Raw genomic sequence first — 274,237 nt, forward strand, 5'->3', positions numbered from 1 at the left:
GGGGGAGGAGAGAAGGGGAAAGAAAAGAGAGGAATGAGAAAGGGAGGATAAAGGGAGGAAAAGAAGAGAGGGGAGAGGGAGAGGAAAAGAGAAAGGGAGAAGAAGAGGGGAGAGGGAATGGAAATAAGAAAGGACAGGAAGGGAAGGGAGTGGGGAAGAGAAGAGGGGATGGGGATGAGGGGGAGAAGCAGGAAGGCATGAGAGAAACTTCTATTTGAGAACAAACTAAGGAAATAAAGCAAAGGGACCCTCTAGTCACTTTTCCATTTCTTCTGAACAAAATACAAATGTTCTAGGCCCACCTGGGCTGATTCTCAAAGGGATATAGCATGGTCTGGTTTCAATCTCCCAAGGGGCCCTGTGGGACAGGAGTGAACAGGGATTCAGTTCCTCTGCTGCTATCTCATATTGGAGCCTCCCTCAGCATCTGGGGGCCTCCTCCTCTTAGAACATCCAACCACCCCTGCGGTCTTCTCAAAGGCCTGCTCCGTTCTCTCATGGGTGAGTTCCCCTTGGGGCCTCCATTTTGTGGAAGAGTCCAGGCTGGTCTTCATTCCAATCCTGGTCTTGTTCCTGGCTTCCAAACTTCATCACTACGTCTGTGCACTGGATACCTTCATCCCCGGGCACCTTCATCCCTCCCCCTTACTCTATTCAGCTCCCTTGTGTGTATCCGCTTTCCTGTTAGAATATGAGCTCCTGTCTTTGTTTTGGTTTTGTACCCTCAGTGCTTATCACAGGGCCTGATATATAGTAAGTGCTTAATAAATGCTGGTTTCCCAAGTGCTGGCAGGCCCTCCCACGCTGAAAAAGCTTGAGCCTGGGCCCAGGGCCTGACCCTATGTTTGGATAGATTTAAACTCAGAGTTGGAAGGGAGCTAGAGGCCACCTCTCCAACCCATACCTGAGCAAGAATCCCCTCGAAAACGTAATCATAAGTCACTGGCATTCAGATGTCACTCTAAAGGTTTTCAAAGCACTTTGCATCTTCTTTGAGGTTAGTGCTATCACAGGATCATAAGTATCAAAGGACCTTAGGGGCCTTCTAGTCTACCTCCCTCATTTTACAGATAAGGAAACTGAGTCTTAGAGTTGGAGAAGACTCTTATAAGTCATTTCATCCAACCTCATTTTAAAGGTAAATAAACTGAGCTTAGAGCTGGAATGGAACCTTAAAGTCTTCTAGTCCAACTGTCTCATTTTATAGGTGAGGAAACTGAGGCACAGAGGCAGAAGTCACTTATGCAAGGTCACCCAGGGATAAAAGTAGCAGAAAGGGAATACCACGCTGCCTCTCATTTGATCCTTGCAGTAATTGTCTGAGGTAAGCATTGTAGAAGTCATCCCTGTTTTTACAGGGAAAGAAAATAAAATTTCAGGGGGATTGTGACTTGCTCATGGCCAGATTAGTGATAACTAGTGTTATCAAAGGCAATAATTAATTAAATTTACAACTCTTCTCATTCTATTGCCAGTATGCTAACTGTTATACAATACCTTCTTTTGATAAATGCACATGCTATCTCTACTGGAAGATTTCTGGCCTTTTTTTTTTCCAAGGCAGCTCATTCTATTTGAGAGAATTCTTGTTGATAGGAAAGTTTTTCTCAAACCAAATTAAATTGATAACTCTTCAAATTACTTGAAGATGGCTGTCCCAGATGTCTCAGAGATGTCTCTACTCAAGGCTAAAGATTCTCTGGTTCTTTGGAGCAAGCCCTATATGGCTTGGTCACTTTGATCATCTAGCTCTGGATATCACTAGCTTCTTAAAGACTCTCCTACAGGGTGGTGCCCAGGACATTCTCTGGTTCTTTGGAGCAAGCCCCGTATGGCTTGGTCACTCTGATTGTCTAGCTCTGGATATAACTAGCTTCTTAAAGACTTTCCCATAGGGTGGTGACCAGTTCAGAAAACCATATAGCTGATTTGGCCTGACTAGGAGAGAATAAAACTGGACTTTCAAATCACTTGTTCAAGACAACCTGCTTTTCAAGACAGTTTAACATAGCATCCTGTCCCACCCCCTACTTTTTAAAAAACGTCCGTGTCACCTTCATATCGATTTTTAGCACCCAAGACTTCCTTCCAGAAAGAATGATTGTGTAATTGATAGTTGGTTTTTTAATCTCAAATACAGATCTTTACATGTAAGGCTGTTAATGCATCAGTGAAGGTTTGCGCATTAAAAGTAGCTTAAAAGATGTCATGAGAGAGATGTGAATGGAATAGGAGAGGAGATAACCCAAAGAAAGACTCCCTGTCCTATAGTACCAAGGTATCTAGGATATCCAGAATGGCGGTGGAAGCCCCAGGGAGGACTTCTAAGACAGGAACAAGAAGTGCCCAGGCTAAAGGATGGGTTACAATCTATACCCTCAGAGGGAATGATAATAATGGTATTGTTTGTTCATTTTCAGTCATGTCTGACTCTTTACGACCCCGCTTGAGATTTTCTTGGCAGAGACACTGGAGTGGTTTGCCATTTCCTTCTCCAGTTCATATTACAGATGAGGAAACTGAGGCAAATAGGGTGAAGTGTCCTGTCAGGGGTCACACAGCTAGGAGGTATCTGAGACAGGAAGACAAAACCTTCCTGACCCCACATTCTATCTACTGGATAGAATCTACATTCACCTAGCTGCCCCAATAATGATAATAGCTAGCATTTATATAGCACTTCAACGTTTGCAAAGTACTTTATAGATATTATCTCTTTTTATCATCACCTGGGAAGTAGGGGTCATTATTATTCCATTTTATAGATAGGGTGGTAATAGCTGAGGCACAGAGAATTTAGGTGACTTGCCTAGGATCAAACAGTTAAGAAGTGAAAGGCCAGATCTGAACTTGGGATTTCCTGATACCAAGCCCCATGTTCTAGCCACTGCACCACCTAGCTGCCTACTATGTGATGCGGAACATTTACATCTATAAGACTGTTGCTCTATCAATGTGAATTTTGTCTTACTAGATTCAGTCTGACATTTTAGGATGCCAAGATCTTCTTGGATCCTTCTTCAGTGTGAGGATGATTCCCTTCCCCCCACCCTCCTCATCTTGTTATCCAAAGGTTCAGCTCACCTATGGGAGAGGTTTACCACCAGCAATGAGGGGGTGAATTTTGGGGGGGCCAAAGCTGCTGCAAGTTCTGTTTACTAGTTTGTACAGGGGTGGGTATGGGAAGCATATCGGAAGGCAGTATATACACTGAAGTCACAGATCCTTGAGGTAAGAAGGAAATATTTAATATGAACGACTGGTAGGGGAGGAGAATGGAAGGTAAGAACAGGAAAACACAACCATTCGTTTTGGAAAAGAAAAAAATTTATTTATGTAAATTGTTTTTAGCGCCGATATTCTCCCACACCCCAATACAGTACAATATTTTCCTTAAATGATATGAAAAGAAAGAATATAAAATATGCTCATGAAAAACATGCCAATTTCATCTTTTTTTTTTTTAAGAAAAAAAAATCCTTTTGAAGTTTTTACACTGACCTAAAAGCTCTGACAGAAACTGACTTCTGTGTTCCAAAAGGGCTGGATGACTTTGATTCTTGGAGAACAGGTAAGGCAAGACTGAGGGGCCTTTGGCTCATGAACTCAGGTGTCCTGCATTAAGTAGACAGGGCCTTCTCAAGGGGAAACAGAAGGCTGTTTGACACAGGGAGGGCCTGAAGGGCCCAAGATGCAACATGACCCTCTCATCTTTGGCCTCTGTCACCAATGCCCTGTCATCCATGGGGAACTTGGACAAGTGCCTCCTCACTATCAGCCTCTGTGTCCAGACATCTGCCGTTCAGAACTGTGGCCAGAAAAAGATTCTAATCAGAAATTACAAACTTCTGATTCCTTTCCAGTATTTTGAGGGGAAAGTGGTAAGAGGGAAAAATGCAACTAGATATCACAATTCAGAGCAACTGCCAAGCAAGTTTTTTAAGGCAAGTTTTCTTTCTTTAGCTCAGGGTTAGAGATAATTTTTGGAAACTACCAAGTCACATTATATCTATTGGATCTAAGCTTAGGCAACTCTGACTGAGGTATACCTCGGGCAAATTCAGAAGGATCTGAGCCTTTGGATGAAATAAACGTGTGTGAAGACTGAAAGCCGTTCGAGCAGCTCCTGGAATGGTATTCACCTCGTTGTCAAATGGTAGATGTAAACCCCACCCAAAACCACGGTGAGGGCACTCAGCAGGCGCTGAAAAGCAATGACATGATTGAGCAAAGGCATTGCGAGTGCAGACATGGAGAAGGACAGAAAATGGGAAGGGGCTTCATAGCCGGAGGCGCCTGCAAATCTGATTCTTGTGTAAAACTTTTGCATCAAATTAAGGAGAAAAAACCAAACAAAACTAAACCAACAAGAAATGAAGAGAAGGGAAGGGCATCTGACTGCAGACACCCGTTAGCTGCGCTGTCTCACATCCCACTTCCCTGGTGCGCTGGCTGGTTGGTCGATTGCTGGCATCCCTTTGCAGGGTGGGGGGAAGCAGGCAGATGATATTGGCGAGATGATATTGACCATTTATTCTGTCTGCGCATCATAATTTGCACCTCCCGCTTTCTTCAATTCACTTTTGATGAAGTCTTCCTCCAATTCCTTTGGATCACTGATCACGAACTCTTTTGCAAAATTCTGTCAAAAGAAAATGGAGAGTTCAAAAAAAAACATTCCTGAACAACCAAAAGACTGACAACTATTTGGGGTCTTTCAAATATCTGAACACTTAAAAAAAGTCAAATTGTTTGGCATTTAAATCCCCCCATGACTTGGACCCTTCTAATATTTCCAGTTTTATTACACATGGCCCCCTTCCACTCATGGCAATCCAGCCATAGTGACCTGTTCACTGTTCTATACACATGATGCTCCAATTCCCGCCTCTATGCCTTTGCATTAGCTGTTTCCCATGTTTGGAATGCTCTTCTTCCCTATCTCTGCCTCAAGCCTGAGTTTTCTTCAAGCTCAGGTCAAGTACCACCTTCTACATGAAACTTTTCCTAATCAATCAATAAACATTTATTCAGTGCCTACTATGTGCTAGGCACTGTCTAAGCCCTGGGAATACAAAAAGAGAGAAAGACAATTTCTGCCCTCAACGAGCTCACACTCTTATAGGGAGACAACAAGCAAACAAATACGTGTAAACAAACCATATACAGGATGAATACAGATGGAAGGCACTAGAATTAAGTGAAATTGGAGAAAGCTTCTGTAGAACATGAGATTTTAGCTAGACCTTAAAGGAATCCCAGGAAGCCAGAAGACAGAGATGAGGAGGGAGAACATTTCAGGCCTGGGGCATGGCCAGAGAAAATGCCCAGAGCCAAGAGACAGAGTATCTTGTCTGTGGAGCAACTAGGCGGCCAGGGTCACTGGATCTAAGAGTATATGTCTGCAAAGGAAGGAGAGGATGAGGTTAGGAAGACACCAGAGCATTTTGTATTTGACCCAGGAGGAGATAGGGAGCCATTGGAATTTATTGATGGGGGCAGGGGAGGGCACATGATTGGATCTGTGCTTTATGAAATTCGCTTTGTTGTTTGTCCTTGGTTCTTGAAAAGAACCATGACATCAGGGAGGTGATGCCATGACATGCAAGCGAATTGGATTTAAGTGAGGGAGAGATGCGCAAAATTTGAAAAGGTACAAAGGATTCCCCACCACACACACACACACACACACCAACAATCCTGTGAATAGGGAGTGGATGTGTTATACCTAGTTAGTAAAGCAGTAAACTGAAACTAAAATGACTTGCCCAATACCATACAGAACGAAACATAGGATTTGAACCCAAGTTCACAGCCAAGCACAGCCAGTCCTCTCTCCATAACCCAAATTACCTTATCAGATTACCTAGAGCTACTCTATCCCCAGGAATATACCACATGACCCAAAATGACTATCCCATATGTCTTTAAAGTTCACCGGTCCAACATGTGGACATTGGGCCACACATGTCTTAAGCATTTTTACAAAATGATTTACCCAAGCCAGCTAGCACATTACACTAGTAATACCTAACTACCTCCTTTCTCCCCACCCCCTACATCTAGGAACTTGATTTACAACTAAAGGTCTCACTTTGGTGAATTAGTAACAAGCTGCATGTCACTAGACTGCAGGAAGGAGGCTCAAAGGTCATCTGGTCCAACTCCTTCATTTTACAGTTAAGGAAACTGAGGAGACTAGTAAGTGGCTGAGGCCAGAATTGAACTTAGAATCAATAAACATTTATTAAGCACCTACTGTGTGCCAGGTACTATGCTAAGTGCTGGAAGACAAATGCCTAAAAAGAAAGATAGTCCCTGACTTCAAGGAGTTTACCATTAAATAGAGGAAGACAGCGTAAAAAAGGAAGCTGGAAAGAGGTTAGGGGATGAACTCCTCCAGGCAAGGCAGGAAGTAACCCAAGGGAGCTGGGAGCTTCTGAGGTATCATCTTGCAGAATAATGAGTTTCTGGAGATGATGAAGACACTTAGGAAATTTACATCTACTGACTCTAAGACCAGCATTCTCTCTACTGCACCCCTGCTCCCTATTCTCCTTCCTCCCTCCTTCTCTCCCCTCCTCTTTCCTTCTCTCTCTCTCTCTCCCTCTCTGATTGTCTGTCCCTCTCTCTCCCTTTCTCCCTTCTTTCTCTGTCTCTCTGTCTCTTTCTTTTCTCTTTCTGTCTCTTCCTCTCTCCCTTCTCTGTCTCCCTCTCTACCTCCTTTAATGTGTATCATATATGCATGTGTGTGTATGTGTATGCACACACACACACACATATATACCACATGCACCCATTATAGATAAGTCAGTGATATAAGGGGACCCTCGAACACAGACTATCAGAACTAGACATACATTAGAGAAAAGTGCCAAGTCCAACACCTTTGTTTTACAGATGCAGAAACCAAATCCCAGAGAGAGGAGTTTACTTGCCCAAAGTCACTGTGTGAATACCTAAAACAAGGTAATAAGGTCAAAGATCACACTTAAGTCTGTAAGGGACTGCAGAGGGCAGCCAGTCTGACCCCTTCATTTATAGATGTAAGCATAAAATCCCTATAGACATGGGCATCACCATCATTTAGCAACTTGATCAAGGTCACACAGGTGGTAAGGAGCAGAAACAGGATTTGAACCCAGGTTCTCTAACTTGTCATCCAGTGATCTTTCCACTGTAGTTTAATGCTAACCTTAGGTTGCTAAATTATATTCAGAATAAAGGAAATATCTATGTGGGCTTCAGGAGTTAGGATGAAATTTCAAGGAGAAAATTAGGGCAGTAGATAGAGCGCTGAGCCTCGATTCAGGAGGACGTGAGTTCAAATCTGGTCTCAGACACTTAGCTGTGTGACCCTGGATAAGTCACTTAATCTGTTTGCCTCAGTTTCCTCATCTGTAAAATCAAGGTTTGACCTCAATAGCCTTCCAAGCCCCTTCCCTATGTGTGATCCTCTAAATAGGCAGGACGTCATTAGCTTGAGCTATGGAGGAGAGGGCATTCCCTGGAATGTGATAAGTCTCTGAGCAAAGGTTCAGAGATAAGAATGGGATTTCCCTGTCACAATAATGAAAAGCTCTGTCTCATGTGGAGGATTGATATGAGAGACAGCAACAGAGCATGGGAGACCTTGAATCGGATGAGGACTCTGGAACTGAGCCATTCCACAGCACAAACCCTAACTTCACATGTGAAGAATAAACTGCAAGTGGTTTTGCTTAACTCTGCATATTTGTTACATGAGTTTTGCTTTCCTTTCTTTTTTTAAAGGAAGGGGGAGGGGGAGAGGGTGGATTTTCATTAACTGAAAAAGTAAAATGAAAAGAACAGACTAGATGAAATAGACCATTATTTAGCCCAGGAAATATGAAGAGATTCCCTGAATTGGGGAGGAGGATGGAATTGGAGGAAAAAGGAGGAACAATGGATTCCTAAGCCCATCAAATGTGGAACCAGCAGAGGCTTTGAGAGTGAAAAGCATAGAGATCTAGGAGTCAGGAGGAAATAAAATCCCACCCATAACAACACATAATAGCAGCATGGCCATGGACAAGTAACTTCATCTCTTTGTAGCCCAGTTTTCTCTTCTATGATACAGTCATTGTCCAGAGATGTCACAGGGAAGGGGCTTTGTAAACAAGAAAGCCCTAGAGAATCGGGAGCCATCACATTTAGTCCGCTCATTTATTTCGTGAAGGAAATTGAAGGCAAGAAAAGGGAAATGACTATCCTAAAGTCATAGGGTGAGCATGAAGGAATGCAGAGAGCAAAGCAGAAAGAGGAATGAATCAATCAATCAATCAATAAACATTTATTAAGCACCTACTACATGCCTAGTACTGTTCTAAGCACTGGGGACCCAAAAAGAGGCAAAAGATAGTTTCTGCCCTCAAGAAGCTCACAATCCAACGGGAGAGACAACATGTAAACATATACATACAAAGCAAGCTTTGCACATGAAAGATAAGAAATAACTAATGAAGAGAAAGCTTTGGAATGAAGAGGAATTGGGGAAGGCTTCCTGTAGAAGGGAGGATTTTAGATGGGACTTAAAGGAAGCCAGGGAAGCCATTCCAGGTGTTAGGGATGGCCAGAGAAAACACCCACAGCACAGAGATGAAGTACCTACTAATAAAACAGCTGGGAGACCAGAGTCACTCGATTGAAGACAATGCGTCGGGGAATAAAATTTGGTAAGGTAGATTATGAAGGGCTTTGAATACCAAATAGAGGATTTTGTACTTCCCCCTCGAGGGCATAGGGAGACACTGGAGTTTACTGAGTAGCAACAAACCTGTGTTTTCCGAAAATGTGGCTGAATGAATGATGGACTGTAGCGGGGAGACACTTCAGGTGGGCAGACTCACCAGCAGTTACTGCAATGATCCCTGCGTAGGGTGATGAGGGCTTGCAATAGGGTACTATCAGTGTCAAAGGAGAAAAGGGGGCATATTTGAGAGATGTGGTAGATGTGATATCGACAGGACTTGGCAAAAGATTGGAAGGGGGAGGGGGAGATGCAGAGATAGTGAGGAATCCACTCCCATGGCCTCTTCCTTTGTTGGGAGGGTCTCCATTTTCAGGAATATTCCCTTGCCAGGTCCAGTCAAGTCTTCATCCTTCTCCAGGCTCCAGGCTCTTGACTCTGGACTTTCTCTTTCAATCTCCCTTCGCCATTTATGTGTGGTCTTCCCTCGTTAGAATCTAAACTCCTTGAGGGCAGGTATAGACTTTCTTCTTGTATTCATGGTCCCAATGTTTGGCATAGTGCCTGGCACATAGTAAACATTTAATGAATGCTTACTTGACAGCTCCCTGAAGTTTCCAGTCTGGATGATGAATAGAATGAGACAATCTAACAGAGAGACGAGAAATCGAGAAGAAGGGAAGGTTTTGGAAGAAAATGGGAAGAGGGAAATTTACTTTAGACTCTGAAGTGCCATAAAGGCATTCAAGTAGATATGTCCAGTAGGAAGCTGAAAATATAAGACCAAGGGATGCCAAAAGTGATCAAAGCTGATGATAAAGTTTTGGGAGTCATCTGCAGAGAGGTGAAGCAGTTAGCAGATAGACTGCTGGATGTGGAGTCAGAAAGCCTAGAGGTCAGATCCAGCCTCACACAATTTAATAGTTGTGGTTGCTTTTTCTGTTCAGTCATGCACAGCTCTTTGTGACTTCATTTGGAGTTTTCTTGGCAAAAATGCTGGAGTGGTTTGCACTTCCTTCTCCAGCTCATTTTACAGATGAGGAAACTGAGGCAAACAGGGTTAAATGACTTGTCCAGGGTCACACAGCCAGTAAGTGTCTAAGACAGGATTTGAACTCAGGTTTTCCTACCTCCAGACCCAGAGCTCTAATCACTGTACTACCAGTTGCCTCTCCAACCTGGGCTCAGTGGCCCAGAGAATAACAGATGCCTCTTTTAATTCCTCTCAGTATCAAATTCTAACTCAGTGTCATCCAATACACCTGCTCTTCACCACATAGACTACCAGACAGGGGGAGGGGCAGAGGGTTAGGGTGCCAGGAGGGGAGGGGTGGAAACCAGGAAATGCTGGTATTGCCCCCTCTTCCCTTGAGGAGATCTGGGGTCAGAGAAATTGGGTTTGAATTCAGTTCTGCTGTTTACTAGCTGTGTGGCATGGGAGATGGGGCTAGGGGGATGAAGACAGGGTAGAATAGGTACAAGGTAGAGAAGAATTATTTCACTTGTCTGGCCCTTGGGTCCCTTCTCTGTAGAAACAAGGATTTTGGTAGAGATCTCAGGTCCCTCCCAGCTCTAAATGCTACAATCCTATGACCTGTGTCAATCTGTAGTTCCCACTCCATTATCAGCATGTGGGCTTTTGAGAAGGTTGCCATGGTATACAGGGAAAGACTGTCTGATTTGGAGCCAGAAGAATCTGCATTGGAAGCCACTGTGTTATAAGCTTTGACCTTGGGCAAGTTGTTTACCTTCTCTGGGCCTCAGTTTCCATATTTGTAAAGGAAGAGGTTGGATAAAGGGAGAGAGTTTCAGTTTTCAGTTTTATGTTCATTTAACTTTGGTTTATTGGCATTTGCCCTATACCCTTCCTTTCTCTTACATCTACTTCTACCATTGGTGTAGGGTCCAGAAAGTGGTTAAACAAAACCTCATCATACAATAATGATAATGATGATGAAGAAGATGATGATGATTAGCTGAGTCCAACTCTTCATGACCCCATCTGGGGCTTTCTTGGCAGATATACTGGACTGGTCTGCCATTTCCTTCTCCAGTTCATTTTACAGAGGAGGAAACTGAGGCAAATAGGTTTAAGTGACTTAACCAAATCTTAAATAGATGATAACTATTATTACTATTATTGTCCTAGGCCCCCCAAGAAATCCCAAGTCCAAGGTCCCTCAATACGATGCTCCTTCCACTGTGCCATGTTGCCTGGGACACTTCTTGAAGTCCATCACTGGGGATATATAGGATCACGGACATATCTTAGCATCATAGATCTACAGTTGGAAGGGACCTCAGAGAGGGTGACGACAACCTCTCCTTCTTTTACAGATAAGGAATCCGAGGCCCAGAGAGAGGAAATCACTTCTCCAAAGTCATCCAGGGAGAAGTAGCAGAGTCCAAATTTGAATTCAGACCCTCTGCCTCCAGAACCAACACCCTTTCCCCTGTTCCATTCTGTCTCTTGGGCTATCTGCGATTCCACTCAGGACAACTTGTTCTCCTAATGGAATCATTTTATGTTTAGAGTTCGAAGTTAGAGTTTAGAAACACTTTCCTCAGACCCTCTGATTCAAGAAAGAAACTGAATGTACGTTTTCTCCAGTCACCCAAGGAGCAATTTTCAGGGATTGTTCCTGAATTCTTAAACCTCCTTCCAACCCTTCAGGGGAGAAGTGAGCACCAGCTGGGTGTGGGCGTATTTGGTTTTAAAAAAAAAGGCAGAACAAAAGCTCTCTCCCTAGGGCCTCCCCCTTTATACGGGAACCGTGCCAGAGAACTGATTAGCTTGTGGAAGGGAAAGGAGAAGTGTTTAAGACACCACAGCTTAGAAACCCGTAAGTCCACCCACATCCCCCCCACAAAAACTTTCGGTGAGACACACACAGACAGAGTGGGAGGAGAGGTGAGAAGGCACAGAGAAGTCTTAGTGGCTCAGCAGATGCCACACAAAAAAGCACTGGGGTCGGAGGCACTCATACGTTGTTGGTGAAGCTGTGAAAACCAAATGCCTTCCGCTAAGAAAAAAATCATTTATTCTGTCTTAGTAAGTAGCGGTTTAGCATATAGCCTGAGTGCAGCACTGGCTTAAATACTTATAACTTTGTTCTGCAAAGTGTGTCTATTTGCTCTAGCATCTATTTCTTAATGGTTTTAAGTTAGCCTTCATTACCTCAGGGGGCTTTAGTCCAAATGCAAAGGTAAATCTTCTGGCCAGTCCGAGTAGAGTCCTGAATGGCAATGGATTTCTAATCCTGCCTTCTTTCCAGACAAATTAAGAGCAGTTTCCTTCCTTTTTCTGTATCTCAATATGGGATCTTTAAAAATTAAAAATCTGAGATCTTGACATCAAATCAGAACCTATACTCCAGGGTTCTTATCTGTGAAATGAGGAGGTTGGATGAGATGATCTAAGGCCCTTTCAAGACTTAAATCCAATAATGCTGTGGCCCTATAAGAACATTGCACAAGTGTGGAGCCAGAGTGTGGGGATCACTGTCCCTTTAGATGTCTGGGGTGCTAGGAGTTCTGTTAGCAGAGTATAAGTGCATTGCTCCCAAGAAGGATAGGGAAAGGGGGGACTGGATGGAATAGGGAAGATACAGGAGGAAATAGTACCAGCCCCTCAAAAAGCAACAGAGAAAGATGTTAAATGGGGAGGATAGCCCCATTTAGCCTCCTTCCCCACTAAAACCATCTTCCTTCTGTCCCTCCAAACCCCTAACACATATTACCAGACATTTCCAATCTCTGCTTTATAAATAATCAATACATTTTGAAAGTTTATCCTCATTGCCAATGTGTTCATCTGAAAATGGCCCCTGATCTGAAAGAGGAGATTTAGATATTGGAAAGGACTCCCTTCACTTATAAAAAATTGAGCCCAATGGGAATAAATGGGACCCTTTCAATTATTTGTATCCAGAACAGCCTAACAATTACCACACATTGTAATGAAAGAGAATGGAATGACTTCACTATTCTGTGTTTTACAAGGAATTTGATTCCAAAATTTTGCTCAGTTTCAAGTTATTCATATTGGGGTTCTTGGGTTGCCTTGACTACCTAAGCAAGTCTCAAAGTCTTAGGTTCAGATCTGAGTCTGCCACTCATTAGATGTATGACCTTGGACAAGTCATTTTTCACTGGACTGGATGTGACTCTGAGATAGTGAGAGGGGTTCCTTGTGGTAGGTAGTACAGATACCACAGAGTGGTGTGAGAGCAAGATTGAAACAGGAAAACATTAAGTGTTTCCTATGTGCCAAGCACTATGTTAAGAGTGTTCCATCAAACCCAGTCATCAATCTGATACCATAGGTGAAACTTCCATGTTGCCTCCCAGCTTCCTTGACTTCCTTCAAATCTCAACTGCCCCTGTACAATCAACGTCAGTGGCTCCCTATAGTCTCCCAGGTAAAAAATAAAATCCTCTGTTTGGCTTTTAAAGCCTTGCTGTTCCTTAAACATGACTCCCAATCTTCCTATTTGTTGGTATTTTTACCTACTGATCCTCATGCCTAGAATTCACTCCTTCCTTATCTCCCCTTTCCAGCTTCCTTCCAGTCTCAGTTAAAATTCTACTTTCTACAAGAAGTCTTTGTAAGGTCTTCCTTAATGCCTACTGTCTTACCTCAGTAGATTATCTCCAATTCATTCTATGTACAATTTGTTTACAAATAGTCATTTGCATATTATCTCCCCCATTAGACTGAGCACCTTGAGAAAAGGTACTGTTTTTGCCCTTTTTTGTATCTCCAGCTCTTAGCACAGAGCCTGGTACATCCTAGGTTCTTAAAAAATACTTATTGACTTGGGTCTGAATTTCTTCTTTAAAATAAAAGAGATAGATTAGTTAATTAAGGTCATTTTGATCTTTAATATTCTATACCCCATTATTTCTCTTGAGAATTACTATGAGCAGGATATAACTAGGATGAGAACAAAGAATTTAGTGGTCAGAATGGAGTAGAAAGAGGACACAGAAGTCATTTTGGGAGAAGTGGTAAGAGTTGGTGAGAGATCAGATGGTGAAAGGTCTTGACTTCCAGTCAAGATGACTGCTTGAACAGAAGCGGACAGCCCAGTTTCCACATACCCACTCCAACAAAAACTTAAAAATAGCACCAGATTGAATAATGATCAAGAAATCCAATGAAAAACTACAGCTAGTGATTTCTTCTACTCCAGAACTCCACAAAAAGTCATCCTAAAGCCCTCCACACAACACAGAAAGGAGTCCACCAGAAAAGCCAATGCCAACACAGTCAAAGAAGATGGAAAACACCTGTAACCTACAATTATTTCCATCTGTAAATAAGAGTGGAATGCTCCCATTACAAAGCTCTAAAGCCATAGGAAACTCACATGGAGAGCCTTGGAAAGTGACCAGGGACCAATTGTGACCAGCCCAGGTCTAGGAGTGCTCCAATTGAGCATTCCAGATGCAGAGGCTCCAATATCCACAGCATTCTGCTCTGCAGTGACACAGAGGTACCTAAATATGAGTGTTCTGCATCTCAAAGATAGAAGCTGGGAAGGGGAAGCTACCATTACTCTTAGTGTAGACACACCCTGGAAGGGTGAGGGCAGAACAGGAACCCAAGTGACCCAGGTCAAGACCAAGCAGAGCTGTCCACTTCCCCCCAAAAGTACATCAGGCAGTGGAGACTGGCTCAGACACAAAGCTCAAATTTGGGAACTAGTGCTAAATATAAATATAAAAAAAGAACATACTAAAAAGAATTATTATGTATTACAGATACACACAAATCCAATGTAGAAGAAAGTAAGTCCATAACTACTGTAAGCAGAGACTTAAAGGAAAAAACAAATTTTGCCCAAGGTCTATATGAATACCTAGAAAAAATGAATCAAAAGATTTTTTTTAATGAAATAAAATCTCTGGGGGTAAAAAATTGGAAGGAGAATAACTTAGAATGGAAAGTGGTAAGCCTTACACCAGTAATGAACTCCTTGAAAACTGCAACAGACCAAACAAAAATCAATGATTCTGTGTGACAAGAAGAAATATTAGAAATAAATCAAAGGGCTGAAAAAGTAGAAGAAAATATAAGGTATACCTATTAGGAAGAACAACTGACCTGGAAAAAAAGGTCAAGAAGATGTAGTTTAAGAATCATTGAATCCTTGAAAACCATGAAAAGTCTCAGAACCGTATTTTAGGAAATTATAAATAAATACTGTTCATATAGATAAGTAAGACCCAGAAGGAAATATAAAAATAGAAAGAATCATCTGGTTAATCCTAAAAGAAATCCCTAAAGGCAAAATCCTAAGGATGTTATGACCAAAATCCAGAGCCTCAAGGTCAAAGAAAAAATGCTATAAGCAGCCAGGAAGAAACAGTTTAAGCACCAAAGAATTACTGTCAGGATCACAGACGACCTGGCAGCTGCTATTATAGACAAGAAGAGAGCGCAGAATACCATATATCAAAAAGCAAAGATACAGATTACCAGCAAGAATAGCTTGCTCTACAAAGCTAAGTATCATCAATAGGCCAAAAAAAAAAAAAGTGGATCTTTAATGGAATAGAGGACATTTAAACATTCTTGATGAAAAGAACAGAGCTTGGCCTAGCCATACCAGATCTTAAATTGTATTACAAAGCAGCGATCATCAAAACTACTTGGTACTGGCTAAAAAATGGGTTGGTAGATCAGTGGAATAGGTTAGGTATGAATGACACAGTAGTAAATGACTATAGTAACCTAGTGTTTGATAAACCCAAAGATTCCAGTTTCTGGCTTAAAAACTTACTATTTGACAAAAACTACTGAGTAAACTAGAAACCAAACTAGGCATAGATAAACATCTTACACTGTTTACCAAAATAAAGTCAAAATGGATACAAAATTTGGATATAAATGCTGATGCCATAAGCAAACTGGGAGAGCAAGGAATAGTTTACCTGTCAGATTTATGGAGGACAGGAGAATTTATGACCAAAAAAGAGATAGAGAACATTATGAAATGCAAAATGAATAACTTTGGTTACATTAAATTGAAAAGTTTTTGCACAAACAAAGCCAATGCAACCAAGATTAGGAGGGAAGCAGAAAACTGGGAAAGAATTTTTACAACCAGTCTCTCTGATAAAGGCCTCATTTCTAAAATTTATAGAGAACAGAGTCAAGTTTATAAGAACACAAGTCATTCCCCAAATGATAAGTGGTCAAAGAATATGAACATGCAGTTTTTGGATGAAGAAATTAAAGCTATCTATAGTCATATGAAAAAATGTTCTAAATCACTATTGATTAGAGAAATGCAAATCAAAGTGACTTTGAGGTGCCACATCACACCCATTAGATTGGTTAACATGACAAAAACAGAAAAATGATAAGTGCTGGAGAATATGTGTGAAAATTGAAACACTAATGCATTGTTGGTGGAGTTGTGAACTGATCCAATCATTCTGAAGCGCAATTTGAAACTATGCTCAAAGGGCTATAAAAATGTGCATACCCTTTGACCAAGCAATATTTCTAGATTTATATCCCAAAGAGACCATACAAATGGGAAAAGGGCCCACATTTGCAAAAGTATTTATAGCAGCTCTTATTGTGGTGACAAAGTGTTGGAAACTGATGGGATGCCCATCAGTTGGGGAATGACTGAACAAGTTGTGGCATATGAATGAAATGGAATATTCTTGTGCAATAAGAAATGACAAATAGGCAGACTTCGGAATAACCTGGAAAGACTTATATGAACAGAAGCTGAGTGAAGTGAGTAGAACCAGGAGAACATTGTACATAGTAACAGCCATATTGAGTGAAAACTAACTTTGATAGGCTTATCTCTTCTTAGCACTGCAAGTATCTAAGACAACTCCAAAGGATTCATGATGGAAAATCCCGAAAAAAAACTAAGGAGTCTGAATGCAGATCCAAGCATATTATTTGCTCTCTCATTTTTTTTATTTCTTCTTTCTCTTGGTTTCTCCCATTGGTTCTAATTCTTTTTTACAATTTGACTAATGTGAAAATAGTTTAATATGAATGTATATATACAGCCCATATCAAATTGCATGCTGTCTTGGGGTGGGGAGAGGGGAGAGATGGGGAGAAAATTTGGAATTCAAAATTTTATGAAAGTGAATGTTAAAACTAAAAATAAATAAATAAATTGATTTTCAAAAAGAAAAAAAAGTAAAAGACCAGAGCTGAGTCAAGCATTAAAAATGCAAACACAAGAGTCAAAAAAGACCTAAAAAGGTGGATTTATTTGAACAGTTGGAAGGAGCTAGATGATGATGAAGTGCTAACATTCTAATAGAAGGAAAAGAAAGAAGGGTGCTTTATAGAACCTTCATGTCTTCAAAGGTAGTTAAGTAAGAAATAGTTAATTGAAATAGTTAAATAAAACAAAGGTCTGGGTATAGATTGGTCCTTTTCTAATGGTTGTAAAAGAGGAAAGAAAAGGGGGTGCGGTTGGGTAAAAGAAATTCACTACTGTAAGAAAAGAGGAAGAAGAGGGTGGAATGTACTATTTTTCAAAATTGTGGTGTGATATTATACAGAAAGGGAGCAAGAGGTCAGAGGGGAGAATACGAATTAACTGTCTGAACTGGAGAACAGAGAGGTGAACAGATACACACGTAGCATTTAGAGTAGGAATACACAAAACTCAACATGGAAAGTTGTGAGGAAATAAAATAAATTTTAGCTTAGTGGATAATGAAAAGGAGATTAAAAAGGAAAAGAGAAGAGGAGAGGGAAGGAAGGAGGGTTTTTCCTCTTTTCATTCTCTTGGTTAATTGTTGGGGGGAGGTGCACCAAAAAAGAACTAGGAAGTATAAAGAGGGCCATTAAAATATTTTTTAAAGTGCACAGAAGAGAAGCTCAGAAGGAAACAAAGAGAAGTTGTAAAAATATTTTAGAATTTGTTATATACTTTTAAAAAAAGCAAGCAGTATGAAATAGAGATTCACAGTTTCATATTGCATCCTCTTTGTGTGTTCCACTGGGAGTATGGAAATGCTCCTTTTGAATTTAAGCTCAGAATATGCATTATTTTATTTTAAAGACAAATGCTTTCTGATTGACTACATATTCTCAGATTCCTCTTCCAGCCCTAAACATCCTGTGATCCTACAACATTCTCCATACAATAAAGAGATCAATGAGGCCCTCTAAGTGCTCTCTGAATTGTGGGGACTGTTTATTTAGTCACAGCCTCCAACGAAAGCCCTGGTCTCCTATGGTGACCATCCTAAGTGGGCAAAATTGATAACGGTTAGCATGGAGAAGTGAGCCCAGCACCCAGCTCTTAAAGGAAATGGGTGTGTATTGGTTTCAACCCAACCACCACTGCAACTGGCTGGGTGCTGAACTTAGAGGGCAGTAAGTGTATGTACATTTGTTGGGGGGTGGGTGGGTGGGGAACAACCTTGCACAATGACCTTGACAAAGTGGCTTTTTCCAAAATGGATGTAGATCATAATACCATCAAACAATTAGAATACTTAAGAAAAATAAGTGTTGTAGTTCATCAAGCCCCTTGCCAGGAATAACAGCCTTGAAGGAACAAAGGACTTGGATGGCTAAGTCTTGAACTTACCTGGAACTCCAGTGCCAATCTGTGCCTACCTACACCCTCCACCTCTTCCCTACCTACTGACTCTCTGAAGAGTTCAAAAGAAGGCTTTGAAATTCAATCAGCAAGGTGCAATTGGAGGAGGGGGGAGGGGAAAGCTTCCTACCATGATGTACTCATGAGTCATCACACAAAAGAAAAACCTATTTATAAAAACATCTCTCTTTACCATTCCAGAAACTTTTCCATAAAAGGTACCTCTCCTTTAAAATCAGAAGTGAATCTAGTTTCTAAAATATTTATGCTTCCCCCAAAGATGTTTCTTTATCTTTTCCTTCTTTTTTTGGGTCTAGACTTGTGATATCACCCAGTGTTGGCAAATCCTCCCTGACCACTCCCCTCCCTATGCAGATGGGCATCTCCAGTCTTAGAGACCTGCCTGGGGGTACTGAGAGGTCAAATAACTTGCCCATGGTGATCCAACTAGGATGAGTTAAAAGTAAGACTTGAACCCAAGGCTTCCTGACTTCAATGGTGACCCTCTCTTCACAGTATAATGTGGAGTCCTGTTTCCTGGAATTATTGGGCTATTTCCAGTAGGAAGGCTGCTAAGGGAGGAGAGGTAGCTATCCTAGGCTCAGAGGTATTAGATATCAGACTTGTGAGTTCTGATCAGCTCCTGGAGAGTATTTACAGGTAAAAATAACCTGGAGATCATCAGTAATCTCTCTTCCCTAGGGTTGTTCTAGGTTCTCAAACTACTCATTCACTGGCACATAAGGCCAGGGAGGTTATCCATACTCAGCGGAGCCTAGGGCAGTCTGAATCATCAGCACAATCATATCAGTTCTCCACTTCATTTTGTGAATAAACACAGCCTCAGAAAACTGTAGGCAGTGAAGAAAGATCATTAAATGCCCAAGCAGGCTGTATAATTACTCCATGTGTGAATGCTCTGCTGAATCTAAAATGGTGATTTTTCTGGACTTCATGAATTCATTTGATTGATTCAGTCTCTTCTGGTGTTATAATAGCTGATTTTGCTGCTGTTTGGTAAGGTCCAAGCACCATCTTGGGAAAGAGTCTACCCTGCCCCACCAGCATCACCATGAGTGATTGAATAGGGCAAATCCATTCAAGCATAGACAGAGCCTCCAAATGCGAAAGAAAAACCAGGGCTCCAAAGCCACTAAGTCTTTCATCCCTAATCTGTTTTGCCACTCAGGGCAAATGACTTTTCCAAGTCTCGCTTTCTTTCCTCTTCTATAAAACAAAACCTAATTTTATATACAGTCTTAGGTATTACTCCTCTTTTCAAACTCTATATTCCAGCCAAACTGGACTGTTTCCCAAACTCAATGAGCCATCTTTCCTTTGTACCTCTGCATATCCACCATGCCCAGAATGCACTCCCTTCTGATCACTGCCCTCAGAATCCTTATCTTCCTTCCAGACTTCCTCAGGTGTCATGTTCTGTGGGGCATTCTCTTTGCCCTCCTTCCTCAAATCACTATGTATTTATTTATCTGTACACGTGCTGTATCCCACCCTACCCCAGTAGACCTTAAGCTACCTAAGGGTTTTGTTGTTTAGTTGCTTCAGTCAAACTCATCATGACCCTATTTGGGTTTTCTTGGCAAAGCTGCTGGAGTGGTTTGCTATTTCCTTCTCCAGTTCTTTTCTTAGATAAAGGAACTGAGGCAAACAGGGTGAAGTGACTTGCCCAGGGTCACACAGGGTCCTAGGATGGATTTGAATTCAGGAAGATGAGTCTTCCCGACTCCAGGTTCGGTACTTCATCCACTGTGCCACCTAGATTTCCACCTGGCACATTGTAGGCCCTTAAAGAATGCTTGTTCTCTCCTCTACCCCCTCCAAAGAAGTTATTAAAAAATCCATAAAGTCCATCACATTTGGAAAGAAAAGCCCCTGGTTCTTTCTTAAACTCATTACCTTGAATCCAACGTTCCATTATTCAGCAATTCTGGGAAGTAACTTTGGAAAAGAAAAAAAAACCCCTCCACTAAGTGACTCACCATAAAAACAAAACATCCTGAAACAGTTTTAAGGACTAATACTCCTCCTGAGAACAATTAAGAAGTGTAGATACTCACAGTTAGCATCTGAAGGCATTAATAACTGCAAAGGATGCTAACAACCCTATAAAGAGTTCATTAAATAGGACGTGTCTGCTTTTGCTTCCACAAAAGTGCTTTTGGGTGCACCAATCCACTTCCTATTTTCCCTTTTTATGAGCCCCCACCCCCAAATTTTCACAATGCATGTCACTGAATGAGACCATTGTGTGCATGATAAATCAAATCCCCTCTCAGGAATGTATAAGAGAAGGGCAGATCATGTTTTATAGAATAATTTTTTAAAAGATCCCTGTCATCATTTAGGCTTTTGGCAAGCGTGTGTGCTCACAAATCAGGTTTACTTAAAGTCGGATCCATCTAGAATCAGAAAACTACACATTCAACATCACCTTACCAAGGAAAGGGGGCAGGGGAACCTGCCTTAGTCTTAGAGTTCTATTCAATCATTTTCAGATATGTCTGAATCTTTGTGACCCCACTGGGGATTTTTTTGGCAAAGATCCTAGAGTGGTTTGCCATGTCCTTCTTTAGCCCATTTTACAAATGAGGAAACTGAGGCAGAAGGGGTGAAGTGGGGTCACACAGCTAATAAGTGTCTGATGCCAGATCTGAACTCAGGAAGATGAATCTTCTTGCCTCCAGGCCTGGCACTCTAGCCACTGTGCTACCTAGCTGCCCAGGACTTGGAGAGCATTCAGTTAAGATCCACCTCAACATGTTATAGTTGAGAAAATTGAAACCAAGAGAGGGTGATTTTCCTGAAAACACAGATAACAAAACTGTGTCCGGCTGTTGCCCATCCAATCACACTATGTCTACATGTCCTAAATGAAACCAGCTGAAAAATTAAAAAGAAAAATCATGTGAATGACAGTTTTCATCCTTTACTAAACAGCCATCACATCAACTGAATGGATGAATGAAGTGAACTATTTTACCATCATTAGACCTAGCTTATCTGACTTTTAATTTTGCAAAGGAAGGTGAAGTCTGTCCATAACCAAATACAATGATCATAATAATGGCTTAGCATTTATATATTGCTTTCAGATTTTCAAAGCACTTTCCTTATGTTATAACATTTGATTCTCATGACAACCATGTGAGGAAAGTGCTATTATTATCCCCATTTTACAGATGGGAAAACTGATGCGCAGAGAGGTCAAGCGATTTGCCCAGCTGGTAAGTCTGTAAGGCAGGATTAGAATTCAAGTGTTCCTGATTCCAAAACCCATGATCCATCCATTGTACCATCTAGCTGACTCAATCACTCTCTACATACACAGATCATCACAGTCACCAGCAGCTCGCAGTCCATGCCAAAAGCAGTCATGCAAAGATGGGCAATGCCAGAAAGCTCATTTCCTCATTCTGATCTCCTAAGTATTACAGGGTAACTATCTGATGAAAGTAACATCAAGGATCCAATGTTTGCCTGAGATACGAGGTGACTATAAAGCCTTTGTATGAACTTTAGACTTTAATCACTTTAGGAACACATGTAAATGGCACATAAAAGGTGAACTCTCAAAAGGTTTTAAAAGTGAATTTATGTTTTTCATTTGGGGTTCATTTTTATTTCTTTTCATAGCTTTCTTGCAGCTAATATGTTGTACTTCTTGAGTTTCAGAATCCAAGGTGTCATTCTCTCTAGTCAGTGGCCCTAAAGGTTGAGCTTAAAGTCATAGGCTCCATCATCCATCCAGAGGTCAGCTAGTCACAGCTGCCTCATTTGACACATGAGGAAACTGAGGCTCGTGAAATCACCAAGTGGCAAATGGATTTGATACAACTGAAGTTCTGTTGAAGATTACAAAAACAAAACAACATATTGCTTTAAAATGTTAAGATTCCCACTTGCATATGGCACTTACAATATGCTTCTATCACGTGGATGTCTAAAGTGATTAAGGTCCAAAGCTGTCCAAGAGCTTTATAATAGCCTTCTGGAGCAGGGATGCCCTCCCTCTATCATCTCCCATGGCTGTCTGCTTCTCCCCTAGTCCTCAGCTTGCCCTTCTCTGGAGTAAACTAAGTTCCAATCATGTCCCTTGTCTATCTCTCAACTCATTCCTTCATTCTGATCTTCAAGGTATTTCAGGGTAGTTGATGAAATGAAGTCATCCCAGGCTCCTGACTGCTCACTCATCCTCACAGTACATTCCATTTTAAAAACAGAAAGACTATTAATTTGGAACCAAAGATTCTGGGTTACAATCCTACTTGAATTAGATTAAGGAAGACAATTAATAATCTTTCTGGGCCTCAGTTTCCTCATCTATAAAGAAATAAAGACTCATAAAGCATTTCACGTACATCCTTATGAGTGAATCACAACAAAGCTATGAAGAATTGGTACTAGATTGTTTTTAGCCCCATTTTCAATTCAATTTGACAAGCATTTATTAAGTCCTGGGTGGCGTAGGGGATAGAATTCCAGACCTAGACTCAGACCTGAGTTCGAAAGCAGCCTCAGAGCCTTACTAGCTGTGTGACCCTGGGCAAATCATTTAACCTCTGTTTCCTCATCTGTAAAATAGGGATAATCATAACTCCTACATCCCAGGACTGTTGTAAAGATCAAATGAGATAAAATACTTGGCAAACCTTAAAGCTACATATATATATATATATTTAGATAGATAGATATAAAGTTTTAGATAATAGAGGTTAGCTATTATTATTATGTGCCAAGCACTGTGGTAGATGCCGCAAGAAACAGACAAGAACTCAGGCTTTTACAGATAAGAAAATTGAGAAAGATGACTATATTAGACAAGATTACTCATGACTATCTAATTGATGGTACATTAAAGAAAGTACTTCCCTCTTGCAACACCCCCACCCAAGTAATCACACAGGCTACAGATTGTTTGTATGATGGCATACATACATGTATCTACATACACATACATAAACACGCGTACATATATAACATAGAAGATCCACTTAAGAGATTTAAGAGGTTGGCAGTTGGGGGAATAGGTAGCTTAGTGAATGAGAAAGAGTAAATCAACTTGGTGAAACAAAATGAGGACAAGTAGCAGAGTGGGCAGCCATAATATTATTAAAAGCAACTATTATGTTCCCTTCTGCTCAATGGTTATCAGCTGCCCTGAAACTCCCCTGTTTCCTTGTGTACACCCCTTATTGCCTCACAGTATCAGAGGGGTTAATTACTGGGCTCAGAATTTCCCAGAGGGAACATTGGAAGGGGGCAGGGGGTGAAGAAACCAGAGAGCTCTCTGGAGAGTGTAGACTGGAGTCTTACTAATATTCCTCTCCCTGTCCCTGGGCTCTTCTCTGAGTCCTCTCTCCAGAGAAATCAGACTTCTAGAGAAAAATTAGAAAGGCTCACTGTTGTTAATATATTCTAGTCCTTGGGTCTCAGGATACAAATTGTGACTCACTAGCTGCCGAGCTAAGTCAGTCACAGGTTCATCCATCTAGAATTCAAAGGGACCTTTAGAGCTGGTAAGTCGCAGTCCCCTCATTTTACAGATAAAGAAACTGAGACCCATGGTTCAAATCCCACCTCTGACACTTACTTGGTCAAGTCATTTCTAGGCAAAATGACTTGACCGAGTAAGTTTTGATATGACCGTGGGTCTCGGTTCCTTCATCTGTAAAATGAGGGGACTGGTTTAGTTGGCTTCTGGGATCCCTTGTAGCTCTAAACCTATGATGGTTCTTTTTTCATGATACCATGTTACCCAATGATTAAGAGTACAGAAAGAGCCTTTTTTTTAAGAGCAGGAAGCTAAAGCATAGAGAAGGTATGTGACTTATGTAAAATCATACCAATATCAGATCTGGGATTTGAATGAAGGTCCTCTGCCAGAGTTCTTGCTACTACAATCAAGTCAAACCATCTGGTCCTCATTTCTTCTCTAAGACCAAATGGGCAAAAGTCATTGGCCACTCTGGGGTATTTGGTCACATGGACAGGCGTAGGGGTGAGCCTCCAGATACCAGGATAGGGTTGGGAAGACCAAAATTACAATAGGCAGAGAATTAAAAGAGACTTTGGCCTACCCATATACACCTAACCCATTGGCCATTCTAATAATGTATACTAAACCAGCTACTGTAACCGTTAGAATCTAGAGTCGACTTTTCGTATGTTGATCCTGCTGGGTTATAGTGGGCCCTGCTTCTACATTGTTCTACGGAGTGGGACCTGAGGGAAGGTGACTGGGTGTATGAATTTTGGGGGAACGGAAGGGCTCAGATTCTAAAACGATGCCTATACTGGGAGCTTTAAAGGAAAACAAGTGGACACACTCATTGGCTGTGCCAACACTGAACAGGCCACGCTTAAATCCCCTCCTTGCCCAACATCTCCCTGGAGCAAATGCACCTTGGCAATGTCTTTTCCCAAAGCTGCAAACAGAGAAGGTGTTCTCTGGTTACAGGTTTAGAGAAGGGGGTGGGGGTTGGGGGGAGGTGTGTGTAAAAGGAACACAAACACTAAAAACATTTTACAAGAGACAACACCATATGCCATTAGATAAAGTCTGGCCTTCAATCAAGATGGTTTTGTCTCAGCATGGAAAACACCCATATCAGAGGTGTCTACATTGTTCCTGCAATCCCCCAGAGGCACAGCAGACAAAAGAACATGACACAAGCTTTGTTCTAACACTACGCCTGGGTTCCACAGACAGACATCTATAGTGAGGTAGTCATGCATGACATTCACTGGCTGGATTCAGATCTGGCCAGTTACAATTGCTTCACCTAAATTCTCCTGGCGGTTGACACAGCTCGGAAATTCTTCTTCCCAGTCAACTTTTCCCCCTACGTTACATAGCCTCATTTCCAAAGGCAATTGTATTTAGACAAGATAATAAAGAGATGTCTTTTTACACTTTAATCCAAGAAGAATGACGGATGAGCAAAGTGATCACAGGTGAAAGCAAGGTTTCTACTGCTCATTGGTAGTAGGCATACAATAAACCTCATTAAATATTGGTAAAAGATAGGGTCTGCTGCTCATTTGCATTAGTTTAAAACTAGAAAGGTAAATACCCAACTAGACCTGTCCTGTCTAGAAAGACCTGGCTGAGCAAGCATACAGCACAAGTACAAGGGTGATCTCAGGGGGAGTATCTGGGCTGCTCAAAGGAGCGATCCATCCATCGGTCGTTTCTCAGACACCTGCTATGGGGCAGATGCTTTAGGAAAAAAAGAGGCAACCTTCTACAAACATGATGTACTAATTACAGATTTTTTTTAAAAATCTATTCCTAAACCATGTTTACTGAAATTCTCTCCTAGGCAGTGCTTTATTTAGCCTAATTCTGGCAACTTCCAGCTCCAAAAGTCTCCAGTTTTGTGATTTTTAGAGTAGTATTACATAGTAACACACTGAATTTTTTTCAAAGATTTAAAAAAAAAGCTCACAGAATCACAGATAGAATTTAGTAGGACCTTACAGGTCCTACAGTTACTTCTTGAATCTAGTCCAGTTCCTTATTTTACAGATGAGGAAACGATGCCCAAAGAGGAAAGTTCAAGGTTTCTCTCTCTTTTCCTCTTCTTCCCATTCTTTCTCTTCTCCCTTTCTCCCTCCCTCTCCCTCTCCCTCTCTCTCTCTCTCTCACAATACACACACACACACACACACACACCCTCACTCTGTCACACACATGCACACTCTCTCTCTCTCCTGTCTTCTCTCTTACACATACACACACACCCTCACTCTGTCACACACACATGCACACTCTCCCCCTTGTCTTCTCTCTTACACACACACACACACACACACACACACACACACACACACACACACACACACACACACACACACACACAGTTGGGATTCAAACCCAGATTCTATTAGCTCTAAATTTCATCCTCTTTTCACTGCTTGCATGATTATACTCATTGAGTCATAGAGAGATTCTCTTCCATTTACTCAAGTTTGGAAGATTTCCTGTGTTTTCCCCAGCACTCCCATCATACTCTCCAGATAAGTAGGTCACCTGCCACAATTGAATTTTTGAAATGAACTGTTTTGAGCTCCAAAGTACAAGAAATATATTATTGCTTCATTCAGAGACTATTTCCTTTCAGAAAAGAATCCAGGAAAAGGTTAGCCTCCTGGATCTCACCCAAGAGGAATTATAGTTCCTAAAAGACTCCATCACAAGATGAACTCACCTACAAGCCAACCAGGTGGCACAGTGAATAATAGCTTCGTACCTGGAGTTAGGAAGACCTGAGTTCAAATCCAGTCTTAGACATTTACTAGATGTGTGACCTTGGGCAAGTCATGCTGTTTGCCTCAGTTTCCTCATCCGTAAAATGGTGATAATAGGCCCAGTGTTGTTGGGAGGACCAAATGAGATGTTTGTAAAGTGCTTAGCACAATGCCTGGCACAAATACTTGTTATATCACCACCACAACAACAAAATCTCATAACAGATTTCAGAAACAATGAACCTTATAGAAGCAAAATTAAGGAAAGTTCATGCTGACAAAGAAGAGTAACCCAGCAAATCCCCAGGAGTTTCCTGATGCCATGGGTAGCAAGAACCATATTTAGCCAAAATACTAAAGAGATACCTGTAACACCTTATAGTCAAGCGGAAGCATGAACAAAGTAATCCCAGGTAAGAATGTGGCTTCCATGACTCACTGGCTAGTAATCTAAGAATTTTGCCAAAAGAGACAACTTTAAAAGATCTAAGAAACTCTAAGCAATGACGTACAAAGCTGAGTAATCTACCACGAGTCCTGAGGACTTCCAGAGAGGTGACAGACTCAAGGTGCAGAAAGAGACACAGTTTTGGACCAGCCAATGTCTAATCTGTGTGGACATTGTTTAACTCTGCATATTTGTCCCAAGGATACTGGTTCTGTTTTTTTTTTTTTTTAATGAGAGAGGGGAAGTAGGAAGGAAATAAGATTCATTGAAAAAAATGTAATTTAACTAAAAATAACCTCAACAAAGGGCCACCAGCTTTGCCCAATTAAACCTCAGTTCCCCAAACCTTCCCTCATGGGTCCTTGGCATGATGTAGTGAAAAGAACATTGGTTTGGTAATATGAACACCTCTTTAGCTGCCAACTCTGCTCCTGCTAGCTATGTGACCTTGGGAAAGTCACCTCTACTCTCTGGGCTTTGGTAATAAGGAGCTGATCTCCAAGTTCCTGACCAACTCCAAATCCTCTGCCTTTCCCCCTTCCCAGCCCTGGGGTGCTGCTCAGTCACTAGTGTGGGTGGGAACAGCAGCTGTAGGGACAGGAGCCAGGAGAGGTCATATATGTCAACAATAGGATTGTCCCCCTGACTCAGGGTCATGGATTGTGAATCAGACAGAGGGAAAAAAGCAACAAGGGCCTCCTTTATTATGAGTTCTTCCGAAGGCCTCGAACACTTCCTGCCAGCATAAGTCACTCAACACTTCATTCACAATGCCTTTTATGGTATTCTTACAGCTACCTTTCTGTCAGCATCTTCATCTCCCCTCCCCAGTTAGTATAAGCACCGGAAGGGCAAGATCCTAGGATTTAGACATCCACATTTAGTCAGACCCCTTGGTTTTAGAAAGAAGGGAAACTGAGGCACAGAGATGGGAAGAATTTGCCTAAAGTCACGCAGATAGCAGGCAGTAAAGAGATAGAGCCAAGACACAAAATTATTTCTATGGATAAAACCCCAGTGCTCCTCTCCCCTACGTACAAGGGATTCTTAACTTTTTTGTATGGTATGGACTCAAGGGTGTGCTGGAGCAAGCTTGGACTGGTCTTGGAGAGGTGACTTAAATTTTCAACATGAGAACTTACATCTCAAAAATCATCAAAGGCTACAAATCAGGACTTACTTTATTTTCTTGATTTTCTAGGCTTAAGAAAGTGATAGAGAAAACGTAAGTAAATCATTAAATTTAAAAGTGTGTTCTGCATGCATTTTTTTTTTTGGAGAGCTAACTGGTAAATATTTATCAGCATACCCCTGAATGGACCTTCTGGGCAGTCTTGTGAAACCTATGGACCCATTCTCAGAATAATGTTTTTAAATGCATAAATCAAAATATTAGAGGATTATGAAATAAACCAAGTATAATTATCAAAAATAATTTTTAAACCCCATGTCCCTAGACCCCAGTTTAAGAAGTTTTGCTGTCTCATTATTTCTATTTAATCTAAAATCACTTATTAAGCAGCTTCTAAATGCCAGTACTGTGCTGGGGATACAAAGACAGTATTACTCCCACTGCCCCCTTACTTTCAAAGAGGAGAGGAGAAAAGACATTTTTGAGAGGTTCTGAAATATACTTCACAGAAATGACTAGAAACCAGCATGGCTTATCACATTCTGTCAAAGTTTTCATAAGACTTTAAGTAGCCTCACCTCAGGAGCAGCCAGGTGGCCCAGTGGATAAAGTGCCAGGTCTGGAGTCAGGAAGACTCATCTTTCTGAGTTCATATCCAGTCTCAGATTCTTACGAGCTTTGTGACCCTGGGCAAGTCACTTTACCCAGTTTGCCTCAGTTTCCACATCTGTAAAATGAGCTGAAGAAAGAAATAGCAAAGCACTCCAGTATCTTTGCCAAGAAGTCAGAAACGACTGAAATGACAATGTGAGCGCACACACACACACAGAGTCTTGAGTCTGAGCTCTCTAACAGATCTCATGGGAAATTCTGACAAGCCTACAGGTTAACTGTCATCTTAATGGGCTTTTAGGCAGTTTTATCCCCTCAACAGCTTCATGTACAATGCTATTTTTTATTACCTTAGTCGTCACTGGAAGTAGCTTCCAGCCAACCTCTGACTCTGATGAAACCTTCCTTCTAACAGAAAAACTGTTCATCAAAACCTGTTGACACAGAGATGGTCTTCAGGTCTATATTGCATTCTGTACCTGTTATTTAAGGACTGAAATTAGTCATTGCATTAGTTAGACTTTTTTTTTTACACTATGGGAGCCATCGTATACATTCTTTGGATCTGCCTCCCTCTGAATTCATGCATACAAAGTCTCAGAATCAGAGAAATAAAGTTTCTTTTTCTTTTTATTGTTGTTCAGTCATGTCTGACTCTTCATGATCCCATTTGGGGTCTTCTTGGCAGAGATACTAAAGCAGTTTGCCATCTCTATCTCCAGCTATTTTACAAATGAGGAAACTGAGGCACAAGAGGTTAAGTGACTTGCCCAGGGTCATATAGCTGGTGTCGGAAGCTGGATTTGAACTCAGATCTTCCTGACTCCATGTCAAGGTGTGCCACCTACCTGCCCCAAAAGATTTAGAACTAGAAGGGACTTTATAGGTCATCTAACCCAACTCCCCTATTTTATAGCTGAAGGAACTGAGGCCCAGAGCAAATACTTTCCCGAAGTCATGCAGAAATACATTGGTGTTTCACCTGTTCACTTGAGGACAGAATCCAGGAATCTCAGCTCCAGTGGCAGAGCTGAGATTCTAACCCAAGTCCAAATCCAGCATTCTTTCCACTCTGTTTTCCCTACTCATCATTTCTTATACTACAACAAGATTGGGGGCCATCTCAAATCATCCTGATCTATATCTTGCCACTGGACCCAGATGGCTCTAGAGGAGAAAGTGAAGCTGGTGACTTTGCATAGCCCTACCTCACTTAAATCCAATTCACTTGTAAGTCATGGTTTCACCTTCCTGATATCATGGTCCTCTTCCAAAGTACAGCAGTAACGAGATTCCATTATATTTATATAGCACACTTTGTTCAGTCAATTCTCCAATTGATGGACACCATTTTGTTTTTAGTCACTGCCACCACAAAAAAAAAAAATGCTGCTGTGAATATTTTGGTGTACATGAGGCCTATCTGTCTTTGCCTTCCTTTGGGGCACATGTCCAGTAATAAGATTGCTGGGTCAACAATAATATAAAATTATTTTACGCAGAAGGTGATGGTTCATTGTTTTGACATAGGTGATAAGCAGATTCTAAAAATGGCTTTTTAAAGTCAACTGCCACAGAGATATCACATTTCCCAGTAGGATAAACATCTGATCTCTTTAAAAAACCATTTTAAGAGTTGAAAGAAGGCTTAGAGATCATCTATACCAACCCAAACTCATATCGATCAGAAAAATTCATGTAGATCAAGCTTTCAGAAATAGAGGTATAATGTAAGTTTCTATTGATGACAACCCCTCACCCATTCTCCCAATCACTTAGCTTCAGAATCTGGGAATCATCCTAAGGTTTCCCTCTCCATCATTTGCAGGGGGCAAACTCTAGCGTATCTCTATTTCTGTAAAGTCTCATATTTATCTGTCTCAATTCATATAGCCACCACCTTGGTTTAGACCTTCCTTCATCTACCCCAGAACCACCTAATTGGTCTTCCTATTTCTAATCCCTCCCTTCTAACATTCTACAAAGCTACCAAAAATAGTTTTAAGGAAGAGCTCCTAAGTGATCTTCCTTAAATTGACTCTCTCTTGTCCTTTCAGTAACTCTTTATTACCTCTAACACAAAATATAAACTCCTCAGCACAACCTGACTCCAACCCACCTTTTCATTCTTTAATTTCCAGTCAAAGTGGACACCTCACTGCTCTCCAAATTCAACATTTCATCTCCATGCATTTGTATGAACCTGGAATATCATCCCTCTCCATTTCCACTTTTCAGGTCCTTTACCTTCCTTCAAAGTTTGGCTATGGTACCATCTTCTTCAAGAAGCTTTCCCTGACATTCCTTCACTCCCATTAAGTGGACAGAGTTAAGCCAGGAAAACCTGAACATTCTATCTAGGTGACTCTGGGTAAGTCACTCAACAGAACTCTAACTCTCTAAGACTAAGTTTCAGAGAAGATGCTATGTTGAATTGTTAGAGGGAGAAGTCATTTCAATTTCAGTCCTATCCTATTCTTGGTGACCCCATTTGGGGTTTTCTTGGCAAAAATACTGGAGTGATTTGCCATTTCCTCTCCTGTTCATTTTACAGATAGGAAATTGAGGCCAACAGGGTGAAGTAACTTGCCCAGGGTCACACAGCCAAGAAGTGTCTGAGGTTGAATTTGAACTCAAGAAGATCAGTCTTCCTGACTCCAGGCCTGGTGTTGTATCCACTGTACCACCTGGCTGCCCCTACCAATAGAAACACAGGTCTAATCTATATCCCAATCCCTGTTCTAGGCTCCATGGAGGATACAAAACTTGTTTCATAGAAAGAATGTTGGCATATCAACAAAAAGACAAGGTGTTCAGTGTTAGGTTTGACACATACAAGCTGTGCAAGTCATATCTTCTCTGAGTTTTGCTTCCTTGTCTGTAAAATGGCGGAGTCACTGGTATAGCTTGCCTAGATTTTAGCACAGTCTAGATTTGACAAGTCTCTCACGCTTTTTTCCTGGGCACATCTATGTGGATTCTTAACTTTGATGAATAGTCAGATGTCTAAGGAGCAATCACCAATGGTTCCATATAAACTAGGGAGGCAGGCTTGAGTAGAGTGTCTCTAGGATTTGGGTTGGCCACTGTTGTTTTGAACATTTTTATCAACAACTTTATCAACATTTTTATCAACATTTTATCTTTTCATTTGAATGAAAAGACACAGAAGGCTTACTCATCCATTTGCAGAAGACAAGGCAACGAAGGTCAATTAACACACTGAATGGAGAATTTAGGATCCAAGAAGAACTTGAAAGGCTAAAACACAGGGCCAAGATGACAAAACATAAAGGATGAATATGGTATTACACCTGAGTTCCAAACACTGACTTCCAAGCACAAAGTGGAGGAAGCGATAGCAATGGTGCATACTAGGTGCCAGGCTCTGTGCTAGTTGCTAGGGATGCAAAGGAAAAGAATGAAATAATCCCTGTCCTCAAGAAACTTACATTCTAATGGAAGGAGCAACATATGTACACAAAAATATATACAAAATCATTACGAGGTAATTTGGAGGGAAACACTAGTTGGGAGGGTGGGAATTAGTAAAGATCTGAAGAAGGGAGGGGCATTTGAGCTGAGCTTTTTCAATCAGCAAGTATTTATTAAGCAATTACTAAGTGCCAGGCATTGTGCTAAGCACTGGAGACACAAATACGGTGAATGAAAAAATACCCAATGGCCAGCAGTTTACATTCCAGTGAAATGTACATTAGAGGCTATTCCAGTTCTTTTTAGCTTTGAAGCAACAGCAGTGAGGATGGAGTACATTCCAGACACAGAGAACAGCGCAAAGGCACAGACTGGAGATGACGAATCGTGTAAGGAGCAGAAACGAGGCAGATTGGCTGAACCCTGGGGGAGGGAAGACCATAGAGGTGAGGAGAGAAGAAGCATTCATTAAGCAAGTGCCTACTATGTGCAAGATACTGCACTAAACACTCTACAAATATGGGCTCATTTGATCCTCACAACAACCTAGGAGGTAGGTGCAGTTATTACCCCGTTTTACAGTTGAAGAAACTAAAGGGATGTATAGTAAGGCAAGAAAAGCTAGCTCAGAGCCAGGTCATAAAGGGCTTTAAACAGCAAACAGAGGACTTTGTGTGTCATTCTAGAAGCAAACGGGAGACACTGGAGATTCTCAAGCAGAGGACTGACATGATCAAACTTATGTTTTAGGAAAATCACTTTGGCAACTGTATGGAAAATGCATCGGAAAAGAGATATGAGAAGCAGCTAGAAGGTGCAGTGAGTAGAGAACTGTGCATGGAGTGAGGAAGGCCAGAGTTCAAATCAAGTCTCAGACATTTACTATATGATCCTGGGCAAGTCACTTTACCCTGTTTGCCTCAGTTTCCTCATCCATAAAATGAACTGGAGAAGAAAATGGTGAACCACTCCAGTATCTTTGCCAAGAAAACCTCAAATGGGATCACATGGAGTTAGATACAACTGAAACGATTTGACAAAAACAATGACCAAAACCAGCTAAGAGCCCAACATGCCTTTTAAGGAGCAGTTAGGTGGCACAGTGGATAGAGTATCAGTTCTGGAGCCAGGAGGACCTGAGTTCAAATTCGACATCAGACACTTAGTAGCTGTGTGATGCTGGGCAAGTCATTTAACTCTGGAGAAAGAGAGAAAGAGAAAGAGAAAGAGAGAGAGAGAGAGAGAGAGAGAGTTGAAGCAGAGAGATCCATCAGGAGACCACTGCAATAATGCAAATGAGAGGTGATGAGGGTCTAAATTAGGGAACTGGTCATGGGACTGGAAAGAAAAACATAGATAGGAGAGGTACTGGGAGTTATTATTCACAAGACTTAGCAGCCAAATTTGTGGGGTAAGCAAGAGTGAGAAGTCAAGGATCATGCAGTTGTAAACTAAGTAAGCAGAAGAATGTTAAGAAATCCTTAATAGCAATAGGGACAGCAATAGGGGGTTTCAGGTTTGGGGGGGGATGATCAATTATATTTTTAATCTTCTTACACTTTACTCCCATTCACAGAGTCAATGACCTGGCATTATCAGTCTTTTTGCTATTCCTCTCACAAAACACTCCGTCTCCTGACTCAGTGACTTTTTATTGGCTGCCTCCCTCACCTAGAATGTTCTCTCTCCTCACCTCTGCCTTCTGACTTTCCTGGATTTCTCCCAGTTCCTTTCCTCCACAATGCTAGAACCTTCTCTCCGATATTAACTCAATTGGCCGCATGCTATCTCCTCTTTTAAGCATGAGCTTCCTGAGGGCAGAGACTGTTTCTGCCCTTTTTTGTATCCCCACTACTTAGCAGAGTTCCTGGCTTGCTTAAATGCTTGTTGATTTCATTTCTATTTTGGGATGTCTACAGGACATCGAGTAGATAGCAGTTTATTTGAAAAAAGATCTGAGCATTAAACCCATGCAGCTCTTTGATGGTTTACTGGACATAGCTTCACTCCTGAAGGCACAAGATCCCCATGGGGGTTTAGTGGGAGTGTCCAGGAATTTCTAACCCTAAGTCAGAGAGAGACCTGGGACAGTGATATTGATCTTGGTGAATAGGAAAAAATGGGTTCAAAGACAGATTACGTCCTGTAAGTTCTATTTAACTGACTGGGTATACTGTATTCCAAAAGAGGTTGGCCTTTTAAGGCAAGATAATTTCTGGATATAAAAACTACACATAGCCAAGTCTCTGGGAACGGACAGATTCTTCTCCTTATGGAGAGAAAGCAGCTGAATGTTCTTGCCTAATCTGAGGGCTGGATGTAAAAGGGTCTGTCTCTTTCATTAAAATAACTGAACCACAAGCTTCTAGGTTCTGAACTAAAGAAAAAAATGGAAGAACTCATTTCTCTTATGAGGAAGAGATAGCAACTCAGGTGAGGACTCTAAATGAAGCCAGAAGCAGGAAACAGAAGGAAATTCCACCACCATGTATTCAGCAGAGTTGCTGTTGTGATTGTCCTTCGTTCTCAAAGAGGACCATGACATCAAGATGATGATATGACTTGCATTTGACTTTGATTTGAATGAGGGAGGGCTGTGCAAGGTCACCAACCTCAATAGTAATTGAGTAGAGTAATAAGCCAGCAATCCCTGATGGAGACAACTCACCATATAGGAAAGCAGATCAAATGGAAACAAAAAAATCTGAAGGTATTATTAAATGTTAAGGTCAATGATTCAATGCAATATGGCTGTCACAAGAGCCAATGAAATCTTTGGCTTTGTTAAAAGAAGCATAAAATGTACAGGACTAGGAAAGTAATAGTCCCACTGTACTCTGCTCTGGTCTGACCCCATCTGGAATATTAGACTCAGAGAGGAAGAATATTAATAAGCTAGAATTGTTGAGAGGAGATATCTGGATGGAGGAGGGTCTAAGATCATAAACTATTAGAATGAGCTGAAGGAACTAGGAATGTCTAGTCTGGAGAAGAAAATATATGATCATAGATTGAACAGTGGAAGAATTATCATGTGGAATAAAGATGAAACTCATTCTTGACCCCAGAGGCAGAATCATGGGTAGAAGTTACAAAGAGGTAGATTTCATCTCAATATTAGGAAAAACTTAGTAACAGAGATAAGCAAAAGTGGAATAGGTTGTCTCAGGAAGCAGTGGGTCACAATTATTGGAGATATTCAAGCACAGAAACTCAAACATTTGCTGAATAAAAAATGGGAGTATTTTGTGTGGTACAAGAGAGCATATCAGGCTGCTGAGATATAATAATAATAAACCCGATACTGAATGTAGGTTCAAATCACTGCTCTGCTGCTTACTAGCCATATGGCCACGGGCATATAACAACCTCTCTGGGGCTCAGTTTGTGCATCTGTAAGGTGGGAAGACCACTCACATGACTTTCCTCACAGAGCTGTGTGGAAATAATCAAATTAAATACCAGATGTAAAGTGCTTTATAAACCATAAGGTAATGTCAAAATGTGAGCTATCATCATTATTGTTAGTCATGAGTCAATAGAAGAATTACCTGTACGACTTCTTTCACCAGGGTCTTATCCGTCCCAGTCTTGGCTCTTTGCAGCCCACTGACATTCTCGCCGATCCAAGTGATGAGGGCAAACTTCACTCTCTTGCTCATGGCATCCCCGGTGGTAAACCGGACAAACCCAAACAATCGAATGTCATCTTTAGGAAACAGAAAAACACTAATTAAGAATGTGACAAAAGCAATTCCCTAAGTAAATGCAATAGCTATGTAGAGCAGTAGATAAGAGCACCGGGTATGAATCAGAAGACTCATTTTCACGAGTTCAAATCCAGCCTCAGACACTTACCAGCTATGAGAACCTGGACAAGTCATTTAACCCAGTTTGCCTCAGTTTCCTCATCTGTAAAATGAACTGGAGAAGGAAATGGTAAACCACTCCAGTATCTCTGCCAAGAAAACCCCAAATGGGGTCACAAAGAGTTGGACATGACTGAAGTTTTTGCTTATTATTACAAGATTCTCACACTAGATGTGATTTATTTTATTATACTATAAAGCTTTGACTGAAATGGGCTTTGACAAGAGATGGTATTTGTTTCTCCAGCTGTAAGCTAACTATTGTCAGGGCTTCAGACATGGCTATTACAGAAGGGCAGAAGGTTCCTGATGGCTGCTTGTTCACTGTATTCCTGACGTCTGGTCCTTGATTCCTTGATGTTAGCTTTTGCTCTATATTTGTTGAATGGATAAGGTCAATTAAAATCAGTTTGCATTTGTAGTCATTTTGAGGGGTAAGTGTGAGAAAAACCCAAAAAACCCTAACTATGTGACCTTGGGCAAGTCACTTCCTGTCTGAGTTGCAATTTTCCAATCTGTAATACACAAGAATTGGACTAGACATCTTCTGAGGTTTCTTCATTCTCCAAACTCCAAAATCCCAGGATTTCTTAGGCAATCTGATTCTGCATATTAAATGAGTAAAGAAATGGGGGGCCTTGGGCCCATAGCTGTATCGATTCCAATTTCACACAATCACTCCAATCATCCTACTTCAAGCAGAGTCTCTGTAAAGAATTAAAGGAGTTTGTAGTTGGAAAGCTCCAATAACAGGCTAATCAGTATGGAGGGAAGGGAAGAAGCATTTACATAGCACCTACTATGTTCCAAGCACTTTTTACAGATATTACCTCATTTGATCCTCACAACAACACTGGGAGGTAGTTATTATTATCCCCATTTTACAGATGAGCAAACTGAGGCAAACAGAGAGGTTAAAGGACTTGTCCATAGCACACAGCTGGTAAGTATCTGAGACCAGATCTGAACTCAGATCTTCCTGACTCCAGGACCGGCACTGTATCCACTCACTGCAACACCAGCTTCCTTGTGGATGATAAGTAAGCATCATAGTCAAGATAACTAGTCCCGCTTCACATGTCTAATCAATATAGTGATGCCTGCTTTCATGTAGGGGTAGGGAAAGGGCAAGAGGATTTGGAGCATTTGGAATTCAAGAGTTTTTCAATTTCAAAATTCAAGAGAGAATTTGGAACTCAAAATTTTTAAAAATGAATGTTAAAAAATTTTAACGTAATTGAGAAATAGTTAGCAAAACAAAAATATATTTTAAAAAATAACTAGTCTTGGAAAAGACAAGGGTGGCAACTGGACATAGTGGCATATGTTTGTATCCCTGCTAGCAGGAAGGCTGAAGCTGGTGGAGCTCTTGCGTTTAGAAGCCATATTAGGATGTTAGTGTGTCTAATAAGTATAGAAGGCAGGAGGAGGCCCAAATACTTCCTTAGTCAGTTGGTCAGCGGGTTTTTATTAAGTGCTTACTATATGTCAGAGACTGTGTTAAGCCCTGTGGATACAAAGAGAGACAAAAGACAGTCCCTGAGCTCCACGAGCTTACAATTTAATGGGAGAGACAGTAAGCAAACAATTATGTTCAAATAAGTTATGGACAGGATAAATAGGAAATAATTGTCAGAGAGAAGGCACTGGAATTAAGGGAATTAGGAAAGACTTCCTATAGAATTTGGGATTTTAAGGAAGCCAGGAATGCCAGTAGGCAAAGATAAGGAGGGAGAACATTCTAGGCCAGAGAAGATAACCAGAGAGTGTCTTGTCTTGTTTGAGAAAGAGTCAAGAGGCCAATGTCATTGGACTGATGAGTATGTGGTAGGGAGTGGAGTGTAATGAGACTGAAAAATTGATGAGTTGGGCTGGGGGTTGGGTTATGAAGGACTTTGAATGTCAAACAGAGCATTTTATGTTGTATGTTTTATTATACGTGTGTGTGTATAATATCCTAGAGGCAACAGGAAACAATTGAAGTTTATTGAGTAGAGTGCAACATGGCCAGATCTTTAATTTAGGAAAACTGAAGATTTGATTTGATTTGATTTGATTATGATGACTTGAATGGAGGATGGACTAGATTGGGAAGAAACATGGCAGGCAGACCCACTAGCAGCTACTGCAGTAGTTTAGGTATGAGGTGATGAAAGCCAGTGTTAGAGGAGAGAAGGGAGAGAGATGTTGCAAAGGTGATATCAGCATGCCTTGGCAAGATCTTGGATATGGGGGATGATGGTGAGAGATAGTGAAGAATCTAAGACAACACTTAAGTTTTCAGACTGGGGGACTGAGAGAATGGCAGGGATATCTACAGGAATAGGGAAAGTAGGAGAGGGAAAGGGTTTAGGGGAAAAGTTAATAAGTTCAATTATGTACATATTGAATTTAAGATGCCTACTGGATATCCAGTTCAAGACATCTGAAAAGCAGTTGGAGACATGAGACTGGAGGTCAGCACAGAGAATCAGCAGCACAAAAATAATAATTAAATCCATGGGAGCTAATGTGATCATAGATCCGGATAGTCAGCAAGTTCTATATAACTATAATGTATAACTACCAAGTGCCTGACATCAACTCAAGATCAAGACTGTCCACAAGCAACGAGTTAGATGTGGTTATTATTGGCTGAACATCTCCCATGGAAGTTAAAAAAAAGTTTGGTGAATAACTGTTATTGAGATAGAACCTGAATGTCAGTGGCAATCGTATGAGCTTCCTCTTTCAAAAGAAGAAAAATATCACCTGACAAATGTCAGACTACCTGAAATAAAACATTTGCCTCCTTTAGTTAGAAATCACTAATAGCTAGTTCTTGATAATTAACCCCCCAACATCTATGTGCAGTGGTAGTCATTATGACCATTTTATAGACCATTATTACAACGATGATGATCATTAACCATTATTATGATGCCCATTTATAAGCAAAACCGACACTTAAAAGAACTAAAGTGGCTTCCTCTCCAGCACAGCTACTAAGGAACAGAATCAAGATTATGGTCAATGAAGAAAGAGTCTTTCTTGGAAGGGACCTTGAAGACCATTTCTTTTTAGATTACACTGAAGTCCAGAAAAGAAAAGTGAGTGGTTCAAAGCTCCCTCCTTTCCTCTCTGAGCTCCACTCTTAACTCTCCCAACTTCTTTCTCCACGGTGATCCAGCAGTCTGAAAGACCACTACACCACTGTGGTCCCTTCCTTTGATTAGTCTGTTCCTGCTAGAACTTCCTTTTTTTAAGAAAAGTGGCCAGGGCATCCATGTTAACTCCACTCCTCTCTGGACTCCCCTTCTGACTCTCTAGGTGTCTTTCTCCACCATGGTCCAACCTACTACAACTTCCTTGTATGTGTGGTCTTTGTATATTAGAATAGAAACTCCTTGAGGGCAGGGTAGTCTCTTCCTTTTTGCTTGTATTTTTATTCTCAGAGCTTAGCATAATGTCTGGCATATAGTAACTGCTTAATAAATGCTTGTTGACTAGTTACCTTGGTTACTAATCAATAGACTTGAATATCAGATCTGTTTGGAATCCCACTTCCAGAACAGTCTGAGCTGGGGGTTTTTCTAGTGGTTAGTACTGACCCACCCAAAGTATCTCAACAAGTTGGTTTCCCTTGTGACTATGGGCACCCATTTTTGCAAGACTATTAGATGAGGTTAAGCATGTATTCTATGTCTATAACCAAATTCCAAAAAAGAAACAATGACAAAAAAACCTATGTATCACATAAAGTGATGAAATTCATGACCTTAATTTCACCATGACCAAAAGTAAATCAGGGGTTACCCAGTCCAATAAATCATGATCCATCCATATATCTTGAACTCTCACCTAGGTCTCTAAGTTACAAATGCCTTCCCTACCAGCAACAAGTGATCTAAATTTTTATGCCAACTTCCTCCAACTCCCCTACCCTACCACCTACCACTCCTATCACTGGTCAAAGGAATTTAGGGAAATTTAAAATGCCATTTGTCAGGAAGAGCCCACAGATTTCTAATCTGCTGGTGATCCTGTTACTTAGCCATATTTAAAAGATGAACAGGAGACGCCATGTCCTCTCAAAGACATTAGCCATGTATCTGGTTGTCTGGTGACTCTAATACATCAAATATATTTACATATGACTCAAAGGGTAATGGAAAAAAGGAGCACAGTGGGTTGACTGCAGTATGCTACTAATCATAACCAGTGTGAGAGAAGTGGCACAAGACATCGACGACAACATGGCTGACTGGAAAAGAAAGTAAGTGGGACGTGTAGTGAGAGATCAAAAATCTCTCTGCCTGTGGGCTTAACTGCTGTCCAAGATTGGCAGAACTAGAGGAAGACCTCCAACATGTTGGGTAGATCCTCTATGAAGGCTTTATGGAAGGATGTGAACAAGAATCACAAATGAAGAGAGAAGGGATGTATGGGATGTAACCTATGATGGTAAGAGAGGTATCCAGTCCCATAACAGCATGAATCTACCAAAGCACTAACAAGCATCTGGCTCTTACTCTAGTAGATTCTTCTTCCAATGTCATCCAGTGCTGTGAAGGTGACGATGAAATGCTAACACATATAGCAAAAGCTCTGGCAGAACTTAGCCAGCTAGTAAGGCTTTGGTTTGGGGCTATCAATGAAGCATGAGTCTGTTCTCTGAGGACCAGCTTAGCTAAATTTGGAGAGGCTCATTACAGAGGGATGGCCACCAGTCACTGAATTCCTCCAGCCATTGGGAATCACAAAGACAGTCTAATAAAGGGGAGGGGAAGGGCTGTAATCTGGCATCTGTGAAAAGGGTACCCATATCAATGAAGTCAAGTTCTTTGAAGGATGCGTACAAACATTTGTGGAATTGAATTAACCTCTGCACAAGCAATCTGGAGCTGCACTGAACTGATAATGTCACATGCTGCCTTGGATGAGGCGACCCATCAGAATCAAATGTCACCACAATTCCATTGCTGGTAATGGCTCTAAGTAAATGTCACCATTTGAAAAAGTAACCAACAACAAGCACCAGGTAATTACATTCCCCAACTAAATCAAATTCTGTCAGTGTGTGAGACCTTGAACCACACACAAATGTCCCTCCAAATAATTCAGTGTAACTAAAGCAAAAAAAAAAAAAAAATCCAGTAGTTTCCTTGGCAACCACTTTCTTTTCCTTGCTTTAATATTTAACAGAAATATTCACTAGTTTCTGTGTTGTGTTAGAAGGTAGGCTCACGTAAACCCCATAAAATGACCAACAGGCAGATCACAACTCAGAAGTCATAAGTAATTCACCAAGAGAGACCTGACAAGTGATGTTGTCCAACTTCCTCATTTGGCAGAAGATACTGAGGCCAACTTGTACAAGAATACACGGGTAAGGTAGGGCTAAAGAGAAGCTTCTGGAACAGAAGTCTTCCACCAGAATTCACTGCCTTCAATTCTCCCTCAAATGGGCTTTTCTGCATCCTAATTACTAATCACAAATGTTTGAGACAGATCTCAGTGCTCCTCATGTAGTTGGTCGTTACTGCCCGTTATAGCTGGATCTGATGATAATGACAATTAATATTAATATTATTTTATTACTTTATGTAAGTATACTTATAAATGTACTTGTATAAATAAATCTGAATGACTAATGTGATCGATTAATAGCTTACTAATTGCCTTATATAATCAGGAAGATAAAATAGCAGGCTGGTGTCAGGGAAAAGAAGAAATGATCTGGGACCAGAGTTGTTACTGTTAGGATGCAGGTCTACTGTCCTATATGACCTTGAGTTTATGGCATGGGAGGATCAGTTGCAGAAATTGGGCATATTTAACCTGGAAGAAAGAAGGCTCAGGAAGGGACTTGACCACTGTATTCAAGTATTTGTAGGGAGATCATGTGGAGGACAGAAATGTTTACCGACTGACTGAGTGACCCCACAGGGCAGAATCTGGGAGTAAGGGACAGAAGTTGTAAACAGGTAAATTTAAGCGTGAGGTCAGGAAAAGCTGTCCTAAAGTGGAATAGCTTGGCTTGAGACACGGTGGACTCTCTGTCCTTGGAGATCTTCAAGTAGATGCTGACAATCATTTGTCCAGTCTGCTGTAATGGGGAGTCCTTCATGTATGGGAGGGGTTAGGTAAGTGTTGTATCCTCAGACTCTGATTTCATAACCATCATGACCTTGCTCCATTCGGTTAGGATTTTTATGTAGGTATGCTTTAGTATGTAATTTGCCTTCCAGTTATCAATCTACCAAGATCGATCAATTTAGTTGTCAGTCAATCCTTACTAGATTTTAAGCTACTCAAGGGCAGGAATTTTCTTTCCTTCTTATTTGTATCTCACCAAGCACTATGCAACTACTCATGTTTACATAGATTTTAGGAACCTTTTCAGGTAGAGAATACAAGTACCATCCCCATTTAACAGAAGAGAAAACTGAGGCTCCAAGCCCCGCCTAAGATCACATAGGTCACAAGTATCGGAGGAGGAAATTGAGCCCAGGTCTATCAACTCAAGTCTTCTTTCTATGATCCTGCCTCTAAGAGATAAATGATGGGCACTTAATCATTACTGATTGAACTTAATTGAATGCAAAAGTATTAGACCACGTCTTTAAGAGTTATTAAGAGCTAATATTCTCTGATTTATGATTCTATAATATTTTTAAAGTTCTTAATAATAACCTCTCAGCTGTCTAGGCAACTGTCTGAGACTATAAGAGGCAGAACAAGTGTCTACGTGCATTAGTGGACAGACTTCTCTTCCTGGGAATTCTTATGCCAACGAAATAACATCTTTAAAATGGTAACTACATTGTATCCACATTAAGAAATGTAACAGTTTACCCCATCCCCCACCCCCAGCAGGCAGACCAGCATTAAATTGAATGAGAAAAGATAACAGAGTCAACATTTTAAAAATGCTGAAAGAGCAAATCTCGGAACCTCAGTTTCTTCATCTGTGAAATGGGGTGAATAATAGTCCCGACCTCACAAGGTTGCGATGATTAAATAAGAGAATGCATTCAATACTCTTTTTGTTGCTGTCTAGTCATTTTTCACTCCTATACTACTCTTCATAACCCTATTTGGGTTTTCTAGGCAAAGATCCTAGAGTGGTTTGCCATTTCCTTCTCCAGCTCATTTTACAGATGAGGAAACTGAGGCAAACAGGGTTAAATGACTTGCCCAGGGTCACACAGCTTGTAAGTGTCTGAGGCTGGATTTTAACTCAGATCTTCCTGACTCCAGGCCTTGAACTGTATCCACTGCAGCCACAAATGCTTAGCAAAGCTCAAATGAGTATATAATGCAAGCCGTTATCAGGGATGGGCTGGAGCCAGCTCCTAACAGCCAAATTAGATCTTTTAATTTTCAGTGTGAGCATTTTTACCTCAGAAATCAGCTTGATATATTGTTTGGGTGATTGTCCAGACTTAAGAAAGTGACAGAGAAATATTGGTAATGTAGATTTAATTAAGAAGTACATCATGCAAAAAGATTTCCCTCCCCCTTCCCCCACCAAGAGCTGGTTGTTAAACATTTATAAGCACACCACTAGCTATCACTGTTACTGAAAGCATTTTAACTAATTCTAATGCTGATTTCATATTCTATAAATATTTTCAAAGAACTGGGAGTTTATCACTGTGGAACTTTTTTCACTGATGTGGAACATGACCTTTTCACACTTTAGTAGATGGTCCATCACACATACACACATACACATACACACACACACACACACACACACACACGATAACATCCCTTTCCTTCAAGACTCAGATCAAGTGCTATCCCTGAGCTTTCCTTGATCACCCCAGTTGCATGCCCCACTCCCCTCTTCCCCCCTTCCCCAAAATTACTTGGTATTTCTTATGTGTGTGTTTTGTATCTACTTCTCTATGTACCTATCACTTGCCCCTCCCCCCAGGAGAATATAAATTCACTGAGGGCAGAAATTATTTTTCCGTGGCCCTGTGCCAGACCCATAGTAGGCACTTAATAAGTGCTTGTACTCCAAGAATTGTCCTTCCTTCAGCACTGTCTAAAACACTAATAATTAACTTCTTTTAGGTTGACCAGGGGTCTTAATCTGGAATTCAGAAACTGATCTTACTAGGATATGCAATTTTGGAAAAAATTTTAAACCATATAAACTCATGTATGTCAGTAGCTAGAGGGCTTGATTTGAACAAAATGGAAGAGACTCAGCTGACTGCAACAATCATTTTTTGCACCACCAAGCAAATTCTTAAGACCTATTCAAGCAGATCTGATGGATGTCTTCCCTTAGGACACTTTCTGTGGAAAAAGTCTAAGCTAAGTTTAACCTCCAAGTGTTCAAGGAGGAAAAAGATTACAACCCACAGAGCCCCACCCTTTCTCTTCAAAGGGCCCTGGCAACTGTACAGCACTTAGACAAAATGTACCCTCAACAGGTACCTCTGAAACCCTTCCACTGAGCTAGTCACTTCCCTTTTCTGGGACTTAGTTTCCTCATCTGTAAAATGAAGTAGTTGGATCAGTTCTGAAGGTCTTATGGTTCTGTTTGTTTTACTTGACTCTGTATATTTGTCAGAAATAATAGTTTTTTTTCTTTTTTTTCCCAGTGAAGGAGGAGGAGAAAGGAGGGAGAGAAAAACAAATGGATTTTAATTTTTTAAAAAGTCATATGGTTCCAAAGTTCAACAATTATACGATAAAGGTACCATACATACACAAAGAAAAATTCATTCTGCAATTCTGTAGATAGAATGACATACACAAATGACACCCACAAATAAACAAATAATAACCCTGCCACTGGATTAAATGAACGCTGTTAGCTGTGTGATCTTGGGCAAATCATTTCACTTGTGTGGGCCTCACATTTCTCATCTTTAAAACAAGGAAGCTAAACAAATCATCTCTAGGTCTCTTTCAACTTTAAAAATCAATGACTTTGTAGATCATGCCGGAAACACAATGAATCTCCAAAGCATCCTTCCTCTCCATTTCTAGTTCATTTTTGTGAAAAATAACCAGTTTGAGATGGATGATTAGGGTCAGGGGTGCAACTTGTATGCCACATATAAAAGGGCAGAAAGGTCCATGTGGGGACTGAACCAGTGACCTGAGGAAGTCTCATGAATAGCTCACTCTGACCAAGTGAAACTCAGAACCATAGTTCATACTCACAACCTTTAGCCTCTTCCTGTCCAGAAACAACAGAGGAAACAGAGTCGCCATTCCTGTGTTTCAGAGCTGGGTACCCTCAACCACCCCTACTTAGCAGCTGGCGAAGACTCAATTATCTTCTCCCCATCTATGGGTAGAGATGACAAAGAGGAAGAAGAGTGAGGAAGCTTGTCTAGCAAAGAGGAAGTAGGGAGGCCTCCAGTTGTACAAACTTATCTCCACCCCAATGAGGAAGGGGGTTTGCCCAAAACACAAAACTGGGCCTTCCTCATGAAAGCAAGCCATGCCACACCAACCTTCCTCCATTCCCTTCCCCGCTATGTGAAATAAACATATACATGAAGCTTCCTGCCCGGTCTAATTTTCTATATTTTAATTCTTACCATAGGAGAAGTTTAATGGGAACATTATAATTCAATGTTCTTTCCATTTCCCTAAGTTGATTTCCTCCAGAGTCTTTCTTTCATCTCTCATTTCTTCCTTCAGACCTCCAGCTCTATTCACATTCTCACCTCCTTTTCTCCTCTGTATCCTATCACCCTATTTGCTCAAACACAGACATAGACAGAAAGACAGACAGACACACAGACAGACAGACAGACACAGACACACAGACACACAGACACACAGACACACAGACACACACACACACACACACACACACACACACACACTCCTCCTCCCGAGTGCTGCAATCCAGTCTTCTAGGACCTTGTCTCTCTCTAGAAATAAGGGACGTCACTGCACACTGCATTGTGGGATAAATGTTTGTGTACCCATCTAACAACTACTAACATTTACTTAGCAGCATTTTCAGTTTTACAAGGCACTTTACAAACATTATCTCACTGGATCCTCATAACCACTCTGTGAGGAAGGTGTTATTATCATTATTCCCATTTTACAAATAAGGAAACTGAGGCACAAAGAGACAGCATGATTTGCCCACACAGCTAATAAGTGTTTGAAGGCAGGAGCTGAACTCAGATCTTCCTGAGTTCTCTTATTCCCCCCTTAAGTGGTTTGGTGAGCATCTATTTCCTTATCTGTAAAATGAGAGAGTTGGAATAGATGATACCTAAGGGCCAACTTCCAGGTTTTAAATCTCCTGAATGAAAAAAAATTACTTCATAAGAGCCTAAATGCTAAACTTTATGTTGGGGATGGAAACAGAGAGAAAGAGAGAGAGAGAGAGAGAACAGGAAACTGCCATATAGTAGACACAACTGGGCGGGACAGAGGATACCCAGTCTAGCTAGATCACAGGGAGTTAGTGACTGCATTACCCAAAGAAAAATTTAAAAATAACAAATCTGTTCTGCAGACAGAGGGGGATGAAAATGAATGGTCAGCTTCTATTGAATGCCTGGCTCCTATGTCCCTTTCACACAGATTCACAAGAGGGAAATCCTAACATCCTGTGAGGAGTGAACAAAACTGCTCTATCATGAGAACTCTGAGAGTTCCTGAGCCAGCTGGCTCATTTCCGGTGTCTGATGATGTAGTGACACAGGAGTGTGAGAAGGCAAATATTGGAGAGGGGGCGGTGGGAGAGAAAAAGAGAGAGAGAAATACTCTTTTACAAAGAAAGAGGAAAAAGGATGTGTGTAAGGGATTTTGTTGGGGTTGGGATGGAAGAGGGAGTAGGGAGGAGAAGGAGAAGAAGGAAGGGAAAGGATAAAAGGGATTTATGTGGCCTGCAGTTGAAAATGAGATGTTATGAACTCTTTTCAAAGAGGAATTAATGTTGTTTTCTATTTTACTGGCTGGGCTGAATTCCAGGCAAAGATACAAGAAATGAGGGGATTGGAATCAGAAGGGACTCAGTCCAGCTTGGAACTATCGAGCTTTCCCTTCTACAATATTCCCAATAAGGGGCAGAGAAGGACCATAGTATAGTAGAAAGAAGCAAAGAATCTGGAGTTAGATGATCTGCATTCAAGTTTGACCTCAGACACTTACTAGCTGAGTGACTCTGGGCAAGTCACCTAACCTATTTCTGTCTCAGTTTCCTCATCTGTAAAATGGAGACCATAGATCCGATGACTGTTAACGGCCTGCTTGACCAGATCTGAAATTCCAAAACTGTAGTAAAACCTTAACCGATTCAGACTAACAAAAGGGAAAGCTTGTCTGGATTAATGAAAACTCCAGATCATTGGATTCTTTAAAAATTAAAATTACACTGAATGCCAGGGTTGGAAGGGACTCCAGAGACTAATTCCAAATGCTTTATTTTATAGGAGGAAGAATCAGGCTCAGAGAAGCTGATTTGCCCAAAGTCATACATCTGTGTGTGAGGCAGGATTCAAACCCAGGTCTTCCTGATACCAGGAAGAAGCTCTATTCAGTTATCTGTGATTAATATCATTGATACTTCAAGAATATCTACTCTGTAATTCTACTAAAAACTGGTCTGAGAGGTTAAGTGACCTGTCTCACACCATATAAAAGAATAAGTATATTTCCAGGAGCCAAGATGGTGAAATAAGCAGGAGAATAAGTATGAGTCACCACTTGAACCCAAGTCTCAGAATTCAGATTGGAAGGGATCTAGTCCAACCCTGTGGATTTACTTTGGTTCTAAATCCAGTGTGCTTTATGTTATAGTAAGGCCACCCTAACAAAATATTTCCTAGTAGAAAAAGGTCTATAGCTTACCTGCTTAAAGGCATGTAACTAGGTCCAGATTAGGGTGAATAATGAATCCCCTGAAGTGGTAGTATTATTGGATACTGCATGTTTCAACTGGACTAGAACCCGTGACCATAATAACATAACTTCAAATTTGTTGGTGTTTTTCCTCTGTTCTCAAAGAGGACTATGACATCAGAGAGGTGATGCCATGACATGCACGTGCATTGGATTTAAGTGAGGGAGGGGTACGCAAAGTCACCAGCTTCACTTTTTCCTCCAGAACCATTTGGGTCCAGCGGCCAGAGATAGATCAGGACAACTGGAAATGACCCAGGATGCAATGGGGTACCTTGGCCTTTTCAAGCTAAGGTCTTTAACAGGTCTCAGTTTGACTGAGGCAACACCCATTCAATGATTAAGGCTTAATAAGAAAAGAGGTGAATTTGAATACAAGAGACCACTCCAAGAATTCATTATTTGCATTGAGACCTAGCTGTAGATAGGAATGATTGATGAGCATACTATCTCATATTTCTATAGCGCTTTGTAACTTATAAGACTTTTAGAGCCTCAGTTTCCACTTCTGTAAAAATGAGATTCTTTCCAACTGCAAATTATTTAATCCTATTGCATCACCCATAAGGCCCTCTTTTTTACAAAGACTCCCACACTTCAAGAAGGTCTCCCACTAAAAGTGCAAGCAAGTACAAACCAGTAGGTTGGGTCATGAAAAGCTAGAGAAGGCACAGCAGATAGCGAAAGCAGTAACAACCAACCAAACCCCAACTCCCATGCCCAGCCCATGCATACACTTTTTAAAGTACTTTCTTGCACCATCTTTTGTTTGATCCTCCAAACAAGGAAGCACATGGGGTAGCTATTTGTCTCTCCCCATTTCATGGCTAAGGAAACTGAGATGAAAAGATAGTCATAGTCATTTGGCTCAGTTTCCCCTGTTTGGTAGTGACAAGTTTGGTGCTAGAGCCACAGTCACTGTTTCTAATGCAGAGCTCTTTCCACTCTCCCCAAAGCAGGATGAGGTTAATGGATGAATGAGGCCAGTGTCTCTCAAACAGCTGCTACTCTGACCTGAGACGAAAAGGAGGCCACATTACGAGAATTCGAAGATCAACGGATTAGCCAGTAGGAGACGCAGATTCTAGGCCCTGCTTCACCATAAACTGCTGGTATGATCTCAGTTGCCCCACCTGTAAAATGAGAAGAGTAGACTAAAAGCTGTCTAAGCTCTACTAAGTCTAGGTATTTATAATCTCCCATCTTGGTCCATGAGTAATATGGTTGCAAAAGTCTATGCTATTAGTTTTTAAATTATTGCTTATTCTGAATTTAACGAAGGAAATGTACATTTCCATATACAATGTAAAACAATAGAATTATACATGGAACTTCTCTATCATGTAGAGCTTGCTTTTCTCTGAAAACATATAATAAATTCAACCTGCAGTTTGTGAAGTTGTCTTGCCTGTCTGGCATCCTTTTTAGCCATCCATTCTCTTTGCTGATTTTTTTTAAAAAATGCTTCAGTGACTTGTCTTTTCTTTCAGGATTGCTTCATCCTTTTCTTTCCTCAGCCGCCTCATCCTTAGCCCATATTTTCTCTCCCAAGAAAGAAAACACAAAAAAAACAACCCCTGGAACAAATAAAAGCAAGCAAAGCATCATGTCCAAAAATACACACCTCCACCTGCACCTGTTTGTCTGTCTGTCCTCTCTCTCTCTATCTCCCTCTCTGTCTCTCTCTTTCTCTCTCATATTATTTCTTAGATATGGGTTCCATTCTGTTTCCCAAACATAGGGTTTGGGTATATAGTTGTGGGAGGTCCGGGTCCCTGATTCAGCTAGAGAAACCCTTCTAATTGCTGAACTGGGGATACAAAAAGAGGTAAAAGACAGCCCCTGCCCCCAAAGAGCTTACTGTCTAACGGGGGGAGACAACACGCAAACAAATGTCTGCAGTCAAGCTATATACAGGATAAATAGGAAGTCGCTGAAAGAAGGAAAACACTGGAAGTAAGAAGGCTTGGAGAAGGATGCCTGTAGAAGGTTGGATTTTAATTGAGACTTAAAGGAAGCCAAGGAGGTCAGTAGTAAGGGAAGAGGAGAGAGAGCATTTCAGGAATGGAGGACAGGCGGAGAAAATGCCCCAATCTGAGAGATCTGAGAGATGGAGTGTCTTATTTAAGGAGCAGCTGAGAGACCAGCAGCACTGGATCAAAGACAACATGTTGGGGAGAAAGTTGTAAAAAGATTGAAAAGGTAAGGGAGGGCTAGGTGAGGAAGGATTTCGAATGCCAACCAGAGGATTCTGTATTTGCTACTGGAGGCAATAGGAAGCCATTGGAGATGCCTGAGTAATGGAATGACATGATCAAACTTGCATTTTAGGAAAATCACTTCGGTGGCTGAATGACAGATAGGCTGGAATGGGGAGAGAATTGTGAGGCAGACTCACCAGTACACTATTGCTATAATGCAGGTGCTGGGATGTGAGGACCTGCACCAGGGTGGGAACTGTGTCAGAGGAGAGAAGAAGGTGTATTTGAAATCAACAGGCCTTGGCAATAGCTTGGATATAGAGGTGGGGTGGGGAGAAATTGAGGAGTCCAAGATAAGTCCTAGGTTGTAAGCCTAAGGGACTGGGAGGAAGGGATTGTCTTCTACAAAAATAGGGAAGGTAGATTGAAGGAAGGGCTTAGGGGGAAAGAATGATTTCTGTTTGAGATGTCTGTGGGACATATTCCAGTCTGAAAGGTAGTTGGAGCTGTAAGGTCAGCAGAGAGATTGGGGCAGTAAAAGTGGATTTGGGGCTCATCAGCATGGAGATCATAATAAATCTATGGGGACTGATGAGATCACTGAATGAGATAGAATAGGGAGAGGAGAACAGGGATCATCACTGGGCCTCTGAAATCTACGGTGCTTTGTCATGTATAAGACTTTCTGGTTAGTCATTACGTTGATCAAAAAACATTTTCTTTTAAGGATGTAGTTTTTATGGACTTTGACATAAAAGAGTTCTATAAAATTCCTCCCCTTTGTGTTTACAAATCTTACCTGCAAATAAAAAATTATTCTAATCTTCAAGTCAGCAACCTTGTGGTTTGAAATGTTCCATGAAAACCCAGAATTGCCATCAAATGACTGAATTAACAATGTGCGTTCTGGAGTGATGCAATCAGAATTCCAAAGACATGAGTATCATGTCTACTTCCTACTCTTTGAGGAAAAAACCATTTTCCTGGCACAGAATCAGGCGATTAACATCTGATTTCCAAGCATACTGGTGGCAAGAAACATTAAGTGGCAAAGTATTACCACTGCCTGCAGAAGGCAGCCCCTGGCATCCTGCCCCCCAGCCAAAGCCACAGGCTTGGACCTGCAAAGTCAATGCATCAAAATTAAGTCCTTGGATAATGCAGTAAATGCTTGGGAAAGATCAGCCAAGCTTCCAATAACAGCCAAACTAAACAGTCATCAGCACAGAGCTGCTGCTGAGATGGATACAAGAAACCGGGAGTATAAGCAAGGCTGCTTTCTTCAGCTGTGATAGGATGACAGTGCTTCCTAGGGCCAGCTCAGCAATTGGTGAGGGATCTCTGGCTGCATCAGGGACCAGGACCTCCCACAACCATACATCCAAACCCCTCATTTGGGAAACAGAGGGAAGAAGAGAGCTGATGGAGTCCATACCTTAGAAGTTATATGAGAGAGAAAGAGACAGAGACACACACACACAGAGACAGATGGACAGAGAGGAAGAGAGAGACAGTGACAGAGAGAGACAAAAACAGAGACAAAAAAAGGAGAGACGGACAGAGACAAAGACAGACAGAAAGAAAGAAACAAAGCCACAGAGAGATAAAGACAGAAACAGAAAGACAGAGAGAGACAGAGACACAGAGAAAGACAGAAATAGAGACAGAAACAGAGACAGAAAGACAGAAATAGAGAGACAGAGACAGAGAAAGACAGAAATAGAGACAGAAACAGAGAGACAGAGACAAAGACAGAAATAGAGAGACAGAGATACAGAAACAGAGAAAGACAGAAAATAGAGAAACAGAAAGAGACAGAGAAAGAGAAAGTAACAGAAATAGACAGAGAAAGACAGAAATAGAGACAGAAACAGAGAGACAGAGACAGACAGAAATAGAGAGACAGAGATACAGAGACAAAGACAAAAATAGAGAGACAGAAAGACAAAGAGAAAGAAACAGAAATAGAGAAACAGAGACACAGAGAAAGACAGAAATAGAAAAACAGAACTAGAGAGACAGAGACAGCGAGAAAGTGAGAGAGAGGTAGGCTGAAGAGTATGAGGAAAATGGAAGACATGGAAGGAAATGCAGAGATGGAAAGATCCCCTAAAAAGCAATATCATTAGCAAACTAGGTTTAGAAAAGTCGGAAAGTCTTCATGGGTTAGGAACATCGGACTAGGAGTCATGAGGCTTCTGCCCCTCATTACCTTGGCTGTTACCTTGGCTAAGTCTCTTTCTCTGGGCTTCAATTCCTTCATCTTGAAAACAGGAAATACAGTTACACTTATATTCAGTGACAGCTCTGGAGAAGAGGATCTGCCCTGCTGACCTTATGAAGCAGACAGGATGAAACAGTAACTGAGAGGAAAGAGGCATCCTGGTTTGTGGCAAGAACGGTGGGCTGCCAAGTCCAGAGATGAGGATTCTAACAACTCCCGTGGCCATTTATGAAGGGGCCCCTCATTATCATCAACAAACGTTTATTAAGTGCCTACTATGTGCCAGGCACAATACTTAGCACTGGGGAATACAAGAAAGGCAGAGACAGAGTCCTGGGATCCTCCAGTGTACAAATGTGCCTAGAGGGGGAGGGAACTGGGTGTTTCCAAAATAATGGACAAACTTTCTCCTTGGTCCATATGTACCAGGGAAACTACATTCTTATGATGCAAAGTACTGTCCTATTCTTAGCCATGTTAACTCATACTTGGTTGTGCTATCTGGGACCTGAAGCAAATTGTTTCATTTCTCTGGGACTTGATTTCCTTATCTGGAAAGTTAAGGGGGTTCAGTAAATGATCTCTGAGGTCCCTACTAGGTCTGCCCTTGAGGGGAAGGGAAAGGGACAGTGGGAAGGCTCTCCTGGCCAACCCATGCTCTGTACCCATGGTGTACAGCAGTAGTCTCCAAAGTGGGTGGCCAAACCACAATCCTAGAGGCCTAATGATGAAACATGCCACCTACCTCCTGACAGAGGTAATGGACTCAAGGTGTATACATACACACATATACATACATACATGCACGCATGTGTGTGTGTGTGTGTGTGTGTGTGTGTGTGTGTTTGGAGATACAGCCAGTCGAGGAATTTGTCTTGGTTGACTACATATTTGTTACAAAGGTTTTATTTTGTATTTTCCTCTTCCAGCACCCCCTCCTCTGGAAAAAAAAAGTTTGGGAGGAATCAGAGGGAGAGAAAATAGATTTGTGTTAAATGAAAAAACATTTTTTAAGTGGGTAGCCTTCTATCATGATGACTCGAGTTGGGGTGTAATTGAGGGTTATAGGTCAGTTGCATCTCACCCTCCCAGAGATAATCAGTCTCAGAGCTAGTCTCCAACAAAAGCACATCTAGCCTTCAGCTATCAAAAGTCAACATTCCAACCAATCATCCTTCATTCCAGCCTCAATGCAAGCTCCCAGTCTTCCTCCTGAGTCCTGGATCACCCCCTGGGAGGTGGGGGAGGGCATATAACCTAATTTCTCCCAGCAAACCAAGGAAAAAAAAAATCAGTTTACTGATAAGGGAATATGGTCAAAAAAGTTTAGAGATCACTGATATAGAGTACCATCCTAGTTTCAGTTCTGCTTCTAACTAGCTGTGTTCCTCCCCCAAGCCCCTTCATCTCTGAGTTTCAGTATCTTCCTTTATAGAGTATACTATGGGGGGGGGCGGGGGGGGGGGGGCGGGGCGGTGTGTGGAGTGAAATTGGTTTAGATGACCTCTAAGATCCCTTTGAGCTCTAATGATCTAATTATATTAAAAGCAAGAACAAAGCCACAAGGAAGTTCACTTGCCTGGGCTTAGACTGTCCTAGGATCCCTCTGAGAGAGGTAAAGATAAGACAAGGGCAGATAAGGAAGAAAAACCCTTCGGAGGAAGAGTGCTCAAACAATAATAACATCTAAATTGATACGGTGCTTTAAAGTTTGCAAAGCACTTTACAAATATCTCATTTGATTCTCACAGCAACCCCACAAGGTAAGCACTTATCAAACCCATTTTACAGGTGAGAAAACTGAGGTAAACAGAGGTTAAGTGACTTGCCCAGGGATCACACAGCTACTAAGAGTCTAAGGCAGGATTGGGATTTGGGTCTTCCGGACACTCTCTCACTGTGTCTTCTGGCTGTTTGTATTACTCAAATGGATATGAGATCTCACCAATTTAGATATTGTCTCCACAGCTCAGTCATGTCTTCTCTTCTCATGCCTATGTTGGCTGTAGGGAGTGTACTTAACATGCTGGAGACCTTCTTTGCTTTCTCCTGACTTCAAAAGAACGGCAGAACACTGGGTCATTCCTTATCCTAAGACCAGCCCATCCCACCTTCCCTTCCTAGCCTTTATACATTCTTTATTTCTGGTCACTAGGTTGGTTGGTCAGTTGGTTTTGCAAAGTCTTTCATTGCTTCTACCCTGCTTGTACCCACCATGGGATCTGCACCCAACCTGTGGTAGAACATTCCGAGCTCGTATTGGTCTGATCAGCCACAGTCAGACACACGGAAGTTTCACTTTATCATGGTGATGTCATTTTGGTCCTCTTTGAAGACAAAGGACAACAACCAACCAACCCACCGTGTTGTCCTCATCATGTGGTTTCCTTCAAATTTCTGTTGAAGTCCTCCTTAATCTGAGTGCCTTGCCTCTGAGGTGACCTCCGTCTTATCTTGTCTATTGCTTATTTATCCATGGTTGTTTCTACGTTGTCTCTCCCATTAGAACAGGAGATTTTTAAGAGCAGCGACTGTGTTTTGTCTTTCTTTATATCCCTAGGTCTTAGCACAGTGCCTAGCACATAGGTGCTTTACAAATTCTTGTTGACTTGACTCCACAAGCTACATGGGGAAAACATCCTGTGTTGTTGATTCGAATGCCTCTCCATTTTTAAGCACTAAGGTGTTTCCCCTTAAATTGTGAATGAGACTGCACATTCAATATGGTGGTTCTCTAATGCTCTAACATGGGGTCATTCCATCATTTATACAGTGGTCTCCTAAAGATTTCCCAGAAGAGGATATAATAGGAATGTGCAGTTAACACCCTACTTATCTGAAGGTCACAACTTCCTTTGACTTCAGCTGTATGGAATAAAGCCACAAATCAGGACGTCAGCCAAACAGACATCTCTATGTCATTTACTTTCCTCCACAGGAGGGGTCTAAAGTTACCCTCAGGGTCACACAGATAAATGCAAAGAAAATAAAGGGAAAATTAGGATAGGGAAGGCAGTGGTGAGTACTGAGGAAAGGGACAGAAGACAGTACTAGGAAAGCATAGTCCAATGCCTCCTCATGTAAACGTACATTTCTACCACAATTACTGACCCCTAATAGGCACTATGTGAATGCCTCTTGGCTCCCCTTCCCTCCAAGGCAGCTCCTATGAGGGTCAATATAGCATAGTGCCATAAAATCCAAGAACGTTAGAGTTTAGATAGCTTCAAAGTATGTCCGGTCCAAGCCCTCATTTTACAGACAAGAGTAACAGAAAACCCAGAGAACTGATTTGCGCAAGGGCATGCAACTAAATATTCATCGCCCCAAGATAAAATACTTAAAGTGCTTTGCAAACTTTACGCACCATCTAAATGCTAGTTCTTATTATATGTTCCAACTTACTCTTTTTCCAAATTAGGAAACTAAACAATCTTAGTGTCATAAGTTTAATCATTCAATCAACAAACATTGATTAAGGGCTTACTCTGTACCAGGCGCTAGGGATAATAATAAAGCCATCCAAACTACACTTCTCATTTTACAAATAAAGAAACAGAGACTTGCTCATGGTGACATAGTTAATTAATGTCTGAAGCAGGATTGCAGATAGAGGGAATGACTTGTCCAGAGGCATACAAGTTATTTAGTGTCTAAGTTAGAACTGGATCCCAGCTCATGCTCTGTCTCTCTCTCTGTCCCTCTCTCTGTCTCTGTCTGTCTCTGTCTGTCTGTCTGTCTCTCTCTCCTTCTCTCCCTCTGTCTCTCTGTATCTGTGTGTGTATATGTGACTCTGTCTGTCTCTCTCCCTTTCTCCCTCTCTGTTCCTGTCTTTCTGTCTCCCTCTATATCCGTCTCTGTTTCTCTCTCTCCTCCCATCCTCCCCACCAGGTATTTTTGACTCCTAGTTCTGGGGTAGTAAATAGAATGCAGAACCTGGAATCCTTCACCTCTGAGACCAGGTTTTCCTTTAACACTATGAGCCTCAGTTTCCTTAACTGTAAAATAGGGATGATACCTTCTGTGCCCGTCTCACAGGGTTGCTATGAGGAATAATTGAGATAGCAGATGGAAAGTGCTTTGTAGACCTTCCATCACATGTGTATGTACAGCAGCTAGCAAACCTAGAGCCAAATGAAAAACTGAATGATGTCCAAGATAATCTTTAAAAAGCTAGGAAGCACTCATTTCATTTTAGAAGACTTCTCTCAAAAACAATTCACTTTTTTTTAGAGTCTGGTCATTTGAAAGGTAAGGCTTCAGGCAGCTGGAAAATTCATTTATGACAAATACTTTATTCCAGCAGTATCAGATAAAATACAGTATTCCTGTAATTAAAGACCTAGGAGGGGCCCCAAACTCCTAGGCCTTATGCCAAAGTAAAGATTTCAAAAAGGTGAATGTAAAAAGAGGCAGTTCAAGTCACTACGTGTGTGTGTGTGTGTGTGTGTGTGTGTGTGTGTGTGTGTGTGTGTGTGGATAAGGACTGTGATTTCATTAATAAAAGGAACTTACTTTTAAGGAAATTCTTTCAACCAATACAAGTCAACACCTTATCTGCCTAGAGCAGCAAGTAACTTGCCCTGGGTCATGTGGTCAGCATGTATTAAAGGTAGGATCTGAACCCAGATTATTGTGGCTTCAAGAGCAGCTTTCTATAAGATATGCTACAATGACTATCTATCTGGCAGACAGATATATAGGAAGACAGATTGATAGATTAGATAGGATAGATATAGATAGATGCATAGACAGATAGATGATAGATAAATGGGTAGAGAGAAAGAAAGAGAGAGAGAGGCTTCACCATGGCATAGAATTGAGTTTTCTCAAAGGCTAGGAATCAAAGCTCTAGAAGATCCTGCCAAACAAGCAAAGCTGAGGATAAAGGATTGAATGCATGGTGATTGTCATGTGAAGACCATCTTAGGTAAATGCTGATGATTCATTACCAGAGTTTAGTTACAGAGTAGATTTTTTTGCATCATACCATCTAAGATATAGAGGGAAAAATCACAGAAATGGCACCACTGAGCCTTGAAGTATAGAAAGAAGTGAGGATTGTAGAAAAAGCATTGGTTCTAGAATCAGAAGAATCAGGTTCCAATCCTCATCTTGCTAACTATGTAGCTAGGCAGTGCAGTGGATAGAATGCTAGACCTGGAGTCAGGAAGATCTGAGTTCAAATACAGCCTCAGATATCTCCTAGCTGTGTGACCTTGGGAAAGTCATTTAACCTGTTGTTAAGAGTAGAGTGGGGCTATAATAACAGCTGCATCTCAGAGTTGTGAGGATCAAATGAGATAATATTTGCACGGCACTTAGTACAATGACTGGCACATAGTAGGTACTATATAAATGCTAGCTATTATTACTGCTACTTTCAAGTCACTTCCCTTCTCTGGCCCTGTTTCCTTACTCACATATAATGAGTAGACAGGACTGAGGGCTCTCTAAGGTCCACCCCACTTCTAAATTCTATGAAGCCTACCAAGTCCTTCATTCCAGCAAGGTCAGCCAAGAGGAGTGTGGGGGGAAGACTGCTGTGGTAAAACCTATGCATGAGATAGATGGGTGGTATTATCCTCAAACACCTGGAAAGGTTACCTAGACCAGCAACCAATGAGAGGTGTCATGAAGTAGACCCACAAGGAAGTACTTCACATATATAAATGCATAAAGTAATGGATCATGCAAGAAATTGAATCTAAATTCTAAAATATTGAATGCAGTGCCTGTCAAAAAATAGGCAGTATATAAATTCTAGCTACTATTACAATCCTTATCATCATCATCATTTTCTCCCAAATTCCTTGAAGTTTAACTTTCTATATAAATTTATCCAACAAGTATTTATTATTGTGAGTTTAATGCATGTTGATGGAGCTGAGATTCAATACAACCATTCTGGAAAAGATTGGAAATATGCAAACAAAATGACAAAAATATCCACGCCTTTTGACTCTGAAATTCCGCTGCTAGACATATCCCCCAAGGAGTCCATTGCTAAGAAGAGAGGATCCATATACATCAAAATATTTATAGCAGATATCTATGATAGGAAAGAATTAGAAATAAAGTACATGCCCATGGATTGGGGAATGGCTAAATCAAATGTAGTCCATGAATGCAAGGGAATATTACTATGCTATAAGAAACAATGAGCATGATGAATACAGAGAAGCGTGGAAAGACTTACATGAACAGATGCAGAGTGAAGTAAGTAGAGCCAAGAAAACAACATATACAATGAAAGCAACATCAAGTGAAAGAACTCCAAAACAATTAATAGTGAATATTACAAAATTATAAAGAATAAGCATGATTCCAAAAAAGAAAAAAAAAATAAGAAGATACTCCCACCTCACTCCTTTGCAGAGGTGGGAGTTCCACGAGTGTGGTATGCTGCCCATTTCCCTAGACTCTGGGGATGCATTTTGGTTATTTTTTCTCCTTTTCATTAAAAAAATTATTTGTTATATGAGACAGCTCTCCAAGAGGCAGAAAATTTTGGTGATTAAAAAAAAACATCAATTTTAAAAAGAGCTTATTTTATTCAACACCCTAAAAAAGACAAAATGAAAAATCAATCCCTGCTCCCAAGGGGTTTATTTTCTTCTCCTAGTGAGTGAGGGGTGGTACAAGATGTACCTCATCTGAGTAGATTTTACTCATTGCCTTGTGCCATCTTTCTGTGTGGTACCGGTTAATGAGAACAAGTCTGAGTTTTTATTCTGTTACTAGGCAACTAGGTAACACCCCCAAGTCACTCTGACTCTCTGGGGCTCAGTTTCTTCATTTGTAAAATGAAAAACACATGATGATCTCCAAGGTCCCTTTCTAGCTCTTACATTCTATGTTCTAAGATTCCTTCCAGTTCCAAATTCTTGACTATGATGCTATCAACTCATGCTCAATAGAACTAGAAAATGAAAGCAGTGGACCACAAGACCCATGTCAGGACATTTATTATTCATTAAATATTGAGAAATCAGGTATTTAAATGTTTTTTTTTTAAGATCAGGATGATAAATGAAAATGTAAATGTAAAAGAAACTCATCTAAATTTCTGGAAAAGAAAGAAATCCTAAATATATTAAAAATAGAAAGAGTGCTAGACTTTCTCAGCCTGTTTCCTCATTTGTGAAGGAAGGGGGTGGGGCGAACTAGACACTTACTAAGGTCCCTTCTAGTCTAAATCTACAATCTAATAATCTCCCATGATAATGAGGGTGGGGTAGTAACTGGCCTCAAAGTCAAGAAGACCTGAATTCAAATTCTCCCTCTACCACATGTGCTCTGGGTGGCCATGAGTAAGTCATTTCACCTTCAGATACACCCAGACAACTCTCTAAAATTATAAAGTACAAAGAGTTGCCTACTGGAGTTGGGGGAGGGAACATCCATGCCAAGGGGTCCCCCCACATAATGATTCAGTTACAGGTCTGGTCAAAAAAAGGGGGGGGGGAATCCCCCCATCATATTTTATCAGAATCCAACCTAGGCAATACTGAAATCAGACTTTGGCCTTCTCCCTGGCCTTGATCCCAGGTCATATTACTTCAAGGTCTTCAGAGCTATGCTAAAGGGTTAGTTGATAACATTCATTGAACACTGATAAAAAATACCTGTCACGTACTACACAGTGAAAGGCTTATGACACTCTTGTTCTATTAAAGGGATATTAAAAAGTAATAAGCCTTTGAGACCCCAAGAAATGTCTCAAAATGCTGAAATTTCAGGCAAGGCCAATGGGGAAAAGTATACTTTGACTATGGCACGAGGAGCAGGGGGAGGAAGGAAGTTGCTTTCTTGTTTCTCACAAATTATTCTATGGCTCAATCTTTATTTCTTTATTTTTGGTAAATCATATTTTATTTTTTCCAATTATGTGTAAAATAGCTTTCAACATTCATTTTTTAATAAAATTTTGAGTTTCAAATTTTTTCTCTCTCCCTACCATCCCCCTTTCTAAGATGGCAGCAATCTGATACAGGTTGTACACGGGCAATCATGTAAACATATTTCCCCATTAGTCTCTATGGCTCAATCTTGGTGCTATTTATAATGACCAATGGATCTCAGTTCTTAAGTCTGTAGGAGATAAGAAGGGTGCCCTTTGAAAATCTCTACTAATGTTTTCCCAAATTAATTATAAACCATATCCAAGTACGAGACTGTACATCCTAGTGGAAAGAGGACAGCATGAAAGACCTGAGTTTAAGGAATACCTCTCATACATCCTGCCTATGTGATTATGAACAAGCCACTGAAGCCTTCTAGGATGCTAGTATCAAACTCAAATACAAATAGGGGCTATTCAAGTGTACATAAAGATCCCTGCAGGTTGACTTAACTTTCTTTTCTTTTTGACTGAATAAAGCATGTTTTAAGGCTTAATAAATAAGTGCTTACTATGGGCAAAGCACTGTGCTAAGCACTGGAAATTCAAGTACAAAAGTAAAATAGTTCAGGCTCTCAAGGAACTCATATTTGAATGGGGGAAACAATACATATGGAAGGTTCTAGCTGCATTGACTTAATTTTCAAATGTAGTATTATCTATGCCTTATTGTATTTTTTCTTAACTCTTTGTCAATTACATTTGAATCCCATTGGGACACCTCTGAAGAATGTTCTACCCCATATCTGGCTGCTCTATTCTGGGCACCTCTCTAAGATGTTAACTTGCAGGAACTTGAATTGGCGAAGGATCTCTTTCCACCCACCTTCAACTTCACTTTTAGGCTTTTTAAGAAGTATCAGATATTTATGTTGATTTTCTCTTGAACCTAGAAACATAACCAAAAAGCTGCTTCATTTTTAGAATATTAGAATTTAGTAAGCCTTCGCTCCAACCCCAATGGGGGAGAAACCTCTTTGGTTATTCCAGAGTTTGCTTACCTGGGGTCTTGTTAATCTGGATTAGTCTGTTAATAATATGTAGCAGAAAAATGCTTATTCAAATTGACTGAATGGAACGATTCAATTCATTTCACTGATCAAAGTCCCTCCCTTTCCCTTCTCCTGTTTTCTTCCCCAGGGATATTGGTCCAGGTGAAGATCTGCCTCCCCATTACAAGCCTTCAGAAGCAGAAGTTCAGGGAGCAGGAGCAAACTCACATCACAAAGGTATGTCCCAAGAGGACAGAGAGAACAGTTGCTGTGTGGTTTCTGACTCTATAGTATTCTTTTTGTGGGAGAACTCAAGAATAACCCGTATCTGCCAGAGATGCAGGTTTTCCCATCTGTATAATCACAGGTTTTCTGGTCTGTTTTGTAACCAAGGCTTCAGAGGTTCCCACTTCGTGAGATGTCATAGAAAGAGGAAGAAGCCAAGGATGTGGGTTCAAGTTCAGGTTCTGCCTTTTGCTCCTTGGGCAAAGTACATTCCCTAGGCCTTAGTTTCCTCATCTGTAAAACAGAGATGATGCTAACATCACCTACCCTCCCAGGAGCAGAAAAGATTAAATGGAGTCAAAGTGAGTACTGGTTAGTTACAAAATACTTCACTTGACTGTGAAATGTGCCAGGAAGAGACTCCTATAGTTTGTAAGTGGCCAACAACTGGGCAAGGACAATGTGGAGGCTTCTGAACCTCGGATAAAGCTGTCACATAAAGTGTCACAGAGATTAACTCAAGTAAATTCAAACACTGGCCAGGGGTGGGCGTGTGGGAGGGGGAGGGGAGATAATCGGAAGGCTATCTGAGTGAGGGGAAGTTGGAACACATGCTTGGCACTGGGGTAACGGATGGTTTCAGGAGCAGAAGCAAAACCTTTCTGAGACAGATTGGGGGTTTTTTGTTCTTCTTGTCACTTGTAAGGCTCAGCAAGCAACAGCCTAGGAAACATTTTTAGCTGACAACTTGGTGTTGCTCAGCACCAATGCCACAAGAGTGAGCACAGTTAGCAAAGGCCATTCCCTACCCAATCAAAATGAAGAAAGGGATGGGTGAAAAGAGCGCAAGAACTGAAAACTTTAATTAAAAAATGTTCAAGCCATCCCCTTTCATCCATTGTTACTTTCTCCTATTTGGCTTGGAGAACAAACCTTAAGATTACCACCAGTCTGGCTTTTGTTTGGGGGTGTTTTCTGCTTTTTTCCTGAGGGGTCAGTTAATGACTGAACAGCTTTCAGATGAGACCTGCTTTCTGAGTTCATGCATGAGCTCCCAAAGTTCAAGGGTGAGAAACGTGATCTTCAATATGTGCTGGGTTGGCACATCCCCAAAATGTCTCTGAGTTTACCTGTGATTTGTTAAACCACCAAAGAAAAAAAAGAAAAATTCTCCAGTTCATACTCTGAGATTAGATCCATTCCACCGGCTGCACATTTAACAACCTATGTTTCAGATTCTGGATTGGAGGGGAAGAAGACTCCACCACCCTGGGAGAAACTAGACATATGTTCGGAGGCATAATCCCAGGAGACATTTCAGATGCGATTATAGCACTTGGAAACTTCAAGGAACTGCATTTTCACCAATGTCTAATCCCTCCCTCCCAGGGAAGCAACTCTTACGAGTATATTAATTCTTAGCAGCCAACAGTGTGATGATGAATGTCTCTAAACTAAACGAAGATGGAGAGAGGGTGGGTGTTTGCCAATATAGGCTATGGCTGGGCTGAGCTCCACACCTTTCCACCGTGGTAGGACCTGCCAAAGCTCACGCTCCAACAGAGCCCTTGGGAGAGGAAGGTTATCTATCTGATACCTTCTCTAAGCCCCCAAACCAATTACCCCAGGGCAGAAATACCACTTGGCTCTATTCCATGCTTTAACGGATGGGTTGCAACTTCTTTTTTGACTAGAACTCGAGTGCCGCAATCAGTTAATGAATATTTATTAAACCCACTACGGGCCAGGGGCTACATGCTACTTTTGCGCTAACCACTGTGCATGCAAAGAGGCAAAAGGCAATCCCTGCCCTCAAGGAACTCACAATCGAAAGAGGGAAAGAGAACACTCCCATCACACTCAGCACAGGAGACTAAGAAAGTAACAGTTTGACGCATTTGCCCTAACACCGTCCTACTGAGGTTTTGATAGCAAAGCAAAAAAAGTAGCAAGTTTTGGGTCTAGGGCTTTATAAAGTATAAGAAATCTGAGAAGATGTCACCACACTACGTAATTACTCTGATGACAGAATTGGAGAAAGGAGTTTTAAAAATGATGACTGGAAACGGATACCTTAAGTAGTGAAAGACAATGGAACCGCCTTGTCCAGTTACAAAAGTGACTCTTAGCCCGCAGTAACATGAACCCTGCGGATGCCGAGGAGAGGCTGCGCTAGGGTAGGGAATCCTGAGTCATTAGGCTCCCAAAGGTGTTCGAACCACTGCCTACTGCTAGAGAGGGGATAGTAAGAATTGTTCGCATCCAGTCCCTCCGCCTTCCACCCAAGGGGCTGGGATCGGGAAAATGGGTGCATTTCGAGTTTGCACAAGCAACTGACAACACGCAGGAAGAAATAAATGCACTTGCTGGTGCGCGATCGAAAAGCGGTGCTGGCGTGCGCTTACCTGTGCATTCCTGGATAAAGGATTGGTACTCGGTTCCCTGCTCTCCAGGCACAATGGTGGACCCGTCGTATTTAAAAGTCACCCTTCAGGACGAAAGTAAGAAAAAAAATTGCATCTGAATGGTGACAAGCTTCCTAGAGACCATCAAAACCAAAGCAAAAACGGAGCGTTGGCTTTAAAGAAATTGTACTGGGGGTGTGGGGGACGGATTTAAACGGCTGTTTCTTTACCTAAACCCTTTTACTACCCGAAAATGGTTCAGGTGAGTCAGTCTCTCATCCATCCCACCCCCCTTTTTATTGGGTGGAGTGGCTGGGATCAACTCACTACTTGTAAAATCAATTACAAGTTCACCTCCGCCTAACGAGAGGAGGGCAGCGGCCGCTGGGGCTGAACTGCATTTCGTGCATTTCTGAAATCGCTTTGGCCGAGGAAATCGGGGAACCAGACAAGTATGCTGAAGCTTACCAGATGACATTCGTGCTATCATCCCGCACGAGATTGTACGCCTCCCGGCAAGCTTCTTTGTCGATCTTTGTGGCCATCTCTTGTGACCAGAAACTGGATTCCAAAAATGAGAGGAAAGAGTGCCAAAAGGAACGAACCAGTTGGGGGAAAACAAGGGGGAAAAACCCCAGCACTTGACAATCCGACAGGGTGGGAGGGTCTCAGAACTCAGCTGCAACAGCTTTATCAAGATCCAAAGAGGAAAGACTGATGCCAGAGTCTAGTGCTTCCAATACCACGGTAGGAGCTAGCACTGCCCGCTGCCTACTGAATGAGCTCTTAAGGAGGCGCTTAACCCGCTCACTGCGGGCTGGCTGGGCGGCTCGCCTTCTCAGCGCTGAGTTAAGTCTTTGTCTATTGGTCCTGAGTCAGCCAGCTTGCAACGGGGGGGACCACAGCCTCTTTTCTGCATTTCTGCCAATCACAATGAGAAGCACTCGGAGCAACACCCCTATCCAGTACCGCAGAATGGTTTTACCTCAAACGTCCCCTCCCCCTCTTCTCCTTTGGCTTCTAGTCTTTCTCCTCCGCCCCTTCAGATTCGGCTCCGCTGCAAGGCATTACTGGGATTTCTGTGTTAAGTGATGTAACCAACTCGACAGAGGAGAGCTGTAAATGCTAGTTTGGCACAGACCAAAATCCACTTATTGGTTTCGTGATTTTTAATAAAGGAATTCGGTAGACTGAACATTTTCATTATAAGCCAGGGAGGCATAAAGACCCATGAATTACATACACTATGTTCTTCATAGGAGAGAATTTTAAGAATTGTAAGGGATTTTTGAGAATACCTAACTCAACCCTCTGATTTTACAGTGGGAGAAACTGAGACTCAGAGATTTAGTGACTGGCCCAAGGTCACGCAGATAATTAATTCTATGGAAGATCAGCTCATAGGAAGATTTTAAATGTTCGTTTGGAAAGCGGTTTCCAAACGGAAAACCGTTTGGAAGTTCATTGTGTATTAATAATTAATTATAATTATAATAATTAATAATCGATCAATGGAAAACTTCCTTGGAATTCATACAAAAGAAGAAAGGGATTCCAGAAGGTTTTGAAAGCAGAAATCCTGGAGATAGCGGTCCAGGCATTCTTTCTGAGATTTGGTCTGTAAAGAACAGGGAAATATAAGTCAACAAAATACTTGTTAAATGAATGACTTGTACGTGCTTAGCTGTGTGAAATAGCTGTGGGGCTATTGAGACAAGACAGAATCTGCCTTTCAGGGGTTTAGAGATGGAAGATCACAGTAGGTAAAGTTATAAAATTATAGACCGTGAAAGCTGGAAGAGACCTCGAGGTCATCTAACTCATCATATATTCCATCTAGAGCTGGAAAGTACCTTAGAGGTCATCCAGTCCAGCCCATTCATTTTACAAAGAAGGAAACAAACTCCCAGAGGTTCCTTGACTTGCTCAAAGTCAAACAGTTAGTGGTCAGACACAGGTCCCCTAAATGCTAATCTCAGTGTTTTCTCCACTGTCACCCCTGCCTCCACAGTTATCATAATAAATTCTGTCAGTTTCTCTGTCCAACAAACCCCAAACAATGAAAGAAAATACAATTTATAAGCTAGGCAGTTAAGTAGCAGTGGATTGAGCGTTGGGTTTGGAATCAGGAAGACATCTTCCAGAGTTCAGATCTGGCCTCAGACATTTACTACCTGTGTGACCCTGGACAAGTCACTTAACCCTGTTTGCCTCAGTTTCCTCATCTGTAAAATGAACTGGAGAAGGAAATGGCAAACTACTCCAGTATCTTTGCCAATAAAACCCCAAATGAGATTACAAAGAGTCCCGACAATGGAAGGGATTCAACAACAAGGCTCATAAAAGGGTTCAAAGTTCCTGGGAGATAGAGGCAAGTATTGCATGATGAAGAGTAATATAATGCTTTACAATTATTTGTAGAGAATATATAAATTTTCAAAGCATTTTCACATTCATTAATCATTTGAACCCTGTACCATCACTTAACAGATATGTGATCTTGGTCAAATCATTTCCTTTCTCTAAGTCTCAATTTCCCAATCTGTAAAGTGGAGATAATGATATTTGTAGCCCTACCTTTATGTTTTTTGGAGGGGACTGTGTGTGAGAGGAGCACTTAATAAAGCTGCTGTTCAGGCCTTTCCAACTCTTTGTGACACTTAGAGTTTTCTTGGCAAAAATATTGGGATGGTTTGCCATTTTCTTCTCTAGTTCATTTTACAGATGAAGAAACTGAGGAAAACAGGGTAAAGTGATTTGTCCAAGGTCACACAGCTAGTAAGCGTCTGAGGATATGAGATTGTTTTCTTTTCTTTTCTTTAATTAGTTGAATTGATAAGTACTTATTTTCTCTCCCTTATGCCCTTTTCATTCCAATTTAAAAGAAAAACAAAAACCTAGTAGCTGATAACCGATAACAAAAATAAGTGTTAAATCTTATTTGATCTTTCCAGGGACCCTATGAGGTAGGGGATTTTATAAATGAACAAAGAGAGGTTAAAAGAACTGCCCAGGGTTAGGGTATCCACAAGCATCAGAAAGGAGGGTTAACTATCAGATCCCGAAGCTACCATTCCAATGCTTCACTCTCAGCAGAATGGGAGGAGCCAAAGCATGGAATTTCCCAGTAAGCAGACAACAAACATACCTCAACATAGCCTGAACCAAATCTATCCCCACCACAACATGCTCAAGAGTGGCCATCCTACCATCCTGGAAGAGCTTCAGTGAAGGAGCTCTGAACTCTTGGGTGTGTCCTGGAGCCCTTTCAATAGCTGGGCAAAGTCTGTCAGCCCCTTCTGAGATTCATGTTACATGCATAAAATGAAAGTCACAGGATTATAAAGGAAACCAAGTGGGGAAGGAGAGCTTAAGAGAATCTCTTTAAAAAATTAAAAACCGCAAAGTCACAGACCCCAGGTTTAGAATCCTTGTGTTAGTGGATCTGAAATTTAGAGTTAGAAGCTACCTTTGAGGTCAATTAAGGCAATGCCTTCATTTTGTAGAAAAGGAAGCTGAACCCTAGATAAATTAAGTGACTTATCCAAGGTCATACACTGGGCAGAGTCAGGTCCTCTGATTCCAAATAAGAAATAAGTTGAAACAGCCAGCTCCTGATTAAGATCTTGGGTTTGGGATATGTGTACACTTTTATTTCCTCAGGCCAGAGTTACCCAAGCCCTAAGTTCCTACACAGAGATGAATGAGAAATTGGTCTGTATTAGTGTCTCTCTCCTGGTTGTGGCTGACCCCCCCTGCTGGCCTCAAAGTGTAAAGCACTTTTGTTTTTAGATTGGTCCAAGATTTGGAGCATCCAGAGAACATTCTTTATCTGGCAAGAGTAATAGAATTACAAGGAACTAAAGAGATGATCTAGACTACAGGCTCTTAACATTTTTTTAATGTCATAGAACCCTTTGGCAGTCTAGTGAAGCCTATTCTCAGAAGAATGTTCTTAAGTGCATAAAATCTATAGAATTACAAAGGAATAATAACAGCATTTATGTATAGTACCTACTATGTGCCAGGCATTGCACTAAATGCTTGCAATTAATATCTCATTTAATCCTCATGGTGGGTCTTATTATTTTCCGCATTTTACAGTTTGAAGAAATTGAGGCAAACAGATAAAGTAACTTACCCAGGATGATGTAGCTAGTAATTGTCTGAAGCCAGATTTGAAATCAGGTCTTTGTGAGCCCAGATGCAGTGCTTAATCCAGTGCTCAATCCATTCAAATACCAGTGCCTCCTAGCTGCCTGTAAACAAATTACAATGAAAGACAGTTATCAAAATATTTTTAGAAACAAGTTTATAGACCCAAGGTTAAGAACTTCTATACTAAAAAATAATAATAATAAAAATTTTAAAAAGAACCTCTGCTCACTTTGGAACTTTGCCAAAAGGACTATAAAACTGTGTATACCCTTTGACCCAGCAATACTACTACTAGGTCTGTATCCCAAAGAGATCATAAAAAAAGGAAAAGGACCCACATGTACAAAAATGTTTATAGAATCTCTTTATGTGGTAGCAAAGAATTGGAAATTGAGGGTATGCCCATCCATTGGGGGATGGCTGAACAAGTTGTGGTATATAAACATAATAGAATACTATTGTTCCATAAGAAATGATGAGCAGGCAGATTTCAGAAAAACACCTGGAAAGACTTACATGAACTGATATTGAGTGAAGTGAGAAGAACCAAGAAAACATTGTATACAGTAACAGCAACTTTCTGTGATGATCAACTTTGATAGACTTAGCTCTTCTCAGCAATGCAATGACCTAAGGCAATTCCAAGGGACTCATGATAGAAAATATCATCCACATCCAGAGAAAGAACTATGGAGTCTGAATGCAGATTGAAGCATACTATCTTCTCTCTTTTTGTTGTTGTTTGTTTCTTTCTTGTGGTTTTTCCCTTTTGTTCTGATTCTTTTTTTCCCAACATGACTCATGTTGAAATATGTTTAATATGATTGTACATGTATAGTCTGTATCAGATTACATGCCATCTTGGGAAGGGAGGAGGAATGAACTTAAAATCTTGTAAAACTGAGTGTTGAAAACTATTTTTGCATGTAATTGGAAAAAATAAAATACTATGAAGTGGAAGGGAAAAAAAGAACCTCTGCTTAAAAAAAAAGGATCTATGTGGAAAAAAATATTTATAGCAGCTCTTTTTATAGAGGTAAAGAATAGGATACTAAGGAAGAGGATTATCATCTATTGGGGACTAGCTGAACAAATTATCGTATATGAATGAAATGGAATATTATTGGGTTGTAAGACGTGACAAAGGGGGTAGTTTCAGAGAAACCTGGGAAGATTTGGATGAGCTGATGCGAAATGTGGTAGGCAGAATCAGGGGTACAATTTATACAAAACAACAGCCCTGCAAAAATTAATTTTGAAAGACTTAAGAACTCTGATCAACACAATGACCAGCCATAGTTCCAAAAGAAATTAATAAATGTTTGTTGACTGGTTGGCTTTGGAATTAAAAGACTTGATTTGAATCTCAGTTCATTTGCTACCTATTTGACTTTAGCTAGACTACAGGCTCTCAACATTTTTTTTAATGTCATAGAACCCTTTGGAGTTGCTGTTCTTCCTCCTCTCTGATACATTCCTTGTAAAATAGTGGTTGGCCTAAATTAGCTCTAAGGTCCCTCCCTTTCAGCTCTAAGTCTTATTAACTTAAGAAATAAGAAAAAAGAAAGACCCACTGAAACCAAGTTGTAGAAGGCTCTTGAATGCTAGGCCACAGAGTTTGGATTTCATTCTGGAGACGTTAAAGAATCATTCCCAAATAATCATCATGCTTAGACTATGCAAATATCTCCACTATCTTTCTCTGCTAACTTTCTAAACACATTAAGCCATGTGGGCCTGTTGACCCAGGAAACATGTCAGATTCTTAAAATGCCATCATTAAAATAGGCAAGTGTAAAACATTCTATAGTATGTGCTTGCATTAAAATGTATTAAGAATAAAAATTCACAGTAAGCTGCACTGAATATGTTCAAGCTGCATCTTTGGTTCTGCATTTGTTCTGATTGTGAAAAAAACTTCCCACCTCAGCTGAAGTCAGTGATTGGAGGTGGAGCATGACCTTGGCATCACTTTTCATCAAGGTCGAAGGCATTTTGAGGCTGATAACCAATAGGGTGTAGGTATTAATAGAATCTTGTATTTGTGGACTCTGTAAATGATAACTTCTACAAACATTGACACCATATTATTATGAAGAAAGATTTTAGATGTAGGACTCGAGAAAAAAAGTTTCCAAACCAGGGCTGATAATTTGGCTTATTTAGGCAAATGGGACAGATGTTTTCTGTCTAATCTTTATGAGGTACCTGGCTGCCTGTGCCTAGTGTAGGGCACAATAAATATCTGATTACAAACATAGGCTGCCTCATTTTTTTAAGGTATAACATTGGGTAATTTTGCTTTCAATTCTGAGATATCAGGGCATAAAGAAAATAATTTAAAACAATTTAAATCCATAATCAAAAGATATACTAAAACCCAAACTCTCTTAATAATAGCTATAACTGGCATTTATAGAACACAAAATTCTTTATGTGTCTTACCTCATTTGATCTTCACAGCAATCCTGTCAGATAGGTAAGACATGTATTGTTATCCTCATTTTACAGATTGGGAAACCAAGGCTCAGATAGGTGAAGTGGCTTGTCTAGGGTCAAATGGTAAATATTGAAAGCCATATTCAAACTCACATCATGCCTGACTCATTTCACTACACTATTTTGTCTTTCCTTTTAGAACTAGGAGGGAGTTTGGAGATTTAGTCCAAACCCTAGATGTAACAGAAGGAGAAACTGAGGCTCACAGAGAAAGTGACTTATCTAATCTCACACAAATGTAACAGAGCCAGGATCAGACTGAAAATTATATTGTAGGAGCAAAGCTTCCAGAGAAGACAGAAGCTCTTAAGCTTCACCACATTGGATTCCAAGGAAGAGAATATTAGCAAAGTATTTGAACAAGTCTCTCATTCTATCCTTATGAACAAGCTGGAGAAATGTGACCTCCCTGATAGTACAGTTGTTTGTAGCTGAATAATCAGACCCAAAGAGAACTCATTAATACAGTAACCCAGGAATTTCTCCTTGGCCCAGAGCTATTCAGCATTTCATTAGTGATTCAGATGAGGATGGCAGGTCTATCAAAATTACATACACATCAGGGAGGGCTAGCTACTGTGTTGGGTGACAGAGCCAGGATTCAAAAATATCTCAGTTAGGTACAATGGTAGGTCAAATGTAAGTGGATGGAATTTAATCGAGAAAAGTGTGAATTTTAAAGTTGAGGTCAAAAATATCAGTTGTGCAACTCTAGGAGAGAGGCAACTAGGTGACACAGTAGACAGAGTGTTCGACTTGGAGTCAGGAAAAATCTGAGTTCAAATACTGTCTTTTGGACCAACTGTTCAACCCTGGGCAAGTCAACCTCTCTCAATCTCAGATTCCTCATCTGTTAAATGGGGAGAATAGCAGGGCAGGAAGGGCAAGGGAAAAGAAAAAAGAAGAAATTTACATAACAAATGACTTTATTATATATTTAGAAGGGATAGTGAGCTGTACATAATAGATTTACAGTTTCATGTGCAATCTTTTTTTTATTCTATTGTGTTATGGAAATGCTTGTTTTAGTCCATAAATTAAAAATAAAAATTTTTTTTTAAAATAATAGCACCCACCTCCCAAGGTTGTTGTGGGCATCAAATGAAATGACATGGAAAGTGCTTTGCAGACCTTAAAGCACTATATGAATGCTAGCTACTAATATTATTAAGAACAATTAATAATATATTATTATAAAATATATTTAAAACAATAATATAATAACTAATATTAATAATAATTGATCATAACAATGGAAACATATTTATTAAGCATTTGCTATATGTGAAACACTGTGCTAAATGCTGGGTATAAACACACAAGCAAACAAAACAGACCCTGTCCTAAGGGAATTTCCATTCTGACAGAAGACAACACGTAAATGGGAATGGTGATTGGGGTGATATGGCAAAGGGCTGCCATGTCCTTTCCAGGACTTGGACTGTTCACGTAATTACTCTTTTCAGATGGGAGATCGAATCGCAGAATTTGAGAGTAGGAAGGGACCTCAGCTACTACTTGGTCTAAACCTTAGACAAAAGTGATCCTTCTTGGAATGGACCCAACTAATCATGGTCCATCCTCTCCTCCAAGAGGAAGGAACCCACCACCTGCCAAGAGAGGGCACTCCACTTTGGAAAAGCTCTAGGTGATGGCAACAAACCTAAACTGACTTCTTTGTAACTTCTGCCCACTGCTCCTGGGTCTACCATCTGGGACCAAATAGAACAATCTTTATGCCTTCTTCACATAATGGTCCTTCAGAAAGCATTATCTACTTGCTCCCACTTCCCCCCTGCACTGAGTCTTTTCTCTTTAGATCAATCAAGTCACCAAGCATTTATTAAGCAATTACCATGCAACAGGCATTCTACTAAACTTTGGAAATACAAATAAGCAAAAAGAAAACCAATTCCTACCCTCGGTGGAGAAAAGCCAATACATAAAGGGGAGCTAAAAAGAGAGGTACTTGCGATGGCAAGGGAGGGAAGTTTGAGGAATGGAGACAAGCAGATCTGAGCCCTTTCTCAAAATGAATGTTCTAGGAGTCTTCCAATGGAGAAGGGAACACAGGACTAACTGTACATAACTAGTTCCTACAACCAATCCTGATCTGTCACTGACTCAAAGTCCTTCCACAATCTGGCTACCCTCCTCTGGACACTCTCCAACTTGTCAATGTCATTTTTAAACCATTGGTGCCCAGGGCTGAACACAATACTCCAGATGACATCTGACAAGAGTAAAGGACACATGTGATCTAAGGAAAACCCATGGCCAGGAAACCTATATAGAGGGAACTGCTCAGACCTACACTGTGACTGCTGGGGTCCTCTCTGTTGGGTGACTGAATGTCTCAATTCTTCTATAGCACAACCCGAGGAACTCTCTCAGAACTCTGCGATTCCAGTCCACAGTCAGTCTATGGTAGAATCTTGTAGGTTTTGAATCTATCTTACTATGTAAGATAGTCTATCTCAGTCTATCTCAGTCATTATTTTGTGAATTTAGGCTACACTTTGAGCTAAAATGAAAAAATTATTTTCATCTCCCATCTTGCCCTGACCCATGCAAATCACCACAGAAACTTTACCTAACAAGACTGTAAGTGGTTGTTGAGTTGTGCTAGCAAACTCTGTCCTCTTTTCTTTCCAGTGGACAAGCCCAAATCATAGCAGTCCCTATACTGTGATTCATATGTATATATGATACATACTTTCTTGATCTGCCAATTTCATCAATGTGAGTATTCACTACACCAACCAAGATCTCATTCCCCCTCAACATCATAGTAGAAAGTATGAGTTGGGGGGTGACTAAAAAACTTCAATATCCATTGATTAACCTCCAGGTGATGTGCCACTTGGAACTAGGAAAGCTGATCCTCAGATATCTGAAACATTGTCAAGCTGGTTGGTAGGACCTGTCAGAGTTGGCATTCTCCAGGCATTTTTTTGTTCAATCATGTTTCAGTCATGTCTGACTCTTTGTGATCTATTTGGGGTATTGGCAAAGATAATGGATTAGTTTGTCATTTTCTTCTCCAGCTCATTTTACAGATGAGGAAACAAGTGTTAGGTGAACTAGTAAGTATCTGAGACCAGATTTGAACTCACAAAGATAAGTATTCCTGACTCCAGGGTAAGTGCTCTATCCACTGTGTCACGTAGCTGCCCTTCTCCAGGCATACCCTTCCAGAATGTACGGTCACCTCTAGGCTGGGATAAGTCATCAGAGGAGTCTTTGAATATTTTTGTTTTATTATTATTGTTATCAGTAACAATAAAAACATAACAATTAAGGTTTGCAAATTCCTATGTTCTCACTAATCTTCAATTCCCTCCCTGTCTACTGCCTGCTACCCTGCTATCAAACATGCCCATGTCTCTCCCCTCCTCAAAAACCCCTCATTTGACCTATCCATCCTTACTAGTTAGCATCCTTTTGTGGCTAAACTACTTGAGGAGACTGTCTATAATTAGTGCCTCCACTTTCCTTCCTCTCACTCTCTATATAACTCTGCCAGCTGGCTTCTGACTTCATCATTCTGCCTAAATCACTGTCCAAAGTCAGTACTGATCTCTTATTGGCCAAATCTAACATTCTCTTCTCAATTCTTATCCTTCTTGACCTCTCTGTAACCTTTAACACCATCAAAAACCCTCTTCCCAATACTCTCTTCTCTCTACGGTTTTTGAGTTCTGGTTCTCCTACCTGACTGTTCCTTCTCTATCTTCTTTCTTGGATCTTCATCCAGGTTGAGTCCACTGACTGTGGGTGTCTCCCAAGGCTCTGTCCTGGATCCTCTTATTCCGTATTGTTTTTCTTAACAATCTCATCCGTTCCCAGGCTTAAATGATCATTTCTATGCAGATTATTCTCATTTACAGTTCTGTCTGTCCAGCCCCAACCTCTCTCCTGACCTCCATTCTCACATTTACAACAGCCTATTAGTCACATCTCAACCTTGACATCCAGAAATCTTAAACTGACCATGTCTAAAACAACTCATTATATTTCCTCCCAAACCTTTCTTTTTTCCTGACCTCCCCATTACTGTTGAGGGTAGCACCATCCTCCTAGTCATCAGACTCACAACATGGGTGTCATCTTTCATGCATCTATCCCTTTTTGTCCTCTGACATCTTCCTCTCAATTGTCAAACTCATCATGTTTCTAAAACACAGACCTGACTATATTACCCCTTGACTCAGAAATCTGCAGTAGTTGCCTATTGCTTTCAGGATCAACTATAAAATCTTCTTTGACTTTTAAAGCCCTTTATGACCTGGACACCCTCCTACTTTTCTTTTCTTTTCGGACACAAGTGGGATTAATTGACTTACCCTGAGTCACACAGTTAGTTTGTCTGAGGCTGGATTTGAACCCAAGCCCTTCTGACTCCAGACTCACTGCTCTATCTACTGCACCACTCCTACTTTCCTTAGACCTTAGTTCCCTCCTACTCTTCTTTGATCCAGTGACTCAGATCTCTTTGCTGTTCCTCAAACTCCATCACCAGACTCATACTGTCTTCACTGGCTCTTCCCCATGTAGAAAATTGTCTCCTTCCTCATCTCTGCCTCCTGGTTTCCTTGACTTTCTTCAGTCTCAGCTAAAGTCCCACCTTCTGTAAGAAGTCTTTTAAGTCCTCCTTAATCTTAGTGCCTTCCCTGTGAGACCACCAATAACTTACTCTGAATACATCTTGTTTGTGCACAGTCATTCGTATACTGTCTCCCCCACTAGACTAAGAACCTTGGGAGAGCTGGGACTATTTCCCCTCTTTCTTTGTACTCGTAGTGCTTAGCACAGTACCTGGCACATAGTAAACGCTATATAAATGTTTATTCCCCTCTCTTCCCCTTTCCCTTTCCCTTCCTAGCTGGCTGACAAGGAACTTTATGTATGTTATCTTGTTTGATCCTCACAACAGCCCTATAAGGTAGATACTATAATTTACAGATGAGGAAACTGAGGCTGGAAAGAGAGTAAGTGATTGGTCCAAGGGCACAAAGTTAATAAGTGTCTGAAATAGAATTCAAGTCTTCCTGATTCCAAGTCCGAACATTTTAATCACTACACTGACTAGCTAACTTAGAATGCCTAAGACTATTTTAAGGATTTCCCAAACCCCCAACACATAGCTTCCTTCCAAAAATTTTTGGAGCTCCAGAGGGGGCGAGGGAGACCAAGACTGCATAGAATCAAAAAAAAAAAATATGTGTCACAGCAGAGGATCACATGTTCCCTGGTGTGTGGGGACAACTCAGACTCTGCAATTGTGCTCAGAGGATTCTTCCTTTTTGGTTTGCTTGGTGGGAAGATATTCAAGAACAGAATTGCCAAAGGCTGACCTACCCCAAGGGAGCTCCTGTCTCCTCCCAAAGATATTTCTGTCTTCTTTCTCAAGGCCATTCTTCCTGCTGTGTTGCCTGAGTGTGCTCTTCAGGAAAAGCAGCTGCCTCCCTGTAGGAAGTCCCACTGATAGATCCAGAAAGGAAACCGTCATTTCCAGGAGAGTTGACTCAGTAGCCCTGGGGCAGGAATACTATGGACAAACAAATGTGAAACCTAGGGAAGAGAGGGCACTGGGAGCACTTCAGGCATTTTACCCTCTGAACTTTTAAGATTCTATGATATGATGTATAAATAAGAAAGGAGAGTACATGCAACATGATGAAAGAGGACTAGGTGAAAAGTCAGTAGACCCAGATTCAGGTCTCCTACTTATCAACTATGTGATCTCAGGCCAATCATTTCCCCTTCTCTGGGCTCAGTCTTCTTATTTGTAAAACAAGGAAATGGAACTATACAATCTCTAAGATTCCTTCTGACTTTAAAATCCAATGATCCTAGATTTTTTTTTAATAGTTGTATGATGCTGGGCAAGTCATTTAGCCCCATTTGTATCAGTTCTTTGCGGGCTGGAGGAGATGGTAAACATTCCAGTATCTCTGCCAAGAAAATCCCAAATTGGGTCATGAAGAGTCAGAAACGACTGAAATGACTGAACGTCATCAACTGAACAGTAGGATTAAAGAGATATGATTCTCCTCCATCTTTAATCCAATATTGAGGGTACTTTAGCTCTTTGAAGAAGAACTGATAAAAAAGAAAGAAGACAGGAGACTTGGAATTGAAGAATTGAGTGACCTTGCTTAAATTATTGTCCATCTCTAATCCTCCATTTCTTCATCTCAAAATGGAGGTGGTAGTGATATTCATATTATTGATCTAACAAGATTACAGTGGGGAAAGTGCTTTTAAAATGCAATGTAACTGTATATTATTCTCTTTTTTTGGTCCAGACTTGTACTTTTATTCGTATGTGAAACTCTAAGGATCAAATATCCCTCCACCAATACAGAGCTGCAACTCACTTGTACCTTCCAATTTTAGAGAGTGGCCAGCTCCACTGAAGGATTGGGTGACTTGCTCTATGATCATATCACTGGTCTATGAGAAACAGTGCTTGCTGGAACCCAAGCCTTCTTGACTCCAAGCCAGTTTTCCCATCCACTCTGCTAAACTGCCTTTCATTGTTACTTGAACACAGACTAAAAGTACTCAAAATTTTGTCTAGTGAGGCCTAAGCCAGAATATTTTGGCAAAGATGTTAGCAGCTTTTCAGATTCTTGGCTTGGTTCTAATATTGTCAAAGCATCTCTTAATTGTTGAACTATCAATTGGCCAAAACAATTAAAAGCTGGCAGAAAGAAGTGGGTCCAGCATTCTGTAAAAACATATTTTTACCAGGGAGAGATAAAATAGATAAAGAAAACTATAAATCAACATCCCTAATGAATATCAACACAAGATTTTTAAATAAAATATTACAATAGTATGTTTAAAATCTTATTATCCACTCTCAGATTTATAACAGGAATGCAGGGTTGGCTCAATATTAGGAAAACTATAAATATAATGGGTCATATTAATAATAAGAACAACAAAAAAATCACATGATTATATCAATAAATGCAGAAAAAAACTTCTGACAAAATATAACACCCACTTCTATTAAAAATACGAAAAAAGCTTAGCAATAAATGAAGCTTTCCTTAACAAGGCAAATAATATTTATCAAAAACCAAGATTTTGTATGTTATGGACATAAACTAGAAGTCTTTCCGATAAGATTTAGAGTAAAGCAAAGATGTTCATTGTCAATTAATCAACAAGCATTTAGTAAGTGCCTACTATGTGCCAGACATGGGAGTATGAAAAAGACACAATCATGGACCCATTCTCAAATAGCTTACATTCTAACGAAGGAGACAACATGCAAATATCTGTGTATGAACCAGATACATACTGTATTAATGAAAGAATCTCAGAGCTAAGGCACAGACAGTAAGGAGAAGAAGAAATGGGAAAAGGCTTCCTGTAAAAGGTAGAATTTGAGCGGTCTTGAAGGAATCCAGGGAAGCCAGGAGGCAGAGGTAAGGAAAGAGAGCATTTCAGGCATGAGACATGTGGAAAAGCCACTGAAATATGTAGATCTACTGGAAAAGAAGAGTCTGTTACTTGGATAATTGAAATGTATCATTTGTTAGTTGGGGTATTTAAAATATGGAACAAGTATCAGTCTTTTTTTTTTTTTAATATGGTTAACAGTTGCATCACAAAAGAACAATGGGCAAATTTAAGCTCCAAAATGCTTCACAGAATTTGATCCCCCTCAGGTTAACCAAAATGTATGACTGAATTAGAATCTGTTATACTGTTTTGAAATCCCAACCTTCAAGGCTCAGTTCCATGAACAGACTTCATGAAAAAAATTTTCCAACCTGTCCTCTTACAGTTGATAGTCTGATGCCATTGATAGGTCTATCACAACTATTATTTGATATAAGGTTAAAAATACTAGCTATGGAAATAAGGTAAGAAAAAAAATTGAGGGAATAAGCATAGATAAAGAGGAAATAAGATTATAGTTTTTTGTAGATAATATGACAACTTGCTTAGAAAACCCTCAAGTCAACTAAAAATTAACTGCAACAACTTCCACAAAGTTACAAGATTAAAAAATATATCTACATATTTTTTAAAAACAGGAAAAACTACAATGATACATTATATTCAAAATAACTACAGAATGTATAAAATATTTGGCAGTCTCCCTACCAGGAGACTATTATGAAAATAATGGCAAAACACTCTTTACAGAAATATAACCATAAAGAATTGGAAAAATATTAATTGCTTATGGGTAGACCGAGATAATATATTAAAAATGGCAATATCACCTTCATTTACTTATTCAGTGCCCTGACAGTCAAATTACCAAAGGATTATCTCATAGACCTAGAAAAAAATCGTGAAACTAATTTGGAGTAACAAAAGGTTAAGAATCTCAAAGGAAATGGGGAGGGGGGTGAAAATGGGAAGGAAGCTTAGCAGTACAAGATCTCAAACTAAAGTACAAAGTGGTATTCATCCAAACACATTATTTGGTATGGATTAAAAATAGAAAGTTCAATCAGTGGAAAACAGGTTAAATATAGAACATAAAGAAAGAATTGAACATGCCAACATGCCAATCCAAAGTCTCCAAATATTGGCGTAATGACTATTTGACAAAAACAGCTGGGACATCTCAAAAGAGGTCTGTCAGAAATTAAATTTAGACCAGTATTTTATGCTATATACCAAGACTGTTGTGATTTCATGGTGTGTTGTGGCGGCGCTGTCTCAAAGAATTCAGAATCAGACCACCTCTAATCCAAATATAAGTATTTATTGAAGACTGACCTCCCTTAGAAGCAGGCTAGGTTCCAAGAGGAATCAGCAATTTAGTAAGACAACACAGTCAAATTTATGGTGCATTGATGCTGATAACATAACAGAAACTATGAATATTAAAAAGGCAGGAGGGATTTGTTAAGGGATTAAGTAGTAGGGGAGGGGTCCCTTCTATGGTTCAGTGGTCAAAAATCCTGGTTGTGCTGCTTACAGATTGGCTAGCTATTATGGTCCTGTTTGGTCAAGATGGATAGTTAGTTATTGTGGTCTTGCCTTGGGCTAAATAGATGATGCGAATGTGGTTGAGTACAAGAACATACATGTTCAAATATGTGAATTGGATCTGGGGGCAGTGGGTAGCTAGGGACAGTGGTTATATTGAGTCTGGGAGCCTGAGATATGGTTAAAACCAGATGTTATGGTTAAATCAGACCATGCCTGCTGTTCAGTGGGACCCATGTGAAAGTTAGAATATTGGGGCTAGGGGCAGCTCTATTAGGATTCCATCAAAGATGGTTCCAAAGGGATACATGACTTAGAGATGAAAGATCACAGCATAGGCAAGATAGAAGAGAAAAAAGAAGTTAACTTTTTGGAATTATGCCTAAGGGGGAGAGTTCATGACCAAAGAAGAAATAAAGAGGATCACAGCAGATAAAATAGACAATTTTTATTATGCAAAATTCAAAAGTTTCCACAAAAATAACAAGAGTTAGAAATTAAAAAGGAAATAGTTAACTGGTAATAAATATTTGCAGCAAATTTAACCAATAAAGGTCTCATTACCAAGATATACCAAGGAATGGATTAAAATCCATAACAAAAGCCATTCCCCAATAGACAAATGGTCAAAGGATATGAACATGTAGTTTTTAAAGGAAGAAATTCAAGCTATAAAGAACCAAATTTTGAAATGCTACAATCACTCATAATTAAAAGAAGAAAAAATTAAAACAATTCTGAGTTTCTATCTCACACCTATCAAACTGACAAACTGTCAAAAAGAAAATGACAATTGTTGGAGAGGCTATGGAATAACGGGCACACAGATGCACCATTAGTGGAGTTCTGAATCACTCTAGTCATTTTGAAAAAAACAACTTGGAACTATGATCAAGGAATCACGAAGTGGTGTATATTCACTAGACTGTGAATACTTGAACCCAGAAATACCACTGATAAGCCTGGACACCAAAGAAACCAAGGAAAGAAGAAAAAGACTCATATATACAATATTTATGGCATCTCTTTTTTTTTATTAGAGCAAAAAACCAAAAATTAGAGTCCCCACCAATGGTAAATGGCTGAACAAATTATAGTATATGAATACACCATACAGAATGATGAAAGGTACAACTTTAGAGAAAGCTGGAAAGACTTAGATGAACAAATGTAGAATGAAATGAGCCGAACCAGGAGAATATTTTATACAACAGCAACACTGTGAAAAACAAACAACTTTGAAAGATTTAAGAATTCTGATCAATGCGATGAGCAGCCAGGATTTCAGAGAACTGATAATAAAGCATGCTACTTATGATGGACTTAAGATGTGGAACAAGGTATACATTTTTGGACCTTGTACGTGGAAATTTGTTTTACTTGATTGTACATATTTGTTACAAGGATTTTGTTCTTTTTTCGCCATTTCGAGGATAAGACAGATTGTTTAGGGATAGGGTCTCTTCCCCATCCCCACAAAGAGAGAAAAAAAACAGAAAAAAAAAGACAAGCTGAACATCTTTGAGTTACTTGTGGAATTGGTCATATACTGAAAAAGAAATCTAAGCCCTATATAGCAGAGATTTGCACATCTTAGTTTAGTTTCTTCCTTCTGTACCACATTGAACATGGAAACATTCTCTTTATTTAGTTCAGAGTAAAAAGAAAATAAAATGAAAAAAAAAAACCTATACTCTTAAGGTAGTACATAACTTGTTTTTAGCTGCTAGCCTGAAACTCCTTGAGAACAGCCTTTCTTTATATCTCCAGTGCTTAGAGGCAGTAAGGTGGCACAGTGGATAGACAGCTTGACCTGGAGTCATGAAAGACCTGAGTTCAAATCTGACCCCAGACACTTACTAGCTGGGCAACCCCGACAAAAGTCACTTAAACTTTATTTGCCTGAGTGTACTTACCGGTAAAATGGTGATCATTATAGCACTTACTTCACAGGATTATTATAAGGATCAAAGGAGATAATAATTCTAAAGAGCTTAACACAGTCCCTAGTTAGTAGGAAGTGCTATATAAATGCTTATTCCCTTTCCTGTTTCCTTTAGCACAGTGCCTGGAGCATTAAGGGAGCTTAATAAGTGCTTTGGGGCTTAGTATTAGTTGACTGTAAATGTGCTGTGATAGAAAGAGAACGCACATGGGAGTCAGGAAGCCTGGGTTGGAGTCCATAGGTACTTCAGGCTTTAGGTGGAGGTTGGTTGGAATAGACGAAAAAAAGAATGAGGTTTCTTCTAGTTGTAAAATTTTTTGGTTCTTATTCTGGTTCTACTATTTTCTGGCCTTTAAGACCTGGATTCTAGTCCTGGCAGTGTGTCACTTCCTTTCTCAGGCCTGTTTGCTAATATCTGTAGAAAGCAGGAATTCTTAACCAATAGTACACAAACTCCCAAGGGATCCATGAATATGTTTCAAGGGGTCAATGAACTTGGACATAAAAAACAAATCATATTTTTATTTTCACTAACCACTAATAGAAATTTAGTATCTCCTTCAAAATGTTGAATGTAGGCAACAAACCATATAATAGTAGTACTTGTGACTTTGCCACAAATCAAAGTTATAAATATTTTCTTGTCTACACAACTATTGAGAATATCTCATATTTTCTACTCATGATCATTTTGAAATTGATGTGCTTATGAGACCCAGTTCTAGATCACACATGATCATAATGTTACTATTTATAGATGCTTCTACAAATATCAGGGTCCATGGGTTTTACCAGTCTACCAAAGGGGTCCATGAAGGGGAAAGGAAGAAATATTTGTTGCTAAATGCTTTACAAATATCATCTCATTTGATCCTCACAACAGGTGCTATTATTATCCGCATTCTACAGATGAGGACATTGAGGCAAACAGAGTTTAAGTGATTTGCCCGAAGTCACACAGTTAATAAATGTCTAAGGCTAAATTTGAACTCTGATCTTCCTGATTCCAGGCCCAGGATCCATCTACTGTGCTCCCTCACTGCCCTGATTTAAAAAAAAAAAAAGGTTAAGAACCCAATTTAGAGATTTGATTGGGGCAGTGAACTTTTGTTCCTAACTGTTGAAATCTTCCGATTTAGGATATGCTGTTCCTATTGGCAGCTATTTAAGAAAACTAAATTCCTCTGATTAAGTCTTACTGATGGAGGCCTGCTCTGAGGATGAATTGGTTGCTTGGAAGGCACCTCTTTTCACCACCTAGAAGGTGGGTGTCACTGGTGGGAGTGTCCAAAAATGAATTAGCTCAGACACGTAAGAGGATGGACTTTTGTTGGGAGGAAACACTCATTGTGCTGGACTGTAAAATGAACTCATAGACTAAATTGAGGTCTTTTCATCTTTTCCACCTATCTGCTGGAGAGATCTTCAGGGTACAGAGAGGAGAGGATTTCTTCCAAACATCCCCCTCCCCAAAAGACATTAATGGCAATTTTGGAGAGATGCAAGGCAGACAAATATGTGACCTGGGCAATATGCACCCCTGAACCCCTAGCTTTTTGGAGAAGTCACTAAGAATTCCAGAGGGAAGAATTCTCTAGGTTATATAACCCAAGAACATGACCTTCCAGCCAAAAATGTGTCAGGTCCATTGTCAGCACTAACTTCGTGGGTTGTCTCATTAAGTGGAAGAGTTTGGGAATCTAAGCTTCTACTAAAATGAGGGAAATTTTCTGAGCAATGTGTATCTGCAAGAGAAAAGAGAAGCATTTACATGGTTTTTGGTTTTGAAACAAGTGGAAAGGGATTAAAGGAAGAGAATGTATGGAAGGGAAAGGGAGCTGGGCTTTGTACTGCAATATGATAGTGAATTAATCAAATGGACCCAGGGGAAGGAAGGTTGCTTATCTATCATCCCCAGGAGTGTTTTCCTTTTCAGGGGAGTCTAAACCCTAAGAACAGTATCACAAGGTGAAGTCTTTACTCTGGTCTCATGTTGGGTAAAAGATAGAGAGAGGCTTTGGACGATCAGGCTATTGTCAAGCAGGTCCCAGTTCTTGAGTTTCTGGACTTCAAAACCATGCCATCTCTACTGTTGGCTCCTCCTGGCACATTCCTCAGTTTCAGGGGCCTCCACACTCCAGAACAGCCACCACTTCTGTGGCCAGCATGCTCTGGAATATCCCTCTGCAAGGCCCTGCTTTCTTTTCTCACTTGGTAAGTTCTTCCTGGAGCTTCCATTATGTGGAATGGTCCAGACCAAACTGCCTCTATTCTCCTGTTCCTGTTTGAACCATGTTTCTGACATTCTAGACTTAAAAACCATACCTCTTTTTTTGTATAGACTTTTTCCATTAGAATATAACCTCTTTGAGGTCAGGTACTATATTTTTGCTTATATTTGGACCTGCAGCTTTTAGCAAAACCCTGGCACATAGCAAGTAATTGGTAGATGCTTGCTTGCTTCCTTCCTAGCAGGCTCAGAGTGTTTCCCATTCTGTTGTTGTTAATCGTGTCTGACTCTTTGTGACCCCATGGATCATACTGTCTGTGGGCTTTTTTTTTTTTTTTTGGCATTTCTTTTCCTGTAATGGATTAAGGCAAACAGAGGTTAAGTGACTTGGCCAGGATCACACAACTAGTGAGTGCCTGAGGTTGGATTTGAACTCAGATCCTTCTGACTCCATAACCAACATTCTATCCACTGAGCTATCTAGATATCTCATCTTAGGAGAATTCACGCCATAGGGTGGTGTCTGAGTCTGGAGGACTTTAGTATCCTGTGGTAAAGTGGTACTTATGAAGAAGAAAGAGAATTAAATTAATTGTTTATGTCCTTTTGTCAATCCCCTGTGTTTTCTGCATTGCTTATGAACTCCTGGGAGTGCCTTGCATTCTCATCCTCTGTGGGATTAAATGTAACCTTATAATAGTCAATATATGTATTAGTTACCTTGAATGCTTATATGGCACCTGGAGACCCTGGTTACCCATATCTGCAAAGGCTTAGGCAAAAGCTAAGTTTCTGGATTCCTCAGTGTAAACTTTTGCAGGGGGACAATATGAGGCAATGAGAGTTATTTGGGGAGGGGATGCGCTAGTTCAAACAGGCTGAGAACCTGGGGCTTTGAGCCAAGAGTAGCATGTAAAATGGAGGTGAAGGTAAAAGTGGATTATAACTGAGGATTTTAACATGAGATTCATAAAAAAAAAATATTTTTTAATATTTTGATATTTCAATATAGTTTCCTTTGCAATCCTCTATATTTTGCAAGCCATAATTCTTAGAAGGGGATCCATAGCTTCACCAGACTGCCTGAGGGGGTCCAAGACACAAAAAGGATTAAGCACTCCTGGACTAGAAGCTCTCAGGATCCTTTCCAGTTCTGTATACTATGACTTATTAAGGTAGAAAGAGCTTCAGAGGTCCAGCAATCTAACTCTTGTCTAAGGTAGAATCCTTTACATGGCCAAGTAAATAACCCATCATCTTTTCAGGTAATCCCTCTATTTTTGGCTTACTTTAACTCATATAAGTTTTTTTGTTTTTGTTTTCTAAAGATGGAATTGAAATCTCCCTCTCAGCAACTTCAAAGCAGAACAAGACTGAGTTTGCCCTCACATGACATCATATACAGCTATCACGCTCCCCCTTGATTCTCCAATCTAGATATGTCCAGTTTCTTAGACCAATCCTCCTCTGGACTGTTCTCCAGACCTCTCCCCATCCTGGATGCCCTATTCTGGATTTATTCCAGTGTGCCAATGTCCTTCCCCTTCCTTTTATTCCTCCAGGGCATTTACTAATAGGATAGGACAGGACCCTATTGTAGTAAAAGCTTCATTGATGGGGGGAAGTTGATACCTAGTGAGGCTCCCTCTCTTTACAAATCCAGCCATTCTTTAGATAACGCTCCTAGCAGCACATTAATAGCTTCTTTCAATTATGTTCACAAGGGAGGAACAGAAATACCTTCCCTCTTAGTAACAACAGCAGCCTACTGTGCACTGGGCACAGTTCAGAGTCACTGAGATTTATCTCTTGGCATCTCAATGGGCTTTGCTAAAGCAAACTAGTTTGAATTGATTCAAACTGGCTCATTCAGGGCCTTGTTTCCCAGCTGGTGAGCTGAGACAATGACCTTGCTGTGTCCTGGGTTTCCTCACTTTTTTTGCTTTATTTTTTAATTTATTTCCTTTACTGGCAGTTGAAATGGAGAATTACATCCCAGCTGTGTGACAAGTCACATTCCCAACTCAAGATCTCAATTTACTTATCTGTAAAATGAGGTGGTTGGACTAGATCTCTTAAGACTTCTGTTTGCTGTGACATTTTGCATTCTGCAGTCCAATCTAAGGGCAGTTCTAAAAGTGGAGGTAATTGAAGGAGAAGGACAGGTGAGGAGTGTTGAGTGCACCCACATACATCGTTTCTTCTTTGTCTTCTGTGATCTCACCAAGTGGCTCCCTTTATCTCAGAAGGTTAAACGGACTTAGAGTCAGGGACCTGGATACAAATCGATACGGGACCTGGATACAAATGGGCAGAAGCAGGAGAGGTGGGTGCATGTTGGAAGGAGTCAAGGCCTCATTCCAGGAAATGGTCCCAGTCTCCATGTCCACTCTTCTCTCTCCCTGTGTTTCTCCAGATTTCACCTTTCTGTAGCCCCTTTTTAAGGCTAAGAGCAAGTATATAGCCATTAATTATCAATCATCACACATCAATATGGTTATCTTACGATGGGATAAGCAATATATAGAATAAAAGAAGGAATTTATATTTTTTCAATGAAACAATGCCACAATAGAGTTCTTATCAGTGGGAGGTGATGATTTAACATCTCAGGCAGAGAAACTGTCCTATGTGGTAGAACATATATCGTTAAGTCAAGTCAATAAGCATTTATTAAGTGCCTATTGTATACCAGGCACTGTGCTAAGTGCTGGGATGGAGGAGATGACGTATGAGCTTCTTCTAATCCTGTGACTTACTAGCACAGTCATTTTGAGGAGAGGTCCAGGCTGGCCAAACTTCATTTCCTCTCTGGAAATGCTAACTTGTTACATTTATCCATATGCATAGAACAGCTGGCATTTATGGGGACTTTTAAAATTTGCAGAGGAATTCATATGCATTATCTCATTTGAGCATCCCAGTGATCTGCCAGGTAGGTATCATAATGACTATCCCTATTTTACAGATGAGGAAACTGAGGCTCAGGGAGATGAAGTGACTGCCTTAGCATTAAATAGTAAGTGTCAGAGACAGGATTTGAATCTAGCCCTTCTTGACTCCAAGTTCAGTACTTTATCCACTGATATGCTAAACATCTCTATATATACTACTCACAACACAACACACACATACACACACACACACACACACACACACACACACACACACACACACACCCCACCACTTTTTTCAATGAACTCAACCATATGTTCTAAGTTTGTTATGTGTATCTCTTTCTATAGATACATTCACTGCACAAAGTTGGAGGGAGGGGCTGGAAACTGTAGCCAGCCCATGGTAGAGGGGGGAGGAGATGCTGAACCATGTACTAAATTTGCATAAAGTAAACCATTCCTGTCGCTCAACGAGACCAAACACAAGCTTGCTTTTGGACGAATGCCCAGTGCATCCTCTTTTTTCTTACTCTACATCTCCAAATTCCCTATTATTCCCTATTCACTCCTCTTTTATTGAAATTTCTGATGAAATTAGCCCTTCTCTTAACCAAGGCCAATTCCACTACTTGTGACTTTGATCCCAACCCCACCTCCCTCTCCCCTCCCCTCCCCTTTCTTCCCTCCTCTCCTCCTCTCCCTCCCCCCTCCCCCCCTCCTCTCCTTCTCCCTATCATCTTTCATTACTCTTTATTTACTAGCTTCTTCCTTACTGCCTACAAACAGGCTCAGATCTCCACCATTTTTAAACAAAACAAAACAAAACACCTTTCATTTAGCCTCACTACACCCTCATTCCCCAACCAAAATTCTTGAAAAAGCTTGTCTTGGCAACTTATTAGAACTGAGGATGGGGGGTGAGGAAGAGGGCATCTCAAATTGTGAACACAGATGATTGAAAGCTAAGTTTGGAAGAAGAATAGGAAGACAATGAGGTGTGTTCTGGGCATGTTGAGTTTCAGATGTCTATGGGACACCCAGTTAGGAACATCCAATAGGCCATGGGCAATGCAGGTCTATACTCTATGCTTACTGATTCCATTTCCTCTCCTTTCATTAACTTCTCAACTAACTCCTTGCAATCTAATTATAATCGATGCTTAGTTAGCAAGTCACCAAATTTGGTTAAGATATCTAGGTGGCACAGTAAATACAGCATGGAGCCTGGAGTCAAGAAATTTGAATTCAAATCCTGTTTCAGATACTTCTTAGCTGAACAAGTCATTTAACGTTGTTTGCCTCAGTTTCTCAGCTGTGAAATGGCAAACCACTCCAGTTTCTCTGTCAGGAAAGCCCCAAATGCCCTTTGATCCAGCAATACCAGTACTAGATACTATATAAAAGGGAAAAGGACCCACATGGACAAAAATTTTTATAGAAGCTCTTTTTGTGGTAGCAAAGAACTGGAAATTGAGGGGGTGCCCATCAATTGGGGAATGGTTGAACAAGTTTTGGCATATAAATGTAATGAAATACTGTCCTGCTACAAGAAATGATGAACAGGAAGGCTTAAGAAAGGCATGGAACGATTTATATGAACTGATGCTGAGTGAAAGGAGCAGAACTGGAAGAATTTTGTACATAGCAACAACCACAATGTGCAAGGAATTTTTCTGGTAGACTTAGCCCTTCACAGCACTGCAAAGACCTAAAACATTCCCAATGGACTCTAGGCAAAACATCTTTCACATCCAGAGAAAGAACTATGGAACTGGATCACAGAATGAAGCAGGCTATTTTCTCTTGTGTTATGTTTTGTTTTGGTTTTTCTCATGGTTTCTCTCATTCATTTTAATTCTTCTATGCAACATGACAAAGGTGAAAATGTATTTAATAAGAATGTATGTGTAAAACCCATATAAGATTACATGCCATCTCAGGGAGGGAAGGGGAAGAAAGGGAGAAGGGAGGAGGAGAAAAATCTAAGACTTATGGAAGTGATTGTAGAAAACTGAAAACAATAAATTAATAAAAAAAAATAAATGTGGGAGAGTTGGAACACTAATTCATTGTTGGTGGAGCTGTGAGCTGATCTAATCATTATGGACAGCATTTTGGAACTATGCCCAAAGGGCTACAAACAAGTGCATACCCTTTGACCAAGCAATATTTCTTCTAAGACTATATCCCAAAGAGATGATAAAAATGAGGAAAGGTCCAACATGTACAAAAATATTTATAGCATCTCTTTTTGTGGTAGCAAGGAACTGGAAATTGAGGGGATGCCCATCAATTGGGGAATGGTTGAACAAGTTTTGGCATATAAATGTAATGAAATACTGTTCTGCTACAAGAAATGATGAATAGGAAAACTTAAGAAAGGCATGAAAGGACTTATAAGAACTGATGCTGATTAAAATGAGAAGAACCAGGAGAACATTGTACACAGTAAGACTCACAGTGTGCAAGTACTGTTTCTGATAGACTTCGCCCTTCATAGCAATGCAAGGACCTAAAACATTCCCAAAGGACTTGAGGCAAATAACGCCACCCACTTTTGAGAAAGAACTATGGAATCAGAATGAAGAATGAAGCAGACTATTTTCTCTTGTGTAAAAAAAAAAAAGAAAGAAAGAAGAAAAAAAGAAATGATGAACAGGCAGATTTCAGAAAAACCTGGAAAGATTTACATGAACGGATGCAATATGAAATGAGCAGAACCAGAACATCGTACACAACAACAGCAACATTAGGCAGTGATTAACTATGATAGACTTAGCTCTTCTTAGTAATGCAATGATCTATGACAATTCCAAAAGATTCATGATGAAAAATGCTGTCCACATCCAGAGAAAGAACTATGGTGTCTAAACTCAGATCAAAGCATACTTTTTTCACTTTGCTTTCGGTTTTTTCTTTCTTGTGGTTCTTCCCTTTTGTTTTGATTCTTCTTTCACAACATGACTAATGTGGAAGAAAGAAAAAAGAGAAGAAGGAAGGAGGGAAAGAAAAAAGAAAGAAGGAAGAAAGGAAAGGAAGGAAGGAAAGAAGAAAAGAAGGAGGAAGGGAGGGAGAAAAAAAGGAAGGGAGGGAGGAAAGAAGGAAGGAAGAAAGAAAAAAGAAAACCCCAGATGGCATCACAAAGAGGTAGACATGATGGAAATGACTGAACAACCACAAAAATGGGGATGATAATAGCACCTACCTCCCAGGTTTGTTGTGAGAACCCAATGAGATCATAATTTTTAAGTGCTCAGCACAATGCCTAGCACATAGTAGGCACTATATAACTGCTAGTTATTATTATCATTGCTAATAATCTGTTGTCCATTATATTGTCCCTAGTCTAAAAAGTGAATAAATGTCTTGCCTGGGTGAGGCTGAGGGACAAGGGAAGATGAGTGGCCACCTATATCCTCCACAGTAACACCCAGGAGCACCACTGTTACACTCCTTTTCTTTTTCTGGCTACTTTTGTACAGGCTGTGCCCTCTTTCTGGAATGCCCTCCCTCCTCAACTCCATCTCTTAGAATCCCTTGTTCGGTTGTTTTCAGTCATGTCTGATTCTTCCTGACCCCATTTGGGGTTTTCTTGGCATATATACTGGAATGGTTTTCCTTTTCTTTCTCCAGCTCATTTTACAGATGAGGAAACTGAGGCAAACAGGGTGAAGTGACTTGATCAGGGTCACAAAACTAGTAAGTATCTCACATTGGATTTGAACTCAGGTCTTTCTGACTCCAGCCTGCTGCTCTATCCACCTAGCTTATCCCCTTAGAATCCTTAGTCTCTTTCAAAGGTTATCTCAAGTGCTACCTCCTACATAAGACTTAACACAGTGCCTGGCACATAGTGAGCACTTAATAAATGTTTATTGATTGAAGATTTTTCATAATTTTCCACAATTCTTTGTGCTTCCCCACTCCCCAAAATAAAAATGGTTTTGAATTTCTTTTGTACTATTTTATAGTTGCTTATATAGGTGCATAGTTTCCAGATAAAGTGTAAGCTTGAGATCAGAGACCATTTGCTTTTTGTCTCACTGCTGTCTACCATGGTACACGGTTGGTGCTTCTAAATGTTTGTGGATCTCTGCCTGTAGAGTCAGAAGTGCTAACGAGATTGCCATTTCAGATCCAGATCATGCAGTACAGGGTTTTTAACCTGGGGTCCATGACCTGATTTTTAAAAAATATATATATTGACAACTGTATTTTAATGGTTTAATGGTTTCCTTTGTAACTCTACATACTTTATTTTATATGTTTAAAAATTTGATTCTGAGAAGGGTTCCAAAGGCTGCACTAGATGGCCAAAGGAGTGTATGATACACAATTATCTAAGACCTATAGTGAGAATAGCTTAGCATGTCTATTTCATTTTGTGTCAAGCCTTCATTTTGTGACTAAATAAGTTACATAAGCTGTTTCTCATTTTATGGGATAAGCATTTGTGTGGCATAACTTGGTTAGTAACACATGTTCTACATATTTGATAATCATCTATGAATACCTGATAGGACAGACCACCAATGGGAAAAAATGTAAACAACTTTAGCATTAGTATAGCAATAAACCACCAACCAAATTAAGTGGTAAACAAATTAGGTAATGAATTATACACCAGAACTTGAGCTTAGCTAATGCTCCCCAATATCTAGAGCTCTAAAGCTATATAAATCTAGCCAAGGTCGAGATGAAGGGGACTCTGGTATTTCCCATTCCCCATTCTTGACATTTGAGACTCTAAACATCCCTTGTGTTCACTTGAGGGCAATGTTGTTTGATAGAGACTTGCCAGATGATCCCATCACTCAAAGGAAAACACATGACCTCTGGCTGGGTGGAAAGGGAAGTTTTTGGACCCTGGGTAAAAGTCATGCTTACCAGGACCCTTAGGAAATCAAGTTAATGGTGTCTGTACTGTTTTGAAATACTGATTAATAATAGTTTGATGTCTAACATTGAGAAATATAAGTTCAACTGGTATTTCCATCAGACCAATTAGCATAAGTAATGGTAAATCTGTTAGAAATATGTACCAGTGCTTTACAAGAACCCCTGGTATAATGGAAAGAGAACCCAATCTGGTGTTAAGAAACCTGAGTTCAAACCTCAGCTCTTCTAGTTACTAGCTTTGTGACCATGGGCAAGCCCTTAATTACTCTGAGGGGTTCAGCTCCTCCTGAAACCTCTATTTAAGGAGGCCTCCAGGCTAGCCATCTCTTCTTTGGATTTCTCCATCATGACGACTTTTAATCCTGGAACTCATACTTCATCAGTACCCACCCTGGCCCTGGTGCTGTCCCCCCAACTCAGATTGGAGAGGATAGAGATGGAGAGCTCCTCTTACAACCTCAGTAAGGGCATGCAGGGACAGCTAGGTGAGGCAGTAGATACAGCACCAGGCTTAGATTCAAAAGATCTGAGTTCAAATCCAGAAACTTACTACCAGTATGACTCTGGACAAGTCAGTTAACTCCTATTTACCTCAGTTCCTCATCTGTAAAATGGAGACACACTGAAGAAAGAAATGGGAAGCCACTCCAGTATCTTTGCCAAGAAAATCCCATGGACAGAGTCTATGGGGTCACATAAAATCAGTCGTGACTGAAAACAACAAGGACAACCCAGTCAGCTTGCTTCCTCATTTCCCACCTGACTATGTACACTCCTACGAACTTCAGTAACTAGCCACAGCCTAGTATTTGCCCCACCTTTTCGGCTTCCTTTTGTGTTATCCTGGAACTCTTAAATTCATTCATTCTTCCTTCCTTCCTTCCTTCCTTCCTTCCTTCCTTCCTTCCTTCCTTCCTTCCTTCCTTCCTTCCTTCCTTCCTTCCTTTCTTCCTTCTTCCTTTCTATCTTTCTTCTAAACTGAAGGGGGCAGGAGATCAATGGGAGATTTTAGGAGAGATGAAAAGATTTGGAAATGCCATTGTGCTGAGGGGATTGTGAATGGGTTAGCTCTAAAAGCACTCTATATGCTTGATCCACTTAGATGCCTAAGGCCCTCCTAAGTCCTCCTAAGATTTTGCTGGCCTGCTCCTCCTATGGGAAATAAGTTTTTAGTCTTTGTCCCCATAATTTCCCTGGCTTTCCCTTTTATATCTTCCTTAAGCCACTTCAATTGGGTAGTCGTTTTATTATCCTCCTGTACCTCTCCTTCATATGAACAGGTGACCCTTCTTGCAAGGCAACATCCTCTGTGTGCACAAATTATCCCATTTTATCCAATTCTCTCTAACAGATTGCCTCCTCTAACATCTATGCTCTTTCACTAATCTCCAATCTCTACTTCTCCATTGGTTACTTCCTTTTACCCATAAACATGTCAGTATCTACATACCCTCAAAAACCCCTCATTTTATCCATCTATTCTTCTACTGTACCATATCTCTCCTTCTTTTTATGGCTACACTCTTTGAGAATTAATTCCATTTCCTTTCCTTTCATTCTCTTCTTAACTCTTTGACTCTGACCTCAACATTCAACCAAAATGACTCTCCCTGAAGTTATAGATGATCTCTTAATTGTCCAATCAGATGACCTTTTCTCCATCTTCCTCCTTCTTGACATCTCTATAGCTTTTACCGCTGTCATCTCCAAAATAAAGCTTTTCTCTTCTAGGATTTTTGATATATTCTCTCAAGCTTCTCCTCCTACCTGTCTGACTGCTCCTCATTCTCCTTTAATTAAACTTTATCTGGGGTACTCCCACTAAACATGGTGTTACCTAGGGCTCTATTCTGCACCCTTTTCTCTTCTCCCTCTATAATCTCTATACTTGATGATCTCATGGATTCAAGGATCCTCTCTATGCAGATGACTTTCAGATCTACTTATCCAGCTCTAACCTCTTTCCAGATCTCCAGTCTCATATTTACAATAGTCTATTAGACATTTCAACCTGGATATCCCACTGACATCTTAAACTTAACAAGTCTAAAACTGAACTCATTATCTTTTCTTTCAAATTCTCCCTTCTTCCTAACTTGTACCATCATCCTTCTGGTCACTCAAGCTTACAACCTAGGTGTCATTCCCACTCCCCACATGCAATCAGTGGTCAAGACCTGTCAATTCTACTTTCAAATCACTGCCACCCTCCCAGTACAGCCCTTCATCACCTCAGGACCACACTATTGCAATAACCTGCTGTTTGTTCTCCCTGCCTCAAGTCTCTCCACCACACTCCAGGTCATCCCCCATTCAACTGTCAAATTCATCTTCCTAAAGCTCAGGTCTGATCATGTCATTCCCCACCCCATTTAATAAACATCAGGGGCTCTCTATCAACCCCAAGATCAGTTATAAAATCCCTTGTTTGGCATTCAAAGCCCTTCATAACTTGGACCCCCTCCTTCCTCTCTAGTTTTCTTACAACTTATCCTCACATACTCTGAAATCATCATCGTCTAACATTTACAAAGTGTTTGTAAGGTGCCAGACACTGTCCTAAGCTCTTTATAATTATTATCTCATTTGATCCCCCAAACAACCCTAGGAGGCAGATGCCATTATGATCCCCAATTTACAGATGAGGAAACTGAGGCAAACAGAGGTTAAATGATCTGCCCAACATCACACAGCTAGTGTCTGAGGTTAGATTTGAAGTCAGATCTTCTGACTTTGAGCCCAGGTCTCTATCTACTGCACTATAGCCTTCCTTACTATTGGCTATCCCCCATTCCTGGAATTCACTACCTCCCTCCTCATCTCTATATTCTTTGGCTTCCTTCAGGTTTTAGGCTTCTGCAAGAAGCCTTTCCCAATCTTTCTTAATCTTTCCTCTGAAATTATCTCCAATCTATCCTATATGTATATATATATAATATAATATATAATTATATATATATATGATATGCATAGATGTTTGGACATCATCTCCCTCTTTGAACAGAGCAGGGACTGTTTTTTGCCTTTCTTTGCATCTCTAGCTCTTAACACAGTGCCTGGCACATAGTAGGTTCTTAAATGCTTGTAGACTTGACTGGACTTGAACCTGGAGTCACGAAGACCTAAATATAAATCTGGTCTCACCAACTTACTAGCTACATGACTGAGCAAATCATTTAATCTCTGCCTCAGTTTCCACACCCACAGTGGGTTTCACGTTCAAGTCAAGACAACACCCTTGTGACATCATTGGTCCTCTTCAAGATGAAGGACGGATGAACATCAACAGGATGGGGATAATGGCAGCACCTGCTTCCCTGATTTTTTTCTATGTGAAGATACAATGAAATGACATTTCTAAAGTGCTGTGCAAACCTTAAAGAGCTTTATAAACTCAAGTCAGCTGTTCCCTAAAGCACTGATCAGAGAGGCTTGAGACTAGGGATGGTCTAAGGGGTTCCAGGAGGATGTTTTCCTAATGGTGCTTAATTCAGACTGCTGCCAACATGACCCCAGGTACCTGAGGTAGGTGTTTAGTGTTTGCCATCCAGATTTGGAATCAGTCTTCTCAGCTGTCTACTGTCAGCAAGGCAGTGTGGTACAGTGGATACAGCACAGGGACAGGAATTCAGTGACCTGGATTCGAATCCCAACTTGAGTTAAATTTCCTGAATCTCTTTGGGCCTCAGTTTCCTCCTCTTTAAAATGATCAGATTTAGACTTGATGGTTTCTAAAGTCCCTTCCCAATCCAACCATTTATAAACTAAGATTCTCCCAGGTTAGCAGAAACAAGGTCTCGTCAAGAAAGCAGGAAAAATCTTGCAAAGGAAACATCAGGCCTTAGGACTCCTGGTAAAAGGATAAGAAAACCTCCTCGGGCAAAGTTATACCTGTTGGCAATAAGGCTGTTTGAGAAAAATGAGGCCCAACCTGTCAGAGGAGTGCATCAAGAGCTGGCCTGAGAGTCTGGGTTCCTGCCTCTGATACATATTATACACCCGGGGCAACTCTACAAATCGCAAAATATTGTCGCATCTGGGAGCTCCCTATACCTTTGGAATCATAGGACTGGACAAAACAAAAGAAAACCAAAGAAGAACTGATAATAATGAACATCGAAATAGCCAAGATTTCCAATGATTAAAAAAGAAAATGGGCATGAAAATTGCACATAGAATGCCAGCTCTGTTATTTGCTATTTGGGGGGCCGCAGTGAGATGGCCTGGAATCATGGAAAGAATACTTTGTTTTTCTATAGTCGTTTGTATGTTGCTTTCCTGTTAGACTTCTGTGAGCTCCTTCAGAGCAGAAACTGTCTTTTGACTTTCTTTGTAGCCAAGAGGACTTAGCATTCTACCTGGAACAAAGTAGCATTCTATAAATGTAACTGACTGACTGACCTTGGTTCAAATCCTGCCTTGGCCACTGAAATTGAGTCTTGGGGGAGCAGGTGGAGTCTGTTACTGTGGAGCATCTGCTGTTTGCAGAGCATCTGCTGGAGTTTACAGTTGCTTCTCAGAATGGTTTGGTGACCTGGAAAGAGAACTGGTCTTAGAACTGACACCATAGGATCAAGTTCCAACGTTGGTGCTTAGTAGTGAGAGCCTGCCTGGTGTGGAAGGACTGAAGGATTTGGGAACTGAGAATCTGGTTTCACCATCCTTGCTGTAGCTGATGACATTGGGCAAGTCACTCTCTTATGCCAATCATTCAGTCAGTAAACAAGGCTTTATTAAATGCCCATTATGTTCCAGGCACTGTGCCTGGCTAAGAGTTTGGGATGAAAAGAAGGGCAAAAATAGTCCCTAGCCTCCAAGAGTTCATATTCCAATGACCTGCCTCAGTTTCTTTATGTGTAAAATGATTTGGGTTATGTGACTTCTAAGGTCTCTTCCAGCTCTGACTCTATCATCCTGAGATTTCAAATTACTTCACATCCAACACCTAGGAGTATGAGTCTCGGTTTCCTCATTTCAAAAAAACAAAGGAAGAGAGGGTCCGATGTAGGACAGTCCCTTCCAGTTCCCTATGATCTCAGTCTCCAAATTCCTGTCTTTCCACACCAGGCAGGCTCTCACTACTAAACACCAAAGTTGGAACTTGATCCCATGGGTTCCAAAGATTTCCTTCCTCTGTCTACCTCCCCCCCACACACGGTGTACCTGCCCCGAATGAGTCAGCCCCTTTCAGGTCATAAGCCCCTCTGGACTTTTGGGAGGGAGGAGAGAGAGGAAAGGAAGGAGAGAGGAGGAGAGAAGATGGGAGGAGAAAGAAGGGAGAAAGGAAGGACAGGAAGCATGTGAGGGAAAAGAAGATAGGAGAGAAGAGAGAGGAGGTGGAGAGGGAGAGAAGAGGGAGGGAGGAGGGGGAGAAAGAGGGAAGAAGAGAAGAGGAGGGAGAAGGGAGGAAAGGGAAGGAGGGAGGAGGAAGGAAGGTAGGTGGAAGGAGAGGGGAGGAGGGAAGCTGAAGAAAGGAGGGAAGAGGAAGAAAGAGGAGGGAGAAGAAGGAAGAAAGGTTGGAAGAGGAATAAAGGAGGAGGTAAGAAAGGAGGGAGGAAGGCGGTGGAGGGAGAAGAGAGGGAGGAGGAGGGAAGGAGAGGAGGAAGAAGGGAGGGAGGAAGAAAGAAGAGGGAGATGAAGGAAGAAAGGAAGGAGGAGGAATAAGGGAGGAGGTAACAAGGGTGGGAGGAAGGAGGGCGGAGGGAGGAGGGCGGGGGAGGGAGGAGGGCGGCGGGAGGAGGGCGGAGGCCCAGGCGGAGGCGCCCGCTGCCTGCTTGTTTGTTTGCGGCCGGGCCGGCGTCAGCTGGCCGAGCTGAGCCCACCTCTTCCAGGGCCCCCGCCCCTCGCTCCCCGCGCGCTCATTGGCCCGGCCTCCGCTTCTCTCGGCCCAGCACTTCCTGGCGGAGCCATGGCTGTGGACCTAGCCGGCGGAGGGCCGGCCGCTCCGCCGCTGCCACCCGGCCGCTCCGGCCAGGGATCGGGATCCAGCCCGGGCGCCGGCAGCGCCGCTCCGGCCAGCCTGTAGCGGCGGCCGCCCGCGCCGCGCTCATCTCCCCAGGTTGGTCCGCTTGTCCCCTGTGCCAGTGCCCGAGCCTCCTGCCCTTCCTCCCTCCCTTGTTCCAGCTGCCCCCCTCGCAGAGCATAGAGCCCCTCAGCCCAGTTCCCCTTGCAGTCAGAGGTCCAGCTTGGACCCAGAATCTTTGTCTCTGCCTTTCAGCCGGCTGACGCCCTCCACCCCCTCCCGCCCCCTTCTTACCTCTGCCTGGGTTGGCAAGTGTGGAGCCCAGCCCCCTACAAGAATGTAAATCTTCATGATCTAATTGTGCGTTTTGGGTTAAAGTAAATTCCCCAAATCTGTTGAACGGGCGCCTTTTCTTCTGTATTCCATTATGTCTCGTCCTCTTAGTAGACTACAAGCCAGCTGAGAGCAGGGATGGTGTTTTAGCCAAACTTTGTCTCTCCCTCTAGCCTGTACGCAGTAGCTGTTTAATGCATGTTTAGGATCTTGGAAGGGACCGAGGTTTATTTGGTTCTTGTTTGGGGGAGGGGGGTGTTTTTTTTGGCGAAGCAGGGCTTTGGATGACTGGGATTTGGACGTGTGGGTGTATGTGGGGGAGGTAGAGAGAGAACTGTCTGTCCATAGCCAGAAACCGCCGCCCCCCGTTCCCCCAAATTGCCAGGGTAGCCCCTGAAGAACGTAGCTCGGGGACAACACGGAGCTTAGCGCTCCATTCCTGTACTTAGGTCCTAGAACCTAGAGGTAGGAGGGACCTTAGCCATCGCTTTCGATCCTCTTTTTGATAGAGAAGGAAATAGAGACCCAGGGTGAGCAAGTCATTTGCATAGGGTCACCCAGTAGATAGCAAAGGTCAAATCTGAACCCATGTCCCCTGAATCTGCAGCCGTTGTCCCGTTCGATCCCCTGAGGTGGGAGCAAGAGGATCCTTCAGGGAAAACTCGCATTTCTTTGCTTCCGGACTTAGTCCACCCAGGAAATTGAATCTTAAAGACCCTGTGGCCTCGTTTCTTCCGGACCCAGTGGGCTCTGAACAAGTATTGAGCTCATGCTTATTTGCCTTGCCATCTGGATGGATGGCTCTTCCTCTTCTGCAGGGTGATACCTGGACCTGCTCCAGGTTACCATGTACTCAGGCACTCAGGCCCCCAGATAATCTGCTGAAGTCAGGCCAGGTAAGAGGGCCGTGCTTTGTGTGGCCTAATTGGTCTTCTTTGTCTACCCCTGTCTCTATTTCTTCTTCCCCCACAAAACCCATCAGCAGCTAACTGCCCAGTTTTGTGGACTGGTAGAGATGGCAGGAACCCCAGAGATGATCAGATCTACCAGGCTTACTTTACAGAAGAGGAAAAATACGGCCCATAGGGGTCAAGTGACTTGCCTAAAGTTACCACTTTGGCAGAGCAGGGTACCAGAACCCACCTTAATTCAACAGACACTTAACCATTGATATCTCTACCCCCACCTCAATAGGCAACGTACCCCTTGAAGGCAAGAACTTTCATTTTCATCTTTGTAACCTCAACAGTAGCATTGTACTTTGCATACAGTTGGCACTTAATAATCATTAAACTTGTTTCCTATACACATTATTCTGCCTGAACCTTGAAAATTGGGCAAGGCCATACTTTTTTGGGGGGGAGGCAAGACAGGTTAAGTGGTGTATAAGTGTCTGAGGTCACATTTGAACTCAGGTCCTCCTGACTCCAGGGCCTATGCTCTATCTACTGTGCTACCTAGATGCCCCTAAGGCTATTCTTTTCTAAGAAATTTTCTAAAATGTGTTTAACCCTTCAATAGTGTGTGTGTGTATACACACGTATATGTGTGTATATACACACGTATATGTGTGTATATACATATAGTACATATGTGTGTATACATACACACACACACATATTCATTCTTAGGATTCCTTCAAATACCCACATCAATCCTTTTAGGGATTCTAATGCAGACAAAGGACAGAGCTGCATGTGTCATGGCCAATAGGCCACACAAGCTAAGGCGATGATTTGCAGATGGGTATTCTGGGAAATAGAAGGTGGAGGGTATTCATGAACTACATGTGATTCTTCACTATAACTTGATTTAAAAGAAAACCGGTAATGTAGCTAATTAGATTCTGTCTCTGTCTTAATGTCTAGGCTCCCCACTCTTTCCATGACTTTCCACCTGCTTGCCTCCAGTGGTTGTATCCGTGTACCAGTTCCATGTGAATTTAGCAAATGATAATAATATTGTACACTCAATAATTCTCTTTTCTATTGTTGTAGGAATACTGCCAATCACTTTATAATGGAGGGGGCCAGACAGACAAGAGTGTCTCGTCCATACAAGATCAGCGAATCTTCTAAGGTGTGTGTTTGTGAATTATATGCCTCCAGGCTAAGTTCTTATAGCCTCTTTTTTCTTTTTGGGTCTGGACCTGCATTGTAGGATCACAGAATCAGCTCTGACTCAGAGACTATCTAGCCTAACCCTCTCATTTTATAAATGAGAAAATTAAGACCCAGGGAAAATCAATTATCAATGACTTGTTCAAAGTCACTCAGATAGTAGAGTGTGTGTGTGTGTGTATATATATATATATATGTATATGTATATATATATGGGTTTTTTTTTCTGATTAAAATTATTGTCATGTGGTAACTTTTTTTTAACATTAATTGAATACATTCAAAACATGAATTTGTCCAAGGCAGGATTTGAACCCCTGACCTCAGATTCCAGAAGAGGAGCTTATTACACTGTGCTATGCAGCATAGGGAGCTCTTGGTCTGGAAACTTCCTCCACAAGTTTGATGTAGATTTGCTTGTCACCTGTATAGCCTTTAGAAAGTTAGCTGAGATTGTTTTGTCCTTGGTCACACAGCTAATAGGCGTTAGAGGCAAGACTTGAACTCAGCTCTTCCTGGCCAGACATTTAGCCCTTGTGTTTTACTGTTTCTCTGTTGAGTATACAACATGCACAGTCTCCCCAAAATCTGATTTTCAATTATTCCTCTTTCAAGTGCAGACTGGAGGTGTTTTCATATCAAGCTTGGCAGAATGGAAGCAGGAGAATTATAGAATGTTGGGACATATTTCAGAGATCATCTAATCTTACCCCTTCATTTTAGAGATAGGAAATGATGCCCAGAGAGGGAAAACTCAGGGTCATGAAACAAAACAAGAACTATTAATCAAACAATAAGCATTTACTAACCAGCTGCTGTGAGCCAGGGGCTGGACTTGGCAATCAGGCTACAAAAACAAAAATAAATCAGTCAAGCCCTCGAGGAGGAGATAACATATACACACAGGAATATATACACAGTAATTTTGCAGCATGGATACATATAAGCAGACGTAAAATATATAGAAGATGCCTTTTCTTAATGGCCAAGAACCCAGAAAAGTAGTTTGCCACCCTGAGGAAAGGAGGGGGACAATGGATTTCTCCAACTCTCTTTTCTGCCCCCTGTCTGGAGTCCTCTAGTTAGCCATGTCCCTCCCAGCTTTTACTCACTCCACTCCAAAGTTAGATCCCTGAGGCCCCAGGGCTTTTGAAGGCATGTGAACTGAGAGCACCCTTTGGTTAGTTTGTGATATTGGGGGTGGCTGCTTAGATGGCATGGTGCTTAGCTATTCGTAGAGACTGGTGCATGCCAGGAATGCTTCTCTGCCAGAACCCATTTACCCCAGGCATGACTTTAACATTTTTTCTTTGAAACATTTTATTAAGATATTTTAATTTGCTATTGCCTATATTTCCCAGAATGTCCCTCCCTTTCTCTCTCCTAGAAAGTGAGCCTTAATGACAAAAAAAAATTTAAATATCTAGAAGAGTTTTACATTATATGTAATGATAAGACAGCTAGGCGATGCCATGAATAGAACACTGGCCCTGGAGTCAGGAGGACCCGAGTTCAAATCTGCCCTCAGATGATGCTTACTAGCTGTGTGACCCTGGTCAAGTCACTTAACCCTGATTGCCTCCTCCTCTTCCCTAAAACCCCAAACATTACATGCAATGTTGCCCCAGTCCTTTCTTTCTAACACTATAAGAAATAAATTCAGATTTTCATTTTTAAAGTACCCTCATTTTTCACTAAAACCTGTGAGTAAAGTTTTATTTGAAGAAACGTTATTTGCTCTGTCTAGTTGATAAAGAGGAGAGCCACTGGCCACTGATTTTGTTGTTGAATCATTTCAGTTGTGTCCAACTCTTTGTGACCCCATTTGGGGTTTTCTTGGCAGATACTGGAATGGTTGCCATTTCTTTCTCATTCCAGCTCATTTTACAGATGAGGAAACTGAGGCAAACAGGGTCCAGTGACTTATCCAGGATCACATGGCTAGTAAATATCTGAGGCTGGATTTTCACTCAGGTATTTCTGACTTCAGGCCCAGCACTCTATCCACTGCACCACCTAGCTGCCCCAACTGACCCATGATAACTTATCTAAAGGACAGAGTAAAAGAGATTGTATTTAAAACCAAAGAGAATATGTACTTTAAATTTAAACCAGATGATAGATATGGGAAGCAGTTTGCAGTTATTTGAAGAAGCAGGAGAAACTTTTTTGTTTTGGAGACTAGATCTCCCTGTCTAACAGAGGCTAGAAGTGTTGTGGCCATGCATGGACCCGACCTCACAGCTGGTCAGCAGAAAAGCTTCAACATGCTCCATTTCTGACTTAGACTGGTTTATCCTTCCTTGGGCAGCCAGCCTTCTGGCCCCCTACTTCCAGCAGCTCATTTATTGTGTGGACTTTGTGTGGACAGAAAAATTAAAACAAGTCCACAGATTCCTAGACTGCTCGAGTCTCCAGGTTAGGACCCCCTGATTGAGTCCAACCTCTTTATTTTACAGTTGAGAAACTGAGACGCAGAGAGATTGAGTGAACTGCTCAGGGTCACACAGCTAGAAAACATCTGTTTTAACCCTACTATATAGCTCAGAATTCCCAAGCTCAAGTCAGGCACCAGCTCTAGTCTCCTCAGTCGCAGGGCCTTTTCAGGCCCACCCCACCAGACCCAGCTCACCAGAAGACTTACAAAATTTGTTGATTTTGGACTCAAGGAAACTTGGCTTCAGATACTAGCTCAGCTCTTTACTACCTGTATGGCTTAAGGCAAATTATTTTATGTCTCTGAGACTATTTCCTCATCCATAAAAAGATGGAGTTTGACTGGATTCTCTCCAAGCTCTCTTCCAACCAGACTTTGTAAAATATAGCACTTTGTAAAACTCATTCAGTAGCAATTTTAAATGGCTTTTTAAAACAAATTGCAAAAGATTGGAAAGGACTGGTTAGTCACTTAACGATGCTTTGGCTCATTTAACTTGTAATATTTCCATTTCAAAACTCTATGAATAATTTTTCTTTAAGGAGGAATATCTAAGTTAACAGGTTACACAAATACAGGAAGGATCTGTGATTTGGTCAGCTGAAGGGAACTCTCAGTGTGGGAATTATTCCGTCCACCAAGCAGATAGAGAGCCAATTATCACTTGACAGAGTGAAGTGGATAGTGTGGGACTTAGAGGGAGGAAGGCCTAGATTCAAATCCCACATTGGATACTTCCTAGCTGTGTAGCCCGGGGCAGGTCACCCTTTGGACCTCAGGATCTCAACTGTAAAATAAAAGGATTCGACTCAGTCAGGGGGTCCTAAGCTATAGGTTAGGAATCAATGAACTTGTTTTTTAATATTTTAATAACTTCATTTCAATATAACTAATTTTATATATTTTATACATTTTTATGTATTTTATGTACTTTTACACATAAATACATTCTTAGAAGAGATCTGTAGAATTCCAGATTGCCAAAAGAGTTCTACAGCATACAAAAGGTCAAGTAGCCCTGAACTACATGAAATCCCTTCCAGCTCTGTCTGTTATTCTATGATCCTAGTGAACTTCCAGAGACACCAAGACTTTAAGTGACTTGCCCAAGTTAGTAAGCATCAGAGGCAGGATTTGGACCCTGATTTTTCTGGTTTCAAGTCTGACATTCCACTCCACCTAGCCCCCCTGCTGACATGTTATTTTCCCAGACTGACATTTTCAACATCAGCTATGATTTTTACCTGTTGTCTAATACAGTGGTGTGAAACACGTGCTTAGAAAACCACAACTTAGCATTATCTATGTTGTATTTTTTTAAATTTTGTTGGACATTTTCCCAATCACATTTTAATTTGGGCCCATACTCAGGAGCCAGTGTGATACCTCTGAGTTAGTTGACTATAGTACTAATTTGGTGGTGTAGAGTCATTTCAGTCACATCTGAATCTTCATGACGTGGGGTTTTCCTGGCAAAGAGACTGGAGTGGTTTGCCATCTCTCTCTCTATCTCTCTTTTGTGGAGGGGAAAGCAAGGTAATCAGGGTTAAGTGACTTGCCCAATGTCCTACAGCTAGTAAATGTCAAGTGTCTGAGGACAGATTTGAACTCAGGTCTTGTTTCCAGGGCTGGTGCTGCCATCTCTTTCTCCAACCCTTTTATAGATGAGGAAACTGAGGCAAACAGGATTAAGTGACTTGCCCAGGGTCACATAGCCTAGTAAGTAACTGTCTGAGGCCAGGTTTGAACTTGGGAAGATGCATCTTCCTGATTCCAGGACTCTAAAACAATTAAACAGATACTTTCTTCACCATTCTGCTGCACCTTCTCTCCCCACTAAACTGTAGCATCCTTGAGGGAAGAAACCACATTTTCTCTAAACTTTGTATGTCCCCCAGGATTCCACATAATATTCTACACACAGCAAGTGCTCGCTAAATAATGAATATTTGCAACACTGGATGCCATACTGAAAGGTTGTGGTTGTATAATATGCTCAGGGTTTGTAGAAATCTAAGAGGGTTCAGAGTAAATGACTCTGCCTTAAAGTAGGACTTTATATCATCATCCTAACAGTAATAATAACAATAGCTAATATTTGTATAGTACTTACTGTATGCCAGGCACCGTGTTATGTGCTTCACAATTATCTCAGCTGATCCTCACAACACCGTGAGGTAGGTGCTATGTTTCTGTTGCTATTACTATATAACATATAGTATATTACACAGTAATATATTATTACTATTGCTATTATTATCCCCATTTTACAGTTGAGGAAACTGACACAAACAGGATTAGTTAAGTGACTTGCCCTGGATCACACAGCTTGACTTGCCCCGGGTCACACAGCTAGTAAGTGTCTGAACTCAGATCCTAGGTAGATAATGGTTTACCTACAAAGGTTGGAATTCAAGGAATCCTACAGGGGGGGAGGGGAAGGGCAGAAGAGTTCTCTCTTACCTGTCATTCAGGTAGAAAAGAAAGGAACTGAACCCCAGGAAACCATCTGAGTTAGATCTACAATTCTTCCCCTTTAATTCTGGGAACCTCCCTGGCTCAAAGTCAGCTCCACTCAACATGAATGTGGAGTTGGTGGAAAGACTATTTTTAGTCCCTGATTTGATGACTGAGACTTGGGAGGTCTCCCAGAAACCTCTCTCTACCAAATAATAGCTGGGTCAGTTTGGATGACTTTGAGCAGCACCTCTAAGAACCTGAGATGTAACCCTAACATCCAGCCTGCCTTTCCAGAAGGGCTATCCCTGGGCATTCCTGTTCATGGGATCATAAGATTTAGGGTTTCAGGGGTGCTCTAGCGCATGGGTTGGCCATATAACTAGCTCAGGCCAAATCTGGCTCACCAGCTACTTTTGTAAAGCCCAAGGACTAAGAATGGTTTTTACATTTTTAAGTAAAATTCGGTTGACATACAGAAATATAGTTTGCTGAAGCCCTGATCTAGTCCAAATGAGGAAGGTTAGGCCTAGGTAGACAAAGAGACTTGCCCAAAGTCATACTGGGTATAGGGATCAGAACCGATTTTGAACTCAGGTCTTCTGACTTCAAGCTTAGCTGCATTTTTCTTTCTTTCTCTCTTTCTTTCTCCCTTTCTCTCTTTCTTTCTTTCTCCCTTTCCTTCTCTCCTTTTTTTCTTCCTTCTTCCTCTCCTTCCTTTCTTTTTGAGTCAAATGTGTTTTATTTTTCTCCATTTCCATGTAAAAACAATTTTTTTACATTCCTTCTTTAAAATATGGAGTTCCAAATTCTGTCCCTCCCTCTTCACCCCCCTCCTTGAGAAGGCAAGCAATTTGATATACGTCAGCCACATGCAGTCATTTCGCATACTTTCCATGCTATGCGGCTTCCATCTTAAGTCTCATTCCATATCTGCCTATGCATTAGAGACTCTAATACCTTATTAGTCAGAAAACTATCTTCTGAAAAGAGAATTCACCTCATTCTGCTTGGCCCCAGAGGGCAGAATGTGGAGCAGTGGAAGAAACTAGAGAAGAGACAGAATTAGGCTTGATAGAAAGCAAAGCTTCCTGAGATCAGTGAGAGCTGGTCAGGAGTAGAATGGGTCATTCCCATGAGGTGGTGGCACTCCCCCAGACCCACTCCCTGAAAAACTTCCAGGAGAGGATGGAGACCCACTCCACAGATACAACATCATGGGAATTCTTTTTTCTGAATGGGTTAGACCAGATAGCTGTTGAGTTCCCAGCTCTGAGACTAATTCTGTGAAAGTTTTCATTGTGCTTGTCTTACAGATTCAGGCTGTTTCTATTTCTTACAGTCTGAATAGGCACCAGGAGCTTATAGATTGTTTTTAGTGTCTACCTTTTTAAAGGGTGAGACTATAAGTCTGTTGTCCTCAGAGGACCTAGCTGTGGGCTTTTTCCATGATCGGTACTGGGTAACTCATTTAACCTTTTTAAGTTTCCTCAATGATCTAACATCCTTTCCATGTCCAGAATAATGATCCTGGGCATAGAAAGACTCAAGAGTTACCCCTTAGTTTCTTCCCAGGTCATTCAGTTGTTTTCTGTGGTTGTCCTCATCCAGTTTCTGAAATCCCACAGCACTCTACTGGACATGCCTCACTAGTGTGGAGCAAATTAGAAATTTACTTTCCTCTCCTTTGTGTGTTCAGGCCCTCAGTGTCAGGTTAACCTCCTGGGCTGCTGCCTTAGTTGACATGTTTATCTCCCATCAGCAATGACTCATAGCCTGTCTGTGGCAGCAGAGCCTTCCCAAGCCCCATAAAAATCCTCCCAGGTCTTTGTCTGAAACTGTAATGTTGGATTTTTCTTTCTTTTGTTAAGAATTGCACATTTTAGATAAACAAGCCCTGAGTCACAAAAACAGTCATGGAAGGGAAGGTTAAATGAAATCAACTTTTTAATAAAGTGCTTTGAAACAGTGAGAGAAGTTGTCTCATTAAGAGCCACAAGGGGGCAGCAGCTGCTATGGACAGACTTGGATCTGGCAGAGAGCTGCTCTCACTTTTCAGTTGTCTCCTGTCAAGGGGGCTGAAGGCTTAGAATGGCTTTGTTTTTTGTTTCCTGGACACATTGGGAATATGGCAGGACCACACTCCTCCTCCCCCTCATTTTTGTTACTTTATTTCCGTCACAATGGAGAGTGAGTAGCTTTTTGTGTCAAGGAGACTGACATCTAAAACCCAAGCCTTTCTTTACCCTCTCAAAAGGTCAAATCACTGAGCTTATTATACAGCATCAATGAGATGTGGATAGGGCGTGGCCTTGGAATCTGGTAGACATGGGTTCAAATCCCACCCCAAGGGACAACTATATGACTCAGTGGATAGACCACCAGCCCTAGAGTCAGGAGGACCTGAGTTCAAATGTGACCTCGGACACTTACTAACTGTGTGACCCTAGGCAAGTCACTTAGCTCCAATTGCCTCCCCTAAAAAATTCCACACCAGACACTTTGCAGCTGAGATCATCTAAGTAAAGCACTCAGCAAACCTTAAAAGTATTCTACATTTTAGTCCTTAGCTATGTGACCCTTGGCAAGTCACCTAACCTCTCAGAGGCTGTTTCTTCTTCTGTAAAATGAGGAACTTAAACCTAGTGACTCCCAAATTTCCTTCTAGTTCTACATCTATGATCTTTTGGTCATAATGATAATAATAGCCAGCATTTATAGGGCACTTTAAGTCTACAAATCTTCATTCAGTCCTCACAGCGACCTTCTGAGCTAGGGCATATAAGTAATAGCTAACATCTGTATAGTACCTGCTATATGCCAGGCACTTTACTAAGCTCTTTATAGAAATTATTTCATTTGATCTGCACAACAATGCTGGAAGGGAGGTACTATCATTATCCCCATTTTCCAGATAAGGAAACTGAGATTGATAGTGGTTAAGTGATTTGTCCAAGGTCATACCAGCTAGTGTCAGAGATGGAATTTGAACTTGAGTCTTCTATCTCCAGCTGTAACACTCTGTCCTCCATGCCACCTAGATGCCTCAGCTGATAAGAGTTGTGTAGCCTAGTAGAAAAGAACATGGGACTGGAAATCAGGTGTCCTGAGTTTGAATCCTGACTGTGGGCAAGTCACTGAACCACTGAGAGCCTCGGTTTTCTCATCTGGAAAAGGGCTAAAAATACCTGTGCTGTGTAACTCACCTCAGTGTGTTATAAGGGTGAGGTTTTGTAAACTTTAAAAAGGCATATAAAAGTTCATTTTTGTTGATCAGTTAGCAGCTTATGGTTTTGTAATTCCTATTGTAGCAGGGGAAAAGAAGTGAACTGGGAGTCAGAAGACTTGAACTCACAGATATACTAGCTGTGATGGTCATGGTATAATTAATTTCCCTTTTCAAAACCTCAGTTTCCTCATCTGGAAAATGGAGATAATACTTGTACTATTTGCCTTGCAGGGTTGTCATGAGGGAAACACTTTATAAATCTAAATGTTATATCGAAATGTGATTTATTGTTATTGTTAAGATGTTCTTGGTATTTGTTCCTCAGAACACTAGCCTATGATAATAATGGCTTTCTGTGGCAGACCACTTGCCAGTTACAAAACCTTATACGTGTCAGTTCATGTTTGCCTCAAGTCAGTTTGATCTTCACAATGACCCTGTGAGATAGGAGGTACAAATAGGTTTATCCCCATTTTACAGGTCTGAAAACTGAGACTCAGAGAGTCAACATGTCATGTCCAAGAACACACAGCTAGAAAGTGGTGGGGCCAGGACACATTCAATTCAGCGGTTCAGCAAGCAAGATTGCTTGCTGAATATTTGACTCTAGGAATAAAAATTAGAAAAACGAACGATCCCTCCCCTTAAGTAACTGAGATTCTATTGAGAGGTGGGGAGAGCAAAGTACTTCAGGAGGAAGCGATCACTTAGAGCTGAGAGGAGGGCAAAGAACAGAAAAGGCCTCACCTAGGAAGCCATTCCTTCTGATGGTAATGATAGAGAGTGGCCTTTCAAATTACATTTCACTTTTTTTTAATGAAAGATAAAATAAAGCAGTGGTTCTCAGAGTGTGGTCCAGTGCCACCTGAGCTTCCTAAGACCCTTTTGTGGATCCACTATTTTCACTGAAACACTAAAACATTTTATTTCATAATAGAGTAAATATTGATAAATAGAATCCATGAAAACAAAAATTCTTTACAGTATCCTCAATAATTTTTTTTTTAGTGACAAAAAATTTGAGAACTACTGAATTAAAGTATGGCAATAGGAATCCAAGTTTGCTCTATAGAATTCCCTTGGAGGGCAGGTAGGTGATGCAGTGGATGGAGTGCCGGGCCTGGACTCAAGAAGACTAATTTTCCTGAATTCAAATCTGGCCTCACTCACTAGTTGTGTGACCCTGGGCAAGTCACTTAACCCTGTTTGCCTCAGTTTCCTCATCTGTAAAATGATCTGGAGAAGGAAGTGACAAACCACTCCAGTATCTTTGCCAAGAAAACCCCAAATGGAGTCATGAAGAGTCAGACACAACTGAAAACTATTGAACAACAACAAAAAATTCCCTTGGTGAGGATGATTAGAATTCCTAGGCCCAAGTTTGCTTGGCTTTTGCTTAGATGTTAGGTAGCCATTGCTCCATCAGGTAGCCTTTATCACTGAGTGCTGCATAGTCATTTTGTATAGTACCATCCTTTGGGGAGCATAAAGAAAACGAATCCTCTCAGTGAACTTAGAAGTGAGCTTCAAGGGCCACAGAGTTGTTAGGATTCTCAATCTTGCTATCCCAGAGCAGCATTTTCTTCCCTCTCCACTGAGGAGAAGGGCTCTGATGTGATCTGTTTGTTTCAGGTATATAGATGGGTTGACCATCCCAACATGGTGCTCCAGAGACTGAATGAACAAAGGCACCGGGGCCTCTTCTGTGACATCGTCTTGGTTGCCGATGAACAAAGAGTCCCTGCCCACCGGAATCTCCTGGCTGTGTGCAGTGACTACTTCAACTCCATGTTCACCATTGGGATGCGGGAGGCCTACCAGAAGGAGGTGGAACTGGTTGGAGCCTCATACATTGGCCTCCGAGCTGTCATTGACTTTCTCTATGGCAGTGAACTTTCATTAGATGGTGGTAACATTGACTATGTCTTAGAGACAGCTCACCTCCTACAGATCTGGAAGGTGGTTGATTTCTGCTGCGAGTACCTGGAAAATGAGGTGAGTGAGGAGAATTATCTGTACCTACAAGAGCTAGCATCCATCTACAGTCTGAAACGCCTGGACTCTTATATCGACTCCTTTATCTTGCGGAACTTTGGGACGCTGTCCTTCACCCCAGACTTTCTGCAAAACGTCTCCCTGCAGAAGCTCTGTCAGTACCTGGGAAGCAGCCTGGTACAGCGAGAGTGTGAGCATGACTTGCTGCAGGCGGCCCTCCAGTGGCTGACTCAGTATCCGGAGCGGGAGGCTGATGCCTTCCAGGTGCTAGAAAACATCCATTTCCCCCTGATCCCCAAGAGTGACCTCCTGCATCGGGTCAAGCCTGCCGTCTGCTCGCTATTGCCCAAGGAGGCAAACTGCGAGGGGTTCATTGAGGAAGCCGTGACCTACCACAACAATGTGGCTGCCCAGCCCGTGTTACAGACCAAACGCACCTCTCTCCGCACCAATGAGGAACGGCTCCTCTTTGTTGGCGGGGAGGTGTCAGAACGCTGCCTGGAGCTCAGTGATGACACCTGCTTTCTGGATGCCAAAAACGAGCAGTGGGTCATGGAGACACCCCTCCCAGCCAGGAGGAGCCATCACTGTGTGGCGGTACTGGGGGGATTCATTTTCATAGCGGGAGGCAGCTTCTCCAGGGACAATGGAGGGGATGCAGCTTCGAATCTTCTCTACAGATATGATCCCCGCTGGAACCAGTGGATAAAGGTGAGATTAAAGCCAGGTTTCTCTTCTTTCCTTTTTTTGTTAAGGGTTCTTTTCATTGCTACCTTCTTTGTTTTTGTTGTTCAGTTGTATCCAACTCTTGGTGACCCCATTTGGGGTTTTCTTGACAAAGATCCTGGAGCAGTTTGCCATTTCCTTCTCCAGTTCATTTTACAGATGAGGAAACTGAGGCAAACAAGGTGAAATTACTTATTTAGCTCATTTAACAGTTGAGGAAACTGAAGCAAACAAGGTGAAATTACTTGCTCAGATGTGAACTCAGGTCTTCCCGACTCCTGGCCTGGCACTCTTATCCACTGTGCCACCTAGCTGCCCATCTCTACCTTTTGTCCTTATATTATGTTTTATTCCTTGTCCTCTTCTTGGGTAAAAATCCAGAGTGTGGGCAATTGCTAATGGAGCCAGATCCTCTACTTTCCCTTCTAGTTTCTCCCAACTTCCTCATTCATGATTCCATCTTCCATCTTGGCATTTGCCCTGTCCATTTCCCATACCTTCCTCCCTACCATTGAACTCTCAGCTTCCCTGGCTTCCTTCAAGACTCAGCACTAATTCCATTTTCTTCAAGATGCCTTTCTCATACTCCCCTACTTTCCTTTGAGAGGACCCTGTGAGGCAGCTAGGATACAGCGGATAGAGTGCTGGCATCAGGAAGTCCTGAACTCAAAGCCTTCTGTAGACACTTACTAGCTGTGTGAGCCTGGGCAAGTCACTGAACCCTTTTTGCCTCAGTTTCCTCATCTGTCAAATGAGCTGAAGAAGAAAATGGCAAACCACTCCAGTATATCTGCTAAGAAAACTCCAAATGGGATCATGAAGAGTTGGCCATGACTACAATGACTGAACAGCAATAACCAATAGCCAACAGCACCTACTTCTCAGGGCTGTTGTGAAGATCAAAGGAGATCATATTTGCTTAGCACATGCCTGGCACTGCTGTTATTGCCTTTCCTTTGTGATGCCTGTGTTATTCATATCTTGTCTTCCCCACTAAAATGGGAGCTTCTTGAGGGCAGGGACTGGATTTTTGTCTTTCTTTATAAACCCCAAATTTAGTGTAGTGCCAGGCACAGAGTAGACTCTTAGTAAATGTTTGTTGACTGACATTTTTTACCCCCTGCAATTCCCCCTTCTTAGATGGTATGTGTGTATAGGTGTGTGCTCATGTGTGTTTATGTGCATGTGTATATGCATTGTGCGTGCACACATGCATGTGTGTTTATGTGCATGTGTATATGCATTGCATGCGCATACATGCATATGTGTGTTGTGTGCATGCACATACATGCCCTGGTTCTTTTTCCCTGGGGAGATCACCCTTCTGAGTGTTGTCGTATTCCTCCTATCTGGAGGAGGCAAATCAGTGACGTCATTTGACTTTTAAACCCCTCACAGTTTAAGCTTCCAGTGGGAAGCATACCCCTTGGGAGTCTAGACTCTTGGTCCAGATACCTTCTTATCTTTAAATATTCTAGGGCCTCATTTCTGGAAGTTGCTCCCCCAACCAGTAATAGTAGGAGCCTCATTTTTGACCCATTACTAGCAAAAGCACTGGGTTTCAAGACCTAGATCTGAATCGCAATTTTTATCCTTCCTGGCCATGTGCTCCTGTGGAAACTGGCTTTTAGTAAAGAATGTGGGTACTTGAGGTGGGCCTGAGCAGCAGTAGTAATGACTCTTCTCTAGTCCCATGGTGGGGTTTACAAAGTGCTTTCCTCAGGAACACCGTGCCAGGTACGGGGAAGGGACAAGGTGCAGATTTTGCCGATGATGAAATTGAACCTCAAAGTTGGAGTGACTTGCCAGGGTCATGTGGGTAGTCAAGCAGAGGAGCTGAGATTCACACCTGCGTCCTCTCACTCCAGATCTAAACCTCTTTGTACTCCACCATGCTACTTTACAAGCACATATTTGTACATGTCACCCTTGCTTCTCCCTCATCATCCATGGCAAAGGAGAAGGACAGCTAGGTGACACAGTGGATAAATTGCTGGCCCTGGGGCCAGGAAGACCTGAGTTCAAATCCAGCCTCAGAGGTTTACTAGCTGTGTGACCCTGGGCAAGTCACTTAACCCTATTGCCCCTCCCCCAAAAACAAAACAACAATAATAATATCCATAATGCTCACGGGGTGGTTGTAAATTTCGCAAACCTTAATTTGCTACATAAATGCCAGTTGTTACCATTACTTCTTCTCTTTGCTCCTACAGGGGTTGAATCTTCTTCTGGGGCCTGATCAGTAAGGGAGTTACTATTGCTTTTTTACAGGTGGCTTCCATGAACCAGCGCCGAGTGGATTTCTACCTGGCCTCCATTTCAGACATGCTTGTAGCTGTCGGTGGAAGAAATGAAAACGGGGCCCTTTCGTCCGTGGAGGCGTATAGTCCCAAAAGTGACTCCTGGTCTTATGTGGCAGGTTTGCCAAGGTATTGCATTCTCAGTATTAGGCTCCAATGGGTGCTTTTACAAAGGCAGTGTTGCCTCCTGGCTGTGGGTGCTAGACTGGGGATCAGGAAGACCTGGGCTCACATTTATCCTCTCACAGTTTTTAGTGTGATCACCTTAATCTGGCAAGATCCTCTACTTCTTCATCTGTAAAACTAGAAAAAATATATCCATCATCCCTAGCTCATAGGATTATTATGATGCTTGCATAAGATAATCTGTTTAGAGCCTTTTGAAAACCTGAAAGTGCTATGTAAACATCAATTGTCATTCTTTTTTGCACTGGATTTTCCATTTCATTGGTAAAGGAAAGTCCCTCTACCAATACATGATTCAATTTCATTCTTGGATCAAATGAGATAATGCATGAAGTTCTTTACCAACTTTGCCAATGTCAATATTAACTGTTGTTGTTGAGTTTGTCTGGGACACTGAGAGGTGAAGTTACTTATCCAGGGTCCCACAGTCAGTATGTGTCAGAAGCGGGGCTTGAACTCAGGTGTTTCTGATCTTAAATTAGTTTTCAATCTACCTTAACCTCCTTCTTCCTTTCTATCATGCAAAGTTCTAGCCCCCATAATTCCCTGTCTCTGGAAAGTAAGAAGAGAGGGCATTCTTCTGTTTTTTCAGTGAAGCTGAGCTTGGGACATCCTAAGGATGGTATCCCATTTTAATAGAAAAACCAAGGTTCAGCAAAGCTGGGTGCCATGTTTGTTTATAAGACACATCTCTCGTAGAACCATTATTTTGACCCTTTAGCCCACCCATTTTGGAAGCTCAAGGCAGAGGGAGAGGTGGGATGGAAGCCAAGGGTGTGAAGTGAGGAGATGTGGAGAATGATTTGCACACATCAGAGAGAGCCCTGTGGACATCTTCTGTGTAATTTGGCATTGAGACCAACAGGTCCTGGTTGGACCTTTCCCCTTCCCCTTCCTCTCCCCTAGTAGCCAAAGCTGTGTGGACTTGGGGGAACTGGTTAATATTTCTGAGGTTCATTTTCCATTTCTGCAGTAATAAGAAGAGTAGCACAGATTTTGAGCTGGAAGTGACCTCCAAGACCATCTTGTCTGTGACCCTTTTGTTTTCTAGTCAAGGAAACTAAAGCTGAGAAACACTAAGTGACCTAATTCCAAGGCCACCTACTCTGGTCTCCAGGATCAAATGTAAACTCCTTTATTTTCCATTTAAAGTTCACCACCACCTGATCACTTCCTACCTCTCTACTCTGACTCATTCCCCTATGGTCCAGTCATGCCAGCCTGCTGGCTCTTCATCTTCTATTCCTGTGCCGCTGTCCTGGCTGTCCCCTATACCTGCCCCCCATACCTGCCCCCCACCTCCACTTCCTAGCTCCCCTGGCTTCCCTCAAGATTTATCTCAAATGCCATTGGTTCCCCTGCTTCTAATACCCTTCCATCCAATCCCTCTGTATGTATCTTATACATATCCATTTATATGCATGTTGTCTACCCTTTTAGAATTTAAGTTCTTTGAGGGCAGGATGTTTTTGCTTTTTGTTTGTATACTGGCACAGAGTGAATGCTTAATAAATACTTGTCAATTGATTGATTAGTTGCCCAAGGTCACACATGGTGTCAATAACAGAACCAAGATTCACACCCAGGCCCACTGACTCCAAATCGGTTACTCATTCCATCATGCCACACTGTCCCCGCACTACCTTCCTTTAGTACTTACCTTACCATGTTGTGGTGAGGATCAAGTGAGATAATATTTATAAAGTCTTAGCACAGTGCTTGGCAAACAGTAGATGCTTAATAAATGCTTGTTCCCTCCTGCTACCACCCCTACCTCCCCTTCTCATAGGGTTTTTATAGGATCAAGGCACTTTTAAAGCTACACGGTTTGTTAAAAATATAAGCGATGATGACAGGGAAGGTGATTATCATACCCCAAGAGAATGTCAACATTCTGCCCTGCCCTCCCCCATCCCCCAAGTCCCAATACTAGAAGCAATGGGCAAGAGAGAATGTTCCATTTTTAAATGGCCAGACTAATTTACTAAAAATAATTGATAATCAGTTCCTAGAGGGTGAATGAATGAAGGAGTGAATAAAAGAAAAAACCATTTATTAAGCACTTATTCAGCACCTAGGACTTTTCTAATTACTGGGAGACAAATACAAAAGCATAACCAGTGTCTGTCCTCAAGGAGTTTATACTCTTATAATGCAAGATGGCCCATTTAAGTGAGTGGTGGTCTAGATAATTCCTTAGGTTTGGGGAAGGCCTTTCATCTCCTGTCTTCTCCACTTACCAGTGGGGAAACTGAAACTCACAGAAGTGAAGGTGATTTGTCCAAAGTGACAAAGTGATAGAGCCTTTAAGTAACAGAACCAACCCAGCTAGATTTGTCTACATTCTTTTGGCAGCTTCTCCACAAATAAATGAATGAATAAATGAATAAAAGTACCACCCATTCCTTCCCCAGTGATCTCACACAACATAGTAAGTCCAAAATGGGACGTACCCTACTAAATATATTTTAGGACAGCTGGTTATTTTTAAAGAGATCACTAGACCCCTGAACTTCTTGATGGAGCAAATAATTATTGAGAATCTGCAGTGGACACAGCATTGTTCAACTCTGTGGGTACATATCAAGAAGACATGCATTCTGACTTCACTTTCTCGGACTGTGATAACATCATTTACTATCTCCTATATTTGTTACCAAATATTGTCAGGAGCTTGGTGGCTTAATGGGAAAAGCAATGCTTCTGGAATCAGGAAGACCTGAGTTCAGATCTTGCCTCAGGCATTTCCTAGGGGTGTGACTCTGGGCAAGTCCCTTGACCCTGTTTGCTTTAACCTACCAGAGAAGGAAGTAGCAGATCACTCCAGCGTGTTTGCAAAGACAACCCCTTGGACAGTATGATCATGAAAAGTCAGACATAACTGAATGACCAAAAAACAGCAACAGTATTTGTTACCATGGTGTCATCTTTGACTTTCCTCTCATTTCCAGTCAGTTAGCACGTCCTGTCAGTTCTCTCTCCACTGGATGCATTTATCCTCTCATCTTTATTTCTGCCCTCACTGCCTTTGTATGGACTCTCATCACCCCACCTAGAGTGAATGACTGAAATGTGCTCTGAAACTCGTAGTGACTATTGGTAAATACTAGCCACCGATAGTAGTTATTGGGAGTAGTAGCTGACTTGTTTATACTGGTTTAGGATTTACAAATATCTTACATCCATTTTCTTATTAGAGCCTCATAATAATCCATTGAAGTAGATAATGTCGTAATTATCATCATCTATAACAAAAGAAGAAACTGAGGCTCAGAGAGTGATATAATGGAATGAGCTACAGAGTGGAGCATAATGGATTTAGAGTCAGGTTTTGGGCTCATATCTTGCTAAAAATTCTGCTATTTCCTATCTGCATGACCTTGGTACAGTTTCTTAACCTCTCTGGGTCTTAATTTCCTCATCTGTAAATTGGACTAAATTATTTCCAAGGTCCTGTCTAGCTTTAAATTTCCTGACTTATTCATAGTCACACAGATAGGTGAAAGAGACAGGATTTGACTTGGTAACTGGAAATCAGAGTGTAAGAAACTCAACTGTGGGGATCACAGGACTCTCCAGGCAGTGTCAGGGAGCTAGCCCAGGACAAACTGCCAGCCACTTCCCTGATAGTATGCCCTTAAGATCCACGTGAGGTGCCCCTTGGCATGTTTGTGGGAATCACAGGACTTCTCAGGCAGAGTCAGGGAGTTAGCCTGGGATGAGGTGCCACTGCCTGTTGCTTCCCTGGTAGCATGCCTTAAGAAGATCCATGTGATATGCCCTTTAATACAGCAAACACTTTCTCACTGAAAGAACGCTTTTTGAGAGCAAGCGGGTATGATGCTCACTAGGAACATCTACCCCAATGTAGAGGTAGGAGTGAGGTTACCCAGTTCTGTCCCTCCTACTAGAGTGAGGGCAAGTGAAATTCTTCAAATTCCTTTTCTTATATCCCTTCTGTATGTAGATTATGTAGGCGTGGTCATGAGGATATGACCCCTCAGATCTGAACCAGTTTTTCCAGTTTAACCTTTCTAGTCCCCCTGGCCCATGATGGTCATTGCCTTAGTAAAATAAAATAAATGAACTTCCCCACGACTCCTGATTATTTCCCAATATCTTTTGTGGAAGCAAAACAAGATACCATAATATCTCTTCTTACAAGAGGAAGTGTCTAAGAAAATCTCAAGGTAACTAATATAGGAGATAGTAAATAATGGTCACCTGATTCCAAGTCTGATGTGTTTTCCATTCCATTGTAAAGTCAATGTTAAGAATGAAGCAGACAGGAAGTATTGATCTTGGCTTCTCTCTGTTTCTAGATTTACATATGGCCATGCTGGCACCATCTATAAGGACTTTGTTTATATCTCTGGAGGTCACGATTACCAAATTGGCCCTTATCGGAAAAATCTCCTCTGCTATGACCACCGTACAGATGTGTGGGAAGAAAAGAGGCCCATGATCACGGCCCGTGGTTGGCACAGTATGTGCAGCTTGGAGGACAGCATCTACTCTATTGGAGGCAGTGATGACAATATCGAATCCATGGAGCGCTTTGATATTCTGAGTGTGGAATCCTATAGTCCCCAGTGTAACCAGTGGACACGAGTGTCTCCTCTGCTACAGGCCAACAGTGAGTCTGGTGTGGCTGTGTGGGAAGGGAAGATCTATATCCTAGGGGGCTACAGCTGGGAAAATACCACCTTCTCCAAAACGGTCCAGGTTTATGACCGTGAAAAGAACAAGTGGTCCAAAGGGACCGACCTCCCAAAAGCCATTGCTGGAGTATCTGCCTGCGTTTGCGCCCTGAAGCCCAGACCAGAAGACAAAAAGAAAAAAACTAAAACGAAGAGACATCAGGATCGAGGGCGATGACTGAGCTCGGATGACCCTTTCTTTATCAAGTCATCATCAAAAATGTCTTCTTTTTTTCCCAGCACTTTGGGGACAGAAGTACAGATGCTAAGACATCTGGAATTTGGGCAGAATCCTCTGGCACAGTTTAGTGAGTCATAAGAGAGAAAAAGCGCTATTACAGTTTTAAGTTAGAAATGCATATTAGGTAACATTTAGCTACAATTTATTACTTTTGTGTTTCTGGTTATTCTACAACAATTAATAACAATTTTTCAAAGGTCTATGTAATGAAGCTTATTATTTTGTAGAATAAGTAAAGAGACTAGAAGCAGTAAGATCATAGATCTGGAAAGTTCCCTAAAGGTCATCTAATCCCCATTTTACCAAGGAGGAAACTGAAGCCTAGAGAGAGAGGTGGCAACTCCCCCATTTTCGCATGACAGCTTAGTGGCCAATCTGACATTAGGCCTTGAGTCTGCTGCCTTTCAGTCTAGATACTCATCTGGCCTGGTTTCTTCCTGGAGGAATTGCCCTATAGTGCAACTTTATAGACCACAAAATCATAGAGGTAGCATTGTTGTCAGTGACCCTACCACTCTATGCCTTATAGGTTCTTAATGAGTTGGATAATATTAAGACTATCAAGTGACCAGTATGTATTAGTAATCACAACTTTCCAAAGCCATGGCCTTTGTCTCTGAAGTGGTAATAGGTAGTCATTTGAAAAACAAACACAAAATCCAAACAGGTGTGACAAATAGATGAAGGTCTCTATATTTTCATGCATTAACTTCATTCCTTAGCTCATTAAATTTCTTAGGTTTCTAATGTATTGAGTTAACATAAGCTACATTCCTTTTTCTGAAAACTTTGGTAAATGTCACAAGGAACCTGATTTTTTCATACATAAAGTGGTCATTAAGGACTGACCAGAGATTCTGCTATATACTGCTAATGAATGCTTAGCACCGCCTGTAGGGAATCGTAACTGGCCCGGGTCAGTTACCGATTCTGACGTCGTTCATCTTTGCAACCATGGACAGGTCATGTGACTTCTCTGGGCCCTCAATTATTTTATCTTTAACATGAGGAGATTGGGATAAATAATCTTCAGAGACCTCTCCAGCTCTAATCAATCTATGATTTTACAATTCCGTATAAACTACTACTAAATGTTTCATGATCCATCCCTCCTTTAGGTCAAATTTCCTTATATAGGGATTAGTATAAAGTATCAAAGGATTTTTGATAACTTTTAGAAATGACTGATGTCCTGATGCCAAGGGCCCAAGTAAGGGAGGAGAGAGTATAGCAATCCTTGAAAAATCTCAGGTTGCCTGGGATAAGAAAAGTCATGATTTTTTTTTTAAAAGGTTATTTATATCAAAACACAGTAACAAAAGGCTTGAGAGGCAACACAGAATAATGGATAGAGAGCTTGCCTGGGGGCAGGAAGACTTGGATTCAAATCCAGCCTTTGACACATATTGGCAAATCACTTCCCCAGCCAGTTCCCTAAGCTTATAAATTACAAAGAAGGTTCAGAGCTTCCCATGAAGTCACACAAAGAAGAAAGGGGGCAGCTAGGTGGTGTGGTAGATGGCCCTGGCATCAGGAGGACCTGAATGCAAATCCATCCTTAAACATTTAATTGTTGTGTGACCCTGAGCAAGTCATTTACCCCTGATTTCCTTTTTAAAAAAAGAGAGAAGAAAGAAAAAATCTCAATTTATTTCCTTGTAATTATGATTTTCTGTTACTTCCCTCCTTAGCCCTAGAAAAAATACAAATTAGGGCTTGTGCTGTAGCTTCATGTATCATAAAATACATTTTAGGTGTTTCTTTCTGTTGAGTCCAGTGGCGTTGACAAGAGAAGCCTGGTACTCAATGGAAGCCTACAGCACCTGATTCTTCTGCCCTCTACTGGTCAGTCATGATTTTACAGGTTTTTAAAACAAAGCTATGCAGGCCCCTTCCTTTCTATAAAGAGGTCTGATGGTGCTAACACTGGATTTCTAGACTGCGTTCTCACGATCCTCCTTAGGGCACTGCTGGACCCTCAGCAGAATAGTTATCAAGCACAGTGCCTGGCACATTATAAGCGCTGTAGAAATGCTTCCCTTCCCTTCTAGACTCAATATCTCACCCTCAGTCATGATCAAGGACTGTAATCACTGCTGTGACTTTTTACACCTTAGAAAGGCTCCAGGGTGGGGAGGAAGGCCATGAGTTTAGGATCTGTGAATGATTGTGGGATCTGGGAGATAATCTGGCTTAGTCCTACTCTCAGATTTGTGTTTGAGCAGTGAAAGCTGTCTATCCCTTTGAAATACATGAAGGTTATGGCAGCCCTCCTAGCTATTTCCAGATGACCCTATAATAACTAGGCATATTATTTAGAATAAAGGTGACATGTATTAGTTAGCCTTGGTGGTGAACTCTCAATTTGGGGCTATTGGGACTTTTGCCTGATATTTTGTAGCATCTCCCTTGACAGTATTAAGGCATGCTCTATTTGTTTTTGTTTTTTGTTTTTTAAAGTTCCACTTGGGTTGAGTTTTTCCTTTCAAAATACAAATTCAAAGTCTACTTTGCAGCATTTCTGAATACTGCAGCTCTAGATTAACTAGAAATATACAAAGCTTCGAATATATATATGTGTATATATATATATACATATATATATACATATATATGAGATTTGGAGAATAGGTAACATAGATGCATATGAAAAATCTTGGCCACTTCACGTTAAGAAATATTTGCTACCAAACTTGTCTCCTTGGAAATTGCCATCTCTGAGGAAAAATAGTATTTTTCAGTCACATCCTTGAAAAGTTAACTCTTATCACTACTTTGACTTTGAAAACAAGTGAATCCTTTGTGATTTTTCTAAGTGATTATGTTTTATCTTATTTTGTTTTCAAAGGTCCTGGAATGTAACTCAGTGTCATATATGCATTCAAAGTCCATATTCCATAAGTTTGAACAGATTTGGGGTCAATAAGTTAATATATTAAAGACCTTTGATTTATAATTCTCAGGGTGTGGCCTCCCTTCACCTATAGTTTTAAAGAGTTATTTGAGACTTAAATGCAATGGTATATTGGGAAAAAAGCCTGGAGACATTTTTCTTTCTCCAAGCTTAAAAAAATTTTTTTAAATCCATTTCATCAGTTTAGAGTTATTCTAAAACCAATCATAGTATTTAGAACTGGAAGGACCTTGGAGATCATTTAGTCCCAAAATCTTAGCTGCCATTTTGATTGGTCCACAAAGCATAGACCCTAATGTTATCTGGCCCTAAATATTATTTTATGTTATATGTTATATAGTATACTAAATATTCTTATGACCTTCAACCAAAGAGTTGACTCCAATTCTTGAACCCTTCATGAACCTAAACAAGTTGAGAGCTTAAAAAACAATCTCATTAGATGATTCCAATATTTGGCAGGAACCCCAAACTCATAGTTGTGTGAATGTTCAATTCTACAACAAACAAACAAATACTACCAACAAAAAATACTCTCGAAGGACAAATTTCAATTCAATTTAATTCAGCAAACTCATGACTTTTTTTTAAAAGCAAACCTTATGGGCACCATTACTTATGAGTTCAAAGGTTAGCATGCTTGCCAAAGGAGTAAGTGTGATTTAGTGAGGGACAGTTCAACCTAGCTGTAGGAGCATTGCGTGTGGCAGCAAAAATCTTTGAATTTCAATTCATGCTCTGCTACTTACTGCCCATATGACCCTGGACAGATCATTCAATCCTGATGAGTATCAATTTCTTTCTTTTTGTTTGTTTAGTATTTTATTTTTTTCCCTGGTTACATATAAAAACAATTGTTAACATTCATTTTTAAAACTTTGAGTTCCAAATTCTCTCCCTTCCTTCCTCTCAACCCCACCCCCATTCCCCATTGAGAAGGCAAGCAGTTTGATACAGGTTATTCATGTGTAGTGGTAAGCATCAATTTCTTCCATTGTAAGATGGGGCAGAGGGGATGGAGGATTGTGGCATGAACTAGAATGACTCTAAGGTCTTTTTCATTTCTAGATCCTAAGATCCATATAGAGTGACATCCCAGTGACAGTTCAAAACTTTTCTGAGAAATGACCCTTCCGATCTGGTATGATACACTGTGATCTTCTTGTTAAGGTATATATCCAGGCTCTCATATGTCATCGTGACCATGATAAGTATGCAGGGGTTTATTCAGTACATACTAGAGCAGCACCTTAAAAGCCCTTTGCTATTCTAATTTCTCAGCTCTATTTTCCAGACATGGACCCAGCCTTGCCATACAATTACAGCAATTAGATGCCGCGATTGACTATTCAATAAATCTCACCACGTTAGATCATGAATGTCCGTAGAGATGGTGAGAGCTAGGTTTTGTTTCTCTGTTCTTTTTGCTGGGGAGTAGGTTATCCATACAGAGCACCAGCAGAAATTCCTGTGTTGTAGGAAATTCTCATGATCACACAAGTAGCTAAGATGCCGGGGCACAAAGTGTGCGTCTACCCAGCAGGTTTTAGAATTTTTGAAATGTTTTTATACTTTTGTATAACACCTTTTGCTAATACCTTGCCTCTAGATTGCCTGCTGAGTTCTCCCCTGGAATGCTGCTCAGCATGGAGGACCCTTTGATCCCTGCCTGGAGCCCACTCTCTACTGGTTTGTTCCCTGGCTCTAATTATTGTGGTGTGATGCAGCCTGCCCATGACACCAGATGGGGCAAAGTGCATGAGTATACTAGGGGCCTGACCCTGACAACTCAGTTTTGTAATGCTGCTTATTGTGTAGCCATTGACGATTTGCCAAGAGGACTTTTTATACTACTTACCAGAAGATGTTATATCGAGAAGTTTGTTTCTTTAAACTACTTCCTCAGTACCTCCCTAGCACCTAGCCCATTGCTTCAAGCATTTTGGGCACTCAGTAAATATTTGTGGCTCAATTGATAGGCACGTCATGTTTTTCATATATGTTCACCTCTCTATGCAGGATCTGACTTCTTGTGAATGGACGTAGTCCTCCATATCGACTTTACATACCTTTTTTTTTCAGGCTCAGTAATGTGAAAATAAAAGTTATGAAGATAAAACTTGCTTGCACTTCATGGACTCATTGTCTACATCCTTAGGTTTCAAAAATGTTCATTTCTTTGGGTTTTGGTTTTTTGTTTTTTCATTTTTATAGGGTTAGGATGAAGGACTTGAGGTCTCTCAAGTTATTGCCACTAGGAGGGGCTCCCTTTGAACGAACGGTTGCAAGAACATCAAGTCTTAGGTGGGGAAGGAAGAGGGCCATGCCTAGGGTGGCGTAGAACGAACCACAGAAAGAGACATCTTGAATGTTTGAAAGTTACTAGAAACTTAGGTTCTCATTTCTGTTCATAGAGGAAGCAATGACATGGCTGCTGTTTGTACTGAATGAGATGCTAATCTTTTTCTTCTTCCAGCACTTAGGATATTGAGTGGTTAGGTAAGTCCTTGGAGTTGTGTTGATCCATAAGTGACCAATCTGGTGGTGGGAGGGGGGGAGGGGGGAGGGGAGGCTGTGGTTTAAAAATTGTTTTTGTATTTGTACTTTTTTTCTCTTTTAACATGCTTGGAACTTCTCTGCATTTTACCTCCTTTTGTTCAGATTAATTTCCTGCATGCTGCTATATCTTCTTTGTAGCTAACTGTGTAACAAAGTATCAAATACTTGAAACACATTAAAATCACTTGCCTGTTAGAACGTGGTTTTTTTTTTCAAACAGTATCCTCACTTTGTGTGATGAATTATCACACTCTTTCATCCAATTAGATGAGAGTGTTTAAAAAAGGAATCCTTGCATATTTAGATCAGGTATATTTTCTATATTACCTGGACGACTAAAATTGAAGAGTATCTCTGTAGAGGATAGAGTTGACCACTTTGGTAGGCCAGTATTTTATCCTTTTGCTCTCCTCTTTGTTCTAGAAAGAGGTAGAGCTGAATCTCTTCCAAGTCTTTCCTAGCTCCTCCATGGGCGTTGGTTTAGGGCAGGGCTCAGTAATCTGCTAAAAGATATAAAAAACATTCTTAGCTCTCCAAGCTGTACAAAAACAGATAGCAGGTGGATTTTGCTGTTGGGCTTAGTTTGCTCATCCCTAGTCTAGAATGTGAATTTTCTTGGGTCAAGCACCCTCCGCTCCAATTAGCTTGACTATAGCCTAGGGGTAGTTTAATAGTCTTCAGATCCTTTGGTTTCTTTCTCCTGTTATATTATGGAATTTAATATCAGAAGAAAAGTTATCAATTCAATCACAATAGCTCAGGGCCCCCTGTTAAGAACATTCCTAACATTCACAGAAAAGTTTGGTTCTTTGTCCTAATTGAAATTTTGCATTTCCAAGAAATGTTTGACTTCCTCTATGTGCCCTTTCTCAGCATGGGCCTAGTAAGTATATAATAAAAGCCTTCATGCTCACCCCAGGTTTCTTTATATTTGAAACAAAATAAAGATTTAAGAAAGGCTTAGGTAAAAGAAGAAAAAAGAGTATTTAGCACCTGTTACTGGAGAAGGAAAGGAAAGGAAAGAAGGAAAGGAAAGGAAAGGGAAGGAAAGGAAAGGAAAGGAAAGGAAAGGGGAGGGGAAGGGGAGGAAGGGAAGGGAAAAGAAGGGAGGGGGAGGGGAGAGGGGAGGAAGGGAAGGGAAAGGAAGGGAAGGGAAGGGAAGGAGGAGAGTCAACCTTTGAGAACTTCCATTAGTCCCTGAAGAGGCAATTATACCCTTCCCTTAAGGCCAACTTCTGGATTCCATGGTTGCCTGCAGGAACCCAATAGCAGCTCTCTCTGTCTGTCTCTGTCTGTCTCTTTCTATCTCTGTCTCTCTGTCTCCTCTCTGCCTTCTGTCTCTGTCTCTATCTCTATAACTGTGTGTGTCTCTCCTTCTGTCTCCCTTGTCTGTTTCTCTCTGCCTCCGTGTCTGTCTGTCTCTGTCTCTCCTGTTCTCCCTCCTTTTTCTCCCTCTATAGCATTGCCCCGTTCCACTGTCGAGTCTCTTTAGCTCAGTTTAACAACTCCTCCCCTGTTATCACTATTCCTCAGTTAATGTAGTCTCCATTACTTGTTAGGCTCTTAGGCTGCTCTCATTCATTTTGTGTCTTTTACCAAACTCCCACATGTGCCTCAGGTCTGCCTTTCGGGTCAAAGATCATGAGAGTCCTAATCACTCTCACAGATGAAAGGAAATGCTTGTCTCCCTGAACAACAAATCCCAGAATGGCAGTCGGTTCTCAAACCCCTATTATATTACTGTTCAGTGTTCTGTTATGTTGAGAGACTGAGCTTCTGAATTTGTTTGCTTTGTTTGCCTGTACAAGTGTTTCTAATTAATATTTTCTGTTAGAATTTTCACTCAAAATCTTGACTGCAGCTCTGATTTCATGAGCCTGAAAAATGAAAGCATGTACTTAAATGCTTAGACAGAAGTGATTAGATTTTTGAAGAAAAGAATTCAGTATAATAGTTGATGACCTCTGGTTTCTTAGACTGGGGCAGCAGTGGTAGAGTGAAACAGTACTGGATTTGGAGTCAGAATTGAAGATCTGGCTCTGCCATTATTAGCTGTGTTACCCTCAGCAAGTTACCTACTTTTCTGTTAGTTTTTCCATCCATAAAAGGGAAATGTAATCTTTCTTAAAAGGTTGAATACTATGGGGAGTAGTTATACTACCAGTTTTCTGGACATATTTACAAGCTGTTGAAAAGGAGAAAAACCCTTAGAGTGTTCTATAGTTGGGAATTAGTTTTATTCTCATAAACTTCAAAACATTCTCCAGGAGCTTGATCATCTCATTTGTTGGTTGACATTTTTCTTGCACAATTTATTCTCAAAGATATATAATAAACATTTTAATACTTCAACAAACTGCAACTTCATCAATGTACGTAGTCAATACAGGAGCAGAATTTATAGCCTTGCTGTGATTGGTCAGTGGGGTTGGTGAGTTGCTTAGCCTGAAAATGTCATCAACCTACAACCCACCTAGGTCTGAGCCTCTATTAACCAAGTTGTCCTGGTTCTCAGATGACAGACCCATCAGATAGTCCTGCTAGCATTTCCTATGGTTGTGCTTTGAGCACTGTGGAGAATTCAATTACTATAACTGCTTGCATTTTTATAAATTATAGGATTAATTACATAACACCCTGCATTATCTAATTTGAGTGGATACCAGCATTGAATTGGAGTTTGAGAAGCTGGGTTTGAATCTCAATCCTTTATGACTTTGGGCAAGTCATTCATCTCTCTGGGCTTCACTTTCCCCATCTGTATCATAAGCAGGTTAGACCAGATGACCTCAAATGTCCTTTCTAGCTTTTGTTCATTCTTCGTTTTCAAAGAGGACCACTGATGTCATGGGTGATATCTTGATCTGCGGGTGAATTGGATTTAAGTGAGGCAGAGTTGGAAAAAGTTGTCAGCCTCACTCTCTCTTCAGAAGTCATTGAAATCCAGTGGCAGGACAAAAGTCAAGATGACTGGTGATGGCCCATGGATGATGTTGGTGTCTTTGATGTTTGACCAAGCTCTAAGTGCTCTATAACCCCTGCATCAGCTGCCTTTGACTGTGGAACAAATTGTTCTCATTCACCCATTCTGCCAGGGTGAGTTTTCACATGGTTGGGGTAAACATCCCCCTAACTTCCCATTGGGTTTGAGATCTGTCAGTTGCCCTCAGCTTGGTTTGGCCCATCTGCCTCCTTTCCAGCCATAAGTATGTGATCAATATTATTGTCTCCATTTTGTCAAAGATGAAACTGAAATTTGGAGAAGTGACTTGTTGTCCAGGGAGTCCAGGAGATCGGGGCACCATGCTATGGGAAGTAAGTGGGGAGTGGCTCCATCTTAGGTCCAGCAGGTAACCCTGGGGTATCCCAGAACCAAGGCTAGTGGAGGAGGACTATGAGCTGGTCAACTTAGCCTGTTGAGGAGAAAGTCTTTAGCCTAGTCTAGATTGGACACCACTGATGATATTGAGGCCCTCAAGAGGAAGCTGGAATTCACAAGCAGAATCCTCCTGCTGCCAGTCCACATAGAGAGCCTGCTGATGCACAGAGTAGCAAAACCTCACTTAGGGTGTATCTTTGTTTTATTTAACTTGTAAATTTATGGAACTCATCAAATTTGCCTCTGGTGGAGATCTTGATTTAAATGAAGATGCAACAACATTGGGAGTACAGAAAGGAAGCGTATATGACATCATCAGTGCATTAGATGAAATTGACATCATTCAAAAAACTCTAAGAACCATATTCAATGGATTGGATCTGATCTTGATATTTGATCAAAAGTACCCCAACAAAAGAAGATAAGGAATGAACTTACTGATTTAACAGTAATGGAAAAGGCTTTGGATGAGTTAATTAAGGATTATGCTCAGCAACTGTTTAAACTAATAGAAAATGAAGGATTGGCTTATATGACCTATCAAGATATCCATAGTATTCAAGTTTTCCATGAACAGATTGTTATTGCAGTCAAGGCTCCAGAAGAAACTAAATTGGAAGTGCCAACTCCTAAAGATTGATTGGTTGTTGTCCTTCATTTTCTCAGAGGACTAAAATGACTTCACTATGCTAGTGTCAAGTTTTCTTGTGTCAGACTGTGACTGATCAGACCAATATGAGCTCGGAATGCTCTACCACAGGTCAGGCACAAATAGTCCATGTGAACATTTGAGGTGGATACCCTAAATTTGCACATCTTGCATTTCCTTTGAGCTGTTTCAATTCTACTTTGCTCATAGAGCATGGCATCTTCTCTGATTATGACATGCCATGCTAAACAGACCTGTGCCAGTGTCTCCCGTGTCACACAATTCCAAAGTTCTTAAGAGAGACCTTGGGAGTGTCCTTGTATCGCTTCTTCTGGCCACTATGTGAATGCTTGCCTTGAGTGAGTTCTCCATACAATAGTCTTCTTGGCAAGTGGAAGTTTTGTATTTTATAAGAATACCTATAAGGAACACAAAGGGACCCCTTGATGTTTGTTTGTGTGAAATGGAACAAGATAACACAAATACCAAAACATTTGAATAAATGAGCACTACTTTATCTGTAAGTAAGTCTACAGTTCATCCTGATCAAGAAGGGAATCAAGTGAAAAAACAACCTGAATTTTCTTAAACATTAAAACTCGGAGTGATTTCAATAATTTTTGTCAAATTGGCTTAACTTCCTCTGAGACTGGTTTTCTTTTTCAGTTTGGACTTTAAAAAAAAATCAGCAATAAAAGACTTTTGTACCCAATTTAACGTCAATATTAAGGCCAATATTTTCAGTAGTTCTCTTATATACAGTTAGAATCAGCTTATTGTGGGGAAAATGGCTCATTTTATAAACAATTATGAAAATGTAATTTGGCATTTACTTAAGTAAAGCAAAGACTTTCCTTACTGAAAAAATTCATGAAAGCATAAGTTTATTACTACTACAACATTTGGACTAATCTGAAACTGAAGAACACAGTATGTCATTAACTTTCTTTACAATGTAAAATATGTATTTACTGAAATTATTCTTTATACCATGTGGGTACTGTTTACACTGCTTGCAGCCAGCTGTTTTAGTAGTAATGGTGGGGGCAGCTAGGTGGTACAATGGATAGAGCACTAGCTCTGGAGTCAAGAAGACCTGAGTTCAGATTTGACCTCAGAGATTTACTAGCTCTATGACCCTGGGCAACTCACTTAACCCTGATAGCCTAAAAAAATAGTAAAGGTGTATACAGTAAAATTAAATGTGAATACACTATGTGTGTGTGTGTGTGTATGTGTGTGTGTGTGTGTGTTTTGTATGTGTATGTGTGTGTATGTATGTATATATAGTTTAGATAACTCAAGAACAATCTGATGGATACATAAAATTTTTACCTTGTACAGCAAAAAATAAAATATAAATATGAAAAGTAAAAGAATGTGACATGTCCAAAGTCACATAGGAAGAAGCATATTTGGATAGTCAAAGCCAGATTTTTGAAATCCAAGTCTCCTGTTCTAGCCATCATGCTTTACTCCCTTTCCATTTGGAAGAGGGAGATGCTCCTCCCATCCTAGTGGTGGCAGGTTGCTGCCACAGCATCTTTACCAGGTATTGTCTCTTCAATTAGATCATAACCATTTTAATTCAGGTCCTTTTCACCTCTCACCCAAACCGTCAGCTTCCTTATTAGTCCTCCTTGAATTTAGCCTCTCCTCTCCAATCTATCCTCCCCTCTGTGAAATTAATAGTCTGAAAGCTTAGGTGTGACCATGACACTCCCCTGCTCAAGAAGGTTCAATGACTGCCTACCATGCCTAGGAAAATACAAATTCTTCTGATAAGTACTTTAGGTCCTTATGAATCTGACTCTGAACTCTCTTTGCAAGGCTGATTACAAATTATTCTCCACTCCAAATTCTAATCAAAAAGGCCATACCCTAAATTTTGCCTCCATGGCTTTGTACAAGTTAACCACATCTTCAATGTTCTTCTTCCTCCCCTCTGCATCCTGCCACCCAAAGCTCCCTTTAGGGCTCACCTTAAGTGCCATCTTATAAATAAAGCCATTCCTAGTCCTGCCAGTTGTTGAAATTGGTTTGCATTTATTTTGTGTACATTTTTGTATTGACTTATCTGCGTAGATATTGTTTCTTGGTAGTAAAATGTAAGTTCCTTGGGCAAGTACTTTCATTTTTGTCTTTATGCCTTTTAATTGTTTGTTGAATTGAGCTGGGTTGAGGTAAGTACTATGAGAATTATTTTCCCAATTTTCTAAATGAGGAAACTGAGACTCAGAGAAGGGAATTTACTTGTCCAAGTTCTTTCCCATGGGTAATAGTACAGGATTCTTTTCAATACACCATGCTGTTGAGTTCTTCATCAGCGGGAGTTACTGAAGCATAAATGTAATTATCATTTGGAAGGAGGGATGTTGTAAAGCTGATTCATTCATCACTGAGTTGAACTGAGTTTTCTCTTGAGATGCCTTCCTTGTTGAGATTCTATGACTCATCATTCTTTGAGAACATGGAAGCATTTGCTTAAAGCCAGAGCTAATCCATGACCCATGTCGAACTAGAACTAAAGTCTTCTGTAATCCTCAGGTCAAAGTAAAAATTGGTATCAATTGATCTAGAATTGGTACATTAAAGAGTTGCCTATTTTTAGCATCCTGTATAGAGGGCAACATGAGCAAGGCCCATTAAGGAAAACTGCCTAGTTAATAGAGCATGCAGAGAGTTAAAGTAATGTAATGACATTATAACATGGCCTTGTGGCATGAAGTATGCTGCTGAAGACAATTTCCAGTGGTTGATTGGAGTCCCAGGTCTTACTGCTGGTAGCCAATAAGAAAGTCTCAGAAGAGATTATTTTCTTATCTCCTGTGCTCAGTATGTGAGCAGCAGGGGTGTGTGTGTGTTTGTGTGTGTGTGTGTGTGTGTGTGTGTGTGTGCGCGCATGTAGGGAGGACTCCAAGGGCTCATATTACTTCCAGACCAAACTGCATCCCAGCTGTTCAAAATCTGGCAATAGTTTCTGGTCAGGGTTGGCCCTGTGTATTGGCAGCTGCCTAGGAAGTAGCAGAAAGCAGAACCACTTGCCCAGAAGTGTTGCCCCCCATGAGCCCTTCTATGTTGTCAGAAATTGCCACCTTTGGAATCATTCTCTTGGATGCACTTTTCATTCAAGAAACCCGGGATTCCAGAATGTTAGAGCTGGAGGCATCTTCATAATACAAAGATAACAGATGGGAGAGACCTAAGAAATAATCTAGCTCAACTCTCGCATTTTACCAATGAGGATAGTAAGACCAAGAGAAACAATGTGACTTGCCCAAGGTCATACAGGTAAAACTAGCAGAGAACTTATTAAGCACCACCTGTATGCAGAATACTGTGCTAAGTCCTTGGAGAGGAATTAATTTTTACACAAGAGTCCCTGCTTTAATGGAGTCTACTATCTTTTAAGAGGGAATATGACAAATCCAAAGATATAGTTATATATCTGACAGCATATCATGTGATGTGTAATAGCACATTATTTGTGAATTAGTTACAGAATGAGATGATATGTGAGGTCTAAGTAGGAAGATCATTACTGACGAGGGGAATCAAGGAAAGATTCCTGGAAGAAAAAGTATGGTATAGCAGACAAAGGGCTGGACCTTGAGATGAGTAACAGTAGTAGCTGGCATTTATATAGCACTTTGAGGTTTGCAAAGTGCTCTCCAGATGTTAGTCAACAAGCATTTATTAAGCACCTACTATATGCCAAGCACTGGAGAGACACAGAAAAGCAAAAGACAGTCCCTCCTCTCAAGGATCTCACTAGTAGGAGGAAAGAACATGCAAACAACTTGGAACAAACTGGACTTATACAGCATCAATTGGAGATAATCAACAGAGGGCAGGCTCTAGCATTGAGAGGGAACTGGGAAAGGCATCTTGTAGAAAATAAGATTTTAGCTGGGACTTGAAGGAAGTCAGGGAAGTCAGGAGGCAGAGATGAGGAGGGAGAGCCTTCCAGGGGAGATCTCCAGTGAAAATGTACAGAGTCAAGAGATAAGAGTGCTTTGCAAGGATACAAGGAGGCCAGTGTCTCTGAATCTCTGAGTAAGACTGGAAAAACAGAAGTTATGAAGGGCTTGAACCATAAACAGAAGATTTCATATTTGGTCTTGGAGGCGATAGGGAATTTTTTGAGTAAGGGTAGGAATGCCATGGTCAGACCCAATCTTTAGGAAAATCAATTTGATAAGATGGGTTGAAGTGGGGAGAGGCTGGAGTCAGGGAAGTCAACCAGAAGGCTACGGTGATAGTCATATGATGGGGTGATGAGGGCTTGTGCCAGAGTGGTTTCAGTGTCGGAGGAGAAAAGGGGAAATCTATGAGAGATCTTGTGAAGGTAAGTGACTTGTCCAGGGTCACACAGCTAGTATGTGTCTGCAGCCAGATAGGAATTCAGGAAGATGAGTCTTCCTGACTCCAGGCTTGGTGCTTGATCCACTTCACTACCTAGTTGCCCTCAATATAAATACCATTGTTATTGATTCCATTCAATGGTTTTAGAAAGAGCATTGGATTCTTTCAGGAAATTTGATTAGTAGCCCTAGATTGGTCTTTAACTTGATGTGATCTTCCAGGCAAATTATTTCACTTGTCTGGGGCTGGATTTTTTCCAGGATTAATTTCTAAGATCCTTTCTACCTCTGACATGTTATGATGTTACTACTCTATTTGTAGTATCTTAGATGACTGCTTGTTAATGAAACATTACCCAGACGTCCCAATGAATGGCCACTGCTTCTCTCAATGTAAAGGAAGAAAATCAGAAAGTTTCACTCTCTTGCTCCAGTCCAAGGTTAGGATAGCATAACATCACCGGAGACAATGCTGGATTTGGAGTTAGAAGAGCCAGGTTTGAATCCCAGCTCTGCCACCTGCTACGTGGGTGACCTTAGGTGAGTCATTGCCATCCTGCTCTAGTTTACTGTCTTTTCTGTAAGGTTGTTAAGCCACCAAAGAGGATTGTTAAAAGGACTTCTGTGAGAGAGGAATGGTCCGCCTAGGTGTGGGGTCATGTTGGTTTGTCTTCTTTTCCTCAAGCAATTCAGAGTCACCATTTTGCCTAGCCTTCCTCAAGCCAGCCTCAGTGGGTTGTTGCTAAAATCTTCTTGGTGGGGTGAGAAGTTCCGAGCTAAAACAAAAGGTGACTGTGACAACCCTCTAGGAGGTGGTTGGGGGCAGGGAAGGTAAGATCCACTGTTGTGGTCTGTATTTTGTGTTTTCCATCTTTCTCCTTGCTGTAAACTCCCATTAGATTCTCAACCTTTTGAGGGCAGGGACTGACTTTTGCTTCTTTTTGTATCTCCAGTGCTTAGCTTGGCATATAGTATGTGTTTAATAAATATTTATTGATTGATTTATTTTAACCAGCATATTTGGAATATATAGCATTCTGACTAATCAAATATTCTAGCTAGGAATTAAAAAACATACCATACATATAGAGATAATCCATTTTCTAATGAATCAGAAATAATAATAGCTTACACTTGTATTAGGGCAGCTAGGTGGTGCAGTGGATAGAGCGCCAGGCCTGGAGTCAGAAGATCTGAGTTGATGTGAGTTCAGAGACTTGCTAGCAGTGTGACCCTGGGCAAGTCACTTAATCCTGTTTGCCTCAGTTTTCCTCATTTGTAGAATGAGCTGGAGAAGGAAATGGCAAACCACTTCAGTATCACTGCTAAGAAAACCCCAAATGGGGTCACCAAAGTGTCAGACACAACTGAAAATGACTGAACAGTAACAATGCACTTACATGGAGCTATACCAGTATAGCACATTTTGATGATCCTTCTATGTACTGAAAACTAAAAGAGACCTCAGAAGAGATCTAATCCAACCCCTTCACTTCACAGGTGTGGAAACTCCGATTTAGAGCAGTAGAGAGAATGGTTTAATAACACACTGACAGTAAATGACTGAAACAGAATTTGAACCCAGGTTCTCAGACTCCAAATCCAATCTCCTTCCCCCACAGCACAGCACTATCTCACCGTCATATCCATTATCTCGTTGGACCCCTCCCCTCTCTTCCCCCCTCCCAAAACCTTAAACCTATTGCTCTCTGAAGCTGGGATGCCAATGGGGCCCTGCCTGAAGGCTCTTCTGGATCCTCCTGGCTTTAGAGTGATTATCAATAGTAGCTGTTGCTGTTTCTCTCACAGCTTGATGTCTTTCTTCTTCCTTCACCTCATTAAAGGGGCCATGCCCTGGCTACTTCATAAAGTCCTATTCAATGAATGGGCGTTACTTCACCCTAAGTGAGTACCTGCAAAGACCTTGGCCTAAAGGTGTCAAGGTCTCCCAGTGCATCCTGGGTCATCTCTAGTCATCCTGATGAATATCTGGTCACTGGATTCAGGTGGCTCTGGAGGAGAAGTGAGGGTGGTGACCTGCACAGCCCTCCCTCACTCAAAACAAAGTCAAGTTCAAATCATGTCATCATTTCTCTGATGGCATGGTGGTCTTAGGCAACAAAGGACGAACACAGTGGGCCAGGCACTGCGCTAAGTGTTTTACAAAAGTTATACCATTTGATCCTCACAACAGCCCTGGGAAATAGGTGCATTATTATCCTCATTTTATAGATCAGAAAACTGAGACAAATAGCAGTTAAGTGACCTGCCCAGGGTCACACAGCTGTTATTATTTGCATTTTACAGATGAGGAAACTGAGACAAATAGAGGTTAAGTGACTTGGGAAGGCTCATACAGCTAGCATGTGACAGAGAAAGGGATTGAACTCAAGTCTCTTTGGCTTTGAGGCCAGTCTTCTATTTGACACCATGCTGACATGATGAAGACAGTTTAATATCTTTCAGGATTCGGGATCATCATCATGAGCAGCGCTTACCATTGTGCTATAGGTGGGGTTGGAGACTGAATCAAATTTGGATCAGTTGCAGGAAGCCAACCCCCAGCTTCCTCATGCTTACTGGTTTTCTATTGCTTTCTCTTAACAGTCGTGTGCAGGATGCTATCTGAGCTTAAGATTCTGCATAAAGGGCCTTTTAGTCTGCTGTGATCAAGGAGACAGCTGATGCTATTTCCCTCTCTAAAAACTGCCTCTGTTCTGTGTCTGCACAGCTTGGCAGCTGGTGGCAAACACTGAGGAACTGCTAATGTCGCCTGGCGTCCTGTTGTCATGGCGATCCTTGTACCAGATTTCATCAGCGAGTCATAGATCTTAGAGCTGAAAAGTAACTCAAGCGATCGTCTGGGCCAGCCCTTTGCCTCAGACCATTCATCATTTTGGCATAGTGGATACAGCATTGGGCTTAGAGGCAAGCCGACCTGTTTTGAATTCTTCCTCCAACACTTGCTATATGTGTGATACCACACAAATCACTTTCTTCTTTTTCAGTCTCAGTTTTCTCATCTGTAAGATGAGGATGATAATATTTACAGCATCTGCTTCACACAAGTCACTTCTTTTCTGAGCCTCAGTTTCCTCATCTGTAAGATGGGGATGATGATATTTATAGCATCTGCCTCATAAGGTTATTATACAGCTCAAATGAGACAAATGCTGTGTGGAAAATAGTTGGCCCATTCTAGAACTATCAAGTAATCAGTGGAGAGGCAGCATGCCAACTTTGTTGTCAAGAAGATCAAGGGTCAAGTTTTGCTTCTGACTTAGGCTTGTTGTTTAACTTCACTAAATCTACAATGGTCAGGTTCTGGAGGGTGAATTTCCACTCCCATTTCCCTACTCTGAGGAAAACTCTGAGGGGGGCCCCAAGAGCATTTATGTTGCTGTTATTTTATTGTTAATTTAGTCTGGGATTCTGCCCCTACTGAAGCTGCCATTGCTAGATGTAGACATATTCTTTCCCCTTGCCTGGTAGGAAATTTACTCAGATTTATTTGACTAGAAAGATATGGAACTGCACAACTCATTTATCAGCCACACTAACAAAAGGCAAGTGATTAGGCAGAACTCAGTTTTATTTAATTGTAAAGTAAACACAGCATGATAATCATCCCTGAAATGGCAGTTACAGAGCATGTTTCACTCCAGTTGACAGCAATCTGTGTCACAAGTTAATAAGCAATTTGTGTGCCTACTCTGTGCTGAAGGATTTTGTCATACCCACTGGGTCCTGCATAAAAAGTTAGCTGGAATCAGGAGCTCTGGCAAATGGCAAGCCAGGAGAGAGTGTCTTCTCTTTAACTTCCAAGGAGGAACCCCCTGGTAAGGAGATGGTGAGGGAAGAGACTTCTGTTTTAGCCTTATTCCCAGTCTCTCTTCCTCACCCTCTTTTGTCTGGAGGAAGATTTTTCTACCTTGCAAAGAGCCAGATGATGTTAGATCTCCCATTCTCACATCAGCGTTCTAGCAGCATCCTTTAGAGTAGCCATTGGCAATGTTTGTTTTGGGAACAGAGGACAGATTGGATGTAGATTTATGGCTATGCAAGGAGCCTGGGGAAGAAACTACACCAAGCCAAGGAAGCATCCCACAAATGGCAGAAAAGGCAACCACGGACTGGGAAGACTTCAGGTCATCTGCGTATTGGAGATCATTGGACCTCTGGGAGCTGAGTAGATCATCAACTGAAATAATATAGAGCAATCTGAGTTCAAATCTGGCCTCTAACACTTACTAGCTGTGTGACCCTGGGCAAATTGCTTAACCTCTGTCTGCCTTGGTTTGTTCATCTGTAAAATGAGGATTAAAACAGCACCTACTTCTCACAGTTATTATGAGTACCAAATTTGACAATATCTGTAAAGCCCTTTGTAAACCTCAAAGTCCTATATAAATATTAGCTATTAGTATGTTAATAAAATATATAATAATATAATATGTTATAATAATATAATAAAAATAAAAATAAATAAATTAGTATGTTAATAAAAAAAAGCTTTATTAGTGCTTGTATATGTACACACAAAAAGACAAACATTCCCTTTCTCTGTCCAAACACTGAGTAATTAGTTTCAAAAAGAAGAAATTGCTCACTAACCACCTTCTGGTGTCCATGCATTATGGAATCCTTAAAGAATCTCATTTCACTGGATTCTTTCTTACTAAAAATCTCAATGGGTTTTACTCAAAAAGTCCTTTGGAGCATGCTAGAAATCCTTCCAGGTTTACCAGAGCTAGAGAGAAACTTAGAGGTTTACATAATCCAACACCTTCATTTTGCAGAGATGGAAACTGAAGTCCAAAGAGGGAAATGACTTTCACAAAGTCACCTATACAGAACAAAGTTGGAGCAAGAAATCAGGTCTCTTAATCCCTAGTCCAACAAGAAAACTGAGTCTCCAAGAAGAGAAGCAAGCCAATCTTAGAATACTGGTATCAGAAGAAGCATGAATCCTTCCATTCCTGAGTGATCATAAAGCTTCTACTTGAAGATCTCCAGGGACAAGAATCTCATTACCTTATAAGGCATCCCTTTCCAATGCTAAACAGCTCTGATAATTAGGAAATTCTTCCCTTTTATTGAGCCAAAATCCATCTCTGGAATTCCTACTGATTAGTCAAGCTGCTGCTTCTTTGGCTGATACTTTTGTCTTTGTATTTTCTAGGTAAAATGACACCTATTTTCTTTGATGTTTTCTTGTGGTGGAGCATGCAGCTTTTTACTTATTTAATTCACAGAGAATTATGAATTTAACTCCTGTTTCAGTAGGATTGAATCTGACAATTTCACCTTTGAAGTTACTTTACAGATACTTGGATGGGTGGGGCAGCTAGATGTCACAGGGGACAGAGTAATAGTCCTGGAATTCAGAGGACTTGAGTTCAAATTCAGCCTCAGATATTTACTAACCATGATCCTGGACAAGTCACTTAACCCTGATTGCCTCAAAATAAACAGAAAAAAACAAACTCAAATACTTGGATGTGGATATTCCCTCCAACTGGTATTCTCTCATCAGATCTGCAGATTTCAACCCTTTCATGACTTCTCATCCTGGTTTTTATCCATATCTTCCCATAAATCCTTGACATGGAATCTACCTGACATATTGAGGTCTTCTAGTCTCTTAGCATTGTGTGGATGCCAATGGAGTTACTACACTTCATAAATTCAGTTTCCCTTTTGGTTTGCTATCACATTTGCCACCCTTTCTTCACTCCTACAGTCTCTCTCCTCGTTCAAGCTGTCCAGCAATAGAAAGAGATAGCTTATCACAGTAAATGATCTTCCTGTCTCTGATGATCTTTAAGAGGAGGTGTTAAAACTCAGCATACATTTTGGTTTGCCACACACATTGGTTTAATGACATCCATCATACCACATTAATCCATCTTCCCATTTCAATAATCACCTCATCTTTTTCCTTCCTCTATTCTGGATGAGCCATCTACTGTTATTGATTAAACATTTCAATTCAAATTCTCTTAAAACTATGCAATCTAGTTTCTGACCTCTCTACTCTCTTGTCAAATTCTCTAATACCCATTTCTCCATGAAGACCCATAGTAAACAATCAGTTCTCCTTAAGAAGCTGTCTTGCTTCACCACCTTGGAGTCATCTATGACTTTTCCCTCCTCCCCACCCTCATAACCCATTAGTTGTCAAGGTTTGTCAATTCCATCTCCATAAAATCTCTTGTATTCACCACTTTTTCTCTACTTTTACAGCCTCTAGCCTCACTGAAGTCATCACTACATTTCCCTGGACTATAGTAAGAGCCACCTAACTGCTTCCTGTCTCTTGCTTCTCCACACAACAGCAACTTGATATTCCTAAAATGCTGATCTGATCATATTGTGTCCCTAATCGAAAATCTTCAATCTTTTTATGGAAAATTATGTAAAAATTTGACTGCCTAGGGAAGTTCATCAGTAATGTACATCAGTTTCATGATAGCATGTTTGCCCAGGTTCTGGATAGTGAACAGTGCTCTCATGCCTTCCCAGTCACTAATGGAGTGAAACAGGGCTGTGTGCTTGCTCCCATGCTTTTTAGCATGATGTTTTCGGTCATGTTTGTCAAATGCTTTTAGTGAGGATGAACACGGCATCAAGGTCAACTACTGTACTGATGGTAAGTTCTTCAATTTGAAAAGGTTACAAGCCAAGAGCAAAGTGGAGTGAGTGTGGATGCATGGTTTTCTGTTTGCAGATGATGGTGCACTCAATGTAACGTCTGAAGCTGAGGGGCAACAAGATGTGGATCAATTCTCTGTTGCCTGTGCTAATTTTGGCCTAATAATTAACACCAAGAAAACACAGGTGCTCCATCAGCCACCACCACACCACCATGGAACCATCAGTTACAGCAAATGGAGAAGTTTTGAATGCTGTGGATAAGTTCACTCACCTTGGTAGTATACTTTCCAGGGATGTATACATTGACAATGAGGTTGATGCACACATTGCCAGAGGTAGTTCAGTGTTTGGGAGGCTCTGAAGAAAAGTTTGGGAGAGAAGAGGTATTAGACTGACTACCAAATTGAAGGTCTACAGAGCCATTGTGTTGACCTCATTCTTGTATGCCTGTGAAACATGAATAGTCTACCAGTGCCATGCCAGGGAAACTAAACTGCCTTCCATTTGAACTGTCTTAGGAAGATTCCGAGAATCACCTGACAGGATAAGGTACCAGACACTGAAGTCCTTGCTTAAGCTTAACTGCCCAGCATTCAAACTATGCTTCAGAGAGCACAACTCCAATGGACTGGCCATGTTGTTCAAATGCAAAATATATGCTTGCCAAAAAAGACTTTGGATTTGACTGTACAACATGGAAGACACTGGCACAGGACCACTCATGGCATGGCATGCCCACATGAGAAAGGGTGCTGTGCTCTATGAGCAAAGCAGAATTGAGACAGCACAAAGTAAATGCAGGATGCACAAATCTGGGTTATTTGCCCCAAATATTCACACGGACTGTCTGTGCCCAATCTGTGGTAGAGCATTCTGAGCTCGTATTGGTCTGATCAGCCACAGTCAGACACACTGAAACTTCACTTTATCGTGGTGATGTCATTTTGGTCCTCTTGGAGAAGGAAGGACAACAACAATTACCTCTAAGATAAAATGCAAACATTTTGACCTGCTATTAAAGCACTCTACAATCTGGCTCCCTTCTACTTTTCCTGGCTGGTTTTATATTCCTTCTCTTCACAACCCTCTATTCCATTCTAATTGGCCTGCTGGCTGTTCCTATGCACATTTTCTTTCTGCACATTTTCTTTCTCACCACCATAACTTTACATAAGAGATTTTATATATCTGAAATATATTATCTTCTCACCTCTGCATTATATTCTTCTTTCAAAGAATAGCTCAAGTATCTTTCCCAATCCCTTTTCTGATCCTTCAGGAAGCCTTTCTCAATCCTTAATTCCAGTAGTTTTTTTTTTTGTCATTTATTTTCAATTTATCTTGTCTATGACTTGTTTGTACATAATTGTTTGCATGTTGTCTCCCTCATTAGATTGTGAACTCCTTGAGGACAGATACTGTGTTTTTTCCTTTCTCTGTATCCCCAGTGCTTGGCATACAATCTGGCTGGCTCATGGTAGGCACTTGATAAATGTTTATGATTTACTAATCCTTTCCAGTTATATTCTCTCTCTGTCTCTCTCTCTCTCTCTCTCTCCCTCTCTTTCCTGTCTCTCTCTATCCCCCTCTCTCCTCCCTCTCCCTCCCTTCTCCCTCTTCTTCCCTCTTTTCTTTTCTCTCAGTTATATGTGTTGTGAAACTACTTATGTATGCATAAATTTTGCTTGTCCATATTTTATTCCTCCAATAAAATGTAAGCTCCTCGAGGATAGGAACTGTCTCATTTTTATCTCTGTGTCCTCAGAACTTAGCCCAGTACCTTGCATGGAGAAGAGTGTGAAAGAAATATTTGTTGAATTTAACCTAACTGAATACAGTAAAAAGAGTAAATCAGATTTATTAATAATTAAGACTAATTCCGACGGTGCTTTAATATTTACAATTTTCTATAAAACATCTTGATTGCCTTTGACCCTTCATCTCCTAAACTAGCCCCTTAGCTGTTTCTCTTATCTTGGTTTTCCCTCATTACAGAGCTCCCTCTACTCTTTCCTCACTGCTCTATTATTGACAAGCAAGAAACAGAGGCTGCTACTGAACCTTGGTGCTCCATATCACAGTAACATAGGGTTTATCCTTAACTCCTTGGCTCATGTTCTACATCTGGTTTTTAAAATTTTCCCCATTTAAAACCCCCCCCCCCACAAACGTTTACTTTTTCACCTAGTTGCTCAATTCCCTTTCCTGATTCTGATAGCCTGTCTTGTTTCACTTTCCCACACTGAGGAGGTTAGGGACTTGGTGCCCCTGCAATCTGGAAAATCCACATAAAAATTTTGGCCCTCTTTTTGTAACAAAGAAGAAGTCTGAATTTTTTCTTTTCCTTTTCTGGCGTGTTTACATTACCTTATTGTAAAATTTGGGTTGATATTATACATATACACACACACATTTTATACATATCTGAGTTTCTAAACTTTTTCTGTGTCATCTGCTGGCCTTCATATGTAATCTGGGCTTCTGCAAAATTCCCCCCAAATTCCCATTTAACTTTTTATGTTGATCCATGATATAGTGAAACCTTGATGGGGAAAGTTGTAATATGGAAGGGATAACTGTACATTCTGTTGGGAGAATAAATCCTTTCCAGTTATATTCTCTCTCTCTCTCTCTCTCTCTCTCTCCCTCCCTCCCTACACCCCTCTCTTTCTCTCTCTCTCCTGTCTCTCTTTCCATCCCTCCTCTTCCCTCCCTCTCTTTCCCTCTTCCTCTCTCCCTCCTCTCCCTTTCCCTCCCTCCTCCCTCTTCTTCCCTCTTTTCTTTTCTCTCAATTATATGTGTTTCCTGACTCTTCCTGGAATCAATCTCTGTTTACCTGAATCAGTCATACCACTTTATTTTGTTTCCTCTCCACTTAAATTCTCATATTGACTATTTCAATACTTTTCTGATGCCCAATACTAGATGAATAATTCCTTAATATGGAAAGATGCTAACTCTGGAGTTAAAGAACCTGACCTCAAATCCCACCTCTGACCTACCTGTGGGACATGGGACTAGATACATCATCTTCCTGGCCCCCAGTTTCCTCATCTATAAAATGAGAGGCCACATTAACTCTGATGTTTTTTCAGATTATAGATCTGTGATCCTATCTGTAAGATTTATATTATTCTCATGGAATATAGTTATATCCACTTGGGTTATCTAAATGTAAATAAATAAGGCCTTTGAATTGCATGGTGGATGTTGATGGATGTCTCTGGATTCTGGCCCACCCCTCTCCAAAGGAGATTGAGATTCCAATTTAAGAGGAGCAAGAAAAAGGCTATGATTATGTACTTGCTCCTTGCCACATCTATCCATAGTAGGTTACATTTATCTGTATCTGCTCCCCCAAATGTTGGTGGTCTAGGGGTATGAGTCTAGTTCACAAGGAAAAGTGCTTCACTGGTTGCTCTTAAAAGGAACTGTAACTCTTACCTTACTCTCCACACCGTAGTTCCTTCCCATTCAACACTGTCTACACAAAAGATAAACACAAAAAGTAAAAAAGTGAATTCATTCATCTAAGCAAACAGCAAATGGAAATTAGAAAAGTTATCCAGATTAGAATTGATCAATAAATACACAAATCTGAATGAGTTCTTGTGTATCTCCCTAGCTGGAAGTGAGTTGAAATTTCAGCTCAAAACAAGAGAGGAGGCCCCATCTCACTGGAGGAGAGCCATTAGTGCAATCTCTTGGGAGGCAGGCTGGTAATCAGAGATATATTGCAGAACTGATTTCCTCCATGTGTCTTTTGCTTCTCTATTTTTCTCAAGAGGTTTTTACCTTTGGGTCCACAAATCCATTTCTTAAAAAAAGTTTGGTAACTTATTTCATATAGTTTCCTTTACATTCTTATGCAGTTTGTTTTGTACGTTTAAAAACATTCATCTGAAAAGGGGTGCACTTCTTCTTGTCCCATTACTCAGTCATGTATGACTCTTTACGATCCTATACACCATCACACTCCAAGCCCTTTTGTCTTCTGTCTTCTGAACTCTGTCCAAACTCATGTTCATTGTATCCATGACTCTATTTCTCCATCTCATCCTCTGCCATCCTCTTCTCCTTTTGCCTTCAGTCTTTCCCAGTATCAAAGTCTCTTCCAATGAGTCCTATCTTCTCATTATGTGTCCAAACAATTTAAACTTCAGCCTTGCTATTTGTCTTTCCAGTGAATAGTCAGAGTTAATTTCTTTAAGTATTGACTGATTTAATCTCTTTGCTGTCTAAGGAACTCTCAAAAATCTTCTCCAGCAAAATTTGAAAGCATTAATTCTGCAATGCTCAGCTTTCCTTATAGTCCAGCTCTCACAGCCATACATTGCTACAGGAAAAACCCCAAACTATTGCTTTCACTATATGGACCTTTGTCAGTGAGGTGATGCCATAGATTTAACCAAATGCCTAAAGGGCTCCATGACACACCAAAAATTTAAGAACCACGTCTCTACCCGTAGAAGTGCTAGCCCTCACTTCATTGTCTCCTTTATGCAGATATACAGTATTGCATTCAGTCCTTTCTGCCTATTCCCAGTCACATTTCCCTTCCAGCCCCTAAGCTTGGTTGGAAGTCTGGTTATTCATGATTCTATGGTAACTGCAAGGATTATTTTTTCTCTCATCTCTGTATCTCTTCCCCAACAGCCTCATCATGGCAGGCAGGTGATCCTGGATTCTTAGAGGTAATGCCAATGCTTTGACAGGATAGTCTAAGCCAAGAGGGCTTCAAGGACAAATCTGAGATGGCTGTTGTCTGGTGTTTAAGGAGCAGCCTGACTAAGAAAAAGGTTCATCCATAGACTGATAGCGAAGTGATGAAGGTTTCCTGCCACAGAAATTCTGGCAGCAGACCGTAGGGATTGTAATCTCTATCAGTGCAGGGAATGATAACACTGAGGAATCAAAAAATCCTTGATGTATTGAAATATTTTCCCTAGCTCCTCTCATACAAAAGGAACTTGGTAAATGTTGAATTGAGCCATGAATTCTACCTGTAAATTCTCTACTCCACTGGTCACCCCCTGTTTCTGCCTCTGTTCTATCTAGTCATAGATTGTACATCTTTTAGATGTCCTGGTAACAACTGACACTTGACCTATGAAAATTGAAGCTGTTATTTTTTCCTTTAAGAGGTGATCCCTTTCTATTACCCAAATCCATCAATTTCTCCATCATGGTCAATGGCAACACCATTGCTCCAAGCCAGATCTGGAGATGTCATTTTTAAATTTTCCTTCTTCACTTTCTACATCAGAGCTGTGACAAAAGCCTGATGATTCCTTTTCCAGACGTATCTCTTGGATATGTCTTTTTCCCACCCTCTGCTTCTAATCGAATCTTCCAGCTCCTACCCTGGCACCTCACTCTGGCTACTGGTGAGAGTTCACAGTTTCTTTGCCCCAGAGTAACCAAACGGTTCCCTGGCCATCTTACTGGCTCGTTGAATGAACTTGCTCCCACTTTCCTTGTGAGGGAAACTCTGGGAATAGGAATCAGATCAGTACTAGCATTCTTGGAATGGCCATGTCAATCATCCTGTGCTCTACTGACCACTCCGTGACTTCCCAGAACAACACAGCCACCATATCCTGCATATGCTATCTTTTCCTGTTAGAATGTAAACTGCTGGAGGGCAGGGAGGGTCTTACTTTTTGTTTTTGTATTCTTAGCACTTAACAAAGGTACTGGCATATAGTAAAAAAAATATAAATGCTTAAAATTTTTTTAATGCTTTTTCATTCATTCATTTATTCAGTGGCCTTTTCTTATCGTTAATAACTTTTCTTAAGCGTTTGACATTATTGCACATTTGCACAGCTCACCAGTGGAGCCCTCTGTTGGTCAAAAAGCAGTTATTATTAGTAATAAATTAGTCAATAAGCATTTAATAAATGCCTACTATGTCGGGGAGGGGGGTGGGAGCAGCTAGGTAGCACAGTGGATAAAGTGCCAGGCCTGAAGACAGGACAATCTGAGTTAAAATCTGACCTCAGACACTTATTAGCTGAGGGACCTTGGACAAGTCATTTATCCCTGTTTACCTCGGTTCCTCATCTGTAAAATGAACTGGAGAAGGAAATGACAAACCACCTAAGTATTTCTGCCAAGAAAACTCCAAATAGGGTCATGAAGAGTAGGACAGAACTGGAAAAAACAAACAAACCCAACAACGACTGAACAACACTGTGCTAGGCACTGGGGATACAAAGAAAGGCCCTGCACTTGAGGAGCTCAGGATGTAACATGCAAACAACTATGCACAAACATGAAATCTACAAGATAAGTAGCAAACCCTCATTTCATGCTTGGATTACCACAACTGTCTTCTTCCTGGTGTTACTGTATCCAGTTCTGTTGCTTCATTTATCTTTCCCCAAGGGAAGCATGCAATCATTATTTAATAGTGCCCCCAAGGATAAAGTCATCTCTTGAGATCCCATTCAATTGGGTAATATGTAATCGCCCAAAGTAACACTTACCTAGATTCTAATCTTTTAGAAGATACTGTTGTCCCTTCAAGAATATCAAATGCTCAGGCCTTAATACTTTCAAATGGCATCAGTTTCCCTCTGTTGAATCGAGAGCTTTGAAAATGACAGATTCTTTCTTTAGTTTTCTTTTTAGAAATTTCTTTTCTTTTTTCAATGATCAATTATATATTTTTCTCCCTCCCTCTCCCCAAATCTGGAAAAACAAAGTGCACAGTCAAATAAAATAAATCCTCATGTTAGCCATGTCCAAAAATGTGTCTCATTCTGAATATTTAGTATATCATATCTGTATCTGGAGGTAGGTACAGAACATCTCACCTCCCACAGGATAAGTTGATCACCTGAAATCTCATCACCATGGTGATTGACTCAGTTTTTGTGTAATTGTCCAAAGTAACACTTACCTAGATTCTAATCTTTTAGAAGATAACTGTTGTCCCTTCAAGAATATCAAATGCTCAGGCCTTAATACTTTCAAATGACATCAGTTTCCTTCTGTTGAATCCAGAGCTTTGAAAATGACAGATTCTTTAGTTTTCTTTTTAGAAATTTCTTTTCTTTTTAAAATTATATTTTCTTTTTTCAACGATGAATTATTTAGTTTTCTCTCTCCCTCCCCCCAAATCTGGAAAAACAAAGTGCACAGTCAAATAAAATAAATCCTCATGTTAGCCATGTCCAAAAATGTGTCTCATTCTGAATATTTAGTATATCATATCTGTATCTGGAGGTAAGTACAGAACATCTTGCCTCTCACAGGATAAATTGATCACCTGAAATCTTATCACCATGCTGATTGACTCAGCTTTTGATACTTAACTCCATCAATTGCCTCTTTCCTCTGATCAGAAGACTGAAGGGTAGAGTAAATTCTTCCCAAAGTCTTCCTCTACAGAGGGCTCAGAGCTGTCAAAACTTTACAGGTAACTCCATTTTTCAACAGCAACTCAAGTCTGGTTTCAACTCCATGGAACATAATACCACTATGCAGGATACTCCCTGGTCCTATCTTCCCTTCCACTCTCCCCCCTCCCCCCTTTACCTTCCTTTTGTGTGTTGTCTTTCCCCATTAGACTGTAAGTACCAAGGTGGCAGAAACTGTCTTTTTCTTATTTATATCCCCAGCTCTTAAAACAGTGTCTTGCACATAATAAGTGCTCAATAAATCTTTGAATTACTGGATACATAGTTGATCTTTGCATCAATCAGAGTTCTGAAGTGTTTCAAGATGATTCATTTTTAGAATGTTACTGTTACAGTATAAATTATTCTCCTGGTTCTTCTCACCTTATGTCATACAAATACATCTTCATACAAATCTTCTCAGGCTTCTCTGCAAATGACCTCTTTCATAATTTCCTACAGCCCAATGGCATTCCATTCCATTCATGTGCCATAATTTGTTTAGCCATTCCTCAATTGATAAGAGACCTCCTCAATTTCTAGGTTTTTGCTATTATAAATATCTTTATAATAGAAGATATTTTCCTCTTTCTTTGAACTCTTTGGGATATAGAGATAGTAGATCACTTATAAGGTATGTATCATTTAGTTACTTTATTATCTCAAATGAGATACTATTTGTAAAATTCTATGCAAACCTTTAAGAGCCAATGATGATGATGGTGGTGGTTATAATTTTAAATTGCTTTACAGAATGTTTTTTTAAATTCCAAATCTACTAACAATGCACCAATGTGTCTGTTTTCTTGCATCCTCCCACCCCCCCCCCCCCCCGCCCTTTTCTGTTATTTCCCTTTTTTGGTAATTTTGCCAATCTGACAGACAGGAGATAGAACCTCAGAATTGTTTTAATTTGGACATCTCTGATTATTAGTGGGGGCAGCTAGGTGTTTAAGCAGATGGAGTGCCAGGCCTGGAGTCAAGAAGACTCATCTTCCTGAGTTCAAATCTGGCCTCAGACACTTACTAGCTGTGTGACCCTCGTCAAGTCACTTAACCCTGTTTACCTTGGTTTCCTCATCTGTAAAACAAGCAGGAGAAGGAAATGGCAAAACACTTCAACATGTCTGCTAAGAAAATCCCTAATGGGTCACCAAGAGTCAAATATCACTGAACAACAACAATTATTATTGATTTGGAGCATTTTTCCATATGACTGTAGATGGCTTGAAAACTGCCTATACATATCCTTTGACTGTTTATCAACTGGGGAATGTCTTTTACTCTGATAAATGTGAATCATTTCCTAACATAGCTTAGAAAGGAGAACTTTATTATAGAAATGTGCTACAAAGTTCTTTTTTCATTTAACTGTTATCCTTCTAATTTTATCTGTATTCAATCTTATTCTTCCTAAACTATCCTATTTATAGCTGCTAGACTAATCTTCTAACACTTTTTTCATCTTGTTATAGGCTAAATGGCCCATTTCCTTAAATTCTATACATCTAAATCTGAATATAGGCTAAGCATAGAGTCTGGATCTTTGATTTCATTGATATAAGAAACTCTTGGGTGAATAAACTCCCTTTATTAATGAAAGTTAAGTTATTCTTACAGTTGCCTAGAGTACAGTTCTCAAGGCATGGACCAGGGATCCCTGAGACATTTCCAGTGGATCTTTGAGCTCTAAGACATTTTGACTTTGAATACAGTGTCAATAGATATAACCCACATAAACCAAAGCTCTTGAGGGTGGGCTGGGTATCCTAATTTTGAAGAGTTTATATGAGTCCTGAGACCAAAAAAGTTAGAGAACTGTTGGTCTAGAACACAAAGAGATTATGTGATTTGTCTGTAGCCACAGGGCCAACATGTGTCTTGTGGGACTTGAATCTAGGTCTTTGAGCTTTGAGGCTAACTCCAAATATACACAACACCCTTGAAATGAGATCTCCTTGAAAGGAAAAAAAGTATAGGTAAACATTTTGCCCTAATTATGTAGGGCAAGATCAAATTTTATACAAGCCAGATTTAGGGGAAAAGTATGGGTTATATTTAGTTCAATAATATATATTTTTTATCCCATCAGTTTCATACTCATTGAATTAGAGAATCATAACATGGAAAGTGTCCTTGATCATCTAGTCCAATTTGCTAATTTTCTAGATGAGGAAACTGAGGCCGAATGAGAGACTTAGGGGGTATGATGGAACTCTGAGAATCAGAAAAATTTAAGTATGACTTTTGAGAACCTAGAATTATTTTGTTCCCTCAAACTAAAATGCCACCTGCCATTCAAATTTACTTTATAACAGGCCCTTCTGGCAAGGGATATCCCCACTTAACTTGGTGTTAAGTAGTTAACATCATCAGTATCTGAGGAATAATCAGGAGATTCTCCTGCCTTGATACTGACTCAACTCTGTGTGACCTGGGGAACATAATTTTATTTCTGTCTCCGTTTTATTATTTCTAAATGGGCACCCTTATTAGCTGCCACAGCTGTTTGGAAAGCATATTGTGATCCAAAGGATAAAGAATGCTAGGTCATTATGCCAAATTATTATTTATTTAATAATTTGATTTTTAAAAACCAAAGGAGAAAGAAATTAAGAAAGATGTACTAGGTGGAATTTTGTTGTGGTTGAGGCATTTTTCAGTCATGACTGACACTTTCATGACCCTTTAAGGTTTTCTTGACAAAGATACTGGAGTGGTTTGCCATTTCCTTTTCCAGCTCATTTTATAGATGAGGAAACTGAGGCCAACAGGGTTAAGTGACTTGCTCAGGGTCACACAGATAGTAAGTTTCTGAGGCCAGATTTTAATTCAGGAAGAGGAATCTTCTTGACTTCAGGGTAGAACTTCTGTCTACTTCAACATCTTGGTAAAAACCTAGAGTCAATTAAGGATACCTGTTTTCTTTACTTAGCATACTGATATCAAAGAAATGCTTGGTGCCAGACAAAACTTCATATGATAGCAGACAATAAATGAAAAAAAGAGACAGAAAAATATTAAAGGAGGAAAGGAGTACTGATGGGTTTGGTTGGCTCAATGACAACAAATTATAATATGACTGCTTTTATATGAATTAATTATATTATTTAACATAATAACAACTTCAAAGAACTACACTCTTCAAAATACACACTTAGGTTCATTTGATCTTCACAGCATCTCTGTGATATAGATAGGAGAGGTATTATCCCCATTGTATAGATGAAGAGATAGGTCGAGAGAGAAGGAGTCTTGTGTAAAGTCAAACAGCAAATTAATGACAGATCAGGAATAGATTCAAGATATCTGGTACTCTTAGCACGTTTCTCTAGATGCTTTTCCCAAGGAATATAAAGTGCCAAGTCAGTCAACAAGGATTTAAATGCCTACTATGTGCCAGCACTGTACTAAGTATTGCCAAACCATTTCTGGCCATCTTTGTAAGTCTACCTCTTCCTCTTCTTCCCACTCTCCAGTTTAAGAGAACAAGGTATATTGTTAATTTTTATTCAAACAATATCATTTCTCCCAACCTTCTCCCCTGAAAAAACCCCAGTGGGGAATACACACACATACACAGACACATACTTTTATATGAATGTGTATATGTATATACATATATACACACATACACAGACACATACATACACACACATTTTATATGTATGTGTATATATATGCATATACACATACACACATACATTTTACATGTGCATGTATATACATATGCACGTGTATATATACATATATATGTATATATGCGTATATATATACATGTATGTGTGTGTGTGTATATATATACTCAAAGTTCCTTCATGTAATTTTGAGATGGGAAGGGGCTTTAATGGTCATCAAATCCAATCCCTTCATTTAATAGAAGAAATTGGCCCGTGGAGATATAAATGGGGCTTAGCAAATGCCAGGCACAGAGTAAGAGATTAATGATCTATCTATCCATTCTAAGGTCACACAACCGGCACGTAGTAATGGCAAGATTCCAACCCAACCTAGCTCTATTCCAAATTCCAGGTTCTCTGACAACTACTACATCCTGCTGCCTCTCTCTACAGCATTTAGAACAGGGCCTGGCACAAAGTAGTTGTGGCTGACCTACTGGCATTTCCTCGCGCTAGCTAGTCTGTCTCCTTTCACCTTCTACATCTAAATTCCCTCTGCTCTCTCAATCTTTTTAAAAAATTACTTTTAGAATCAGAATTTTTCTCCTTGACGTATTTCTTAGCTGCTTCTTTCCCTCTTTAGCTTTCGTCCTCCGTTCCCAGTTTTGCTCCCCTTCCTGGTGGGGTGTCCTCCCGGCTCGCCACGCTTAGTCTCGCTCGGTCGTCTCTGTTTCAATGAATCACCGGAGGAAACCTTTGAGATTACTGGAGGAAACCTTGTTTCCCTTCCTTAGGATCCGCTAAAACGTATCTAGGTGGCGGTGGATGGGGGAAGGGCGGGGGAAGAGGGCTCGGAGCCGGCCGCGTCGGAGGCACAGCTAAGGATGGGGGGGACGCCTTCACCCCCGGGCCAGGCGGCAGCGAATTCCTCGAAACTGCCACGATTCAGGCAACAAGTAGTCCAGACAGAACACGTGAGGTCTGGCAAAAAGGGGACTCGCAGGACCGAGGGGGCCGCCTCTCTCTGCTTTGGCTTCCGTCACTTTAGAGATCTGATTCAGCCCCTTTATTAGACAAGAGGAAGAAACCGAGGTGCCGAGAGATCCAGCCCGAGGCATGGAGCCCTTCTGGATTTGCACCCAGGTCCTGGGACTCCAAAGTCCCGCGCTCACAGAAAGGACCTCTTCCTCTTATCTCGGCCTGCCTTTCTCCTTCCGGCGCGAAGCTGGGGAGCTCGTTTCCCAGCTATCTGCAATACCCGACAGCTCGCCAGAACCGGTAGCTCACACTGCAACCTTTCCTTCCCCACAGGGAGCCTGGCGAGCCCGGGAGCGCCCTCCCCGCCCGCCGACCCCCGCCCCCGCGCCTGCGCACCAGTTCTTCTCTCCCCCCCGCCTCGCCGGTGCGCAGGCGCGGCGGCCGATGCGAGTGTGCCTGCATGAGAGCGAGAGGAGAAGATGGCGGCGGCGGGGGAAGCGGCGTGAGGAGCCCGGGTGGCGAGCGGGGTCTCCCTGAGGCGGGGGCGACATGGCCCTCCGCGGCCCCCAGGTGAGCCAGGGCGCCCGCCGGGGCGGGGGCGGGGAGCCGGCAGCGGCGGGGGCGCGCTGGGGGCCGGGGGCGCCGGGCCGGGCGGGGAGGGCGGGCGGCGTGTGAGGGAGCGTGTGAGGCAGCGGGCGGACGGAGCGGGCTGCGGCCGGGCCGCAGGGGGGACGGACGGACCGAGGGCCGGGGGCGCGTCCTTCCCTAGGCCCCGGGGACCCTGACCCGCCGCCGCAGGCCCGGCCCCCGGCCTCGGGCCGGCCACGCTCCCGGGCGGCCCAGCCGGCCAGGGGGAGGAGGGAGGAGGGAGGAGCCCGGAGCCCCCGGCGCCGGGCCTGGGGGGCGGGGGGCCGAGGAGGAGGAGGGGGATGGCGAGGAAGCCTGGTGCGTGTCCTCGGGGAGATCGCGTCCTTCCTGCCCTCGGGGGCTGGGGGGGGAGGGGAGGGCTGCCTCCCCCGCTCCCCCGGACTCCTCTGCAAGGCCCTTCTTTGGGGCGCCCCGGAGGTTGCATGAAAGCCTAGCAGATTTGGGGGACCTTGGGATCCACCGTCTTCCACAGAGTAGCCGCAGCCATCTGCCCAGAGAGGGGAGGGGGGCGTGTAGGGCGTCTGGGGTACGGCCTGAGGGATTCTGGATCATCCCCGAGTAGGAGAGCCCCCTAATTCGTGGGGCATGGCCACCTGAGGGGCTGCTACCTCCTCCCCACACCTTTTTTCTTTTTTTCCCCCCTCGATAAGTTTATCTTTCTTCATCACCTCTAAGGACGGTATTAGAAGTCCCTAGCACTAACTGAATCGTGAGTGACATCTTTTGGGCAAATCCTCCCAGACCTAAGTTTACAGGTTAAGCACCCTCACTGTTAGGGAGCACGGGTCCTGTAGTGCAACTTGGGGTTGAGTTTTCATCTTATGCCCCCCCGGTTCCCCGTGTTAATCTTACTCATGACTTCTGGTATTTAGTGGGCGCTTAGTAGTAGTTGAGTGACACTAATGGAGTAATGGAGGAGAGCTCACTGGATTTGCTGTCAGGGCAGGGGACTTCAAATCCTCAGGTGCATGACCTTAGATGAATCACTGGCCCCTCGTTTTCCCATCTGTGAAATGAAGCTTTGGGCTGGATGAACTGAGTGATCTTCGGTCCCTTCCAATTTATTCTGTGAATACCCTGTAAGAACCTACCTGTAAGACTGCCCTGTAAGCTTCTGAGTTTTAGAAGTTTAATTACATACATAATTCATTGATACAATTTTAAAAAATAGTGGAAAGATGAAAATGTTACCTTTTTTTCTTACTAAGTTTAGAAGAGGGCGAATTTTTTCAGTGTGAAGAGAAGTGTTTACCTGAGGTTTTATCTTTTTTTAAAATTGAAATTACACTGACTCAAAATTAGCATGTAGTAGGTATTTCTTCTGGAACTTAATTTATTGACCTGCACCCTTGAAATGATTGCAGTTTGTAAAAAGACTTAATCTTATTTTATATCAAATATTTTAAAAATCAAACAGGGAGAATAAGTTTTTAAAAATTAATAATAGGATCTTTTATTTTTAAAAGTATGAAGTTAATTCAGAATGTTTATATATTTTCCTTATGATAAATTATTTTAGTACCTGTTGGCAATAATGAAGTTCTATGTAGTGTGAAACTGGAAATCATGGAAATCTTATTTTCTTTAGATTCTTTGAGTTTTTTAAAATAGAAATTTTTTTAATAGGAAGTACCATTTATGGAATTCTGTGAAATTAGTGGCATAAGATTTTTTCTCTTTGAATAAACCTATTTTGCTTTCCTTTTAAGTACACATTTGTTTCCTTCACAATTTTTATAAAAATATTACAGTTTATTCCTCCTAACAGGAACAGTGAGCATGTTTTCTTGTATGATACTATTAGTAGTAATTCACATTTCTGTTCACCTAACACAATTTGAAATGGGAAAGCATTATTAAGCACAGATTGGTTCTGTCTATACCCTGTGCTAAGCACAATTAGGATCATAGTTTTAGAACCTTAGAGGTTATCCAGTCCAGATCTTTCATTTTACTCATAAGAAAACGTAGGTCCAAAGAGTTTGTGGCTTGCCTAGAAGTAAGTAAGTAAGCTGAGTTCTCCTACTCTTAATGCATCTTCAGTAAGTTTGTGAGAGAATAGAATTGATGAATTACTTTTATCATTTAATTTGAATTAACTGGCTCATCTTGTCTTTGGTGTATAGTTACATCATTTGTAAAGGAAATATTTGTTAAAATATTTACAAAATTTTGCTTTAAGAATAGTTGAAGAAACAAGGAAATAATAAACTTGTAGAATTCAGTAAAGGAAAATGTTTAGTATATTCCTCATAATTTTACTTTTTTTATGTTATTCAGAATTTTACTAGATAACCCATCTTAGCAAAAGAAAGCTACTTATTAAGTGGTAATTTAAACACTGAGTCCTGAATTCAGGATTCTGTCAAAGTTTACTAAGCTTTGCAAATCAAGGGTTTTTTTTTTTTTTTGGTATCTAATGATTTATTTAATAGATGCCTAATGTTAATAGTTATTTAAGGTAGAGATTTTTAAAAGAACAAATAAATGTCTTATTTGTATTTCAGCTTTGATGAATAACAAGTTCTGGATTAATGATAAAGCACTTAATAAGCGTTGACTGTATTCTGGGCACCATACATACAGTTGATAAAAGCATCCCACATCATGGTCCTTGCCCTTATGCAGCTTTCATTCTAATTAGAGAAGACCAACACTAATGAGTGTTGGGATGGGAGTGAGTTTTGTTGAGAAAGGCACAGGTATGGTGAGTTGAGTCATAGGCAATTGATCTGGACATATCTTTTCCAAATGGTAGTATTGATTTCTGTACTCAGACCTATAGGTGGAAAGCAGTGAATAGGGGTGGAAGGGCAGTATAAAGATGTTCAGAGAATAGCATGCTAGGCCCTGGGTAGGGCTAAATATGGAAAATTCTCACCAACTTGGAGCCTGTGACCCCAGGGTAAGGAACTGGAGTTCTGTTTCACTTTGGAGCTGAGGCAGAAGGAATATGGCATGAAGATGGCTGGAGAGTTGTGTGAATTTAAATTGGATAGAACCTTTGCTTTGATAATAGGGAAGTGTTGACTTTCCAAAAGGTCCAAACTATAGATAAATTCTAATGTGGAATTTAAAAGCATTTTAAATTTACTTCTGGATGCTAATATGAAGGTATACAAAATGATTTGCTTCAGTAATTGGAAATATAAATGAACCACTCATTTTAAAATTTTATTTTCCTTGCTCTCTACTCTGATTTTAAGTTAGGAAAGCTTCCCTCCACTCCCACTACTCCCAGTCCAACCACCCACTTCTCCCCCCAAGTTGTATATGTGTATATGGTGTAAAGATTGTGTAATTATTGAAGTTAAGAATAGGGATAGGGACTAGACTTGTGATTGATGGGTGAGGAAATTATTGCAGGTCACTCTGTACCTTCTCTCCAACTTCAGTTTTGGGGAGTGCTGTAAGTGGTAAAAAGTTAAATGACTTTTAGGTGGGATGGAAACCTAGGTCTAATTGCCTTTAAGGTCACTACATCATACTGCCTTTCACTGAAGCCAAGCATTAGTTAATGTCCTTGATTTATGATTATCATCTGTTTTTATTGGTGTATTCTTTACATGTATCATTTATAAACCTTTGTTGGCTTCTCAGACATAATGAATAATCATTTTCTTGAATAGTTGGTGTGTATTTTTCTTTTAATATTAAACAGATAATTTAGACATGTTCTAAGAAAAGATCTAGATATTAAATTTATGAAGTTGACCATTTTTACTACTTTAAAAATAGTTTCTATGAAATTTCACAAGAAATTTAACTGGATCTTTATTATAAGTGTAACCTTTTGTATCTACCCGTATAATGAGGTGAGATTCGTTCTTCAGGTAATTGGAACCCCTTGGAATAGGGTCCAGTATAGACCTGGTCCTAAATTCTACTCTGCTACATGTCATCCTGTAGTGAAGTTCCTAAGTACTTCCTTGAGTTTGTATGTATTTTGGGGTATCTTTTATTTAGAATTGATTGAATTGTAAATGTTTCATATGAAGGACCTCAGAGGATAAAATATCAAAGAAGAGATGACTTATTCTGCATGTTTATTGCTAAGTGATGGAAGAGTAAAAGCAATACCCTAGGTGTGGCTTAAGTATTAAAAATTACATTCAGGTCCGAGTAATGTGGTATAAGAGGAATATTGATTAGCTGGAGAGAGTACAGAGTAGAGCAATGATCAGTCAGTTAATGAGTTTTAAGCACCTTACTACATGCCAAGCATAGTGCTGAGAATACAAATACAAAAAATGAGACAGTTTTTGCTTTCAGGAAGCTTACATTCAAATGGGGGAGACAGATACATAGAAAAATTATACAGATATAAAGACAATAGATACAAATATATACCAAGTAAAATACAAAGTAATTTGGGAGGAAGGGAAGCTAGCAGTTGGGTCAAGTCATGCAGAAAATAGTTCTTGAGTTTTTGAACACATTTCAGCTATATCAGATAGCTAGCTCAAAGTCTTGAAGATAGTACTCGTGGAGTGTCCTCTGCGAAGAGCAGAAAGAAAAATACTTTGGCTAGATCACAGAGTATGAGACAGGAGGAGTAACGTCCTATGAGGCTGGAAAGATGGTTTAGCTTTTAAAGAGAGGAGTTAATATTTCATCCTAAAGCCATTAGGAAGCCATTTGAATTGATTGAACAGGTCACATAATGAAAGGGCCTTGAGTCCTTAGATGAGAAGACTTGTGAGACATGACAGCTGTGTTCAAGTATTCAAGTATATCATGGAAGGAGGGATTAAATTTCTTTTATTTGGCCTTACATGGCAAAACCAGGGGCAAAACCCAGAAATTTAGAGGGCCATGTAGGCTCTGTCTTAGGAATAATTTCCTAACAATTAGAGCCATCCAAAAAGGAAATGGATTGCCTCAGAAGATGATGGATTTCTCCTAATCAGAGGTCTTCAAGCAGAGACTAGATGACCATTTATCCAATATGTTGTAGTGGAGATTTCTTTTGGACTAGGCTGTTGATTAAGTCCTTCTAACTCTGTAAATTCTCTGATTTTATAGTTGAGGAAAGTTGTTGATTGTCTTTGGATTTGATACATTAACCAATCTTTTTGTGTAGTGAGAATTTTATTATGCATGAGCTTTTATAATTGTATGTTAAGTATTTTGCCTAATTATTCTTTCTTACATTAATATATTAAATAATTGAAAAGCAACCAGGGGAATTTTGGTTATAAGTTTTAACTATTGTTATATTTCTATTGGCTACCATATATGCAGCATTCTGTTTTGTGAAAAACAGATAAAACTGTAATAGAATTTGCTGGCCCTAGGCCATTGGATTAGTCTTTTGTCACTTTAGTGCTACTTCAGCAGTGTAGATGTTAGTTTCCAAAGAATTACATATGCTTGTATTGCAGTTTTCCTTTTTTATTGGGACTTTGTGTGAACATACACATGGGGGTGGATGGATCATTACTGAATAGTGTATGAAGCAAAGAGCAGAGGAATGGAAGATCTATAGAATATAGATTTCTGAGGGGAGTTTGTTTCATGTGGTAATAATGTTATAAAGATTAGTGGAGAAGTAAGCTCAAGAACACAGATACTCTTCTTTATCATATGTATACAGCCCATATCTCTTTTTATATGACTTGCAGATTGTAGCATTTGGGTGCCTTTGGCCGTCAACAAATGTTACAGTAAGATCTTGTATTCTTTATACCTTACAGTTATTTGTATGGTTCTAAAGATGTGATCTGTGAACTATCTTTTGTGAAAGCCTGCTTGTTTCTTTTAGTCACCTCACCAAGGATATCCTCTGTGTATGTAGATAATTTTCATAAAAATTTTGTGTGTCTGGGAAGGAAAAGATTTATGGACCAGTAGTTATTGGTGTTTTCTTTGTTATGCGTTTTTTGTTATAATAATATCTGATGCTTTCTCCATGATTTAGATATTCTCTCTTTTAAAGGAGAGAGGTAGAATCCCTCCTTGCATAGGAGGGAGAATTGATACTTCATCATGTACCTTGAGTACTCTCCCCTCAAAATTGTATTACAGAAGGATTTCATGTAGATAATGAAGCCATTTCAATGCTCCTGTTGGGACATGACATTGTGCAGGTTGCCTCAAGCTCTGGAACATTGCAGAGCCTCTTAAATGAGATCCCTGATTTTCCACACAGTTAAAAACAAGTAGATGAAAAAAATGTCTTTGTCAAACTCAGATAGAAATAAGGCACACTAATCCCAGACATAAGAGTTCCTATGGGCCTTGTATGTTTTAAAATGTAATGATATCACATGTTTTATTGTATTTTTATTTATTTTGTTAACTATTTCCCAGTAATATTTAAATCTGGTTAGAGCTTGTGTTGTGTTGTGGGCCTTGAGCAGTGGTGACAGATTCAAATGGAAATGGACCACTAAACTGTACATAAATATCCCTGCAGGCCACATGATGACTTAGAAAACCATACATGTTTATTTATTTCTATTTTTTTATTATTACATCAACATCCTAAAATCAGATAGGAACTATCTTTTAATGTGCTTCAGGCCACACTTGGGAGTGTTGTGGGCCCCAAGTTTGCTCTTCTCCCCCACACCTCCTCCATAGGTAGAGTAAGCTATGCATTTGGATAGGTAGACAACCTGAAGAGTTTGATCTTTTAGTATGCATAACTTTGGTAGACAGTGCAGGTAGACTATGAGCTGAATCCAGAATTAGATAGGAGGGAGAGTAGGTCAGGAAAGAACCTTTGGGAAATGACCTCAAGTTTTCCCCTGAAACAAAGATCCGTCATTTTAGCACTGGTATTCTTCTAGTGATATTGGATGACAGCAACATATAGTATACTACAATCTTCAAAGGGCCTATCTAACAAATAATTAATTAAAAAAATCATCTAGCATTTATTAAGTTCCTGTTTTGTGCCAGGCAGTGTCCTAAGTACTGGTGGTATGAAGAAAGTCAGAAGCCAGTCCCTGCTCTAAAGGAACTCATGAACTAATGAAGGAGAGGACATGCAAGCACCTATATACAAACAAGATATATACAAGATAACCTGGTGGTGATCTCAGAGGGAAGTAATTAAAATTAAGGAGGACCTAGAAAGGCTTCTTACTTCTGGGAATCAAAGGAAACCAGGAAAGCTAGGTGGTAGAGAGGTAGGAAATACTTGGACTGTGAGCCTTCTTTAAATGGAAACTGTAGGATTTATTTGCCCTGCCCTCTTGATGTGCAATCAGAGGGGCTCAGGCTACTTAGGGTACAGAGGAGCTGTGAGTACCAAAGCTGATGTAATCTCAGGGATGATGAATTTCCTGGTGATGAGCTTTTCATAGGAGCATGAAGATACTGGAGTCAAATCCAAGGAGAATAGCTAGGTGGATGTGAACTCTTTTTAAATGGAGGCTTTGGGAGGAGTTTTTCTTCTGTTTTTCCTTTCTAGTTTTTATGTGGATATTCCTAGGTCCCTCTCTTTGTTTTTTGCTTACTTCTCACTGGCCTCATTTCAGGATTTCCTCAGTCTATTCTTCTGGTTCTAGTTTTATGCCAGCTTTATGTCTCCCGAAGTCTTCCCTAGGTCAGGACATGTCAACAAGCATTTAATGCTTATTTTATGCCAGTTACAGTGCTGTGTCAGCTCTCAAAGTAAGGCTGAAAGATAGTCTCTGTCCTCAAGGAGCTTAAATTGTAATGGGATAGACAATATATAAATAAGAAAAGAGGGGAAGGGAACAAGCCTTTATTAAGTGCATACTATGTGCTCTCTAAGCACTTTATAAATATATTACTTGCTCCACATAACCCAGAAGGTAGATGCTAATATTTTTCTCATCTTATAGTTTGGGAAATTGAGGCAGACAAATTGAGTTTCTTGTCTAGGAGCACACAACTAAGTGTGTGAAGCCAGATTGAACTGAATTATTCTTGACACCAAGCCCGGTGCTTTATCTCCTGTGCCAAATAGCTAGGTATATATTGAAGGAAAAGACATTCTTAGAGGGAAAGACATTGGCATTGGTTGTAATCTGGAAAGGCCTCCCAGAGTGGGTGAAATGTGATCTGAAGCTTGAAGGAAATTAGGGAAAATAAAAGGCTGAGGTGAAAGAGCAGAGAATTTCAGGCATGGGGGACAGCTTGTATAAAGACACGGACTGCAAGGGACTACAAGTAGGCCAGTTGCAGAGTGTATAGAGGAGAGTAAGTTGTAAGTTGATTGGAAAGATATGAAGGGGCTAGGTTATGAAGAGCTTATAATACCAATATCCTGGAGGTGATGGGACAGAGTGGTATAAGATTAGACTTATGCTTTTGAAAAATCACTTTGGCAGTTAAGTGGAGGATGGTTTGAAGTGGGGAGAGATTTGAATCAGGAAGAATTAGTTATAAGACTATTGGAGTAGTTCAGAGAGAGGTGATAAGAACCTGAACTAGGGTTGTGGTTGTATTAGTAGAGAAAGAGGGATATGTATGAGATATTGTAATGGTAGAAATAACAAGATTTGGCCATAGGTTGTATATTGAGGGAAGTAATAGTGAGGAACTGAAGATAACACTAAGATTTTGAATGTGGGCAACTGGGAGGATGATTGGTGGTACCTTCAACATTGATAGGAAAGTTAGGAAGTAGAGAAGGTTTTGGGGAGAGATAATGTATTTCATTTTGGTCAGGTTTGAGATACCTACAGGACATTCAGTTCTAGATGCCCCAAAAAAGGTTGGTTTGTGGTATGGAATGGGACTCAGGAGAGATATTAGGGTTAGATTTGTACACCTGAAAATCATCTGTATAGAGATGATAATTAAACCCGTGGAAGTCAGAGAAATCACCAAGTGACACATGAAGGAGAAGACAAGAGGGCCTAAGACAGATATGAGAGAGAACCAGGAGAAAGCAGTGTCATGAGAAAGAGTGAGGAGAGAGTATCCAGAAGGAGGTGATCAGTAGTTAGATTCTGAGTAATTCTCTCTCAGTTCCTTTGTCAGTTTTCTAGTTCCCTCCATGGTAGTTTGCCCAACTGGTCTCCACATGTATCTGGCTGTGCTCTTCCTTGACTAGTGCTCGTTGATTGTGGTTTGCCCTTCTTAGTTAAGGAGCAAGTATTGCTTTGCTTCCTGTATTATATGGAGGCAGATGGATTGAAGTAATATTGGTTGGCTTTATGTTTTTTAAAAATGACATACATGTTTGTCAGTGATAATTATTATATCCTCCAGATGATGATGTTTCAAAAAAGACTAGTTTTCAACTCCCATAAGTTCATGAAGTAGGAGTGGATGAAAATTATTTTCCCTATCCAAGTTCATGGAATCCCTGAAATCTATTGTTTTGTAGATCCCTTGGGGGTCTGTGAATCCCAAGGTAAGAATCCCTGTTCTAATCCAGAATCTGAGATTAACTGAGTCGGGAGATAAAGTAACTAGCAAAAAAAAAAAATCAGTTATTTAGTGATAAACTGAGATACAAGTGGGACTTTGTGTGTCATCTTTCCTATATTAAAAAAAGAGGATTTCATGAGAGAAATGATATGATGATGATATGATAACACTAGCATTGTGAGGAGGATATTTTGAGAGGGAAATTCAATCATGGTTAACGTAGGTGTCATCTAATCAGCTATGAGATCCTGTCAATTCACCTCTTCTAACATCTCATGCTGCCTATTCTGTACTGTGACACCGCTACCACCCTTGCGTGGACCCCATCACCCCAAGCTTGTACTATTGCAATAACCTACTACATGGTTTTGCTTCTGCAAGTCTCTCCCCACTGTAATTCATCTTATGGTTGGTTGTTGTCCTTCGTTTTCGAAGAGGATCAAAATAACATCACGATGATAAAGTGAAGTTTCAATGTGTTCAGCTGGCTGATCACACCAATACGAGTGTGGAATGCTTTACCACAGGTTGGGGACAGATAGTTTGTATGAATATTTGGGGTGGATGCTCCAAATTTGTGCATCCTATGTTTACTTTGTGCTGTCTCCATTCTGCTTTGCTCACAGAGCACAGCACCCTTTCTGATGTGGGCACACCACGCTGAGTGGTCCTATGCCAGTGTCTCCCATGTTGCACAGTCAAATCCAAAGTTCTTGAGAGAGAGATTGAGGGTGTCCTTGTATTGCTTATTCTGACCACCATGTGGTCATCTGTCCCATGGGAGTTCTCCATAAAATAGTCTTTTTGGCAAGCATATATATTGCATTTGAACAACGTGGCCAGCCCGTTGGAGTTGAGCTCACTGAAGCATAGTTTGAATGTTTGGCAGTTCAGCTCAGGCAAGGACTTCAGTGTCTGGTACATTATCCTGTCATGTGATCCTCAGAATCTTCCTAAGACAGTTCAAATGGAAGCGATTCAGTTTCCTGGCATGGCACTGGTAGACTGTCCATGAGTCACAGGCATACAACAGTTAGGGCTTATGGAAAGTTATGTCAAAATTTGGCTGCCCAGAGAAGTTCATCCATATTGTATGTCAATTTCATGATGGCATGTTTGCCTGGGTTCTGAATAATGGACAATGCTCTCGTGCCTTCCCAGTCACCAATGGAGTGAAACAGGGCTGTGTGCTTGCTGCCATGCTTTGCTTTTTAGCATGATATTTTCAGTCATGTTGTCAAATGCTTTTAGTGAGGATGAACATGGCATCAAGGTCAGCTACCATACATTTGAAAAGGCTACAAACCAAGACAAAGTGGAGAGGGTGTTGCTGCATGATTTTCGGTTTGCAGCCTCTGAAGCTGAGAGGCAACAAAGTATGGATCAACTCTCTGCTGACTGTGCTAATTTTGGCCTAATAATTAACACTAAAAAACACAGGTGCTCCATCAGCCACCACCACACCATCCATATGTGGAACCATCAGTTACAGCAAATGGAGAAGTTTTGAATGCTGTGAGTAAGTTCACTTACTTTGACAGTGTACTTTCCAGGGATGGGCACATTGACAATGAGGTTGATGCACATATTGCCAGAGCTAGCTTAGTGTTTGGGAGGCTCCAAAGAAAAGTTTGGGAGAGAAGAGGTATTAGACTGACTACCAAACTGAAGGTCTACAGAGCCATTATGCTGACCTCAATTTATCTTATACTAAGCAGTCAAAGTGATCTTCTAAAAAGCACAAGTCTGCCTATATCATCCCCATCCTTCCTTTTTCAATAAAACTCCATATTGTTTCCAGGACCAAGATCCTCTGTTTGGGGTTCAAAGCTCTTCATAACCTGGAGCCCTTGTCTTCCCTCCTCACATTATTTTTAGTCTTCTTACACCTCACTCCCCTCCGTGTACTGACCTCCTTTGTTATTCCTCACGCAAGACCTCTATCTCCCAGGTCTGGGCACAGAATTGTCATTGGCCATCCCTCATATCTGGAACTCTCCCTTGCCTTATCTCTGCCTCCTGATTTCTTTCAGGTTCCTAGGTAAAATTTCATTTTCTACAAGAAGGCTCGTTGGCTTATTCCTCCCAGAACCTTCATTTTAAGGAGGTTTAGACCAGCCATGTTTTTCTTCACTTGTCTCCTGGCTGCACTTCTTATTTTCACACATTCTTACAGTCATGACCCTTCCATCGTCATTTCTCCTTTCCTTTTCACTTCCCTATGTGTTGCGTTGCCCTCAGTAGAACCCAAGCTCCTTGATGGCTAGGACTGTCTGTCTGCTTTTATTTATATTACCAGAGTTTAGAACAGTACCTGGCACCTAGTAAGCATTTAAAAATGTTTATTGACCATTTGACCATTCCAGATTTATTTCATCTTGCACCTTTTTCCCTTCCTTCCCTTTTTTTGGGGGGGGGGGGGTATTTGCTGCAGCTTGCATTTTGCATCCTCATATGGACCACATAGCCTTGGAGCATTTGAAATAGTGTATTTTGAAAAAGATATATTTGTGCAGCTTTTTCATGAACACTTCTGTTGTCTTTAAATAAACCGTTTCTGTTTCTCTTTAAAACTAAAGTTTTTACTGCTGCACATTCTATATCTTGTTTTAGGTTTTCTTGTATGAAACTGGCATCTTAGATATATGAACTGGAGCATTTTATAAGTTTTCATTGGTTTTTCATTTCTAAAAACTTTAGGTAGCTGTCACTTTCTTTAAAGAAATAGTAGTGGAGAGAATTCCCTTTTTAGAAAATATCTTGTTTGTTGTCCCTCCATTTTCTGTACTTTCTCATTACTGCTCTTGTGATTTCCATTTCCACCATTAATCCAATAATTTACAATTTAAGCTCTACACTGCCCTCTACTTTAGAATTCCTTTATTCCTAGTGCAGTATTTGCCCCATCCCAACCCTGAATTACTCCCACCACCTACTACCTCTTCACTTATTGATATTCTTTAATGGAGTTGGAGGAACTCAAGAAACTAAGCTGACTTGGGTCTACTACAAATTTGTTATTGAATTTCAATTTAATTCTCATTGAAATACGGCAATCCCTTTACTTTTTAATTGCTTCTTTATCCTACTCTCCCCAGACGGCTTTTTTCTGAACCAGGAGTGGGGAACCTGTGGCCTTCATTGAGTCCAAGTTTTACAGAAAAAATCCTTTTATTAAGGGGATTTGTTTTACAAGGTTTGGATTCCATCAAAGGCCTGCACTTGAAGACCTAGAGGACCACATGTGGCCTCAAGGCTGCAGGTTCCCCACCCCTAAGTTTGAACCTTCTCTTCTTAAACCTTTTTCTTTTGTCCTCTCAGCTCAAGACCTAGACCTAATACTTTACTGAGAAAATAGATGTTTGCCATGAGATCTTAGGTCTCTGATTATCATTTGGCCTTTCTGCTTACTTAGTCCAGCTCTTGTGTATGTGCCTTCATCCCATTGCTTCTAACAGCTTTCCCACTTAATAATCTTCTCTTTTGTATTCACTTACTGGTGAATAGCTTCTTACTGGTTTCTTCTGTGATTATTGTTGTTCAGTTCTTTCAGCCCTGTTTGACTCTTCATCACCCCTTTTGAGGTTTTCTTGACAAATACTGAAGTGGCTTGTCACTTCCTTCTCCAGATCATTTTATAGATGAGGAAACTAAGGCAGGGTCCTACAGCTAGTGTCTGAGGTCAGAGTTGAACTCACGAAGATGAGTCTCCCTGTTAGAAACATCAGACAAAAACAAATTTCTGTATTGGCTGTGTCCAAACATGTATGTTTCATTCTTGAGTCATTCACTTTTCTGTCAGGAGGTGGGGAGCATGTTTCGTCATTAGTCCTCTATAATCCTGATTGGTCATTATACTAATTAGAAGTTCCTAAAGTCTTTAAAAATTTTGGTCCTCATGGGTGTCATTGTCTAAATTGTTCTCTTGGTTCTGCCTACTTCACTGTTTTTTTTCTAATTACATTTATTTTCAGTTTTCAGCATTCATTTCCACAAAATTTTGAATTTCAAATTTCTCCCCATCTCGTACCTCCCCCCTACCCCAGGATAGCTTGTATTCTGATTACTCTCTCCCCCAATCTGCTGTCCCTTCTGTCACCTCATCCCTTTATCCCCTTCCCTTCTATTTTCCTTTAGGGCAAGATAGATTTCTGTACACAGTTGCCTATATATTTTTTATTTCCTAGTTGCATGTAAAAACAATTTTTAATATTCATTTTTAAAGCTTTGAGTTCCACATTCTCTCTATTCCCTCCTCCCCACCCACCCTCATTGAGAAGGCAAGAAATTTGATATAGGTTATACATGTGTAGTCATGCAAAACACTTCCATAACAGTCATGTTGTTGTGAAAGACTAACTATATTTCCCTCTATCCTGTCCTGCCCTGCATTTCTTCTATTCTCTCTTTTGACCTGTCCCTTTATGAAAGTGTTTTCTTCCAATGACCCCTTCTCCCAATCTGCCATCCCTTCTATTATGCCCCATCTCTTATCCCTTTCTCCCCTGTTTTCCTGTAGGATAAGATAAACTTCCACACCTATTTGAGTATGTATGTTATTCCTTCCTGAAGCCAAATCCAGTAAAAGTAAGACTCACTTATTCCCTCTCACCTTCTCCCTCTTCCCCTCCATTGTAAAAGCTCTTTTTTATCTCTTCTCTGTGAGGTGATTTACTACATTCTACCTCTCCCTTTCTCTTTCTCCCAGTACATTCCTGTCAACACTTAATTTTCTTTTTTAGATCTCATCCCTTCATATTCAGCTCACCCTTTGTCCTCTGTCTCTGTCTCTACACACACACACACACACACATACACACACACACACACATACATACACACACATTCCCTCCAATTACCCTAATTCTGAGAAAGCTCTCATGAGTTACAAATATCATCTTTCCATGTAGATATGTAAACAGTTCAACTTTAATAAGTCCCTTATGGTTTTTCTTTCCTGTTTATCTTTTCATGCTTCTCTTAATTCTTATATTTGAAAGTGAAATTTTCTATTCAGCTCTGGTCTTTTCAACAAGAATGCTTGGAAGTCCTCTATTTCATTGAAATTCCATTTCCCCCCCGAAGTATTATGCTCAGTTTTGTTGGGTAGATGATTCTTGGTTTTAATCCTACCTCCTTTGACCTCTGGAATATCATATTCCCTTAGGATAGAATATGCTAAATCATGTGTTATCCTGACTGTGTTTCCATCATACTCAAAATTGTTTCTTTCTGGTTGCTTGTAATATTTTCTCCTTGACCTGGGAATTCTGGATTCCCAGGAATTCTGAATTCTGCAATATTCCTAGGAGATTTCTTTTTGAGATTTCTTTTAGGAGATGATTGATGGATTCTTTCCATTTCTATTTTACTCTCTGGTTCTAGAATGTCAGGGCAGTTTTAGTTGATAATTTCTTGAAAGATGATGTCTAGGCTCTTTTTTTTGTTCATGGTTTTCAGTTAGTCCAATAATTTTAAATTTATCTCTCCCGGATCCGTTTTCTAGCTCAGTTGTTTTTCCATTGAGATACTTCACATTGTCTTCTTTTTAAAATTCTTTTGTTTTTGTTTTATAGTTTCTTGATTTCTCATGAAGTCATTAGCTTCTAGTTTCTCCATTCTGATTTTTAAGGAATTGTTTTCTTCAGTGAGCTTTTGGACCTCTTTTACCATTTGGCCCATCCTGCTTTTTAAGGCATTCTTCTCCTCATTGACTTTTTCTTTTTTTTTTTTTTTTTTTTTGTTTTGTTTTTTTTTTTGAAGAATCTTGACATTTTTTTTTATTTAGCTTTTAACATTCATTTTCACAAAATTTTGGGTTACAAATTTTCTCCCCTTTTCTCCCCTCCCCCCCCAAACGCCAAGCATTCTAATTGCCCCTATGACCAATCTGCTCTCTCTTCTATCATCCCTCTCTGCCCTTGTCTCTGTCTTCTCTTTTGTCCTGTAGGGCCAGATAGCTTTCTATACCCCTTTACCTGTATTTCTTATTTCCTAGTGGTAAGAACATTACAGTTGATCCTAACACTTTGAGTTCCCACTTCTTTAGCTCCCTCCCTCTCCACCCCTTCCCTTTGGAAGGCAAGCAATTCAATATAGGCCAAATCTGTGTAGTTTTGCAAATGACTTCCATAATAGTTGTGTTGTATAGGACTAACTATATTTCCCTCCATCCTATCCTGTCCCCCATTACTTCTATTCTCTTTTGATCCTATCCCTCCCCATGAGTGTTGACCTCAAATTGCACTCTCCTCCCCATGCCCTCCCTTCTGTCATCCCCCCCCACTCTGCTTATCCCCTTATCCTCCACTTTCCTGTGTTGTAAGATAGGTTTTCATACCAAAATGAGTGTGCATTTTATTCTTTCCTTTAGTGGAATGTGATGAGAGTAGTCTTCATGTTTTTCTCTCACCTCCCCTCTTTATCCCTCCACTAATGAGTCTTTTGCTTGCCTCTTTTATGAGAGATAATTTGCCCCATTCAATTCTCCCTTTCTCCTCCCAATATCTTTCTCTCTCACTGCTTGATTTCATTTTTTTTAAGATATGATCCCATCCTCTTCAATTCACTCTGTGCACTCTGTCTCTATGTGTGTGTGCGTGTGTGCATGTGTGTGTGTGTAATCCCACCCAGTACCCAGATACTGAAATGTTTCAAGAGTTACAAATATTGTCTTTCCATGTAGGAATGTAAACAGTTCAACTTTAGTAAGTCCCTTATGACTTCTCTTTGCTGTTCACCTTTTCATGGTTCTCTTCATTCTTGTGTTTGGAAGTCAAATTTTCTTTTCAGCTCTGGTCTTTTCATCAAGAATGCTTGAAAATCCTCTATTTCATTGAAAGACCAATTTTTCCCCTGAAGTATTATACTCAGTTTTGCTGGGTAGGTGATTCTTGGTTTTAGTCCTAGTTCCTTTGACTTCTGGAATATCCTATTCCATGCCCTTCGATCCCTTAATGTAGAAGCTGCTAGATCTTGTGTTATCCTGATTGTATTTCCACAATACTTGAATTGTTTCTTTCTAGCTGCTTGCAATATTTTCTCTTTCACCTGGGAGTTCTGGAATTTGGCCACAATGTTCCTAGGAGTTTCTCTTTTTGGATCTCTTTCATGCGGTGTTCTGTGGATTCCTTGAATATTTATTTTGCCCTCTGGTTCTAGAATCTCAGGGCAGTTTTCATTGATAATTTCATGAAAGATGATGTCTAGGCTCTTCTTTTGATCATGGCTTTCAGGAAGTCCCATAATTTTTAAATTGTCTCTCCTGGATCTATTTTCAAGGTCAATTGTTTTTCCAATGAGATATTTCACATTATCTTCCATTTTTCCATTCCTCTGGCTTTGTTCTGTGATTTCTTGCTTTCTCATACAGTCCTTAGCCTCCATCTGTGCCATTCTAATTTTGAAAGAACTATTTTCTTCAGTGAGCTTTTGAATCTCCTTTTCCATTTGGCTAATTCTGCTTTTGAAAGCATTCTTCTCCTCATTGGCTTTTTGAACCTCTTTTGCCAATTGAGTTAGGCTAGTTTTCAAGGTGTTATTTTCTTCAACATTTTTTTGGGTCTCCTTTAGCAGGGAGCTGATTTGCTGTTCATGCTTTGACTTCATGTCTCTCATTTCTCTTCCCAGCTTTTCCTCCACCTCTCTAACTTGATTTTCAAAATTCTTTTTGAGCTCTTCCATGGCCTGAGCCCATTGAGTGGGCTGAGACACAGAAGCCTTGATTTCTGTGTCTTTGCCTGATGGTAAGCATTGTTCTTCCTCATCAGAAAGGAAGGGAGGAAATGCCTGTTCACCAAGAAAGTAACCTTCTATAGTCTTATTTCTTTTCCCTTTTCTGGGCATTTTCCCAGCCAGTGACTTGACCTCTGAATATTTTCCTCACACCCACCTCACCTCCTGATCCTCCCAGCCAGTGTTTGGGGTCTGAGATTCAAATGCTGCTTCCAGCCTCAGGGCTTTGGGCGGGGGCAGGGCTGCTATTCAGTGTGAGATTAAATTCAGATGCTCAGGTGGGGGCAGGGCTGCCTCTCAGGCTCAGTTCCCTCAGGGACTTTATGCACAGACCTTCAACAATGGATCCAGGCTCCTGCCTGCTTGGGGAGCTCTGGTCTGCCGCTTCCCCTCAGCTTCTGTCTCCCGAGGGGGCCCGAGCCATGGGGGCACCCCACTCCCCCCTCGACCCGCCAAAGGGACTCTCTCACCGACCCCCGTCACCTGTGGGTGGAGGTACTTGTGCGGCCGCTGGAGATCCCGTCCCTGAAGCCCGCTCGGATCTGTTCCTCTCGGTGCCGCGGCCACGGCAGGGCTGTACTCAGCTCCCAGTCCCGGCGCCCATTCCGCAGCACGAAGGACCTTTTACGAGAGGTTTGCAGGTCTCTCCGGAACAGAAATCTCCCTCGCTCCAATGTTCTGTGGCCTCTGGGTGCAGAATTCGCCGTGAGTTACTTCTTTGTAGTTGTTCTATGGGTTGTGGGTTCGGAGCTATGTGTATGTGCGTCTTTCTACTACGCCATCTTCCCTCATTGACTTTTTCAACCTCTTTTGCCATTTGGGTTAGTCTAATTTTAAAGGTGTTATTTTCTTCATCAGTTTTTGGGTCTCCTTTAGCAAGCTGTTGACTTTTTCTTGATTTTCTTGCATCACTCTCATTTCTCTTTCCAATTTCTCTGACTTGATTTTCAGAATCCTTTTTGAGCTCTTCCATGACTTGAGACCAATTTATATTTTTATTAGAGGATATGGATGTAGCAACTTTGAATTTGTTATCTTCTGATTGTGTTTTCCTCGTCACTATAGTAACTTTCTATGGGCAGAATTTTTTCCTGTTATTTACTCATTTTTCCACCCTATTTCTTGACTTTTAACTCTTTGCTTAAAGTAGGGCTCTGCTTTCAGGATGGAGGCCACACTGTCCCAAGCTTCAGGGGTTTTTTGCAGCTGGTTGTCAGAGATACTACTATAGACCTGTAAGTTTTCAGTTCTTCCTAAGTAAAAGATTTAAAGAAAGATGTGTTTTCTATCCTCCTGGCCTATGCTGTCATCTGTGAGCGACCACAAGCACTCTTTTCTGCCCTGGAACTGTGAGGAGGGTCCCTGCTGTGGTCACAAGCTCTGGTGTGCTAGTGCTCCTCCTTACTGGGACCCAGGACTGTGACCCAGATCTGAGTATGGGCAGAGGAACAGTCCTGCCCCCAGTGCTAGCAAAGGGACCCCTGTAATCTCCTTCAGATCAGTTGTTTGACCCTCTTTCACTGTGTGGGTCTGAGCTGGTGTGACTTGTTGCTACACTGTGCTGCACTCTCACCCAGGTGTGACACACCTTTCCTGCTGACCTCCTAAGTTGTCTTTGGCTGGAAAATTATTTCACCATGTCCTTTTGTGGTTTCTGCTTCCAGGAATTATTTTATAGCATTAGTTAAAGGTGTTTGGAGAGGTTTGGGGGAGGGCTCTGTCCAATAGCTGCCTTTTCTCTGCCACCTTGGCCCCATTCTCTCATTATCTCTTTTCCATTCCATAGGTATCAGAAACTTAGTTCCTATCTGTATTACTGATAGCCATCAACCTAGTTTCCCTTTGTTTTCCCATCCTAGCCAATCTTCAGGGTTCCTTCCAAGGAAGCTTTTGAGGAAAGAATTAGCTGGATTTGGTGATAGCTTTCATAAGATTACCAGGCCTGTAAGGCCCTCCAGATTCTTGTCTGAACCACTCTTCCTCTGAGTTTATTTTCCCCCTGGTCCCTTAGACCAAGGGTTCCTAACCTTTTTTGTGTTATAGACTCCTTTGGCAATCTGTTGCAGCCTCCAGATCCCTTCTCAGAATAATGTTTCTAATTATATAAAAAGAAATATGATTGCAAGTAAGACCAATTATATTTGAAATGGAGTTATCAGAATATTTTTTTTAAAAAAATCTTCATGGACCCCAGGTTAAGAAACCCTGTGTTAGACTTAATCCAGAGAAAGTTGTCTTATCCTTTTCATGTACTGGGAATTTTCCTACTCACTCTCTCTCACCTTTGCTTATCCATTCATTTCCCAAGTCTAGTTAATTTTGTTTTTGTATCCCAAATGTTTGGTAGTGGGAATGATTATGTTTTGTGCAGCATTTGTTTAGGATCATAGATTTGAGACTGGAAAGGCCTTTAGGAGTCATCTTTATTATTGGGAGCTGTCCCTCCTTCCTCCTCCCAACTTTCTATTCTCAGTTAGCAAGTAACATATACTTGTTTACATTTTGTTAAATACAGGGGATATAAACAGAAGGAAAAAACACTGTCCTCAAGGTGCTCAAATTCTGATAGGGTAGTCACTGGCAGGTAAGAAAAGTGATAGAGTGCTGGACTTGGAGTCAAGAGGACCTGAATTAAAATCCTGTCTCAGTGACTGAAGGCAAGTTACTTAGCATCTCTGTGCTTCAGTTTCTTTATCTGCATTGAATAGAAGTGACTTGTGTCACTGTGGTAGCTGAATATAGGATAGATTGAAGTGGAGAGAGACTTTAAAGTAGTGAGGTCAGTTAGACTATTGGCAGTAGTCCAGGTAGTTCTTGTATCACTTCTTCTGACATCAGTGGGAGCACTTGTGTTCTCTATCTAATAGTCTTTTAGGCAAATGTACATTTGAACAACTTGACCAGCCCATTGGAGTTGCACTCTCTGTGGTAGAATTTGAATACTTGACCATTGAGCTTGAGAAAGGATCTCAGTGTTGTACCTTATTTGCCAGGTGATCTTCAGAATCTTCCTAAGACAGTTCACGTAGAAGCAGTTGAATTTTCTAGCATGGCACTGTAGACTGTCCAGGTTTCATAGACATACAGCAGTGAGGTTAGCACAAAAGCTCTGTAGATCTTTAATTTGGTGGCAGCCTCTTCTCTCCCACGTTTTCCTTTGCAATCTCCCAAACAATGAGCTTGCTCTGACAGTGCATGCATTAACCTCATTTTCTATGTGTGCATCCCTGGAAAGTATACTGCCAAGGTAAATGAATTTATCCACAGCATTCACATTTTATCCATTTACTGTAATCGATGGTTCCACATAAAGATGGTGTGGTGCTGACTGGTGGAGAACCTCTGTTTTCTTGATGTTAATTGTCAAGCCAAAATTAGCACAAGCAGCAGAGAACTGATCCATACTCTCTTGTATCTCAATCTCAAAAACTGCACAATCATCTGTGAACAAAAGGTCACACCCTAACTCTCCCTCCACTTTAGTCTTGACTTGTAGCCTTTTCAAGTTGGAAGAATTTAACATCAGTGCAATAGCTGACCTTGATACTATTTTTGTACTTGATAAAGACATCTGACAAAATCATTGAAAAAAATGCTAAAAAGTATAGGAGCAAGCACAGAGTCCTGTTTTACTCCATTGGTGACTAGGAAAGCATGAGAGCATTGGCCATTGTCCAGAACCTGAGCAAGCATGCTGTCATGAAACTTGATGTTTAATACTGGTGAACTTTTCCAGGGAACCAAATTTTGCCATGATCTTCCACATGCCCTTGTAACTGATTATCAAAGGCCTTGGTCAGATTAATGAAGGTTGTATACAGACCTATTTTCTGCTCCTGCCATTTCTCCTGGAGTTGTCAAGCAGCAAACACCATATTAATAGTTACCCATTTCTGAAGTCACACTGACTGACTCTTGGGTAGATCACCATCTTTCAGGTGATGGATCATCCTATTAAGGAGGACTCTGGCAAGGATCTTGCTGGCAGTGACTCAGAGACACTCTCTTCTTCTCCGCCCCCCCCCCCCCCCCCCTCTTGTAAATCTCAGCTGGAATAGATCAGTACCAGGTACTTTGTTACATGAGAGGAGCTGAATGTCATTCAAAACCTCTTCTTCACTTAGAATTTCCACTACAGAGGGATTGACTTCTGCCTGAGGTTTACAATCAGTGGCTTCAGCATTGATTGATGACAGTCTGTTGAGAACACTATGGAAGTGTTCAGCCCATCTCTCCAGGATCAAGTCTTTATCACTAATCAACAGTGCTGTGTAGTTGAGATGCATCATAAATAGCCTTCAGGGCACCATAAAAGTGCTTTGAATTCTTACTATCTGCGTAAAATTGAATTTCACCTGCCTTCTTATTGAGCCAAGAATGCTGCATCTCTAAGATTTGCACTTTACTTTTCATGGGAGTTAAATGCTGCCTTCTTAGAGATAGGCAGATGTCCTGCTGGTAAACCCTGTGAAATTCTTGTTTTTCATTTAGCAGCTTCTCAATTTCCCCATCATTTTCATTAAACCAATCTTGATGCTTGCAAGTCTTCTGGTCCTGATGAGTAAATGCAGCATTGTATACCAAATCATTGAAAGCTTCCCATTCCTTTTCTGCTCCATTGTTGCCAACCATGTATTGGCTGTTTTCCCTCCAGATTAGCAACAAACTGTTCATAAATGGAAAAGTGTTCTAATCTGTTGACATTAAGTCCTCTGGTAGTCATCTTGCCTTGAGGCCACCACTTTTGTTGAATGTTAAATGTTTAGTTTGAGAAGATAAGTGTATAATTGGTCCAGCATTCTGCATATCACTCCAGTTATTCTCACTGTCTGTCTGTCTTCTTTACAATGACATACTCTATTAAATGCCAGCGTTTGCTGTGAAGATACATCCATGAAGTTTTATTGTGTTTAGTTAAGTGGAAGATGGTGGTGATGATGAGAAGGTCATGAGATGCATCAACTCTTCAGTAGTAAGTGATCATTGCCTTTGCTGTTTCTGACTACATTTCTTCCAAGGACTCCCTGCCATGTCTGGTACTCTGTGCCTACTTTAGCATTAAAGTCATCCAGAATTACAAACTTGTCCTCTTTTGGCACATTGCAAAACCTATGCCAGCTGCATGGCATTGCTTATCACTGCAGCCACTTTAAGTATCCAGCTCTGACTTTGATAAGTTGGCCTTCATTTGTCAGCCTTATTTCACTCAGGGCTGCTATTTGGATGTGACACCTGCTGAGTTCTCTAGCAACGAACTGTTTGTCATTCAGGTCTACTGGATTTCATGTTGTATGTAAGCATGCGCACCTTCCATGCTCACCAATGGTGAGTGGAACCATCTTCACAAAAGTTTTTGTACATTTTTTTGTTTTGACTGTAGGGTAGAGTTCCCACCTGCTGCATTAAGCAGTCCAGGGTTAGGTTAGGTGAAGCAGACAATTTTTAGGGCACCTTTTCTAGTCCCTTCCTTTCTCACACCAGGAAGTAAGCAGTGTGGTCCTCCACAAAAGCTGCTCAGACATCCAAGGGCTGCTGAATTCCACTGCTGCTTCATTCCAGTGAAAAGACAATCCTATGGTCTGGGATGTTGTGTGCAGGGTCATACCTACAGCTCACAGTGTATCTGCACCTGCTGCTTTATCACTTGCCTATTTCCACAGGATTTTGAGGTAGGTAGAAATGGTAAAATGGTATAGGTGATGTCTTGGCTCACACATAAATTGGATTTAAGTGAGGCAAAGTTGTGCAAAGTTGTCAGGCCCACTCTATCTTCCAGAGTCTTTGGAGTCTAGTGGCAAGGCAAAGGTCAAGACAATTGGTAGTGACTTGGGATGCCACGGATGACCTGGGCATCTTTCTCTAACCAGGCTCTCAGAACTCCATAGTGCCTGCTTCATAGTGCCTCCCTCATGACCCATTGGAAGAAATTATTCACATCCACCCATTCCCTTGGGTGAAGTCTTTGCATGCTTAGGGTAGATACCCGCCAACTCACTGACAGGTTTGAGGCCTGCTGGTTATCCTCAAGCTGATTTAGCTGGTCTGATAATCAGGGTGTGGCTGCTTCAGATGCTATAGCTTCTTTGAGCCACAAGAGAGAGTTAGGTGGCAGGTGGACACTAAAAGTGGAAAGCAGCTCTGAAAAGGGCTTGCCAGCCCTCACACCAGAGGTACCAGTCTTCCCTGACAACCTGTATGACCCAGCAGCACTATATATATATATAGCATATATAGCTGGGAATATAATTTCCCCTTGTGGAAGCTTTTGAAAGAAGGATTAGAGCAATTAACTATACTATTACATACTATTTCTTTAAGGACTCTTTTTTCTTACTCTACTGAAGTTAGTTTGTAGACATCAATATTTCCATAGTAGTTCCTGCTTTTGTAGATAACAAAGTATGGTGCAGGTGTGTGAGTGAGCCATGACTTTATATTTCTAGAGAACATGAGCACCAAATATGCAATTTTGTATTTAGTCAAATCTATGTTTTACAGACTAGTGAATAAAGTAGAAAACAGTCCACCCTTATTTGACCTTTAACTTCTCATTGCTTCAGACAATTCTCTAAGATTCCAAATTGCAGGGAAGATTAGCACCTGACCTATACTGGCTGTTGGTAAGAGGGAGTTTTCCCATCCAGGGAGTTCCTTATACCAAATTACAGGTCTTATTCATGGGGGAAAAAATCAGATAAGATAAATTCAGTTAAACACTTTCGTGTAAATGCTTTAAAGAGTGTAAACTCTGTATCTGAATCTAAACTGCTACTACAGTGATTTCTCTTTTTAGAAAGAAAGCCTTAGGGGCAGCTTTGGATATGCTCTTTGATTTCGCTTAGTATGGTGCCTGATACATAATAAGTGCTTAATAAATGTTTATTGATACAATATTAATTTATGGAAAGGTTCTTTAGTTCTTTGGTATGTTGTGTCTTGTATTCTTTCAATCCAACATACTGTCTAGTGACATTTCTCCTCTCCCTCCAGATGATCCTCCTTGTAGTTTCTTTCATTACCACATGTGGGCTACTAATTTAACATTTTCCTGATTTCTGGAAATGAGGTCACTTTTTTTTCTTTCATTTTTTCCTCAAATTTATTAATTTATTTGTTTTCAGTTTTCAACAATCACTTCCATAAGTTCCAAATTTTCTCTCCCTCCTTCCCCAAGACAGCATGCAATCTTATATGGGTTCTACACATGCATTCCTATTAAACACATTTTCACATTAGTCATGTTGCATAGAAGAATTAAAATGAACAGGAGAAACCATGAGAAAAATAAAACAAAAAAGGAGAAAATAGTCTGCTTGATTCTGTGTTCCGACTCCATAGTTCTTTCTCTGGATGTGGATGGCATTTTGCATGATGAGCCCTTTGGAAATGTTTTATTGCTATGCTGTATTGCTATGTTTGCATTGCTATGAAGGGCTAAGTCTATCAAAAAAAAGTCTTCATACACTGTGGCTGTTACTGTGTTTAATGTTCTCCTGGCTCTGCTCATTTCACTTAGCATCACTTAGTTTATATATGTCTCTTCAGGTTTTTCTGAAAGTCCACCTGATCATCATTTCTTATAAGCACAGTAGTATTCCATTACATTCATATACCACAACTTGTTCAGCCTTTCCCCAATTGATGGGCAACCCTTCGATTTTTAGTTCTTGACCATCACAAAAAGAGCTGCTATAAATATTTTTGTACGTGTGGGTCCTTGTCCCATTTTTATGATCTCTTTGGGATACAGCCTTAGAAGTGATATCGCTGGGTCAAAGGGTATGCACATTTTTGTAGCCCTTTGGGCATAGTTCCAAATTGCTCTCCAGAATGGTTGGATCAGCTCATAGCTCAGCTAACAATGAATTCGTGTTTCAACTCTCCCACATGTTCTTCAACAATCATTTTCTTCTTTTGTCATGTTAGCCAATCTGATAGGTGTGATGTGGTGTGGTACCTCAGAGTTTTGATTTGCATCTCTCTAATCAAGTGATTTAGAACATTTTTTCATATGACTGTAGATAACTTTAATTTCTTCCTCTGAAAACTGCCTTTTCATATCCTTTGACCATTTATCAATTGGAGAATGACTTGTATTCTTGTACATTTCACTCAGTTCTCTATATATTTTAGAAATGAAGCCTTTATCACAGACACTAGTTGTAAAAATTCTTTTTTTTTGTTAACACACAAACAGTAAAAGCATGTCTTTATTGATGAAACTACTTCTCTTTCTTTTATTTATTTATTTAGTTTTTTAATGTTCTACAATCACTACCAGAAAACTTGGATTTTTACCCCTCCACCTGTCCCCCACCACCCAACTCCATCCCCAAGACGCCATACAATTCTATATAGGATCTACATATGCTTTCCTATTGAATACGTTTTCACTATAGTCATGCTGTGTAGACGAACTAAAATAAATGGAAGAAATCATATAGCAAATCAAAACATAATACACACACACATATACAAACATGATCTGCTACATTCTGCAGATGAATTCCATAGTTCTTTCTCTGAGTGTGGAAGGCATTTTGTCTTAGAAAACCATTGGGAATTATTATTTTTTTTAAGTTCTTGCATTATTACAAAGTCCCAAGTCTGCCAGAAAAACTCTCACACATTGTGGTCGTTGCTGTGCACAAAGTTCTCCTGGTTCTGCTCCTTTCGCTCAGCATCAGCTCATATAAGTCCTTCCAGGCCTCTCTGAAGTCTTCCTGTTCATCATTTCTTATAGCACAATAGTATTCCATTACATTCATATACCACAGCTTGTTCAGCCATTCCCCAATGGATGGGCATCCCCTTGATTTCCAGTGCTTGGCCACCACAAAGAGTGCTGCTATAAATATTTTTGTACATGTGGGACCCTTTTCCATTTTTATAATCTCTTGGGGATATAGTTTTAGTAGTGATATTGCTGGGTCAAAGGGTATGCATATTTTTGTAGTCCTTTGGGCATAGTTCCTAATTGCTCTCCAGAATGGTTGGATGAGCTCACAGCTCCACCAACAATGAATTAGTATTCCAGCTCTCCCATATCCTCTCCAACATTTATAATTTTCCTGTTCTGTCATGTTTGCCAATCTTATAGGTGTGATGTGGTACCTCAGAGTTGTTTTGATTTGCATCTCTCTAATCAAAAGTGATTTAGAGCATTTTTTCATATGATTATAGATATCTTTAATTTCTTCCTCTGAAAATTGCCTATTCATATCCTTTCACCATTTATCAATTGGAGAATGACTTGTATTGTTGTACATTTGACTGAGTTCTCTATATATTCCAGAAATGAGGCCTTTATCCCTGAGATTAGTTGTAAAAATTCTTTCCCAGTTTTCTGCCCACACTTATTTCATGTGATTATGTATACTGTCACATTCTTGAAAGAGGAGCCATGCTTGTACGTGGAATTATAGTCTTAATCTATGACCCTGCTCTTGACTGTTTTGTAGAATGACAAGCAGTAAGTACATCATTGTGTCATGTGGTACAGCCATCCCTTTGGAAAGAGAGACTGTGTTTTGTGGGTAGGATCTACTTAGTTTACCATTGCTTTAAATTTTAGGAATTTATCTGTAGGTGAGATAATAAAAAGTTTAGAGCAGTGACATATCGTTTTATAAGGTAATGGTCTGTATCTGGCTTTCAAGGGGAGAAATCAACTAGAACTCTATATCTTGTGGGCTCGTTCCTCCTGTAAGCATTCCTTATACCAAGAGAAGGGGTCATTACTTTTTTGTCTTCACTGAGAAAACCTCTGTTTAAGTAGGAATCTCAGCTCAAGCATCTCAAGTCTCACCTTACTGCACTATTTTTGTAACTTCCCTGACTTTTCCACCATGGGGAAAACGTCATGATCCTGCAAGGATCCTATCAGCAGTGCTACTTCACCTCTTGTTACCTTCTCTTTCTCTGATTGGAGAGTAGAGCTGTGAATTCTAAAACCTTTTAAGGAGGGAGCTCAACTGAGACATCTCATTTTTCATCTGGATTGTACTATTTGGGGACTTATAACCACATCCCACTCCTACAACTTTTCTTTCCCTCCATCCTCCTAACTTTCTTTCATGTATTGTCTTCCTTCGTTACATTTTAAGCTCCTTGAAGGCAGAAACTACCTTTTTTTTTTTTTTTTGTATTTTCACCCCCATCACTTAGCACATTTCTTGGAACATAGTCCACACTTAAAATGATTATTATTGAGTCTTGACTATAATTCCATTTCTTTGAATGTAAAATGTTTAAATGCCTCATTATAGCTACCTTTTCTCAATCCCCCCAACCACATTGTGAAGTAATATGGTAGAAGCAAAAGAATATATAATTAAGACAATCCAATTCTGTGCCTAGAGGTTGGTTGTAAAATTAGGGAAATTTCTTTCTTTCCTCCTGATGCTTCCCATTTTATATTATACTTCCTTTCTTTATTCCTAGTAGCCTTTCACACATCACCCCCAGCCCCTCTTACCTAACTAGGTTAGTACATTATAAACAAAGGCCCTTTCATCACTGTGTTACTCTAACCGGAGGAGGAAGAAGCTAGGTGGTGCAGTGGATAGAGCAGGAGTCAGGAGGACCTGAGTTCAAATCTCACCTCAGACACTTGACACTCACTAGCTGTGTGACCTTGGGCAAGTCACTTAACCCCAATTACCTCATCCTGGGTCATCTCCAGTCATCCTGATGAATATCTGGTCACTGGATTCAGATGGCTCTGGAGGAGAAGTGAGGCTGGTGACCTGCACAGCCCTCCCTCAGTCAAAACAAAGTCAAGTGCAAGTCATGTCATTATTTCTCTGATGGCATGGTCTTCTTTGGCAACAAAGGACGAACACATATCTGGAAGTTAGGGGAACTCAGTGGTCAGATCTAGTATCATGTTAAAGGAAACATCAGTCAACAAGAATTTATTAAACCTTTACTGTGTGCCAGACAGCGTGCTCAATTCTAGGGTCACAACAAAAGTAAAAAGCATGGTCCCTGCTGTCCTAGAGCACACATTCTAATGGAGACAACATGCAAAAAAAATTGTATATAAATAACAGCTATAAGAATCTTGATTGAGTAATTTGTATTGAATAACTTTTAAGAGAGGATGATTTACTAAGTGAAGAAGTTAGAGGGAGTATCTGGCAAGCGTGAGCAGAGTATTCCTCATTCTTCCACCATGCCCAGGCTAGGTCTGGGTCCTGGACAGACTAAAGTCCATGGTAGGTGGGAGTGATTATTTTTCAGACCAGTTCCTCTTTCACAACTCCTGTTACACCAGAAAATATACAATAAATATGCCACTTTGCCTTAATGAAGACCTGAAGTTTATTTGTGGTAATGGGTGTTGTAAGGGTTATAACTTTTAAGTTATTGTGAAATGGTACAGTTTTCTGCATTCTCATTGTTTCACAAGGAAGAAATAGCATAGAAACAAAGTCAAAATTTACGTTATGCCCAAAATATCCTGTAATGTATCAGTTGTGTTGGGGGGAAAAATCATATTTTTGAAACACATTATGGCAGGGCTGACCATTTCACTTCCATACTCATAAAAGTCCTTTTGTTACCTGTTACCTCTGCTATCAGATATATTGTTTGGTATTAGAGTCTGTCACATTGTTTCTACCCCACTTTTTTGGGCTTGTTACACATAACTCCACTTCACACATGTCCCAGCCATATTGCTTCAGACTTAACCTCTTTGAACCTTTTCCTTCATCTTTAAAGTGGGAGTAATACTTGAGCTACCTACCTTACAAAACTGTTAAGCACTTAGAGTTTAAAATGAGCTTATAAATGGTTTGGTCATTTTTGAAGGTTTTATGTTATGTAACAATGAACCATGTTTTGTTAATTATGTGTATTAGTATTATGTCTTTCTCCTAAAACAACTAACTACTGCCTATTTTGTGAACTTTGGCAATTGTATCTAAATTTCCCAGACTTATAAGTTGGGAACATATAAGCTGCTTTAGATAATAATGAACAATGGGAGTATATAAAGTATTTGTTTAAAGATACTGAGTATAGAACCTCTCTTATACTTTTTGCCCTACAGTATGTAGCAATGAACTCAAGTCCAAAAATTAATTATTAGGCAGAATGCCATGCCAGTTAGTAAGGTAGAGAAAGAAGCTGGCCCCAGATTGTGAAGGCCCTTGAAAGAACAAATGAATAAAAAAGCACTTATATACCTAATACTGTGATGAGGAATGAGGATATAAATACAAAAGCAAACACATCACCTCAACTAGCTTCCTTTCTAATGGGGGAGACCACACACAAAGGGTGGAAGCTTTGGTCTTAAGGTTTGGAGAAGGTCAGTCAGTCACCAAGGAGTTATTAAGCAACTACTGTGTACCAGGCACTTTGCTCTGGGAATACAAAGAAAAGCAGCTAGATGTCCAAGTGGGTATAAAGTGAAGTCTGGAGTCAGGAAGCCTAGAGTTAGGAAGCTTAGAGTTAAAATCTAGCCTCAAATATTAGCTGTGGGACTTGGGGCAAATCACTTAATTTCTCAGCCTCAGTTTCTTCATTTGTAAAATGATAGTGTTTGTTTGATTTGATTACTATTACCAAAGCTACAGGTCAAAAGAGGGGGGAGAGGTTACTCAGAGCTATATATCCTGAAGATTTCTAGAGGCCCCAAGAGAGATAGAAAGGCCAGTGGTGGGAGGCCTAGCATAAAGATGGGTTGAGAACAGTTTGGTGGGTCTGGGTACTTTAGTAATGGAGAGCTCTCTCAGGGTGGGAGCTAGGTTAGAGGCAGCAAGCATTTGGAATGGTGATGGCAGAATAGTAGAATTGTGGTTGATCTGGAAATGAGTAGATCTAACAATGGAGAACTCTTACCAGTCAGAGAACAGTGACCCAAGGCAGGAGCTCTAGAGAAGTGAGACCTTTACCTTGAAGGCAAGTGGAGCCACTGATGATTTTTGAGTAGAGATATGTCATGGGAATATAATATGGTAGTAATCAAAAGAATCATTTGGAGTTGAGAGATTTAAAGGCTGTTTTGATTAGCCTAGGTGAGTAATGAGGGCCTGTTCTTGCAGTAGGGTTGAAGGGGAATAGAGATCTTAGGTGAAATTGTTAGGAGTATAAGATGGTAGGGAGAAGGAAAAGTCAGAGACAATGCCAGTATTTTCTGGGTCAACACACAGTTTAATAAATCCTTCTTCGATTGATTTGACTTTGTTAAAATTAAACATAACACCTTTTGGTCATAAGATATTTCACTTATATGTGTGAAACTTTAAATAGTTAAATTGCTTTCTACTTTCCCAATTTATGTATTTCATTTTTCTTAGTCTCATAGTTTATCTTTTATATAAATTCTTAAGGTGTTTATACTAAGTGGAACAGCTAAATCAGTGCCTTCAGCTGTGTTATAGTCGATCAAATAGCTGAATAATCTATTGTCAAGAATTGTTGATCTGTTTCTGTAACTTTTCCAATGTTTATCATAGTTATGATTTTCTAAATGTTTTGCATTTTTACAGTCTTAAGGTTTAAGATAATTGTTTGAATTGAACACAGTAATAGTTTGTATTTGAAGGTACATTTTATCTAATTTACCTACATTATTGTTAAGTTGGTATGAAAAGTAAGTAAGGATTCACTAATAATTTTTAAATGTTCTGACTATTACTTTCATCAAAGACTTGTGGTATTTGTCAGCATAGAATCTCTCTTTAAACATGGAGATCAAGGTTAAGTGACTTGTTTATGGTCAAATAGTGTCTAAGGCAAGAGATGAAATTAAAATCTTCATTAATCTAGCTTTTAAAACACAGGCTTCCACTTATCTGTCAAGAAAATTTTGCAAACTCATTTATTTTTAGTCAATGAAATAAAAGCAAGCATTTCCATAACATGTAGAATAAAAAAAGTTGATTGCAAATCTGTTATGTACAACTTGTTTTTCCTTTTAAATATAAAATAAAGTTATCATGTAACTTTCTTTTTTCCCCTATTTTCTCTCTCCAAGATGGTTACTGTTAGACACAGATGTGGGGGGATTGTGTATATATATATATGTATATATGTATATGTGCAATCACCCTATATATACTTCTGTTTATCAGTTCTTTCTCCAGATGTACATAGTGGCTCCATAAAGTTTTGGGTTTTTTTTTTTTGTTAATTTGGGTATTTATAATAGTCAAATGACTTAGTTACTCAAAGTGGTTCCTAATACAATACTACTGTTATTGTATACAACATTCTCTAGCTTCTGCTCATTTTGCTCTTCATTATTTTGTGCGAGTCTATCCATGTTTGTCTAAAATTAATAAAGTCATCAATTTTTATATAGCACAATATTTATTATGTGATCATATACTACAACTTGTTCAGCCATTTCCCAATTGACAGGCATCCCCCCAGTTTTCAGTTCTTTACCACAGCAAAGAAAATGGCTATAAATATTTTAGAACATATAAGTTATTTTCCTTTTTTACTAATCATCTTTGGAAATAGGCCTAGTAGTGGTATTGCTGGGTCAGAGGGTGTAGGCAGTTTAACTCTTTTGCCACAGTTCCAGATTGCTCTCCAAAATAGTTGGATCAGTTCACGGTTCTGCCAATGGTGAATTAGTGTCCCAATTTTTCCATATCCTCTCCAATAGTTGTCACTTTGCCCTTCAATCATTTTAGTCCCATTTAAAATAACTTTTGACAGTATAAAATAAATGCCTGGGAGTTACATCTGCCAAAACAAACCCAGGAACTATATGAACAAAATGATAAAAAGCTTTTTATACAAATAAAATCATATTTAAATAATTGGAGAAATGTTCATTGTTCATGGATAGGCAGGGCCAATGACAATTTTACTTAAACTTATATATTCAATACCATCCCAATTAAATTACCAAAAATATTTTATTGAATTAAGAAGTAATAATAAAATTCATTTGGAAGAACAAAAAGTCAAAAATAATCAAAGGAACTAATAAAAAAAATGGAAAGACAGGAGGTTTAGCAGCCATACAAGATCTTAAACTATATTATAAGGCAATAATTATCAAACTGATTCTTGCTAAAAAGTTGAAAGGTGGAGCACAGTAGAAATAAAATTTACAGCTGCAAATGAATATAGTAACCTTGTATTTGACAAACATAAAGATTTAAGAGAAGGTGGAGATAAGAATTCATTATTTGGTAAAAATTGTTGGGAAAACCTGAAAGCATTCTGGCAGAAATGGGGCATAGGCCAGAGTCTTACACCATTTACCAAAATTTTGTTAATTTCTTAAAGTGGTAGTTTCATTTGTTACTTAAACAGTAAAAAAGCATAGCATGCCTAGTAGCAATTGCTTAAGGACTCTGCAAAGGATGAAATATTTTCAGATTGGAATTTGTTTTGCTTAAAATGATCTTAAACCCACAATGATCTCCATAATTCACTATGGACAAAACAGAAGAAGATAATTTTAAACCGCCAGACATCAGTACATGAAATAGTTTTATTCTCTCATTCTGCATATGCTACACATATATCAACTTTTATAATAAGATTAGAGATGTATTCCTGTGGAAAGAAGATATTTGCTCCCAAAGATAAGGTTAAAATGTTAAGTTAGAGCCCTGAATTTTTAATCAGAAAAGCTGAACTTATGCCTTCGATTTACTTATGTGACCTTGGGCAAGTCACTGTTGTCTTATTGGTCTGTGTTTCCTCATACATAAAATAAGGGAATTGGACAAAATAACATCCAAAGATTCCTTCTTGTCAAATTCTGATAGTACTTTGATATATCCTTTTAAAAGTTTAAAGAAAAGAATGTAAAGAAAAAGATTTCTAATTAGAATATTCGTCAATAAAAATATTACACTGGAAAAAATTAAAAGTGAATTTGTTTTCTAAATCGAGCTGCAGTCCAGAAAAAATCAAATTTGTATCTTATTGGGATATTCTTTGGTTCTGGTACAGTATGAATGAATGAAGCACATATTAAGCTCTTATATGGTCAAAGCACCAGCTACTGGGATACAAATAGAAAAGTTAGTCCTTGCTGTCAGGGAGCTTACATGCTAATTGGGGAGACAGCATTTATGGAAACTTTTAGCTACAAATCACATGGTAAGGTCCCATGGTCCTTAGGGTACAGTGGCAAAAACAAATTGTAATGTGCTTCCTTTAATGTTATTTCCATTGATCAAATACCATCAGTTTCTGATGTTGAATCATTTGTTAGTGCCAAAGACTTTGATGACAAGAACTTTGTTTTCTTCAGTAGCTGTGTCAGAAACAGTTGCCAGGCTGCATCTCCACATGGTTTCCTTTCCAGGATGATTTTGGCTGCAGGCATGGAATTATTGATGATGCAAAATGCCTTGTGTTCAGGGTCTGAAGGTGGTAGTGATAGTTTCACTTGCCTGGCAATATTGCCTCCTCTTCTTCCTCCTTTAAAGTGCCTTGCTACTTAAGCTAGGCTGACATGCCTGCCCTGGCAGTTGGTTGGCAGTTGATCCAACTTAAGGATCAACCAGAAATTGTAATTTTGATTTCCTAAAGTTCCTGGCTTTAGCTCTAGGAAGGAACACTATAGAATGGCAGCCAGAAGGCCTGATATCTCTAATCTTACATCTTTTGTATTACCTTGAACAAGACATGAACTTAATATTTCATGGGTTTTAATTTCCTCACTATTTCATGAAGAAGCTTTATGATTCTGTAAGAGTTTTCTTGTTCCTTTTGCATCTGAACTTTTGCTTTTTTGCTGTTTAAAGATTAATTTCATGGTTTTTCACTATTATCATAGCCTGCCTACATTATCTGCTAAAGAAAATAATAGGCAAAGGTGAACATAGAGAATGAGAAGAGTGAGTCAGAAATTGATAGGCTACAGAATAGTCTTTAATTGGAAATTTGTTTAGTTTAGAAATAGGTTTAGTAGTGAATTTGTTGTAATACAATTTTAGTATGTTTTTGAAATTGCTATTAGTAGACCTCAGTTTTGGAGCATTCCTCATTTAATTTGTTAAATATTATTATTGATGTTTTATGGGTTGGGAGAATTTAGCAGCACAGTGACTGTAAGAGATCCTAGGTCTCAGAGTTTTCCATGGTTTAGCCTGCTAAACTGGTTCTCAAGAATTTTGTTACCAAAGTATAGCTAATGAATTGTTAAAACATTTAGTGATTTTGTTAACATTTAAACTTTTGCATTTTATGTAATCGATATGTTTTTTCCCTCCTCAGTATGTTTTTGGAGATTTTACTCCTGATGAGTTCAATCAGTTTTTTGTGACTCCTCGTTCTTCTGTTGAGGTAAGATCTCTATTTTGTATATTAGGCATATTTAATGATCTCATTTTAAGTTTTTACTTTTTTGATTAAAAAGTTTAAATTATATTATTTAATCATATTATTTAATTATATTAATTATATTATATAACATTGTAATATAATTATATATTTTAAAATTATTTATTATATAGTCATAAATATAATATTACTTATTTAATTATATTATAATTATTTAATTATATTATTTAAAGATTAAAAAATTCTTATTTTCCAAACATGAAAACTGGTTGAAATTTGGACAAAAAAGAAAGGAATATTGGGAAAAATCATAATAATGAATAAAATACACAATATATTCTCTTCATGGAATTTATATGTGTAATATGTATACAAACACCTATATTAGTCACAGTCTGAGCATGGATACTTTTTTTGTTCAATTTGGCTTGTAGAAAACAAATGTGTTTTATTAGCAATGTGTTTATTTCCCCTTCATTTGTATAGCTAGCTGTTTCAATTAAAAAGAAAAATTCTCTTTGAAATCTTAGTTTCTGTAATTGCATATGGCCTTCTTATATATTTAATACCCACCTAACTGAAGCTAGCATTAATTAGACAATTTGATTCTAAATAAAACAGGTTGGAAAGTGGATAGATTGTTGAGCTTGGGGTCCTGAAGACTTGGGTTTGAATTCTGCCTCAGAGACTCAGTTGTTGTGACCCTGGGCAAGTCACTTAACCTCTTTGGGCTTCCATTTCCTCTTCTCTAAAATAAGGGTAATACTTGTAATGAGAATCAAGCAGTAAGATAATGTGAGCAGAAACAATTTGTAAACAAAGCACTGATGAATGCCAGTTGGTGTGACTTCTTCAAAGGCAAGAGTGGCAACCCAGTAGAGCAAACTTATTGCATATGTTTGTGAACAAATTATGTAGGAATCTCTTTATTCCCTTATTTTCAGATTCTTTCATTTTGTTGTGTCATTTACCTTCCCTGTGTGTTTTTATCTTAGAATGAGAATTGAGTAGTGGCACTTAACTAGTTAGAATAGAAATTGAGAACAATTGTCCATATATGTAGTGCATGTAGTACCTTATTACCTTTCCATTAAAAAAAAGATACTTAAGTTGTAAACAGAATTACACTAATGTGTACAGATTCTTACTTTTCCACCTACTTTTTATTTTTTATTCAGTAGATCTACATTAAGGATGCCTTATTTATGTGAAGCACTTTTCTTTCATTTTTTCTCATTTGTTTCCACCTCAGACATTGTAGCCACCTAAATAAAGCTCCCCATACTTCTGTACCAGTCATAAAAACAACTGACACAAATTCCATCAACTAGGAGGTAGAAAGGGGGAGGGAAGGGCATGTGTCTGTACCATGCTTTTTGACTTGCCCTCCTGGATTCCATTTAGTCATTCACTGTGGAGAGCTAGAGTAAGATGACTCATTTCTTGCTCTCTATTCTACAGAACAATCATGTATCTAACCATAAGCTTCCTTACCTAAAAGCCCTCCAGGATGTAAGTGTTGTTCCAAAGGGACTGAGGTGAGCCTAGAGATTGTCGAGCACCCTCATTTTAAGAGGGAACTCAGATGCAGAGAAGTTCAATGACTTGCCCAAGACCACACATTTGTAGCAGCCTCAGGGTACAATCAATCCTTGGCCCTGTAACTCCCACTCCATTGCCTCTTCCAGATTGCAACTTAACATCTTTTCTTATTTCCTACTAACTGTTCTGTGACTTTGTACTCTTATTCATGAGGGTACAGGACTGGGTAGGAAAGCATGACTATCAGCTTCAGAATAATACTTTGTAACAGAAAAATAATGCATACTCTACTGATGGTGGATTGGTTATGGCAGTAGCTCGTCCAAATACAGTATCAAGCAACTGATACATCTAGTGGTATTTTAGTAGTATAAGATTTTATTTGATAAAAAAACATATTAAAGCACCAAATAGTCCTCTAAAATTGCTTCCTTAAATTATTATGCTATTTTTATATATGCAGCTGTTACATAGGAAAGTACATGGGAGGCAACCCAGGTTTTCTAGTTGTGATAAAATAAATTATGTTATAATAAAGTGTTGAAATTTCTTGAATTAAAAAATATTTCAAATGTGTCTGCAGCTTCCACCATATAATGAAACAATTTTGTGTGACACTGAAACCTCAGAGGAACTACATGATGGTAAGTTAATTTCTTACTTTTAATTTTTTAATTCATTCAAAGTTTTCCCCTCTTGTATATTCTAGATTTGTATACTCTGTACTCTTGCTTGGCAGGTTGCTTCCGAAATATTTCTTACCTTGTTTCTTAATAATCTATTTTTGTTGTGTACTGAGCAAATTGTATGTCTTATGACTGTTCCATTTTGAAAACAACTCTTGCTTTAGAGTAAGGCATGTAGTGGTTAATTCTTTCTTTTTCCCTTAACAGTTCTCAGTGTCACAGGTATGTATCATCTTTCATTGCCATCTTTCCTCTTCCTCTGAGGTTTGTCACAGGGTTTCTTGCATTGATGGTGATGTTGCTAGGTGCAGGGGCTTGCTAATCTTGGAGCATGTATGTGTTCATATTGCTGGTGAGTGGTAGCTTGGGTTGGCTGTTCTCATAGATTAAGCCTGTTATTGCCATGTTGGAAATTTTGGTATCTTGTTGGCCTGCCAGTTTGTTGCTGTCTTGTCACTTGAGTGTGGGTCGTTTGTTTCTTTACCTGAGCTGATTTTTGTAGACCTTGTTTATTGAGATAGGAACACCTTGTTGCTTTTATAGTATACCATTTTATTACACTGAAGTAGGTGCTGTAGGCCTGATGTCCCTTTTGAGTCTGGCAGAGAGTTCTAATTTCTCTAGTGTTTTTAGTTTGGATCACTTTTAAGTTTCCTATTGACCTCTAAAAAAACTGTCAACCAGAAATTTCCTTGAAGGTTTAAGGAGGTAACACTCATATAGAGTTCTCAGAATTAAGGGATATAAATGTATACTGTCCAATTCATAGTAATGTATACTTTTTATAAAAGTCAGGTCAAATTATTGGGCTAAAATAAAATTTGAAAGTGATTCCAGCTTAAAATCATTCAACCTTATTAAAAGAAACGAGATGGAAGAAAACAGAAAAACAAATTTTATTGATATCTGCTTGGCTTGTGTGAAGTTCTAGGAAGTCAAAACTGTAAGAGACATTCTACTCATTGATAATTAAGAAAATAAAACAAGAATGCTAAGAGATATTAAATTGCTAGAATGTGATCACTGACTAAACTGTTCACCTAGTAAATCTACCACATCCCCCTACTGGAGGTGTTAGTCAAAAGACATATCAGTAAAGGAGAAAGCTCTCCTAATTATGAACCACATTTAGGTGTTTTTGTTTTTTGTTTTTTTTTTTTTTAAAATAACTTGCTTGGACATCACCACCCTTTAAAGCTGCGTGTGACTAAATGAATTTTTCCAAATACAGGTATAAATGGCTTTATCTAAAATGACTCCACTTACGTGAAATTCTTTGAGGCCTTAGCAGATGGGTCTCAAGCTTAGGGAAGAAGACAGGAGGAAATATCCTATCTTCTGCACTTTAACATGGAATTCTTTAAAACATTGCTTCTTAAACAGATTAAAAGTCATTTTTAAAAGAACATAGATAAGCACAGACTGACTTTTTATGTAGATCTTTTTTTCCTTTTTAAAGAACCTATTGTAGTAAGCCTGGTTTACTGGCTTTCAACTCTCTTAATATGCTCTACAGTAATGGATCTGTTGTTAGTGGATTCAGGGAAATGGTACATTTACAGAGTACTCCAAAATTCTCAGTGTATTTTTAAGTTTTTAGTAGCTTAAATATATATATGTAAAAGCTTTAGCAGAGGTTCCTAAAGTGGGCGTTACCACCTCCTAGGGGGAGCTGGAATGTTTTGGGGAGGTGAAGGTATGGTAGTAACCTCCGGTACAATTGGGGAGCATTAAATTTAGAAAGTTGTGGAAGCATCAGGAAAGAAGATAAAATTTTGAAAAAAAATTCATACATGTTTCATCTGTTGTGTAACAGAGTTAAAGTCACAGTGATTACATTATTTTCCAAATAAATTCACAAGATGCAAGTTATAACCGATCAGTGGTCAAGTCTACTGACAGGTCTTAACAAGCGACGGCTGGCAGACAAGCATATCTCACATTGTTGGGAAGTCTAACACACATTGGCAGGAATATGTACATGTTTAGGATATGATACTATATATAAATGATTACAAGATTCAGTATTGCATCATCAAAATTTCAATGCAAGAAAAACCCCACAAGTTTACAATAAATTATTAAATTTAAGATGTGCCATTAAAAAATATCTGTATTTTTGAAATGATGTAAATTTTTTAAAAAAATTAAAGGGTTAAAGAAAGTAAATATCCAGAGAGTGTGCTCAGTAACTTTTTTTAGAAAGGGGGTGGTAGGCCATATATATTTGGGAACCTCTGAGCTTTGGTAACTTTAAGATTAACTAAGACTTTTGGGGCACCTTGTATATTATCATGTGATTTCTAGTGGTGAGTATATAGTTTGAAATTGTTATAAGCCTCATACAGTTGTTTCTCAGAAATTTTAAAGCAGCTTTTGGTTAAATTTTCTAGTATTTTGAAAGGGCACTAAGACTTTTTCTTTTAAAGGAAAACTGCTGTTTTATAGCACTATTTGAAATTTGTTACTATGAATTTATTTCCTCCAGACAGAAAAAAGCCATTTTCAATAAAAATCAATTTATAAGAAGTTGACTTCACTAAAACTTAAATGTTTTTGTCATTATTTGAGGTGTCTTTCTATTTTCTAGAAAACTTGACTGCCTAACTATCTTGTTTGCTCATTTAACTTTCACCCAAAATGTGGGTTTTAGGAAGAGATTTTTTCTTGGCCCTCTTTTCTTCCCTATCAGTATATTGGATTGATAAATTGGGCTTTGTCTTAACTTTCTTGCCCTTCAGTGTGCATGAGTATGGCCGTTATGATAGAAACATGATGAGCAATTCAAGCTAACTAGGCAGGGCAGGTGTGTCTTGTTCCCTTCTAATGTTAATAATCTAAACACTTTTAATGCTCAGTCAATATTTAATGATTGAAATGATCACAAAGTTCCATTAATGTTAGACCACATTGTACATCTGTATTTACTACACAGTAGCCACTTTTAAAATTGAGAATACACATGCTGAAGGAGCTATTTCTGCCTCTTATGAATAATCCAAATCCTGCTCAAGCATGACAGCGCATACTAATTCTTAATATACATTTGCAGCATACACCATAACGCATTGACAGGATACATTATAACCATTCCAAGGGGTATCTTGTCAATGTGTAGTATTCTTCATACCTTCAGGTACATCCATTTCAGTCCATGCAACATTGCATCCTCGAAACATCACGGAATGGGTTGAAACAAAGATGCGTGGAAGCAAAGTGGACTGTCAACTTATAGGTACAATAATGAAAAGTTGATTTCATTGAAATAGTCATTCCTTTAGTATTCATTTTTAAAAAGCAGCTAGATACATAAGTGATGAACTCTGGCAGTAAAGTCAGAGTGACTGCTTTATATTTAATCTTTCTCTGCATAGGCCTTAAGAATATTTATTGGTACATTTTGAATGTTAGGGAGAGAAATAGCTAATGGTTGGATGTTTTAGCATTTGATGTATTATAAACAAATTACATCTCGTTAAATATTGAGAAACATTTCCTTTGACATTATAGTACTGTTTTATAAGTAGACTGAGAAAAAGTATAGAATTCAGCATCCAACTCTTCAAAATTAGGTATTAAAAGTGAAATGGGGCATACATTCTTAGGCAATTTCGAGATTTAAGTAATAGGTTCTATATGCTAAGTATGAGAAATTTATTGTAGGTTTACAGAGCAAATTTATTTAAAGTATATGGAGGATAGAAGGGCCTGTCTTGCTATATAGTACATGGGATCATGAAGAGTTGGACACAACTGAGTGACTAAAGAACAACAACAAATTACAGAGGAGACATTGAATTTTCAGTACTGTGGCCTGTTAGGAAATAACCTTGTCTTTTCACGAAGTTGATCCAGTTTAAGACATTCAGTCATCATTTGAGAGCTGCATGTTTATGAAGTGTTTAGAAGTATGTTTGTGTGTGCATATAGGTAAATACACACGTATGTGCACACATATCTACATATATATATGTGTGTGGATATAGACACTATACTCTTGCCAGTTTTCCATTGTGTGAAAAGAGGATTGGATTAGGGTACTTTGGTGCTGCATTTGAATACTATCTGTATGATAACCTCAATATTGATAGCAGTTAAAATAAAGAAGCCTGCCTCAGGAAGAGTCTATTTGTTACCCATTTTCCCCAACTTGTTACACATCCATGCAGGAGTAGATATTACCTTAAAACAGGTGTCTGTAACCTTTTGTGTTGTGGACCCCTTTGGCAGTATGATAAAACCTATGGACCCCTTTTAAGAATCATGGTTTTAAATACATAAAATAAGATTACAAAGGAGAACAATTATACTGAAATAGAGATGCAATTTTTTCTCCTATCCAAGTTCATTGATTCCCTGAATTGATGATTGACAGATCCCTTTGGAAGTCCATGAACCCCAAGTGAAGAACTCCTGCCTTACAGGCTAGAAGGAACCTGACAGTGACTTACATTATACCTGGGCTGAAGGGAGAGGATTGATTGTGTATTTTTTTAAAAGTTACTTGTTGAGTTTGATGGAGGTATTAAAATAAGGAAGATGATGTAGTGAATTGTGTCACCTGTGAGGATTGTACATATATTTTATTTGCCTTCATTGGGCACTCCATAGTTTCAAATTATTCACCAAGTGCATTTTTACATCTCAGCTTTCACATCTCCCATGTAAGTTCATATTAGTGTAAAGGGAATAGAATGTTGATATTAAGTAGATGACTTTTACTTGTCACCTGGATGAGGATGATCGTGGTTGAGTACAATTAGGTAGGTGTAAGTTGAATTATGGTACTTTGCATCATTAATTATGTTAGTTTTTAAAGTTAAGACAGTTGAATAGTTTGATTTTTGTATGTGCTATGACATTTAGTGAAACAGGTTTTATTACTTTAAATTTAGTATATTTCAAGGCAAGAAAGAGTGGAGGAAATAACTTTCTTGTTTATTTAGTGAGCTGAATAGATAGAGATTTTGAAAAGAAAAGTCTTTAAGTACAAAGGCTCACTGAACGAATCTTGTATATTTTAATGTGTCTAAATTGTACATATGTATGTAAATGGTGATCGTATGACATGAAGACTGAGTGACTCAGATAAGGTTCTTCTTAGAATAATTTTGCTCAGTACTTTATAGTGGTCACTTGCACACTGAGGAATTTAGTGGGTGAGATTAAGACTTTGAATTCTCTATGCAATTCATGTTGTTCCATCAGAATTATGCCTTTAAAAATTGATTCCTTTTCATTTTTTAAAAGGTTTTTGGTCTGGACCTGTGAAAGAAAGAATAAAATATTATTCATTTTATAAAAGCTACATAGTTTCTTAAAACTTTTAAATTATTTTTTTGTGGCACAGAGTCTGTAAAATTTTTACAGAAGTAATGTTGATTGTGGTAAGTGGGGGGCTTGTTTTGTTTCTGTTAATGGTGATTTGAATTTTCCTGAGTTACTTACTATGAATTCTTAAAAGATAAATTGCTAGAATAGTGTAGTGAAGACATGAATTTATTATTGAAGATATGTTGTAAGGCAGGATACCATTTGGCTAAATTGACTGGAAATTCATTCATTGATGTTTTCTGAAAATATAAATTGATGGCAGCATGGTAATTGAGAATAAAAACACAAGATTGTGCTTTTCATGATACCATAACACTTAGAGCTGATTTTTTTTAGTTACAAAAGATGCATATCTTGCAGTAATGATGGATTCCATAGCTTTTTGTTAATTACAAAAAGAGCATACTATAAATGTTTAAAAAAAAAAGGAAAGAATAATATGAAGGATAATTAATTTTGATTTTTCATTAAAGATTGAATTTAACTAGGGGTATTATTATCCTTTCTTTTAAACAGGGGAAGAGTATCAGCGAATTGAGTTTGGTGTTACCGAAGTTATTGAACAAGATGAATCTTTACTGAATAACACTGACTACAGTATTTCAAGCACACTGAATCCTCAGGCCCCAGAATTTATTCTTGGTTGCACAACTTCCAAAAAAAACCATGATGACATACACAATGAAACCAACTACAACTCCATCGACTGCCAGTTCACAAGCCCTGTGCTTGCTTTGAATAATGGTTCTAATGCCGAAGCTGAAAATATAGAAAGTGACAGCCTTTCTGGTGGCCTGGGACAAAGAGAACGTAAAAAGAAGAAAAAAAGGCCACCTGGATACTACAGTTATTTGAAAGATGGCAACGACCATATTCCTACAGAAACCCTTGTAAATGGTCATGCAAATTCATCAGTACTGAACAATATAAGCACAGAGGAAACAGAATTTATGAGAAATATACCACCATCAGCTATACCAAGGACTTGTAATAGCCCTGAAAATTCTGTGGACTTCATCAGTGACACTGTGACTGATGATTCTTTTCCTAGAGCACTAGACAATATCAGGACTGCAGGGCAGCCTGAGGTATGCCATGTTACTAATTTTGAACAGTCTTGCATCCCTGCAGAGGCTGGCAGGAGTAGCCCATTAAGGACAGCTGTTGCACAGCCTTTTACTGGTACTACTGAAAATCTTGGAGTTGCTAATGGACAGACACTTGAATCCTCTGTCGAGGGCCCAGCTGCCAATGGGGTAGAATTGTACACTGTGGAAAGCACTGACTCAGATCCAGCCAAGCATGACAATGCTTCACCTACTGCTGAAGTCACAGCCCCTGTTACAGGATCAGTTTCTATTAATCAGCCTGCTAAGTCTTGGGCTAGCCTTTTTCACAATTCTAAGCCCTCTGCTTCCACACCTGTGGCTTATGTTGAAACTAAATATTCCCCTCCTGCCACATCTGCTCTGGTCCCTGAAAAACAGGTTGAAGTCAAAGAAGGGCTTGTTCCAGTTTCAGAGGATCCTGTAGCCATAAAGATTGCAGGTATAGTTGACAAAGATTACAACTGAAAGTGAAGACATGAGCAATTGTGATTGACCTTTGATCAAGGATTTTGAAGTTTTTATAAATAAAATGCAACATCATATTTTAGACATTTTTTGGATTGAAGGGCCAAAATTAAATTGTTGCAATTCTTAAGAATTGCAATTTTAAATCGTCTGCCTATTTTATGATAAAAAATTAAATAATATATACTTCTAAGCACAAAGAAATAATTATAATTCAGTGTTAAATGTTTAAGGTCTCATGTTTTACTAGAACAGACAAAAATTCTTTCTCCAGTTTTTGATTCAGTAGTTCCATTCTGTTGCCTAGCAGTTTTGTGGTGGTATAATGAAGTACCCTTGTTGCCTTAGGGTTATATACACTTAATATAATATTCTCTCTCTAGTTTGCATTGCATCATTTTAGTATATTTCCAGTTTTTTTTTAAATAGTAATAAAGTTTCATGAAGCAAATAGTTGACTTTTAATAAGTATCTCTTTTGGAGTGATTATATATGAGAAACTGAAACTGATTTTCTTCAGTATTTCAACTAACCAAAGATTGGATTTGGACAGGAAAAAAAAATCAAACACTTTTGTCCTGAGATAACATTTTCTTTAAAAATTCCAATACACAAAAAAATCAGAGCTTGGATTTTATGTGTCCACAGTAATAACATAATTGATTTTCAAGGCTCCCTTCTGTTTAAATATTCAAAATTGACTGGTTTCAGGGCATTTATACAAACAAAAAAAATGAAAGATAATTTTTTGAAATTCCATTATGTCCAAAATTGAGTCTGCCTTGTCATGTACCTGGTCCTATCAAAGAGATTTGCATTTGGTGCAGTGTTGTAATATTGAACTATTGGGGCAGCCTGGTGGTACAGGGAATAGAGAACTGGCTCTGAAGTCAGGTAGACCTGAGTTCAAATCTAGCCTCAGACCCTTAACTAGGACTGTTACCTTGGGCAAGTCACTTAACTCTGATTACCTTTTCCCCCCAAAGTTTGAATTAGTATACCCTGGGTAAATTTCTTTGGATCCAGAATTTTAAAAGTTTAGCTTGTTACATCAGAGTGACAATGAAAGCATAAAAGAATTTATCTTTTTAAAAAGGATGTGATGGTTGAAAGAAGTTTTTATGAAAAGAAAAATCAGGGTATTTTTGGTTCAGAAAAATTTTTTAGGTCATTTTACCTTATAAAACTACTTTTACCTATAAAACTACTTTTACCTATAAAAACGACTTTTTCTTTTTGGTATTTTGGAATCCTGTTAAAAAGATCCCTTATTTTCAGTCAACTAATTCTACTCAGTTTAGCTGTGTACTTTTTATTTAAAAAAAAAAAAACAAAACAAACCTTCAAATCATCTCCTCTTTTAGCTTTATTGAGTTGCAGAGTATATTGATGTGAATATGAGCTTTTTCATTACCAAATCAGTAAAGGAACTTTACCTTCTGAGTTAACACCAAGTCAGTTATTACACATGAAGCAGAAAAAGTTTATGTTTTGCCATGTAAAACTTAGAAGGGCAATGGTTTGCACAGTGGCATTCTTAGAACCAAATATTTTAAAAATCTTGAAAACCAGGGAAAACTTTCTGATACCAAAGTAAAAATTATTACCTGTAGCAGAATTGTTGTTGGTGGGGGAAAAAAACCGTATTCCCAATCATATTTTACTTCTAAAAAACTATTACTTTTGTCACTTTTTTAGAAATGTTATTTTCATAACTAGATGTCTTTGAGGTGAAATAAACTTTCATTTTTCTGTTTTGCATGTTTAGTTTTGGAAGCACTCAATTTTTAATGCTTTATATTCAGTCTTAAATTTTATATATGACCTGCAGAGTTAGAAGAACTGGGTTTAAATTCTTGCTCTGCTACTTTTATTACCTTTTTGATCCTGGACTAGTCATTTAACCTTTCCTTTGCCTCAATTTCCTCATCTCTAAAGTGAATGAGGTTGGATTAGATGACTTCTCAGGTACTTTCTGTCTCTTAAGTCTGATTATGATCCTGTGATCCACACTATCCATGTTGGTTATCCATGGTTCAGAGTTAAGAGTAAAAAACTTCTTTGGATATCCCCAGTAAAATTCATTTTGGGATTTGGCATGTATTTAATTTCTTCCCCTTCTTTTCTCTTAACAGCTCTTAACTGACTTTTCTTATGTTTTGCTTAGGCTGGTATTAGACTTTTTTAATGCTTGTATACACCCCAGTTGAAAAAGAAAACCCCTGACACATGTTGCACGTACAGGGGAAGTCAGCTTGAGATTTAAAAATTTCCATTTAATATATATACTGCCAGTCCAGAGTTGACTACATTCAGATAATTGAGAAATAGACTAATAGAATATCTTCTTTTGAAATGAATCTACTAAGAGTTTGGCATGAAGAAGAAATACATTGGAAGTGCCATGTAGGTCTTTGGACCAGCACCCCAGTCAATCCTTTCCAAGGGAAATTACTTAACCTAAATAACTTTAATGAGAAGTTAGATTACTCCTGTGAACTAATTCCATAACATACTTCTTGAGAAGAGTCATACATATGTATATATATATAAAATTTGATTTGATCTATCAGGTATTAAAAGTACTTGGTAGCAATTTACAAAAATTTACTCAACTTCATTCAAAATAATGCAAATTGTGGAAGCCACATGACAACAAAACTAATGTGTTTTCAAAGTACAATTCTTTTTTCACATAGACCCCTGGCTTTGTCTTTCTGTATCAGTTATTAGAAATACTTGTACTGAGTTGATGGCAATTTTCAAAATTTTCTCCTAACATCTCTTAAAGTAAGACCTATTATGGCTGTACTGTTATGTTAATTCTCCCCTAGTGGCATGAAAGGCATGAACATATTTCACTAAAATTTCCCCTTTTTGTAGTTTAAAATAGTATACAGTTCAGTTTTTACAGCAGAGAGAATTTTAAGTTGTTTTAGGTAAAGGTCATAATATTAAAAATCTGTTTAAGATTTTCAAGTCCATTGATTTAAAATAATATATTGAATTCTAGTTATATAGAAAGTTTGTTGGACTTTGTTGTAATGAACTTTGACCTATATTAAATTATTAAGATGGATATACCACTTGCTTTGTAATTTTGTGTTTGTTGTTGTATATGTTTAGTTTGAAGTCAAGTGTGAACTGTCTTTATGGGCTCTCCATTTTGTAGATTTTTCCACAATCCATTATTATACCTAATTGGCTCCCCTTCCCTACTGTCTAGTAAGCACCCTTCTAACATTATTTGGTGTATGCTCAGGAAGAAATGCAGTCTAATTTCAAAATCACTAGAGGCCAAAAAAGGCATAATAAAAAGGTGTACTATTTGGAAAAGAAATAAGAACCACACAAAATATCTTGAAGTCAACTATAATCAACTCTTTATAGTTTTTTTCTTGCCAAGCATTGCTTCCATCTTTTTGTTGACATCATTCACTCTTCCCAAATCCTTTCTTAACAACTACCAAGTGTGTCTGTTTACTGTTACTTCCTGTATGCAGTCTGCATTGAAGTAGCAACTGGAAGAGAAGGTTTTTAGAAAGCAAAAACCAAGTTTCCTCCTCAATCCTGGGAAGGTGTGAACTAAGAAGAGAAGTGAGGAAGGGGAGAGAAGGATAGAGGTTTAAAGGGGAATCTCTTGTACATTCCCACAGGGAATAGGAAGTAGCTGAACAGGTGTTCAGTGTAGAGAAGCCAGATGAACTTAATAGCTTGTCCCAAATTAATTATTTTGAATCACTTATATTGATATATATATGTAAGCCATATATTTAAAATGTATCATTTAGATTTTGCTCTTCCTTTGAGATATTTGCTAAAGTTTGATCTTTTAAGTTTTTTTCAAAATTGACTTTTTTTTTCAAATTGGCTTTTTTTTTTTTTAAAGTTTTGCATTATTTATAACCACACAGATGAACTTTTTGGGGGTAGGAGATGGGGGTGGCATGACATATCATCCCATAGCCATTCTGTAAAGTGTCTTAACCTTGTTAAGAGTATTCTTTTGTAATTTACATTTCTTTAGACAAAATTTGCTTAGGATTATTTTAAAAGAATTATTGCAAACTGTGTAGGTAATAGGAAACAAATATAATTTGGTAAATGTTTAAATGAAATAGAACAAAACTGGTAGGAAAAGTGTCTGGTTAACTGGTTCTAGCCTTGCCTTACCCACATGGCTTCAGGACAGGGCACTTTTTTGGGCTGCAGTTTTTTCATCTTATAAATGAGTTACACTAGATGGTCTCTCAAGGTCCCTTTTGATGTTAAAAAATAATGATTCTCCTTGTTCAGGGAAGAAATATAATTGATTGTTTAGTTTTTGTTACTCTGTATGTCATTTATGATGTGAGGTTGGGTGCTGACAGTACATCATTAACTAAAGCCCATCTGTATATCTTTGAGACCAGAATTCCCTAATAAAGCACATTTAGTCATAGAATGTCAGTTAGGAGGGACCTTAGAGATGTCTTGGACTAGAGAGTAGCCACCTACAAGTTAGGAAGTGAGGTCCCAGAGAAGTAAATTTATAAAGCTGTACCTTTTCGCTAAATGATGCCTTTGAATCCCCTCTCTTTATTGGTATTATTAGAGATGGAAATGCCATATTGTATTCATACTTTAGCTAAGGCTTGCCCTTGGACAGTCCATAGTTTGTCCATGAAGATAGACAAAACCTTTTTACCCTGGTAAAACCTACAAGTGTGTGTTCTACATTGGTATAATTTTTAAAAACATATAGCCTCAAAAGTAAGCATAAGTATTTTTTTATCTTCTTGGCTTAAAAATGAATAAGGAAGGTAGTTCATTTTAAATCTTAAACTTGAACAGGTTGTTTACAGTGAAGTATACATTACATTGCTCAAGCACTCAGTGGTTTTTAGAAAAATCACTTGTAGATTTGACGTCATGGTAGTTTAAAAAATTACCAAAGCCATACTGTGTTCTTTAGCTGAAAACTGCCAAAAAAGATAATTATGATGTGTGTCTCTGTTCTGTAGGATCTAAAGTTCAACTCTCCCACCATAAGACATAAGCTATTTCCATAGCCAATAGGTAGTAATAAATGTTGGTCACTTTGCTGTCCTTCACCAGATCAGGTGACCAAGATAGCGTGTCCTACCAAATGTGTGTTAATGAGGAAAAGAAAGACTTGGAGCATATTCTGGACAGTTAGGAAGATTCCAGAAAAGCAGGTCAAGAACATCTGAATGTCGGTTACGTGTCAATTAATGAGTCTTAAGAGTCAATGAAAGTTCTGCACCTGAAGTTTTCATGGATTTTTAAATGGTAATATGACCTTTAAATCCTAATTTTGATGGGGAAGCCAATTTTAGATGCATAAAGTATGCATAGTAGCAAAATGTTACTGTTTGTATAAGAAAATGTACAATGCTTGAGAAGTGATACAGAGTTTATTATAACTAATTGAATGAGATACAGAAATTTAATGTATACCAGCTGTGTATGGTATACATTAAAAAATAGGCCATCAACCGGCTTCATTTTTTTATGCTTTAGCAGATTTCATAGAGTTTGAACTCTTTCATCATTCCTGAGTTTAGTTTGAGCCAGCACTTGTGTTCCTGATTATTTTTAAGTTCTCACTTTCTTTGCTTATATAGTATAAAGTAATGATAGTTTATTCTGAAATCCTCTGCAGCTAGGTAGTATTGCACATGAAAAGGATGGGTAGGTGTGGGACATAATCTACATAGAGCTGCTAATTAAAATTATAATGTGGGTTGCCAATAAGGTACCTCTCAAATTAAACAAAATAAAAAGTCAGTTCATTCAACTCCTGATTGCTTGCATTGATCAAAGTCAACTACAGATCATGTGGCATAGCTTACAGTTTATAGTTGGTTTAGGAATATGAAGGGTATATCCCTAGTAACTTGACTCTGTGTTGCCAAGGATATGTATAAAGTGTGTAATTCCACACAGAAGTTAACATATTGTAGTCCCCTGTTTGAGCAGAGTTGGGGTTGGAGGGGGGAAGAGTGTTGGTGGGAGGAAAGCATTAATTTTTAGACATAAATGATTGCATCACCTTTGAATATGAAGAACATGCATCAGAGCTTGCTGAAACAACCTTGACTTGATGTTGAGGTGTTTGAGTTCTGTAACCTTGTGTAGGTCAGTTCATCTCTCTGAGCTACCATTTCCTCATTTTACAGATGGGGACAATAATACTTGAATTACCTGCCTCACAAGGCTGTTAAGAAAGCATTTTATAAATTGTCAAGTGCTATACAAATGTGAACTATATCAGATCATCATGCCAGAAGTCTCACAGTCGTACAGTAAGCCATATCACAGTTTATTGTCTCCTCCCTATTTTTCCCCCATCAATAAGAATAATAACCAAGCAGCTGCTTGTTAGGGGACAATTAAGGTAAATATCTCCTTGAGAGATGCTCATTTTGAATTTAAAGGTTTAGAAACCTTTTCTAACTTTTGACCTAGGGTTCTTTTTTCTAATTTCCCTTTCTTCTCCCTTCTTTTTCTTTGCCTTTTCACAATCACTGATGTTATCCATATCTTCTGTGTGCATATCCCTCTTTCTGACTTTCTTCTGGCACCCAGAACCATGTCTTAGACATGGTAGGTGTTTAATACATGTTTATTGTATAGAATTGTTCTTACCCTTTTTTTAATACACTTTTGCCCTGTTCTTCCCCTGTTAAGTCTCCTTTTCTTCTGTTTTTCTTTTTGATTCAGATGCCCGTGTTTCTCAGTCCCTGCCCTGTATCCTCCGTCTCTGCCTTCTCTTATGTTTTTTTCAACCTGTTTGCTATGAGCTGACTTCTCCTGACTTCATAGCCTGAGTCACTCTGACTTCTGCTTCTGACTATGTGTTCAAACTCATTTTTTCTTTTACTGTAACTGCAAGCTCAACACAGTAGAATAGTGAACTTCATTTAAGCAGAGTAAATAGTAAAACTGAGAACTTTAAGCAAAATTTACCTTAGTTTGCCTTTAATCAGTAATTGACTGTTTTGAATGGTAGTATGAGAATGTTTCATTTTTTTTGTGCAGTAGTATTCTTTGACCACAAGGTGGAGAAGATACTCATTAGTGAACGCTGTAAAATGTTAATCCATAACTTGTTTATTTCATGGTCTTTGTAATTATTTTGCCAAGCAAATGTTTCATAAATGGGCACCATAGATGTAATTAGACCATAATATTTTCTGAATGGTCTTACTATTGAAATCATTAAATAGGTTAGTAACTTTTGGCTTACTCTTAAATCTTTACTTTTTATTGAAAGGGAAATTATATACATCCATAAGAAGGCTATAGAAATTAAAAGCTTAATTTTTAAAAATTAAAGTTTATTTCTCCTGTGATATTTCATTAAGTAGACATTTTATCTATAAACTTATAGAAATTGAAAAGCACTCTGGTTAGAGAGTTATTCTAGACATATTATTTGTTTTACGTTTTAAGCTCACCTTTCTGAAGTGAAATATTATTTGTCATTATTTGCTCTGACTTTGCCACAGGGTTGTCATGAGGACCAAATACAATTTATGTTATAAGTGAACTTTGATTTTTGGGTGGGTCTACTCTGATTTTATCAGTGCAGAAACTCCTTCCACCAATTCCCTCCTGCCCTCTATGACTCTTGTCCATATTCAGCAAATATAGTGGAGGCTTTTCTTTATGTCTCTTGACATGTGGTTACCAGGAGAGGATATGGACTGAACTTAGGTTATATGTGTTCTTAATACATGATTAGACCATCCTTTTTTCATATCATATATTTCTTTGATTACATTGTAAATGAATACCCTTTGTAAACTGTATTTCCTTGTGTTTCCATTGACTTTAAAGAAATTTGCTTCTGTAATAGTCCTTCCTTTCATGCAGATGAACATTTATTATTTGATTACTTGTTTTGAGGAAAGAAAGAAAAATTTAGGGTTTCATACAATTTGAAGTAGAAACATTTCATTGAAAGATAAATAGTGTATAAGGAGTTTTGTTTCAGATATATGAGTGGTTATATTTTACTTTGAGACAAAGTTCAGTAAGAAATGTAAAGAAACATCCTCTAAATAAGACATCAGTAGTCAACTGAGAACCTAAGCTTCTTTGGGGGTATGTCCTATATATAATTTCTCTTATATATGTCATATATATGTTATTTCAGAATATGTAGCCCAGTGATGGACACTTTGGCAGAATCTTTTTAAATTGAATTTGTTTTAAAGTTTGAGTGGGGACAATTTCTTTTATATTTTAATTAATTTACATTTATGTTGACTTCTCAGGTTTACAAAATCTTCCCCAATATTCCTGGGTAATAAGCAGTAATACCCTGATTTTAAAAGTCAAGAAACTGGGGAAGGTGAAATGATTTGCCCAGGGTCACACAACCAATGAACTGCACAACTTGGAATCAATTCAGATCCTTAGTCTCTAAAACGAGAGCACTTTGTTCTATATCATGCTGCCTTATACAAATAGTAATTGATGGACAGTCCTTATTTGAGTCCTGTAATTTAGAAAATTAGACAGGTGATTGTAATAGTACATTGTAACAGTACATTGTAACAGTGATTGTAACAGTAACATTTTTGTGGCTCTTGGCATTTTACAAAATACTTTGTTATTCTGATTTTTAAAATGAAGAAATTGAGACTTGGAGAGGTTCAATGACTTGCCCAGGGTCACACAGATAGCAATAGTTGAACCTGGGGATTCAGGTCAGATCTTCCACCTCCAATTTCATTTCTCTTTATACTGATCCATATAGTATTTACATGAAGCAATTTTTCTCTTTTTGAAGATTCTTCTGTATGGAAAAACTTTAGAATGTCTGCTGCTATGTAACTGTAATAAATGAACCCAGTGTTTTAAAATCTGTCTTGGAAAGAACATTGGATTTGGAGTAGTCCAATGACCTGTAATTCAGTCCTTCCTCTGTCATTTAGTACTTGGGTGACCTGGAATATGTCTCTTAATCTCTAGGCTTTGTCTTGGTAACTTCTGAAGTTCTTTCTAGATATCATAAATCTATGATTTTATGATCTTTTTATGTCAGATTGTAAATTGGCAATATCTGCTTGAAATGGATGAAACATGTTTGCAGTTAGTAAAGGAACCACAAGGGGATGCCAGAGACTTGATTTTAATGTTGTAGAGCCATTGAATTTATATCCTGTTTTTTCCCTAGATTATTATGACCTAAACAGAATGCCTCTCAAATAGACATTTTATTGTATTTAAATATTTTGTGAATAATTGAGGTACTTGCAGGTAATTTAAAAAAATCTCAGTTTAACAAGAGATTGTCTTTTTGTGTTTGGAGTTTTCCATATTTCATTAAAATTTTGATGTTTCTGGAGATTAGGATCCTATTTCAAATAACTAATTCTGAGTGTTATTTAGGACACAATAAGATTTCAATCTTAGTATATATTAATTATCTCAAGAACTTTATTCTTGTGATGAAAATGTAATATATGAACTCACTGTATGCAGAAAAGTTGCATGTTTGTTTATAGAATAATTTTTTAGTGCTTCCTGTTCTTTGAAAGTTGGGTTCAAACTTGAAGAAACATCAGAAAGGGCTTGACAAGGCCATTGAAGGGTAGAGGAGTTAGCTTTGGCAAGGAGGGTACTGCTTATCTGAACATGTAGGGAACGAGAGTTGTTTCATGACTCTTGAAAGTTTTGTGGAATGGAGGGAAATTGAGAGTATGACATGGCCTTAACCTTCTCTAATAAGAGGAGTATAGAAGATGTCTAGATTGGCTGCTGTGGAAGAATTGTGTTATTAAGAGATAAATAAGAGGCCTCATGATCATTCATTTATTTAAAAAGTAAAATTTCATTGACAGGCAGTAAGACAGAAGAGTCTAAATTATAAAGTTTGAATTAATGAAATTTAAGAACATAGGCAGTTTTGTTACTTTTCAAGTGTATATATTCTAGTCTAAGTATATTACTGCAATGAGAATTAAAAGGGATTGAGTTAGGGCAAAGATGGAAAATTTTTCAGAATGCAATTGAACTAAGACTGTTGTAGAGAGAGAAGTAGGTTATGAAGTTGTCTTTTATTGAGTATGTTTCATTGGCAAATTCCCTTTCCTGAGATTAGATTATAGCAGAATGTTTTGACTAGGCTTCTGAAATTCACATTTAGTTAGTACAAGTTTCAGATAAACTCAGTATCCATTTACAAAATGCCATGCCCAGTGTGTTGTGTTAAACCCTGGGAAAGATAGAAGTTAAAGCCTGTCTGCTTTAATGGAACTTCGTCTAGTGAGAGTGGGGTTAAGGTAAATCTATGGTCCGTGTATGGTTATAAAAAAAAAAAAACAAACCTGTACCATGATTGCAAAATGTAGTTTTAATGCTGTGAGAGATCTGTACTTCATATGTAACTCTACATAAAATTAACATCATTATAAAGCAGAATAGACTGAAATAATATCACAATCACTGAATCTTACAGTTGGAAGGGACATCAGAAGGCCATGTAGTTTAACCCATACTTGAACAAGGATTCCCTTTACTGTTTTTTGACAAGTGCTTATCTAGTCTTTGTAGATACATAATGAGAGGGAAACCACTGCCTTCTGAGGCCATCCCTTTTGGTGGTTCGTTGTTAGTTGTTCCTTATCTCTGCAGTTATTACTTCTGGTTCTACTCTGTGAGGCCAGAAGCAACATATCTACACAAGTCTTGTATGAGATGGGCCTTCAGGTACTTACAGATAGCAGTCATATCCCTCTTCAATCTTCTCATCATCCCTAGCTCCTAAAACTGGCCCTCATGTGGGGTTATCTTAAAACCTTTTGCCATCCTGGGCACCCATCTCTGAACGTAATAAGCTTATCTTTTTCCTTCCTAAAATGTGATACCAAGAACTGAACATAATATTACAGATGTGGTCTGTCTAGACCTGAGTATAGCAAGAAATATCATGTCCCTAATCCTGGACATCATGCTTCTCTTCATGCACTCTAGGATTGCATGAGCTTTATTGTTTGCCATGTCACACGGTTGAGTAATTGAATTTTCAAACCACTAAAACTTTCAGATCTTTTGCAGCAAATATTATTTAACCATGCCTACCCTATCTTGTACATTTGAAGTTAATTTTTACAGATAAGCAACTGTAAGTCTTTGCATTTATCATTTTGGCATAATGTTTGCTGAGATAAATTTGTAACCCTAACGAAAATTTCCAGGGAATGAGGAGGTCTCAGGAAGTACAATATAACTGACCCTACAAGTTCCTAGTTGTGAATTAACAAGTGAAAAGTGCTTCATCCTTATTTAAGGTCGAAGTGACAAGTGCCACAAACACATCACCTACTCATTTACTCCATTTCCTGGATACTGTCTTGTGTGGTATTACTTAGTTTCACAGACTTAGTAACCACAGGAAAATTTGTATAAGCATATTCATTGTAGGGAAAGCACTCCTTTATGGTCCCCAGCAGAATATGAAAGCCCATGTTAAATGTGGTATAATGGAAAGGTTATTGGATTGGAGTCAGAAAACCTAAAAGCATGTTTTAACCTCTTCCACTTGTTAACTGCTCTATAGAGCAAGTCAACTTCCCAAGGATACTAATATTTGCCTCCCAGGGATACTAATATTTGTTTACTTTATAGCATTGAGAATCAGGTGACGCTATATGTGGAATTGCTTTGGAAAATTGTAGAGCATTATATTAGGAATGGAAATTCTAAAACCTACCGTAACTGGAATTTTACATTTTTGTATCTGTTTATACTTAAGTCTTAGGGTGGGGAGAGTCAAGGGAAAGATGTTTAAGTAATCCATATTCCCTGCATTCAAAAAGCTACAGGCTTTCAAGGTAATTACTTAATAAAAACTTTGAAGTTATATTTGTTTCTCTATATTTCAGAATAGCTTATATTGATCTTATATTTGCATTCTGAGTTCAAATTCAGAATACCACTACTCTATCCACCCTGTTGAGAGTTAGGGTTAGGTTGTATAAGTTGTGGAGGAGCAACCAATAAATTTTAACCTTATGTACATTTGTACAAGGGAAGGCATTATATTCCCAACATGTATATGGTAGAAATAACCTCTCTAGGTTAGTCACTCTCCATGCATTCTGAATTGAGGAGCTAGGAAAAGTTACTGCTATAAATGATGGTGACTTTGGACTCAAAATTTTGTGTGATGGAATTTGAAAGCCAGTTACTTCTAAATTAAGGGCTGCCTTACATTAGTGGTTTGTCTCTTGAAAAAAGTTGATCTTTAATTCCATACTGTTCTGTGTATGGCTGTGTCAGAAATGTTTCTGTTTGTACTTTTTTGTTAATCAGTTTTAAAGCAAGGAGGCAGCATGGTTTAATGGAAATAGCATTGATCTTGGTGTCCTAACTTTGATTGAATTATGACCATCTTTGTGACTTTGGGCAAATAATTTCAACTTTTCAAGATCCCTGATAGCATAAAGTTCTGTAATCCTGGGTTTTTGAGGGGAAATAATAAGGTCTTGACAGTTTTTGTTTATTTGTTTTTAGCAGTTTTGATACTTGTTCTTTAAACATTTGAAATCTTGTTATGCATGTTACTGTGATATAGACCAGAAGTGTCAAACATGCAGTCCCAAAAGGAGGTGAAACTACTTTAAAATGTAGTTGGGACACAATTAACAAATTACAATACAGAAGAACATAGATAATGTTAATATTTGGTTTTCTAAGTCAGTATGCAGTCCATAGGGATCCTTATGTGTGGTTTAATGGTCCCTATTTCTATTTAAGTTTGACACCACTGATGTGGACAGTAACTGAGTAACTAAGCATTTATGAAAAAAAGATGCTTTTCATTAGAACAATAAAATTGAATTAGTGTAGGATAGTTACAGACATGGGCAGTTTCATTCTTCTCTTAGTTAACTCCAATTTTGTTTCTATCGTTAGGGAAAAATAATTGCAACTTAACTAATGTTTTCCTTTTTGTGTATCTCTTTATTAAAAGTAGGACTTTGGAAAATGGAATGAAAGAATTGACTTATATGGCACTTGTCTTCATTTATTAAATGTGTGTTATCTTTAAATTTGCAGAATTACTAGAAAATGTAACGCTAATACATAAACCAGTATCTTTGCAACCCCGGGGGCTGATCAATAAAGGAAACTGGTGCTACATCAATGCTGTATCCTTTCCCAAAATTTGTTTACCTTTTTTAAAGTCATCTTCCTATTCAATTTAATCCAGGAGCTCTTTATTTGAGGACTGTGAACTTATTTTTAAAACTATTTTGTTAACTGTTTCAGTGTAATTTGATTTCCTTTAGCTTGTAAATGATAGTAAACCAAGACTGATGGGTTGAACCAAAATTTTGAGGTTCCTTCCACTTGGAGCTTGCTCAAAGTTTGCTTTACTATTCACTAGCCATACATAGAGTGGGTTTACCAGATTGAAATGGAATTAAAGCTTTTTGATCAGCTAGAATTTTTATTAAAAACATTTTGTACGACTTGAATGAGAAAGGGAAAAGATTATGTGATTGGTTAATCCTTATGTGTGCTCAAAAACTGAACCATTATGATTTTCTTATTTTATAGAAGTTTTAAGTGATTGTATGTTTGATTTGTCTTAAGGAAACTTCATTTCTTGATTTTCCTTTATCCCTCCTTAATGCTGTTATCTAGACTCTGCAGGCATTGGTGGCTTGCCCCCCAATGTATCATCTAATGAAGTTCATTCCATTGTATTCCAAAGTGCAGCGGCCATGCACATCAACACCCATGATAGACAGTTTGTAAGTAGTGTCTTTAGGAGTGTTTATTGCTGTGACCTGTCTTTTATACTAAGAGATTAAGTAATTTAACAGGATTTTGTGCTTTCTGAAAATGAATATGCATTTCTTTTGAGTATTGTGATGGATTAATTTTGGCTAATGGATCCACAGAGGTTAGGTATTTAAAATCATTATGGAAAAAAATAGCATTCAGATTTAGCCATAGAGATGGTTCTGAAGAATTAGCAATTGAAGGCCATCTTTCTCTTGGTTTTGGTCTTTTAAGGAATATTTTGGTTGTAAGTATCATTTAATATGATGTTCTGTGATCTGAAACTAAACTTCATCCAAAAAAAATACCATTTCCATTGCATTTTTCACATCTTTTTCATTTTACTTCTAGTGTTCGACTAATGAATGAGTTCACCAATATGCCAATACCTCCAAAAGCCAAACAAGGTAAGTTGATTAGTTAAGTGGTGCTCTTATTACACAAAGTAAGTAATAGAGAAGGATAAGGACTAAATTGGCTTAATTTAAACTTCTTATAAAGCAGAATATTCTCATTTTATTTAAAAAATTTCATTATAGATTAGGAGATCTAGGTATATATCAATCAGTCCACAGCTATTAAGTACCTTTTATATGTCTGGTTTAGAAATAGGCATACCAAGCTTCTTTTGTTATAACTGCTTTCTTCCATTTCTGAATATGCTTTAATTTTTATATCTTGTGTCTTATTTCTCTTATAGCTCTTGGTGACAAGATAGTGAGGGATATCCGCCCGGGAGCTGCCTTTGAACCCACTTATATTTATAGACTACTGACAGTTATCAAGTCAAGCATCTCTGAAAAGGTTAGAGAGTTCTCTAGTGTATTTAATATCAAGTTGTGGCGATTAGGTGCCTCAGCGTGGATAGAGCCTAAACCTTGGATAATGCAGACCTGAGTTCAAATCTGACCTCAGACACTTAGTAGCTCTGCGACCTTGGGCAAATCACTGAACCTGTCTGCTTCAGTTTTCTCATCTGTAAAATGGGGATAATAATGGCATCTATGTCCCAGGTGTGTCTGAGAATAAAATGAGCCATTTGTAAAGCTGTTTGCAAACCTTAAGTGCCCTATAAATGCCAACTATTATGATAATTAATTGTATTTATTGCCAGTCTGATTGTCAGTCTGCTGTGTAAAAAAATACTTTTTGGCATTGGATAAAATACTGGGACTACCAGAACTTTGTATCAGATTCAAGTGTAGTCTAGAATCTCCAGTGTGGTACCAATGACACTTAAGAAGTATTTATTCACAAGAAGAAAAAACCAAACACATTTTTCCTCATGTCTGATGTTGGATCAGGGTATGCAGTGATATAGAAAGATGGAGGTATAGTTCATTGTAATGTAACAGGACACTAGTTGACGCCTGTTGCAATGTAGAGCTTAGTGCTTTGGATTGCTTAGAATTTAAATACTTCATTTTATAAGGAGCTATGGTGGCATTTGAAATCAATTCTTGAACACATTTATAGCTTCATTTATTTTTAGGTTTCTAGTAGCTAATATTTATATAGCACTTACAAAGCTGATTATGTAAATTATCATGTTAGAGCCCTATACTAGTGTTGTGAGATAAATATTACAGATAAGTTGTCATTTTATAGTTGAGGAAAGTGAGGCTCAGAGGTTGTGCGCCATAATCAGGCAGCCAGTAAGTGTCAGAGGTGAGATTTGAGTCCAATTTCAGTACTTTTTCCACTAAGCCACATTGCTTCATGGATATTTGGCCTCTACTGGGTCTAGTTATCACCATTCATCACCTTTTTGTGTGCCTTCTAGTTCTTCTGTATCTTACAGTGGGGCAGTAGAAAGAGTGATCAAATTGGAGTCAAACAAACTATGTTCAAATCTCAGCTTTTACTATTTTATTACCTGTAAGACCTCAGACAATCCATTTAACCTCTCCATTTTTTGTTGACTCATTTGTTTAAAAAAAAAAAAAGATAAAGAAATTGGACTAGGTGACTTCTGAAGTTCCTTCCAACTCTAACTTTATAATCATGAATCCCTGATGTAAGATCTATACACTTTCCCTGTATCCGGTTGAGATACAGATATATGTCCCCAAAGGAGTACTCAGAATCTGAAGACAGATGACCTTGTTTCCCCAGAGACATCAGAAAGGAGAGATGGGAAAGTGAATAGTTTGCTGTTTACCTTGCAAATATTTTGAGAGTGATAAATCTTGCTTTTCCTTTTCAGGGTCGACAAGAAGATGCTGAGGAATATCTAGGATTTATTCTAAATGGACTACACGAAGAAATGTTGAATTTAAAGAAGCTTCTTTTACCAAATAATGAAAGTAGGCTATCCGAATTGCTTTACTTACCACAGAACTATATTGAGGAAGTTCCGAAGAATGGTTTTAAATAAATGTTTAGTGACTGTTTTTCCCACCATTCTTGCTTTCTGTAAAAAAAAAATTAGTAATTTACTTATTAAATGTCTAGTGATCCTACCTACGGGTCTGCTTCTAGAAAATTGTCTTAACAAAGTATTCAAAAGAAATGTTATTTCTGGAGAAAAAGTATTATGCTCAAGAAACATAAAGGTGCTGTCATCATTATTGACAGGTTTGAAATACATGCTACATGTAAGGTATTGATCTTAGGTAATGTCCTAGGTCAATCAAATCTGAGCACCATATTGCATTGATACTTTCCAAAACTTTTGTAAAAATATTTGTACTTTTGAGGCAGTTTTAGCTAATGTACAAAATTTTTTAAGTTGAATTTTTAGGCTTTTCCACTGAACTAAGTACATATTCCAAATGATTATCTTTTGAATTCTAGCACCTCTACCCTAAAAATAATATATATGCTCTAAATAAATTCAAGGAAGAACATTGACTGTTTTTTCATTTTGATAACCTGAGTAGTTGTGTTGGGTAGTAGTTGGAGTTTTAAAAAATGTAAATTGGAAGCCTTTAAGTAGCTAAAAATTTTGCTACCATTTTTGATAGATGAAAATATAAACAATGTTTCCCTTTTAGAATTTTCAGTTTCCAATGGACCTGAGACACAGTCTGTACCTGAAGATGAACACGGACAAGGAGAAGGTAGTGAAGATGAGTGGGAACAAGTTGGTCCCCGGAACAAAACATCAGTGACTCGACAAGCCGACTTTATTCAGACTCCAATCACTGGCATTTTTGGGGGACACATCAGGTGTGGCATCTTTGTAAAATATTTTCCATCTGTGTAGCTACTTCAGTACTTTGGCTTGTTCACATTATTTGGCTCCAAAATGCTCTTGTTGCTTTTCAGAACAGCAGATTTGAAAGGGACCTCGTCCTTGCGCGGCAGCCTGCTCTAATTCTTAGGCAATGCCTCCTTTCAATGTCCGACATTTGCCTCTGGAGCTTTCATCCATTGTTCTGTTTCTTCCATCTGGGCCAAACTGAACAAGTCTAATTCCTGTTCCACAGATACCCTGTCTCCCCCAAGTCTCTTTAGTCTTCTCATGTGGCAAGAACAGCTCAAGGCCCTTCACTGTCCTGGTTGCTCCCTCTCCTCTGAATGGTGTCTGTTTCATTGGTTTGCTCCCTAAAATGTGTGCGTGGGACAGAGAACTGCGTTCTGTGTGTGACCTGATTGGGAAGATGGGGCAGACATTGCCACCTCTGGAAGCTCTACCCTGAGAATGCAGCACTGTGCGCCCCGGGAAGCTTGCAGTCGAGACCTTGTTCAGACACATTTCAGGCGACTGTACCAACCTTCCCCCCCACCCCCCTTTAGATTTGGAAAGTTTAATTCTTTTGAACCCAAATTTTACATTTATCCCCATCAACTTTAATTTTATTAGGTGTGTTTAAATCTTGGCTCTGCTTCAGTGTGTTAACTCTCCCTGCTGGCTTGGTGTCACCTGGAAATTTGCCATTTAAAGGGGCATTCTGACAAAGCTGGTAGATCTGTGGGCAAAGCAGTCAGAAAGATCTGGGTCCATAGCCCTCCTCAGATACTACCTATACTACCTATGCTGTCCTGCACAACGTACTTTCTCAGACCCAGTTTACCCATCTATAAAATGAGGAAACCTTCCAAGGTGGTTGGGAGCGTCATGATACATGTAAAGCACTTTGTAAACATTAAAAGTACTACCCAATCACAGGCCTAAACATGGTTCCCTGGGGGCTTGCCACAGTGGGCCCTCTAGGTCAAAATGAAATTCTACCTCAATGCACTCTACGATTTAGAAGTAGAAAGAACTGTGGAGTTTAACTGAACTCTGTCATTTTACAGTTTATGACAAGTTACAAGTTACAGTTACAAGGGGTGTAACTGATTCAGAAAGAGTAGTAGATTGGGAATGAGAAGACTTTGCTAGTTACTAGTTTTGTGACCTTGGGCAAGTCATTTTCTTCACAGAACCTCAGTTTCTCTATCTAGAAAAGAAGTTTGAACTAGATGATCTCTAAACCTTTTTACTGGCTCAGAATTCTGTGATCCAGTCTAGGAACCAAAGCAAACACCCATAAGGCCAGTACATTTTGGTAGAATTGTTAGAAAACGCCAAGTCAAAGCTCTCCTCATGCTGTTAGCCAAGTAGCTCAGGTCTGAGGACCGGCTTTTGGTTTAAACTTTTTGGCAGATGGTGGAACCGAATTAGCTTCTCTGTGACACTGATCTCAAATGAATAAGGCTCTTTTAAGTGTAGAAACAAGTCAAGGAAAAGAATTGACTTATTTCATCATGATGTTTGTTTTGTAAAGGAAAAGAGAGGGACTTAAAACCATACTCAAGTTTATTTAGTCACCAAGCAGACCACAGAAACAGTATTACATGTTGAACTACTCTGAGATGAGACAGAGAGCATCTAAAATCAAGTCTCCTGCTGGCTCTCCTCCTGCCCTCCACTGCCACATGAAGCATCAGAAATATGGAGAAACAGCTAAGAAAGTATGGTAGAATTGGTACTTCCTTACTTGGAGGAATGTGTTCACCTACCCTCCTGGAATGCAAAGCCATGTAAAACATATTTCCATATTAACCGTGCTGCAAAAAAATTTTTAAAGCAAGAAAAATAGAGAGAAAAAATATACTTTAATCTGCACTCAAGAGTTCTCTCTCTGGAGGTGGAAAGCATCTTTTATCGTGGTTCCTTTGGAACTGACTTGGATCATTGACTTGATCCAGTTATCTAAGTCTTTCACATCTGATCATCCTTACAATACTGCTATTGGTATATACAGTGTTCTTCTGGTTCTTCTCACTTTATTTTGCATTAATTCATATAAATCTTCCCAGGTTTTTCTGAAACCATTCTCCTCATCATTTCTCATAGGACAGTAGTATTAATCACAATCATTTACCATAACTTATTCAGTCATTCCCCAATTGGTGGGGAATTCCTCCCCAGTAATTCTTTGCCACAACAAAAAGAGCTGCTGTAAATGTTTTTGTGCATGTGGGTCCTTTTCCTTTTCTTTTGATCTCTTTGGGATACAGACCTAAAAATGGTAGCACTAGATAGGAGGGTACGCGTAGTTTTATAGCTCCTTGGGTATAATTTCGAATTGTTCTACAGAATGATTAGATCATTTCACAACTCCAGCAATAACATGTTACTGTCCCTGTTTTTCTTCATCCCCTCCATCATGTATCAGTTTCCTTTTCTGTCATGTTAGCCAGTCTGATGGGTAAAAAGGGGTACCTCTCAGAATTATTTTAATTTGTATTTCTTTAATCATTGATGATTTAGAACATTTTTTTTGTAACTATTGAAAGCTTTGGTTTCTTTTTCTGAATATTGCCTGTTCTGTCCTTTGACCATTTATCAGTCAAATTTATAAATTTTTATAAATTTTATAAATTTGACTCAGTTCTCAATACATTTGGGAAATAAGGCCTTTATCAGAGAAACTTGATGTAAAATTTTCTCCAAATTTCTTGCCTTCTGATTTTGGCTGCATTGGTTTAAAAAAATTTTTTTTTAAATATTTAAATTTAAAGTAATCAAAATTATGCATTTTATGTCTCATGATCCTTTATGGCGCTTCTATTATCCATATATTTGATAGGCAAATTTTTGTTTCTGCCAAACTGCTTTCTAGTTTTCCCAGCAGTTTTTGTCAAATAGTGAGTTTTTGTCCCAAAAATTTGGATTATTTTTTTTATTTATCAAATACTAGATTACTGTGGTCATTTACTTGCATGTAATGTGTACCTAATCTATTCCACTAGTCAGCCACTCCATTTCTTAGTAGCAGATTGTTTTCATGATTACCACTTTATAGTACAGTTTGAAATCTAGTACTTTTAGGCTATCTTCACTTTTTTTTCATTGATTCTCTTGATGAATGACCATTTTTACTTCCAGATGAATTTTTTTTTTATCTCTATAAAGTAATTCTTTGGTAGTTTGATTGATATAGCACTGAATAAGTAAGTTAGTTTATATAGAAATGTCATTTTTATTATAATGGCTCAGGCTTCTCGCAGAAAAGTAAAATTTCTCCAGTTGTTTAGTTCTGCATTTTATTTTAGATCTGTAATTGTGTTCATAAAATTCCTGGGTATGTCTTGACAGGTGGATTCCCAAGGATTTTATATGCAGGAAATTCACTTTCTTTCAAAACATTTTGACAAAGTTGAAAGTAGAAAGAATTGCAACCTGGTGATGGGATATAGTGAAAATGTTTGTAGGAGTCATATGACATTCAACTTAGAGGAAATGATATGCTTTATTTCAGATTATTTTTGTTATCTGGCCCTTTGAAATAAATAACTTATCTTCTTTCCTAATGATTAGCTTCAGGAGGTAGTGGCAGAAGTTTTATTTTCTGTAATCTTTGTTTTTCTCTTTTAGATCTGTAGTTTACCAGCAAAGTTCAAAGGAATCTGCCACTTTGCAGCCATTTTTTACCTTACAATTGGATATCCAGTCTGAGAAGATCCACACAGTCCAGGATGCATTGGAAAGTCTGGTGGCAAGAGAGTCTGTCCAGGGATATACCACAAAAACCAAGCAAGAGGTATTTTCATAGAAATTACGAGCTGTGAGGGAGAGAGCCCCAGGCTTAACCAAAGGAAGATGGCAGAGCAAGAATTTGAACCAAGGTCCCTGGATTGAACTCCCGATTCATTGTTTGGTTCCCTACACTAGATTGTTCAAAGCAGTTCTATCAGTATTGAAATTTAGAAATCAGATCTCCAGGAGAGAGAATATGAAAGAATTAATTCTTAATTTACTTTTTCCCCCTTAAACTACCAATAATTTGTTGCTTAATCATTATATTACTAAGTTAGCCTAAACTAAGCTAATTAAACTCAATAGATTCACGTTCCCTTGGATTCATTACAATTTAATTTTTTCCTTAATGTGGATTAAACATGCATTTAGTTTTAGATTCCCAGCATTCAATGATCCCATGGTGTTGTATGACGTTAGCTAAGCATTTATTAAGCTCCTTCCATGTGCCAGGCAGTATGGTAGGTCCCTAGAGGTATAAATACAAAAGATGAGTTCATTCCTACTCAGGAAGTTTACATACTGTCAGAGATAAAAATATACATAAGTATATACCGATTAAAGATAGGCAGAATAAATACAGCGTAATTACTGAAGGTGTTAGAGTTGGGAGGAATCAGTAAAGGCTTCACATAGAAAGAGGGTATTGCTTAAGCTGCATCTTGGAGGAACAAAGGGATTCCCAGGTGATGGGTAAGGAGGGAGGGCATACCTGAGATGGGTATTCTCACAGAACTGCCAGTGTGAGGGCACAAAGATGGGATGCAGTGCTGTTTCTGTGTGAAGAACAGAGGGGGCTGACTTGGCTTAATTGGAGAACACAATGAGGGGCATATTGTGTGATCATGACCAGAAAGACAGATTGGGGCGAGATTGTGGGAGGCTTTGACAACAAACAGAAGAGCTTACACTTCATCCCAAGGAAATAGGGAGAGTTTTCTTTTTTGTAAAAAGAAAAGATTGAGCTAGGTGACCCTTAAGATTCCTTTCCATTTTGATTTTTTTAAAAAGTTCTGTGAACCTGATTTGTTCTAATTGACACACATAAAGAGATTGATGTTTCCATCATCAGGGCTTTCTAAGATTGCAACCACAGCTTAGGGAGAGAAGATTGTTTCAAGATATGGAAAATGGAAAGCAAAGAAAAAAGAAATTTGTAATTTAATCGGTACTGCTGAACAAAAACAAGATGCTGCTACTTTTTACAATGGTTTCTATGTGATATGGCCTGTATAGTTAATCGATTACTCAATAATTGCTTTAAATAGCTTCTTATTTAGTACTTACAAGATAGAACTACAGGCTCCTTAGCCTGACATTCATGCTTCTTTACGCTTGATTCTAAGCCATCTATCTTTTCCTGCTTTATTTCACCCTGTTCCCTTCATGAATGTGTATGTTCTAGTCAATGTGAACTATTAGCTGTTCTGTGGTGTCATCTGCTACTCTCCTTTCTCTGTGTTGCTTTCTTGAGTCTTGTGTATTCATAAGGCAGCTGGTGGTGCAATGGGTAGAGGGCTGGACCTGGAGTTAGGGAGACCTGAGTTCATATCTGTCCTCAGACACTTAGTAGCTATGTGACCCTGGGCAACTCATTTGACTGCTGTCTGCTTCAGTTTCCCTATCTGTAAAGTGGGGGTAATAATGGCACCTACTTTCCAAGGTTGTGGGAATCAAGTGAGATAATACTTGCAAAGCATTTTGGAAAACTTAAAATGCTCTATCAGTAGTAGCTATTAGTATCATCATGATTACCCCTGTTGTTCCTACAGGCCTTGCCCAATGCATCATCTGTCTATTAAAATCCTCCTTTTTGAAAGCCTAATTCTGGTCTAATTTTTCATGTGAAGCCTTTCTAGATGCTCCCAGCAGAAATGGGAGGGGGGGATGGTTTGCACACATGCATATATGTCTGTGTGTGTGTGTGTGTGTGTGTGTATGTATATGTCAGTATATGTGTATAGGCACATATGCATACATATAATATGCTTATTGTTGTGTCTACATATATGCAGACGTAGACATGTATATATGAAACTATTTTGCCCCTAGTCAGTTTTTCCTGTAGCACTTTAGTTCTTTCCCATACTCCCTGGTTATTCCCACATCATTTGTTGTCATGTCATATTCTCCATTAGTAGACTGGAAGGTCCTTTATGGTATTTTTTTGTCTCTGGTGCCTAAAATAGGATCAGATTGAAATAGATTCCTGCAGGCCACATGCTGACTTAGAAAATCACAGATTAACATTATCTACGATATATTGTATTTTTATTAACTTGTTAAATATTTCCTATTTACGTTTTAATCTGGTACTAGCTGCACTCAAATTAGCTGAGAACTGAACTTTACACTCAAACAATTATTTCATAAATATGAGAACCTGGGACCCATTGTAGGACTAAACTACGATTCGTATTACACCTGAAAAGACAATTTTCACTTTGGCTACAAATTGTTTGCTGTAACTTGAAATTCATATTGTTGTTCTTGAATCATTTTTCAATGATGTTTGATTCGTCATGATCTCATTTGGGGTTTTCTTGGCAAAGATACTGGAGGGATTTGCTATTTCCTTCTCCAGCTCATTATAGAGATGAAGAAACTGAGGCTAACAGGGTGAAATGACTTGTCCAGGGTCACACAGCTAGAAAGTGTCTGAGGCCACATTTGAGCTCGTAAAGAATCTTCCTGATTCCAGGCCTGGCACTCTCTCCACTGCACCACCTTGTTGCCCTCTGAAATTCCTGAGACTTAATGAAAACATGAGAAACTGAATAAGAAAATCAGAAAAAGTTCAGTATTTATAGGATACAAAAATATTTTAGTAAAAAGAAATTTGCTCCCAAGATATGAAATAAACATTTTAAAACCAGTCTTTCAGATGATGTAACTGACATGGTAGCTATTCAGTTCTTCTAACTTAATTATTATAGTCTCTATCTTTTACTAACTGGTAAAAATAAATGCATTAATATTTTTCATTAGTCAGCATATCTTTGTTAAGCACCTGCTTTGTGTAAGACATAGTGATTATGAGAAAACACAAAAGCACAATACCAAGAGCCTCCCACTTTAGTTGTAGGTATTATTCTTACACGTTACATAATCAGCGATTAAGAGAATTGATGGTAAATGTTAAAATGAATGACCTTGGCAGCTAATATCTTTAAAGGGTGGTGTTTTTTTTGGAGTTTTGTGTTGTGGTCATCTGAAAGTTGTTTCTGTTCTCTATTTAGATTGATTGTACCATCTAAAAATTTGAGTAAAGGTTTGCTATCAGAAAGCAATAAAATCATATGAAAAAATTATTGGATTGGTAGGTGTACAAAAATATTACTGGAATATAAAAGGCCTATTTTTAAACAGAAATGTGATAGAAACTCAACCAATCATAAAAGTGGCAATCATTGTTAGACCTAGAGCTAGAATGTCAGTTCAGGTGGGCTTCAGAGACCAGTCCAACTGTCATTTTACCAAGAAAAATCTGAAGCTGGAGAAATGACTGCCCAAGTGACCACATACAGTTGGTGGCAGAGCTGGGGCCCAGCCCAGACTTCCTTACTCAGAGTGTACTGTCTCATTTCCTCCTCTCTCCCACCTCTGATCACCTTTTGTTCATGTTAACAAGTATAATTGTTTATGATGAAGAATATGGCATAGTGTGCAGAAGACTGGTTTTGAGAGTCAAAGTCTTGCCCATGACATGTGACCCCAGGCAAATCACTGAAATTCCCTGAGTCCCCAGCAGAGTTTCAGCACCACAAGTTTCAGAGCAGATGACAGGAGCCTGCTGGCAGCTCCCCAGGCCAGAGATGCCACAAGTCCAATAAAGAGAGAGAGAAAAAGTGGGAAAGAGGAAAGCCCCTCTCCCTGTACAGCTCAGCCACCTATCTGGGAACGATGCTTCTCTTTCTGCTCTACCAGAAATCAGGGTCCAAATCATTTATGGTATGTGGACTTCAGGAAAAGCTTAGAGTGTGCAAATAGTGACAGAGCAAATATATTTGAGAACCTGTCTTACTTTGTTGGGACTTGTTGTCTACCTCCAGGTTGGCAGCAGGGTGACTAATTCTTCAGCCATAGTAAGACTGGAAGACTGTCCCATAGGTCATAAGGTCTGTGGGCTCAGGGGAGAGGCCAGGTCATGGCAGCGTTAAAGTAGGCAGACTTCTTATTAACAAAGGGAATCAGTCAGTCCCTCTCTCTGCAATTCCTTTTAGTTTCAGTTACTTTCTCTCAAATTCGTTATTGCCTTAAGCTACTCAAGCCCTTGGAGGGATTGTTTCACATCTCATTTCAAAGGGGACAGTTGTAGGAGATGAAGGAACAGTTAGCAAACAGATTGTCTTCTACTTTCAGATAGGCATGGTGCATTCATGTGCCCTCTGTGTCTTAGGTTGAGATTAGTCGGAGAGTGACCCTGGAAAAACTTCCCCCTGTTCTTGTTCTACACCTCAAACGGTTTGTGTATGAGAAGACTGGTGGATGTCAAAAGCTTATTAAGAATATCGAGTATCCTGTGGACTTGGAAATTAGCAGAGGTAATATTCAATATGGGAAACATGTTTTCTTAAAGTTTTTAAAGATATTTTTAAAAGATAGCATATTTTAAAGATATGTTGATTTAAGACCTTGGTTTTGACCCTTTCATGTTAACATTGAAAAAAGTTTATTGTTTTTTGTTTGTGAAAAATTCTGTTATGTTTTTACATAAACATTCAGATTTGATACTATTGTGTATTTTTGAATATTGGACACTACCTAGAGGAAGATTGGTGGGTACGTCTTAAGTTTTATCAAAGAGGAAAATTTTAAGTCGTTGCATTGCTGTGAAGGACTGAGTGCACCAGAAAAATTCCTCACACACTGTGGTTGTTGCTGTGTGTAGAGTTCTCCAGGTTCAGCTCCTTTCACTCAGCATCAGTTCATATAAGTCCTTCCAGGCCTCTCTGAAGTCTTCCTGCTCATCATTTCTTATAGCACAATAGTTTACATTACATTCATTACATTCATATGCTACAACTTGTTCATCCATTCCCCAGTTGATGGGCATCCCCTTGATTTCCAGTTTTTGGTGACCACAAAGAGAGCTGCTATAAATATTTTTGTACATGTGGGACTCTTTCCCATTTTTATGATCTCTTTGGGATACAGTCCTAGAAGCGATATTGCTGTGTCAAAGGGTACGCACATTCTTGTAGCCCTTTGGGCATAGTTCCAAATTGCTCTCCAGAGTGATTGGATCAGCTCACAGCTCCACCAACAATGAATTAGCATTCCAACTCTCCCACATCTTCTCCAACATTTATCATCTTCCTGTTCTGTCATGTTAGCCAATCTGATAGGTGTGATGTGATAAAAGAGGAAAATTTTTTAAGTTAGCACACCACAGCCTATATGTATATATTTTTTTTTGCTTTGAAAAAGTGCAAAATTAGATTAGGGAAATGTCTAGTTATTGTTCATCATTATGCTATGTTAAGTTTTACTCTAATCCTGCATTTTCTCATTAAAAAAACTGAAGACTTTATGAGAACAGCTTGTTATTCTCATTTTCCTGATTTTATGCTGGTGTCAGATAGTGGAAAAGTTATTAAATGTGCTTTAACTTTGTGTATTATTATTATTCACTGTTGAAGTTTTTGTTTTATTATGGCCATTAAACATAGAATTTAGTAATTTTCAACTTTAGGATAACTTCTGATTGTAGTTACTATTTGAGTATTCTACATTTAACTGTCCTCTACTGAAGTTCTATCCTGATTCCTTGTGATTGGAGTAACCCTGGGTTTTGAAAGCTGTGCCAATGGTTGGAGCTTTATTTGCCCCTACCCAGCTGGAAAGGCTTCCAGTTTGGGTGTGCCCTCTGAGAGAACCAGGCTATCCAAGTTCACAAAGCCAGCCTGTTAAGGTATTTCAGTCTGTGTCAGTAAAGGGAAAAGTATCCACACCAGTAAAAGCACTTGTGGTTTGAAATACACGAAATTCAGTTTTAAGTAAAGTGCATGATTGAGGAATGGAGAATTCTGGCTAAGTGAATGCAAGCCAAGTACTCACTGGGATCTGTCCTTGGGGCTCTTTCATGGGAGTATAGCTATAGTGATGAATTGAGAAATTTTTAATCCGTTAACTAAGATAACTATTAGTTCCCATGCATTTAAAAAGACATCCAAGAAAATTCAAAGTTATAGAGTTGTCCTATAATAATAAAACTAATTATTAGCTAATTATTCACTAATTTACACCTAGATAGAAAAACAAAGTCTTTCCCCAAGAGGTCTCACTAGGAGAAAACATGAGGCATCAGCAGAATCTACAATGTATGTATTTACCAGAAGAAAAATTTGAGTAGGGTCATCCAAATGTAAAGGTGATCCTGGTAACATATTGGGGCTGTTGAAAAAGCAGATAGTATAAATCTGAAGTTGCTTTGGAGTTACTTAACTATCAGGCAAACTTAGGCATGATCTGAGCCAATAAGTATCCCCTGCAAAGCACAGTTACGGAAGCAGTAGAGGAAGTTTCAGTGCATTATTTCTTACACGATGTCCAGCAAATAGGGTCGTTTTGATTCTTAGTAAACCTAGTGTTTTTACTGGGGGCCTGAGTGAATGCAGACAGTAGGTTTGCTTTATGACCTCTGACTTAAAAGTACATGAGAACAGTTTCTGACGTTGCTTGTCCTTTGTTTGATGATCTGAACAGCTGTTCTTGAGGAGACAGAGCTATAGGTTTTTTTCTAGCATGGACTTCTTAGTTTACTCTGGTGACTCTTGACATTTTAGTTAACTGGTGACGGTTTTTAAACAGTTTAAAAACTCTAATATAACTATTAAGCAGGAGTACTTTCTTCATGGCTTAATTGTTAAACCACTGGAAATACTTTAGTCTTTTGCATGGTCTTTGGTGTTTGTTACGTTATATTGAAATCTTGATGACTTTCTAATGTTGTGTTCAGTGTTTAGAAAACTTCCAGTGTCTTAGAACTTCTGGTTTGTTTTTCAGAGCTGCTTTCTCCAGGTGTAAAAAATAAAAATTTTAAAGGCCACAGAAACTATCGACTTTTTGCAGGTATGTGAATTTGTGCAATGTATTGAACAATATAACTTGTATGATTGTTCTGTTAAGGAATCACTAAATCAGGTGTATCTCGCCTGAAAACCTAGGTTTCTATAATTTGAAAATGATTCTTAGCTCTGAGGCAGTTCCATAATAGGACCTATCTCAAAATTTTCCTGTTTTTGGCCATTTTGGCTGTGTGAAACCGTAATTGTAGTTGTCTTTTTTTATGAGCTGATGGACATCTGTAGAGGGGATGTTGAAAGGGACCATAGGAATGATGGATGAATGGATGGATAGGATGTATAATAGATGATATGAAACTCTTACTGTGTGCCAAACTCTGTATTAAACACTGAGGATACAAATTCCATCAAATAAAATAGTCCCTACCCTCAGGGAGCTTACATTCTAGTGAAGGAAGATAAGACATAGAGATGGTAGAAAACCAGGGGTCACATACATACACACACGCACACTCACATATCTCATGGGGTATAGTAAAGGTAGGAAGTAATGTGGAGGCCTAGGTCCTGCAAAAGAACGGAAGAACTCACCTCAGAGCTGGAGGACCCAAACTGGAATCTAAGGTTCCATGGGGAACCTTGAAGATGATGGTCAGAAAGCAAACAGCATGATATGGGAAGTGAGTTAGGGCTTTTTGTTATAGACATTGATTAGTGGGAGAATGAGCAAAACTTACCCCATCCTGGCCTTAAGGGTACTTCCCAGTGCCATATCAGGATATACTGTCAGGTACACACAAAAACACCAAAGTTCTCAAACCAGAGAGAGAGAGAGAGAGTGTGTGTCTGTCTGTTTTATTTTGAGGAGAGGGAAGAGAATTTCTTTTTATAAGTTGTAAGAAAATAATAAAATGAATCATAAACATTCATTAATGAAGGTTTTGAGTCAGAAAATCCTAGTTCAGAAATTTAAATTTGCCTACTTCCTTTGTACACTATAAAGGATTTATAAATTGAGAAATTTTTCTCACTTATTTTCTGTCTTAATGTTCTTCATTGAAATCAGAAATGCTACAGCTTATCATTGTGTCTTTTTCACAGTGGTCTATCATCATGGAAACAGTGCAACTGGTGGTCATTATACTACAGACGTCTTCCAGATTGGTCTGAATGGCTGGTTACGTATTGATGACCAGGCAGTCAAAGTGATAAACCAGTACCAGGTGGTGAAGCCTTCTGCTGAGCGCACAGCCTACCTCCTGTACTATCGCCGAGTTGACCTGCTATAAAACGTCTTTCTCTGTGCTGTGTGTGCGAGATGCCTGCTTTCTAGAATACCAACTCTTACTAACTTTTTTCCTCTCTCTAATGGCTCTGTTGAGTGAAACTTTATTTCTCCTTTGCAACTATGGGATAGAATGGAAAAGAAATGAACTCCCTTGGAGTTTGTGCACAGCATAGTTTATGTTGATTTTTAACTTCCAAATCAAAATCATTTGGTTGAAAGACTATTGCTTGATTTAAAAAAATTCAAAAGCCCCTTTATTGCTGAATAATGCTGATTCCTGTGATGGTAAAGGGGGATTTGCATCTGATTCCCAATTTAATTGCCTAATAGAAGAAATCCTGCACCAGCAACACAACTTGTGAATTTCTGTGAGAATGAATTTTATCTTTCCTTATAAAAGTGAAAAACTTTTTAAAATGCAACACCTTCTCCTCCCTACCCCCTTTAGTTTTTGATAAAGGATAAATATGAGCCAGTTCTTAGAGGAGAAAGAATTCTTACTTTAAAAGAAAATGTACAGAAAGAACAAAAAATAAGTTGCTGGTTCTAAATAGAAAAAAAAATTTTAATAATTATGCGATGGGAAACTGCTGAAGTATACATTGCAGATCAAATATTTGAAGTTAAGATGTTAGACTAAATAGATGGGTGATTGTAACTTTATTGCTGTTAAAGATTTCAAACTGCATTTATGCTTCTGTGTACACAAGATTTTAAAATGGGCAAAATAATGAAGTTTGATATTTCTGTGTCTGCTTTGTTTAATTTTGCTGTCCGCTCTTCTCTAATGTCGAGTTTCTAATTGTACACAGTTTAGTGATATCTAGGAATATAAAGTTGTCGCCCATCAATAAAAATCACAAAGTTGGTTTAAAGAGGTGCGTGTTTTTTTGAATACAAGCGCCTTACCTCCATTAGGGGCTTCGTTGTAAGAGCTGTGTATCTTGATGTTAGATGAATGCTGATTTAATCTAATAATAAGAACTCACTTCTTTAATGCTTTGATGTTTATGAGGTGCTTTACCCATAATGCTTTATAGAACAGTCTCATTCTACAGATAGGAAAACAGAGACTAAGAGGTTAAGTCACTTCCCAAGGTCACATGTATTAGAAGTTAAATCCTATTTTTTGTTGTCTATGAAAACTTGACTAAAACTTGAGCAGTACTTTTCACTAGAGCTGTAGTGATTTGGATGAATGAAGGCACAGTAGAGTATTCATAAAGTGATTATAAAATCTACATTTTTTTTAACCTGGCAGTATTATTTAAAATAAACCTTACAGAAGTTGAGAACTTCTTTAGCCTAGAGAGCCATAGGTAGGATTAAATCCTGAGTCGTCACTATCATACAGTAGTTGGGGGGGAATAAGAGGAGCAAAGCAGTAAAGAGAAAGGTGAACATAGTGATGATGTGTCACCAGCCGCTACTGAACACCCATGTCCCTCATTAGCCACCAGCGTCTTGGGCTTCCCATACCACTGTGGACTTCAGTAATTTGTTGAATCAGAGTCTGCCATGTTTTGTTGTTTCTTTTAAGATCCTATGAAAGTCCCTTGTGGTTTCTGATTCTGGTTTGGTGACAGCCTGGAGCAGGGGTGTCAAACATGTGACCTGCAAACATGTCCGAATGTGGCCCAGACCAGATTAAAGTGTAATTGGGAAATATTGAGCAAAACAAAAATATAATAAAATGTCAATAATATTACATTTTAAAACTGAGTCAATATGTGGCCTGCAGGGATCCTTATGTATAGATTAATGGTTCTCCTTTTGAGTTTGACATCACTGGCCTAGAGATCCTGTTTTCCTCATAGAAGAAAACATGTAGGCAGCTACAATTGAAATTCAACACCTGTAGCCAACTCTGGTTTTCTTCCCTGAATTATAAATTATGCCACATTCACTTCCTTAAAGTTTTAGAATTATATAATGCTTAGAAGTCAAAGGAAAGTAAGGAAAACCACACCAGCAATAGCTTTGCCAAAGGTCATGTGAAATCAGAGATTGAAACACCTTATTAAGCCACAAATTCAGTTACGATATGGGTTCAGTCTGTTTCTCATGGATATGAAGGTAGAGAGCTCATTTCATCCTGTGTGCTCTGAGGGTGGTTTTTGTCCCTTAACCTCAGCATTATAGCTGCTTCTCTGGTTTTATTTATCCTTGTCCTTTTCAGCTTCTACTCATGCCACTATCTTCCCACAATTCCTAAACTTCAGCTAGCTATTGAGTAATTGTTAGTGAATCGTATCAGCCATTATTTGTACACTTTGCACGTGTATGTGCACGTGTGCGCACAGCTAGGTGCATAATATGTGGGAAACGGATCTAGGATGAGGCCTTATCAAATACATTTAAATGCAAAAATTATTTCCTAAGCTATTTCTCTTAACTTCAAAAGTCATTTTAGTGTTAAAACCTTAAATATCACTGTCTATGAAGGAAAAAAATGATGGGAAAATGTTGGGAATTTGATAGTAGTAAACAAAAACAACTGTTCTGACTGAATTCTAATTAATGTATTTAGAGTTGTTGCCATCACTGGATTCATCTGGGCATCAGGTTAGCCAATTAGTAGTCAGTAGATTAACTTTTCTCTCCTAGTTTTTTTCTTAGAAGAGCTCTTCCTATACAGGAAATAAAGCTAGTGTTTAATAGGAGTTTGGAAGTCAATTATTTCTTTCCTGCTTGTGATCTGGATTGTATTAATATCTACCCCTTAGGTTTTCAATTTTTTGTTTGAAATTCTGACATGGGATTTTTTCAATTATTCAATAAAGGATAGAACTGGATATGCTTTTCTGGTCATCCTGATAGTGAAATGAGTTTTTATTCCCTGTGCATATACCAATTGCTAACAAGCCAACAGAAATTAGAAATATCTTGCATAGGTAGGGGTTAGAATCAGGTAGGGTGGAATTAAGAATTAGCCACAGTTGATTGACAAAGTGGGTAGTTGGCTAACATGACTGAGAATTGATTACCCAATGCATTGTTATAGTTTATACCCGAGGCCCTCAAAGTGTGGTCTGGGGGAATCTGGGATTCATGAGAATCTTTCAAGGTTAAAACTATTCTTAGTAATACTAAGGTATTTTCATTTACAATATGATAAATATTGATAGAACCCACAGAAGTAAAAGCTGTTTGGGGTCCTCAGTTTTTAAATGTGTAAAGAGGTCCTAAGACCAAAAAGTTTGAGAACCACTGGTTTATACATTCCAGTACTTGACAGCATTTCAGCTTTGTTGTCAGCAAATCCAGACAAAAGACTTCCAGGATCCCAGAAGTGAATTATTAACCTAGTGTAGATCTTTTCATATTGGTCATTTTCTCATTTTGCACTCACAACATGAGGTTGCATTCCCACAGTAGTAAATTACACTGTAATCTTGTCAGGATTCCCAGTATGAATAGAAAGGGATCTTAAAATGTATGTGACAGGATTGTTTTTCTTTAATATTTAGACTCCTACTAAAAAGAAGGCATTTCAGTGCATTTTGCAATATAGTTCTACTCTGTATTGAAAGAGTATGATGAAATAGCTAAGTTGAAATGATTTATCAACTCACAAAGCAGACAAGATAACATCTTATTTATTGTCCAGGAAAGACTGAGCTTAGAAGTTTTATTTTTAAAAAGGGGGAGGGGGAAAGCAAATTTCCATACTTGTGGACAAGGGCTCTTTTTTCCCTGTCATGTTTAATGGAATCAAGTTTTTTGTTGTTTCCACAGAGGGGGACACTGTCTTTTTCATTCTGTATCAGTTGCTGAGTATATTCTAACAATACATGAATACTGGTGAATATGAATGACACAGATTTGTGTTTTCATTGGTTTAAGAAAAACCTGTGTGCCTAGTAAAGTAGGGTGTTCGATAGTAAAGTATTTTATAGTTAATTTAAACTGTTTCAAATCAGTGTAATTACTGCTTGTTGTAATAGCTGAAGGAAACTTTATATCATTAAAGTTGCAATGAAACTGAAATATGTAACTCCTATAGGTTCTCTCTACCTGACACCAGCTCATCCAGTTGAAAAGAAAAATTCCATCAACTGGTGGTTTAGTTTGGTTTGGTTTGACTTACCTGTTGTTGGCTGCAGATGGGTTTGCCCATTGAATTTTTCTCTGTTGAATTGACTGAATAAAAGAATGTATTTTGGAGAGTGTGTAGTTTACTTCCATCCCTATCAGTAATTAGTAAATTAATGATTGTTTTGGCACATTTGTTATCAACTAGATAATTAACATTTTTTTGACGGGATTAGTATGTAATTGTCAGCAAATAACATCAGAAGTGGGCAGGAAAGTGCAACAATTTATCTTTGAGGATAAGGGGAGAAACAGATAATTTGCCATAGCAAAAAGTATTTAGACATCATCTTGTCCATATGTCTCATTTCACTAATGAAATTGAGACCCAAAGACAAAAAGTAGTGATTACTCTTATTTAGTGTTACTTCTCACATAATACACTGGGAGTTAATAATAATTTACTCCTATTTACAGATGAAGAAATGGAGGTTCAGAGATAAAAGTCCCAAGATTATGTGGTTACCAGCAAATAATCTATGACTCTTGATTTCTAGTCCAGTCCTCTTTATATAGTATTCTTTGCCTGGAATAGTATAACATAGTGAAAAGGGGCTATAGGTTATGGAGCCCATAGACCTAAGTTCAAATCCAGCTTCATTCTTAATCCTGTGAACTCGGGCTAGTCAATTCCATGGTCCCTAATTTCCACCTTTGTACAGTGGATGACTATACCCCTTCTTCTGATTCATTCCATGTGTTTGGTTCTCTATGAAGATAGAAATGCCAGTTGAAATCATTATGCCAAGACTCTTTGCTCATCACTGAAAAGCACTGATAAGATGATGCGAAGGACAGTGAGGTTGAGTTTGTATTTTCATTTTTAAAAAGTCATCTTTAGTGAGGTAGAGTAATAACTTTTGTCATTTTGTGACATTTAAAACAAAGTTAATTGGATTAAAAGTAATCATAGAAAAAGTAACCATAAAGCATATGTTACAGCATAGAACCATAAATACATTTTGTTTCCAGAGATTTCAAAGCCAATACGAAGCATGGTTCTCTTGTGGGACTGGCCATTTATAAGGAAATTAGTTGTTTCATAGGAAAAAATTTGTTCACCAACTGCAATGCTTTTTCTTTTAATATCCTTTCAAATAGTTAATGAAACCTCTACCTATCCTCTCTATGAAACGTGTGTCTATAAATCTCCTAATAAGACGAATTTATTTAAAACATTGGTAAGTATTTAATTTTGTATAGAATATAAATTTTGAATTTGCATTTTGGTTTGCATTTGAGGTTCAAAATTGTTATATTCCTGTTTTAATCCATTCTTCCTTTTGTATACTGTGATCATGGTTCAGAATAACTAGGCAAGTGCTTATTTGATAGATATGATATTTTGTCAGAATGGTCTTTTACAGCTTGAAATGTCCATGCAATCAACTCCCAAGTTCTATTTTAAGCCATTGTATTTACATTATAGATTATTTTAAGTATCTTGGCTGCTGGGTTGTATAATTTCTGAGGTGGTACTTATACTCATAAACCGTTTATAAAGTACTTTTCATCACAACCAACCCAGCGAGGTAAGTAGTTTGAATAATGTTATCTCCATTTTACAAACAAGGAAAGTAAAAGTTAGAAAGGTGTTGTGAGGAGACAGCATAGAATGCCGAATTTGGAGTTAGGCAATCCGAATTAAAAATCTGAATCTGCCGCTAAGTACCTTTGTGACCTTGAGCAAATCACTTACCTCCCTGGGCTTCAGTTCCATCAAGTGTAAAATGAGATTGGATCATATAACCTCTGAGGTCCTTTCCAGTTTTGTATCTATGATCCTGTAGTTCTGTCAAGTTACTTAACTGTCTCCAGATCTCATGTTCTCGTCTGCAATGTAAGGAGGTGGAATAGATGACTTTCCAGTTCTCATCTATGATATATCAGATCTGGGATTTAATTCAGGGAAGGATAGACTAGAATAGTGGAGTCAAATTCAAAAGAAAAGCGTCACAAAGAAACATTATGTTGTATTATATTTTTTATTTTGTGTTAAACATTTCCCAATTTCATTTTAATCTGGCTCAGGACAGAATATGGGAATTTGACATCAGTGGATCAGAATTAGTCACTTGAGTTCCTTCCACAATTTCTGAGAATTGTGATTCAGTTTATAAAGTTTTGCCATCAGAATTTTCCCTTTGGGTTTCTTTGCCTTCTTTAATCAGTTAAGGACAAGGAAATTTTAAAGATATTAGCAAAAATATTTTGTTTTCTATGCTTAATTTTATTATATGCCACCTTTTAGATGACTCTTACTTGTTTCTAGTATCTTTAGTAACTACTGAGTACTTCAGTTGACATGGATGTACATTAAATGATAATTAAGCTTGGTGTGATTTATAGATAACTGGACTCAGAGTTAGACCTACGTCCATCCAGATGGAGTTTTTTGGAGAATTCTTTTAAGCTTTCAAAAAATTCTTGTGTATACTACACAAATTATTCTCAAAAACAAAAATAGTATTCTACTAGAATTTTTATAACCATTAAAGAGACAAATAGGGTTCTAATATCTAAGCCAGTGAAGGATAAAGCAAAGAATATTATTGGCAAATATATAAATATTTTAAATTAAACACTGGCCAAAAGAGTAGCAATTTTTCAAAAATCATTGTGATCAAGCTAGGTTCTGCAATAGATGCAGAAAAAGCCTTTTACCAAAATATAGCACTCATTTTTGATTTTAAAAAAATCTAAGTTATAGGCATGTGTTTTTTTAAAAAACAAAGTATCTAAAACCAAAAACAAGTACAATATGCAATACAGAATACCAAAAACTTTCTCAGTAAATACAGGGATAAAGCAAGGATGTCTTCTCACACTTCTCTATTTAGAGAGAGTACTAGAAATGCTAGCAATAACAAGTCAGAGAAAGGCATAAAAATTTTAGAAGGCAAAACAATCCTATATATTAATGACATACATAATGGTTTAGTTAGAAAATCCTATGAAACTGATGAAGAACAATTGAGACAATAATTTTGGCAAAGTTGCAGACTACCAAATAAAACTTTGAAAGTCAACGGCATTTCTATATAATAAAATCGAGGAGATGATGATAGAAAATTCCGCTCAAAATAAGAACATAATGAATAAGATATCTGAAATTAATTTTTTTTACCAGAGTCTATTTACTACTATTGTGGGTTCAATTACACAATACCCACTACTTAAAGAATTTAAATAGCTAGAGAAAGTCAGTCTTCATGGATGTGCCTTCCATTCTTAAAACTTTTTTTCTAGCTTGAGAAGGTGGCTGAAACGGAGATGTTAAAAAATCTTTTCATAGCTGTGAAAAGCTGTATTTTTAAGGGGTGAATCCTTAACCAAAAAAGTGATAGGGGCAATTACCAAAGTTTAAATTGGATAATTTTGAGGGTATAAAATTTTAAAGGTTTTTCCCACTCAAAGCCAGTGGGTCTTATTGGATAGAATCAGTTCACTGGGAAAGAAATCTTTGTATCAAATAACTGATAAGGGTCTGATATCCAGGATTTAAAGACCTCTAATGCATAAGGAAGATCGAAAATCACTCTCCAGTAACTTAGTGGTCAAAGGATAGGAAAAATTATTTCCCCTAAGAATTTCAAATTATTATCAGTGATGTGAAAGAATGCTCCACCTCACAAATAATAATGGAAATGCAATCAAAACCCTGAGGTTTCACCTCCCAGCAAATTGGCAAAGATGATAAAAGTTAGGAATAGTCAGTGTTGGAGGGTTTGTGGAAAGGGTATGTGAATTTGCTGTGGATAGAGCTAAGAATTGGTACAGCCATTCTGGAATTATGCAAACAAAATTACTAAAACGTCTATATCCTTTGACTGAGAATTTCCACTGCTAGAAATATACTCTAAGGATTCCACTGCCAGTAGGAAAACCTGTATATACACCAAAATATTGTGGCCCTTTTTGTAGTATGAAAGAAACAGTAAATGCCTATTGATTGGGGAAATGTTTGAACAAATTAAGATACACACATACAATGGAATATTTTATGTATTGTAAAAAATGGCGAGAGTGATGAATAAAGAGAAACATGGGAAAAATTAGGCGAACTATTAGAAAGTGAGATAAGCAGAACCAGGAAAATTATATGCAGTGTCTACAATGTAAAATAGAAAAAAAATGATGATGACAAAATGATTGAAACTGAATGCTGTGAAATTATAATGACCCCAAGAAGATATACAAGAAAACAGCTCCCCCTGTCACACCTACTTCTTTGCAGAGGTGGTCCATGTGAAAAAAATTTTGTTCATTTTGCTCAAAGGTTTTTCCTTCCTTTTGTTTATTTCCTCTTTATCCTTATAAAGGATAGTTCTCTAGAAGGGAGTGGGTAGATGTCAAGACAAGATATCAATTCAAATTTATTTTTTAATGAAGACCCCCATCCAAAGATATTTAGCTTCTTGACCACAGTTTTTTTATCTGTAAAATGAGGGGATTGGACTCCATGAGGTCTTAAGATTTCTTTCCAGCTCTCAATCTATAGTCCTATGATTGTTTTTATAATGTTATTAAAAAAAATTTTCCTGAGAGGAGTATAATCTCTTAATTGTTAGGCATTTAATAAATGCCTACTATATGCTAGGCACTTGGGGATATGAAGACAAATACCTTTGAGGTAATTACTTTATTTTCAGAGAGAAAATATGTCCATGTATAGGTATATGCAAAGTAAACATAAAATATTAAATTGGTTAGGGGGAGGGGAGGAGCCAAGAAAAGCCTCATGTAGAAGATGAGCCTGAAGTTTGCTTTGAATGACACTGGATTCTAAAAAGCTAAAACAGAGGATTGCATTCAAGCAATGATAGTTTTGTGCAAAGGTGAGAGATTGTGAGCATGAGGAAAGCAAGAAGACCAATTTGGTTGGCTTGTAGAAAGTGTGATGCAGATTAACATAAAGGCTGGAAACAGTTTGGAGTCAATCTATGAAGGCCTTTTAGTGCCAGGCTGAGGACTTTGTACTGAAACATAGGACAATGAGCCGCTTGGAGTCTGAGTAGTAAAATGATGTTGTCAGACTTGTGCTTCAAGAAAACCATTTTGGCAACTGTGTGGAGGATGGTTTGGAATGGGTAGGATGTAGTGAGTGAGGCCAGATAGATTCTATTTGAGAGAAATTTGCAGAAGGATGATAATAGCATAAATGTGATCATTCAGTCATAAGCCAATGAAATTATCAAGGGAGAAAATGAAGAAAGTCCTAAACAGAGGGAAACCCATGCTTGGGGCAGCTAAGTAGTGCAGTGGATAGGATGTCAGCTCTGGAATCAGAAGGTTCAATTGCAGCCTCAGACACTAGCTGTGTGACTCTGGGCAAGTCACTTAACTCTGCTTACCTCAGTTTCCTCATCTGTAAAATGAACTGGAGAAGGAAATGGCAAACCACACCAGGATCTTTGCCAAGAAAATTCCAAATTGGGTCAAGAAGAGTTGGATTTGGCTGAACAACAACCCATGCTTCATGGTTGGGAGATAGAAGATCTAGCAAAGGAGAGTAGGAAGGAGAGGTCAGACAGCAAGAACATGAAAGAGCAGTGTTTCAGAAGGAGGAACCCTGAAGAAAGTGGTTGACAATGTCAAAAGCTAGAAAAAAACCAGGAGATTAAAGACTGAAAATGGGCACTTAATTACAAAGAGATCTTTGGTAACTGTGGAGGATGCCAATCTGCAAGGGATCGAGGAGCTCTGTAGAGAACCTTTTCTGGGATTCTGGACATGAAAGGTAGGAGGGTTGTAGGGGCATAGCTTAAAGGAAGGATAGAATTAGGTGAAAGGTTGGAAGGCATAGTTTAATTTTTAAAGATAATTTTTGTTTTTAAAGATAGCTCCCATTGATTGGTCAACAATAGTTCCCTGCCCAAACTTCACTTGGGTACTGTTTAGACTACATGGCTCAGAGTGAGTATAAATAGAAATTTTTTCTGTTTTGTCCAGAAACCCTGAGGGTCTTCCTCTCCCAGATTGATTTTATTTTTTGACTAGGTAAAAGAGGCCATTCCTTGCCTTATTTCTTACCTACCCTTAGTCACTGAATGGGTGTTGCCTCAGTCAAACTGAGACCTGGGAAAGACCTTAGCTTTTTAAAAGAGACCAAGGTCTCCCACTGCATCTGGGGCCATCTCCAGTTGGTCCTGATCTATATTTTGCCACTGTACCCAAATGGCTGCCAAGGAGAAAGTGAGACTGATGACTTTGCACAGCCCTCCTTCACTTAAATCCAATTCATTTGCAAGTCATGGGATCACCTTCCTGAATGAAGGACAAACAATGAACAAAAAATGGGACCCAGAAATAGTTATGGGTGACCAAGGAAGGAGCCAGTGAATAAGAGGAGAGAGAAGAAATAATGAGGGTATACGGTGGCAGAAGAGCTCTCAGAGTTGATGAGACCAATAATACAAATGCAAGGGGTCACACTTGGTAAGAAAGTGGTCGTAGAGATTCAAACACGTGTTTCCATGTTGAAAAATTCCTCGTATTCACTGTTGCTTTCACTATAATACCATTCCATCTCATTCGTTCTCCACTTATTCAGTCATTTCCAGATATATGAGCACCTACTGTGTTTCCTGTGTTTTTTTTTTTTTTTTGCTACAGCTAAAAAATGCCACTAGGAGTTTGTGTGTATACACATACATACATATATATTCATATATGTGTGTATATACGTGTATTTGTGTATGTATATGTGTGTGTATATCTACCTATGTAAATATCTAGCTGTGTAACCCTGGGCAAGTCACTTAACCCTATTTGCTTCAGTTTCCAGTTTGTTTTTTTTTTGCTACAACCCAAATATGCCATTAGGAATTTGTGCGTATATATATACATACACACATACATGTATGTGTGCAGATATACATTTATATGGAGAGGAAGATAGATAGATAGATAGACAGATAGATAGATGGATAGATGGATAGACAGACAGATAGATGGATGATAGATAGATATAGACAGATATCCTCTAGCATATATATCCAGTAGTGGGATCCCTGAGTCCAAACCACTTAGTAACTTCTCACATAATTCTTAACTGTTTCCTATCAAAGTTGGACCAATTCATGGCTCCACTAACTATTTTAGTGCCTTTGCCCTTTCGGGATTTACTATTTCTGTCTTTAACATCTTTCTCCATTTGTTGGAATCTTCCACTTCACTGATGAGGAAACTGAGGTCTGGAGAGATTAACTGTCTTGTTCAAGGTCACATAGGTGATAGAACCAGAATTTGAATCAAATCTCAACTCCAAATTCAGCATACTCTCTACTTTTCACACGGTGTCCCAGATACAGGTTTAAAAAACAATAAGAACTATTTATGACTTTAAAATTTTCAGCCATTTTCTTTAGTGGAGAAATGTTGTCCTGTGTGAGACAAGCTGAATTATTCTGAGTGTTCAGTGTACCATTGGTCCTAACCTTACTCTTACTTCTCTGGGAGATTGTTCCCTCAGTCATACTCCCCCCTTTCTAATCTTTAGTCTCTCCATTTACATCAATTTTTTTTTATTGCCTATAAACATAAAACCTTCCATAGACCCTACAATCCCCTTAGACTCTTCCTTTGCCACTTCCTTTTCACAGCCAAACTTCTAAAAGAAACAAACAATACCCCAAACCTGTTGGTTCCCCTTGCCTCCACTTTCTCTTCTTTCACATTTTTGGGGGATGGAGGTGGGTTCATCAGTGTAAGCAGCTCTATCATTTTCTGTAATGCAAAGCTCGAGGGAGTTGCACTGAGCATTGCATCACTCTCTTCTCAATCCTCCACAGTCTGGTTCTACTGAAACTGCCCCCTCCAAAACCAGAATTGATCTGCCAAGGCAGTCTCCTTTGCTGGACCATCACCCATCTCACATTCTCTAACTTTGGTTGTCCCCCAAAGCTCTATCAAGAGCCCTCTTTTCTCAGCCCTCAACAGACTTCATCAAATTCCATGGACTTAATGATCATTCCTATACTGATGACCCCCAGAGCTATATTTCCTTTTCTATTCTCTTTCCTGAGCTCCTGTAGCCCATTACCAAATGACTACTTACTTGGCAAGTCACTTAATCCTGATTGCCTCAGTTTCCAGTTTTTTGGCTACAACTAAAAATGCCAGTAGGAATTTGTATGTGTGTATACACATATACTATATATGTATAAGCATATATATGTATGTGTGTAATGTGTACCTAAATACATACACATATGTATCTATCTATCTATCTAGTCTTCTGTAATATTTCTAATTGCAAGTCATCTGATGCTCAAACTAGCCAAATTGTTTTCTCCCACCCGAGACCCACACTTTTCTGAACTTTCTTTCTATTGAAGATACCCACCATCTTCCCAGTCAATCAAGTTGTAATGTTAATGTAAGGTTAATAGTGGGTGGGGGGAAGAGTTAAAGATCTTCCCGGTCCATTAATAGGTCTCAAAACCTTTTGTTAATTTCCACTGAGGTACTAGGTCAGAGGGTCCTGCTCTCCAGCTCTGAAAAGTATATGAATTCTCTGAGGTGGGGTTTTATTTTGGGCCTTACTCATTGAAAGGGTTTGTTTGGCCAGACAAGACTCTGGGCAGTCATTAAGGAGCCCCCTGCTGTGAAAACCTAGATGATGGTGCTTCTCTCTCTGGTAACTATGTATGTATGTAATGATAAGACAGTTGGATCTTTCTGGTGATACGTGATGTATGTATTGCTTATGGTGACACAATTGGAAGCCCTGTCTGTTGGTCTTTATTTCTCTGTATTTTCTCTGAAGTTCAGGGTGCTGACTTTTTCCCCTGAACTAAGTGAATGATATATGTGCTTGATTAAAGTAGATTGTTGACCCCTCAAAAATTGCTTTCCTTTTAGAAAAGCAGATCTAAGAACCTATACAGCAGGCCCTCCTGGATATGCTGGGGTCCTTACTGTTACACAGGTTTGCAACATCGGCATCACCTTCAAATCTCCACCCTCACATATTCTCAATTCTATCACCATAGTGCCTCTTACATATGATCCCTTCTCTCCACTCACACAGTCACTAACCTAGTGCAAGCCCTCATCACTTTTTGCCTCAATGATTGCAATAGCATTTTAACTGGTGTCCCACTGTCTCAAGTCTCTCCCCTTCTCAACTGATCCTCCACATAACAGCCAAACTGAGTTTCCTAAAGTGCACTTCTTATCATGTCATTCCCTTACTCAGTTGACCATAAAATCTCTGACTTTTAAAGTTTGACTCAATCTGTCCTTAACCTACCTTTCTAAACTTATTAGACATTAGTCCCCTCCACACAGTAAGATGTCCAGCTAAACTTAGTGTTCTTTCTATACAACCCTCCAACCCCTGCCTCAAGGCAGAAACTATTATAATGTAGAGCTATTATTAAATGGAATTAAAATGAATACACATCAAGTATTTCACAAGATTAACCTTATCACTAGAGAAAGACTGAAATCAAGAATGATACTCAAACCAAATGCCTGCTCAATGTTTGGGATGACATCATCTTTCTTGCCTCCTCTCACAGTTAAGTAGGACAGAACATTTTCGTAAATGGATCACTTGTGAAATTAAGGGGTTTTGGTTTTTATATATTCCAAGTCAAATATAAAACATATGAACATGCAGACTCATGGTAGCCATCTCAGTTGCTTTCACAATATTTTCCAGACCACTACCATTGCTGTTTGCAAGCAAGCCGACTCAAGCACCTAGCGTTTATGGACTCCCTTAAATCTTCTTTTATTACTTTGGCAATGCTGATGCAGAAAAAAATCATTTTCCCCCAAATATGCAAAAAGTTTAGTACATCCATAATTTGCCACGATCCAAAATAAATGTCTCAAAAGACTAAAGAGTTGACAGGAATGTGTTCAAAAATCCAGTTCATCAGTTGCTCAGGCACACACACACAGAGTCCCAAAAACTTAAAACTAGTAGGGACTTTAGAGGTCATCTAGTACAACTCCTTTATTTTTATAAGTGAGGAAACTAAGGCCTAGAAAAATTAAGTGATTTGCCCAAGGCCATGTATTTAGTAAGTAGCAAAGTCAGGATTTTAACACAGGTATGAATGACTCCAGATCCAGTGGTCTGTCCCCCATAGCATGTTGATCCAGCATACATCAGCTCCTAAAATTGTCCCTTTGTCCAGTTCTTAATTTGATTTAATTTCATTTAGTCTCTGGCCACAATGCTGAAGACCAGAAAGCCTTACCTTATTAAGGTAAGGCTCTGGCAGTTTGTTTGGTGAGGACAATAGAAGTGTTATGAACAGTACTTAACCCATTTAATCCAGAATTTTTTTTCATTATTAATTTTTAGGGAGATGGGACAAGCGTTTCCATTAAATGTTATGCCCAACAGGATTCAGTTAAATAAAATATAATTGGATATAATTTGAGTTAGAAACAAAAAGACTCAGAAGAATAAAGCAAATGCTAAAATTGAAGGTAACCTTAAGGCATTTTGGAAAAAGGCATAATTTCCCAAGGAACAAAAATAAGACAACCAGACAGCTTTTGGATGTCAAAGAAATTTTTTGACGTAGCTTGTAAATTGACAGACACCTTCAAGGTTCCAAAGTTAATTTCTAAAATCTGTCACTCCTTTACAGAGTGAAAAACTTCCAACAAGCAACCTTTGTTTCAAAAATAAACTCTGAAGTTGGAAATCAAAGCAGACAAGCTGTTTCCTAGTACAGAAAAGAGTCTTCTAAATTACTGGATCACTCATCTGAATTTCAAAAGACTATGGTAACAAGTAATAATGGACATGGATGCTCATAGCCCAAGTGATGAGTGGAATGTGACAAGAGTTTATTTCTAAGACACTCCCCTTTAGTCTCCCCTTCAGTTCCCTTCTGTTTCCCATCACAATTTCTCTCCCCTTCCTCTTCCACTACCTTTCCTAGTCTCTCTCTTTTAATGGACCATGCCATAGAAGTAAAGTCATTTTAAATTATTTTATTCTTTGAATGGGTGCGTACCAATGAACAATTACTGAAGAACTGAAAATGAATTTGACTAATCACCAGGTAGATGTGTATAAGCTTATAAACCTTTAACAAATAGGAAGTAACCAAAACAGATGTGAAACATATTCTTATCAAAGAAGTATATGAGTGAAAGAGAAGGGCTAGTTATATTACAAGAATAAGAGATAAAGCAATGGCCACCTTGTGAACTCCATTGGTAGGGTTTCAATGTTAAGAAAAATGGAAGACCCTCAATTTTGTGGACCCTTTGGTAAACTTATGAACTAGAGTTGTAGGGTGGGCAGACATGGATGGGTTGATATTTGCATGGTGGCAGGCAATAACCACATCAGTGAGATCAGAAATCTATCCAAGTATCAAAGGAAGGTTGGTTTCCTATTCTTAATCCTGGAAGATGACCAACTGAATATGATTGGTTTTGAAATCCCAAATCAAGTTATTATGGCATGGAGAAACAATAAATAAATAATCATTTATTAAATGCCTACTGTGTACCAGGCATGTGATTGTTACTAGAGACAAAAAGACAAAAGTGAAGTAGTCGGTCCAGAAGCTTCTTACAGTCTGCTTAAGAGGAGATAATATATACATATATGGGTATATGCTAAATAAATAGAAGGAAATTTTTGAGGGAAGGGACAGGGGAAGTTCTACAACCTTGGGAGGGGAGTCTGGAAAGGGCTTTTATAAAATCTGACCCTTGATTTGAGCTTTTTTAAATGCGGATTTAAGGAATCTAGGACAGAACCAGTGACAGATCACAGGTTTATCATCTAAAGAGTAGAGAAGTAGCCTGGCTTGTTGGAGAGGATTAGAGGAATATGGTTCTAGAAGTGGAAGGTACTTCTGAGACCAGGTTGTCCAGTTCCTTCATTTTACAGTTGAAACCGAGGCCCAGAGACATAAGGCAACTCACCCAAGTTCATCCAATTGATAAGAGTTTGAGGTGAAATTAAACTCTGGCTTAGAACTTCTGCTTTTCCCATTGTACCTCAAAATAAGGCCATCTTTGCAATAAAGATCTGACTTCACTTGTCTCTGACAGATTCTATCTGTGTGATCATGAATGAGTCTCTTTACCTCTCAGTGTCATAGGGGTAAGTCACTAAGATGACAAATCACAAAGAATTGCAGCTCTGCTTTGGTAGAAGGAGTTTCCTGATGAGATCACAGAACAGACTCTTCCCTTCCCTCTCCTTAAAAAAAATGAATAAACTTGGAAGTCCAGTATCCATATTTCCATATTCCAAATTGTCTGCCTAACCAAGTTCAGCACATCACCAATCTGGTGGTGGGAGTGATGAATTTTTTGACCATAGCAACACTCCAACACTATCTCTTGAATTAGAGCAAGGTTATAATTTGCTAGTGCAGGGAGTTCCCACACTGAAGAAACCACAGTTCCCTGGGCCATTGATTTATTTTGGAGCATTCATAAGAACGTGAAAAGAATTAGAGGAAGGCCACTAGAGCTTTGGTCAAGCCCTCTATAGATGACTTGTATAAAGAGAAGGGACAGCAGCATAGGATTAGCAGCTTTGTGATCTACTCTGGGCAAGAGAGCCAGAGAGATTGAGAGCCAAAAGTGACCTCTGAGATCATCTAGTCTCACCCTCTCATTTTTCATTTTCTCAGAGGTCTAAGTGACTTTGCCCAAGGCAGTAAATAATAGAGGCAGGATCTGAACCCAGGTCCTTTGAACCCAAGTTCAGTGCTCAAGTCTCCTCTTGATGAAATCAGCAATCCAATGGAATATTTCCAAGTTGCATAGGTGGTAAGTGGCAGAGACCAGCTCTGGATGAAGGTCTTCTGACTCCAAACTCAGGGTTTTCTCTACTGGGCCCCTCATCCTCCTTGAGGTTGCTACTCCGATTCTCCTGTCATTACAAATAAAGCAGCCATTAATACTTTGGTACAGAGAGGTCCTCTGTCCTTTCCCCACCTCCCCCAACACTTTTTTTGGGGGGGGAAATAGAGTCTTCATAGTTAAATAAAAGAGGTACTTTTTAAACCAAGTCTTAAATAAATTGTTAGAGAGTTATCTGGGCACTAAAATGTAAGCTTATTGAGAGTAGGGAACATTTCATTTTTCATATTTGTACCCCCAGTATCTGGCACATAGTGGACATTTAATAAATTTTTGTGGATTGACTGATGTCAGGGGTAACCTATATTGGGACCCATAAGCTGCCACGTTGGTCTGATTACAATTCAGACCTCTCTTTGAAAGGAAAAAGAAGCACAGACTTGTCCTGAAAAATAATTCTGATTATAGACTACACTCAGGTTTTATGCAAACCAGACTTTGGGGGAAAAGTGTGACCTATATTAGAACCAACATAGTATTCACTATTTGTCTTAAGCACCAAGTTACTCACTATGTCTATAACAAATTTTATTCACAATATTTACTCTAATGAACTCATTCTTCACCACTACATCTCCAGGTCTTTCAGCCTCTGCCACTCACAAACAGAATGAGAGGATTTCAGGGTTGGAAAGGACCATAGTGACTGACAAATCAAAGCCATGACTGAACAAGAGTCCCTTCTATGACATTCCTAAGGAACAGTCATCAGGCTTTTCTTTGAAACATTATGTGAGAGGAAATCACTTGGGAATCATTCTCGTTGTCAGATAAATTTTCCTCACATTAAGCTGAAATTTGAATTTGTCAACTTCTGCCCATGGTGCATCATTCTGCCTTCTGGGGTCAAACGGACCAGTCTCCTTTCCCTTCTACATGACAGTCCTTCAAGTACTGAATGACAGCTACCACTTCCTCCCTAAGGCGTTTTTTTTTTTTTTTTAAGCTGAATTTCCTTATTTCTTTTTTGGACCCTCATATGGTATGATCATGAAGCCATTAACTACTCCCGTTGCTCTCCAGTTCATCAATTTCTTCCTGAAAATCTGGTACTCAAAAGTGCATAGAAAACTCTGGATGTGATCTGGCCACTCATTCAATTCATTTGTCAGCAACAGCCTGAGGAGGGAGATACCTTCTTCCCACCAAAGGTCCCAAGTGATGGATTTACGTAGAATGAATTTATTTCCTGAAAGGAGCCTGATTCCAAACCATTGGGATTGTGGTCTTCTTGCACTCTGACTCATGCCAGATCAGAATTCTGGGAGGAATCTCTTAAATGGCGCTTAGTCACACTTCATGTCTAGATTTTCATCCTAAAGAATGAGCAAATATCCATTTTAGACAGTTAATGTACAGTATAATCTATACCAGGTATAGAACAGTAATTTATTTCTCTCACCACAAAATAAATACTTAAAATACAAAAAACTCATAAGCATATATTAACAAATATTTAAAACATGAAACAGTGACTCATCTCTCCTACCATCCTGGGAGGTAACTCTAAGGAGATTTATGGAACTATTGAACAGAATTTTACTTTCAAGTCTGACATGCTGTCTACCCAACTCAGAAGTCCAATCTCCTGCCAATCCAGGGTACTCTACTGTTTTATTTTTAAATTTTTCATTCCAAATTCTCTCCATTCTTCTGCTCTCTCTCCCACTCAATTGAGAAGGCAAGGAATGCAATATCCATTATACATTTGAAGACATGTAAAATGTATTTCTACATTAGTCATGTTATATAGGGTGGGGCAGAAAAATAAAGAAAAATATACTTCAGTCAAATATACTCATAGTTTATCAGTTCACTCTTTGGTGGTAGATAGAATTTTTCATCATGAGGTCTTTGGATTTGTCTTATGTCATTGCACTGATTGGAATAGCTGCCTTTCACAGATGATTATCTTTATAGTATTGCCATTACTATATATAATGTTGTCCTGGTTCTGCTTGCTTCACTTTTCACCAGTTCATATAAGTCTTCCCAGGTTTTTCTGAAATCATACCCTTCATCAGTTCTTGCAGTACAATAGTTCATCACAATTATGTATCATAACTTGAGTTACTACCCAGTTGATGGACATCCCCTCAGTTTACAATTATTTGCCACCACAAATACATAAATAACTGAAAAGCTGCTATAAATATTTTTGTACATATGTAGAAAAACCATCCTTTTCCCTCTTCTTTGATCTTTTTGAGAGTACAGGTCTGGTGGTATTGCTGCATCAAAAGGTATGTACAGTTTTATTGCCATTTAGGCATAGTTCCAAATTGTTCTCCAGAATTGTTGGACTAGTTCAGAGCTTTACCAACGGTACATTAGAGTGCCTATTTTCTCATTTCCCTTCAGCATTTATCATTTTCCTTTTCTATCATCTTAGCCAATTTGATGGGTGTGATACCTTAGAGTTGTTTTAAGTTACATTTTCCTAATTATTAGTGGTTTAGAGTCACATTTTTATGTGACTATTGATAACTTTGCTTTTTTCTTCTGAAAACTGCCTATTCATGTCCTTTGATTAAATTTGGCTCAGTTCCCAATATATTTGAGATATTAGACATTTACCAGGAAAACTTGCAATAAAAAATTTCCCCCAGCTCCCTGTTTTCTTTCTAATTTTGGTTTCATTGGTTTTATTTTGTGCAAAAAATTTTTAAATTTAATGTATTCTTATGTTTCATGAGCCTATCTTTTCTTGTTTGGTCATAAATTCACCCCTTATCTACAGACCTGACAGGAAGTTTTTTTCTAAGCTCCTTTAATTTGCTTATGATATATCTCTAAATCATGTAACTATTTTGAACTTTGTTTTACAGTGTGAGGTTTTGATTTATATCTAGTTTCTGCCATACTCCTTTCAAGTTTTGTGAGCAGTTTCTGTCAAATAGTGAGTTCTTTTCCCAAGAGTTAGGATCTTTGAATTTGCAAAACACCAGATTACTATAGTTATTTTCTTCTGTACATTGTCTGCCTAATCTATTCCATTGACCAACCAATTTGTATCTTATCCAGTTCCATGGTGTTTTGATGATTACTGTTTTGTAATATAGTTTGAAATCTGCTACTGCTTTGAGTGCTGGTACCACTGGCACTGGTACATTTCTTTTTTTCCCCTTGATTCCCTTGATATACTTGGTCTTTTGTTCCTCCAAATGGGTTTTTAAATTTTTTTCTAGTTCTGTAAAGTAATTCCTTGGTGGTTTGATTGACATGGTACTGAATAAGTAAATTAACTAAGGCATATTATAATTTTTATTACATTGGTTTGGCCTACCCATGAACTAATTATATTTATCTAGTTGCTTAGATTTGTCTTTATTTGTGTAAAGAATGTCTTATAATTGTGTTCATACAGTTCCTGTGTGTGTGTGTGTGTGTGTGTGTGTGTGTGTGTGTGTGTGTGGTGTATGTGTGTTGGCTGGTAGACCCCCTACATATTTTATATGACCTGAAATTATCTTAAGTGGAATTTCTCTATCTCTTTCCACTGGATTTTGTTGGTAATATATAGAAATGCTCGATTTGTGTGGGTTTATTTTATATCCTGCAACTTTGCTAAAGTTGTTCATTGTTTTGACTAATTTTTAGTTGATTCTGTAGGGTTTTCTAAGTATGCCATCATATCATCTGCAAAAAGTGATAGTTTGGTTTCCTCATTCATTGCCTTTGCTTATTCCTTCTATTTCTTTTTCTTGTCTTATTGCTATAGTTAGCATGTCTAGTGCAAAACTGAATAATAATGGTGGTAATGGACATTTTGCTTCACTACTGTCTTGTTAGAAAGGTTTTTAGTTTACCCCCATTACAGATAATGCTTTCTCTCAATTTTAGATAGATACTAGTTATCATTTTAAGAAAAGCTCCATTGATTCCTGTGCCTTTTAGTGTTTTTAATAGGAATGGGTGTTGTATTTTTTTAAAAAGTCTTTCTATGTCTGTTGATACAATTATGTGATTTTTGTTGTTTTTGTTATTGATTTAATCATTGTATCATATAATATAAATCATAAATTTATAGTTTTCCTAATATTGGACCAGTCCTGTATTCCTGGTATAAATTCAACCCGGTTGTAATGTTTGCTCTTTCTGATGTATTATTGTAATCTCCTTGCTAGAATTTTATTTAAAGTTTTTCTATCAATATTCATTAGGGAAATGGGTCTATAGTTTTCTTTCTCTATTTTTGATCTCTCTGGTTTAGTTATCAAAACCATATTTGTGACAGGGAAGGAATTTGATAGGAATCCATTATTGTGGGTGGCTCAGTGGATAGAGTCAGGAGTCAGGAAGACCTAAGTTCAAATCTGACTTCAGACACTTACTAGCTGTGTGACCCTGAGCCAGTCATGTAATCTCTGTTTATTTTAATCCAGTGGAGAAGGAAATGGTAAGTCACTCCATTATCTTTGCTAAGGAAACCCTAAAGACAGTATGATCCTTGAGTTCATGAAGAGTCAGACATGACTCAACACCAACAATCTTCATTACCTATTTTTTCAAACAATGTATATAGGATTAAAATTAATTGTTATTTTAGTGTTTTATAGATTTTTTTAAAAAAAATCCATCTAGTCCTGGGGAATTTTTCTCCATAGGTAACTCACTATGACTTATTCAATAGGGTTATTTAAGTCTTCTGTTTTTTTCTTCTGCTAATCTGGGCAATTAATATTTTTTTTGTAAATATTCATCCATTTCATTTAGATTGTCAGTTTTATTGACACAAAGTTGGGCAAAATAGCTCCTAATAATTGCTTTAATCAGATCTTCATTGGTTGGGCATTCACTCTTTTCATTTTTGACACTAGTAATTTGATTTTATGCTTTCTTTTTTTGAAATTAAATTAGCCAATGTTTATCTATTTTGTGTTTTTTTCATGAAACTAGCTCCTAGTTTATTAGTTGAATTTTTTATTTTTCAATTTTATTAATATCTCCTTTGAATTTTTAAGGATTTCTATTTTTATGTTTGATTGAGGATTTTAAATTTGTCATTTTTCCAGTTCTTTTAGTTGCATGCCCAATCCATTTATCTACTCTTTCTTTCTTTTATTAATGCAGACATTGGAAAAAGAAAAATTCCCCTAAGTACTGCTTTGGCTGTAGCCCATAAATTTTAGTATGTTGTCTCGTTATTACCATTAATTAAATCATTGATGGGTGCTATGGTTGGTTCTTTGACCACTCATCTTTAGTATTAGATTATTTAGTTTCCAATTAATTTTTAACCTGTGCTTCAAAGGTTCTTTATTGAATGTAATTTTTATTGCGCTATGTTCCTAAAGGAATACATTTAACATGTCTGCTTTTTTGCATTTGCTTATGATATTTCTATGCCCTAAATACATGGTCAATTTCTGTGAAAGTGCTATGCTGCTTCAGTTTTTCTAGTTCTTTTATCTGTAACACCTTTTAATGGTATTTTTCTACCCTGAGGAATTATTGGAGAAATCACCTCTTGCTGGATAACCAGCTCCCAAACCCAGAAGCTCCCAAATTCTTCAGTTCACAAGGGTAGAAACATCCATCTCAGCATCATTGTTCAGCTACCTGTACTCAGGGAAAGAAATGAAAAGCAGAAACAGCTAGAGAACTGAGGGTTACTCTCAGGCTAGGCAGTTTCTAGGCAAGCACACAGTCTTGCTTCCATTTATAGTTAGTCTTCACTGCTAGAAGGAGGGTAGAGAGAGATCACCTCTCTGCCCTCCCTCACTGGTAGTCATAAGGAAAGGTTTCTGCAGTCCCAAGTATCATGCTCCAAAAAGAGAAAGAAAGAGCAAAAGAGGGCAGAGCCTTCCTCATTTATTAAATACCTACAATATGCCAAGCACTGGGAAAACAAAAAAAAGACAGTCCTTGCCCTCAAGGAACTCACAATCTGATGGGGGGAGACAACACATAAAAACAATCTGAAAAGGGTGGGATGGGGATTGGGAATGATGGGGGATGGGCAGATGGGACGTGATGATATGATGAAGTTCAGAGGAATGCAGTTGGAAGGGAAATGAAGAAATGGCTGCCATGGGTGCTACCTTCTCCCCCTTCCCCCTCCCCCCCTTAAATGGTGGATCTGGAAAAAGCTCTCCACTGTCCAATACCCATTCTCTCTAATCAGAGTGAAGAAGAGGTTCCTGGGGCAAGGGATGCTGAATAAGTGTCTTTCAGGGTTGATATAACCTCGAATAATGATGAGATACTGATGAAGCCCAGAGGAATACAACCATCCCTCCTTGCCAGTGTTTCCAACCACATGGTGACCAACTACTATGAACTCTGATCATGAATGGGCCTTTAGCAAGGGGCCAGAGTACAGAGTACAGTAACATCTTCCCTATTTTTGTATTATGTTCTTCATATATTCCCATACATGCTCCAAGGATAACCCTCAGTCAAGCAGATCAGGGGTGTACCTCATTATGTCATTACATCTTCATTAAGAATCTACTGTATGAAATGACTATTATAGAAATGGTTTACATGATTGCTTATGTATAACTTATATCTGATTGCTTACTGTCTCAGGAAGGGGAGAGGGGAGAGAGAGAAGGAGGGAAGGATAAAAACTTTAAAAATTTTTCATAATGGTTTTAACATGTAATTGGGGGAAAATAAAATATATTAAATTAGGAAAAAACAAAGGTAGAGAAAAAAGAATCTACCGTATGCCAGCACTGTGTGAGGTGCTGGAATATGAACACAAAAATGAAATGTTCCCAGACATCAAGTAACTTAATATTCTATCAACCAGGGCAAAGGACAGTGAGACTCTCTCCATCTTATTCTGAGAAGTTATGCTTCTTTTGATGCAACATAAGGTCACATTAGCTTACCTGAAATAAGTAGGAGTCAGTCTAGTATTGTGGAAAGAGCATTGTACTTGTAGTCAGATGTCTGAGCTCTACGTGAGACCTGGGAAAAATCACTGGATCTCTCTAGCCTTCAGTGCCTTCATTTATGAGTTGGGAGCATTGAACCACCTACTTCACAGGGTTGTATCAATATCAACTGAAATGACGTATGTAGGACTCTTTATAAGCCTAAGTCAGGTCACCCTTGCATGCATGGATCTGTTGTTTCTGTGACTGAATTTTATGCTTATCTCTATCCCTAGAATTAAGCATTTTATAACATTCACAGATGGTTTTCATAGCTTTCCCTCTACAGTCTCAACCTTAAAGTCCGATGGTTTTAAAGATGGAATGAAGGCATCTTTATGGTCATACAATCAAATACCCTTGTTTTGCATGTGAGGAAACAAAGGACCAGTGAAATTAAGAGCCTTTTCTAAAAAAATCCCCCTTAACAAGGGAATGGTAGAATCAGGATCAGAAACCAGATCCTCTGGTCCCAAATCCAGGATTGATCTCAGAATTATTGTTTTTGATAAACTCAATGCTCTTTGGCCCTGACACAGTGAAAGCATTTATATTGATTTTACTTATTGGGGATGGGGGAAAAAAATCTTCCAAGTACAGACCTACTTTTCTTGAAATTCAAGAACCAGCTTTAGAATTAAATAGCAGTTCTGTTTAGTGTGGGCAACATGGAAGTATCTAGTTCTAAGACTTAAAAGGCTCCTAAGACATCTTGGCTATCTAATGGCTTTTATAGGGTTCCATCTTGATGAGCTAAGCATAAGTGAATCCCAAACATAAGGATTAAGTTTTCCTTTAAATGTATATGGGTTTCTAAGTCTGGGGGAAAATATGCATGGGAAAAATGCATCTTGGGTTTCATCAAACATTTGGAAAACAATCTGAAGATATTTTGCCAAACCAAGTTAATCTGGGTATTCCTGTTCTTCTTTCTAATTGATACTTAATGAATTTGGCTTGGCTGGGGGAGATTTCAATGCAGTATTATTTCCCGAGGGGCTCAGGAGGCATTGGTTCTGAGAATTTTATTTTGGGGAGGTTGGGGGTTGGGAAAAAGTAGGAGAGTTCTTGGCCAAGTCAACTTCTTCCACCCACCCATCTTAACTGTTAGTCCTGGGGACTATGCCATAGTCTTTAGCTCATCTCTGTTTATCTACAACCTACTCCAGTTGTGTAACCAGTAGCCTCCTGGAGATTTTTATTTAGACATCCTCTTCACATCTCAAACTCAATGTGTCCCAAACTGAAATGATCATCTTCTCTATTTTTGTTGATTCTGTGTATGTTTGGCTTTTCTATTGTTCCACTACCTGCTAGCTGTGTGAGTTTGGACAAATCACACTCATGCTCTGGGCCTCAGTTTCCTCATTTGTAATTTGAGGCAGTTGGATTAAGTGAATTTAAAGTTCCTTTTAGCTGGAATATTTCAAGATCTATAACTTATTTGTTACATACATGACTATTAGATATATGTAATATAAATAGCATATTATATATGTATACATATATACACACACACGCAATAGATATTCATAATTCTATAACCCTGCCATCTTCCTATGGAGTAAAAAGGTGATAGGTATTAAAATGCCCCTTTTTCTAGCTGGAGAATCACATAGTATGAGTGATCCCTTTGTGGGAGTCTGCAGTAGAGGGGAAATTTTGCTGGCTTTGGAGTTGGGTTCAAATCCCCTCTTTGACACTTACCCCCCACATGACCTTGGGTAAGTCACAATCTCCCATTTCCTCCTCTGTAAAATAAAGGGGTTGACTTAGTTGACCTCTTAGGTCCCTCCTAGTTCTAGCTCTGTTGATGATCCTATGATCTTTTCATAAATCTCCCTAACAAAAATCTAAACTCTTTGAGGAGAGGAACTATGTGTAACCCTCTATCTCCCCCAATACTAGTCCCACCCATTCCCCTCCCCTAGCACTTAAGACAGTGCTTTGCACATGATTTCATAGTAGACAATGAATATTTAATGATGATTAGAAGTAACTTGTCCAAGGTCACATCTGGGACTGGTGATGACGATGATGATGAAGATGATGATGGTGGTAGTAGTGGTGATGACAACTTTTGTAGGGCTTTGTGACAACAAGGCACTTTACATACATTAGCTCATTTGATCTTCCCATTAACCGTGGGAGAGATATAAATCAAATATTGTTATCCACTTTTGTCAAATGAAGAGAGGCAGTACGGGCCAGTGGGGAAAGCTCTGGAATTAGCAAGACTTGGGTTCAAATTCTTCCTTCTTTTACTTGCTGCGTGATTATGGGCAAGTTGCTTAAACTCTCTGAGCCTTAGGTACCTAAGACTGCAAGGCAGAGGCATCTTTGATCTGGAAGATAGGAATTGGTGGAGGAAGTTCCCAGGCTGAAGAAATCATGGGTCCCTAAGGTTGACCATTTCCTAGTGAAGGACATTTTGAGAGGTGAGATGAGTCATCCAGAGTCACACAGATAACAAGTGGCCAAGGCAGGGTCCAAGTCTTGATCTTCTGATGGCATGTCTTGTGCTCTTTGCTCTAGGCTGATTTCTTTGAGAAGTCAAAAGTCAGTTATGCTAGGTGCTTAAGTTTAAATGGAAAACAAAAAGCTATCTCTAGGAAAATGCTCATCCTACTCTGCAATGAGTCAACCCAGGACAAGAGTTTCCTTTTTTTAATTAATTAATTTCTTTATAGTTTATAAAATTCAGTTCCACAAGCTTTTGAGTTCCAAATTTCTCCCCCTCTTTCCTCTCCCCCTTCCCAAGACAGCATGCAATCCGATATAGGTTCTACATATACATTCTCAGTAAACCTATTTCCACATTCACAAGACAAGAGTTTTCATGTTGACTAACCTCATCTTCACTCTATATATGCATTCTTCTATGCTGTGTCCTTACTGATAATCTCAAGATCTAAACATCATTACTCTACACAAGAACACTTCAGTTACTGGGCAAGAATGGATTTTCAAAATAACTATGGGTGACTCATTTATAAAACTAAATTACCCAGAGCAAAAATTTTCCTGGAAGGATACAGAAATGTCGAGCTTATTTCCATAATGAATGAATGAATGAAAAATCATGTATTAAGAACCATGGGCCTGGAATTGTGCTAGGTACCAGATGAAGCAATCCCTGCTCACAAGGAACTTAGATTCCAGCGGGGGAGACAAGTATGCATAAAAAACATATACAGCATAAATAGAAAGTTAATAACTAAATACAAACACAAAGTAGTTAAATACAAGGTAGCTTGGGAGGGAAGGCACTAGCAATTGGGAAGAATATGGAAGGCTTCATAGATGGTGCCGGAGCTGTATCTTAGAGAGAGAGATAAAATCAGATTTCCAGATGACGCAAAGCTGAGGGACAATGGCTGGTCTGCTGGATGGCAGAGTCAGAACCCACAGTCTTGGATGGCTAGAACTTTGGGCAGACTCTAGTAAGGTGAAATTCAAAAGATAAATGAAAAGCCCTGTCCTTGGGTTCAAATAGCTTCACAAATAGACAAAGCATGCAGTTCAAATGAAAATTATCTGGAATTTTTAGTGGATATTAAGTTCAATGTGAGTCAAAAGTTTAATACAGAAGGCAGAAAAACCTAATGTAATCTTCATCTGCCTTAAGGAAGGTATAGTGTTCAGGACTGGTAAGGTGGCAGTCCCACTGTACTCTGCCCTGGTCAGAACATATCTAGGGTATCAAATTCAATGTAGATACCACATTTTTGGAAGCTTGTTGATAAAATGGAGAATGTTTAGAGGAGAACAGCCAGAATTTAACTAGGGCTTTGAGATCATGCCATAGAAGGATCAGTGAAAGGAACTAGGGATATTTAGCTTGGAGAAGAGAACATTTAGAGGGGGACATGGGAATGATAGTTGTCTTCAAGCATTCAAAAGGATATCATGTGAAAGAGGGCTTAGATTTTTTTCCCTTGAACCTCCAAGAGCAGAAGCAAGAACCTTGGGCAGGAGAAGTAGGAGAAGCAAAGAGATATATGTAGACTTTCTAATAACCAGAGCTTTCCCAAAGAGATTTTCCATGGATGGCCCTAGGAGGGAAGGAATGCTACTTCCCTGGAGATTGTTATGTGAAGACCAAATGCCTACTTGTCAAGTATACCCTAGAAGGAATATTTGGTAGGTAAATGTTGTGTTCCGATTCTGATTCTGTGATATTGACTAGAGAGTTTTCAAGACCTCTTCCAGTTTGAAATGTATGATCTTATTATACAAAGAATTCTAAGAAACTGGAGGCATCTGGGTCACATGCAAATCACAATTTCAGAATGTAAGCCAGCAACTTTGGATAATGTTAGAAAGTCAGTATAGGTCCAATGACCTTTATTGCCGTTCCTTAAATGTATCCCTTGTAAAGATAATATCTAACAAATCCTTCCAACCTTCCAGTTAAGTAGGAAGAAGGCATGCTACCCATCCCTTAAGACTCTGTTCAAATGCTCCTTCCTCTACAAAGCCTTCATGAGCTATCCAAACAAAGGAAATCTCTTCCACTTCAGATCTCTCAAAGCATCTTGTACCTCTCTTAGGCATTCACCATATTCTATTTTGAATGATCATATTTATATGTCTCATGACCCTGCCTAGATTATAAGCTCTTTGAGGCCAGGGACCATCTTTGTATGTTCCTTTGCATCTAGCACAGCACCTTGCTCCACAGTGAGACTTCATATATATGGTTTTAAAATTTTAATTAATTTATTTGTTTTCAGTTTTCAACAGTCACTTTCATAAGTCTCCCTCTCCCTCTCCTTTTCCTCTCTCCCTCCTCCCTTCCTGAGACAGCGTGCAATCTTATATGGGTTCTACAAATATGTTCTTATTAAACACATTTTCACATTAGTCATGATGCACAGAAGAATTAAAACGAATGGGACAAAACATGAGAAAAAAACAAAATAAAAACATAACACAAGAGAAAAGAGTCTGCTTCATTCTGTGTTCTGATTCCATAGTTTTTTCTCTGGATGTAGATGGCATTTTGTCTCAAGAGTCCTTTGGGTATGCTTTAGATCCTTGCATTGCTGTAAAGGGCTTAGTCTGTCAGAAAGAGTCCTCCTACACTGTGGCTCTTACCATGTATAATGTTCTCCTGGTTCTGCTCATTTCACTCAGCATCAGTTCATATAAGTCTTTCCAGGTTTTTCTGAAGAGACTTCATATATATGTTTGACTTAATTTCTTACCTTGTTATAATAAAAGATCATCTAGGGAAGAAGGAGGTAATCTTTACTTATCATTTAGAATTTTTAATCAGCAGAGAACATTAGTCTCTGTTCTCTCCTCCCTCTTCTCCATCTCTCCTTATATATTGCCCTGGCTGATCTCAGTTACAAGTCCCTCTAAGGTTTTCTCTCCAAACATTTACCCTCAAAACTCCATTGACATTGTATGCACATCAGACTTTACTAACTTCTTTAAGTTGCCAGTATTGTCAGATTTTCCTATGCTGCATTCTCTTTTCTTCTCCTCTTGGCTGCTTAACAGGGGATACATTATGTTTTACTTGTGTGCCTTCTTTGACTAAAAAATCCAGAGGGTAGGATGACATTCTTGCAACCATCTAGTAACCATCATTGCAATATTATTGGTTTTAGTATATTTTTGGAGGATGGTAAGAGGGACTTTGGCTTAAAATTCCAAGCTGTGAATGGCATTCTCTTCCCACGTCCTGTTCCAAATGACATAGGTAATCCTTAATCAAATTTCTAGCAGGAAAAATAAAATTTTGTCCAAGAATTTCAGGTAAGAAGAAACCTTCAAAGACCAGATATTGACACATATTTTTTGGACTGAACATGTTAGAAGCTAGAAGAGGTTCTGTAGAATAATGAGGATGTCTATTTTGCCCAGGAGATGACCAACAAATGTTGGTGATTAAGGAAGGTAGAGAAGGAAAGTCCCAGTGGTGTACTGCTAAATGTTGATCAATTGACTCTGCTTCTCCTTCCCTCCAAAAAATGTATATGACACACTTTTAACTTTAATCTGCAGCATTGCCATTTTTCTGTCACTTTCTCAAGCTGATCATCAACAAAACAATAAGCCAAACTCTGACTTGTAGTATTTGCCAGTTTCCAAAGTGTAAATTCTCACACAGGAACGTAAACAACCAGCTTGGAGCCAGTACAAGCAGACTCCAACACACCTCTGGAAAACCCTTTGATGTGAGGAAAGACGGAGGCTGATTTAATATCCAAGCCAAAAAGATGAGAATTGGTCAGCACTGGGGCTTCTTCAGAGTAAGCACTACAGAAATTCAAACTGGTTATAGGAGGGGAAGTTCAGGTTACTAAGTCAGCACCAGATTAGGAGTCAAGATATAAGGAGTATCAACAAATTGACTAACAACTTGTCATCCCCAAACTTCACCTTTTTTATGAAGGTAGAGTCTTTTGGACTCCTGCCCTCCACTGCTGGCATGGTCAGGAGCTGAGTCCACCATAGTTCTTCCTGACTTAGCTGCACTAATTAGGTCATGGGCTTAAAAAGAAGTAATGGAAAAATACAAGAATACCTTACAGAGTGTGGCTCACTAGTTCAGATGAAATACATTTTTTAGGCAAAATAATATTTCAAGGGGCTTTTGATGCTGTAGGAACAATGTTATAGATGAGAGACCAGTCACACAATGTTTTCACATAGTTTTGCAACTTTAGAGTCAGGTCTATTAGTTATGTCTCATTTTTGTTATTGTGAAACAACTTTGGTTGAAGGAGTGTAGAGTCTGTCTATACTTGTTTAAGTGATCAGTTTTGAAGTGGTAATGATAAAATGTAAATTGCAAATTCTATCTGAACTGAGTTGGGTTCTATTTTTCCTCTAGCCAAGTGATTCAGAAACCAATTCAGATTTGCTTATCTGAAAATCTGATTACTCAAGAAACTTCAGTTTGGTTTTCCCCATGGCAATTTCTACTTGGTATGGTATTACACTGCTGAGTGTCACTCTATCATTGGTTCCCAAAGTGGGTGTTACCACTGCCTAGGGGGGAGGCCTGGAATGATCCATGGAGGAGGTAGTAGCCTTGGGTACCATTGAGGTGCATTGAAGGGGGTGGTGGAAGGATAAGGAAAGAAGAAAATTTTGAAAAACCATTTGTACGTTTCATCTGTTGTGTAACAGTCAAAGTCATAGTGATTACATTATTTTCCAAATAAACACACAAAATGCAAGTTATAATTATCAATGATCAAGTCCACTGGCAGGTCTTAACAAGTGAGTGTTGGCACACGAGTCTATTGAGCGTTGTCAGGAAGTGTAGCATGCATTGGCAGGAAGATGTGCTTGTAATGACTTGTTTACAATACAATACTATACAGTTACATAACATGATATTGTGCTATCAAGATTTTAATGCAGGAAACCCCTTCACAAATTTACCACAAAATATTAATTTAAGATGCATCATTTGAAAATATTTTATGTATTTTTTGAAATGATACAAATTTCAAAAAACTATTAAAGGGTTAAAGAAAGTAGTTTGGGGGAGTTTTAAAGGGGGCAGTAGGCCAGATAAGTTTGGGAATCTCTGCTCTAAATTAATTGCACCTGGACCCTCAAAAGATTTACTATCTATAGGTAGGCTATTTTTTGTCCTTCATGGTTTGGGTTGATATATGGAGTCTTTGAAGTCACTTCTGAAGTATCTGTTCTTGTGATTATTAAAAGACCTTCCCCCATTCAGATCTTGTGAGTTCCTTTATCATCTCTATGCAGATGACTCCCAAATCTACCTGTTCAGTCTCTTTTCTCCTTTAGTCCTACACCACCGATTACCTGTTGGACATCTCCAACTGGATGTTTCTTAGACATCGGAAAATTTACATGTCTCACACAAAACTCATCAGCAGTTCCTCTAGAAGTTATCCCTCCTCTGAATTTCCCTGTTTCTGTTGAGGGAAATCTTCTAGTCATCCCAGTTCAGAATTCTGGAGTCATCCTCAGCTCCTCATTCTCTCAACCCCTACATCCATTCTGTTGCCAAGTCTTATTGACTCTGCTTCCATGACATCTTGTGAAGTGCTTTTCTCTACTCACATGACCAACAATCTGTGTCAGTCCCTCATTACCCTTGACTTGGATAATTCCCAGAGTCTCCTCATTGGTCTCCCAAACTCAAATATCTTGCTTCTACAATCCATCCTCCACTTAACTACTGAACAGATATTTCTACAGCATGTGTCCAGCCATGTCATTTCAACAGCTCGACATACTTTAGTGATTCTCTGTTGCCTCCAAGAAAAATAGTAATTCTTCTATTTGGCATTTTAAATTCTTTATAATCTGGCTCTAACCTGTTTTTCTAAACTAATTTCAAATTACTCACTTTCTGGACTTTTCCATCTCCTCTTCAGCCAACTTCTACTCTGGAGAAAACTTCACTATGCTGAGCCTCCTGTTTGGTGAGTTTCTAGTCTAGACCACCACAATAGCTAATAGTAGTAACACCTAACATTTATGTAGCACTTACTATGTGCCAGGTTCTGTATTAATTGTTATACAATTATTGTCTCATTTGATCCTCACAACCACCCTAGGAGGCAGGTATTATTATTTCCCACCCCCCCTTTTCAGATGAAGAAACTGAGGCAAACAGAGGTTAAATGACTTGCCCAGGGTCACACAGCTAGTAAGTATTTGAGGCCAGATTTGAAATTAGGTCTTCCTAATTCCCAGTTCAATGACCTATTGAGCCACTTAGTTGGCACCACTTCATGAGAAGCTCTCACTCTTTGGACATTTCCCTTCTTGCTTTCTGGGCCCTCTTTATGGATTGTCTTCCTCTAATAGAATGTAAGCTCCTTGAAGTGTTTGCTAGTATTTGTACCTCCCTCCTCTCTCCACCTCAGCACTTAGCACAGTGTCTGATATTATAATACGTGCTCCATAAATGCTCTATCTCCCGTCTATCTATTTATCACCCATCTATCTTTCTTACATGCAAGATATTCTGACCAAACTGGATCCGTTGAAGATCCTTATGTCTCCTGCCTTTGCGAAGGTTGTCCTCTCTTCGTGGAATGCTCTCCTTCCTGACCTTTGTATCTTAGAATCCTTTGTTCCTTTTAAGGCTTAGCTCAAATGCTGAGCCTTCCTTGAGCCTCCCTCCCCCACTTACTTTGTATTAATTTTGTATTGACTTATCTGTGAACATTCTCTTTTCACCTAATAGAATATACACTGCATGGCCTGGATTGCTTCTTTTCATCTTTGTGACCCAGTATGTCTGGCATACAGTAAGCGCTTAAGAAATACTTGTGGAATTAAATTGAATTGAGTTCTTCAAGTCAGCATAGGTTCAATTCAGTTTCTGCTCTTCGGTCCTGGAGTTTATGGTTGCCTGTGGTGTTTTGCTCGGTGGTTCAGGTTGCAAGTTAACTAGGATGTTACTTTAATTAAAGAAGAGGGGGACATTTGAGGCTCCTCATATTTGAAGCCTCAGGGACATTGGCTAGTCTGAGAATTGCCAAAGTCAGATCTGTGGATCTGGAAATTGTTACTTGATCTGTAGAAAAATATTCAAAAAGAAATAAGAACATTTCTGGTAAAAAAGCATTAATGAGGTACCATTTTAGAGCCAGATGACTCAGTGTTGTAGGAGAGTGGTGTGTGGTCCTGTAGCACTTTTCTGGGCTTTCTTGCCAAATGGTAGATGGCCTGGAATTAAACATCTTTGGGTCTCTTTGGTTTGCAGTGTGAATCACTTTTGGGTACAAAGAAAGGAAAGCATCATTTCCCAGACTGTGTTGACTTTATGAAATTATTTTGCAGGAACAGTAAATTATTATTCATTTATTCTACATACATATTATATGTAGCAGCCCTTTTAGGTATTAAACCCACCCCTCAACTTGAACTAGTACTTGAAGGTTGAGTACACAGAAGAGTGACTACTTTTAGGGTTTGGAGATGGTATACCCTTATAAAACTGCAACCTGAGCCCCTACCAGTGTGCTTCAGTCTGACAGTACATTCAATTGGTTCTTGGCAAAAGCCATTTAGTTAAATGGAATAGCAAGAGAAGAAGCTACAATGTTCTTAAACTCATGTACAAATAGATATTTTGTCCATGGGGAGAATGGACGCAAACTCTCTTGCACCCAAGGGCTGCTGAAGGCCCTGCTACCTTCAGGTTCAGGGTTAGCAGCAGTCTTTGGTTATGTAACTTGTTAAATATTTCCTGTCTAGCTCTATTCATTTAGAGTTCAGCTTTGAAGTTTTCCATCTCCTAGACTAGATATGAAAGGCAAAAATTTAGCTTTTTCTCTGGATCCCTGCAGGGAAAGCTTTCATCCTAACATATGGCAACCACATAGTACATTTCTGCAAACTTCCCAAAATCTATAGTGCAAATCCCAAGTCAGGCAATGACTATTTGCTCAATAATCACCAAACACCTCTGGGGTTCAGGGTTCTCTGTTGTCATTTTTTTTGCAACTGTAATATAAATGAGATCTATATAAATGAGTGACTAGAGAAAAGATGTAAAGCAATTTTACTTGGAGCAAGTTCATTGTATCATAGATAGGTGGTGCCATAGTGCACAGAGTGCCAGGCCTGGAGTCGGGAAGACTCATCTTCCTGAGTTCAAATCTAGCCTCAGATACTTACTATCTGTGTGACCCTGGACAAATCACTTGACTCTGCCTCAGTTTCTTCATCTGTAAAAATGATCTGGAGAAGCAAATGGCAAAACAGTTTAGTATCTTTGACAAGAAAACCCTAACTGGAGTGATAAAGAGTAGGACAAAACTGAAATGACTGAACAAATGCAAGACATTTATTGTTTCTAAAGGCCTTTTTCAAATGAGCCACCCGGGGAACTTCAAAATTGGTAACAACTATATTTAGATAATGATTTCTTTAGTAACCTTACAAATTTATTTTTTGCATTAAAAACAGGATTCTTATCAAGGGTTCCTAGGCTTCCCCAGACTGCCAGATGGGTCCATGATACAAAAAGTTATGAAGCCCTAGTTTTATAATGATCCATTATCACTTAAGAATCTCACCCTCTACTCATCAGAGTGAGGCCAGAATGATCCATTCACATCTGCAAAGAGTTTGTTCTCTATAAAATCCAAATGCAATTGGAGTGGGATGAGCCCTGGCATCTCACTGTCTCTGTAACTTGCCCTTTGGAACCTGAAATTACACATGGAATTTTATAGTAGCCTTCGATGCTTTAAGGACCCATGATTCCTTCCAGTGGGCATTTCCTTAGTCATCGATATACTTTGCAGCTCTATCCTCAAAGCGTTTCCAACTGAGCAAGATCATAAAGAGTTAGTGAGAGAGAGTTAAGAAGAGAGGAGGGACCTTCCTAGCCTTGTTTGTGTCAGACACCTCTTTGGCAATCTGGAGAAGTCAATCTCCTTCTCAGAACAATGGTTTTTAAATGGACAAAATAAACTACAAGGGAAACCAGTTAAGTTGGATAGAGTTATCAAAATATTCTAAAAATTAAAAAAGTTCACGGTCCACAATTGAATGTGCCAGAACTTGGAATTCACTATCATAATCTGTGAGAGCCCAGGGACTCTTCTACACTATGATGAGACAGAATTGAATAACCAGTCTTTATTGTTGGAGAACACAGTGACTGCTGCCCAAAGAATTGGGTGGAAAAAACAGATCACCAACAAAATTTTGCAATGGATGCTTTCCCAAGGAAAAGAAGAAAAGGGATGTGGCTTCCAGTAGGCACACTCCCTCATGGCATTTTTTTGCCTGACAAGATCATAGATTCTTTGTATAGCTGTGGATGTTCCCTCTATTTTCCCACTTTGACTTGGCTTGAAAGCAAATCATTGTAACAGAGAACTGAGTAATCCTACTGACTACAGTGATCCAGACTGCGTGTCAAGAAGGTCTGAGATTCCTTCTGCATCTGTCCTCAGGTTAAAGCAAAAGTTTGGGCTTGTAGGTACCAGGAGCTGCTTACTCATTGAGAAGAGGCAAACTGTATAATCCATAGGAATGTTTTTCTGGAGCCAACATCCCCCACCTACTTGACTTGGGCCTTGCCTTGAAAATTAAGTTGGAATTGATCAAGTTCAGTCAAAGAAGGAAAAAAAAAATATTGTCTAGGCTTTTGTTCCCTTTGGTATGGGTAGGTGTAATTAATGGCCCTACCAGCTGCTCTCAGCAAGGAAGATAAAAACGTCTCTGTTTCATAGCCCAGCCAGGACTCCATTGATTACAAATGTGAAGAGCTGTCTGACAGCTGGATTTCTCCATACCAGGTCAGGTTTATTGCCTGATTTCTGCCAGTGAAGAATGAACAGGCTGGGACTACTCTGGTCATGGAGTCCTGGAACAGGAACCCAATCCTTTTGTTTCCCAAGTCCCCACCCTGACCTGGAGTTTCTCTGGCCAGCCTTTTTTTACCGAGAGCTCCAAAGTCCAGTCCTCTATTTAATGATCCATTGCAAAGTCTAGTGAGTGAAGGACGCAGCAAGAACAAATCACAACCTATAGGACAATACATTGTAAGGAGTGAGTGGGAAATGTAAATTTAGGAACTGAGCCCTATGAGTCTCATCTCTTATTTTATCTCAAACTATGTCAATACAGCTCAATGTTCTTTTTTTTTTCTTTTTCTCTCCTCTCTTCTTTCCTTTCCTTTTCAAAGCCATGCTTTATTTATGCCTTTTAGAAAGGCCATGGACATTTCCCAGGGGTCATCCCCCTGCCAAAATGTCTATTTTTGTAACAAAGAAAAACAATGAAAGAAAACTAAGTTTCATAAGTACTAGGTCTGAGACCATATGCAACCCAGTCCAACAAGGATTTACTATGTGTAAGACACTGGATTGAATGCTTGGCTATTCTTGCCTTCAAAGGGTTTGTATTCCTATGAGGGAATGTAACATCTAGAGATGAGAGGTAACTACCTGATCTTTGATGAGGGAGAGATCACTAGTGTTTGGAGGGGAGGAAATCAAGAAGGATTTCCCATAGGAAGCAGCACTAACGCTGAATCTTGAAAGAAGATAGAGATCCCAGAGGTGGGAAAGGGCATGGGATGGCTTGGGCAAAGGTACTGGAGATGGAATGCCACATTCAGGAACTAGCTGCTAGGTCAGTTTGACTGGGAAGTAGAGTATGTGAAGTCATGATGTGCCTAAAAGAGGGTAGCTGGATACAGATTATAAAGGGCTTTTATTATCCAGCTAAAGAGTTTGAATTTTAACCTATAGGCAATAGGGAGCCCCTAGAAAAAACTAATTCATTTGTTCTACAGGCATTCATTGAATAAGTCACTGGGTATCCAAAGGCACTATCTTTGCACTGAAGGAACTTCTATTTTACCGTGTGGAAACAACGTACCTACAGATAAGTTGATACAATTATGTTGAAAGTAATTTGGGGGGAGGCAGGGCATTTTCACCTGGGAGTATAAGGAAAGGTCTTGTGAGGAGGGAGGACATCACCAAATTTGTTTTAGAAGGGTTATTTTGGCATCCTCTTGAGGATAGACAGGAGGAAGGAGATACTGGAGTCTGGGAGTCCAGTTAGGACAGTATTCTCTTGCCACTGGACTCTGATAATCTGGAGGAGAGAATGAGTAGCTCTGCCTCACTTAAATCCAATTCACTTGTCAACCAAGACATCACTTTCTTGATATCATTGACTCTCTGAGAATTAGGGACCAACCACAGCAACAAGTCGAATAGTCTAGGTGAGAGAGATGGTGAGGGCCTGAAGTGGGTGATGGCCTTGTGAGTAGGAGGGAGAAGGATATGGATGTGAGAGATGTTACAGAGGATGGAGCTACATTTTCATTTTCTTGAAACAACTTTGGAGTTGCTACAAGGAACTTTAACATAAAAATATAAAATTGTGGTTCAGTCATATTCAACTCTTCATGACCCATTTGGAGTTTTCTTCACAAACATATTGCGGTGGTTTGCCATTTCCTTCTCCAGCTCTTTTTCCAGATGAAGGAACTGAGGCAAACAGGGTGAAGTGACTTGCCCGGCCTCACACAGCTGGAAAGTATCTGTGGCTGGATTTGAACTTAGAAAGGGTAGTCCTCCTGACTCTAGGCCCAGGGCTGTATGCATTGTGTCACCTAACTACTTAGATAGGAAGGGTGTGATTTGACATTCTTGCCTTGGACATAAAATTAGCTAGTTATAGTGAAGCACCTACAACATGCTTTGTAATAGGAATTCTACTCAAAAAGCAAAAGGAAAACGTAGCCTCTCCTTGAGGAGCTTATATTCCCCCTCTGAGTGTGCTCTTCGTTTTTTGGATGTCAGCAGCTGCAGGCTCACCCTGCAACCCTCTGCTTGACCCCAGAACTCAGAACTAGGAAAATGAATAAACAATACAGAGGCTATTTTAGTCCTAATGTCAAGAAAAACTTCCTAGTCATTAGGGAGAGAAAAAACTAAAATGAGTTGCCTTGGTATTGGGTTTCCCTTCACTGGAGGTAATTTATGGAGAGGCTATAGAATTTCTTAATAAATGTGGTAGGAGGGATCCTTTTGGGAAGCGGGTGCTGCTGAGATCCCTCATGTCTCTAAAATTCTGTAGTCATCAATGGGACTGCATTTTGGAGGGGGAGCAGGTACACTGTCTCCCAACAGTGACTGCTTTTCCTAAATTTTGCCACACGGTTTTCCACTGCCACAGCAAGGCTGTCCTTTGGGGGAAGCCACTCCCAGAGTCCTATCTCTGTGCCCCTCCTCTTCCATGGGCAATTTCCTGTCCTGAGCCCTAAGAAATTGAGAGCTAGCTGTTTTAAAGGGATGGAATTCCCTTTCCCAACTGTACTTGCTGTCTGACTGACCTCTGTGGTGTTTCCATCATCCCTCCCACATTCAACTGAAATCGCTCTAGTTACATGAATTCTTGATTATGACTCTGAACTTCCCTATCAAACAGTTTGCTCAAACAAATAAAGGAACTATGTCTGAAATCAACCCCCACCTCCTATCCTCATGGTATGTCTTGATACATCTTTCCAGTGTGACATTAATACACCAGGTAGGTGGTGCAATAGACTGAAAGACCTGAGTTCAAGTGTGGCCTTAGACACTTACTAGCTGTGCTATCTTGGGTAAGTCACTTAACCCTATTTGTCTCAATTTCATCTGTCCAATGAGGTGGAGAAGTAAATGGTAAACCATTCCAGTATCTGCCAAGAAAGCCCCAAATGGGGTCGCAGAGTTGGACACAGCCAAAATGACTGAGGAACAACAAATTTGTCCTGTATATAGCTTGCATGTTGTCTCTTCCATTAGGGTGTAAGATTGTTGAAAGGATGAACGGTCTCTTGCCTCTTTTGTATCTCTAGGACTTAGCACAATGCCTGGCACATACAAGCATACCTCATTTTATTGTGCTTCACAGATAATTGCGTTTTTTGCAAATTGGAATTTTGTGAAAGAAAGTCTATTGGTACTATTTTCCCAGTAGCATGTGCTTGCATCATATCTCCTGTGTTACATTTTGGTAATTCTCCAAATATTTCAAACTTTATTATTATATTTGTAATTGGTGATTTTTTTTTTTTAATTTTATTTTTGGAGGTAGTTGGGGTCAAGTGACTTGCCTAGGGTCACACAACTAATAAGTGTCTGAGGTTAGATTTGACCTCAAGAACTCCAGGGCTGGTGCTTTATCCACTGTGTCACCTCGCTGCCCCACCAGTGTTCTTTGATGTTACTAGTGTAATCATTTTGGAAGACACAAACTGCACCTATGTGCCAGGACTGTGGCTAAGTGTGGAGGACATAAAGGAAGGTCAGTCACTTCCCTCTCTCAAGGGTTTACAGTTAAGTGGAGAAATCACTCAAGCTCTTGGTGACGTGGGTAAGCCCCAGAACAGGAGCCAGGGATTCCTTTACTCGGAGCATCCTATACTGGTGAAATCATAAGTCTACTAAAAAAATACTGTTATGGTTTTAAACAGATGAGTTTACATAATCGGATCTGGGCTATAGGAAGATGACTTTGGCAGCTGTGTAGAGGCTGGTTTGGAAAGTTTAATGAGAAGATCTCTACAATTCAGTGATTTCGCTTCAAAATATAGGCAGTTAGGTGGTACAGTGAAAAGAGCACTAAGTCTGGAGTCAAGAGAACCTGGGTTCAAGTCCAGTCTCAATTATCCACTAAGCTGTGTGACCCCAGGGAAGTCACTTAACCTTTGTCTGCCTCAGTTTCCTCATCCGTAAAATGGGGTTAATAAAAACCACAATATCCCATGGTTGTTTTTAGGATCAAATGAGAGAATAATTCCAACCACTTAGGACACTGTCTGGCACATAGTGCTGTATAAATTTTAGTTATTACTATTATTAAAATTTCATGATTCTAAAGGTGAAAAAAAAGCAGTGACTTGAATCTTGAAAGCAGACTTCTGTTTCAATTAAATAGAGTCAATTCAGAACAATGAATTATTGGATTTTCCATGACTGTGATCTTTACCCAAAGTTATGGAAAGGTTTGATTTTTGGTGAAAATGTCTTTGCCTTTGCTTCTGGAAACCCAAGTCACAGGTTTGTAAGGAAAATAGTCTGACTGTCCTTAAACACATGGAGAAAGCTAACCACCAAGGTAATGTTTGTTTAAGTCAATTAGCCTCCAAGTATTTTTATTTTTATATAATTATAAATATAATAATTATTATATAATAATTTTATTATTATTATTTATTATACATAGACAGACCATTATTGTCCAAGCTGAGCAGTAAATTCCTGGCTGAAACAGGGCCATGACCTCTTTTGCAAATGGCTATAACCTAGTCTGGAGTTTCCTGAATGAATCATTTTAAAACTTTATAAAATAGCACGAGGCAAAAAGTACCCTATTAAAATTGTGACGTGAGTTTCTTTTCCTTTGTCATAATGAGGCTTATAAAAAACCACACAAAACTTTGACTCTGCTTTGGATGGCAGTCCACAAATGATTGTGTGTAAAAGGTGGAATTCAAAGTGAAATAAAAAGGGGGAAGGGAAATCCTTTCCCATGTTGGATTCATTTTTGTCTTTTATGACTAAAGAAGAGGATGTGAGAGTCTTAGCAGAGTACTGGTTGTTGTTCATCCTTCCTCGAAAAGGACCAATGACAACAGGAGGGAGATGTCTTGACTTGCAAGTAAATTGGATTTAAGTGGGGTAGAGATGTGTAAAGTCATCAGTCTCACTGGGAGTCAAGAGGGACCTGCCTCTGGCTGAGACCCCGAGAGACATATTTTATGGCACCATATTTGAAGAAAGACATTGAAGAACTCTTGTTTTGCTCATCTGAGCCTTGTGGCTCCCTTTCTTTCCTTCATAAATTTGGACTGCTCAGTAATTTCTTCCTTAGTCTTTGCTTTTTTCCCAAATGCTTTGCATACAATAGCCTTGCTAATCCTCTCAATTATTTTAGAGATACCCTTCTCTGAATCTTGTCTAGTTGTTCTCTTTCTTGATTGCAATTGCAACTGCACACAGAATTCCCAGTGCAGAACCACCATGTTTTTGTCCAATAGTTGGATGATATTTTGTTCCCAATATGTTTTCTGATGTTGTCGAACAATTCAATTGATGAATGAAGGGATGGTCATGGTTCCCAAGGCTCTTTTCTGACTATAGCTAACATTTTCAATCCCTTATATGATAAATATGTTGGGGATTGTTTTCCCCAAAATGCCTTTATTTATGTAACAGGGCTATATTATTTTATTTTATTTATGTATTCACGGCTATAATGACTCTCAGTAGGGACTAGGGGAATGAATCAGTGAGACCATGGGGAAAACAAGAATTATGTATAGGCTGACTTTTCCCAGAGTTCTTGGGTTTCCATTTCCTTTTATCTTGAAAACAGTCCCCCTTGTGAATTCCTGCTATGGCCTTAGAGCAGGAAAGAGTTGAATGCTCAGACTCCATTTTGGGTTTTCCTTTTAAGTGGCTAGAAGGGGATGGCATCCCATTGATCCTACATATTGAAACAAGAGTGGCTGTGACACCTGGAGAGTTGTGGAGGTCCACGTGGAGGGCTAGAGAGCTACAAAACTGCTGTTCTTGGTAACTGTGTGGTTCTCAAAGAGGACCAATGACATCACAAGGACGACATCCCTTGTATATGAATTGGATAAAATTGGAGGACATGAGAATAGGCAGAAGGGAAGTAGGTGAGTTTGAAGAAACTTAGCTATGGTGAGACCAACCAGATGTGTGCCAGCACCTAGCAGCACTCCCACCCTCCTCTTTCAGAGCATTTCCTAAGGCAAATCTTGGCTTGTCTCTAAAACCTGCAAAAACTTACCCTTGTTTCTTGAGAACAGCTGCTGAGGACATTTCAGCAGATTCTAAATGTGCCAAGTCCTTTCTTCGTCTTTTCCTCCTTCCGCCATCTGAAAGGTGGTATGTTTGGGGGGAGGGAATGAGGAAGAGGTCAATACAGCTACCATGACTCCTGCCATGTATTTCTTAAAAAGGTTTTTCCAGTTTTATTGTTTTGTTTACCTTAGCCAATCAACAAGCCCTCATTAAATGATTCCTATGTACCAGCCACTGGACTAAGTCCTGGAGAGAGAAACAAAGGCAAAAACCAAAGACTCTTGTCCTCAGAGACAGCCCATTCATTTAGAGAAAGACAAATGTAAAAACAAAAAATGTACCTATAAAACATATACAAGTAGAAATGGAAGATAATCCCATAGGAAAGGCACGACTAGCATTTGGGCAGCAGAGCAGGAGGGGCCTCTTGTAAAAGAGTGGAGTCTTGCAGGAAAGCAAGGAAGCCAGTTTACAGAACTAAGATGGAAGGCCCTTCTAAACTTGGGGAACAGTGAGTTAGGAAATGGAGTTATTTACTTAAGGAGGTCAGCATCATAGAATTGTAGAAAAGCAAGATTATACAGTGAAGAACTGGGAAACTAGAAAAGTAGCAAGAGGCCAGGCTGGGAAAGGTTTTAAAAGTCAAATGGAATATTTTATTTTTGGTATTGTTGATACATATTGGTATGTTTAGTATTATATTTGGAGGTAATAGGCAGCTACTAGTGTTTAGTGAGTGAGTGTGTGTGTGTGTGTGTATGTGTGTGTGTGTGTGTGTGTGTGTAGGTATAATATGGTCAGACCTGAATTTTAAGAAGATGACCTACTGTTATCTATCAATTTCATCTGATATCATTTCATATCAAATTTCATTTGAATCAAATTCATCAATTAAGAAAAAAATCACAACTGTTTAATTCTATGAATGAAGGGAGTATTAACAAGAAAATAAGTTTTAAAATGTAGGAATTGCGGGTTCTTCCTAGAAATAAGGATTTTCCCCTATTTAGTAATTTTTGAGCATATTCCAGATCAGACCCCTAGATTTATATAGAACCTGGGGGCAACTGCAGCCAGTGGTTTGGGAGAAATTAAGCTTTTCTGACAGGAAATAAGTAGCTCATGTGTAGCTGGAGTGCCATCTGGTGAGTAGTCAGGGGAGCTGAAGTCATTAGGAAATACCAAGTTTTCACTAGCTATTGGTGAATTATATACTCTACCCTTCAGAATGACGAATTAACTAATTATGTACCAACCCTCTGTAGCCTTGGTGTAGAACTGAAACAGTGAAATTGTGTAAATGTTGAGTGGGTGTGACAAATACAACTGAGTCTCTTTCCCTTATCCCCCCCCTTTTTTTTGTCAAATTCAAGAGACTTAAAAAAAAACCCAACCAGTATATTGAAGAAACTCACTAGTGTGTGGAGAAGATGCATGCCAGATCCAAAGACCATCATGAATGTTGCATTGATTTTACTTTTAATCAGATAAAAGATGAGAGATCAGAATTGTCCTTTTGTCCTGAAACTGACTGATGTTTTTGGTACAGGCAGGGATAGTAGCGAGCTGAGAAGCTCGAGCCATAATTCCCCAGCTGGCCATGCTAGGTCCTTTTTCCAGTTTGTGCTTCACGATGACCATACAAGCTTTTTCCTTTACCTCAATCTCTCCATGATTTAATTTCAGCCTCAGAATCTGCCTCGGCAACAAACACCATTCCTTATTCCGTTTCTCAGAGTTGATGCTTAGGGAATCAGCAGACATCTCCTTCCTAGGAGTAGGCTTTCCATGTGGTAATAATGAGAACTCACCACTGTTATTCAAAGTGCCTGATGCCTTATCTCATTTGAGTGGATTCTACAGGTATCATTTCTATTTTAGAAAGACTCAGAGAAATTGCACAATTTGCCCAGGGCTATATGACAGTTTGAGGCAGAATTCAAATTCAGATCTCAACTCAGAGTCTGTCACTTAAACTCACTTTGCCACAGTGCTTCCTAATTCCTCTTTATTCTGTGATATTCTTTTCATATTAGTAGTGGAAAGGAGGAATTGGGGTAGGGATATGTCCACATGCAAGTAGGGGGCAGAACTTGGAAAAACAAATGCTTGACAAAAATACCAGAGAGCCTTTGATGATCCCCTACTGTACTAAATTCAAATTCATTTTCAAGGCCCTTCATAATTAGGCTTTTTGGCTCTGGGGCTTACTTTCCCAACCCCAGATTAAATTGGTAGATTGGACTCCTAGAGGAAGGCTGACCATTCCCCTCTCTATGTGTAAGTCTGAGAGGGTGGGATTGTCTTTCTGTTACATAGTTTATGAACCCCTGTCTATCGTATTTACTCCACATATTATTTGACTAGTTAACATCTCCAGTGATTAGGGTGCCTGTATCAATTGACTAGTTAATATTTCCTTGATACCACTGATAACCATTTACCACCAATTAACCTTCTCAAAGGGGTATTTACTGAAAAGATGTGATAAGAACCCAAATACAAAAATATCCTCCTGAACTGGGGGTAATTCTTCCCTCTCTATTTAGATCTTTGGGGAGAGTTTCTGTTGCTCATCCTTGGTTCTCTAAGATGACCAATGACATCATGGGGTGATATCTTGACTTGCACATGAATTGGATTTAAGTGAGGCAGGGTTATACAAAGTTGTCAGCCTCACTCTCTCAAGACACCAGGGTCACTGGAGTCCAGTGGCAAGACATAGGTTAAGACAACTGGCAATGGCCCCTTGGCTCAAATTTAAAATGGTGCCTACAAAACACTCCCCTCTGAACCAGGGAACACTCTCCTCTATCACCTGGGCCCCTGAGAGAGTAGACTCAAACTCAAAGTGATAGCTATAAAGTATTCCTCCCACTAAGTTTATTTCTGGCTGTGACACAGCCAATGGACCAATTGATTTCTTGCTTTCAGGACATGGTGTCTTGGCTGCTGGGCTGATTCACTACCAGGCTGGGTCAAGCTGGTTGTGCTTCAGACTAAGTGGGTTCACTGGGCTCAACTGTTGTGGCTACAGTAGATTCTACTATCTCATTGGACTTTTGGTGGCTTTTCCAACCTTTTGAAGCTCACAAGGTCATAGCCTGGTCTGTTCCATTTCAGATACTCATTCATTAAGACCAAGAAAGAATAAAGAGAACAAAAGCAGAAGAAACAACTCCCCCCATCTATTTTTGGCCATCTGACAACCAGGTGAGGAAAGCAGACTTCTCCAGAGGTTTTACAGCATTTCTTTCATTTCATTTCAAAGTTCATTTGAAATCTGCCAGGGTGATCAAATTTCTGTGGGAGCTTGTATATGCACTGAGCTCTGGTTCAGCAGCCAATTAGAAGCCTTTCATCACCATACCATAAACTAACAAGATTCATTCACAGAATGTGAGTACCTGCACATACTCAGAAGCAGTGAGTAGGCTCCTCCATTGGGCATCATCATGCATTTTTTTTTTTTTTTGTAGCCTTGATTCCTCTATCTCATTCAGGCTAGAAATGCAAGGGCTGTTCATGGCCTCATCCCGTGCTGATAGGTACAGTAGTTTTGACCTACTCTGTCTCTGACTTGTCCTAACTCATCCCTTCCTTGGCCAATATGTCAATCAACATTTATTAAGTGCCTACTATGTGCCAGACACAGTACTACATAGTCAGGCAACCTGGTGACTCCTCATTCCCAGGGGCTCACTTTATTGCTAATGCCAAATACAGTATGAATACCCAATTATTCTGAAGCTCAGAACTTCTGAGCTCAAGAGATCTAGCAACCTCAGCTTCCTAGTACCCAAGATTACAAGCATGGGCATCATGTATTTCCCATAGATACACAGCTGAATCTGTTGCGCATGCTTGAAGGATTGGGTCCACATTGAACAGTCTCCTATTATATCATCAGCATCAGAATCAGCATCCAATGGACCTGAATCAGAATTTGGGTTCTGCCCCTTACTACTTATGTGACCTTGGGTAAGTCACAGCCTCTCTAGGACTCATTTTCCTCATCTGTAAAATCAAAGAGTTGGATTAGATGGTCTCTAAGGATCTTTCCAGAACTGTTGTATGCTGGAAAGAGTACTGGATTTGGAATCAGAAAACCCAGGTTGGATCTTGCCTCTTCCATCTTCTACCTACCCACGTGATCTTGGACAAGTCACTTAACCTTTTGGCTTCAATGCCTCATCTCTAACATGAGGGGCTTGAACTAGATGGCCTCTGAAGGCTCCCTTCCAGCCCTTGATCCAGAGTCCTAATACTGCTTCAGGACATGATCTCATGGTACTACTTCCATGCCCTCCATCCCTTCTCATCTTGGGTTCTTCTCCATGCTCTTCCCAATACGTTGAAGGTTTTTTCTAAGTCTAATAACATTTGTTAATTAGAATAGCTCACAATTATATAAGGTTTACAAAGTGCTTTATAGGCATGATCTCTTGTGTTCCCTACTCATGATGTAGTAACCATGGGTTTGATCTCCATTTTACAAATAAGATAGAATCAATTGTAAAGAGGTTATGACATGTCCATGGGAATATAGCTAGAACATGTCAGAGAAAAGTCAAACCCAGGACTCTCTTGACTCACATGGCCAGGGCTCTTTTCCTTATACTAGATAGTATCAAGCTTTATTTCCTACTGTTCACTGCTCCCTTAGTTTGGCCACTCTCTTCACTGCCCTGGGAACATGCTCCACTCATTTCTGCCTCTTCCCTTTCATCCCAATTCTTTCTCCTCCCTCTCTCCTTCATCTACAGATTCTATCCAAATACTTCCCACATTCCAAGACCCATCTTCCAGCTCATCTTCCCCTTATTCATAAAGGTTTCTGTTCATGGAGTCAATGTAGTACAGTAATAAAAATTCTGGAACCCAGAGTCGGTAAAGACGTAACTTAAAATCTTGGCTCCCTTGATCCTTCATCTATCTGCCATTTTCTCATCTCTAAAAAGGAAATAGCCCTTTGTACTACATAACTGGTAGGGTTGTATGCTGAAACCTTATAGAAATTGGATCAATTGTCAATCTTAGTCGATTCCAATAGTGTGCTGGTAATTGAGAGAGATAGAGACACAGAGAAAGACAGAGATGTGGGGCGGGGAGGGGAAGAGAGAGAAGGATGGAGAAAGGGGGAGAAAGAGATCCAGAGGGAGAGATAGAACAGCTGATTGTTAATCAGCTCTTTTTTAAAAGAATGGAGGCAAGGAACACTTTTACATTTGCTCTTCATTATTCTTACTATTTTCTCCATCACTTTCTTAAGACAAGCCAGGGGTAGGGAACCTGTGGGCTTGAGGCCACATGTGGCCCTCTAGGTCCTCAAGGGCAGCCCTTTGACTGAATCCAAACTTCACAGAACAAATCCCCTTAATAAAAGGATTTGTTCTGCCTAGGACTCAGTCAAAAGATGGTACCCAAGTACCTAGAAGGTCACACGTGACCTCAAGGCCACAGCTTCCCCACCCCCAGGAGAAAATCAAGGAAACTATATCAAGCCCCAATTTATAGCATTTTCAGTTCCTGAGATGTAAACCCTCACTGAAAATTTACCAGTCCACTCTTGGTTTTAGCTCACTCCAGCACCCCACCCCTGACATTCATCACTGATCTTCTGAGAACGTGATTGGTGCTCAATAAAAATATAACCTGACTGATTAATTAATGAAAGAAAGAAGTGAGCTGGGGAAAGAAAAGGGGCAGAGATGGAGAGATGAAAAGAAGGGTAAGAGCAGTGATGAAAGGAGAAGACAGAGGAGGGAAGAAAACAATGGATGTTTGCTGTTGTTGAAGTATTTCTTTAGATTACCTTTATCAGAATCATCTCAAGGAGCCCAAAGCCTACAGCTACAAATGATTTTAGAGGAAGAAAATGAGGCTTATGATTAACTCTACTGATCAAAAATAACCCTCCCAGAAAATGTTAACTCGGTAGCTATGGCTAAATTCTCAACCTCTAGGCAAAGACATTTAGAAAGGGCCTTCTGAGGGTCAGATTGGGGAATTGTGTACCAACGGGGCCCCAGAAACAGTTATAGAACACATAAAAATCTAAGTAACTGAATGGGATTGGGGGAGATTTCCAGATGACTGGTGCAAATGGAACAATGTGACATGATAGCCCAGTCTGGTTTTAGCCTTGGTAAAAAATTAACTCTTTGTTACTTAAAAACAAACATCTCCATCCATCCCACCTGTTTTCCAAACCTCTTTCTCTCATCTCTCTCCCTTCCTCTGGAAGTGAAGTAAAAGTTTTAGGCAAGTGCTCCCTTCTTTTGGCAGCTTCCTCTGCAAATAGTGGGTTTATTTTGGAGAATATTCATCTATCAAGTCACTCACTGTTCCTAGAACCTTGGTCCCTTCAACTTAAGTAGAGAAGTATTACTCAAATTGCTGAGAGTTCAGAGAAGTAAGAAAGAGAGGAGGGGAAGGGGACAGCATAGAGAGAGAGAGAGAGAGAGAGAGAGAGAGAGAGAGAGAGAGAGAGAGAGAGAGAGAGAGAGGAGAGAGATGGAGGGAGAGACAGAAGCAGGCTAGTCAGCTGAGTCCTTTTTCTCACTGGGACCCATAGCTTCTATTAGAGGACCTTGTCTGGAAGCATGAACCACTGTGGGAACAGGGGCAGATACGGTCATGGTTTATACAAAGCAGCAATCTCCCTGTGCCAGGCAGAACTATTCCCTATGTGACGAGGCAGGCTGTCAATCCGTAGCACTGTTGACGAATGAAACTATTGCTGGGAAAAGTTCCTGACGTCATTTTGACATCACTCTTTTCCTATCTTTGTCAAATTCCTCTAGAATAGAACTCCTGACGGTAGTTTCTGGCAATACATGCCTGCCACTCCATTTTCCTTTTCATCTTCACCCCTCACCTCTGCCTGTCTTTCCCACCCATTTCCCTACCATCTTGTCATGAAGCACTAGTTTCTTCTAGTTTCGAGGAAGTCTTTCTGGGGACTCCTCTTCATTCCAGTGACTTAGTGAGGCTGAAGGAACAGTTGAAGGGGCTTTGGAAAAGTAACAAACATCAATAGGGAAAAGAGTAAGAAAAGTAACGAATACATTGTACAAGACCCAACGGTTATACCCAATAAATGTCTAATAATTTGTAGGATTCAGAACACGGTCATCATCTTCAATTTCCTGACCACACCTCTCACTTTATAAAGGTGGAAACTAAGTTCATGAAGGCAAGTGACTTACCCAAGGTTACACAACTAATGAGAGGCAATGCCAGGGTTCAAACCGAGCTCTTCTGACTTCAAATCCAGCGCTCTTTTGTCTGGAATACATTGTTTTATTTGATCAATAAACGTTTAATAATTAGTGCTATGTGCCAATGTGGGGTGAGTAGTGCTTTATCTAAATTTAGAGGACAAAGCTCCAGTAGAACAGCATACAAATAATTTAGCTAGGAAACCAGTTAATAAGAATATTTAAATGAGCTCCCAGGACGTGAGCTGCTCCCCAGGTAAGCACTTCCTTGGCTCCAACTTCACACCTACTCTCTCAAGGGAACCGAGGACTCATTGGTTCTACTATTTATGGGTCCCTGTATGTGCAAGATTAGGGGTGCCCTAGAATAACATGGGCTCTTCCTGGTGTCTCTTGGGAAGGATTCTGGTGCTTTCCCAGACCACTCAGGCTTCCAGAAGGGTCATTAAGAAGGGGAGCTAAGTATGAGGAGGGGGAAAGTTGATGAGAAGGGGAAACTAGTGTGGGTGAGGGATAGAAAGCTGGGGACCTAAACAGGGGAGCTGGTGAGGGTGAAGGGAGACTTAGAGAGGATGGGAGAGGGAAAGCTGGTGACAATACATGGGTGAGACAGTGGGAGAGAAGGGGGGAGGGGAAGCTGCCCAGGGTGAGGCGGGGCAAAGAGGCAAGCTGGTGAATGTAAGGGAGGGGGAGGGAAATTGCTGAGGGGGGCAAAACCCAAAGCTTTCTCTTGTGGTCACCGCCCAGTCTCAAGGCCTGAGGACGACCTCTCCCTGGGGGAATTTGGTTGCCCTCTGAAAGTAGACGTTTCCACACCTCTCGAGTAGCAAGGGGCTCATTTCCAGCCGCCTGGAGGGCTATAAGGGTGGAAGATCTTCCCTGGTCTCT

At 39.4% G+C, this 274,237-nt stretch overlaps 3 protein-coding genes, 1 long non-coding RNA gene and 1 pseudogene across 12 annotated transcripts; 3 read left to right on the top strand and 2 right to left on the bottom strand.

Annotated features, from left to right (window-relative positions):
* Window positions 1-3,309: 3,309 nt before the first annotated feature.
* On the bottom strand, window positions 3,310-65,411 carry COTL1 (coactosin like F-actin binding protein 1). Of its 2 annotated transcripts, none has more exons than XM_072636213.1 (4): window positions 64,384-64,791; window positions 63,916-63,998; window positions 35,765-35,922; window positions 3,310-4,642 (listed from the first exon to the last, which is right to left on the bottom strand). In XM_072636213.1, the coding sequence occupies exons 1-4, from the start codon at window positions 64,458-64,460 to the stop codon at window positions 4,532-4,534; spliced, it is 429 nt and encodes a 142-aa protein (XP_072492314.1). In that variant the 5' UTR covers window positions 64,461-64,791; the 3' UTR covers window positions 3,310-4,531. The 2 variants fall into 2 exon arrangements, with proteins under 2 accessions (XP_072492314.1, XP_072492313.1); XM_072636212.1 differs by lacking the exon at window positions 3,310-4,642 and adding an exon at window positions 27,243-32,636 and having other exon boundaries at window positions 64,384-65,411.
* Window positions 59,272-123,232, top strand: KLHL36 (kelch like family member 36). 5 transcript variants are annotated; one of them, XM_072636211.1, is made up of 7 exons: window positions 97,415-97,571; window positions 98,627-98,704; window positions 99,806-99,887; window positions 109,684-110,757; window positions 113,044-113,201; window positions 117,581-117,894; window positions 122,182-123,232. In XM_072636211.1, the coding sequence occupies exons 3-7, from the start codon at window positions 99,828-99,830 to the stop codon at window positions 122,202-122,204; spliced, it is 1,629 nt and encodes a 542-aa protein (XP_072492312.1). In that variant the 5' UTR covers window positions 97,415-97,571; window positions 98,627-98,704; window positions 99,806-99,827; the 3' UTR covers window positions 122,205-123,232. The 5 variants fall into 5 exon arrangements, with proteins under 5 accessions (XP_072492309.1, XP_072492312.1, XP_072492311.1 ...); XM_072636210.1 differs by having other exon boundaries at window positions 122,723-123,232; XM_072636208.1 differs by lacking the exons at window positions 97,415-97,571; window positions 98,627-98,704 and adding exons at window positions 59,272-59,385; window positions 61,434-61,522 and having other exon boundaries at window positions 117,581-123,232.
* On the bottom strand, window positions 80,556-97,314 carry LOC140521303 (uncharacterized). The gene is made up of 3 exons (XR_011972869.1): window positions 96,677-97,314; window positions 95,915-96,047; window positions 80,556-86,163 (listed from the first exon to the last, which is right to left on the bottom strand). It is a non-coding gene; the product is annotated as an uncharacterized lncRNA (long non-coding RNA).
* Window positions 123,233-126,915: 3,683 nt separating the features above from the next.
* LOC140519939 (transcription factor E2F6 pseudogene) lies at window positions 126,916-136,462 on the top strand (annotated as a pseudogene).
* A 14,457-nt stretch (window positions 136,463-150,919) lies between these two features.
* USP10 (ubiquitin specific peptidase 10) lies at window positions 150,920-224,844 on the top strand. Of its 4 annotated transcripts, XM_072636214.1 has the most exons (16): window positions 151,149-151,295; window positions 185,670-185,738; window positions 187,861-187,921; window positions 188,171-188,185; window positions 191,100-191,198; window positions 193,814-194,845; window positions 207,949-208,040; window positions 208,540-208,649; window positions 209,032-209,087; window positions 209,381-209,484; window positions 210,887-210,986; window positions 211,677-211,851; window positions 215,492-215,657; window positions 220,053-220,197; window positions 222,662-222,727; window positions 223,783-224,844. In XM_072636214.1, exons 1-16 carry the CDS (start codon window positions 151,275-151,277, stop codon window positions 223,968-223,970), a joined length of 2,499 nt encoding a protein of 832 aa, XP_072492315.1. In that variant the 5' UTR covers window positions 151,149-151,274; the 3' UTR covers window positions 223,971-224,844. The 4 variants fall into 4 exon arrangements, with proteins under 4 accessions (XP_072492316.1, XP_072492315.1, XP_072492318.1 ...); XM_072636215.1 differs by lacking the exon at window positions 188,171-188,185 and having other exon boundaries at window positions 150,920-151,295; XM_072636217.1 differs by lacking the exon at window positions 220,053-220,197.
* Window positions 224,845-274,237: the final 49,393 nt, after the last annotated feature.

The sequence above is a fragment of the Notamacropus eugenii genome, chromosome 1 (assembly GCF_028372415.1).
Source record: "Notamacropus eugenii isolate mMacEug1 chromosome 1, mMacEug1.pri_v2, whole genome shotgun sequence".
Classification (NCBI taxonomy): Eukaryota; Metazoa; Chordata; class Mammalia; order Diprotodontia; family Macropodidae; genus Notamacropus; species Notamacropus eugenii.

Excerpts from the sequence above, each read along its gene's own strand:
- COTL1 (XM_072636212.1), bottom strand. The coding sequence starts at position 64,460 with ATGGCCACAAAGATCGACAAAGAAGCTTGCCGGGAGGCGTACAATCTC. Across the intron at positions 35,923-63,915 it reads CTTTATCCAGGAATGCACAG|ATGACATTCGATTGTTTGGG; the intron begins GTAAGCGCACGC and ends TGTTTCCTAAAG. Across the intron at positions 32,637-35,764 it reads TGGTGAAAGAAGTCGTACAG|GGTTCAGCCAATCTGCCTCG; the intron begins GTAATTCTTCTA and ends TCCCTCCCCCAG.
- KLHL36 (XM_072636208.1), top strand. The coding sequence starts at position 99,828 with ATGGAGGGGGCCAGACAGACAAGAGTGTCTCGTCCATACAAGATCAGC. Across the intron at positions 99,888-109,683 it reads AGATCAGCGAATCTTCTAAG|GTATATAGATGGGTTGACCA; the intron begins GTGTGTGTTTGT and ends TGTTTGTTTCAG. Across the intron at positions 113,202-117,580 it reads TATGTGGCAGGTTTGCCAAG|ATTTACATATGGCCATGCTG; the intron begins GTATTGCATTCT and ends CTCTGTTTCTAG.
- USP10 (XM_072636214.1), top strand. The coding sequence starts at position 151,275 with ATGGCCCTCCGCGGCCCCCAG. Across the intron at positions 185,739-187,860 it reads CTCCTCGTTCTTCTGTTGAG|CTTCCACCATATAATGAAAC; the intron begins GTAAGATCTCTA and ends ATGTGTCTGCAG. Across the intron at positions 194,846-207,948 it reads TGTAGCCATAAAGATTGCAG|AATTACTAGAAAATGTAACG; the intron begins GTATAGTTGACA and ends TTAAATTTGCAG.